Source organism: Narcine bancroftii, chromosome 11, assembly GCF_036971445.1.
Source record: "Narcine bancroftii isolate sNarBan1 chromosome 11, sNarBan1.hap1, whole genome shotgun sequence".
Lineage (NCBI taxonomy): Eukaryota > Metazoa > Chordata > Chondrichthyes > Torpediniformes > Narcinidae > Narcine > Narcine bancroftii.
The window spans coordinates 66452027-66740384 of record NC_091479.1 but is presented as its reverse complement, the minus strand read 5'-3'; the positions used below and the strand labels follow the sequence as shown (position 1 = coordinate 66740384).

The 288358-nt window shown below is 43.4% G+C and overlaps 1 protein-coding gene and 2 long non-coding RNA genes across 7 annotated transcripts; 2 read left to right on the top strand and 1 right to left on the bottom strand.

Annotated features, from left to right (window-relative positions):
• Window positions 1-70285: 70285 nt before the first annotated feature.
• On the bottom strand, window positions 70286-76405 carry LOC138745827 (putative nuclease HARBI1). Of its 5 annotated transcripts, XM_069903189.1 has the most exons (4): window positions 76318-76405; window positions 72757-75450; window positions 72153-72320; window positions 70286-71903 (listed from the first exon to the last, which is right to left on the bottom strand). In XM_069903189.1, the coding sequence occupies exon 2, from the start codon at window positions 74915-74917 to the stop codon at window positions 73730-73732; it is 1188 nt and encodes a 395-aa protein (XP_069759290.1). In that variant the 5' UTR covers window positions 74918-75450; window positions 76318-76405; the 3' UTR covers window positions 70286-71903; window positions 72153-72320; window positions 72757-73729. The 5 variants fall into 5 exon arrangements, with proteins under 5 accessions (XP_069759290.1, XP_069759287.1, XP_069759288.1 ...); XM_069903186.1 differs by having other exon boundaries at window positions 72153-75450; XM_069903187.1 differs by having other exon boundaries at window positions 72157-75450.
• Window positions 76006-96195, top strand: LOC138745828 (uncharacterized). The gene is made up of 4 exons (XR_011346529.1): window positions 76006-76153; window positions 79686-79863; window positions 94255-94334; window positions 95561-96195. It is a non-coding gene; the product is annotated as an uncharacterized lncRNA (long non-coding RNA).
• Window positions 96196-111162: 14967 nt separating this feature from the next.
• Window positions 111163-206923, top strand: LOC138745829 (uncharacterized). Its single transcript, XR_011346530.1, has 3 exons — window positions 111163-111359; window positions 202377-202526; window positions 206714-206923. It is a non-coding gene; the product is annotated as an uncharacterized lncRNA (long non-coding RNA).
• The last annotated feature ends 81435 nt before the right edge of the window (window positions 206924-288358 follow it).

Below are 288358 nucleotides of genomic sequence, written 5' to 3'. Positions count from 1 at the left end.
ATTTACTGGTAATGGCAGCAGGAATGAGGAAGTCATCATGCGTGGCTGCCAGAGAGGTTAAATAAAGTAGATGGTTTTCAGTGACAGAAGGGTCATATTCAGAGAATGCAAATTCAAAGTCATGAGAATTGGAAACAATTGGGGATTTTGTTTAAAGCATTGATATGTTGTAAACAGCAGTGCATTTTTTAAAAGCACCTTCAAAGGGACCTTTCCTAAAGGAAAAATTGAGAATAGAGCTTGATGAGGGATGGCAGTGAGCAGATTAGCATTTTGGCTAGTTCTATGATTAGTGATTATAACCAGCCTTATCCAATGTATTACTACCTACAAAATATTACGATCTAATATTTAAGATCTCAGTATATCACCCACAAAAACTCTCCCTACCATCGAGAAATTGTACATGGAACACTACCGTCAGAGAGAAGCAACAATCATCAAGGATCCTCACCACCCTGGACACACTCTGTTCTCGCTGCTGCCATCAGGAAAGAGGTATCGGTGCCACAAGACTCGCACCACCAGGTTCGGGAACAGCTGCTACCCCTCTACCATCAGACTCTTCAACAACCAACTCAATCAGGGACTCATTTCAGGAATCTTGCTTTGCATATTATTTATTACTGAATATTTATTCCTTTCTGTCTTGAGCACAGATTTTTGCACCACTGATTAGTAGAAATTCTACCTGGCCTGCTGGTAAAAGAATCTCAGGGTTGTATGTAAATGCCTAAATCTGAATTTTGAACTTTAACAGTAAATGCTGCCTAATCTATGGTCATCAAAACTTCATTGTGAATGACAAACTGCTCATTTATTACAGTATTGTTTAATTGCATATTAAGCTTTTTTTAATGATAGTGTCCTATTTTAATTTCACTTTAACATCATTGCAGTACAAGTATGTCCCTTTTACAAATATTGCTTTATGAAAATTTGCTTTTATGACAAAACCTGTGTACGCTTTTACAAAAGGTTTTGAATGGGTTTTTGCTTTAATGAAAATAGCCTCCAATCTTTCTGGCTTACAAAAGATTTCATAGGAACGCTCTAGTTTCGTAAAGTGGGGTGTACCTGTATATGACATGTTGAGAGTTGCTCTAACATGCTGCGGTTATCTTAGAGACAATGATCTCTTTTCCGTAGCATTGCCAGGAAAACCTATAGTTATCTTCTGAGAAGTGGCCAGCAGCAGAAAAAACTTAGATTTTTTGATACAAGGAGATGAAAATGATAGTAAGATTTGTAAAGTCACATCACCATTGGTGCAGGCATTCTTTTGCTTGATATGCCAGCAAGTCATGCATAAGATAAACTGATTAATTTTTGCTGGTAGAGAGGTTTTGATAGGAAGCTAAGAAGTTGGTGACTGAGAAGACGGACTTCCTGAATGGTTGGCCTCTGCTGTTGGAACCATATTGTTAGGTATTGTAATCCAAAACTCACCACCTTTACTAGCTAGAAGGACAAGGACAGCAAAAGCATTAGGGACACTGTCACCTGGCAATAGCTCTCCAAACTACACTCCATCCTGACTTGAAGATGTATCACCACTCCTTCACCGTCCCTGGGTCAAAAACCATCTCAGCAGCATTACCAGTAGACTTGCATCTCCAGGTCTGCAGCAGTTCAAGGAGACAGCTCACCACATCTTGGTATGGTCAGTTAAACCCTGTGTCAGCTTCGAAATTCCATATCTCCTGGATGAATGAAAAGAAAACCTTTCAGCACCTCGAGTCTGTTCATAGAATTAAATATTTCTTGGCATATAGGCACTGCAGTTATTCTTGCAACCAGGCCATAGAACAGTTAATTTCTGCAGAGCTAGGCCTCACAAACAGTAGTTTGGCAATGACCACGTTATTTTTGTTTCAAAGTGACAGGGTGATGGAGAAACATTGATGAGGACATCTGAGAACTCACTAGTTCTTCTTTGAATATGATATGCATCTGTTTAAGAGAAGATGAATGGTTTAATGTCTCTAAGTATAAAGGTGGCCCTTATTAGCATAACTTACTCAGGAACATTTAGAAAGCTTTCAAGTCAGCTCAAGTTAATTAACTGTATATACACAACAAGACAAAACAGCACCTTCTCCAGACCATGGTACACACAATATTGCACACCACATAATAAGCACAAATATAGAAGTCCTAAAATCCAGATACCTCAGGATTGGGTTGGTTCGGATTTTCTGGATTATAGGGCAGTAATTTTAAAATTCAAATTTAAGGAGTAATAAAGAAAAGGTGAACAAGTAAATTTTGATGGTCTATTCATTGGCAAATATAGCATGCTTCATTTATCAAAACGAGCAGTTTTAAAGAAAAATAAAATCAACACTTGACAAAAATGTCAACATAAATGTTGAGCATGTGGAGCTTGAAATTACGTTTAAAGATGAACATTGTCAAAGAAAAATACAGAATGCAAATGAAGGGATATTGGGGGTCTGGTTTGGAAGAAGGGAGCAGGTATAGGGAACATGGAGCAAATGAGGTACTTGCAAGAAAAAACTCAAAAGAAATCTGAAGGCGAAAAGACAAGAGATTGCTTTGGCAGACAATGTGAAGGAAAATCCTAAGGGTTTCAACAGGTATTTTAAGAGCAAAGGGAGAGTAATGGTCCCCTTGAAGATCAGAGTGGTCAACGTTGTATGGAACTAAAAGAAATGGGGGAGATCTTAAATAATTTTTAAAATCAGTATTCACTCAGGAAATGGGCACAGTCATATGAAGTAAGGAAAGCAAGCAGTGAGGTCATGGAATCTATACAGATTAAAGAGGAGGAAGTGCTTGCTTTTTTGATGGAAATAAGGGTGGATAAATCCCCAGGGCCTGTCAAGATATTCCTTCAGATCTTGAGGGAAGATGGCGTAGAAATTGCAGTGGCTCTGGCAGAAATATTTAAAACGTCTTTCACCTTGGGTGTGGTTTCAGATGATTGGCATAGGTTCACGTTGTTCCATTGTCAGTAGTAGGTAAATTATTGGAAGTTTTCTAAGAGATTGGATATACAATTATTTGGACAGCCAGGGACTGATTAGGGATAGTCAACATGGCTTTGTGCACGGTAGGTCGAGTTTAACCAAACAGAGTTTTTTGAGGAGGTTACCAGGAAAGTTGACAAAGGAAAGGGTATGGATGTTGTCTACATGACCTTTGACAAGGTCCCATATGGGACATTAGTCAGGAAATTTCAGACTTTAGGTATTTATGGAGAAGTAGTAAACTAGATTTGACAATGGCTGGATGGGAGAAGCCAGAGAGTAGTGGTGGATGATAAGTTCTCAGATTGGAGACCTGTGACTAATGGTGTGCCTCAGGGATCAGTGCTGGGACCATTGTTGTTTGTCATCTATATCAATGATCTGGATGATAATGTGGTAAATTAGATCAGCAAGTTTGCAGATGCAGATGAAGGCATTGTGGACAGCGATTAATGTTTTCAAAGCTTGCAGAGGGATCTAGACCAGCTGGAAAAATGTGCTGAAAAATGGCAGATGGAATTTAATGCAGACAAATGTGAGGTGCTGCAATTTGGAAGGACAAACCAAGGACAAAGGACATGCACGGTAAATGGTAGAGCACTGAGGAGTGTGTAGAATAAAGGGATCTGGGAATACAGGTATATAATTTCCTGAAAGTAGCTTCACAGGTGGATAGGGTTGTAAAGAGAGCTTTTTGACATATTGGCCTTCATAAATAAAAGTATTGAGTGTAGGAGTTGGAATGTTATGGTAAAGAAATATAAAGCCATTGGTGAGGCCAAATTTGGAGTATTGTGTCCAGGTTTGGTCACCTAAATACAGGAAATAAGACTGAAAGAGTGCAGAGAAGATTTACTAAGATGCTGTCCAGACTTCAGGAACTGAGTTACAGGGAAAGGTGAAACAGGTGAGGATTTTATTTCTTGGAGTGTAGAAGAACGAGTGGAGATTTGATTGAGACATGTAAAATTATAAGGGAAATAGACAGAGTAAATGTAGATAACTTTTTCCACTGAGGGTAGATGAGATATAAGCCAGACGTCATGGGTTAAAGGTGAAAGGGGAAAAGTTTAGGGGAACACAAGGAGGAATTTCTTCGCATGGAGACTGGTGGGTCTGTGGAATGAACTGCTGTCACATTTGTGGCCCGAAATGTGAAGTTAATGAAACATTAAACACTAGTTTTATCAGGTAAACTTCCCAGTGGCTTTATTCTCCCGTTTCCTTTGTTCTCCTGCTTGTGTTCTTATCTCTCTTTCATACCACGTGACTTCCGGTACATCTCATACATATTCATTATCATGACATCCCTCCTTTAATCAGAAATAAACTTTACCTTCACTTACCAATATCCCTCGGAAACTTACAAACATCGTAACTAATGGTAATACTATAACTCAACTACATAAAATTTACTTCCTACAGTACTCATACATGCACTTTATGATATAAGATTAAAATACTGTCCCAAAGTTCTTATTAAAACTATGGCACAAAGTCTTCGTATCATTTGGGCACTTTCCGGTTTCGTTTTGGCCTGCCTGCGATATTGTCGTCGCTTCTCGGTTGTTCACTCTCGGCGTCGGAAATACTGCTCGCCACGGCTTCGGGTGTTTCTGGCGCTCTAGTCACTTCATCAGGAGTGCTGGTAACTGCCTCTGGAACATCATCAGGTCTCTCAGTTTCAGCATCTCGTATTGGCCTTTCAACCTCTTCGCTCGATGTATCTCTGGACTGATACCTTTTTACACCTGAGACATTTCTCTTATACAGGACTCCAGTCGGAGACTTGACTGTCACCATACTGCCACTTCTGGATACGACAGTATAGGGTTGATGGTAATAAGGTTTGTCTAGCTTACCACCAGTTTCATGCCTCACTAGAACATTATCTCCTGGCATGATGTCTGAGTACTTGGCTCCACGTTTCGAATCTGTGTACAGCTTTGCTGCACCTTTCTTTTCAGCATCGTGGTCCCTCATCTCCTGGTTGTCTCGGATTTCCTTTATTTCTGGCATTTTTGTGCGGATTTTTCTCCCAAAAAATGCTTCTGCAGGACTTTTTCCAGTGGTTGCATGAGGCGTTGCTCAATAGACAGCCACATAAGATAGCAATGCTTCTCGCCAATTTTGTCCTTCTGCGTGTGCAATCCTCAATCGTTTTTCAATGGACTGATTTTGTCTCTCTACTTCTCCATTGGCTGATGGAGGATACCTGTGGTCCTCATGTATTCTGCAAATGTCTCTGAAATGAATTGTGGACCATTGTCAGAGTATAATGTAACAGGTAATCCATATCTTGCGAATATCTCTGCTAATGCTTGTATTGTTTTTTCAGTGGTTGTGGACTTCAACACCACGTACTCATAGTATCTGCTGTAGTAATCTATCACTACCATAATTGATTCACCCGTCGGTAAAGGTCCAAGAAAATCCACAGCTACGTTGATCCATGGTCCTGTTGGGAGTTGCGTACTCCGGATCGGTTCTGGCGGATTACTCCTACTTGTGATTTGACATCCGTGACAAGTTTTAACAAATTTCTCTGCGTCTTTATCACAACTTGGCCACCATACCTTGGTTCTGAGGTTTTGCTTGGTACCAACAATGCCTAGGTGTCCTTCATGCGCTAAGGATACGATCTTCGGTCTCAATCTTTGCGGTATCACCAATCTGCAACCTCTTAATACACACTGTCCGATGCAACAAAGTTCGTCTATAATGGGAATGTAAGCCTTGTGAGTACACTTGTCCCATTGTCCACTCTGTATGCATTCTCTTACTTCCATGAGTTCTGGATCACGTTCGGATTCTCTCTCGACTTCCTTCGTAGTCACAGCTTTCGGTGTCGACTGAATAGCTACGAAGTGTACAAAGCTCTCTGTTTCTGTTCCCAATTCTGACTTGGATTGTGGACCACCAACCTTCACCAATCTGGACAGTGGATCTGCAATGTTTGCTTTCCCTGCAATGTGGATTACTTTATATTTGTAGGGTTGTAGTCTGAGTACCCATCTCTCTATTCTGGCACATAGTTTGGATCTAGGTGCATAGATCACCTCTAATGGCTTATGATCTGTGATGAGTTCAAATTCAATGCCGTATAAATATGCATGGAACCTCTCACAGGCCCATACAAGTCCGAGTGCTTCTTTCTCTGTCTGAGAGTATCTTCTTTCCACATTAGATAACGATCTGCTGGCATAGGCAATGATTCTTGGTCCTCCATCATGCATCTGGACCAACACGGCTCCTAAACCAACCGGGCTGGCATCTGCTATGACTTTGGTTGATGCCGCCGGATCGTAATATCCAAGAGTTTTTGCGTCTGTCAGACTTTGCTTCAGCGCTGTGAACGCTTTCTTCTGCTCAGATCCAAAATGAAATGGTACTCCTTTCCTGGTTAGTTTCCTTAGTGGTTCTGCCACTGTAGCGAAATTAGGAATGAACTTTGCACAAAAATTGACCAATCCCAGGAAACTCCTCACCTCTGTTGCGTTCTGAGGTGCACGTGCCTCTTCAATAGCTTTCACCTTGGCCTCTGCAGGGTTTAGTCCTTCCCGTGTAAGTGTGTGTCCCATGAAGTCCATTTCTGACACACCGAACTGGCACTTGTTTCCATTCACGGTAAGGCCTGCCTCCTGTAGTCTAGATAGTACACGCCTCAACCGTTTGTCATGCTCTTCCTTCGTTGGTGCATGGACTATGATGTCATCAGAAATGTTGGCAACTCCAGGAATGCCTTGAATCACTCGATGGATTTCATACTGGTAGATCTCCGAAGCTGCATTAATTCCAAATGATAGTCTCTTGTAACGATACAATCCACAGTGAGTCACAAATGTAGTTACATCTCGGGAACGTGGATCCAGCTCTAATTGATGATAGCCCCATTTCAGATCAATTTTTGAGAATACCTTGCTGGTAGTTAGTTCTTGAAGTATTTCCTCCACTGTTGGTATAGGGTGTCGTTCTCTAATTATAGCTTCATTGGCCATTCTCATGTCAACACATAGTCTTATGTCACCCTTTGGTTTGGGCACAATCACTACGGGACTGACCCATTGTGTCAAATGTTCCACCGGTTCGATAATGTCTTGTTCGATCAATTCTTTAATTTTGGCTTCGACTTTCCCTCGAAGTCCAAACGGAGTTCGGCGCATTGGTTGTGCCTTGGGTTTGACCGTCTTATCTACCGCTAGCTTCAATTGTCAACCTTTCAGCTTTCCTACTCCTTGGAAGACTGCGGGGAATTCTTGCTTCATATCCTCGTATGACAGAATTGAATTGACACAAGCTCCAATATGAAGTATTGCCAGGTCTTGCGCTGTGCTTCTACTCAGCAATGGTTCTCCCCTCTCTTCTATGACCATAAACTCTGCTTCGATGTACTTATCTCCAGCTTCAACAGTTGCAGTAAAACATCCAATGGTCTGCAATGGCTTGGTTGCTGTGTATGGATACAGTTTCTTGGAACACTTCTTTGAAGTACAGATGATCTTTTTCCTTTTCAACTTCTCCCATAAATGTCGATCAATCACATTACTGTCACTGCCTGAGTCTACAATGACCTGCACTGTCACTCCACCAATGATCACTGGGACTTTCTCATGACGTACTTCATTCAACGTGAATTGGTAACAACTCTGTTCCTCCTGGGTATCATCATCGTCACCGTCTATCTGGCGAATGGTATCTTTCTTTCCAGGATACTTTCCTTTCCCCCAGGCTTTGCCTTTGGAAGTTGTTCTCTTCCTCTTCTGGTCTGCATTGGACTTACTTTTGCACTTCTTTGCAAAGTGGTCCTTACCTCCACACTTTCTGCAAACTTTGCCTTTGGTCGGGCAATATGCGTCTTTTCCAAAGTGACCTCGGTTTCCACATCGATAACACTCCACGTCATGTGTCGGCGTATATCTTGGCTGATTATGGCGATGTGAGAGCCTCTTAATTTGCTGGCTTGAGTTGTCTTTCAGGGACATGGTATGAAATTGCCCTTCAACAGCCTCTAATGCAGCAGCAATGGTTAAAGCATCGGTGAGTTCCAACTCACTCCCTCTTTCCAGTAGACGTCTTCTGAGTTTATCTGATCTGCAGTGCTGTACGACTTGATCCAATAATTGGTTGTCCAAATCAGCTGGCATGTAATTGCATCCAACAGCTAGCTGGTGTAGTCTCGTCACGTACTGAGCAATTGTCTGGCCATCTTCTTGTCTCGTTCTCCGAAACAAATGGCGTTGAAATGTAGCATTCGGTGTCACTACGTAGTGTGCATTTAATGCATCTACCGCTTTCTGGTACTCATCCTTTCTTCCAGTATTCAAAAGTGTCTTAAATGTTTCCCGAACTGAGGGTCCTGCAGTGAAAAGAAGTAACGCCCTTCTCTGCGCTTTTTGTTCAACTGTACCGGTATCTAGAAATAGGCCACAACTGTCAGCATAGGATTCAAATTCTTCCAGCCATGCCTTCCACTTCACACTTACAGTGCTTGCATTACCCGTTGGGTCAAAATGAGCAATTCCACTATGTGTTAGAAAGTCACCGTCTGCCCCAGCCATGAGGAAATATTCCAGCCCCAAAAGTACTGAATGAAAGAGAAAATTCTTATCACCTTGAAGCTGTCTGTAATCCTCTGTAATCTTGTTTAGTCTTTAATTTTCTTCAAGCTTCTTTCATCCTCGTCGCCAATGTCACATTTGTGGCCCGAAATGTGAAGTTAATGAAACATTAAACACTAGTTTTATCAGGTAAACTTCCCAGTGGCTTTATTCTCCCGTTTCCTTTGTTCTCCTGCTTGTGTTCTTATCTCTCTCTCATACCACGTGACTTCCGGTACATCTCATACATATTCATTATCATGACAACTGCCAGCTGAAGTGATGAATGTGGGCTTAAGAAGAATTTGAGGAGGTACATGGATGGGAGAATTATGGAGGACTATCGTCTGGGTGCAGGTCAATGGGACTATGCAAAGAAAATGGTTTGGCACAGACTAGAAGGGGCCTGTTTCTGTGCTGTGAATTTCTTTGTGACAAGATTTACTGTATTAAGCATGGTCGTTTATTGAGCATATACCCACGCACTCACCCAGATTTTTGGACTTCTACTGTATGCATAAAGATATAAAGATAGACTCAATGCACAGGATCAATCTCAAAGCCTGCAGGAAGAAGCTGTTTCCCAGCCTGCCAGTCCTGATTTTGCTGATCCTATACCACCTCCTTGGTGGTGGGTCAAAGATACTGTGTGTTGCAGAGAAAGGGTCCTCAATAATTCTTTGAGCCCTATTTAAGCAACACTCACGGTGAATGCTGTTAATAGAGGAAAAGGAGACCCCAGAGATCTTCTCAGCCATTTTGATGATTCTCTGTATTGACCTGGTCCAATGCTTTGCAGCTACCATGCCACACAATGATGCAGCCAGGCAGGATACTCTCAATTGGGCTCCTGTAAAATGTTGTCAGGAACGGGGCTGGTAGCCTTGCTCTCCTCACCTTCCTTAGGAAGTGCAGCCATTCTTGCACCTTCCTGACTAATGAGGAGGTGTTGTCAAAGCTTTTAAAATAACCTGAAGAGCATTATCTCAGAGCTGACTGTATCGACATCTTCATGGCTTGGTTAAGTACACTAATACAGTCCCATATCCTGATTTCTCCCCCCCCCCCCCACCCTCACCCCAGCACTGCATGTCTTTAAAACATTTTTAAAAATAGAAATGGGGGCGGGGGGGGGGGGTGGTGATGCCACTTGGACACCACTCAACCTGCTTGCCAGTGCTGGTGTTTAAAAGGAAAAAGAGGGACTTATGAAAGAACAGTAAAGGTAAGAATAGATGCTGGGGAGTTTGTATGAACTGAAGGAATAAAAGGTGGTAGAGCACACATGTCAAACTCTGGCCCGCTGGCCAAATTTGGCCCGCGATATAATTATATTTGGCCCGCAAGATCATATTAAATATATATGAGAGTTGGCCCGCTGGCCGCCGCACAAGTATAGCCCATGCACAGCAGCAAGCTCGACCATAGTAGTTTTCAGCACTTCCACAGCAGGCACAGCAGTACACCGATATAGTTAACGGGAAAGTTAATTAGATATTCACAGCGGCGCCGATACAACGGACCCGCCGCCTAGCCACAACGGACCCGCCGCCTAGCAGCAACGGACCCGCCGCCTAGCTGCAACGGACCCGCCGCCTAGCTACAACGGACTAGCTGCCTAGCTATAACGGACCCGCCGCCTAGCTGCAACCGACCCACCGCCTAGCTGCAACCGACCCGCCGCCTAGCTGCAACCAACCCGCCGCCTAGCTGCAACCGACCCGCCGCCTAGCTACAACGGACCCGCCGCCTAGCTCCATGTGGCTGGACGTGGTGGGTCACCTCCGCGTCTCCTTGAGCTTCATCTGTGGGCGGGTGCTGCTGGGCATCAGACTTTCTGCTGGGGTGGAGGTCGCGGACGAGTTCCACCGCTCTCACGGTATTCCCGGTGAGATGGCGAGACCAGCGGGGACTCCTTGGGTTGTTGGCGGCGGTTGCGGCAGGCGGAGGCGGAGGGGGAGGGGGCAGGGGGGGGGATGCCGCTCGGGTTTGCTGGCTGGGCTGGGGAGGGCTCCCTGCAGACCTCCGCTCCCTGGTATGCTTCTCGGCAACGTGCGATCCTTGGCTTAAAGGCTAGAGAGAAATATTATTTATTGAATATTTTATTTCTTATTTGTTAATGCTTCTTATGGAAAGAGTTTAACCAAAACTATTATTAAACATTTATTTTAATAAGAAAAAGTTTAATATTACATATGTTGAGAGAAAACATGCAGATGTTGTTGAAAATTTTCAATAAATATTTAGTTCGGCCCTCGACTTAGTCCAAATTTTTAATTTTGGCCCTTGGTGAATTTGAGTTTGACACCCCTGTGGTAGAGAATCCTGGTGAAAAGAGTTTATTGACTTCCTGGCTCCAATGAGCAGCCAAGATTTACTCTTATTTTCTTTTATTTAAAAGCTGGCAGTAGAGATGACCAGTTCCCTAGTTTTGATTGTCCAAAATTCCTTGGATTTTACGACTGTCAGAAATGTATCCCGTGCTCCCTTCAGAAAAGAAGGAAGATAAGAAACTGTGAATTCACTTTTTCCTATGGGAGAAATGCTAGGATTTGTTCTTAAGTGTGGGAACAAGGAACGTGGAAACCATGATATTTACAATCACTGAGTGAAAAGCAACATGAATAGAATATTGTTATACAATATCAGAGATGGTCAGTGAGGGAAATAAGATTGATTGGTATGCACAGATGAGTGAAAGGTGCAAGATAAGATGCCACATAATTGATGTATCATGAAGACTGAAGCCCAGAAATCTCAGGGGTCCAGCATCATAGGTAGAGAAGAGGCTCATGAGAAATACGTATTAATGATTTGGAAGTGGCTGAGAAATGTTGCACTTTGGCAGAAAAAAAAATGATAAAGGAAACCAGAAGGTTTAATTCCAGCAAGGATAGATTCGAAATTCCTTTATTGTCATGTACATAATTCACAATTTGTGTGCACTTTTGCTTGCCATGAAAGCACACGAAGAGGCAATACTAGCCTAGAGCCTGCACCAAGGGGCGAAGGAGAAGCAGAAGATAGTCCTTTCAGAGACACTGAGTGTTCGTGGATTCGCCTCCTGTTCTCCCGCAGCCGCACAGCCTCCTTCCCATTCTAGTGGTGAACACGAGCTCCGACCTCTGATCCGCCAATATAATCAGGAAGCCGCTAACACCCAAAGGTCTTTGGGATCAAGAACACATCTGGGGGACAAATGCATTGTTTGTTCAATATGGTGGATTGTTAGCTTCACAGAGAATTGAGAACCAAGTTCTGTTGAGTCTTTGTAAAATCACAGGAGGGATCTGCCCAGTTTGGGAGCCTCTCTTTATGAAGGATAAAGAGGGTGTAGAGGAAATATACTAAAATGATTCCAGTTGAGTGTAGAAGATGTGGTTATTCCACATAGAACAGAAGAGGTGAATGCACACACATATAACTAGAAAAATTATTAAATACATTTTTATGCTTTCGTTCAGATCCCAAAGCTCCATAATTAACCCAAGTAAGATGCTTCTCAAGGAAAGATAAACTGGAAGGTTTGGTTTTCACAGGAAACGTAACTTGCTGGATGGCTTTACCTACATACTAAATCTCCTTACGTCTGCTCATTGACAATGGCTTAATAAGTAACGTGGTACCAAGCCAAGTCTTTGATCCATCAACCCATCAAAGTCAGGGTAGGCAAGAGGCAGAATAGCTGCTCAGTTGATTGGAGCACCTAATCGAGGCAGGCACTCTCATCACAGTACAGGATGGGGCTGCCATTGAGAATGCATATTTCTGAGGATTTTTCTGAGCTGTTGGCACTCTTGAGTGAACATTGAAGATTCTATGACATTCAAGGAAGGACATGAGCGTGATCTAATCATCCTGCATAATCAAATATTCTGAAACAGGTTGTCTGCTGGTTTGGTTGCTGTTTGTGAGAACGTGTCTAGCGCAAAATGTTGACCATGCTTTTAGTAATAATGCTTCAAAAGTACTAAGTGATTTCTTTGAGACATGGTCAAATGGTCAATATTCCTTCTTTAGTTTCTTTCTGGAGTTCCTGAGTTTGCAATAGCCTGGCAAATTTGGCTCTGCTTTTGCCTGCCAACTGGCTGAAAACTGCATATGTTATTTGATCTGCATCTTTGGGCAAAAGCAGGGAACAGAATACATCTTCATGGGCAAAGAGACTTTGCAGAGTGGAGCCCTGGTTGCATCAATGTGATAACAAGGTGACAAGGTGGTTAGAGTGTAATTAACAATCTGTCCCGGTGCCCAGGTGATGTGTAGATAGCTGATATACAAAGTTCCTGCAACTGCAATTCATTGTGTACGTGCATCTTTTGCTCAATAATTTTCTTTTATTGGATCTATGAATTTTCCTTTGTTTTCCAGTGGCATCACTCAAAATCACGTTGTGCAAAAGCTTAATGAAGCTGTGTAAAAGCAGATGTCGCTGCAGATAAGCCTTTTGACCTTAGTTCATTTCATTCTTAAAGATACCAATCTTGCTGTCTTTTAAATCAATTCAGTATTCTAGGTTCAGTCAACCTTCCTGTTTGTGGCATCTTATCATTGCCATCTACTCAACCTGAAATAACTTACCCCACTGTACACTATTAAAGTAAAACTAAAGCATTGGGTGCTCAAGTGCAACTAAATATTGCTTTTATTCTGCTCTCGCTGAATTCAGTTCCCCAATTCTAGCAAGTGTATTTCTTTGACTTTTGGGATGGCAAATCCACTTTAATATGGTTTTTTTCTTTTTCTTTGGCTTGGCTTCACGGACGAAGATTTATGGAGGGGGTAAATGTCCACGTCAGCTGCAGGCTCGTTTGTGGCTGACAAGTCCGATGCGGGACAGGCAGACACGGTTGCAGCGGTTGCAGGGGAAAATTGGTTGGTTGGGGTTGGGTGTTGGGTTTTTCCTCCTTTGCCTTTTGTCAGTGAGGTGGGCTCTGCGGTCTTCTTCAAAGGAGGTTGCTGCCCGCCGAACTGTGAGGCGCCAAGATGCACGGTTTGAGGCGTTATCAGCCCACTGGCGGTGGTCAATGTGGCAGGCACCAAGAGATTTCTTTAGGCAGTCCTTGTACCTTTTCTTTGGTGCACCTCTGTCACGGTGGCCAGTGGAGAGCTCGCCATATAACACGATCTTGGGAAGGCGATGGTCCCCCAGCGCAGTGGAATTACATTGGACAACAATTTTTTTTTCAATAGGTTTGGTTCCTGGAAATAAATGGGTGATTACAAGATGGATGCAAAACTAATTTTAAATTTTCTGCATCACGTAGGGAGTTGGAGAAACATTAAATTAAATTTAATTGAATTTAGCAGGTTTAATTGCATAATGATGCTGACACATGGTGTTAATTCAACTGACCTAAAGTTGTTACCTGCTGAATGTCATTTGTACTTGGCATGTGGGGGCGTGGCAAGATGGCGTAGAGTCTAGACGTGTAATCTCGACCTCTCTGGCCGAACTTTTAAGTACCCGTTTTTAACCCTTTGTTTTCAAGTTTAAACTTTTTAAATTTTAGTACTCGGCATCTGATGCCAGTTGCCCTGATACAGTATGTATTCCATGGATGCAATGTCCTTGTGAAACATTTCATCATGTTCATCACTGACTGCACCAAGATCGGCAGGGAAGACGTCCAAGTGCGAATGCAGAAAATAAATTTTCAGTGACATGTTGCACTTCATAGTTGAAGCATGTTGCCAATCTGCTGGATTTGGTTAGAGTTACTGGTTTTAAAATAGGTTATATAAAAAAAAGGTAAGTGATAGGAAAGTTTTAAGGTGACTTTTGGAAAAATCCATAAAATACACCCAAAAATCTTCAGGAAGCAAAATCAACATTGTCCAGTGTAATCAGCACAAATATTAGAAAGCTTTTCCAAGCACCTTATAAATGGGATGCCACCATTGAACTCTAGCATTCCGAATGTCTGCTTTGAAGTTGCAGGAACCTATGAATTGTTAACCATCTTCAATCTGTCCTGTGGCTTAGTTGCTTTGTGACATGGGACATGTTTGTTGACTTAATCAGTTAATGGGTCTGATTTAGTTGGCATTTCATTTGCATGACAGGTTCAAAATGGGGAACACGAAAGCTGCAGATGGTAAACCTTGAACAGACAAAGAATTGCTGGCGGAACTCAACAGGTTAGATGGTATCCGTGGACAGAAATGGTCAGCCCACATTTTGGGTCTGGATCCTTTATCAAGACCAGGCGTCCCCAAACATTTTTAGACTATCAACCCCTTCGTGGAATCCTTGATCCCTCATAGACCCCCAGGCAAGTACAAAAACAAACAAATAAATAAATAGAGGAAGATGCCAAATGTAGCTGGGTCCAAGTCTTCAGCATCGGCGACTCCATTTTCAACATCGGGTGCAATGTCGTCCATACTGAAGAATTCGTCTTGGGTTCCCGGGCAGGAGCGGGGACCTCGAGCTCTACTATTCTTTTGACCCAAAAATTCAATTGGCCCCCCCCCCCACCCTTTCAACCTCCTGGAACTTTTTGACGCTGTCGACCACTTTGGAGACCCCTAATCAAGATTAAAGAGAAGTGGTAATATTATGTATATAAAGGGAGAAAAATATATTGGAGAGAGGCCCAGAGGTGATAGGACAGAAGGTATGAGAGTTGGAGAGGCAGATAAGTGAGAGATGGAGACAATGGAACTAGATAGAGCTGGGGCTTCGCTAAAACTGGAAAATTTAATGTTCATTCCTAGGTTTAAGGCTGACAAGGAGGAATAAGATGTATTTTTTTTTACCTCATCCATTGTCAGGGTGAGGCCAAACATAAACACAAGAAACAATACATCATCTTTCTTCTGTACAGCCTTTAAACCTAATGGCATGAACATCCATTTTTCTAATGTTAGCTAACCTCCACCCCTAACTGGTTCCACTGTTTCCATCTTCTTTACCTCCTCCTGTTCTTATTTCATTCCCTCCTAAACTTTTCTTTCCAACCCCCTCTCTAATGGTCTCTCACACCTTCTGTTTTCTCACCTCTGGGTCCCTCCCCCAGCTTCTTTCATCATTTTCTACACAATATTATTCCTTTCCCTTTAGTCTGGATAAAGGCTCCTGACTCAATACATTGACTGACCATTTCTACCCTTGGGTACTGCTTGAGTTCCTCCACCAACTTTTTGACCACTCAAGTTTAAAATGGAATTTTCCATCTTCCCTTTCTCTTTTTTCTGAATTTTTAAAAATAAATTATGCATTTTAGATATACAATATATTAAACTTTTTCTCGCAAACAAACAAAAACAAAATAGTCCTTCCCTCACCCCCCACCTTCCATACATACAGATCCGTTGGCCGTCAGAGGTTGCATATATTTTAAGTATATAGAGTACAGTTGGGGAAACTACATTTTTGTATATATAATAGTTAGTTTTATACCTTCTTTTGTTCCTTTATATTACTGTATCTGGGTCCCTGTGTGGTCCAGGTATGGCTACCAGACCTTTACAAAGTATCATATTTATCTTTTAAGTTATATTTGATTTCCCCCCCCCCCCCCAATATACCTATGGGAAAATAGCTGTTCATTTCCACAGTTCATCGTGCTATAAGTAGAGGGGAGTCGGACTTCCAAGTGATCGTGATATATTTTCTCGCTACCGCCAGTGCTATTTTTATAAATGAGATTTGGTATTTGGTCAATTTGTCGCTTATTTCCATGAAATTACCTAATAGATTTAGCTCCAGGTCACCTGTGAAGGCCATTCCTGTTATCCTAGTTAATTTTTCTGTGATTTCTTGCCAAAGTGGCCTCACTTTCATGCACAGCCATGTGGCATATAGAAAAGTTCCTGTCTCTGTCCCACATCTGAAACCCATCTCTGAAATTTTGGCTTTTTAATCTGTGCAATGTTTGTGGGGTAAGAAATAATTAGTGTTTAAAAAAATTATACTGAACCAGTCCATATCTTGCGTTTATAATTGATGTCATGCTGTCCTTACACCAATCTGACCAGATTCCGTTTAATCACTCCATGTTGATGTGATTATTGGGTGCTCCACAAGGGTTCGCTCATTTGTTTAGCTGGTTGCTACAGTGAACACCTCAGGCACAGGAATAGCACAGTGGTGCAGCTAGTAGTGCTGCTGTCTCAAAGCTCCAGTGAACCGAGTTCAACCCTGACCTCCACAGCCGTCTGTGTGGAATTTGCACAGTCTCCCTGTGACTGTGTGGGTTTCTGCAGGTTTTCCTCAACATTGACTGGCCACTGCATATTGCCTCTCAGGTCATATTGATGGTAGAATTGATAGTGCTGTTTGGGGAATAATGAATAAAAGGCTGGTTGAATTCAGTGGGTCAGGATCCATGGAGAGGAATAGTCCGTCAATGTTTTGGGTTGGAATCCTTTACCAAAGTAAAGGGCCCCTGACCCAAAATGTCGACTGATCGTTTCTCTCCAATGAATGGCGCCTGACCTCCTGAGTCCCTTCAGCTTCTCATTGTTTGTTTCATAGATGCCAGCATCTGCAATATTTGTGTTTCTTTGTTTTGGGGAAATACTTCACAGGGTAATGGGATTGGTCTCCGTGCCAGAATAGAATGGCTCCCTTCTATTGTTACAAGCCCAGAGGACCCCAAAACCCAGCAGCAATAGATATTCACCAAGACAAATGGTTACTTAAACAAAAGTTGCTTTTAATTATCTTTAAAGAATCAGACTTCAACCTATCACTATTGACTTACTTAATCTAACTTAACCCCCTTCTAATTCTAAGCGCAAGTGTATGTAATGTGTGTGTAAGTTCAGAAAAGTTCTTTGGTTCACAGTCCAATCTCACTTCTCATGCCTCTAAGTTCACTGGTCGCAGGGTAACTTCTGCTGTGCACAGAATTTAACATTTATAAAGTTCACCAGGCTTTGGTGCTTGAAAGGTGACCACTCAGGAAGGTTCTTGTCGGTTTTCAGAGAGAGATCTGTTGTTTGCTGGACACCCAAAACTGATTCCTTTTTAATCAGCCACTTCAGTGTCTTGCCGATTAAATTTGGTTCATTCTCCAGATGATAACCTCTTCCTTTTTGTTTCTCTTATTTCAAGTAAAGCATTAGACAGCCAGTCCTCACTTCTTGCATGAACCACAAGGGCTTTGACCAGGCTGAACTAAGCACTCACAACCTGTCTTCCAAAATGAGGTTTTCCACAAGCTTGCCAGCTTGTCCTGTTCCAGTCCCAGCTGCTGCTGACTGTAAAACTCCAGAACTGATCTCTCAAACTCTCTCTCTCCCCCATAGAGAGAAAGACTATTTTACTCTCTCTGCTTGCAACACCAAAGGTTCCACTCCAGACAGCCTGTGACTCTGACGAGTTCATTCATCTATTGCCTTATTGTAAACAACAATCCATTAGTGAAGTCTCTTGGGCATTCCAAAGCTTTTTCAAAAGCTCTAGGCGCCGACAATTCTAGCATGAGCAGAGCTCCAGTATAAAAGATCTGTTTTAAAGTGTTTGCATGTGACCTACACTAACAAAACCTGCCCCAATTTATCTCCCAAAAACATATCTATATACAAAACAAACACAACATTAATCTGTCACACTATGTAGAGACAAAATATGAGGAGGAAAAAAAAACTGTCTGGCATAGTTTCTGTAGGGAGTGACATAGTTGGCATAGCGGTTAGTGCAACGCCATTACAGCGCCAGCGATTGGCACTGGGGTTTGAATCCCATGCTGTCTGTAAGGAGTTTGTATGTTCTCCCCGTGTGTGCGTGGGTTTTCTCTGGGGACTCTGGTTTCCTCCCACTGTTCGAAATGTACCGTGGGTAGTAGTTAATTGTATGTAAATTGGGCGGCACGGACTCATGCGCCGAAATAGCCTGTTAATGTGCTGTATGTCTAAATTTAAAATGTAAAGATTGTGCATCACCTTTTCTCTGGAACACTGGACCTCCATTTGGACAGAATTTCAATTACAATCGCAACATTCTTGGGGTGTCCTAAGATGCTACGTGCATCACATGCATTCATATCTTAGGTTAGCTATGTCAGTTTGTGCACAGAATTTAAGTAAAGGGTTCGACCCTTCAGCCTGTGGCAGCCAAGGTTGCAGAGGCCTTGAGCTTTTTTGTCCCTGGCTCAATTCAGGCTGGTGGTGTGTCATTTGTGCAGTATATCCATGCACAGACAAAAGATCCCTCGCAAAGTAGAGCAGCAGGCAGTACAGATGTGTGGATTGTCTCAGGAAGTGAGCTCAGGGTAGATGGTAGCCAGGTTACATTTGTGGTTACCTAGGCTCAATCCCAGACTGTTCACAAGCAGAAGCAGCCATTGCTTACCGTGCTCGCTACTTGTGGTTGATGATCACCATTGGATCATTCCAGTCAATGCCTTCCTCCAAGGGAGAAGTATGACTTTGCCAAGCTCAACCTGTCTTATCACAGCCCACAGCATTTAACAAATGAGAACTCTCCCCTGAATCAATGGCTCCACCTTTCAGTATAAGGGCCACTGCTAGCACTCATGCAAGGGTTTTTGTAGTTATGTCGTGGGGATGATTATGGGAATCCCAAGGAGTTCAGCTACTCATTGTAGGGTCATCATCCCAGGCAATGCAGAACAGGCCTCCCACTTTCCTGTTGTCTGCATTTATTAGTACAGAGCCTTTATCCCACTGCTCTTGGGACAACAGAAAATGAAACAGATGATCACACTGGCAAGGTTCACTGGGACATTCCCTGGGAAAGAGTATCTCAGTTGTGAGAAACCATTTGAGTCTTTATTGGAGTGGAGGAGGCTGAAGGGGAACCAATATTCTGAGTGGCTATCTGAAAATATTTCCCCAGAGCAGAGGTGCTGGAAGGCATGTTTAGGGTAATGGATAAGAGATTTAGAGGGACATTGTCTCCTAGAAGATGGTTGGAACCAGAGTGAACTGCCCAAGTAAATTGTTTACTATTATGTTTTTTATAAATACTTGTTTGGCTACATATCGTATGATGTATATGACAATAAACATTACCTTTCAGCACTATGGGTTACAACTCTTCAGGGATATGGCAGGTAGCAGGAGTCATCTAGTGCATTGAAATGTATAGATGGATGATAATCAGCGTCTTCGAGAGACACAGCATGGAAACAGGTCCTTCAGCTTCCACACTCCCATTAATTCCATTCCATTCTCCCCGATCTCCCATGAACTCCTCCAAGATCTTGCCACTCATCCGCACTTTGGGTCAGTCAACCCACCGACATATCACTTGTGTAGCGCCCTGTTCCTCTCCACCATGGGCTTCAGTTCAGATGGTCAGAACGAAAGGATTGTCACAGGCTGCAGATATGGGCGAGTTCCCCTTTCCTTTTGTCTGAGGTGCAATTAGAAGGTGAACGCGGTAGAAGGCCACTGTGGTTCAGAATTGCTGTCAATCAGCTTTGATGCCTCATTCTTTCATTTCTCTTTGATCTTTCGTACCCTGTCAGAGTTGGCTGCCTCATGCATTAGACAATATCAGTAGGAAGGTGCAATTTATTAGAAAGGGTTTGAAAATAACAGTGATGAATTCGACCATGCAACTTCAACTTTGATTGTTTTTCAAATTGTGATGTAATTACATTAGAGCATGCAATTATTAAAGAGCTGAAATCACTATGGCCAGTAAGGTTGTATCTTTTAGTTTAATCATAACTACATTCTCACTTCTTTAATCACATCCCCTTCCAGGAATGTGTCTAATTAATTCTTTTTTTTTTTTTTTTTTTTTTTTTTTTTTTTTTTTTTTTTTTTTTTAATTTTTTATTTTTCACACCATAAATCACAATAGCCATGATATACACTTTTTCTTTTCCACACATTTACAGTGACTTTTTCTCCCTCCCCCCTCCCTCCTCCCAAGCCACCCCCCCATCCCTCCCCCCTCTCATCCATTTTAGTTATACAATCTAGGTTGCATTAATTCAGTTAGACAATGTTGTCATTCAACAAAAATACACCAGAAATTCTACTGAGTCCATTTTTTTCTTCTCTTCTCCTTCCATCAACTTAGGTAATGTTTGTTCCCGGTAGGTTTTCGCTATTGTATTTAATGTAAGGCTCCCATACTTGTTCGAATATTTCAATATTATTTCTTAAACTATATGTTATTTTTTCTAATGGAATACATTTATTCTTGAGTCAATTTATATCTTTTCCAGCCAGCATCCATTTATTTGTACAAGGATGTTAAACATAATATCATTTTCTTCTTAACATTCAGCAATACCTCAACAATGCAGCTCTACGCATTGTCTCACGGACATGCACGGTGCCCTATTAAAATTTCCAGTAGGGTTGTGCCATGCCTCCTTTGTACAGCGTATCGTTGACTGTTCCACTTTATCCTGGCACAATGACTTAGGCAAGGATGATGATTTGGGCTGGCTACTTCAGTAGCTGAATAGGTTATCCAATCCAAGGTTGTCAACTCAAAATATCAACCTTTTTTTCCTACCACTGATGCTGTCTGACCTGCTGAGTTCTCCAGCAGATTGTGTTTAGCTTCCGATTCCAGCATCTGTTGTTTCCTAATGGCAAAATATCATTTGGTGCAATGAGTGGCAGATTTTCGAGGTTTTGAGCCACAAACATTGGTGATATTCTCTGCCTAATTACCCTGCTAATACACTCTGGGTGGTAATGTTGCACCCTTTCTAAGATGGCTGACTTTATCTCTCTAATAAAGTCCAAATCAGATCCATAATATGCTATCACCGTTATTCACTTGTATCAGAGAGAATAACTGTTAAAATACTGCAAACTGAACACTCTAAAATTAATCCCAGTCAGTTTTCACAAAGCACCTGGTTTAGATGCAATAGCACCTTAGTTGCACCAAGCAAAGAGGAAGGCAGCTGGTCTGTTTAGGAACGGGCACTTCGGTCCACATGTCTGCAGTAGCTCGATAGAGCCTGTCTTCCCCCATAATTGTTGTGTTGTGTAATTGGTTTTTAAATAGATATCTGTGTTGAGCCTGTGCAACACTCACGACACAACATCTCTCTTTATTAAATTTCAGGAAAATTGGCTTTGACAGCAAATAAACGCTATCACTTTGAGGAGACAGGCCTGTGAATAGTTTCAATGCTTGTTGATAAAAGATGCATTATTATGTTTTAAATTAATTGTTTCATTATTAGCTTTGTTGTTTAGTGCTGTCTTGCATTTTATACACTCTTGTTTTTATTTTTTGTAAATTATTAATGCAAAATACTTTTGCAAAATAGGGCCTACATTTCCCATCTGGCCTGGGCCTATTACCAGTTTTTCAAGCACCTGGTAGTGATGAATGGCACTCACATCAACAGAGATGAAGTGTTTTGAAAGGCTGGTGTTGAAGCAAATCAGCTCCTGTCTGAGAGACGACATGGATCGTTCCAATTCACCTATCATAACAAGTCCATGGCATTTGTCATCTCACTGGCTCTACACAAATCCCTGGAACACCTAGACAGCAAAGATGCAGACATCAGGATGCTCTTTATCGACTACAGTTCGGCATTTAACACCATCATCCCCTCAAAATTAATCAGCAAACTCCAAGACCTGGGACTCAACACCCCACTGTCTAATTAGATTATGGATTTCCTCATCTCCAGACCACAGTCAGTGAGGAATGGTAAGAACATCTCCACCACAATCTCCATCTCAGTACCAGAGAACCACAGGGCTGTGTTCTAAGTCCCCTGCTCTACTCGCTTTACACCTATGACAGTGTGGCTCATTTCGACAAGAACATCACCTTCAAATGTGCTGATGATACCACGGTAGGGGGTTGTATACAAAGGGGCAATGAGTCAGCGTACAGGAGGGCGAAGGAAAAGTTGCCTGAATGGTGCACCATCAACAACCTCATTCATTATTAACCAAAACCAATGAGCTGGTTGTTGACTTCAGGAAGGGAAAACCAGAGGTGTATGATCTAGTGATCATTGGGGGATCAGACGTGGGGAGAGTGAACAAATTTAAGTTCTTGCTAATCACTATCTCAGAGGATATTTCCTAGAGCCAACATACTAATGGTATTGTGAAGAAAGTATGTTAGTGCCTCAACTTCCTCAGGAGTTGGCGGAGGTTTGGTATGACCTCGAAATCCTGGCAAATTTCTACAGAGGTGTGGTGGAAAGTGTGCTGACCGGCTACATCATGGTCTGGTATGGGGACACCAATACCCCTAAGCGTAAAGCCCTGCAAAAGGTAATGGACATAGACCAGGACATCACAGGCAGACTCCTTCCCACCATTGAGAATATGTATGAGGAATGCTACTGTCGGAGAGCAGCAGCAATTATCAAGGATCCACACCATCCAGCACATGCTCTGATGCTTCCATCAGGAAAGAGTTAGAGGAGCTACAAGACTCACACCACCAGGTTCAGGAACAGATGCTACTCCTCAACTATTAGACTCCACAATGATGGAGTACAGTAGATGGCAGATGTTACCAATCCCTGTGGAGCCTCATTGGACATAGCCTCCTGTCCTGTCCCCTCCATTTCTGTTTTCTATTCTTTATCCAATCCTTAATCCATACCAGTTTATAAAGACCAATTCTACATCACATAATTTGCAGACTTTATTTAGCTCCAAACCCATGTAATTTTGTTTCATAACTCCTGCGTGATACTTTATTAAAAGCTTTCAGTAAGTGCATAAATAGGTGTGAGTTAATTGAATTTTATGATCTGAAAACATGTTTCTCACTCATTTTGTTTTATATATTCCAATCATGGCAATCTTAAAGAATCAACAGATTTGTAAAACGTGATTTCCCTCTTATAATTCTGTGTTTGCTGTTATTTTCAAATACCCTGTTACCACATCATGAAAGACACTGGACAACAAAGATTTTTTTCTTCCTGAACACTTTTGGGTGTATTTTGTGAATTTGGGGCTGCTGATCACGAAAATTCCCTTAAAATTTCCTATCCCGTACTGTATTTTAGATTTAACCTATTTTGGGGATTTCCTGTCATATTTTTAACATTTTTAACACCCAAAGCTACGAAGTGCAACATGTCACTGAAAATTTATTTTCTGGATTCGCACTTGGACGTCTTCCCTGACGATCTTGGTGCAGTCAGTGACGAACATGATGAAAGGTTTCACCAGGACATTGCGACCATGGAAAAGCAGTATCAGGGCAACTAGAATCCATCAATCCTGGTCAACTATTGTTAGACACTGACATGAGAGGCATCAGATGTTGAGTACAAATGAAAATCAGCGGAAAACACTCTTAACTCAGTTGAACTAACGCAATGTGTCAGCCTCATTCTGTGATAATATATGGCTAATTTAATGTTTCGCCAGCAAGTCTGAAATGATCTTTGTCTCCATCTCGAAGTTGTCTATCATAATTCCCAATATCTTCTTAGGAAAAAAAAAGTGGTCCAGTGTGATTAGAAGTATCCTGGTGTCTGATGCAGGAAATGTTTTACTGCAGATTGATCTGAATTTTGAAAAAAAATTGTCCAGTATAATAGTTTCTTACCATTTTTCTTACTGTTAAAAAATTGCAGTTTGAAACCATGAATAAGTATTTTTAATTAAACAGCGCAGAGAGCAATTAAAATTAGAATCTGCAATGTCAAACAAAGTATTCAATATATTAATTTCTGATGTATGAATATGAATGAAGGCAAATTGAACGGCATGCTGATTCTTGGAGGCTAATGTGTTAATTTATAATTAAAAATCTAGCTTTATTTGGTTTTGTTTTAGCAATGTTTAATTTTGATAAAACTATAGGGAGTTTAATTTGGATACCACTGGTAAACATGGGTTGGAATTGCAAGATGCAATTAACCTTCACGTATTTGGCCAGGAGCAGGATTCACCCAAATGTGTTCTCTCACATTATTACAGAAACAGCGATTGTAAATTCAATGTGTATCCTCAGCCCTCGTCCTCTGATTTGCTTCCATGGATCTGCAAAGTCAAGGTTTGACTCTAGATCCTCATCGCAATTCTTTTCTCGATCAGATATATCTGCATCATGTGGACATTGAAGAATTGATCACGGCCTGAATAAATACTGTCATCATTTTCCAAGCCACTTGTGTCGAACGACTTCCCATTGCACGATTATGAATGGAGAGTGGTCTCTGTTTGCACAGTTGCTATTTGTGATTTCAAAACCAATTGTGGCTTCTTCGTTTCAATCAAAGTAACTTGTTAATTAATATAATTTATTTTAGGGTTTTAAATAGTTTAATGTGCGATAATGCTTTTAATACATTATAAGTCAGACATGTTTATTGGGTATTATTTGGGTGTAAAGGAGAGGATTTCAGGAGTATGACTTTTTTTGTTAACTGCAGTAAGCCTGCATTATCTCTCACTGTTAACAAGGAGTTACTAGATGGCATCTTTAATGAAGCAAAGCATCTCAAAGCATTTCACAGCAACATAATTAAACAAACCTAATGCTAAACTAGATCACTAGTTAATTACTAAACCACTTAAATTCCACGTACCATTCCCACACCAACATGTCTGTCCATGGCCTCATGCATGGCCAAACCAAGGCCATCTGCAAATTGGAGGAACAATGCCTAATATTCTGACTGGGTACTCTGCCAACTAGATGGCATTAACATCAGTTTCTCCAGTTTGCGGTCCCTGTCCCCGTCTCCTTTCCTCTGTTCCCTACTCCTCCCCTCGCCATTCAAATTCAAGTTCAATTTCAAGTTTGTGATCTGATTGTAACAGTACAACATGACCAAACAGCATTTTCCGGCCCAGGGTGCAAAACAGTGCAAATACATATACAGAGAAACTATACATATACACGGAACCTATATACGTGACTTGTATACATGTATTAATAATAAATATTATTATTTATTATCAGTTCATGGGGAGTTGTTTGAGCAGTTCAGTAGTCATTCAGCAGATGCACTGCCCCTGGGAAGAAGCTGTTCCTCAGCCTAGTGAATCTGGCTCTAATACTTCTGTATCTTTCCTTACAGGAGTAGCTGAAAGAAGCTGTGTGCGGGGTGGTAGGGGCCTTCACAGATTTTGTGAGGTCTCTTTAAACAACAATCTCCTGGTAAATCACATTAATTGGGGTTGGGGGGCTGTGTTGAGAGAGACCCCAGTGGTCCTCTCTGCCTCTTTTATGGTTCTGTGGATTGACCTCCAATACCAATGCTCTACAGCAACCGTACCACACTGCTAGCCAGGATGCTCTTGATAGAACTCCTGTGAAACGATGACAGAACAATGACTGGTAGCCTTGCCCGCCTCAGCTTTCTAAAGGAACTGCAGCCGCTGTTGCACTATCCTGACAAGTGATGAGAAGTTGCACGTCCAGGATAGGTCACTTCTTAAGTTCCTTAAGAGGAACATGTACTCTATTGCTTTCACCCTCCTGTAGTGGAGGGTGGACAACTCTGCTCCTCCTGAGGGCACAATCATCTCCTTTGTCTTGTCCACATTCAGACTCAGGTTGTTATTTTTGCACCATTTCATGAGGTTGTAATGTGACCTATCATTGGATATCTATCTATCCATTCATCTATCCCTTCCCCCTATTATTTCCCAGCTTTTCTCTCTTCTACCCTCCAACACATACCTACTATTAATGTCTTGCCTGTGGCCCCTCCCCCACCCCTTCTTTCCTCCTACCTGAATAGGTGTCTGCCTGCTTTCTGCTCACCCCCTGAGGAAGGGCTCAGATCTGAAACGTTGGTTCTATCCCTTTGCTTCTTTTGGATGCTGTCTGTCCTGCTGAGCTTATCCAGCATTCTTTTGCAATCACAGTGTCTACAGACTCCCTTGTTTCACTATTACTAGATAATAGGTCAGATTTGATATGAAGGTGGAACAATAGAGGCTGGGCAAAAGCATCAGCATCGACTTAACCAACACTGCAACCGATCAAGTGTTGAGGAGTTGGGGCAATGCTTCTGTGGCTGGAAGTTATATCTCAGCCCATCTAAAACTTTGGCTACAACAATCTTCCTCTGCAACGAACAGCAATTTCACCAGGAAGATATTGAAATCGGTAGGTACCATGGCACGTTTAGGAGTGTGGCTGGACCATTCTCCCACTTTTGATTGAGAACCAAAAATATTATATGTCAGTTCTGCTGTGACAGCAGCACTTCCACTCGGGAGGGTAGAAAGAGGAGAAGCAGCTCTGCTCCGAGCCTTCAATTGCCTGGTTCTAATGCCGGTGGCTCTGCTCTGGCTTTGTATGGCTTATAAAGGAGCCGATCGTGTTTGTAAGTAAAATCCTACAGCTGCAGAGGTCTGTGCCCAAGATTGTGATGCCTGTGCTAGGCAGTGGCCACGAGGGGTCACAGACTCTGGGAAGCAGCGGACTGGTGTCAATCTTTAAATTTAAATTTGCATTTTAAAATTAGACATACAGCACGATAACAGGCCATTTCGGCCCATGAGTCTGTGCCGCCCAATTTACACCCAATTCATCTACACCCCCAGTACCTTTCGAAAGGTGGGAGGAAACCAAAGTCCCTGGGGAAAACCTATGCAGACACAGGAATAATGCGCAAACTCCTTACAGACAACGCGGGATTTGAACCCCGGTCCCCCTCACTGGTGCTGTAACAGCATTGTGCTAACAGCTATGCCAACCATGCAGCAAAGCACTAGGACTAGGAATAACATCACCCCCACCCACCTGCCATTAAAAAGGAGAAACAGGACGGTGACCATGGCAGGGACTGGACGGGCTGCAGGCGACTTGAGGTCGGGAGACCCATACAGGCTGCTGGAGACTGGCTCATGGGAACCAGGTAACGAAGCCGGAATTCGAGAGGGTGATAAGAGCAAGAAGAGCTTTGGGCACTGAAGGCTTCCTGATTGTGTTGGAGATTTGGATCTGGAGATCGGGTTACCGATGAATTGAACTGGAGTCTGTGCGGCTGCTGAGGCAGCGGGAGCACTGGAGACGAATCCATAGACACTCAATGACTCTGGATGTCGGGACCAATGTGAGGACAGACAGAGGGCTGCTGGGTGATCTCCTGACATTCCGCCACCGGCCTCCACACTGATCCCACTGCCCCGCTCCCACCAACAGCCTGCCACCGGCCCCCACACCGATCCCACCGCTCCGCTTCCTCCCGACAGTCTACCACCAGCCCCCAACAATATATGGCAGTGATGCTAGTGAGTCAAGTAGCGACGATGCTCACTGCTGGCATTACTCACCATTATCACCCTAATTTCAACTTCACATATAAGACCCGGGGGATATTTCTGAGCCAATTTTTGGGGAAAAAAACGTGGGTTTTGTATGCCATCAAATACAGTAGATAAAACTTTATTGTGAATTCTGCAGAAGGATAGAATTGAGTGCTATCTAATTTAGGCCCCAAAAGATTTTTTGTAAGTAAGGCAAAAATTTCTTGGAAATTAGATGTGAGTAGTTCACTCCTCAAAGACCTTGATTCAATGACAGGCTTATCCCATAATGGTAATGTATTACAATACTTTTCTTCAGAAGTCATTGTTTCAGAATCAGAATCAGAATTTATTATCATGAACAAGTCTCAAAATTCATTGTTTTGTGGCAGCATCACAGTGCAAACAAACATATAAACCACCGTACCAAAATAAATAAAAATGATAGTGCATGAAAAGTAAGGTAGCGTCTTTGGTTCATTGATTATTCAGGAATCTGATGGCAGCAGGGAAGAAGCCGTCCTTGTGCCGCTGAGTGCTCGTCTTTAGCTCCTGTACCTTTTCCCTGATGGTAGCAGAGTGAAGAGGTCCTGGGTGGAGGGGGTCCTTGAGGATAGAGGCTGCTTTCTTGAGACACTGCCTCATGTAGGTGTCCTCAATGGAGTGGTGCCTGTGACGTTGCAGGCCGAGTTAACAACCCTCTGGAGTTTATTTTTGTCCTGAGAATTGGCACCTCTATACCAGGCAGTGATGCAACCAGCCAGAATGCTTTCCACGGTACAGCTGTTGAAGTTTTCAAGTCTTCGGTGAGATACAAATTATTATCAATGGTATCAACAATCTTTATCTTTTTTTGTGCGTCTTTCTCAGCTACATTCCTAAAGAGTGGGGAAGGAAGAGGTGATGTTGGGTGGGTCAGAGGGCAAACAGAGCAATAGTATAAGTACAAAATGCTGAAGCAACTCAGCTGGTCCTTTATGTCTTCTTCTTTGGCTTGGCTTCGCGGACGAAGATTTATGGAGGGGTATGTCCACGTCTGCTGCAGGCTCGTTGGTGACTGACAAGTCCGATGCGGGACAGGCAGGCACGGTTGCAGCGGTTGCAAGGGAAAATTGGTTGGTTGGGGTTGGGTCTTGGGTTTTTCCTCCTTTGTCATTTGTCAGTGAGATGGGCTCTGCGGTCTTCTTCAAAGGAGGTTGCTGCCTGCCGAACTGTGAGGCGCTAAGATGCACGGTTGGAAGCGATATCAGCCCACTGGCGGTGGTCAATGGGGCAGGCACCAAGAAATTTCTTTAAGCAGTCCTTGTACTTCTTCTTTGGTGCACCTCTGTCTCGGTGGCCAGTGGAGAGCTCGCCTTAGAACACGATCTTGGGAAGGCGATGGTCCTCCATTCTGGAGACGTGACCCACCCAGCGCAGTTGGGTCTTCAGCAGCATGGATTCGATGCTTGCGGACTCTGCCAGCTCAAGTACTTCGATGTTGGTGATGAAGTCATTCCAATGAATGTTGAGGATGGAGCGGAGACAGCGCTGATGGAAGCATCACCATAGGTGATGCCGGTAGAGGACCCATGATTCAGAGTCGAACAGGAGTGTGGGTATGACAACGGCTCTGTACACGCTGATCTTTGTGTGTTTCTTCAGGTGGTTGTTTTTCCAGACTCTTTTGTGTAGTCTTCCAAAGGCGCTATTTGTCTTGGCGAGTCTGTTGTCTATCTCTTTTTCAAACCTTGCATCAGATGAAATGGTGCAGCCGAGGTAGGTAAACTGGTTGACCATTTTGAGTTCTGTGTGCCTGATGGAGATGTAGGGGGGCTGGTGGTCATGGTGGGGAGCTGGCTGATGGAGGACCTCAGTTTTCTTCAGGCTGACTTCCAGGCCAAACATTTTGGCATTTCCGCAAAACAGGACCTTTATGTAGCAAAGGTAAAAATATATAACCGATGTTTCAGACTTTAGCCCTTCATCAAGGTATGAGAGAATGCCAGCAGGCGTCCAAACAGGAGGGGACAGCAGCAATGAGGGGGAGGAGGGATGACTGGGAGGGTAAGGGCAAGGGAGGAGAGAACTAGAAAGACTGGATAGGGGGAGGGGAAAGAAAAGGTGAGCAAGTTTAACAGAAAGGAGAATCGATGTTAATGCCATCTGACTGGAGAATGCCCAGACAGAAATAGTGATGTTCCTCCAATCTATACAGTGGGACAATACATAAGGCTATGGACAGACATGTGAGCTTGGGAATGTGACTCAGAATTGAAATGGTTGGCTACTGGGAAGTCGCTGTTGGAGAGCAGATGCTCTCAGTGAAGTGATGTCCTAATCTGCGACTAGTCTCTCCAATGTAGAGAAGGCCACAAAGGGAGCACCGGATGCAGTAAGTCATGTGATCATTCAAGTAACGTGTTTCTTTGCTTAAAAGGCCTGCTTGGGGCCCCGACCGTGGTGAGGGAGGAGGTGTAAGTGCAAGTATGGCACCTCCTGCAGCCACAGGGGAAAGTGCGGGGTGGGGGAGGGGAAGGGAGCGATAGGTGGAGAGGATGAGTACACGAGAGAATCACAGAGGGAGCAGTCCCTACAGAAGGCAGAGAGGGGGGGAGGAGGAAAAATGTGTCTGGTGGTGGGGTCCTGTTGTAAGTGCCATAAATTCCAGCAGATGATGTGTTGAATGCGGAGGCTGGTAGGTTGGTAGGTGAGGATGAGGGGGATTCTATGTTTGTTGCATCTGGGGGGATTCTATGTTTGTTGCATCTGGGGGCTGAGGGGGCTGGTCTAGAGGAGATGTGGGTGAGGGCTGAGTTGATAATGGAAGCCATATTTGTGGAAGAAGACAGACATTATGAAAGATCTGGACTGGAAGACCTCATCTTGGGAACAGATGTGGCAGAGACAGAGAAATTGAGAGAAGGGGATGGAATCCTTGCAGAGGGCAGGGTGTGAGGAGGTGTAGTCCAGGTAGTTGTGGGAATTAGAGGGTTTGTAAGAAAAGGTACAAGGACTGCCTAAAGAAATCTCTTGGTGCCTGCCACATTGACCACCGCCAGTGGGCTGATAACGCCTCAAACCGTGCATCTTGGCGCCTCACAGTTTGGCGGGCAGCAGCCTCCTTTGAAGAAGACCGCAGAGCCCACCTCACTGACAAAAGGCAAAGGAGGAAAAACCCAACACCCAACCCCAACCAACCAATTTTCCCTTGCAACCGCTGCAATCGTGTCTGCCTGTCCCGCATCGGACTGGTCAGCCACAAACGAGCCTGCAGCTGACGTGGACTTTTTACCCCCTCCATAAATCTTCGTCCGCGAAGCCAAGCCAAAGAAAGAAAGAATATATGTCGGTGGATAGTCGTCTTCCGAGCTGGAGACAGAGAGATCCAGGAAGGGGAAAGTATCGGAGATGAATCAGGTGAGTTTGAGATTGGGTTGGAAGTTGGCCACGGAGTGGATGAAGTTGACAAGCTCATCACGGGTGCATGAGGCAATCCCGACGTCGTCGTCGATATACCGGAGGAAAAGTTGCGGGGTCCTGCCTTTGTAGGCTTGTAGTATGGATTGCTTCACAAAGCCCACAAGCAGGCTGGGACCCATGAGCAGCTGGGACGCTGTAAACAAAGCAATAGGCTGACTCCAGTGAGGGAGGGCCGCAAGGAAGATTAGTAGCTTGCTGGATGCTTTGCTAATTAGCAGTTGAAGGGAGACAGCGATGAGAGTTCAGTGAAACACTGTGCTGGTGAAATGGACTGAGGAACTATTGTCACTGGAGTGCAAACACTCAATAATGTATCATCTTTTCCAAAACTATTTGAGATACATACATTTTCTTGAACACCTTTGTTATTGAGCTTTATCTGTTTTCTAATCCCCCTTAGCAATATATAATTATCCCATTACACATATTTTCAGTCCTGCTGCTAAAACTGTCTGATGCTGTATGAATCTAGTGCAATGGTCCTTTGTAAAGGCACCAAAAAACACTTTATATATTGTCACTGCAAACAATTCAATTCAGCTTTTATTGTTGGGTCATTCAGCAGTCTCTTTAAATTGCTTTACATGCTTCAAGGTTCAAATCCCAATAGGTCTCTTAAATTTTGTTCATTATTCTTGAAGATTTGCATCCTGAAAATTAACTGTCAATAATTAGTGACCTCAGGATAGAGTGTGATAGTAAAATTAAATGGCTCGAAAATTATGGTCATGTTTAGGTTGCATGTTTAAGCACAGTTTGTGAAATTATTTTGCCTTGGAGACAGGAACCTTGTTCCACTGAATTGTGCAGGGAATCATCTGGTAAACTCAGCTGTCAATTTAAATTTTACTTGTAAATGTATTTATTTACAACATGATAGAAGCTTTGAAACCCATACCACACAATTGCATCCAATTTATCTACCAGTCCCCTACATTTTTGGAGGGTGGGAAGAAACCAGATCGTCTAGAGGAAAACTTACACGGGAGAGCGTACAAACTCCTTACAGACAGCTGTGGATTCAAACCTGGGTCATTGGTACTGTAATAGTAATGAGCTCACCATTGCCAGTCAAGACTTACACCGTAAATCGATTAGAGATTATTGTTGAACAAGCTGAAGATAACGTTTTAAGATATCTTTGGCCAATTGTAGGCTTGATTTTCAAATGCACTTGGGGCAGGAGCGTAAATTACCTCAGGTAGGGCTTGCAAAAAAAGTCAAAGATCTCCCTAAAAAGTATTTGGGCTGTGTTCTTGGGGGAACTGTGATCTGTTGGGCCACAGGCTGAGTGCAGGAGGATGGGATTATCTGGGAAGTTTGCTTTTAACTGGCCTCCCTCTGTGGTGTAAATATTTCCACAGTTCTCTTCTGGGATCAGATCTAGACCCCACTTCAGGACTGAAGGTGCAGAGGAAAGGTGGCCAGTGTATAGAAGTGAGAGGGAGGGGTGTGGCAAGGGCGGTAGAGATGGGTGGAAACAGAAAAGAAGTAGGTACCTGGAGCAAGATGGGGAAGGGGAGGGTAGAGATACACAGATGAGGGATAGATGATGGGCAGATGGAACCAGGTGGGGGGATGAGTCTGAGCATCGAGTAGGGGGAAGATGGAATGGCATGTAGTACACAACACAGAGGAAGTGGGTTATGTGAAATTGGAAGATTCAATGTCCATGCCATTGGACTGCAGTCTACCCAAGGGGTCGATGAAGTACTCCTAGCTCTTCCAGTTTGTTTTTGGCTTGACTGTGACCATGGAGAAGACCAAGGACAAATAGTAAGTGCCGTAAATGGGAAAAGAATTTGAGATGACGTGCAACAGGATGCTAAAGGTGGCCGTTGCAGATGGAGCTCAGGTGTTCTGCAAACAGCCACCTAGTCTGTGCTTGGTTGAAATTGGCTGAAGAGGTTGGAAGAAGGTGGTTTGCTGCGACTTCAACCTGCAGAGGAATTTAGCTTGTTCTGAAAGTCAGATCAGTCATGAGTCGATTGAATGGTGGAACATGCGCAAGAGAATGAATGGCCGGCATCACTTACTACTTTTTACGGTTCTTGCTGATTAAATAAATATATATTTTCTCTGCAAAATGCATGAGATTTAATTTAAATGATTTTCAGTGGATGATAATGAGAGTTTAATCTGAAATTGTTGCTTGCTGCAGCCAAACACTTATGTAAGAGGCGCCAAGTGTAGATTAAATGACAACAATATACCAAGACAAGAGAATTAATAAATATAAGCGGACAGATAAATCAGTTTCACTGTTGCAGTTTAGTGCAAGAAAAAAATATTGACTTGATTTTGTTCTTGTTGAATGCTAGTTCACCGTTAATCTTCTAAAATTGGCAGTGCCTGGTCATTATTTGTATGGAAGACTCCAAACCAAATGGAAGTTTATACTCTTATCTTTAGAACTAGGCAGTGCTCCTATTTGTTCATGGGCATGAATCAATTTTTGAATTTTGGAACGACGATATACATTTTAGACTTCAAAGAACTCACAGAGCTTTCTCTTGAAGTTCCAGAGCCCCTAAAATCTGAAGGTGACTGTATTCCTTGGAAATTATGTGATGTTCTTTATCAGCAGAAAATCAACAGGATTTTGACACATTGCTGAAGTCTCTATTTTTCAGAAATGCCTCACTTCTCCTGGATGATGTCAGGTTGATAAGAATAGCACGTTAAAATCAGTCTTGTTGCACAGCTTTTATCTCTCACCATTGTGCGCATTGTGACAATACAGCTCATAGTAATCCTAATGGATTCAGTAATATTCAAAACCTGACTCCGCAGCCCAATAATTAAACATTCAGGAGGAGATTAATGTTGAATGATGGCAGAATGTGCCCGTCGAGTTTGGAGAAGAGATTTTCACCATCTTTGTTCTTGGCCGTGCAAAAATACAGCCGCCAATCACATTCAGGATTTCTGGAGATATTTTCTACATGATTATTGTTTGGAATGTGATTAAAGCTTTCATGAAATGAATCAATTCCTTTTGCCAAGCTGCAGCCATTGAGATCATCCATTTATCTTCTATCTTGCATGTTTCAACTTTCCATGTTCAACAGTATATTCAACAATTTCAGATAATGGGACAATGTAAGTCCTTCATTGCACATTGTCCAGTACTTACTCTGCCCTTTTCTCTTCTGTTAATCTCAGACTTCACTCATTTTCACCATATTTACCCTCACTATTCTCTTGCTTTTCCCACTTCTCCCACCTTTGTCCCTGAACTTCATCAGAGCTTCCCTTTTGATTGCTCTCCCCCTTCTACTGGAATCCACTCTTCGGCTTGACCTATTAATTCTCTCTCTCCAGATGCTGCCTGCTCTGCGGAGGGTTTCCAACATTCTCGATTTAATTGAGACATTGTAAGTTTACAATTGAGTTGAAGTTTGCAAAGTTAATTCTGGAGGTGACATCTTAAGCTACTTATGCAGAGTAATTCTCAAAGATTGTTAAGTGTTCACACTGAACACTTCATTAATCTCCAGAAGATGGGTAAATTACCTCATTAACCACAACTACAGATGAGTAAGTATGCAGAATCTGTCAAAACAGCTGCACAAAATGCCACCTTCACAGACTGAATGAATTATCAGCAAGATTATGGAAGCAAAAGCATTATAAAAACAGTCAAGTTTATAAAACACAAGTCTGGCTTCATCTGGAATATACTGTAATATTCATTTCAGGTTGCCACATGATAGGAATAATGTGAAGCATCGGAAAGGGTCCAGAAAAATTTACTGATATTTTTGTCTTCAAATAACCCACTCCATCCTCTATGACTCATCGTTCTTCACCTGTTTGTTTTGCCTCTCTCTCCCTTTGACTGGCAGAAGCCATTCCTCTGCCTGGATGGCCAAACCCATGGAACCTCCCCTTTTGTATCACCCCCCCCCCCTCCTACATCATCCTCACTGCACTAGCTTCTGCACTAACTTTCCTTAATCCTAATGAAGAGTTTTGGCTCAAAATGTCGACTATTCTTCTTCTCCCAGAGTTCCTCCAGCATCTTGCATTTGGCATCAGAACCCTGCAGTCTCCTGTGTATCTCCAGTTTATGGATAAGATTTCTGGGATGTGTTAAAGAAAGATCAAAGGATCTGGGACTATCTTCTTCAAAGGAAGGCTGAAGGGAAATTGGGTGGATGAGGAGTTCACGGAGAGAGGATAGGGTCAGGTGTTGATGGTTGATGGACTACAGGCCATTAGTGTAAAAGAGAGTGGAAGGAGAAAATGTGCGATGAGGAAAATCCTACTTATGGTGTGTGTGTATGTTGGGGGGGGTTGGTGTTGGATTCTGGGCTGCACCAGTGCAGGTTCTATTGTGGTCTTTAAGATGGATGGGTCACGTCTCCAGAATGGAGGACCATCGCCTTCCCAAGATCGTGTTATATGGCGAGCTCTCCACTGGCCACCGTGACAGAGGTGCACCAAAGAAAAGATACAAGGACTGCCTAAAGAAATCTCTTGGTGCCTGCCACATTGACCACCGCCAGTGGGCTGATATCGCCTCAAACCGTGCATCTTGGCGCCTCACAGTTTGGCGGGCAGCAACCTCCTTTGAAGAAGACCGCAGAGCCTACCTCACTGACAAAAGGCAAAGGAGGAAAAACCCAACACCCAACCCCAACCAACCAATTTTCCCCTGCAACCGCTGCAATCGTGTCTGCCTGTCCCGCATCGGACTTGTCAGCCACAAACGAGCCTGCAGCTGACGTGGACTTTTTACCCCCTCCATAAATCTTCGTCCGCGAAGCCAAGCCAAAAGAGAAAAGACATGTATACTGTTATGAGTTCACTGAATCCATATACCAGCAGCAAGCAAACTTCAGTGGTTTACTTAGAATTACCAGGCAAGAAAGTTGTGGAGGGTTACAGAGAGATGGTTGTTGCTTGTTGGACACCCCAAACAGGAGTGTCTTCCAGAAGAAACTTGTCTTCTTTCCAGGTTCTTCTCACAGAGTTTTTCTCCTCTTCGCCACACTGGGAAGACTAGCCAGCATTCCTGATTTCCACAGAGAGTGCACTCAGGCCAAACCCAGGCCATATTAGAACTCTGCCCAGTCTTGGACAAGGAGTCTTTTCAGCAAGCTCCACCTTTGTTCAGCCTTTTCTCAGACTACCTTCCGCTAACTGCCTCTCTCTCATTCTCTGCCCCTCTCCTCCTCATGTTCCAGGCACTGTTATTTTGTTTTGGTTGCAGTTTGCAAATGTTGCAATTTCCAGGCTTTACCAAAAACACAGTGCCCCAACTCTCTGGAAATGTTTCAGTTTCTGGGGTGTGCACACGTTGCTAAAGCCCAGAAGCTTCTGCTTGCACCTGCCATGGGACTTTGCAAGACTGTGCCTGTGAAATGCATGCAATCTAACAGCTAACTGAATTCTAATCCCTTTTATAAGCATATATTTAATTAATCCATTGCATTACAATACATCATGGAGAAAGATGTGGCAGGCCAGAAGAAAGGGATTTGGGGGTGGAAATTGTGAATTGCTCTTGTAGAGAGCTAGTATAGACATAATGGGCCAAATTGCTGCACTGGATTTATTCTATGATTCCATATAGAATATAGAATGTGCAGCACAGCCGAGGCCCTGAAGTTTGTGATGTCTGGGCTAAGCACAATGGCAAATAAAAACTATTTTTTTTCCACTTGGAGATGATCCATATCCCTCTATTCCCTGCATATTTATGTGTCAACTTAACACCTTCTTAAATGCTAACATTGTGTCTGCTTTTGCCTGTTCAAACACGTGCTCTGCACATCCCCTTTAAACTTTGTCCTTCCTATCTTAAATGAGCGACCCCTAGAATTTGATATTTTAGCCTGGCAAAAAGATTCTGATTGTCTATCCTATCTATGATTCTCATCATTTTACAAACTTATTTTGGGTTTCCCCTCGGCCTCGAACGCTCCAGAGAAAACACTCCCAAGTTTGTCCACCTCATACCCTCTAATCCAGGCCAAAACCCAGGTACCCTTTCTGAAGCCTTCACATTCTTCCTGTAATGGGGCGACTAGAAGTGCACAGATTGCTCCAAGTGCAGCTGAGCCCTCGTTTTGAACAGCTCCAACTTGACGTCCTCCCCATTGATGGGATTTACCAGGATCATTGTTTAATGATCGCAACATCAGGGAGGACCCTGCTACCCCACACTCAGCATCATTTCGCTACTACCATCTGAGGAAAAGATACAGAAGTATCAGAGCTAGAACCATCAGGCTGAAGATAACCTTCTTCCCACGGGCAGTGACTCCTAAAACAACTCTCCATGACTCTACTATTTATTATGAATATTTGTTTTAGTAGATATACATAGGTGCTGTGTATCATTTATCTGTGTTATGTCTGCATGTACGTTTTACACTGTTCTACACCATGGAGCAGAGAATGCAGTTTTGTCGGGTTGTATTTTACAATCAATAACAAATGAAATTGAACTTGAACATACTTTTATATTCAATGTCCCAAGCAATGAAAGCTAACATACCATATGCCTTCTTTACCACCCCATCTATTTGCTTACAACTCTGCCTTTAAAACGTAATTAAATCACTTAATTTAGTCTGCACCTTAAATTTATTTTCCTGTCTTTGATTCTCTGCACTTGATGTGCTCATAAAAGGCAAATTTATCTATCGCATACACAAATCATTTTAGATTATTTTTATCCTATTTGTTCGGGCCACAACCCAGTGGGGTTTCAATCCTGACCTGGTCTGCTGCTGACCTGTGTGGAGCTTTCCATGTTCCCTCTGAGACCGTGCGCATTTCCCCCATGTTTTACCACCTTCTCCCTCATCCCAAAGATAGGCTACTGTGAAGTTTCCCCTGGTGCAGGAGAACTAGCAGGGAGCTGCTCAGAGAGAATGGAATACAGGAAGGGCAGTGGAGGAGTGGGGTTGCACAAGAGCTGGCCTAGACTCGAAGGGCTGAACAGCCTTCTTCAATGTCATAAGAATATGAAGTATGTGGCCTAAACTAAAATAAATCTGATATTTGTTAGTTTTTCTAACTTTTGTATATTTATGACCTTTTTTTAACTTAATGTACACTATTGTAGATTTTTCATGATGTATCTGCTCAGCTGCAGTAAGAATTTTGATGCCAATGCACATCATACTATGTATATGACAATAAACACATTATAGTTATTGTTATCTATTGAGTGGATGAGCTGCCAGAGTTTGCACTGACCTCTGAGAATCATGGCTTTTAGTGTTCATTCCAACTAGTCACAGGAGTGGTGATTAATAAATTGTAACAGTGTGAAAGAATACATCTACATCATCATTAATCAAACTGTGAAGCAATTTTCCTCTGCAGGTGGGCGTCAATGGCAAAATTGTCTTTTAATCTTGTTACCCAGGGAGATGGAAGTGAACCTTTGTCTTGAATCACTGTATGTGGAGGTGAGCTGCTTGTAGTAACAGCAGCGTGTTCAACCACATTTGTTGGGATGGGGGTTGTGTCCAGATATATGCACCAACCAGAAAGGGCAGCCGTGGCAATTTCTGACCTCAAGGATAGTGTTTTAACTGAAATGGGCCTTATAACAGTTTTGTAGTGTCACATTCATTCAATTTAAAAAAGATTAAAGATTCCCAAACCATGAAAAATTAATAAATTATTGTAAAACCCCTGGGATTCGGCACCTATAGAGATTGGTAAATGCCAGATAAATGAGTTTTCTTCGTGCTTGATACTTACAATGCCCAACTAATACACCCTCATCAAGAATAAACAGTTTAAAAGACAGAAATACTATACTGTACTTACACTAAACAAACTTCACTTGCATGGATATATAAAGCTTAAAGAATTTAACTTTATTTTCAGTCACATTCTTTGAAAACATTTCACCATCACTGCATCTGCAGGTTTCTCCCCCTCCATGGAGCCACCCGAAAGATAACATAGATAATTGACCCTCCCCCAAGTTTACAGATAAAGCCTTACTAATTATAATAATATATAAAGACTCTTATGAACCAGGGATAAGGAGACACTTTAAGAGTCACCCCAACGGTGACCAGCATCAACCAGCTCTTCATGCTGGGCAATGCCATTTTATTCAAACACAACTTTATTCAAACTTTATTGGAACAGCTGCTATGAGCAAAGCCCGACCAAGGCCCTCTGCTGGCTGAATGTTTGCTCCCATCTTCACCAAAGGTTTATCTGTTACTTCAGAGAACATTTACTTTTACAATTTTAAACCTTTACTTAAATTTTTATTTATTTAAACTTTTTGATTTTTCCACAATTCTTTTGCTGGTTGCTTGAATTCCGGATAACAGAGGTTTTACTGAAACAATAATAATAATGTGGAAAAATGGTCAGGCAGCATCCACGGGGAGAGAAATAAAGTGGATGCTTCCTACAAGTGGAAAGGTGAGAAAACAAACATGCTTTAAGTTGCAGGGAGTGGGCGAGGCGGAGAGAGCAGGAGAAATGCTGGTGACGGGGTGCAAATCAGAGATGACTTGTTAACTTCAAAAAGCAGCAGCTGTCACAAAGTGACGTAGAGCTGCATTGAAATAAATCCACTGAAAAAAGGAACAGCTATCACTGTGACGAAAAAGGGGGTTTAACCCCTGAAATCATTAAAGTTGCAAGCGTTGTTGCCTGTCTAATCAGACTCAGTCTACAAAACTATGCTGTTATGTTAAATAACTTCGCTAACTGAAATTCTGCTTTGCCCACTGATCACATTTTGTCCCTTGCTGTGGAGTCCCTCTGGCCCCTATATGGCGCCCTTTCACCTCTTCTTTCCCATTCCTCCTATCCTAATGAGTCCTGTAACCCTGAACATGTCGTGTTTGGGCTCATTCATTCTGAGCACCCCCTTTACTCATCTTAAGACTGTTGCTGCTATGCATTTTTCATTCTGTGTTGGTCAGTTTTCTGCTTGTTCTCAACTGACATGATGATAAATTTTCTTTCTGTCAACTTGTTTCAGGTGTCCAGAGATGAGAGAGGTTCTTTTCTTTGTCCGTTAATTGACATATCACCAATTTTTATCCCTGAGCGTGAGCGGTTGTTGTTATCTCAGATGCTAGTAGTGGATATGAGACTACATTTTAGGGCTTCATTGAGATTATAGGACATAGGAACTGATTGATTGGGAATATTTCCATTCACAAGCAACTACTGAATTTGAGTGAAGTCTTGAATACCTTTCCAAATAGCTATTGTGTTACCGATACTTCTGTGATGATATGTAATTACACCACTAGGTCACCAGGGGTCATCCTGGTCACCTTGTATATCAAGCAGTCAAGAGCTACAGTCTAGTCTTATAGGTTCATCTTGCAGAGAGACAAAACCTCTTAGTGTACATATTAGTTTATTAAATTGTACTGACAATAACCACACTAGCAGTGCGAATATAAGACAGCTTTAATAAACTAATATGTACACTAAAAGTTCTTGTCTCTCTTCAAGACAGACCTGGAAGGCTAGACTGTAGCTCTGGACTGCTTTGTATACAAGGTCATTGGGATGACCCCTGGTGACCTACTGGTGTAATTACATATTACCACAACTTCACCAAAAGTTATTGCTGGCAAACAGGAATGATATATGAGATGAGAGTTTGTTGTCGTACACATAAGTACAATGTACAGATATGCTGAAACACTTGCTGCAGCCAAACAGGTGGGTAGGCTACACCCTCAACAATAATGGGTTAAATGATCACAAAGCACAATGGGACAAATAGAGAGGTGATAAATATAAAAGCATAGACTAATAATTCATAGTTGCAGGTATGTGATGTTTCAATAATGCAGACAAATCCGCAGTGTTCTTGGAGTACTTTACAGGAAGAATAGTATTGGGTGGTTTAATTTGAAACAAAACCCCATTCTATTCTTTTTTGAACTGAGAAATGCCAGACCTCAGGCACCTTCTGCCTGAGGTAGCAGCAAGAAGGAATCATGACCAAGGTGGTAGTTATCTTCTATGCTGTTGGCTGCCTTCCTGAGGCAGCGCCTCTCATGGGTGTCTTCCGTGGATGGGAGGTACTTCCGTGACGGACTTGGCTGGTTTGCCAGCCTCTGGAGTCTTCTGCGTTTCTGGGCAAGGTATCTCATCCAGTGTCACAGTTGACTCCTTTGATATAGCGTTTGGGCGCATCTGATTGTGCGAGATTTCCCAGGAACCCAATTCTGCTCACTATGTGCTGGGCTTGAAGGTTGTAACCGGGGCAATAGCAGGTTGCCATCACACCATGTGGTCTTATGTTTGGGGGACCCTGGGCAAGTTTAATGTTCAGTATGTAGAAAACCCTTTTCCCTTCACCAGAAGGTCCATTGCCCTCGGTCAGTCCAAACTCTACCCGCTGAACTCCTGACCCAATTCTCCACCGATTGTCTATCACAGCTATTCTCCAAAAACATCAATCATTGTGCCTGTCCATCAGTCCTACCCCTTGACTAATAATCACCCTGCCTTTCAATTGTAATGCTCGGCAGCCACTCTCATGATTGCAACCAAAGTGTTGGCTCAGACCCAAATCTGATATGCCATCCTTCTCCAACCAACTTACATGAGTAAATGCTGACCTCCACCCCCATTTTCGCCCACAAATAGCATATTTTCCATACATCCTGTGTAAAAATCGACCCTTCCTCCCTATTTTTGGCCCTGACTGCCCTCCAAGTGAGCTCCCTATGCCCCGACCACAAACCCTCATCTCAGCCGCACACCCATCTGAGCTTCCGATGCCCTGACCACAGATCTTTGCCCCAGCCACCCGCCCACCGGAGCTCCTGATGCCCTGAAAAATTGGTCCCCAGATCTATTCTATTACACAAGTATATACGATAACTTAAGTACAGGGCCCCAGTCAAACAGTCACAGAGAAATTCCCATGGACGCAAAACATAAGATCCTCAAAGTTGAAACACAAAGATTCATGGGCCTTGTAGGTGACTGGCGCCAGCTTATTCCCCATCTAACTATGCTGCTTCACCCACTGAATGGTACCTCCAGAAAGAAATCTGTTTTCCAGTGCGACCCAAGCAACAAACGGTTTTGAAAGAGCAAAACAGGCTGTTGCACAAGCACTGCCGTTGTCCCTCACCCCCCCCCCCCCCCAAACTGGCATGCCCTTTGTTACTTTTCATTAGAGCCGTGCCTGCACTGTATCGAGGGATGGTGGGCATCGCTTTTTATTACTTATTTGTAAAGCTATCTCCGCAGGTGGCTGTGAGCATCAGGTATTCGTTACATCGGATGTGAGTGTGTCACACATCTGGCAAGTGTATCCCTGAGGTGACTTACCTGCGTGCAAAAATAAAAATCACTGTTTAACTATCCTGTGTTCTGTCTTGCTGCTCTTGGGATCCATGGAACACCCACAGCATGAGGGCTTTGGGGATCTAGCACAGAAAAGGGAGCTGAGGCCTGGGATAGATTAATAGGAGTCGAGTATACCAAATTAACAGGATGTTACCCCTTAGTGCTGAAAAAACTGAATTGGGATGAGATCTAGTAGACAAGCAGGTTGGCATGGACAACTTGGGCCTGTTTCCATGAGGTGTGACTCTGGGATACCACAGTTTTGTGCAGCGTGGAAGACCATTTGGCATAAAAGTGTGTTTTAGGTTAGTTACATTATAAAATTTCTATAGTAATTAAAATGTTTTCCAAGCTCCTCAATATCAGTGTTGGGTGGGGGGGTCAACCAACGGACACCATGGGTTAGAGCTGGCTAATGTTCACTCCTGCTGATATTATTCCCCTCATTGTGTGTAATAAAGGCAATAAAATCCATCACACAAATTATTTCATTGTGCGAACAGTTTTGCTTTGTCGGGTGAACGAGCTTTTGTCCCACACTGTCTTGTTCACCTTGAGCAGCATCTTTTGATGAAAGTGATTTATATGTTAATTCACTTTTTTATATTTATGAGAAAACCTTTACCAAGCATGCCCATCAAATCGTTTAATGTTTTTCAAGACTGCAAATTAAGTGGCAAGGCCTGTGGTTAGATGCTTTATGTCCAGTGTAGATTCCAGGCACACTATTTAAGGTCCATTCTCCAGTGAAACCAAGAATCCAGGATCTTGGCCACATTTATTAGTCACCTGCCAAGGCAGCACATCATGGGGGCACTTACAGGAGGAAACATGCGAGGCACTGACAAGCTTTCAGAGAATTTATTACATTACAATAAATGTAGAGAAAGTTGTGTACTAATTGTATTTACTGCTTATATTATGAATGAAGAACACTTTTGAGATAAAAGAAATGTTCATCCAGGGCATCTGGTTGGGGAAAACACTGAACGATTTGGTGGGGACACACTCATCCACAGCTGTTTTGATAAAGTCTGTGACAGCCCTGGTGTAATCGTTCTTCAACCTCCTGCAACCACCTTCCAGCTGTCCTGATCTCCAGAGCCTCTCTTTTTAGACTCCGTCTGTATGAAGGCAGGAATAGCACACCCAGATGATCCAACTTGCCAAAATCCGGACTCATGAAAGAATGATAGGCCTTCCTTATCTCGAGTGGGCTGGGACCTTTGGCACAGCCAAGTTATCTACTGGTCGTAATTGGGCAGGGTTTTCTCGACATATGCCTGGTTAAAGTCACCGACTAAGATTTGTAGTGTGTTGAACTGGGCCGTCTCTTGTTTACTGACCACATCGTGCAGCTCTGCGAGTGCCAGTTTGTAATCGGCATCGGGAGGGACGTGAACTCCGGTGAGAATCACTAGTGAGAATTCTCGGGGAAGACAGAAGGGTCTGTATTTAATCGAGATTTGCTCTAAGGCAGTAGAGCAGAAGGTTGACAAAACTTCAATGCCTATGCATCACCCAGAAAAAGCACACACTGCCTCTCTCCTTTTTCCAGAATCCGAGTTCCTCCCACCATTTAAAATGTACCGGGGGTTGTCGGTCAATTGAGTGTAATTGGGCGGCACGGGCTCGTGGGCTGAAAATGGCCTGTTACCGTGCTGTATGTCTACATTTAAAAAAAAAATTCAATTTAAAATTTAAATAAATGCAAAAGATAGATTGCAAATATCTCCGGTTACCATAGTGCAGACAGTTCTCTTGAGATGTCAGCAGTCCATGATTAGTGTACCTCCTACTGGTTTTCAGACTGCTGTAGCAGTGAGAGGAGATTGTGACTGGGGTAGTGGGGGGTCCTTTGTTGACTGCCTTCTGCAGTGAATGGGAGGCCAGAGCCTGTGATGGACCTGGCCACATTTGCTATCAACTGCAGCCTTCTGCATTGCTGAGCACTTGAATTGCCAAACGAAGCTGTGGTGCAACCAGTCAGTTTACATTTCTACAGAGCACTTGAAGAAGTTTGATGGAGGATATAACAACAGGCCAAACCTCCTCTAAGAAGTCCTAGGGTATTTGGCATGTTTGGTAGACCTTCTTCATGGCTGCCTCGATGAGCGGTGGCCACAATTTGAGATCCACAGCCAATTGGGACAGCTGATAAATTAGAAAGAGACTGTGTACCTGTAGCCAGTGGCTTGCTTCCTCCTTGGCTCTCAATTCCACATGATAAATATAGGTTTCAGCCAAACTTGTGTGGCTCAGACACGGGTAAATAAATGGTGGTGGCACTGGCTAGTTGGGATCTTCTTCTGTTTTTCGACAGATGGTTCTCGGCAGCTTTCATTTATGAACCCAGCAGGTCATCAAAGATTTTCCTTCCCCGACCTGAGAAGTTCCTGCAGTTAGTATTAATAGAGGAGAATGATAATCCCGAGCCTGTCACAAATGAGATGATGAAATATAAACAAATAAATGAAAATGTGTTTTTCCTATGGTAGACACAGGCTATAATAAAATATATCTTGTCACCGCATTCAGGAGTTGAATCAAAGTATTTGTGAGTTAATTGAATTGTTCATCATCGCATGTACCAAGACATCGTGAAAAACGTAGACGTGGTACAACAGGTAGTTCAAGTATAAAAACATAGTGTCACAATTAAACAAAAGTGCCAGCTATGAGTGTCTCATAAGACAAGCGAGAAGTTTAGTGTGAAAAAGTAAAATACAGTGAAACAGTACATGGCATTACTTTGCATTCATCACAGGCTCCATTAAGAGTCTAAAAAGAGCAGTTCTTGAATCTAGAGGTGCCTGCTTTCAAAGTCTTGTGTCTTCTGCGTGCCGGGAAGGTGGAGAAGGGAGTGTGGCCAGGGTGATTTGTGCCCTTTGATATGTTGGCTGCTTTCCCAAGGCAGTGAGGACAGAAGTTAGTTGGTGTGATGGCTCGAACTGTATTCACAACTCTCCGCAGTTTCTGGTCATCTTGAGCAGAGTGCTTCCCGTTCCTGGTTAGGATGCTGTATCTATAAAAATTGGTCAGGAACACTAAGAATCCTGACATTTCTCAGGCTTGTTCATTGACCCAATCACAAATTATTTTACAGTGCCCATTATTAAACAAACTCAAATGTGCTGGAGAAAGTCAACAGGTCACACTGCAGCTATAGGAAGTAAAGGGTAACCAATGTTTTGAGCCCGAGCCCTGCGTCAAGGTGCCAAAGGGAACACTGGTTACCCTTTAATTGTTATGGATACTGGATGACCTGCTGAGTTTCTCCAATGCATTTTCGTATTGCACTCAACTCCAGCCTCTGTAGACTTTCCTGTTGAACTCTCCTTTCTAACCCTGTTTTCTGCACCTTTGTGTTTAGATTTCTAGTTTGCAATCTTCCAACAGAATGATTTCAAACCTTTTGACACTGTATGTCGAACCCTCGCGTTGCGAATGTCAAAATACCTACATTGACAAATGATCATTTAGCAATGGCTTGCGAATTGATCACATCCAAGCCATACTCAGAAGTCTTCTGCATTGTGACTCTAAGATTTTATTTTAGTTGCTGGAAAACACTCCCACCTTGATGAAATTAATGGACTTGCATTTCAATAACATCTTTCACAACCTCCCCACAACCAACACTGTGGTAATGACCAGGCCATGACCATTAGCAGATAAATATTAGCTGGGATAACAAGAAAACTCCACCATTCTTTTGAACATTTCTGTTACTTACTTATGAGGCTGAAGAAGGCTATTCAGCCCATTGAGTGCCAACAATGCAACCCCTTCTTCCTTTTGTCGTCAATTCCCCATATAAAAAAAATGTTGGCTCTTAATTAGATGTAATTTGCTGTTTTATATTTAATGTTCAGCCCAAAAAGCCATGCTTAACCACCTAGCTGCTGGATGAAGATTCCATCAGGACAACACTCCTTACTGTAAGGCTCTGGGCTGTCACCAAAGTTTTTGAGTTCAAATCGTTGGAACAGGTTTGGAGCTCACAGTTTTCTGATCGAGTCTCAAGGGCCTCACTGAGTCACAGCTGACAGCTGGGTGACTGAGTGATTGCAGAAAGAATTGTCTGCTGTTAAAATGTGTGAAAGATGGCTGGCATCATGTGAATTATTCCAAGTTGCCAGAAGGGAAGTAGGCGCTCCAACATCTTCACAACCTTCCTAGGCTCCTACCGGGTAAATACGCTCTCCTAGGCCAATACTTCTTGACTAGAAAGGAAGAAAATCAATGCAAGGCATGAGGGTGGTAGTTAAGTCAGGACAAGACCTATTGGGCTTCCTGTACAAATGCCAAAGCTAATGACTCAGATCGTGAGTTGTGAAGAGGATGCATGGGGGATGTTGCTAGGGGCTGATACTGACATAATCACACCATTGCATATATTGGTACCTTCTGTGGGAGAAAAGGGACATCATTAGGGTTAACATAGACAGGATGTTTCATTAGAATTGAAGAGCACAAGAAATTGGATTAGGCCATCACATTTGCTTCACTATTTAAAAGATCACAGGACTGCTTTCCACTGTGTGTTATTAGTGGTATCCACATACCTCATTGTTTGTGGAACCTTATCCTTCCTGAATAATGAGGACTTAGTAGGGTGAGGATTATCTTTAATATGCAGTGCACATCCTTCCTTTTCAGCTATATATCCAGTTCCTTTTTGAAAGTTACTATCGATCCCTCTTCCACTGCCTATTCAGGCAATGCACCGACAAATCACCCCCCTCATTCTTCCTCTAATCTTTCTCCAATCATCAGAAATATGCATCAAAACTTCTGCAAGTACAGACAATTTGGAGTATTGTGTGCACTTCTGGTCATCTAACCTCAGGAAAGAGATCAATAAGGTAGAAAGAATGCAGAGAAAATGTTGTCCCTTTAAACCAGGGATCCCCAAACTTTTACTTGAAAATAAAGCTAAGGCTTTACAACAAGCAGGTGATTACAATAAAAGTTTTTTTTAAAAAGCCTTTGCTTCTGTCCAGGAAGATGCCAAATTTAGCTGGGTCCAAATCTTTCAACATCGGGTGCAGTGTCGTCCACATAGAAGAAGTTGTCTTGGGCTCCCGGGCAGGAGCAGGGGGACCTTGGGCTCCCGGGCAGGAGCAGGGGGACCTTTGGCTCCCAGGCAGGAGTGGGGGGACCTTGGGCTCCCGGGCAGGAGCAGGGGGACCTTGGGCTCCCAGGCAGGAGTGGGGGGACCTTGGGCTCCCGGGCAGGAGCAGGTGGACCTTGGGATCCCAGGCAGGACCAGGGGGACCTTGGGCTCCCAGGCAGGAATGGAGGGACCTTGGGCTCCCGGGCAGGAGCAGGTGGACCTTGGGCTCCCGGGCAGGAGCAGGTGGACCTTGGGCTCCCAGGCAGGAGCAGGGGGACCTTGGATTCTCGGGCAGGAGCAGGGAGACCTTGGACTCCCGGGCAGGAGCAGGGAGACCTTGAGCTCCCAGGCAGGAGCAGGGGGACCTTGGGCTCCCAGGCAGGAATGGAGGGACCTTGGGCTCCCGGGCAGGAGCAGGTGGACCTCAGGCTACCGGGCAGGAGCAGGTGGACCTCGGACTCCCGGGCAGGAGCAGGTGGACCTCGGGCTCCCAGGCAGGAGCAGGGGGACCTTGGGCTCCCAGGCAGGAGCAGGGGGACCTTGGGCTCCCAGGCAGGAATGGAGGGACCTTGGGCTCCTGGGCAGGAGCAGGTGGACCTCGGGCTCCCGGGCAGGAGCAGGTGGACCTCGGGCTCCCGGGCAGGAGCAGGTGGACCTCGGGCTCCCAGGCAGGAGTAGGGGGACCTTGGGCTCCCAGGCAGGAGCAGAGACCTCGGGTTCTCGGGCAGGAGCAGGGGATCCTCGGGGTCCCAGGCAGGCGCAGGGACTCTTGGGGTCCCAGGTAGGAGCGAGGGACTTTGGGCTCTACAATTCTTTTGACCCCAAAAATTCAATCGACCCCCCCCCCCCCCACCCAGCATTTATCGACTTCCCTTTCAACCCCTGGCATTTTTTGACCTCTTGGATAGTCCCATCGACCTGCCATGGGTCGATAGCGACCCTTTGGGGCCTCGTATTTTAAACCCTCCATGATGAGTGTCTGCTGTCTGCACCTCCCGCCAAGTTTAAATGGCCCGATCGCTGGTGATGTTGTACTTGCTTGAGCTGTTGACAGGTCCTGTGGTCTGAAGGAGACTGCCGAATCCAAGGGCTGCCAATGTTCTTAGGACACCCATGTTGTGGGGAAAGTTTGATTTTGTGTTTCTGGTTTGATTTTTAGAAGTTCCGAACGGAAATATTTGATAATTCCCATCACAGCTGCTCGCAAAGAGTCATGGCTGTAAGACACCATTTTGTTTGGAGCCCATCACTATAATATTAATCACTTTTTAATATTCAAATCCCTTCATGAGTCTGTACTTTGTTTCCTGCCTGTCAAGGATCAGCCTGTACAGTCCCTCCAGGATGCACATGTCAAACGCCACAAATTGACTGAAAGGGACCACTGTCATCCTACGGGATGGACAGCTAGAAGAAGATCTCTTTGACCCGATAACCCTGAGATCCCTATACTCCAGTCTTCTGCCTGTCTGTGCACATCCCCTGTTGGAGCTGTGTGTTGAGAGCCTGGGGCCAAACTTGACAACTCCTAATGTGAACATCTCCATATCGTTCATCTACTGTAAAATCTTGTTGAAGACCAACAAAGGATCTGGTAATTTTCCTCGAATATATGTGATTTGTAACACTCCTCCAAAGTGCCTTGGATAGCGTCATATTATACTAAAGGTGCCACATAAATTGAAGTTGTTGGATTGGATGGTTCTACTTGGAGGTAAATTAGGTAAATTAATTCTGTAATAAATGGAGACAAAGTGACAGAATCAAAGTTAAGGTTATAATATTGACCAAAAAGGACTCAAATCCCTTCTGGTGTTGTAAAAGTGTTTAAGTGGTTACAGGCCTTCCTTGGTGTAATTTTATAACACATAAAAAGGAACAAATATTCAGTATTTACAACCTCGTAAAAATCCATGATGCTTTCAAGTACTTGAACTGTCGGTAGGTTTGGGAATGTCGTATTTGTTTTAGGCATGAGATCACAAATCCAATTTTCTGTTATTCGCTGAATCAAAAGCAATCAGCTTCAAATTCCAGTGATTTTAGAGACAACTGTGAACTTAGAGCAACTGCTATTAAACATGAGGAATGTCCAGAGAGAACACCTCCCCTGCAGTATTGTGAATAACAAGTCACCATTGGAGACTCAGACCTGGAATTGGCTCCCTGTAGTGACTTAGCGATGGAACTACTCAAGGGATCATACTTGGCAAGTGAACGGCATGTTTTATCGAAAAAAAAACTTAGACACACAGAACGTTGTAAAAGCTGGGAATTTACTGCCTCAGGAATGCTGGTTAGTTATCCAACATGAAACACCATAGTCCCTTTCACACGGGCACCTTATCCTAGTAATTAACAGCCAATATACCAGTTAAACGGCCAGTGTGAACGCTGGCGAATCAGCTCACAGATGTCAGATCATCCCGGAGATGGACTGCCCTGGTAGGGTGTCAGATCATCCCGGAGATGGACTGCCCTGGTAGGGTGTATCATCACCAGGATTGTCTGATGCCTGCACACATGGGCTATCCAGGGACAGAGTAGTAACGCATTGATGACGTTTTTGCGTGAGCGTAGGAACATGAAAGAAACAAAAGATTAAAAAGAAGGTATAAACTTTGTATTTTCAATTTACTAAATCCTGATCAATGATTATGATCTTGTATTTAAACAAAATTATTGTGGGAATCAGGAGATATGCAATTTGGCCAGGACCTGAGCTTTCACAATTCTGATGAAAAGTCTTGGCCCAGAAACGTTTATAGTTTCTCTACTGCTCAGATGCTGCCTGACCTGCTGAGATTTCCTAGCATTTCCTGGTTTATTTCAAATGTCCAATTGCAGAGGAATGCAAAAGCCTCTTAGCTCTTTCCCAGCTTCTCAGCCTCTCCCCATTTTTTTGCTCCTCCCCTTCCCTTGATATACTTGAAATCATCCTTTCATAAATTAAATTTTAAATTTAGACATACAGCACTGATACAGGCCAATTTGGCCCCAAGAGTCTGAGCTGCTCAATTTACACTCCATTCACCTGCACCCCAGTACATTTTTAAATGGTGGGACCAGAGCCCCTGGAGAAAACCAACATGGACACGTGGAGAATGTACAAACTCCTCACAGAGAGCGGAGGATTCGAACCCCGGTTTGATCCCAATCCCTGACACTGTAAAGGTGTTGCGCTAACTGCTACGGAAAACGTGCCACCCTAAAGGTCGCAGAAACATTAACAGACCATTTCTACCAATAAATGCTATCTGAACCATTCGGTTCCTGCAGCTTCTCTTTGGTTGCATCCAATATCTGCACATACTTTGATGTTCACTTGAGCCAGACTTGAAGAGTTGAATGGTCTACATCATACAGCACAAAAACAGGCCAATCAGCCCAAAGTGTTAATGCTGGCTATCAAGTACACATCTACGATATTCTCACTCCATTCAACAGCTCCCTGCAACCCAGGGTAATTTACAGCAGCTGATCACCCAATCGACCAGCACGTCTTTGGGATGTGGGAGGAAATCAGAGCACCAGGAGGAAACCCACACAGCCCCAGCGAGAACGAGCAAATTCCATGAAGACAGCACCAGAGACCACCTGGAAGTCACTGGAGCTGTGAGGCAGTGGCATTCCCGGCTGTACCATTGTGCTGGCCCCAGAGGGAGTGAGTTATTCACCAAAACATCCCTCAAGGTTGCTGCACAGGTTGATAAGATAGTTAAGAAGGCCTATGGGATGCTTGGCTTCAGTAATAGGGGGACTGAATTTAGGTGTAGAGAGGCCATGTTGCAACTCTACAAATCTCTGGTAAGTCCAAACTTAGAGTATTGTGGTCACCTTATTATTGAAAGGATGTGGAAGCTACGGAGAAGGGCGCAGAGGAGATTTACCTGGATTGGGAACCGTCTTATGAGGTGAGGTTAGCAGAAGTGGGACTTTCCTCTTTGGAGCATAGAGGGGTGAGAGGAGATGATAGAGGTCTACAAGATTATGAGAGGCATAGAGAGGGTGGACAGCCAGCATCTGTTTCCCAGGGCAGGTTCAGCAAACACCAGAGGACATGTACAAAGTTAAAGGAGGGAAGTTTAGGGGTGACATCAGGGGTACGTTTTTGGAACAGAGAGTTGTGAGTGCCTGGAATGCCTTGCCACGGATGGTGGCGGAAGCTGTAACATTGGGGGCATTTAAGAGAGTCTTAGACAGACACATGGATGAAAGAAAAATAGAGGGTTATGGGGTATGGAGGGTTTAATACTTTTTTTTTGATGGAATATATAGGTCTGTACAACATCAAGGCCCGAAGGGCCTGTACTGTGCTGCATTGTTCTATGCTTGATGTTCTAAGCAGACCTCAATCCTTTCTACTGCAGTATGGCTACAACACCCTTGCTTCAAGCTGTAAAATCACAGTAAACCAATTTAATTGAGTCATCGGGTCGTACAGCACGGAAGCAGGACCTCTCACCCATACGTCCATGCCCATCTACACTCATCCCATATGCCCTGCCTATTTAAGTGTCCGTCTAAATGCCTCTTAAATGTAATAAGTAGCCATTTAAGCAAGCTAATACCTTGTGAATTTTTAACATGTTAGTTGCAGATATTCTTTCCTTTTTGAGCACTTAAGTAAAATAAATACACTGCTCCTATATCTTGTGGTCTTGCTGTTTAAGTCTAAGGTACTATTCATATTGGAGCTTAAAAAGCCATATCTATAGAAGCTTAATATTGTGACCACATTTGAGAAGGGGAGTAATGAAGATTTATTTCATTTAACTGCAAATCGATAAAGAGGATAAATGAAGTGTAGACAAGCTCAAGAATTCTGCAAAAGGCCAAAAGAATGTGCTTTTATTGGAAAAGAATATTGGACAATTGTATACATTACCATGTGAATATTTGAGGTGGAATTTGACAAATGCTCAAAAATAGAAAATGTTAAAAGATTGGATCTGAAATGTTCTATTGTCAACACAGGATGATGCATTAAAACTTTAGCTTCTGTGGTGAAATTCTTATAATTGATACATTTCAGGACAAATATTTTATTATACCTGCTGATATATATCAACAATGGAAAGTTCCAATGGATTTCTAAATTGGAGGGGAATAAAACAGTTGCGCGATCAATACTTGGTTTCAATCGCTGTCTTTGAATGGGCAGTCTCATTATTGAAATTCTCGTTTCCTGAAAAACTCAGAGGCAATCCATTTTATTGCAGAACACTATCAGTAGAAGATAAGATTCTAAATTAAGTCTATAAATACATAAGAAATCTTGTTTAATAGCCAACCTTCACAGAACTACTTACTTAACAATACAGAAGACTGAAACCATTTTATTTAGCTATTGGAATTTGCAAAATTCTTTCCGAGAAAGACAGAGTTGCTGTCTAAGTGTGGAATTGTGGCTCTGAGCAATTCTTTAGTGGGGTTTGTCCACCAAGCAGACAACATTCCTCCCCAAACCAGTGAACCGCTTGTGATTACATCTCTTCTGGTGAGAGGCCCTTCTTCTAACGTGTAGCCAGCTCACGAATGAACTTCACCTTGGAGTTTTCCTTGAGGTGAGGCCATTTACTTCAACATCTGAGCTGTTAAACAAACCTTTTTACTGAAGGCTTTGACAGACCTTCTTCATGGATGTAATTTGTACGCCCAGTGGAATAAATGATTCAGGCATGGAGAGCCTTCTTGCATTTGAGGGCTGAGGGAGACTTCAGATAGATATCCAAAGAATTATCAGCATTTCTGCCATGTTCTAATCTTATCATTAACATTCTTCAGAAACTTCAATGTGAAAAGCTTAGTTGTTCTATTCATCACGCATATGGATATCTGCATCAACTGTATTTAGTTAAGCTGCAATTATGTGGGAGACTCATAACTTTGGTGGTGAACGATTGAATATATGGCGATTGCCACCCCAACATTATTTTAATTATTTAACAAGATTAATGCTTATTATGTTACGTAGCATTATAGTATATTTTCTATGATGTTCAAGATGGTGGCGCTAACAGAGCCTCTGTAGCAGCAGTGCTGCCATTGGTATGGACTTGTGGGGAGCGAGGGAGCGGAGATGCAGTGCTTCTGTGGGGTCCAGGTACCCAGTCAACTGCCGTCAACTCCAAATAGGCTTTGAATGGCTCGTTGAGGGAGCCGACTGAGGTTTTTATTTGAAATCCCACAACCGCGGGTTTGCGCCCAAGACGGCAGGACCTACTAATCGGCATGCAGATTCCAGGGAAACGGAGGACTGGAGCAGGGCACTAGAGGATGGGAAGATCATCCCCCATCTGAGAGGGAGAAATGGGGGAGACAATCTGCGATGACGGTGACCACGGCGACGGACCAGTGCATGCGGCAGGGCTGCTGGGGACTCGAGCCGAGGAACCCATGGAAGCTGCGGGTTGCTGGAGACAGACCGCTGTCGGGAGACTTGCGCCGGGTGGCGGACTGCTGGAGACCAGCTTGAACTGGCTGGAGGGGTACCAGGGAACGGAATCAGGGTGTGAGGAGGTGCTGAGGGTGCTGAAAGGTTCCTGTCTGTAACGGAGGTTCAGATCTGGAGCTTGGGTCGCGAATAGTTTGGACTGGACTCTGTGTGGCTGTGGGGGCTGTGGAAGACCTGGAGGCAAATCTACGGACACTTGGTGACTTGGTGGGGTGGGGAGGGGAGTGGAATCCTCTTTTGCTTCTCTCTCTCTGTCTGTAAGTCTGACTGTAAGAGGCCCTTAAGCAATTCCTGCCGGTGGTGAATCTGTCTGCCTTGCAGCAGGCAAAAAGAAATTTCATGTAATATAACATTATTTTACTACGTTACTAAATAAATCTTGAATCTTGAAGTTTAAAGAAAGGATGGTGTCGGGGATGAAGTAAGTGGGAAGTCACCAGGATTCAGTTCCACAGCTCGATTCTCATCACTACCAAGACATGATTTCTGAGTCCTGGTGAGTGGAAAAAGTGTACAGGAACCAGGTCCTAGTGAGTGAAATGTAAGCACGGGTATGTGGTCCTGGTAAGTGGAAAGTGAGCTGAGGAAATGGGTTCTGATGAATGGAAAGAGACCTTATGAGTTGGAAGAGAGGACAGGAATCGGATCCAGGTGAGTGGAATGTTAGCAGACATACCGGGTACTGTTTAGTAGGAAGAGAGCTGAGGAATTGGGTCCTGGTGTGTGGGAAGGGAGCTGTGGAAATGGGACCAGGTGCATGAAATAAGAGCTCAGGAACCACTGGTGTGTGGGAAGGGAGCTGTGGAACCAGGTCCTGTTGTGGGGGAAGGGAGCTGTGGAATCAGGTCATGGTGTGTGGGAAAGGAGCTGTGGAACCGTGTCCTGGTGTGTGGGAAGAGAGCTGTGGAACTGCCATTTTATGAATGGGAAGAGAAGAGAGGAATTGCGTCCTGGTGAGTGGGAAGGGAACACAGGGAACGGTTCTTGGTGAGTATTAAATGAGAATAGGTACCGGGTCTTGATGTGTAAGAAGGGAGCTGTGGAACAGGGTCCTGGTGTGGGGGAAGGGAGGTGGAACCGGGTCCTGGTGTGTGGGAAGGGAGCAAAGGAACCAGGTCCTTGTGTGTGGGAAGGGAGCAAAGGAACTGTATCCTGGTGAATGAGAAGCAAGTCCAGGAACCAGGTCCTGCTGAATGGGAAATGAACACAGGAACTGGGTCCTGGAAAGGGAGAAGGGATCAAATCAACCAGATCCTCATACATGTGAAGCCGGGTGTGGGAAGAACACTCACAATCATAGGCGAATGGGCAAACTGCACACAGACACCACTGGTGGTCAAAATTGATAATTGGAGCTGTGTGGCTGTCACTGTTAAAACAGAAAGTGGATGTATTGATATATGTTACTTTTAACCTCTAACACAACTCAAACACCCCAGTTCTGGGGGTTTGCAACTTCCCACATGCATTGATCATTCCCCTTCATTTCTTGGTAAATCGAGAAATGGGTGGACTGTCATTCAAATTTATTTTGGCTACTAAACCCAACATTTATTTGGTACTTGTTCTTTAACTCTGGAATTGACCATTTTCAAAACAAATCTTTGGAAATGGTGTTTTCGTTTTTAGACATACAGTGCGGTAACAGGCCATTTCAGCCCATGAGACAATGCCACCCAATTTACACCCAATTAAACCACTACCCCCAGTACTTTTTGAAGGGTAGGAGGAAACCAGAGCCCATGGGAAAAACCCATGCAGACACGGGGAGAACATACAAACTCCTTACAGACTGCACGGGATTCGAACCCCAATCTCGATCGCTGGTGCTGTAACAGCGTTGCGCTAACCATTATGCCACTGTGTCACATCTTTTATTACATCTGTCAATCCAAAACCAACAGAAATGTACCCTTGTGAAACCTGTGCGATCCTGCAGATCAGGTAACCTGCTCTTTCTTCTTGGCAGTTAAGCATAAAAATACTCCCTATTTTCCAGTGGTTGATCTCTGAACAGATTCCCCAGGGTGAAAGTGGAACCAGCTTTCATTGATTAGATTGATTAATTGCAGAAGATAATGTTTTAAGCTGGCATGGAGTGACTGTTTACTGGATTCCCATCCACCTGGCAAGGACTAAGTGGTCCCTGGAGTGGTTGGAAGAGGCTTTGAATGAATTTGATTTGCTTGTTACGTTCAACCTTGCCCTCAACATTAGCTAAACTAAGGAACTGTGAACGAGAATGAGAATCAGAATTCATTGTCGTGAACATGGCATGAAATTGGTTGTTTTTCGGCAGCATTACAGTGCAAATCTTGCTATAAATTACATTTTTTTAAATAAATATATTAGTTCCCAATTAAGAGAAAGTAAGGTAGTGTCTGTCATTCAGGAATCTGATGGCAGCGGGGTGCTCATCTTCAGGCTCCTGTACCATCTCCTCGATGGTAGCAGTGTAGAGAGGGTATGGCCTGGATGGTGGTAGATGTCCTTGATGGAGTGGACTGACACCCATGATGGTGCTGGCTGAGTTCACAACTCAGTAGTTTTATTCCTGACCTGTGCATTGCCACCTTCATACCAGACAGTGATGCAACCAGTCAGAATGCTCTCCTTGGTCCACCTGCAGAAATTTGTAAGAGTCTTTGGAGATAGGCCAAATCTCTTCAAACTCATCTCCAAAGTATAGCTGCTGGCGAGCCTTCTTCATGATTGCATCGACATGGAGGCCCTCGGACAGATCTTCAGAGATGTTGACTCCCAGGAATTTGAAGTTTTTAACCCTTTCCACTGCTGACCCCTCAATAAAGACTGGCTCATGTTCTCTTGATTTTCCCCTCCTAAAGTCCACCATCAGCCCCTTAGTTTTGCTAACTTATAGAGCAAGGGTTGCTGTTGAGACACCACTTAACTAGTGTTAGGTAAAAACATCATGAGCTGGGAATGTAGAGGGAGTCACCCAGTGCTGGGCCGTAACAAGATGCAGTTGTGACCTTGTACTCTCAAGATAAGAATGGGGATGACAAATTGATGTGCAGGAGGCTAGCAGAGAGGGACAGCAACAGTTTATTCATTGGACAATGTCATGGTATGATAATTTACTAAGTACGTATCCTAAGGTATATAAAAAACACCACTTGCTGATAACGGCAGAGTGCGCCTTCTCCAACTAACACTGTTAGTTGCAAGTGTTACAATCTGGCAATAAAGAACAAAGAACCTTGATTTCGACTCAGTCTGGTGTTTGACTCACTCACTCATGAACAAAGCAGACCTAACACTAGCTAATCTATCTCCCTCCCCATTGCCGTCTGTGATTCTGCTGACGGCCATATGTCATCATCAAATTTGTTGGTGGCATTTGAATTGTGCCTGGCCACACAGTTATGGGTGTAGAGTGAGTAGATCAGTGGGCTAAGCACATATCCTTGAGGTGTGCCTGTGTTGATTGTCAGTAAGGAGGAGAAATTCTTTCCAATTCACACTAACTGTGGTCTTCTGATGAGGAAGTTAAGGATCTAGATGCAGAAGGGGGTTCAGAGGCCCAGAGTTTGCACTTGTTGACCAGCACTGAGGGGATGATGGTGTTGAAAAGTGAGGTGCAGTCGATGAAGAGTAGCCTGATATATGTTGTTATAGTCTAAGACTGGTAATCCAGAGCTGAGGTGGAGAAGCAGCGATATTGCATCTGTTGTGGAGCAATTGTGATGGTAGGGGAATTCCAGGTCGTCCAGATCTTTACTTTGGTACGAGTTAATTCTGGTCATAACCAACAAAGCATTTTATCACAGTAGATGTTAATGCTATTAATTTAGCTCACCCTGTCCTTCTTGGGCACCAGGATGATTGATACCCTTTTGAAGCAGGTGGGAACCTCCGACTGCAGCAATGAGAGATTGAAAATGTTCATGGACACTCTGGCTGGCTGGTTGACGCAGATTTTCAGTGCCCCACTAGGTACGCTATCAAGGGTTGACACCTTGTGAGGGTTCACCCTCTTGAATGATGCTCTGACGTTGGCCTCAGAGACAGAAATCACAGGGATACAGTGATTGTGGACTTAAGGAGGAAGAAATCAGAGTTCACAAGGCAGTCTTCATTGAGAGGTCAGAAGTGGAGTTAAAAATTTCAAATTCCCAGGTGTCAGATCTCTGAAGATCAGTTCTTGAGCCCCCTTGTCAATACAATCATGAGGAGGACTCACTAGTGGCTATAGTTTGCAAGGAGTTTGAGATTTGCCCTGCCATTGAAGACTCTTGCAAATTTCTGCAGGTGTACTGTGGGGTGCATTGTCTCTGCCTGACATGGAGGTACCGATGCACAGGTCAGGAAAAGACGACAGTGCTGTGAACTTGGCCAGTGACTTCATAAGCATCAACCTGCACTCCAATAGGCGATGTCTCAAGAAACCAGCCTCTGAAAGAAGCTCCTAAATTAGGAGTGCATAAATCGAGATTAAGATGGGAAGTTGATTTAAATAACATATATAACATAACAATTAAAGCACGGAAACAGGCCATTAGGCCCTTCTAGTCCGCACCGAACCAAACATCCCTTTCTAGTCCCACCTCCCTGCACAATGCCCATAACCCTCCATCTTCTTCTCATCCATATACCTGTCCAACCTTTTCTTAAATAATACAATTGACTCCGCCGCAACTATTTCTCCCGGAAGCTCATTCCACACGGCTACCACTCTCTGAGTAAAGAAGTTCCCCCTCATGTTACCTCTAAACCTCTGCCCCTTAATTCTTAACTCATGTCCTCTTGTTTTAATCTTTCCTCATATTAATGGAAATAGTCTATCCACATCCACTCTGTCTATCCCTTTCATAATCTTAAATACTTCTATCAAATCCCCTCTCAACCTTCTACGCTCCAAAGAATAAAGACCTAATCTGTCCAATCTCTCCCTATACTCTAGATGCTTAAACCCAGGTAACATTCTGGTAAACCTTCTCTGCACTCTCTCCACTCTGTTTATATCCTTCCTATAATTAGGCGACCAGAACTGCACACAGAACTCCAAATTAGGCTGCACCAACGTCTTATACAATCTCAACATCACCTCCCAACTCCTATATTCCATGCAATGATTGATAAAGGCCAGCATACTAAAAGCCTTCTTCACCACCCTATTCACGTGAGTTTCTACCTTCAGGGAACGATGTACTGTTACTCCTAAATCTTTCTGCTCTTCTGTATTCATCAATGCTCTCCCATTTACCACGTATGTCCTATTCTGATTCTTCTTACCAAAATGAAGCACCTCACACTTGCCATTTTTTGCCATCTGCCATTTTTCAGCCCACTTTTCTAAGCAGCCCAAATCCCTCTGCAATCCTTGAAAACCTTCTTCATTATCCACTATTCCACCTATCTTAGTATCGTCTGCATATTTACTAATCCAATTTACCACCCCATCATCTAGATCATTAATGTATATAACGAACAACAATGGGCCCAATACAGATCCTTGAGGCACACCACTGGTCACCGGCCTCCAACCTGACAGACAATTATCCACTACCACTCTCTGGCCTCTCCCTTTCAGTCAATGTTCAATCCATTTGACTATCTCAAAATTTATACCTAAAGACTGCACCTTCCTAACTAACCTTCCATGTGGTACCTTATCGAAGGCCTTACTGAAGTCCATATAGACAACATCCACTGCGCTACCCTCATCCACATTCCTAGTCACCTCTTCAAAAAATTCAATCAGATTGGTCAAACATGACCTTCCTCCCACAAATCCATGTTGAGTGCTCCTGATCAGACCCTGTCTATCCAGATGTTTATAAGTACTATCTCTAAGAACTTTCTCCATTAATTTACCTACCACAGACGTCAAACTTACAGGCCGATAGTTGCCAGGCTTCCTCCTTGAACCCTTTTTAAATAACGGAACCACATGCGCAATGCGCCAATCCTCCGGCACTATCCCCATATCTAATGACATTTGGAAAATTACCGCCAGAGCCTCTGCTATTTCCTCCTTCACTTCCCTCAATGTCCTGGGGAAGATCCCGTCTGATCCCGGAGACTTATCCACCTTTATATTCTTCAAAAGCCCTAAAACTACACCTTTTGTAATCTCTATATTCCCCATATTTACCCAATTTCCTTTTTTTTGTCTCACATCTCCCAATATCCTTCTCCTTAGTGAATACCAAAGAAAAGAAACTGTTCAATATCTCCCCCATTTCTCTAGGCTCCACACACAGTTTTCCGCTCTGATTTTCTAAGGGACCAATTTTGTCTCTAGCTTTCCTTTTACCATTAACATATTTGTAGAACTCTTTTGGATTAGTTTTCACCCTGCTTGCCAGTTTCCTCGTACCTTCTTTTAGCTTTCCTAATTCCTCTCTTAAGATTCCTCTTACATTCAATGTATCTTTCAAACATCTCCTTAACTCCATGCTTCTTATATCTAATGTACGCCTCCCTTTTTCTTCGAACCAAGTTTCCAATATTCCTTGAAAACCACGGCTCTCTCAAACCTTTTGCCCCTCCTTTTAACCTAACAGGAACATAACAGGGGTAAATAGACAAATAGATGAAAATGTTTGGAATTATGTAAGGAAAATACAATGAAAATTATTAGTTATATATACATTGGTTCAATATAATTTTTTATATCAATTATACTTAACTCCTCAAAATAATTTTTAAAAATTTGACCCAAACATTATCAGATCTATGTTTTAGATGTGGTCAGGAAGTTGGTTTGTTTTTGCATTCTACTTGAAAGTGTTCTAGAGGCAAGGCATTTTTTTGCAGAAAATAATGGGGGTTAAACTCCCACAGGATCCAATGTTATTTTTGTTGTGTAATATTAAATTGATTAGACATAAATTGGTTAACTATGAATCAGATTGAATTTCCACAAGTTGCTTTAGCTGTTTCCATTCCTTGGAAATCAGATACAGGGATGGCATACTGAACTACGTAGTTGTGTTCCACTTGAGATAACATAATTTACACTATAAATATCAATTTTTTGGGAAAATATGGAGCCCATATTCACAATATGTTGGTTTCAAAATTTGAGGGACTCTCTGAAAGCCCGTCCTGCTGGTAACCCCCAGCTCCATTATTAGTATGGAGATTTTATGTTTCTTTTACATTTTCCAGACTTTTGTTTTAGACTTTTTTTCTCTCTACTTTTGGTATATTCTGAGGAAGAGGGTGGAAGAGAGGGAGGGAGGGAGGGGGACACACCACTTGTGTAATTTTTGTAGTTTTATTGAATATGTATACAGTGATGGGGTTTTAAAATTCTTAAAATATTTAAAAAATGAAAGCACCCTCTATGTCTGGACAGCGTTACAGAGCAGTATGAAATAAATCGAAACCAGAAATTGTGGAAAGATGTGGTGTGGAGATTGGAATTTTTATCTACTCAACCTGGCCGTGTACAAAGGTGAGTTCCTTCTAGGAGAACCTGCGGGATATTCTGTAAAAAATTACAGAGGTGGATTTTCCACAGGATCCAGAATTGTTCTGGGAAGCATTATGGATGTGAGTTTTAAACTGTCCAGATACCAAATGCAGTTTGTAAGGGTCGCCTTGTCGGTGGCCAGGAAGTGTATAGCGGTCACGTGGAATTCTGACCCACCCAGGACTGGCAGAACAACACCTCTTCAATTAAGAACATTTAAATCTGCTCTCTTTTATGAACTGAACCCAGCTTAATAGCCAGCAAGTTGCAAATCATCTGTAATGGGGAGGGAGCGATTTTCTTTCTATGACTACACCGTGCTGTTCAATGGAACTTGGCCCAATTTAGCTTGTCCAATCAGCGCCACATATCCCCAATTGTCTCTACTGCTCACAAGGCATGCATGCACATTCTTCCACTTCTATGTAACTTGTCAAATAGCTTAAAAATTGCAAATGAAATTAGATTTACAAGGAAGATAACTAAACTCCAGGGGTTGAAGAATGAGGGGAGATTACACATTCTTGGTTGTATTCCTTGAATGATGAATAGTGATTATGTTGAACTGATTGGATAAATGGAAAGAAAATAGTCCCTCTTTGGAATGTAAAGACCTTGTAGAGATTGAATATTGGAGGACAGTGTTCTTCTGCAGAAATGCTTATACATGCAGGAAGGGGAGGCAGAACTTGGAATAGTGTTTGAAATTGTTGCAAATGTCAAATTATAATTTAAATCTAAGCTTCGGAAATGGGAAAAGAAAGATATGTAGTTATACCCCAAAACATCTTGCACAGTGGTGCAGTGGTAAAGCCTCAGCCATACAGCCGCCTTCGGATCTCTCCGCAGGGAGTTTGCATGTTCTTCCTGTGACCCCAGGTGTTCCATTTTTCTCTCACATCTCAAAGACGTACGAGTTAGTAGCTTAATCAGTCATTGTATATTGCCTCCATTATATATGTGGGATTTCGAACTTTTAAGGATGTTGACGAAAATATGCAAAGAGTAAAACATGAAGTCAATACAGATGATTATTAATTCAGCCGAGATCACTGGGGTCTCCCTGTTCTCTATTGATTACTTTCACTGGCAGTATTGCTTAAATAGGGCTAAAATAAATTGCTGAGGATCCTTTCCATTCAGCACATGGGATCGTTAACCCACTACCATCAGGAAGGAGATACAATTACATCAAAATCAGGACTGGCAGGCTGGGAAATGGCTTCTTACTGCAGGCTGTGAGATTGGTGAACAGAATCCTGTAACCATTTATGAAATGAATAAATTATTCCAAAATATTCACACATATTTAATTTACATTATATCTTTATGTTTATATGTGATTATTACCTTCTGTGTATTGTGTCCAACATGGTCTGGAGAAAAGTTCATTGCTATCCTATGCCCCAGTTTGGTATTTTGATCGTTAAAAAAAATCAAGGACTGTGACAAGCATCTTTACCTCATGGACAGAAGTTGAGATTGATGGTAACACTTACAACTTCTCTTCAATCTCAAATTGTGATGTTTTCTGCTAGATTTATTCTGACATTAAAGTCGAAGGTGAGAAATCAAGTATTCTTCTCATGCAGTCTTATGAAATGTACTGTTCTTTTGTTTAATTCTTAAGCAAACCTGACACAATGTGCCAGTCAGATGAGTTTAAGGTGGGCATCTGTAATATTCCCATTGTGAATTTTAATGACAGATTCATGGCTCATTCAATAGGTTATGTAACATATAATTTTCCAATTCACTGAAAACATCTTTTTTGCTCAATACAAGAAAAGTGTTTGCCAGGATAAAGAGCTCTTGGAAGGGAGCATGCTGGGAGAGGGATTATACAGGAAGTTCTGACAAAGTGCTAATTCTGTTCTGCTCTCTTCAGATGCCCACCTGTCCTGCTGCATCATTTCCAGCAATCCCTTTTTCCATGCATCTGCAACTTCTTTTTGCTTTAAGACCAGACGGATGCTTTTCATACATGAGGTCTGCAACATAAAGGCACTGATGTAGATGTTGATTTCTGTAGAAAGTTTATTTGGGGATTGGCAAACGATGAGCTACTAAAAAAAAGTTAGGGTGCAAGCGGGAAGTGTTTTCACTTGAATCCTGACCAAGTATTTTCGATCCTCAGCAAGTTCATTCCTATGCAAAGAAATATGATTTGATGGGATGTGGAGAGACAAGTTTAATTGGCCCAGAAAGTCAACCAGTTTTATCCTCAAGCAGAAATCAATGGCTTAGAAGAAGTCCAAATCTTTGTTGGGAATGAATCAGTACATATCAAAATATACAGTGATTCATTCCCAACAAAGATTTGGACTTCTGGAGCTTTGAACGAAATGCTGCAAAAATTTCATCAATGTATTTTTAATTATTTAATCTGCATTTTTTTATACTTCCAGTGATTCATTTTATATTTCTGAATTTAACCTTCGATCCATTTTTGAATGTTTTATATTGGGCTACGTTAGATAAGAAAGATTCTGAATCACAATGACAAATTATCTCATGAAATGGTGCGAGAGAAACGTTACTTTCAACGCGGACAAGACGAAGGAGAATATTGTGGACTTCAGGAGGTCCAGGAATGACCACCCTCCTCGACTCATCAACAACTCTGTAGTGGAGAGAGTGGAGAGCTCCAAGTTCCTTGGAGTTCATTTTACTCGTGACCTATCTTGACACACATCTCCTCTCGTCAGGAAGGTGCAACACAGGGCCGGATTAAGCTAGTGTGGGGTCCGTAGCATATGTTATTGAAGGGGCCCTAAATTTAAAAAAATACACATAAATATTAAAACATATAAATCTATTTGCATAACAGAGTCAGCGTCAGATCTAATTGGGTAGGGTATTAGTTTAACCATGGTGGGGGGAGCACAAACTGCCGTCCGAGAACTCACTCAGTGTGGGGTGGGGATGAACAGGTGCCATACTTGCTGTGGACTCCTCCGTCCACTGCCCGCACCCTCACACTTCCCCTCTCTGGGAGCCTGTCTGCCACCTGTTCACCCCTCCCTCCATCAGTCCAACTGCTGCTCCCACCCATCTGTGTGGCTGGGGAGACAGGGGATGCGGCCGGACCCATTCACTGGCATGATATTGTCAGGGACACTTCTCCCTGATTGGCCCCGTGTGACAGAAGCTGGGGTCCCTGCACCCACCTCCTTCCCCGGCCCTTCCCTCACCAGCCTGACTGTGAGGAGACGAGGCCCTGGTGGACCTCGCCTGGATCTTGGCACCGCTCACCATCCTCCCCAAAGCCACACTCACACACCGGCAGCACCTCCACCTCAGGGCAACAAGATTCCAACAAGGACCAGGCCCACACCTGGGCACCAAGTGCTTGGTACTCACCTGGGCAAGCCGCAGCCTCCTCCGTGAACCAGGCCATTGCTGAGGGAATGGCACTCAGTGATGCTCGCAGGCACTGTGTCGCCAACGCGCACACACCTTGGCTGGGGCAAGCCGTTATGTGACAGGGTGGTAGCAGCCTGAGAGGGGCGGAGTGAGCTGTCAGGGGACCAGCAGAGTCCAGCCCCTGCGAGCAGGGGCTTCACAGAGAACTTGCACAGCATCTCAAGGCCCTGCCAGGTTGAGGTGTGTCTCAGTGACGCGATCCGAGTCGCCCATGTGGTGGGCCCTCTTTGTCTGGGCCATGGCGAAGCACACCATGTCCTCATACATGAATTGATAGCTTGCGAGCATTTAGTGTGGGGCCCTTGAAAATGTAGGGCCCATAGCATATGCTACTTTTTCTACTAGGTTAATCTGGCACTGGCACAACAGTGACTGCACTGCCTGGGAACACTGAAGTGGGCAAGGCTACTGGCCACCATTATGTCAACCTTCTACAGAAGCTCTATCAAGAGCATCCTGGCTGGGTGCATCACCGTGTGGATTGGTTGCTGCAGAGAAACAAATCGAAGGTCAATTCACAGGACCATAAGAGTGGCAGAGAGAATTACTGGTCTCCCTCCCATCCTATTGATGTCATCTGCCAGGTTCGTTGTCTGAGGAGGGTGTGCAAAATCAATGAGGACCCCTTCCACCCTGCACACATCTTTCAACTGCTCCCATCGGGAAAGAGATCCAGGAGGATCCGAGCCTGCACCACCAGGCTGACCAACAGCTTCTTCCCATGGGCAGTAAGAACGCTGAACGATCAGAAGAAATGCTCACACTAACCATCAGAAATTCATAATCATAAAACAATATTTATTAGCATCTTCGAATATTGTTTGTCTGGATGTGTGTTATGTCTGGTTGTGTGTCTGCGTGTTTTGTACCAAAGACCACACAGAGCGTGCTGATTCACCGGGTTGTACTTGTATAATCAGCTGACAATAAACTTGGCCCAAAGTATCTCCATGGGTGAAGGAACACAAGGTATAGCCTTTAATTGGCAAGGAAGGACAACAATTGATTCCAAATGAATTCAACATGAGCTCCTCAGGTTTGATCCTGGGTGCTGAATGCACGAGTTTGCGTAACCTCATGGGCTTCCTCTGGGTGCCTCAGTTTTTGGCCACACCCCAAAGATGCACTGGCTGGTGAGTTAATTTGCCACTGTAAATTTTTGTAATGCTTACACCAATGAATTAAAGATGGGAATGGAAGAGAATAAAATTAAACTCGTCTTTGAATGGCACTTGTTGCCAAGCTCTTCCAATAACACTATTAAAGATATTCTCTGGGACCATTACTTGAATAGGGCTCAAATAATTTTTGAGGGCCCTGTCCTCCTTCGCACAGTATCTTTGTCCAGGAAGTCAGGACTACCAGGCTGGGAAATGGCTTCTTTCCGTAAGCAGTGAGACTGATGAACAGTATCTTGGAATCCAGTTATGTGTTTAGGTGTATGCACTGTGGTCAGAAGAAATTCTTTTGTGGTAACGATGACAGTAAACTTGAATAATCACACCACCATTCCATAAATCGGGAGCTCAGACCGAATGAGGTTCCACCCTGACGCTGGGTGTTGTTTGCGTGACTACATGGATTTCCCCAGGTTGCCTCAGTTTTTGCCCACATCCCAAAGATATGCTGGGTGGTGGATTAATCACCCTCTGTAAATTGCTTCTGCAGTAGGAACTGTTAGGAGAATTAGGGTGTTGAGGGAAATGGGGAATTGGCGAGACAGCAAGAAAAAAAAAACTGGGATTAGTGTTAATGAATACTCAGTACAGTTGAAGTGATCTTCAAGGACCTCTAACTGTAGGGAATAACTATAAGACTAAAAGAGGAAAACATTTATTTTTAAATTATTTATCTTCTAATTACAACTGTCAAATATAAGTGATTATTACACAGCTACAAAAAAAAACCAGCAATGGCAAGCTTCTGGAAGAGATTGCAAACTTAACAGGAGGTAGAAGGGATCTGAGAAATAAACTGACATGGAGCTGAGATTTCTGGAGATTACAAGGGAAGTAAGAGATAGGGTGGAGATAATGAGGAAGGAAGCAGAGAAGGATATAGAAAGCAGAAATTATGCAAGGAGACAAGCCGAAAAGTACAAGGTATCCAGGCGGGAAAAGCGCAATGAGGGATCCAGGCAGCCCTTTGAAAAGATAATAGCAAAGTTGGCAAGGATATATTACTAGTAGCATGAATGATTATTTAAAATCAGAGGCTTCTGGGGAGGAGAAACATCATGAATTGGTCGAAGCTGAAATGTCTCCACAAAGAAACAATAGAGAAGGTGGTTCAATTAAAGATCAACATACAGAACAGAAGGCAATGGATTATGAGGGGCATGTGAAAGAAATAATGAAGGGCTCTAAATTATATTTAGTGATTGTGTTGAGAATAGCTCTTCCCTGGTGAGTTGATGTTCAATGTTGCAACACTCAAAGAGAGAGCAAACAATCTGTTCAACATCCATTGCAAGTAATTAAAAAAAAATCTTCAATTACAAATTAAATTATTAGCTATCGAGATTAGGACAAAATAATTAGCAAGCTCCAACACAAGGCTCAATATGCCAGATAAGAGCTCTCTGCAGAAATACCAAAACGATGGAGGTGGTACCTTTGAATTTCTCCAAGTTTTCACCAAGATACCCCATAGAGAACTCTCAGAGATGAAAGACTATGAAATTTAAGGCAAGGGTAACAAAGTATAATGAAGATTAAAAGAGGGAACGTGCAATCATTTCAAAGGTGGTTCCACCAGATAATGTATCATTAACAACAGCAGTGATACAGAAATCTTTGAAGGGTGAATTGTACAGATAGGCAATGATAAAGTAGAAAGCATAGTAAATAATCTTGGGAACTGAAGAAAGCCATGAGGGATTTTTTTTGATGAGAAGATAAAATGAGCAAAGAAAGATCTGGCAAGAGAGAGTACCTACTACCAGTGATCAAAGGTGAATTTCTATCAGTTTATTTCAGAGAACAAGTAGGTAAATACATACTTCTGAGTTATTTTATGGTGACTTGGTACTTGACACCAATTTGTCCCTTGCATTTGAAAAGCACTCGAATAAGAGGCTTTTTCAGGCGCATTCTATGCTAAGAATGCGCCTGAAGAAGGAGAAGCAGCCCTTTAAATTGCCGTTCAGGTGGCAGCGTTTAAAGCGCAACGCTGGCCACCTGAAGGACACAGCTGCACAGGATGCGGCTCTGAGCACACTCCGGTTCCTACCCAGTAGGCACTTTCAGGTGGCCAATTGCCCCGCATGTAAAGCCACATATTTAGGCAATATGCAGCTTTGAGGCCAACTGAATGCGCAGGAGGCGCTCTTGAGGCGAGCTACGTAACTCTCCTCCAAGAGGGATAATCAGCTCAGCTCAGTGGCTCCCCCAGCCACCTGAGTGCACCTGGCTGAAAACAGATGTTAAAGGGTCAGGCTGCTGATCACAGCTGACACTGGGCAGGAGCCGGAGTGTCCTCAGAGCCGCATCCTGTGCATTGCGCTTTAAATGCTGCCACCTGAACGGCAATTTAAAGGGCCGCTTCTGCTTCTTCAGGCGCATTCTTAGCGTAGAATGCACCTGAAAAAGCCTAGTAGTGTCAGCTGTGAAAAGCAGCCTGACCCTTTAAAATCCACTTTCAGCCAGCAGCATTCAGGTCGCTGGGGGAGCCACTGAGCTGAGCTGATTATCCCTCTCGGAGGAGGGTTACGTAGCTTGCCTCAAGAGCGCCTCCTGCACATTCAGGTGGCCTCAAAACAGCCACATATTGCCTAAACATGTGGCTTTATGCGGGGCAATTGGCCACCTGAAAGTGCCTGAGGTGACATCAATGCTGAATCAACCATCTGGTTTATTTCACAGTAAGCACGAATTTACACAATTTATTTTTCTATTGTTATATTTCCATTTCCTGCTGTTTTCCACACATTGAGAAACTCTGACTCTCTGATGTTCCATGTTGAGTTATAAGACCAGATTGAATTGGTAAAAGATTTTGTTCTCTTGCCAACCAAGGGCATTCTAGAGGTTGGGACTGAGCTCCTTATTAGTCTTTCCGATCAAAGGCCCTTCAATCTGCAATGACAGAATCTTCACCCTGAAACATTAATTCTCTTTCTCTCTCCACAGATTCTACTTGGCCTGTTGAGTGTTTCCAGCATTTCAACATCTGCAATTTTTTTTATATATGTAAATCTCTCCTCATTGGTCTTCCCAGCAGTGAGATGCTAATTGTCTTAAGTCTGAAGCATTAATTCTTTATGCACTTTTTCTGTTCTTATCACAGAGCTGATAACCAACCAGTAGAAATGTGCAGTCAGGTGACGATTCTACGTCCTTGAGCAAGACTGAACAGGCCATGGCTAGCGAGCAGTGAGGAATTTAGATTTTAATCAGAAGAATGCTTTAACCCCAATGGCATCATCAGTCATTTGTTCTACTGTTAGAGACTGCAGTTGTACAGCTTGGGGAGATGTTGAACCCTTGAGATACTGACAACCTGTATTAGAAGAACTGCCAGGAGCAACTCATAAAAAGTCACTGCAGTGCCGTTGTAGATATTGATAACACCACCTGCACTTCTGCTTAATACTACACCCACCACTTTTGCTTTATTATTGCTATAATTAAAGTTGGGTTGACTTGTCTGGATAGCACATATAACAAAAGCTCTTCTCTGTATTTCAGTAGATGCGGCAATAACTCAAAAAGAAATCAAGTCAAAATTAGTTTTTGCAGCTTTTTGAAGAATTAAATGAGAGGGTTTTGGTGGCTATGTAACTGGGTGACCCGCACATCATGGGTTCAGAGAGCAAGGCTGCCTAATGCAAGTGTAGGAGTAGAAATTGGAGTAGGAAACCCTATCCCAAAATTAAATCGAAAATTCATCACAGATGCAATGCCTCAGGAAGCTGTGTTTTCACTACAAGGTATTTCCTACACATTACAGGCACAGCCACAATTTCATATTTGTGGTTAAAGTTACTTTCACAGGTGTGTTATGGTATAGAAACTGGCATATTAGTGCTGCCTCTTCATTTCTAATTACCACAATTCAATGCGGCTTAAGGCTACAGCGGTAATACCAAGATGGTAAAGACATAACAATACCTCACAGAAACACAGAAACACTTGGCCCAAACAACAACAGCATCTCTCTCCACTGAACACGTTCTCTTTCATTTTCATCATAGTTGGTTTATGGGCTACCGTATCATTTTCTTTACTACATTTTTGTTTTTAATGCATCTTAAGCCACATAAAATAATAAAATTATCAAAAGAAATAATGACAATAGAAGCAAAAATAATGACTGGTATAAGCTTTTATTTACGGTATGCATACAAAAGTGCAAAGTCAACACTTACCGTAATAAGGCTTACAATTATATGTTACATATTAGGCATTTCAAACACAAAGGTTCATTAAAATCCTGTAATATCACATTCTTCAACATCTTCAGCACCAAATAAAGCCTCTTAATCATCATCACAGTCCGTAGTCAGAGGTAGTACATCATCTCACATCTTCTTCATCCAGGTCATCCCATAGGTCTATGGGATGAACCATCCAATGTGCTCGAAAATCCACATTTCTTGAATGATGCTCTCATTTCCTTCCATGAATCAACGATCATCACAGACTAAATGCAGTGATGGAGCTTGCATCCTTCCTCTTTTTTGAGATCGCTAGTTACTTAACTTCATTCTCATCATGCCCTTAAATGGCTTATTGATACTAACATCTAATGATTACAAAACACTTGCAAGTCCACCAGGAATTACAGGTAACTCAGTGTTTTGTAATCACAGGTTGTCAACAACATTCTTCACCTGATCCCAGACGAGCAAATTATTTTCTTTCATAGTCCATCAGGTTGTTAATTCCAAACTTCCTTTATCCATTTTGTACATCCACCTTCAACCATTCAGCCTCATGGATGTACAAGGACGACAATTCCTTTTGGCAAATTTGCAGAATTAAAACAACCATCAATTTTAATTTAGCACACGAAAGAACTAAAGCAAGACTACTCATGGCCACTAGTTTTCACCAATATTGTTCTTTCTTCTGGTTGGTTTACAGTTCGATATTCCAGCATGCCAAGACTAATAGGTGTTTCGATCAAGTTCCCAATGCACAATAACCTGGAGCCTTCCTTCTGCTGATGTCCAATCACAAACCGGTGAAACTATAAGATCTTCTCATCCAGGTCAGCGGGCAGCTTTTGTGAAATCTTCGTTCTCTGCCGAAGTGTCAGGCCATACCGCCTCATGAACCTAGTGTACCATCCAGCACTTGCCGTAAAATCCAAAATCCCCTCCTTCGTTGATTCCTTTCGTGCATGGATCCGAATGGCACCACGAGTAACACATTTTCCACTTTGACGATTTTCAATCACCCACTCAGCAACTTTCTTTTCCAACTGTGGCCACTTGCTAGGTTTACCTCTGTTAGCACACTTCCTTTTCGGCATTGTCTGAAGTTTGTTTGATATCTTCCTCCAGTCTCTCACAAGTTTCTCCGAAACACAAAATTCCCTTGCTGCTGCACAGTTATTCGTCTTCTCAGCCACTTCAATAACTTTTAGTTTATACGCTGCTGTGTATTTGTTCTTTTTTCTGGAGGCCATTTTTACACAGAATGGTGGAGAAATTTTAAACTTTCAACTGTATTCCACAAGTGCTGGATGAGAACTGAGGTCAGCTGATCTATAAGAGAGGTGGTGACCCTACCATGACCTGGTGCATTTTTAAATTTTCATGCCAAATTCTTCCATATCCCTCTGTTCTTTTTTCTTAATGTTTAAACTAACATTTTAAACAATTTTTTTCTGATTTAAATAAGTTATCAGATACTTGACTCACATACAGTCTCACCGATTATTGTAGCCAAGAGAAGGCAACAACTGCATGTACAATCGAATCCTGCATAAAGCAAGGAGTAAAAATTTTGTTAGACCGTGAACAAGAGCATAGCCATAATTTTAAAAAAAACAGATCAGCAGTATTTTTACTGGTATAAAAAACCATTTTGACAATCTGAAACTGATAGTAATATTATGACATTAATGCATTTCAGCTGAATCAGCCAAGCTGCTATCTGTGTTTACATCTGCGATTGGTAGCCAGACCAAGCGCTATGCTAATATACAAGAATTTTAGATAATGAAGTACCCACTCAGAGATGCAGTACTTATAGTGAAGTACTGTACGTGCACATCGTCCTAGCTTATAGAATATCAGGAATGATGGAGTGATAAACCCGGTACTGACTCAGTAACAAGGTAGTATAATGGTAATGAATTTCGGCCTAGCTGTGTTCCAACTTGTGACCGTTTACATCTGCGAATGGCAAGAAGACAAAGTGTTGCGTTAAGGCTCTTGTAATTTTACGGTAGTTACAGTATTAAGTACCCATTCAGGGATATAGTAATTATAATGAAGTAAATTCATATAATCCAGATTATGAAGGAAATGGTGGTGTGTTATACATTATGATAATCACGCGAATTACACTACCGGTAATAATAGCGTTTGGTTGATAATGAACCTAACATATGAATTGTACATCAAAACACATAACAGGAAAAAATTCATTTCCTCATCGCAACATTTATGTACAGGTACTTGCAACTGTTGATCTGTTATCTGTGAAGAACTAGGGCTGACTTTTACGAGATTCATGGAAAATTCCAGATATTTTGGCCAAAAATAGGGAGTCAACTTTAACACAAGCATGTACGGTATTAAATGCACATTTACGTTGTTTTAACTTAACTGTTACGCTTACTGCCAAAAATTTGTTTCTTTGCCTCTGCCTTCGAGGTTTGTTGCTGAGATAGGCATTGAAATGAAAAATCCAGAACAGAGTCAATATAAAGATTATTTTTGATTAACTGGCAGTGGCTTTTCAGAGAAGTGACCTTACGACCATTGCTGCCTCAGGAAGTATTGAGGAACCATTGCAACTTCCTTTCGCATCTTGCTCTGTGTCTGTGGGAAGTGGAAAAAACATGGGTTGTGGGCCCAGTGCCAACGTTGGAAGAGAGAGGCACCCAGGAAAGCAATCCCTTCCACACACGGACTTTGCGCAGTTTTGGTGTCCACTTTACAGGTGGTCAAACCCTCAGTTGGGTGGAACAGATGAGGATTTTTCCTTTGTGATGTGAAGGTCCTGTCATTCAGTTGCATGCTGCAGAGTGTAGTCATGGAGTTAATGAGATACCTCAATGGCCAGGCAGGTTCACTCTCCTCATTGGAGGTGAGGCTGCCACCACCTACTGAAAGAGATGGGCTGCTCCATGTGGTCAGAGTTACACGTAGAGACAAATACATAGAAGGCATCTTCCTGATCGGAGCTGCAGTCAAACAGTCTAGAACATGGCAAAGGTATTCCTGAAGGTGGCTTCCCTCAAAAAACTTCTGACAGCATTTTGAACCTCATTGTCAGTGAGCGAAGAAGACACTAGGAATCTTCCACTTGCAGCTGAAAATCTGGTGACCTTCTAATCAAGGGTTCTTCTGATTCTACAACCGATGGCCAAAATTCTTAAACAGATTACATGGTGTCAAGTTGGATTGGTGCAGCTCCCATCGCTCACTGGCAGGCACTGGGACTTGACACTAATTTCAAAACTCGCGCTGTGCCAAGATCTGGCATCGCTGGATGAAGGATCGCTGCCCTGCCTGTGTGCAAAGCCCTGCCTGTGTGCAGAGCCCTGCCTGTGTGCAGAGCCAACAGACCTGGGTCTTCAAGAGAATCTCTGGGCTATGAGGCGTGCCCTAATAGTACGAGCAGACAATGCTCTTCCTTGATGGTGATCTTCCATTTCCTGCTCCTCCTCTTCTCCTTCCTGCTCCTTGTCATCTTCTTCATCATCATCAAAGTCATCTTCATTATCCAGCTGTTGCTGGTCGTTGGGTAAGGGTTGTCCCCTCATGATGGCTAGGTTGTGCAGCATGCAGCAAACAACGACAAACCGCGAGACCCTCTCTGGAGAGTACTGGAGAGTACCCCCCGATCTGTCCAGGCATCGGAATCTCATCTTAAGGACCTTAATGGCATTTTGCAACAGCCTCCTGGTGGCCCTGTGACTGCGATTATAATTGCGGTGGGCCGAACTTCTGGGAGACCGGATTGGGGTGAGCAGCCAAGGAAGGAGGGGGTAATCCTTACCCCCCAGCAGCCAGCCATCCAACTGGTGTGGTGGTTGAAACAGGCCAGGCACCTCGGACTGCCTCAGGATGAAGGCGTTGCGGGAGCTCCCAGGAAACATGGCGTTCACCATGAGGAACTTCTGCTTGTGGTCACAGAGGAGCTGGACATTCAGGGAGTGGAAGCCCCTGTGGTTCCGGTACAGCTCCGGCTTCATGTGGGGAGTCCGGAGCGCCACATGCGTGCAGTCTATCACCCCCTGAACCTCTGGGAAACCTGCCATACCGGCAAATCCATGCACTCGCTCCACCTGTTGATCCCCGCTGGCAGGGAAAGCGATAAAGTCCTCCCTCCTGGAGTAGAGAGCATCGGTGACATCCCGGATGCAGCAGTGGGCTGCGAACTGTGAGATGTGGCAGAGATCAGCTGCAGCGGCCGCCTGGAAGGAGCCAGAGGCCAGGAAATTCAGGGTGACGGTAACCTTCACCTCCACTGGCAAGGCAGTCCAGGCCCGGGTTCGTGGCTGGAGCTCCGCCTGCAGAAGTTGACAGATCTCCGTTACCACCGCCTTGGAGAACCTGAGCCTCTGGATGCATTGCTCATCAGACAGCTGAAGGTAGGAGCGTGGCTCCTTGTAGACTCTTGGGGTGTAGGGTCTCCGAGGCACGGCCCTGCGCTCTTTTCTCTTTTGGAGCACCCTGGCCAGCCTGGCTTTCCGTTCGGCTCTTTCCTCTTGCTCCTGGTCATGTTGCAAACCTAGCGGGACCACGACCAATGCACCCATGGCCGAAAGGTGAGGAACGTGCTCAGTGCTCTTCTAGAGTCCTCACACTATCCGTTCTTTCATTCTTCTGGAATCCCCATAGGAATTGAGGGAATATGCATCATCTGCCACCTGACAAATCCAATGGTCCCCTGAAAACAGGGCTGTGCACGGCCCAAGCTTCGACTAATGGAACGTCACATCGGAGCTTCCAAACCAGACCCGCTAGGGGTACTAACCTAACCTGTGCTCTTCACACAGAGAAGACCAGCTCAACCCCTACAGGAAAACGACACCGCTCTCTGACTGCACTTGCAATGGAGCGATTTCATTTTGCTGATTATCCATGCAGAGTGCTGAAAGAGCCAATGTAACATGGTGGAATCTCCATCCCTGTGAGTCCTGGAGCTCACGCCTTGTAAATTCAACCTGTTAGAAATGCCAGCAACGTACCTTCGAAATCAAATGGTTCAACATGCCAACATGCTGCAGTTACAAGGTGGTCGATTACAGACCGGTGCACAGGTCCGTGAGGCAGCAATGAGGTCACAATCCTACAAAATGATGAGTGAAAGATGTAAATGATCAGAAAAAATTATCAAAGGGTTTAAGCAGGGAGTAACAGGGAGGGGTTGGAAATGTGCCAAGGTGTGGGGAAGGCTGGGGGGGGGGGGGGTTGGGGAAGAAAGGAAAAAGAGAGAGAGCAGGCTAACAGAGATGGGACTGGTGAGTAGTATGGAAGTGAGAAGGTAAGGCGTAAATAGGGAGAAGGGTCTGAGAGCAAAGAGGGTTGCAATGAATGAGGTAGTATTAGGTGGAAGCTAAGAGGGAAGAGAAAAAGGGATACAGGGAGGGAGGAGGAAGAAGGGAATGTAGTGAGAAGGGAAGAGGAAGAATGAGGGTGGGGCTAAGGTGGTGGAGGAGCGAAATGCTGAGGGGATGGGAAGATAGGAAGGGCAGTGAGGAGGAGGAGAAAGGAGCTGACCAAGAGAGGGCTGAAGAGATGATGGAAGTGGGTGATCGAGGAAAGATGGGGGGGAGGGGGAAGAGAAAGGGAGTGACTGAAGAGGGTGGAAAAGGAAGAGAAGACAGAGGTGGGGGCAGAGGGAGCGGGAGAGCAGAAAGGGGGAAGATAGGGAGGGGGCAGAGAGAGAGGGGGAAGGGGAGGAGGGAGGAGGGAGGAGGGAGGGGGTGGGGGGTGGACCAGGTAACCGGAACCGGCGAGCAGTCGGCGCTGCTGCCTCCCATGAACCGGAGGTGAGAGGGGCCGGGGTCGCGACATCACGGAACGGAGCGATCCTCACCACCCCCCACCGGCTCCGGTCTCTACCCTGGAGCCGCCAGTCCCGTCCCCACCCCGCCACGATCAGGCAAGAGGGGCTGCCCGGGCCTAACGTCCCCCCCGCCAGGACCCCGCTTACGCTGCGCTGTCCGTGTCCGCGGTACCAGTGAGGCCGCGCCTCCGGTACTGACGGCAGGAGGAGGGGGGAAGCAGCTCCGCCCCCAGGCCTCGTCCCCGGGCCCGCGCTGCACGTCCCCCCAATCTCCTCTCAACACCCACCCCTCTCACCCCTTCACACCCCTCTCACCCCATCCCATCCCTCTCACCCATATTAACCCACTCTCATCCCTATCCCAACCCTCACCCCATCCCACCCCACTCAACCCATCACACCCTCTCACTCCCATTAACCCTGTCTCACCTCTATTTCACCCCTCTCACCCCACCAGCCTCCTCTCACCCCAATCATCCCCCTCTCACCCCATCCCATCCCTTTCACCCCATTTACACCCCTCGCACACCTTTACACCCCTCTCACCCCATCCCATCCCTCTCACCCCATTTACACCCCTCGCACACCTTTACACCCCTCTCACCCCCATCACACCCATCATCCCCTCTCACCCCATCCCACCCCACTCACCTCATCACACCCTCTCACCTACATCACCCCTCTCTCACCCCAATTAACCCCCATCCCACCCTCACCCCGTGACCCGCCCTCCACCCCATCACACCCCTCTCACCCATATTAACCCACTCTCATCCCTATCCCAACCCTCACCCCATCCCACCCCACTCAACCCATCACACCCTCTCACTCCCATTAACCCCGTCTCACCTCTATTCCACCCCTCTCACCCCACCAGCCTCCTCTCACCCCAATCATCCCCCTCTCAACCCCATCCCACCCCTCTCACCCCTTTAAACCTCTCTTAACCCCAACACAGACCTTGCACCCTCATTAACTCCCTCTCACTCACTGTACACCCTCTCACACCTTTACACCTCCTCTCTCCACTTTACACCCCCTTACCCCTTTACATGTCCCTTACCCCATCACCTCCCTCACACCCATCACCCCCATCACACCCCTCTAACCCCCACTCACCCTGTCATATCCCTCTCACCCCCATCATGCCCCTCTCATCTCACCCCACCCCAACCATCTCACCCCATCACACCCTCTCACCCCATCTCCCTCCCCTCACCCCATCACCCCCCTCTCACCCCAATTAACCCCCTCACAACCCCATCTCATCCCTCTCACCCCCTTTAAACCTCTCAACGCCAACATGCCCCTCGCACCCTCATTAACTCCCTCTCACACACTTTATACCATCTCACACCTTTCCACCTCCTCTCTCCCCTTTACACCCTCTTACCCTTTTACAGGTCTCTTACCCCATCCCATCCCTCTCACCCCAACCCCCTCCCTCACCCATCACCCCCTCTCACCCCCATCACCTCTTAACACCCCTCTCACCCCCTTTGCACCCCTCACACCCCTTTCCACCCCCTCTCAACCCCTTACACCCCCTCACCATTTTACACCCCTTTTCTCCTTTATATCCCTCTTACCCCAATCACCTCCTCTCACCCCATCACACCCTCTAAAACCCATTCAACCCATCTTACCCCATCCCAGCCCTCTCATCCCATCACACTCCTCTCTCCACCATCATCCCCCTCACCCCCATCCCACCTCTCTCACCCCATCACACCCCTCCCTCCCCATCACCCCCTCTCACCCACATTAACCCCCTCTCACCCCATCACACCCTCTCACTGCATCACACCCCTCACCCCCATAACACCCCTCTCACTCCATCACACCCCTCTCACCTCATCACACCATCTCAACCCATTACACTCCTCTCACCCCATCACACTCTCTCACTCCCATTACACCCCCATCACACCCTCTCATCCTCATTACACCCCCATCACAGCCCTCTCACCCCATCACAGCCCTCTCACCCCATTACAGCACTCTCACCCCATCACACCCTCTCACCCCCATTACACCCCCATCTCAGCCCTCTCACCCCATCACACCCCTCTCACCCCATCACACCCCTCTCACCCCATCACACCCCTCTCACCCCATCACACCCCTCTCACCCCATCACAGCCCTCTCACCCCATCACAGCCCTCTCACCCCATCACACCCCTCTCACCCCATCACACCCCTCTCACCCCATCACACCCCTCTCACCCCATCACACCCCTCTCACCCCATCACACCCCTCTCACCCCATCACACCCCTCTCACCCCATCACACCCCTCTCACCCCATCACACCCCTCTCACCCCATCACACCCTCTCACCCCCATTACAGCCCCATCTCACCCTCTCACCCTCATTTCACCCCCATCACACCCCTCTCACCCCATCACACCCCTCTCACCTCTATCACATCCTCTCACCCACATTACACATCCCATCACACCCTCTCACCCCCATTACAGCCCTATTACACCCTCTCACCCTCATTACACCCACATCAACCCCCTCTCACCCCATCACACCCCTCTCACCCCATCACACCCTCTCACCCCATTACATTCCTCTCACCCCATCACACCCTCTCACCCCCATTACACCCCCATCGCACCCTTTCACCCTCAGTACACCCCCATCACACCCTGTCAGCCCCATTACACACCTCTCACCTCCATCACTCCCTCTCACCCCCATTACACTCCTCTCACCCCCATTACACCCCTCTCACTTCCAACCCACCCCTCTCACCACCATTAACCTCCTCTCACCCCCTTTGCACCCCTCACACCCTTCACATCCCCTCTCATCCCCATCACCCCCTCACCCTTTTACACCCCTTTTCTCCTCTACATCCCTCTTACCTCAATCACCTCCTCACCCCATCACACCCTCTCAAACCCATTAACCCCGTCTTACCCCATCCCAACCCTCTCACCCCATCACCCTCCTCTCTCCACCATCATCCCCTCACCCACATCCCACCCCTTTCACCCCCACACTCCTCCCTCCCCATCACCCCCTCTCACCCCATCCCACCCCCTCACCCCATCACACCCCTCTCACCCCATCACACCCCTCTCACCCCTTCACATCTCTATCATCTCCCTATTACACCCACATCAGTCCCCGGCCATCTCTCCCTCACCCCCTGGCCCTCCCCCCATCACCCTCCTGTCCATCCCTAATTCCATCCCCATCACCCCCCTGTCTATCTCTGACCCTCCCCCACCACCACCCTGTACATCTCTGATCACCAGGCCTGATTCCCCAGCCCGGCAATACCCAGACCTATTCCCCTCCTGACCTTCCCCCCCCACACTTCCCCGCCAAGCCTGCTCTCCAATCCTCCACCCAAATTCCCAGACCTTCTCCCCATCCCTCTGCTCCTCGATCATGAGACTAGGCCCCGGACCCCTGCCTATGATAGCCTCTTCGCTCCACTTTCCATGCCAGCTGTGGGCCTCCTACACTCCTAATCCGTGTTATTTTAATCCCTCAGCACACTCTTGTTAGACTGACTTTAAAGAATGCCTTTCAACTGGCTGTATATCTTGTGCCCAGTGGGGTTCCACATGAGAGATTTTAAATATGCATCCTCTAACCACATGTGCATCCTGAACAAATGGTGAATATCGGAAGGATATTCACCTCCTTCCTAGCGTGAATCTCTCTCAAAGGTAGGAAACTGTTCTGGATTTATTAACATTTATGTCAGGGAGCCTTGAAAATACTGAAGAGAGTGGATCTCAAAAGGTCTCCACCGGTTGGAGTCATATACCTTGCATAAAGGAAAGTGGCTGCTGGAGGTTAACCCAGTTCCATGTCATTGCAGGCATTTGCTCCAGGCATTCTCTGATCTCCGAACATCTTCATAATGTCGGAGGTTGGGATATTTGCTGACCTTTGCAAAATGTGCCATACCTTTTCAACTCCTCAGCAAATGAAGCAGTCCATTGATATATGGAGCAAAACGTAGTCATCATTCGGACATTGGCCAGTGGTGTGCCAAATAACCTCTGGGCCACAGAGATGCCAGGCAACGACCATCTCTGCAGAGGAAAGGAGTCTAACCCTCTACCCTTGACATTGAACCATTGTGTGGCACAGATTCAATGAAATGGGTTCGCCCCTAACCAGATACATGACTGAAGAAGTGACAAGAATAGGTCAGAGGATGGGTATTCTAACGGCGTGTGATAGTACAGATTCTATCACCAATGTGTATATGTACATATGAACAGATGGTAGTGTAGGATGACTGTGATTGGCTGAGAGTGTAGCCACACCTACTGGCAGGTTTTAAAGGATTGCTCCTAGCCAGACCAGGTCATTCTTGACTGGTCGACCTACTTGTGATATGCTCCAGTCTTTTAGTTAATAAAAGCCTTGGTTTGGATCAACAAGTCTTTGGTTCTTTTGACGCGCATTACATGGCGTATTAGCAAGAATAGGTGAATCAATCCCTTGGTGCTTCTTCGTCATTCAATTTGATCTTAGCTGTTGTTTTTTAAATCTCAGTGCCATTTAAAGCCATATCCTTTAAAGTCTATCAATCTTCGTCCTGCAGTATGTAACCCACTCCCCGACACTCTAAAGCCCTTTCTATCACATTTAAACATGTGATGGAATAATCTCCAATGGTCTGCTTCAATACAGTTTCAATAACTCTGAAGAAGCTCAAGATTCTCCGTGACAGAGGAGCCCGACTGATTGGTACCAAGTCCTGTCCATTACTGGCATATAGAGGTTGTTGTCCGTGCTAAATATAAACCTATTGCTGTTTCTCTCCTGGGGCATCTGACAACAGCTCCAAACTCTGCCACCAAAGAGGACAAGGACTGCAGGCACCACCTCAACTGGAAACCATGTGGAAGTTGGTTAAATTTAGACAAATAACACGGTAACAGGCCCTTTCGGCTCACAAGCCTGCACTGTCCAATTACACCCAATTGACCTACAACCCCTGATATGCTTCGAATGCTGAGAGGAAACTGGAGCCCCCGGAGAAAACCACGCAGACACGGGGAGAATGTGACCGCCAAGGCCCCCCTGCCAACCCTGATTATCACCGCTGTCCCTCAACCCTGTGCCCTTGAATATCTGCCCCCATGTCACCTCAGGTTCCCACTCTTGACTGTGGCACCTGCCTCATTAAACCTCGTTGTACATCCCTGGCTGTCAATGCCCTGTAATGACTTTCTGCCCCCTCACCCTGACCAATACAACTCTGCCCTATGTTACAACTCTACCTCTATTACTTCAATACAAAGGTGATGTAGAGTCCTTTGTTTTGTTCTCTACACTTTTCTTGGAGCTGTCTGAGGGCAAAGACCATGTCAGTGGTTCCTCTGTTAGCGCGAAAGCCGCACTGTGATTCTGGGAGAATATTCTCAGCGACACTAGGTATTATTCTATTTAGTAGAATCCTAGCGAAGATTTTGCCTGCAATGGAGAGCAACGTGATTCCCCTGTAGTTTGAGCAGTCTGATTTCTCGCCTTTGTTTTTGTACAGGGTGATGATGGTGGCATCACGAAGATCCTGAGGCAGTTTACCTTGGTCCCAACAAAGCTTGAAAAACTCATGCAGTTTGGCATGCAGAGTTTTGCCGCCAGCCTTCCAGACTTCTGGGGGGATTCCATCCATACCTGCTGCTTTGCCACTTTTCAGTTGTTCGATTGCCTTATATGTCTCATCCAGGGTGGGAACCTCATCCAGCTCTAGCCTTAGGGGCTGTTGAGGGAGCTGGAGCAGGGCGGAATCTTGGACTGAGCGGTTGGTACTGAAAAGAGATTGGAAGTGTTCTGACCATCGGTTGAGGATGGAGATCTTGTCGCTGAGGAGGACTTTGCCGTCTGAGCTGCGCAGCGGGCTTTGGACTTGGGGTGAGGCTGTGTACTTCAATACTAATGAGGCAGAGATTGTGTAATGAGAATGCCTTTATTGTCATCCACGCAAAATTCTTTCCTGCTGCAGCCAACTTTGTAAACAAAAATGACTCCAATAGTTTCATTAAATTACCATTAGAAAAGAGATAAGATAGATAATAAATATTCCCAGTTACAGAAATGGAAGAAGAAAATGTGACATTTCAATAGGGTAGACTGCTTTTTTTGTGTGCTCAACATTAGTGTGAGTTTAGGAGTTTGGAAGGGGTGCTGTGGTGAGTAGAAATTTAGCCCATGGCCTGTGAGGAAGGAGGCACATATTATTCTGTCCCATTCATGGACAGTGGGATTGGAGGTAGGGGGGAGAGAGAGAGAAAGAGGAAACATGGAAAGAGATGCAGAGAAGAGCTGACTTCTTATTGGCATGGTCTTGTTTCTCTGTTTATTTCCAGTATCTAGCTCATGACCACCCTCTCCCTTCCTCAATTCCCGCTCTTCCCTCTATTACTCCTCACTTCATCCCCTTTTCCCTCTCAAAGGTGGTTTTTCTATACACTATTCAGGCTATGCTGTTATCAGTGAGCAATGCAATTAAAACCATGATAAATTGTGCGATAAATTATAGTTCATTCTTTTTTTTAATCACCCGATGGCCTTAATTGTGTGAAACATTAAAGATGTTGATAATAATCTGTTACATTGTGTTGTAATGTTACATTAAATATACAGCCAACAATTTGATGTGGAACCATTTAACCATAAACTGGTTAAAATTCTGTATTTGTTCCTTCCTATTTTTGAACCATTTTACATTGTTATATTTCAAAAGCTGAATTACATAAGCATTAGGAGCAGAGGTTTGAATGCTGTGGTGTACAAATTGAGTTGTAATAAACTTGATGGATTTGTCAGTTACCTTATCCATTGACAAGGAATATCATATGATTCGGGACCTTCGGTAACAAATTCAAATAGTTGGTGTAACACAACTAGCTTTTTTGGTTGACCTCATTAACTTGTATCTACTGTTTATATCAGTTTCTGTTTTCATATTCATGCAATTTCTTCTCATCATTTATTATTATTTCTTCAGTCACTTTCCATGGTTACTTCTTCCAGCTGTCAGTTTTCTTTCAAAATCCAAAGAGTCTTGGGAAACATTGTCCACCGAGCTTGCTTACAAGAACCATTTGGTAGAATGTCTCATTGTTAGAACTTGCCAACAAGCAACAAGACTTCCGCCATCATCTCTTTCGCAGCACATGTTCCCCCCTGGGACAGCTCTGGTGAGGACGAGATGATCTTCCACCTCTTTGTGCACTTTCAAGAAAGGGACTGGAAAAGGATGCGAAGGTCCTTGTCAGGGTTCGTCCTGAGCAGCATCATGAAAATTACTCATTGCAATGAGATGAGTGAAAGGGAATGTTGTGTTCCAAGATCACGTACTGAGACAAACACCAACTGCTGCTGGTAGATCATCAAACTACTGAATGAAGCACTTGGCCCTGCCTGAAACTCGCTGATCTTCCAGTGCAATGAGATGAGTGAAAGGGAATGTTGGCGACTGGTGCATTTCAGGTTGCAGAAGCACATGTTAAGGGATGCACTGAAGCTTGGTGCAACCAATGCAAAACCTTTGTGTGGAGGGACCAAAATCCTTCTGCCTCCAGACATTGAGGGGCTAAGGCCCCCCTGGAAGCCTCATAAACCCTTGATGTTTGCATTGTCTCAGGAGGCAATGACTGGCCAATGTGCTAACGCTATTGTGTTCTTTATACCTTGAAGAAGGGCTCTGGCCTGAAATGTCGGGAACATATCTTTACCTCCTATGGATGCTGAGAGACTGGCTGAGTTCCTCCATCATTTACTGTGTGTTTTATTCTGTGGTAAGGATCCTGTGATCTGATTCTTCTGGATCCTTCCCCCATCCTGCCCAGCACAGGGAGGGTTCTTGTTTCTTGGTAAATTTTTTAAATTTAAATTTAAACATACAGCACGGTAACCAGCCATTGTGGCCCACGTGTCCATGCCACCCAATTTTCACCCAATTAACCTACACCTCCGGTACGTTTCAAACAGTGGCTGGAATCCGGAGCCCCCGGGGAAACCCCACGCAGACAAGGGGAGAACGTACAAACTCTTTGCAGATAGCGTGGGATTCGAACCCACGTCCTGATCACTGGTGCTATAAAGATGTGGTGCTAACCACTGTGCCAACCGTGCCCCTGCACACTCTTCAGTGACACTGATATAGAAACTTCAGAGTCAAAGGGGTCCTGGGTAGATATGAGAAGGTAGAGAGTGTGATACAATTCTCTCCACCTGCCTGGAGTACACCACACAAGAATTGCGTCTAAATCCAGGACCAGTTGACCCTTTTGGTGACCATACATTCTTTCCCTCTGCCTTTGCCACATTATTAATGCAATCTTTATTACCTGCAAAATGTGTGGCTGAAAGGATCATCTGAGAGCAGGTCCCAACCTGCTTCACCATGCAGAAGTTCACAGCAATGGGAGATCATAATTTGGAAGGGTGTGTGGGATGAGGGAGAAGTGGGTTGTGACAAAGAGGATTAGAAATCATCATCATTTATTAGCTCTGCACTGTGCAAGTCCTTAACTCCACGGTGGCCACTGAAATAATAACCTTAATGAAATAATGAGGCCAGTGTATCAGGGGATACGGAGTTATCCAGAACCTCTGCAGAATGTGCACTGTTTTGTCCTACTATACAAGAGAAAAAAATGTGTTAGTTCATGTGTTATAATGGAAAACACATAATATCTGGCTGTGTGTGATATTGGGAGTGCAAACAATAGTGATCACCTGAGGTAATGGTGGGGCAGTGAATGTTAGAAGTGGTGATCGAGGGAGATCACTGTGAGGTGGGGCAGATCACACAGTGCAGTGAGTGAGGCTAGTTATTCAGACCTGGGTCTTGACAGTGCCTTGCTTCGGTCATGTGTGTGAAGTTATTAAGACCTCTTATGGCACCGCACCTGTGAACCCCTGCAAGCAGAGGTCAGTGCTACTTCTCTCGAGCTTGTCCACCAAGTAGTTCAATGCCACATCATCAAATCAGTCAGATTTTGGAGAGAAAGAGAGAGAGAGAGAGAGAGAGGGAAGTGTTAACTCCGTCTCTCTCTGTACTGATACTGCCTGACCTGCTGAGTGTTTCCAGTTCTTTCTCCTGTTCTTTCAGATTTCTAATACCTGCAGTTTTTATTTTACTTTCTGAGTGCCTCCACTCTCCCATGGTTTCCAACAAGCCCCCCAAATCTTAGCAATAACTTCCACCAGTAACTGCAGCCCCCCTTTAAGAGAGGCAAATGTGTTTTTAATCATGCTTGTAATAACACAGAAAGAAGCCACTGGGTTGGCACCTGTAGCTTTGGAGCCATTCTGCTTCTCCTTATTTCTCTCTATCCCTACAGTTATACTTCCCATTGATTCCTTTTGCCAATAACCCATGTCATGGGGTTAATTTAGCCCCTAGTTTGGAAAGTGGGAGCAGAAACAGGAGCATCCAGAAGGAATCCACAAATGGGACAAGGAGAGTGTGAAAACTCCACACTTATGCCCCTTTCACACTTGCCAGTGATCCCAGGAATAGAACGCCAATCAGCCTTTAAAGTGGCAAGTGTGAAAGCAAAATTTGCTCACGCCGGGGATTGCTGGCCTCAACCCCCTAGTACAATCCCCGGCGTCTGCAGACGCCGGCGTTGAGATCAGGCAAGTGTGAAACGGGCAGCAATATTGCAGGCCCTTCTGATTAAAGGTAGAATAGGCCAAGCGCCTGGGATAAACCCTTGCAAGTGTGAAAACATTCAGTGTCCCGGTCAGGAATGGTCTAGTGTGAAAGGCCAAACCCCCATTCTTATCCCGGGACACTGAACGGCCGATTTACTGGGATGCAAGATTGAAAGGGGCATAACAGAACTGGAGGTCAGGGTCATTGGATTTGTGAGGCAGATCACGACCCAGCTCCAGTTGGCTTATTTTGAATTGTTTATTACAGCAGGAAACAGGACCTACAAACAATCTGCTGGAGGAACTCAGCAGGTTGAGCAGCATCAGTTGGAGAAAAAGAACAGTCAGTGTTTTGGGCCAGAAGCCTTCATTAGCACTGAGAGTGTAGATGGCTGTTATAATGAGGCTGGGGTGGGGGGGAGCTTGTAAAAGTGACAGTGGGGATTGGTGAACCAGGGAGTGTTATTGGATGATGGACAGAGGTGGCTGATTGGCAGATACCAGAGGATAGAAGCAGTAGAGAATAAAAGGTGGAAGATAAGTCACATAGGGTGAAGTGGAGTCAATGGTGGCCGTGCCAGATTATGGCAGGAAGATATAATGAGAGCTGTTGGAGAAGAGTTGCAAGGAATGACAGATAGGACCAGATGTTCCTTAAGAGAGAAGGGTAGACTAGATGTGTAGAAGAGGATGTAACTGGAAATGGAGATGGCATAGAATGGGGAAGGGGCTGAGTGGGGCAGGGGAAGATTAAAACATTAAAAATAGGAGCAGGAGTTGGCCGTATGGCCCACCATCCACAAAATCATGACTGATATGGCCATGGACTCAACTCTGCCCATCTACATGTTCTCCATAACCCTTAATTCCCCAACAATGCAAAAATCTATCTGTGTCTTAAATGCATTCAACAAGGCAGCCTCTACTGCTTCCCTGGGTAGAGAATTCCATGGATTCACTACCCTCTGAGAAAAACATTTCCCCCTCATCTCTGTCCTAAATGTATTCCCCCAATCTTGAAGCTATCTCCCGCAGTTCTAATCTCACCTACCAGTTTAAACAACTTTCCTGCCTTTATGCTATGTATTTCTTTCATAATTTTATGTTTTTATGAGATCCCTTCCTATTCTGAATTCCAGTGAGTATAGTCCCAGGCGAGTTGAGTCCCAGGGTGGGTAATGGAATAAGAATAGGGCAGGGAGGAAAGGGGAAGCACAAATGCATCTACCACAGAAAATCCATCCTAGTTTCTGTTTCAATAGCCATTTGCAGCAATACATTCCATGTTTGATAACTCTTTTCATGAGAAAATTCTGACTTCTTGTTATTACTACATCTTGGTTTATACTCGTTAGTACCGGTACACTGATCAGTCTCCATAATCACGCTCGCAAGTAGATTAACGTCAAGGGTAACATGACACAATAGCTCAGGTGAGAAAAGCGAGAACTGTATTCATTAGATTAAAAACGATTAGATGGGGATTCAACTTAATTAAAGTTTTGGAAAGGTTTTAAATAGAACTGATTATTGGTGCTGATCACTGAGCTACAAAACAAAAGTCATAAACAGGCTCAGTATTATAAAGGTAAATGGGAGATCAGAATTCGTTCATGCGAAGAGTTATTGGAAAGTGGAAAGCATTGGTGCTAATGACCTTTGAAGCACAAAATCTTGGGATGATTATATAAACATTTGAATTTAAAAAAAATTGAACTGTTTGGAGCACAGCCATGCTGAATAACCTTACATCCCCAATGATCCAAAGTCACAGGAAGCCTTGAGAGAAAAGTTGGATGGAAGTAAGATGGGTGCTTCTTCAATGATGCCCTTAGCTATCGCAAGGGAACAATGGAAAATGAAATCTCTATCTCAGTTAATATAAGCCAAGGAAAAAAGTGAGGGGTTTTCTTAATTGGAAGGGATGCAGAGATTCACCAGGTTGTTCAACAGGAAAGTCTGCAGACCTTGTGATGGTAATGCCTCAGGACTGCAGGGCTTGAGTAATAGGGAGAGGTCTTTATTCCCTGGACTGGAGAAGGCTGAGGGGTGATCTTATAGAAGTTTATAAAATCATGAAGGGCATGCATAAAGTGAATGCTCACAGGCCATTTCCCAGGGTAAACATTTCTAGAACCAGAGGGCATAGGTTTAATGCGAGATGGGAGTGATTTATGGAGATCCGAGAGACAACTTTTTCTCTTAGTGTGTGGTGCTTACCTGGATTGTGCTGCAAGAGGAAACTGTAAAAGCAGGTAGAATAACAACCTTCCAAAGGCATTTGAACAGATGTGTGGATAGGAAGGATATGGGACCAAATACAGGCAAATAGGATGAGTTCAGAAAGCCAACTGAGTTGGTATGGATGAGTTGGGCCAAAGGGCCTGTTTTGTGCTGCGTAATTCACGACTTTATCAATGATCTCAGCCCCAGGACATCACCATCTGCTCGTCTATACTCGAGGCTAAACCATTGTCAGATGTTTCATCCAAGACCTTCCTTCCACTATTCCATTTCTGAAATGTTTGAATTAGCCTCTGATCTTTCTTCTGCCTCATGTTTAACTTCAGGAATCCCAGCAGCAGGGAGGCCAGGTGGGGCTATATCCTCCATGTAAATACATTTCTGTCATTTCTTTTTAAACCACAGATGCAGAAGTGTTTTTCTCATGGCCACCAAGTAACCTGTGGACCACCCGACTTCCTGTCTTTCTTATACACTGTATCTCACCCTGCCAACCACCTCGGCCTCAGATCTCCTATCAGTCAAATTCTCTAGCCCCACTTCTTTTTCATTCCACCTTCCTTGCACATCCAAATTCACACCGCCAACCCTCCTAGGAAGCGAATAAAATTACCAGGCATGCTGCACCCAGCGAGCCTTTCCCATCGCAACATGATTTACCTGATTTGTTGGGAACCCAGCATTTTAAGGAGGTCCCACCTCCAGCGGTGACATCACAAGTGATGTATTATGTGCTTGCAGGGCAGTGGAATCGTAGTGGGAATAAAGGACATACATGCTCAAAAAACCTTGGGAAGATCTACCACAATGGGTTTTAGACTGTTCAAACTTAGGACAAACCCCAGACCAGCTTCCTGATTTCCCTTTTGAATAGGCCTAGCTTTGATCTCTTGTTGGTAGATCGACACATTATGACTCCTGATTTAAGCCAACATTCTCAATTTGCTGTGGTCCTTCATCCCTGTTCGTAATGGAAAGAAAGGGTAAATAAGGGTAGGACAGATAGCGTAGTGGTTAGTGCAGTGGTATTATAGCGCCAGTGACCTAGGTTTGAATCTGCTGCTGTCTGTTTATATGTTCTCCCTGTTTGTGCGTGGGTTTCTTCCTCTAGTTTCCACCCACCATTGAAAATGTAGTGGAATTGTAGGCTGATTGGGGTGTTTGAGTGGCACGGGCTCTTGGGCTGGAATGGCCTGTTACCATGCCGTATGTCTAAATTAAATAAAATAACTTTGTGGCAATGATGATGTGAGTGTGGGAAATATGGCGATTCACCATATATTTCCCACACTCAAGAGAAATTCATTAAGGTGTTTTACCAACCAGACCCACAGTAAAATACCCTGAAGATTTTTATCTTTTGTTCAATGAGATCCAGTCATTGAATGGCCAATAATTATTGCCTTGCAAATATTAAAAAGTTCTTTTTAAAATGTTATAAATAACTTCATAATGGTACTTTAAATTATTCTACATATGAATTTTCATGACCCTCATGTGAACAGAGCTATATATGAGATTTAAAATGGAAAAGAACCATTTATCTATTATAGTTTTCAGACTGCAGGCATGTTACGGCACAGTCAAGGAATTTTTCCGCTACACGGGCAATCGAGAAAGGAACGTGCAGGAATTTTAAGTCAATTTCTGCACCGCGATTTATCCTGCAGGGCCCCTACAACTTTTTGGAGGAAGCCTGCAGTGTAAATCATACCGGAAAAATTCATTGATGGTCATCCACTCAACTGCATGTCCAACCACCAGGACTGTTCCACTCAGGTACTTGCAGTCTATAAAGGGGCCCAGTGTGAACGTCCACATGGGCAGTAATTATTAATTTTTTCCGCAATTTTCCCAACAATGCAGTCTAAAAGCCATACATGATAATAATAGCCTCTTCTCACTATTACCTTCGAACAGAAGCCTGACGACCAGCTAGGTTCAAGAACAATTTCTTTCCGACAGCTGTCAGGCTCTTGAACCTGTCCTTTACACACTAATCTTGATCTGTTTGCACTATTGCTTTTAGTAACACTTTTAGTAACTGTGTAGATTTATTATTTATCTTATGTATTTATTGTCCTTTTTAATTTAATTCAAATAGCTTACGATTATAGTTTTGTTTATAAATACCTGTCTGCAGCAAGTAAGAATTTCAGGCATATGTACATTGTACAAAGTGAATGTCACTTCATTACTTCATATAATTACTATCACTGTTTGTATATCTCTAGTCCATTATTTTCATAGCTCTCTAAATATTGCCAAAATGATTATTAAAATGTGTGCACTTGCTTCCCAATAAATTGTGAGCATTTGTTAACCTGCATTTTTTAAAAAAAACTTTATTTATTCGTTCAAAAAACAATATATGACATATACATCAATTAAACATGAACATGAATTTTTTTTATATAGAAAAAAAATAAAAGATCTGCCCCCTTCAGCCAACTCTCCTAAGGAGAGCCATAAAAAAAAGAAAAAAGAAAGAATATTAAAAAGAAAGTTAAATAATCATATTAAAATCTAATCAATATAAATTGAAATGTAAATATTCTGAGTATAACAGCCACTTATTAATAAGAAAATTATAATTATCATGCAAAACATACATAATTTTTTCCATTATTAAACAATATTTCATCTCATTATTGCCATCTATTAAATATCAATCATATTTGTATCTTTCCACGTACTAGCAATACATTTTTTCGCTATGGATAAAGCTAAATATACAAAAGCAAGCTAGAATTTATCTAATCCCAACCTTTCAGAGGTTGCAAACTACCCAATAAAAATACAGTTGGATCTAAAACTATTTTAATCTTATACAGATATTCTAAAAACAATTGAATTTTCTTCCAAAAAGATTGTATATGTATACATGACCAAACAGCATGAAAAAAAGTACCAACCGTATCACCACATCTAAAACACAAATCTGATTCATTAAAACCATATTTTTTAAATTTTTCAGGTGTCAAATATAATTGATGTAAAAAATAGTAATTAATCATTGCATAACGTGCATTTCTCAATCTAATTACACTGTCATAACAGATATCTAATCAATTATCTTCAGAAAAAATAAAACCAATATCTGCTTCCCATTTAATTTTAGATCTATCCCAACCCTTTTTATCCATACCATCCTGCAATATTTGATACATAAATGAAATATAACCCTTCTCTGGTACCTTCATAAGAAAAGTCTCAAATTTAGTCATTTTAGGTAAAATCATATCTCTACCAAACATACATTTTACCAAAGATCGAATTTGATAATAAAGAATTCTTATCAATACCAAAATCTTCCCTCATCTGATTAAAAGATAAAAACTTACCCTCTTTAAAACAATCTCCCAAATTTTTCACACTTTTAAATCTCCAATGCAATAAACTTTGATTATGTATTGAAAAAGAAATAAGTTGATTATTATATAACGGAGTCAAAGCCAATAATTTATCCCTAGAACTGATCATTTTATTTTTCTTTATCCATAACTTCATTAAATGTTTTAGTATAGGCACATTATATTGTTGTAACAAATTCATATTCCACCTAAACAAAAATTGATGTTTTACAAATTCAGAAATACTTGCCATCTCAATTTTAGCCCAACTAGGAGGCCGTTCCAAATCCATCAATGAACTAATAAATTTAAGTTGGACTGCCTCATAATAATTTTGAAAATGTGGTAAACGTAATCCCCCTAACTCATATTTCCAAGTTAATTTATTCAAAGCTACTCTCGAAAATTTACCCCTCCATAAAAACTCCCTAACCATTTTATTTAAATCTCAAAAAAAATTTTATCCAGTAAATATGGAATAGATTGAAACAAATATTGTATACGTGGAAAGATATTCATCTTAATTGTATTTATCCTTCCCATTAAATTAATAGGTAAATCTTTCAATTTAATCAAATCAGTTTTGAATGTTAATTATCAATCTTTATATAAATTAAATTATGCTCCGTTAATTTGTTAACCTGCATGATGTTGTGCCTGGCTTAGGGTCATTATAGTTGGCAGACACCAGTGTAGCCCGGGAACCAGAAATGGTTAAACCAGAGCTGGGTCCTGGTGTGGAGCATTCCTTAGAGGTATCAACAAGTATTTTGCTCCTTCATTTAATGCAAATTCTAGACAGTTATTCCTTTATTCATTTTTTTTTAATGTGGATTGCACAATATTTGCTTACGTTTAGAGGGCTGCATTTAGATTGTTTGAATGGGTTTCTGGTTCACTTAATAAACATGCAGCAATTTATTTATCCCTGTTTTTCTCTGGTAAAAGTTTTTTTAAAAATCACCCGATATTGGCAATCTGGGAATTGTTTGTCACGAAATACAGTGAGAAGGGTTCTGGGAGCACACTAACAAGCTATCTTTAATATTCAATCAGCCATGTAATTTATAGAGTACAGTTAAAGATCAATTGGCACCAAGCAAGAAAGTACTATTGTGAGGTGCATTCAGGAGCCTAACACCTGTGGGGAAGAAATCATTTTTGAGCATTATGGTCCACCTGTGGGTTCTCCCTAATGGGAGAAGCGAGAAGAGAATGTATCTGGGGTGAGATGGATCTCTCTGTATATTAACTGCCTTTCCTGGGCAGTGGGAGATGTATAGTAGACGGAGTTTGTAGAGGGGAGGGAATTTTGTGTTATGTAATATTGACATTGGAGGCAATTACCTGGGACAAAATTAATTTCATGTAGAAACATGGCGCAAAAACACTCAGTGGGACAAGCATCATTAGTAGGAGATAAAGAATGGCCAACTTTTCAGGTTAGAAGCCTTCATCAAGATTGTGTCTAGAAAAATGGGCATCAGCAAGTAATAGCCATGAAATGGCGAATTGTTCATCATGTTGCACTAACCTGATTGCCTTCTGTCATGAAGTAACGGAGAAGAATGATACTGTACGTACACTCTTTCCAAAGGGATTTAACAACCAATGGAAAATGAAAAAGGATGATGTCAAAATTAGCTGAGATAGAAAGAACAGTCTTGATTAATGGTTACATTTCAAACTGGAGGGAAGTAGACAGTTGTAAGCTGTTGATGGCGTGACAAGATGAAGGTCATTGACAGGTGCCAAAGTTTGGTGCTTATTAGGGCTTGTTATGGCATAGCAGAGTTCAAAGTTCAGATTTATTGTCAGAGTACATACATGACATCACATACAACCCTGGAATTCTTTTTTCTGTGGGCGCGGCAGAATTACCACTTATTAGTAGTTCATAAAACTAGAAGAAGAAACGTAAACATGTAAATAAAGAAAGAAATGGAAGCAAAGTGACTGTGCAAGACAGAGAGAAACAAATCAATAAAGAGTAAAAGAAAGAGGCCTTAAATAAATCTCTGATTAAGTTTGTTCTTGAAATGATACACACGTTCTGAAACATATTTACAGAGATAAATTCGATCTTAAAACTGTAAATCAGCAAGGTGTCCCTCTCCCACGGTGACCATCCCAGTGTGAATCAGCAAGGTGTTCCTCTCCCACGGTGACCATCCCAGTGTGAATCAGCAAGGTGTCCCTCTCCCAAAATGACTGCATTACAATTGATAACTACTACAAGTGAGCAACAAGGGAACAAGAATGGACAATTCAGTCCCTCCACCCAACTGCTTCTTTCATTTATATCTTATTTGCTGTGTACCTCATTTTCAGTTTCTGGTTTTGACACATATCCCTGGATAATATTTACCTATCCTATTAGTCTCAGTCTTGAAAACTCCAGTTGACCCGACATTGTCTTTTGAGAGTGTACACCGCAGCACTAAGCGCATTGCTTCCGAGATTGAGTTTCATTTTAATCAGCCTCACTTTGGTTTTGTTTTGTTGTTTGTTTGTTCACCAGAGCAAATAGTTTCTCTCTATCCATCCCAATTCTGGACAACTTGATCGCCCTCAATCTTCTGGGCATTTTGTGGTATACAATAATGACATTTGATATATATCTGGTACAAATTTGGACTCCAAACCTTAGACTGTGTGCAATTTACGTTCTTCATGCTCAGCTTGTACAACATGCCTTCGAATAAATGTTCCTGTGCTGACAGAATGGTTTAAAGATGTCGGTTGCTCAAAGAAGACCTTCAGTTTTACTTGTCTTTCCATGTTGCCCATTTTGGTTTCTTCTGTCAAATTTTCTCTTCCTTTATGCTTCAGTTTTAACAAGGTGCCAGGTCGCTTTGGGCGAAGTGTGAAGAATGCTTAAGAATTAGACTGGCATAAAAGTCACACTGCAGGCAAGTGAATCGATATAATCAGTTTATGTGTATTTCTGGATTCAGGCTTGACATCTTTTTTTAGACTTTGTCTCAGTATCTCTTTTAAGATACTGGAAAATAGTAATATAAACTGAAAAAAAGAGTATTTTATTAAATGATAATGTCAGGGCATTTTTCTTCTTCATGAATCCTTGATAGAAAGGCTCCCTAGCAAGTTCTACACTATTGATTCTCTAACAACACAGGGCACAGTGGTCAAACAAAACATTTCTTCGAGTTTTACCAAGCAATATTCCATTCATGATGTAGGTTACTGAAAAGGCTTATTTCTTGCTTTTCCAGTGACTACATCCTATCTAAGTTAGGTTGGTGGACTCCTTTGGTCAATTAGAATGTTGAGTGTTCTCAGATCACTTGTAAGACAGAAGGAAGCCTTATTCAGTCATCAGCCCATGGGCGTTCCCTCTCTTCTCAACCAGCAAGCTGCGTGTTTAGGACTCACTCAGTGACAGCTTCTTCCAGATGTTCGGGCCTCAGTCATCTGTTGTGGGCTCAGTTGAAGGTAGAAGTCAAAGGTATGCCAGAAGTTAGATCTGGCTGCCAGATCCACACCTTTATTGGTTCCACAGCTGCTATGGTGGGTTTTGAACCAGTTCGTTAAATTGTCAATCTGGGTTGTCGGGTTATCATCCATTCGCATAACTTCTGCGCCATTATTAACATGACCTCTGTTTCACCACCAATGTCCACTCCTCTGTATCAGCATTATTTAAAGGGCCATTTGCAACTTCAGCACAAATCAGATCTCAACTATTGAAGGCAAAGCCTCAGAGTTTCACCTATTCTCTTCTGCCTCTTTTTCTGCAAGGCTTCATGACAGTCCCTCATAGAATGAAGGGCCCAGGCCCAAAACATTGGCTCCCCTTTACTTCCCATGGATGCTGCATGACCTGCTGACTTTCTCCAGCATGTTTCTGCATTGCACTCCACCCCAGCATGTGCAGACTTTCTTGTTTAACTCCCTCATAGGAATGTCAATTTATCTTCAAGTGCTTGCATCAGAACTTACCAATTTCTTTGATTTCCCCTGGTGTTCGTATGCTCGCTGCGTTAGATTGTCAAATGCACATTATTTTTATATAATTTAGAGATGCAGCATGGTAACAGGCCTTTGCCAGCCCACCGACCCGTGCTGTTCAATTACAGCCACGTCAAACTAACCTACTCACCCTGTATGTCTTCAGAATTTGGATGGAAACTGGAGTACCCGGAAGAAACCCACACAGACACAGGCGAACGTACTGATGATGCTGGATTTGAAGCCATGTTGCTGGCCCTGTCATAATGTTCTGATAACCACCATGCTACCTGTGCCGTTTTTGGTGCTTGAACTCGGTCTTTTGCACCAAGGACTGGAGAACGCTGTTGTGTCGGGTTGTACAGTCAGATGATAATAAACTTGAACTTCTGTAATGCACTGATGCGGCCATAACTGGAGTCATCCCTTCAGGGACGTACACCTTGGAACCACATGAAAGCTTTCATGCAGAAGAGATTTTCTCGGACAAGTTTCAGGGATGAGAGATGACTTGCGTGGAAAAAGTGGAAATTGAGTGGAGATCTGGAGATGTATTTAAAATCATGATTAGATGGAGGGAAGCTCTTCCACTGGTGAAACCAGAGGACATTAAACAAAGGCCATTGGAGTCAACGGATTTCACAGCACTGAAACAGGCTCTTCAGCTCAACTTATCCTTGCTGACCAAGTTGCCCACCTCAACTAGTCCCATTTGCTTGTGTTGGGTCCATGAATTCTTCCCATCTCCATGCCTGCCCAAATAGCCAATGACAAATAAAATTAAAGTGAGGTAAGATAGAACATTTTATCACAGCAGGTGTTTAGGCCAGGATGGACTGATAGTGTTGCTAACCGAATCATGGTGCAAGTTTGCTTCCACGACTGACATGCAGTAAACACACAACAATGTATTTTGACTCTTTATCCAATTTTAAAAGCTGTCTTCCTTTGGAAGGTGTCCAGCTTTCTCTTGCAGCTGGATGTAAATGATCCCCTGAGAGCACCGCAAGGAAGAGAAGCCGTTTTCTCCCTGCTCCTGACTGACAGTCACATCAGTATTATTGGCACTGTTGTTCTGGAACCTCGGGGAATACAAATATCTGCCGCCCTTTCTTTAATTACCACAATGACTACATGACAAAAATATTTATAATTGGCTGGAAAGCATCCTGAGGTTGGAAAGGTGCAATATAAAATTCACAGCTTTTCTGCGCTCAGTCAGAAATTACAAACTCTCACCAGCTGTCTAGCTACTTTGGAGTTATCGCTCCAACATACTTACAAATTAACCAGTGAATTGTCCATTAGTTCAGCGTGCAAGTCTCAAGAAGGTGCATGCAGAAAAACGATGGATTCTCTATGAATTTTAAAAACGTGCTAAGACAATTTATTCCATTTCTGTATACTCTTTGTGAGTTAAAAAGAAATTGCCTTGAATTTTGGAAGGCCAGTTGACTGTGAACCTATAAGTGAATCTATATTCAAATGTGCCCGTCAGCAGGAAGCTCCTGAATAGCATTTAAGAGTAGGAGCCCTAATTGATCCATCACAACCATGGGATGCAGAGACCAATCGTAATGATCCAAATTCTGCCCTGGTTAAGGTCAGCCAGCTCCGCAGGCAATGCTGATTGAGACAGAAACCTTTACTCCGTTTGCATTAACAGCACTTAATTCTCCGCTGGTGGAACTCAATACCTTCACCTGCAGCATTAATGGAGGAAGATGCATGTGTTATTAGATAAGAGATAGAGTGACAGATTTGTCTCAGTGCTAAACAGATCTTGGCCTTTTTTATTGATAGATTATAAATGGAGAGGACAATTAATGGGCAGCCTGGTGGGTTATGGGGTGAAAGGTTTGGAGAATGACAAGGAAAGGAATGGAAGGAGGAAGGATTACAATTCTGATTAATAAAAATATTGCAGAGTTATAAAATCCTGAGGTTTCAAAAGCAGAATCCAGTTGGTTCAGGGGTGAGAAACAATGAAAAGGTTATTGTACACGAGCTATGTTTTATAACAGAAACTACAACAACCATTTGCATTTATGTAGTACCAACTGAAGCACTATCGAAGAAAAGGGCAGCAGGGCTAGATTAATGGTTAGCACAACACTATTACAGCATCAGCGACCTGGGTTCGAATCTGGCTCTGTCTGTATTGAGTTGTACATTTTCCCTGTGTCTGAGTGAGTTTCCTCTGGTACATGTACCATGTACAGGTCATGGGGGTGTATTTGGGCGGTGCAGGCTTTAGGGCTAGGAGGCCCCATTATCGTGCTGTCTCTCAACACCAGACATCACATGTGGAGCACAAAGACGGGCATGCACAAGATCAAATCAATGTCTTTTTTAAGGTAGGTCTTAAAGAAAGGAGAGAGCCCAAGAAGTTTAGAAAGGGATTTCAAAGGAAAGGCAGTTAAGCCCACTGAAAGAGCAAGATATCTAAGAGCCTTGAACTGAAGTAGATCGGCTCTCTTTGATGGTTGTGGGGGGGTGTTAGGTGTACAGGCTGGAGGAGGGTACACAAAAGGGAGAGGGCAGGGATTGAAAGCAGTTAAAAATGTTAAATTTGAGTCAACATTTAATTTAGAGGCAATGTTGGCTGAAGTCTTTGAACTGTCCAATCTAGGGAAGGATATAAGGAATCAGAATTTAGCAAAATTGCTTGGAATGCAGACCCATATATAGATAAAGGGAACTTTAACTGGAAGAAGAGGGTCAGGAATTTCTATCGAAGGGCTTTAGATAAAGTAAATGCTGCATGACCAGCTCGACTTCTCCAGCACATTGGTGTATTGCAGAAGTAGGAGAAGGCCTTCTTTAAGACATCTTCATTTTATTTTGAGATCCTGTATATGCATGCACTTTGCTTTGCTCTTCTGACATTTTGGGCTTCCTGATGTGTTGAGATTCTGGTAGCTAACAAAAGCTTTTCTTTTGTATTAACTGTACCTTGCAGATAAGTTTATGTTCATAAATATCAAGATTGGAGAAACCCTGAGCTTACTGTTACACGACACTTTAACACCCTATCCCCCTTCCACCCCACCTTTACCCTCCTGCACTTCCAATAAAGCCCAACTCAAGGAACAATACCATGCCCCTACAGGATGGAGCCATTTCAAGTTCAAGTTTATTCTTATCTGATTGTACATATACAAAACAGCGAATCTCCAGGTGATAATGCATACACACATTTCACCCTACATACAAATGATATGTACACACCGATCCAAAATAAATATATATATGAAAATAATTTATGGGTTTCTAGGATTTCTCACAATGTGCATTTCCAGCATTTTTATTTTAGGTTCCCAGCACCTGGCAAGTATTTCCCTTCAGTAATTTTGCAATTTGCTTCTATTTACACTTCCAGACCTATCTTTTGTTCCTCAACACATACCGCTACCATTCTCTTTTACGTGACACTTATTGTGACACAGTCTCCTGCCTTCCCATCGCAAACCTTGCCTCCTATTCCTTCCCCCCGCCTTCCTTAGCTCCTTCAAACCCACTAACATCTAACTTCACCTGGCTCTGATATGGAGACAGTGACCTTCAGGTCAGAACCTGTTAAAGTTAAAGGGAACCCTGTTCCTCATTTTACTAACTTGACCTGAAGACTATTGGGTTCTTTGTGTCCATGCCAGATTCCAACACAACATTCCCATCAACTCCCCCCACCCCCCCCCCCCCATCCTTATTTCACTGAACCCCTGGAAACCCATTATCTTTGGTTGTTTTGCCACATCACATCAAAGGGCATTTTACAATAGCCAATTAACCCTTAAATCAAAGCTGCTGGGGGAAGCCCATGCAGTCACAAGCAGAATTTGCAAGCACCACAAGCACGGTATCTGAGGCCAGGGCCGAACTGAGCCCCTGAGAGCTGTGAGACAGGAGCATCAATTGTTTTGCCACCAAGCCCTTCCCGTGAACATTGCTGTCCTGCTGAGTATTTCCACCATTTCCTGCGTCCTAAAGTGGATGGAATCCACGACCATATACCTGTGTTGATTTTGCATCTCAGAAATTTGCCTTGGTTTCCTGTGGAGTGATTAGAATTCTAAACGGAGCTGTAGTGGTTAATGAACAAGCAGCCAGCATTTATCCAGCGACATGGATTTGAATTTTACCATTGCAACAGGGAATTTAACTTCAAGTAATTAAATAAAAAGAGGAAAAATTCTATTCACAGAAGCATGAAATAACTGCTAGTTGTAAAGACCCATCTGGTTCATTAATGTCCTTCAGGAGAAGAAATCTGCTGCCCTTCTTCACTTGGCATCTTTGGAGCCAATAACGTTGTTAACTCCTAACTGACTCCTTGGTTCAGCACAATTAAAGATGGACAATAAATGCTTTAGGGGCAACATTGACAACCTATGCAACTCGATTAAACAGCGTCTCTCCAATCCATAGCACGCATAATACATTTCTCATATACCACATAATAAACATAAATATATAGAAATATGAAATGAAATAAACATATGTAAATATTCTGGGACAATTCACTCAATTTCTTTAAAAAGTTACAGGATACCACTCATCAATCCCACAGCGTGTGGGATGAAACTATTTCCCGGCCTGGCAGTCCTGATTTTGATGCTCCTGCACCTCTTCCAGATGGTAGTAGATCACCAATACTGTGAAATGTATAGAAGGGTTCTTTATTAGATTGCCATTAAACTTGTCTCTGATCTGGACAAGATCTGGGTAACCTGCAGCAAGACTGGACCTTCTTGGCTTCCTTCTGTTGGACTTTAACACAGGGAGAGGCAGCATCTTTGAAACATGTAGGATCCTGTGGTAGCTTGGAAGGAGGGCTGGGAAGTGAATCCAGAATTACGGGCCACTGTTGAAGACTGAGGTGAGGTGATTATCTTATTCTCTCAGAAGGTCAGGTGTCTCTGAAAGTTTCTCCCCCAAAGGGAGGTGGAAGCAGAGCCTTTGAATATATTAGATTCACCATCCTCAGCAATGATTCGTCTAAACATATCATTTCTACGACAGCTGCAGAACACCTGCAGCAAGAAGAGACCACAGAAGACAATGAAAACAAGAAAGAAGAGAAGAAAAGGGCAACAAAGAAACAACAGATGGCCAACCCAGAGGAAGAAGAAGAGGAAGAGTACAGTGAAATAGAAGAAGGGAAAGGCAAGGTAAAGGATATACTTTCTCTTGTTAGAGGATACATGGAGTCATTTAAAGAATGGCAAACACAGGAATTTAATGATTTAAGAAGAAGAATAAACAACACAGAAGAGAAAGTGAATAAAATAGATATGACCTTAACAGAAATGGGAAAGAAAATGAACAAGATGGAAGAGCGGGCAGTAGCAGCAGAAATGGAGGTAGAAGACTTAAAAAAGAAATTGGAGGAATCTAATAAAAAAACTAAAGAGACACAAGAACTACTAGCTCAAAAAATAGATATAATGGAAAATTATAACAGAAGAAATAACATAAAGATAGTGGGCCTTAAGGAAGATGAAGAAGGCAAGAATATGAGGGAGTTTATAAAAGATTGGATCCCTAAGACCCTAGGATGTCCAGAACTACAGCAAGAAATGGAAATAGAAAGGGCACATAGAGCATTGGCCTCTAAACCACAACCACAACAAAAACCAAGATCTATTTTAGTAAAATTCCTAAGATATACTACAAGAGAAAAGGTACTGGAGAAGACAATGGAAAAAGTAAGAGAGGGCAACAAACCACTGGAGTATAAAGGGCAAAAAATCTTCATTTATCCAGATATAAGTTTTGAACTCCTAAAGAAGAGAAAAGAGTTCAATACAGCAAAGGCGATTTTATGGAAGAAAGGGTATAAATTTATACTAAAGCATCCAGCGGTATTGAAAATATTTATTCCAGGACAACAAAACAGACTATTCTCGGATCCAGAAGAAGCACGAAAATTAGCAGAACAATTACAAAAATAGACTGAGGGATGAAGACGGGTAATGAGAGTTAAAATGATCACGACTGATATGTATGTGGGTAAAGACAAAAATAGACTGAGGGATGAAGACGGGTAATGAGAGTAAAAATGATCACGATTGATATGTATGTGGGTAAAGACAAAAATAGACTGAGGGATGAAGACGGGTAATGAGAGTAAAAATGATCACGATTGATATGTACGCGGGTAAAGAGGTATAAGAGTGAATAGAGACAATGTGCATACGTGAATGTATCTGTACTTAGAGGAAAATATAGATAGTATAGACAAGAATTAATAAGGGAAGGTAATGGAATAGAGAGAATAAGGAGGGAATTAAAAGAGTGACCTTTGTGACATATGAAAAGTGAAATCTTTTCTGGGGGGGCTGGGTGGGGGGAAATAGCGGTCACTGCAAAATCAGTTGACGCTTGCGAGTGGATTCGCAAACCCAAATGGAGAGGGGAGATGTGGTTGTCCGACAAGGGATAAAGGACAACTCAGGAGGGGAAGGGGAGATTGGGGATAAATAAGATATAAATAGGAGAATAAGGAAAATGTTGGATGTTGTAGGAATGTTGTCTTATAAAGAGTTGAAAATAAGAAAACAGAAATGGAAAAGGAGGAAAGGTAATGATGGAAAAACAGAAAGAGAAGATAAACAAAATATAAAATGGCTACGCTGAACTATATGACTTTAAATATTAATGGAATACATAACCAAATTAAAAGGAAGAAACTACTAAATTTACTGAAAAAGGAAAAAATTGATATAGCATTTGTCGAAGAAACACACTTAACTGAATTGGAGCACAAGAAATTAAAGAGAGATTGGGTAGGACATGTAACAGCAGCATCGTATAATTCAAAAGCAAGAGGAGTGGCTATATTAATTAGTAAAAATGTGCCATTTAAAATAGAAGAGGAAATAATAGATCCAGCAGGGAGATATGTTATGATAAAATGCCAGATATATTCGGAGTTTTGGAATCTACTTAATGTATATTCACCTAACGAAGAAGATCAAAAGTTTATGCAAGATATCTTTTTGAAGGTAGCTAATACGCAAGGGAACATACTAATAGGAAGGGATTTCAACCTGAATTTGGATCCAAATATGGATAAAACGGGGAAAAAAATTAACAGGAAGAACAAAGTAACCAAATTTATAATTAAATCAATGCAAGAAATGAAACTTTTGGATATATGGAGGAAACAAAACCCAAAAGAAAAGGAATACTCATACTACTCGGCTAGACATAAAACATACTCAAGAATAGACCTATTTTTGTTATCAGCTAGTATGCAGGATAGAGTAAGAAAAACAGAATATAAAGCGAGAATGCTATCGGACCATTCACCCTTAATATTGACAGTAAAGCTAGAGGACATCCCTCCAAGAATGTATAGATGGAGATTAAACCCCATGCTACTTAAAAGACAGGATTTTAGAGAATTTATTGAAAAACAATTAAAAATGTATTTTGAAGTAAATACGGAATCAGTGGAAGATAAGTTTATACTATGGGGCGCAATGAAAGCATTCATTAGAGGGCAAATAATAAGTTATGTAACCAAGATGAAGAAGGACTATAATCAGGAAACAGAGCAGTTGGAAAGGGAAATAGTAAACATAGAAAAAAAATTAGCAATGAAGGAAGATACAACTAAAAGAAGAGAATTGGCAGATAAAAAAATAAAATATGAAACATTACAAACATATAAGGTAGAGAAGAATATAATGAAGACAAAACAGAAATATTATGAACTAGGTGAAAAAACACACAAAATCTTAGCATGGCAGCTTAAGACAGAGCAAACTAAGAAAATGGTATTGGCAACAAGGAAAAAAGACAAACAAATTACATATAATCCAAAAGAAATTAAGGAAAACTTTAGAGAATTCTATGAACAATTATACTGAACTGAAAATGAAGGGAAAGAAGGGAAAATAGATGAATTTTTGACTAAAATTGAACTACCAAAACTACAAATAGAGGAATAAAATAAATTAACAGAACCATTTGGAACAGTAGAAATACAAGAGATAATAAAAAAAATACCAAATAATAAGACACCCGGAGAGGATGGATTTCCAATAGAATTCTACAAAACATTTAAAGACTTATTAATACCGCCCCTCCTGGATGTAATCAACCAGATTGATGAGACACAAAACTTACCAGATTCATGTAAAACAGCAATAATTACAGTAATACTAAAACAAGGGAAAGATCCATGCTCACCAGCGTCATATAGACCAATATCTTTGCTAAACACAGATTATAAGATAATAGCTAAACTATTAGCAAACAGATTAGCAGAACAGGTACCGAAAATGGTAAATTTAGACCAAACTGGATTTATCAAAAAAAGACGCACAACAGACAATATTTGTAAATTTATTAACTTAATTCATGCAATAGAAGGAAATACAGCACCTACAGTAGCAGTTGCTTTAGACGCAGAGAAGGCCTTCGACAGAGTAGAATGGAATTATTTGTTCAAAGTATTGCAAAAATTCAGTTTACCGGAGAAGTATATTAATTGGATTAAAGCATTATATAAGGGACCGTTAGCGAAAGTGACAGTAAATGGACATGTATCAAAGCAATTTAACTTAAGCAGGTCAACGCGGCAGGGATGCCCACTATCACCTTTATTGTTTGCGCTAGCTATAGAACCACTAGCAGAATTGATAAGGATAGATAATAATATAAAAGGAATAAAAATAAAAGACAGGGAATATAAAATCAGTCTATTTGCGGATGATGTTATAGTGTTCTTAACAGAACCAGAACTATCAATAAAAGAATTATATAAGAAATTGAAGGAATATGGAGAAGTGTCGGGTTACAAGATAAACGTAAATAAAAGTGAAGCAATGCCTATGAATAATGCGGATTTCTCAAAATTTAAGAAGGAATCTCCATTCAGATGGCAAATGCAGGCAATAAGATACCTAGGTGTACAAATAAACAAAAATCTAGGCCAATTATATAAACTCAATTACAATCCACTAATGAAAAAATTACAGGATAATTTAGAGCATTGGAAAGATCTACCACTAACACTGATAGGAAGGATAAACTGTATTAAAATGAACATTTTTCCAAGGATATTATACTTATTTCAGGCATTGCCAATACAACTGACAGAAAAATTCTTCAAAGAGTTAAAGAAAATAATAAGGAAATTTTTATGGAGAGGGGGGAAACCGAGGATAGCACTAGATAAATTAACAGAATGGTATAAACAAGGAGGCTTACAATTGCCAAACTTCAAAAATTATTATAGAGCCGCACAATTAAGATACCTATCAGATTTTTATCAAACAAGGGAAAAACCAGAGTGGACGAGATTAGAATTAGATAAAATAGGGGAAAAGATACCTGAACACATATTATATAAATGGGACGAAAAATTGGTACAACATAGAACTTCTCCAGTATTACATCATCTCCTCAATATTTGGAAGAAGATTCATGTAGAAAGAAATAAAACAAATTATCAATTACCAAAACTAATATTGACGCAAAATAAGCTACTCCCTTTTACAATAGATAACCTTTCCTTTAGAGAATGGGAAAAAAAAGGGATTAAAAGAATAGAAAATTGTTTTTCAGGAAGTAGATTCTTATCCTTTGAACAAATGAGAGATAAGTACAATATAACTGGAGATACAGCGCTGGGATATTACCAACTGAGATCCTACTTGAAAGATAAATTAGGAAGCAATTTGAGTTTACCAGAGGGAAGTAACCTTGAATATGTGATTACAGATACAATGTTAATCAAAAGATTTATAACAAATATGTATATTAAACTGCAAGAAAAGGAGAATGAGGAAACAAATGGTAAAACTAAACAAAAATGGGAACAAGATTTAAATATAAAGATAAAAAAGGAAACATGGGAGAAATTATGTTCTGGAACGATGAGAAATACAATAAATACGAGGCTACGTATGATACAATATAATTGGTTACACAGACTATACATTACACCGCAAAAGTTAAATAAATGGGACCCAACAGTATCTGATAGATGTTTTCGATGTAAAAAAGAAATGGGAACAACAATTCATGCAATCTGGACATGTGAGAGAGTAGAAAAATTTTGGGATGATCTCAATCAGATATTAAATAAAATAACAGAAAACAATATACCAAAGAATCCAGAGATCTTTCTCCTAAGTAACATAAAAAACAAAGAATTTGGAATTGATTTGGAGGATGCACAAGATTTGTTAAGATAGCCCTAGCCGTAGCAAAAAAATGTATTATGTCAACCTGGAAATTGGAAGATAATTTGAAAATACAACAATGGTATATAGAAATGAATAAATGTATTCCATTAGAAAAAATAACATATAGTTTAAGAAATAATATTGAAATATTCGAACAAGTATGGGAGCCTTACAATAGCGAAAACCTACCGGGGACAAACATTACCTAAGTTGATGGAAGGAGAGGGAAAGAAAAGAATGGACTCAGTAGAATTTCTGGTGTATTTTTGTTGAATGACAACATTGTCTGACTGGTTTAATGCAACCTAGATTGTATACCTAAAATGGATGAGAGGGGGGAGTGGGGGGGTGGCTTGGGAGGAGGGAGGGGGGGAGGAGAGAAAAAGTCACTGTATATGTGTGAAAAAGAAAAAGTGTATATCATGGCTAATGTGATTTATGGTGTGAAAAATTAAAAATTAAAAAAAAAACATCATTTCTAAGTTTGATGATGATGTAAGCCTGAAGAGGTATGTGTGCAGTGCTGAGGTGCTAACAAGAGGATACAGATAAGCTGAGTGAGCGAACAACCACGTGGCAGATCGTTTACCATGTGGGAACAGAAATGTTGATTATTTTTTCGTTAGGTGGTAAATCGGGAACTACAGCTGTTCAAAGGGAGCTGGATGCCCCTTGTGCGTGTCCTAATGTGCAGGACAGCAGATACGTTGACTTTCATTGAAGGAGAATTTGGGAACAGACATCTCCACAAGGTGCCACAACACCACCAACCTGGCACTCAGTGTTAGCAGAACCAAGGAATTAATTGTGGACTAATGGAAAATCAGGTGAGAATGAACCAATCTCATCGAGGGGTTGGCAGTGGAAAGGAATCATGATGAAGGCTCAGCAGAGGCTTTTGAGGCTCAGTCATGAGAATTTTGAGGAGATTTGGTACATCACCAGAGAATCTTTCAAGTTTTTACAGGTGTACTGTGGAGGACATTCTGACTGGTTGCATCACTGTCTGGTATGGAGGTGCCAATGAACAGGACCAGAAAAATCTCCAGAGAATTGTGAGCTTGGCCTGTGGCATCACAGGCATCAATTTCCACTCCATCGAGGACATCTACAAGAGGTGGTGTCTGAATAAAGCCACCTCTATCCTCAAGGACCCTCACCCCTGCACCACCCCACCTAGACTGTGCTCTCTTCACACTGCTACCATCGGGGAGGTGGTACAGAAGCCTGAAGACGAATACCCAGTGGAAAAAGGACAGCTTCTTCCACAATGAACCACAGACACTACTTCACTTTCTCTTATTTTTGCAATCCTTCATTTATTTGTAAAAGAAAATTTAGAGCAATATTTGCACTGTAATGCTGCCGCAAAATAGTGAATTACGTGACTTCATGACAACAAATTCTGATTCTGACAAATAGCTCGGACCTTGCTGAGACCACATCTCAGTTCAATTATAATTGTCTTACCTCAAGAAGGATATACTAACAATGAAGGAGGAGCAGGGAAGATTCAGCAGACTGGATCCTGGCATGGCAGGTCTGCCACATGAGTAGGATAGGCCTCTCTTCTCTAAAATATGAGAGGTGATGTCATTGAGACACTCCAAAATACTTGCTGAATTAGATATGAACATGTTTCCAATGCCTAAAACCAGAGGCTCACAACCTCAAAATAAATGAATTAGTTTGGATTAAGATGAGGAGGAGGAACTCGCCCCTTAAGCCTGTCCCAGCATTCAATGTAGTCCAGTCTGCTGTGCCCCATGCCTCACCTCCTTTTCGCTGCCAGTTCCCCATAGCCCTCAATTCTTGAATCTTTCCCATAGTCTAACCCCCTTAACCCTCAGGAGTGGGGAATTCCAGAGATGCACAGCCCACTGCCACAGCTGATATTTAGATGAATCAACAGAAGGCATTGAAAAACAGAGTTGAAGGTGAAGACCAGTCATTATCCTGTAGCTTCGAAAAGAAGGTTAGCTTACCAACTCATGTTCCCATTTCGCATGTGGACAAAGAATTGCTAGAGGAACTCAGCAGGTCAGACAGCATCCATGGGTAGAAGAGTCAGACAATGTTTCAAGTCCATGATAGAAATGGCCAATCATGGATGCTTTTGTGTTTCCTATTTCTTCTATTTCATGCTGCTTTACAGAATCCTGTCACCCATTGAAGCAGAGGTAACTTTGTATTTATAGTTCTACTTTTCTTCTTCTTTTTTCTTCTTTGGCTTGGCTTCGCGGACGAAGATTTATGGAGGGGGTAAAAAGTCCACGTCAGCTGCAGGCTCGTTTGTGGCTGACAAGTCCGATGCGGGACAGGCAGACACGATTGCAGCGGTTGCAAGGGAAAATTGGTTGGTTGGGGTTGGGTGTTGGGTTTTTCCTCCTTTGCCTTTTGTCAGTGAGGTGGGCTCTGCGGTCTTCTTCAAAGGAGGTTGCTGCCCGCCAAACTGTGAGGCGCCAAGATGCACGGTTTGAGGCGTTATCAGCCCACTGGCAGTGGTCAATGTGGCAGGCACCAAGAGATTTCTTTAGGCAGTCCTTGTACCTTTTCTTTGGTGCACCTCTGTCACGGTGGCCAGTGGAGAGCTCGCCATATAACACGATCTTGGGAAGGCGATGGTCCTCCATTCTGGAGACGTGACCCACCCAGCGCAGCTGGATCTTCAGCAGCGTGGACTCAATGCTGTCGACCTCTGCCATCTCGAGTACTTCGACGTTAGGGATGAAAGCGCTCCAATGGATGTTGAGGATGGAGCGGAGACAACGCTGGTGGAAGCGTTCTAGGAGCCGTAGGTGGTGCCGGTAGAGGACCCATGATTCGGAGCCGAACAGGAGTGTGGGTATGACAATGGCTCTGTATACACTTATCTTTGTGAGGTTTTTCAGTTGGTTGTTTTTCCAGACTCTTTTGTGTAGTCTTCCAAAGGCGCTATTTGCCTTGGCGAGTCTGTTGTCTATCTCATTGTCGATCCTTGCATCTGATGAAATGGTGCAGCCGAGATAGGTAAACTGGTTGACCGTTTTGAGTCCAAGAAAAGTGCAGAGAACAAAACAAAGGACTCTACATCACCTTTGTTGACCTCACCAAAGCCTTCGACACCGTGAGCAGGAAAGGGCTTTGGCAAATACTAGAGCGCATCAGATGTCCCCCAAAGTTCCTCAACATGATTATCCAACTGCACGAAAACCAACAAGGTCGGGTCAGATACAGCAATGAGCTCTCTGAACCCTTCTCCATTAACAATGGCGTGAAGCAAGGCTGTGTTCTCGCACCAACCCTCTTTTCAATCTTCTTCAGCATGATGCTGAACCAAGCCATGAAAGACCCCAACAATGAAGACGCTGTTTACATCCGGTACCGCACGGATGGCAGTCTCTTCAATCTGAGGCGCCTGCAAGCTCACACCAAGACACAAGAGAAACTTGTCCGTGAACTACTCTTTGCAGATGATGCCGCTTTAGTTGCCCATTCAGAGCCAGCTCTTCAGCGCTTGACGTCCTGCTTTGCGGAAACTGCCAAAATGTTTGGCCTGGAAGTCAGCCTGAAGAAAACTGAGGTCCCCCATCAGCCAGCTCCCCACCATGACTACCAGCCCCCCCACATCTCCATCGGGCACACAAAACTCAAAACGGTCAACCAGATAGTTCTACTAAATAGGTGATATTTACCTAACCACCTTTTAAACTCTTCCTCACTTCACACCACCAGTAGATTAGTCAGAAGGGGAGATACATTTAGTATATTTCACATTTCGCCTTTGCTTGAATTACTCCAAGCACCTCATTAACCTCACCTGCCAATGAATGATTTAAAAAAACTTCATCTTACTTTTAACCATATTGATTTCTCCTCAAGATAGTCATATGTTTAAATTAGAGGAATTTGATCAGCTTGAGCAATGCCCCAGATTTAGTGGCTGATTTACCTGGAGTTGAATGATTTCCAACTGATGTCAGTGTATAGATTTTCTGCAGGTCATTGATGTAGCCATGGGCACACGTATGGGTCCCACCTACGCCTGCCTTTTTTGTCGAGTGTGTGGAACAGTCCCTGTTCCAATCCCACTTGGGCACCACTCCCTAATTCTTCCTCCTCTACATCGATGACTGCAGTGGTGTTATCCCCTATACCTGTTCAGAACTTATTAACTTCACTGCTAGCTTCAATCCTTCCCTTACATTTACCTCTCACTTTCTGCACCACTCTGTTTCCATCTCTGGGGACAAAACTATCCACACACATCCATTACAAACCCACTAACTCCCATAGCAACCTGGATTATACCTCTTCTCCTCCTGGGTCTACCTTCTATATCGACGAGTCCAAACACAAATTGGACGGCCTCTTCACCACACACCTACACTCTGTGGGTCCCAGCTAGAACTCCCAGTTCCCAGTCACTTTAACTCATCTCACCATTCCCACACCAACAGATCTGTCCTCAGCCTCATTCGTTGCCAGGAAAAAGCCAAATGTAAACTTGGGGAACAACACATTATATTCCTCCTGGACAGACTTAAACCTGCTGGTGTGAACATTGATTTTCTTTCCCCTACTTTATGTTTCCCCACCTTTATCTGGTTCCACTGTTTCCGTCAATCCTTTACCTTCTCCCAATCTCACTTTTCTCCTCTAACCCTCTCCCCCCCCACCCCCAGTGGTCTTTTCCCCACCCTATCCTCCACCTCTGCCTCTTTCTTCTGCCCAGTACCCTATCACCTCGTCTCTCCCCCAGCTGCTGACCCCACTCACCCCCTCATGACATGTTTGATATCTCCCTTCCATTTCCAACTCTAATCTTGATAAAGGGTCCCAACCATTTCAACCCATCAATGCAGCTTGGTCCACAGTGTCCCTCCAGCTCCTCTTATTCCACTCAACATAGAGATGTCTCTTCTGGGGTTGTGTTCTCCCAGAATAGATATTTGGCAGCTTTTCTGCTGACTTCTTCTTTAGGATTGGTCAGTGAAATTTCTAAGAAGCCAATTGTCAGTGTCTATGGAATGGATTTCCAGTGTCACTGTCCTAATGTGTGAGCAAGTACCCAGAACCTGGCATCAGGAACATACAGGAGATGTTCATTATCCAATATTCAATGTGCGTTTATCGTCATATACAAAAGTCAATGCACCAACATTTTTACTTGTCACAGCCACACAGGTATGTAAGATATTAAAATTTTAAATGACCACAAAAGGAGTTAATAAATATCAATCAATAAAAAATAAATAAACAGACTGATAAGCAGACAAATAAATAAATAAATAATAGGTATTCACAATTACAGTTCATGAAAGAAAAAAAATGATATTTCAGTAGAGCGGACAGATCTTTAAGTGTAGTTTATGGATTGGTCTAGAGTAGAACAGGGAGCTTCAAGAACCTGATAACTGTTAGATAAGAACTGTTCTTGAACTGAAGGTGTTGGACCAAAGAAATTAATCTGCCCTATATTTGTGGGACATGAAAATACCTTTTGGTTCATGAATCTATCAAACCTTTGGTCAGCAAATTTTCTAATAGGCCAATTGTCACTCTCTCTGGAGTTGATTTCCAGTGATCATGGATGTAATGTGTGAGCCGGTACCCAGAATCTGCCACCAGGGACCTACAGGAGATGTGGATATCTTTAGGTGGATACCCTACGTTGCAACTATTCAGGAAGGCACTGACTGCATCTTTGCAAAAGGAAGAGAACCAGAGTTTGTGATAGAGTTTGTTTGAAGAAGAGAGAGTGCCCAGATTCCCCGACTCACGGTAAGTTCACTGGCTTGGAGGCTTCATACGCAAAATGGGACTGGGAGCTTCTTCAGTTTGCTGTTGGAATTTACTGACTGCAGCTTATTAAGACCTGTCCAGAGACAGTAGCTTTCCTGCAGCTCGGTGAAGTTCAGTGGTTACACCTTGATGCTCCACAAAAGACTGATCATCTTGGGTATAGTGATGTAAGTCACTGAACCTTGATTACTAAAGACACCCTCAAGACTAGCACTGCCTTTCTTTGCAGGTAAGGTTGATTGAAGCCAGGCCAATGTAAATGTCTGAAGACAGGAGAGACCTTTGGTTCACTTCATAATGTGCATTTTGTCTACATCTCTGACAAGCCATGAGAAGTGGAGACTACACCGGGGATGTTATCCATCAAAAGCCTGTCATCCTGTGGCATGATGATGCCATTTTATTTATTGTTATTGTAGCTTGTCTGACATTTTATTGTAACAAGATATTGAAATTCACTGTAGGCAGCCTGGCATTTCTAAACCAGCATTGAGAAACTTAAGTGACAGGACTGGAGCAATGATTTCCCAACACTCTCCTGTTCCGACTGAAATACAGTGGAGATATTCCTCCAATTACAAACGTTTTCAGAAAGCCCATTCACTTTCGTCGATAGAAATGCACAGAACTGAAATACCCTTCAGGTTTTGTAGCAACTTTCTTCTGTTACGAAATTTGGCTGAACCAGACGCTTCCTAGGAATGCATCTCCTGTGTAAGATGTGGCAGGGATAATAAAGGTCTGGCATTCAATGGTCAAAGTAAGATTTTCCCCTGTTTCATCAACTTTGCTTCCTTCATCGCTGGTCATCAGTAGCCCAAATCAGTTTTTGGGCCACTGATCTAATTTTTGCTGTCTGCTCCAGGAATTTCAAGATAAAGTAAAATTCTAACGATCCACTATCTCGATGGTTTGTCATCTAGCAACCAGGACCTCAATTCTTTTGTTCCCTTCAAACTCAACTGGGTCACAGATACCACACTTACACCAACATATTGCTCCCACTGACTTGCCGGGGCCACAATTTCCACGCTCCCTCTGACACACTGGGGCGACGATTTCCACCTTCCCTCTTACACACCTTTTTTTTGTAATATTTGAAATACATTTAACAAAATACAAAATGTCAAGAAAAACCCATCCCCTCCCTCTGCATAAGTTTAATTAAACAGGAAAAAAGTCCCATCATCAGTGTGTACAATAAAACACATAGTGTCAAGGTGATACCACAGTGTTGAAAATTTTTACAGAGGTCTTCTGGCTAGTCAGTAACGATCAAAATCCAGTGAGGTACCTATATGTTCTAAATAAGGCTGCCAGATTTTATATCCCTTCCTAACACTGTGTGTGACCTTTTCAAATGGAATGCAGCTGTTCAGTTCTGAAGACCACCTGTCAATGAGGAGATGGGAGTCAAGATTTCCATGTCACTGTTATACATTTCCTGACCAAACATAAAGCAATTACTGTGTATTTAATTTGGAACTTAGCGACCTACCAACACTTGTAAAGTTTCTCAAGACAAAGCTCTGGGTCTACTGGGAAGGAGACTTATTATTTTGTTGACATTGTCACACTGCAGGGATCCAGAGAAAGGCTCGAGTTTCCACCAAGTATTGTCTGACTCCCGACAATACATTTTTTGAGATAGGAATTTCACTTAATTGTTGGTCAATTTTGTATCTCCATGATCTATGCATTCCTGCTAAAGGCATTGAAACTGCAGTTCCAGTTAAAAAGAATTCAATACAGTATAAAATGGAAATTTTAGAGATGTAAGCAAGAATTGAGTGTTCAAGGACAGTGTGTGAGTTCATTGTTGAGGGAACAGAAACAAAACCCTAGAACAATGGACATCACTTTTGAAAGGGTGAGTAAGACTTGTGTTTGGGAACGTATCAGAGAGATGGGTCTGGACACAAGTATTACAATCAAAGGTAACTTTTTTGAACATATGGGAGACAAACAGGGGAAGACATCAAACGATACTTAATTACTCTACTAATAAAATAACTATATAGACATTCACATTGGACCCAGCTTGGGCTCCAATACCAGTGGCTGCCTATCTTCTATACAGTACAAGACAAAAACTATAAAGGTGTAAGCCTATAAAGGCACATCGGGCATAAAGAACTCCGATACCAATAGTTGCTCACTCCACCACACTCTTCTGCACATATACACACTTCACAGACAGAGACTTCCAAACACACTCCTGTGAGAGATGGGAAAATTGATCTAAAATTATGAACATGGAAGAAACTAAAGTTCATCAGTAAAATGGCTGTAACCAGTTCAAACAGGATAAGCTTGGGGCTTAGGATGCAGGAAAGCAGAGTCAGCACGATTAACATAAGAATCTTCTAGTCTTTGTGACAAGACCATAGGACTAAGATAAGGAATGGTAAGGTACAATAGAATGTAGGAAGTTGAGGTAGTCTGGATCAGATAAGGGTCTCCTAGCCCTGGACAGAAGTACCAAGTCATACATTTCTAATTAGCTAACCATACACAGATTTATACATATGAAATTAGCCAACCCTAGATAGAATGAGTCAACTCTGCATATCAAGAGACTGTAGCCCCGAGAATCAGGAAGGTGTGAATAAGGACAATGACATGAAGGGACACCGACAGGATACCCCCCCCTGGTTCTCCAAGTATACTGAAATTGCACGTAGGCAGGCAGGATTGCCTAATGCCAAACCTCTCCAGCAGGAGGCAGAAGAATGTAAGGGGGAGGGTATTCCTACACTGAAATCAACTGTATAAAAGTTGGGTGAGCCCCAGTGTGTGTGTGTATTCCCAGGGTAAGGGGAAGCACCCAACTTTGCATTGTTGTAGTAATAAATGTTCTTTGTTCTCAATTTTTGTCTCGAGCAATTTCTTTAAAGGTACTTTAATTCCTAACAAATGGGGGCTCGTCCGGGATCACACTCCCTCCACTGACAGAGTACCCCGACGACGAGAGTAGGTGCACCCCGGCTGATTCAGCTGGACTCACGGGCGACGGGTGGCTGGTCAGTGGAAGAAGCGAGTGATATCCGAGAAGAGGCATTGAGAACAAACGGCGGAAGGACGCGCGCTAGAGCAGTACTGCCAGAACTCGGTAAGAGTATTTTACTTGTTCCTAAGTATGGGAATAGCGGGCAGTAGAGATGAGAGTCCTGACACAGGACGTGACCACCAGATAGCTACGTACAGCCCGCTTGGGATGATGTTATCTGAGTGGGGCACAGGAAAGACCCGCGGTAAAGACAAACTGACGACGGTCAGGTATTGTTGTAATGAATGGGTGGGATACCCGGTTAAAGGGAGCTCCGTGTACTGGCCAAAATTCGGATCCGAGGATGAATGGATGTGTGAAGCTTTGAACTTATGGCTCTATCAAAACCAGAAAGACAATGTTGAGAGCAGGGAATATGCAGCCTGCTGGCTCAAGGGATCCATTGAACAGCTGGTTTTGAATGAGAAAGAATCCAGGGATAAGAGAGAGGAGGAACCTCTTGTCCCTGAATCACAGGGTTGGGATGTGTTACATTCCCTCCCTCCACCCTATGTTCCTCCTATGCCGGCTCCTATCTTTCCTTCCCCTCCTATGACCTACCCTTCTGCACCTTCCCCACCTCCCCCACCACTAGAGAAGAGAGAAGAGAGCAGGAGTGGTATGATAACTTGCTCACAAAGCACTCGATTACCACCTCTGTTGGCAGGAGAGAGAGGTAACTTTAATTCAGAACAGCGTGAGACTCTTCAGGAAGAAAGGGCAGAACCCTTTGATTCATTTCCCAGGGAGCAGGAACCCAGACCTAATAAGCCAGAAACCAATTGGATGAGACCACTGCGGGAAGTTCCCATGAGAGAGGGTCTCGGTTTCGTAAATGTGCCCCTGACCAGTACTGAAGTGTGTAACTTTAAGAAAGAACTGACCTCCCTGATAGAAGATCCCCAGGGATGTGCCGAACAGTTAGACCAATTTTTGGGACCAAATATATATACAATATGGGGGTCTCGACATAGAATCCCCAGCAGGGGAACAATTGGTACTAACAGGTTTTGTTACCAACTCAGCCCCAGACATTAAGAGAAAATTACAAAAGACAGAAAATTGGCATGAGCAGGGAATAACCCAGCTTCTACAGATCACACAAAAAGCATTTGTCCAGACATCTGAGGATAAGCAGAAAGCAAAGGCTAACATTTTGATGCAAGCAGTTAAAGGAATAGTAGATGAGTAACATGAAAAAAAAAAGGCAGGGACTGTGTGCCAGCTCCTGAATGTTGGGAGAAGTGCAGGGAGTGGGAGAGTAGAGACCAGAGATAATTTCATAAATCACGACTTCCCACTTCAGTCACTGACCAATATTGATTAAAATTCATGCTAAAATTTAAATGTCATAAAGGATCGTTTATCAATACTGTAGAATGAGCGAATTGAACTACCAGTTAATTCCAATTTATGAAATAAATTGTATTCAAATGTGATTTTGCACAGGGAGTACCTGAGAGTTGAGTGATGTTATAACATTTGCAGGGAGAAATGTTTGCGCAAATAGGGTGAGTTCTACATCTTATTTTAAGTGTATGTAAGATAAAGAAAGGATCTGATGTGTAAAGTGGCTGGATCAGCCAGTTGAAGGGGGAGTGTGCATGTCCCTTTAAGTGCACTGTGGCACTTGAAATTGAGGCTTCAGGCTCTTGTCTTGCAGTTAGAGGTATGGAGCCCTATCAACACATTTAATACATTTCTTCTACACATTCAGCAGTCAAGGTCCGTGAGTTTAAAGATCACCCACCTCTGGAGAATAAAGATACCTCTGGGGATTCCTATGGGGATTCCTATAAGTTTAATCATTAATTTCTCTGGTGCATTTTCCTCCGGAGTGAAATTAATGCCTCAGCACAATTTCTCTGTATTGCCGCTGTTATTTAATTCATGATAACTTTCCCTATTCATCAGGTTTATATTTAAATCCGGTAGTGCAGAAGTTACATTGTAAATAATCACGGAGGTAAACCCTGCGCGACTGGATTCAGCTTAATGGAGAAATAAACCTGCGAACTGGTCTATGGTGCTGTGTGAGTATTGCAATAGGTGGAATATGATTTAAATTGGTGGCATAGTTCAGAACAATTGGGTGCATAAGAATAATAATATCATTAAGAACTCACAGATCTTGTACCGGATGCTATTCAGTACATCTTGACTTAAGGACTGGAGAAATTGGCATGTTAGAATGAGATTGGCATGGCACCAATATTTCTTGATTCAATAATGACTCCACAAGCTCCAGGATTCATGCAGCAGAACTTTTAAGTGGAATATAATAGAAACTAGCCTGTACTTAAATTATTGTGTGTGCAATCTTCATAAGAACATCTTTTAACTTTTTTTTGGTGCCTGTTTTACAGACTGTTTTAAATAAGGCCAGCTCCTGTGAGCTGTGGCACAAGGCATTTTACTTCAGGCAGAACTAAAGGTTGAATATGTTTCAAGTTCTCTTGCAGGGGCTCTTGTGCTGCAATGTCTGTTATGTACTCACTCTAACAAATTGGAGGGTTGTGCCCCATACAGACAAGCAGCTCCAACTGCATTTTAATAAGGTCTAACATATTCAAAACCCATGCAAATATGGTTTGTGTTTCATTTTACAATTTTTACACTAACACAAAGGAAAGTCAGATTGTTATTCATTTTATTAAAATCTAGTGATTGGTTATATGTAAAAGCATGGCAAGAGGATCAACTAAAACCTGCCTGGGATGGTCCCTTCTGTGTACTTTTAATTACAGACACCGCAGTAAGAACAAGAGAGAAAGGCTGGACCCACATTCAAAGAATTAATGACAAAGTGCCATAATGTTACAATTTTATTCGTTTTTTTTAATGGTTTATTCAGTTTTGTGTATTTTATTGCTGTTTTCAATGAGCTTTACATTTATCGTGGTTTATTCAGTTTTTGTGTATTTTATTGCTGTTTTCAATGAGCTTTACATTTATTGTTGTTTATTCAGTTATTGTTATATTTTATTGCTGCTTTCAATGGGTTTTACTTTCATTGTTGTTTTACTCATTTTTTTGGAATATTGTTCGTTAATGTTTTAAGTCCCCCTGGAATAGGGGCAGCAGCGGTTACAATTGTGCTCCTTTAGAATGTAGACAGGGCATAGATTTAATGTATAGTCATAGTGGGATATGGGTTAACAAGGGATTCCAATACGGACCAGGGGAACTGAACAGCTTTAGTGGAGTACATTTAATTTGTATCATAGCCTACACAGGTATTAAAGACAGGAGTTTTGAAGCGATAGCACAAAGGACATGGTGGGACAAAGACAGACAGAATGGTAGTCAGGATTGTACATGTAACAGAGAGAGAGAGTTAATACATATGCTAATGTACACAGACAGGCTGCAACTCACAAGTTCAATGATACATATGCTAATGTTAGCAGACAAGCTGCAACACACAGTTAAATCACAAGAAACAATCCCCCCCCAGCTTGGTCACTTTTCATCACCCCATGAAAGGGAGCACCAGTTTCCAACAACGTGAGCTGCTTGACACTTTAATATCAGGCTCCAAACAGCCTTCGGAGATCGGTGGCCCTAGGGTTCGGGGCTGAAGAGGACATCAGATACGAGCCACAATCAAACGGAACCGCCTGACTACTGCTACTCGTTCGCTGCTGAAGGCAGCGCTTCTCATAGACTGCTACTCGTTCGCTGCTGAAGGCAGCGCCTCTCACAGACTTCGTCGGGACAACACTTACAAAGGTCGTGTGCTTCAAAGACACTGCTTCAATATTTCAACGTATGGGATGGACTAGACTCTTTACTGAGAACTGGAGCCTGATACTCCAAACCCTAATAAGCAGCTGGACTCACTCCCCTGACCTTCATGGTGCTCCCCTACCTAAAGACTTTACACAGGTGTTACAATTCGGTTATTGACCAGCTGGGTAAAACTACACCTTACACTTGAAAGATCAGTGTTACTGATCTAAAAGAAAAGTGAGGAGAGGGGGGGGGGGATCAGTCACACTGACACTAGTAACCAAAGATCAGTAACACTGATCATGGTGAAAGATCAGTATTACTGATCTAAAAGAAAAGTGAGGATTGTGAGAGATGGGAAAATTGATCTAAAATTATGAACATGGAAGAAACTAAAGTTCATCAGTAAAATGGCTGTAACCAGTTCAAACAGGATAAGCTTGGGGCTTAGGATGCAGGAAAGCAGAGTCAGCACGATTAACATAAGAATCTTCTAGTCTTTGTGACAAGACCATAGGACTAAGATAAGGAATGGTAAGGTACAATAGAATGTAGGAAGTTGAGGTAGTCTGGATCAGATAAGGGTCTCCTAGCCCTGGACAGAAGTACCAAGTCATACATTTCTAATTAGCTAACCATACACAGATTTATACATATGAAATTAGCCAACCCTAGATAGAATGAGTCAACTCTGCATATCAAGAGACTGTAGCCCCGAGAATCAGGAAGGTGTGAATAAGGACAATGACATGAAGGGACACCGACAGGATACCCCCCCCTGGTTCTCCAAGTATACTGAAATTGCACGTAGGCAGGCAGGATTGCCTAATGCCAAACCTCTCCAGCAGGAGGCAGAAGAATGTAAGGGGGAGGGTATTCCTACACTGAAATCAACTGTATAAAAGTTGGGTGAGCCCCAGTGTGTGTGTGTATTCCCAGGGTAAGGGGAAGCACCCAACTTTGCATTGTTGTAGTAATAAATGTTCTTTGTTCTCAATTTTTGTCTCGAGCAATTTCTTTAAAGGTACTTTAATTCCTAACACTCCCTACACCATTGGGGGTGCATCTCTCTGCAAGCACTGATATAAGGCAGTACTATGGCTCGACTCAGTGTAGTGCACACCTTACCCGCAACTCCTCCAGCGATGTCCACAATAGTAACCTGTGTGGTGCGATGCCCGGGACTTGGACCAGAAGGCAGAGAGAAAAAAAATGTGGCATGCATCAATGTTTTATACTGTTTTGAGCTGGGCGTCTGGCTGATGATGACACTGAATCAGTTATATGAGCCAACGGTAATGGTGTGCACAAAGTGCACACTAATGGGTGGCCAGAGCCCAATCTTGATTGGCAGGTGATGCGATTTCCAAATAAGTTTCAGACAGGCAGGACATATGACCATCCACAATCCACAATGTTCCAGACAGAGAGGCAATGTGTTCCTCCACATTCCACATCTAATAGACTGGCATTGTGGAAATAGCAAGAAAATCATTGGACTTATAAGCTGCTTAAACAGCTTTATATTGTGTGATGTTACGGGAGCAAAATTCGCAGTATTGACTGTGCAGACTCCATCCAGACCTTCTTGTTACTATAGATCATGGGCTAGTGGGTTAGGACTTTATTGTTTTCTCGCTCCTTCCTTTCTTAAATAGTTTCACTTGCTACCCTCCCATCTGTGGGAAGCCCCAAGAATCTGGGGTTTTGGAAGGTGACAACCTATGTATCCACCAGCCACTGGTACCAGCGTCCCATCTTGTTGAAAGTTGTACTAAGGGAGTGACTGTAATACCTGTATGGCAACTTGCCCCAAAAAGAACTCCCTTTCCTGTGTAAATTGCGATCATATGGCCTCCAAAGTCCTTTTGAAATCCTACCAATTCATGGAATAGTTACTGAGAGACAGCAAAGTGTGTTTTATGGACTGATAGCCGGAATAGCTGCAAAGACTACTCTTCATACCATTGCAAAATTGCCCTGTTTTACTCCAGGATAACTGAATATTTATTAGTTATTTATTTAACTTCTGCATCTATTGTCTCTTTTCAATGATGTATGCTATTTGTTTATTTATAGATTACCTATTTGGCAGCAGCAAGTAAGAATTGCAGTGCATATATATACATTATAAAGGATAGTGTATGATAATAAACCCTTATCATTCCCAATGATTACACCAAGCTCAGCTTCCCTCTGTGTATGTTGGTTGGTTAATTTCAATAATGTTTAGAGCAATCGCAGATAGACCTTGCAGACCCATGTGGAAGTAGAATACACAGAAAATAGAACTTTTCTCAATCAAGGAAAGAAATTAAGGACCTTGGACCTGAAACCTTAATTTTCTATTCAATGGACTCTATTGGATAGGTTCAACAAGAAGGTGCCAGGCGTGCATAAATCCAAACGTGCATTTATGCAGCATGAACACCAGAGCAGATTATCTTTTAGATGCTGAAAAACCAGTAAACATTTGTGTCGAGAGATTTTGAAATTCTGTTCACGCAGACATGCTATAAGCAAGTTGGAAAGGCAAATAGTGTGTTAGCTTTTATCACAAAAGGTGTGTGTCAACACAAGGTTTTTACAGAATTAGCGAAGACAACCTTTGGAATGTGCCTGGATTTGCTCTTTTGAACTTAAGGAAGGGTCTAATTCTCTTGGAGTCAATGGACCATAGCTGGGCCAATGGGATCAGAGTGCTATCTGACGACAAGCTATTTGCCTGGTCTCAAAGGTGCAGTTGTGAGAAAGATGGCTGTTGGAAAACTGGAAGGTGGAACTACCATTCAGTATAGATGCATACATGTTGTGAGCCATCACATTTTAGTCTTGTGCTATTGTGCACCTTCCATGGTAATTTGGGTTGGAATCTTCTCTACGTATCCAGCACACAAAATTGGGTGGGATAATATCTAGAAAAGACAGGTGAATAGAGGGAAGAAGACAACTTCTGCTCCTCTGCTCTGACTTAGATTTCGAGGGCACACCATCCCAATCCCAATCCTTGGTTCTGCATGCCTTCCCACCCCTTTCCTGCACCACTTCCCTTGGCATCAAAGCTTAGATCGCCAAATTGAAGACAGTTTGTCTGCACCTGTCCGAGGGCCCCGTACCTGAAACGTGAAGGCTGTTTCTCTCTGCACGAGGTGATACCTGTCCAGCAATTTCTGCTTTTATTTAAAGATTTATTTGTGGCTTTCAAGCCAAAGAGGAAAGTAGGGCCAACAATATGGGGAGAGAAACAATGGTAATGTTTCAGCTCAAAGAGTTTTCATCAGAAACCACAGACTGTCCAGTTATCCTTATGACATGAAATGAGACCATTTACCCCACCAAGTCTATGCCAGGCTACAGTGCGATCCCTTTCCTCCTTTAGATTTTTTCCTGCCCTATAATTTATTCTCCCCAAATTCCCATCATCTCTATTGCATGAATCGGGGCAGCATGGTTGGCGTAACGCACTGTCTGTAAGGAGTTTGTACCTTCTCCCTGTGTCTACATGGGTTTTCTCTGGATGCTCCAGATTCCTCTCACTGTTCAAAATGTACCAGGGTTGTTGGTCAATTGGGTGTAATTGGGTGCCATGGGTTTGTGGGCCAAAAGGGCCTGTATGTCTAAATTTAAATTAAATTAAAGAAATGGGCAGACCCACTGAGGGTTTGAGCATTCTCTACTTTTGTTCAAATTTCCAGCATCTCTTTTGATTGTAGTCCACTGGAAATAAATTCCTTTCCCCTATATCATTAATCTACTCCCAGCATCTCGTCCTCTTCCCAAATTGATATCGTGACCCCCTCCTTCAGTCATGTCAGTCACCCATATCTTCTTGCTCCCCCACACAGATCTTGCTTCCAAACCAAAGAATGTCAACTGCTCCACTGTTCCTGTTTCTTAATGGTTACACAGTTGGCGTAGTGGTTAGCATAATGCCTTTACAGTACCAGTGATCGGGACCAGACCGGGGTTTGAACCCTGCGCTGTCTGTAAGGAGTTTGTATGCTCTCTCCATGTCTGCATGGGTTTTCTCCGGGGGTGGGGGGGGGAGGTGCTCCAGTTTCCTCCCACCATTCAAAACATTCCAGGGATGTAGGTTAATGGGATGTAAATTGGCCGCCACGGACTCCTGGGCTGAAGTGGCCTGTTACCGTGCTGTATGTCTAAATTTAAAAAATGTAAACAACTATCTGATTCATGCAATAGAGTTGATGGGAATTTGGAAAGGAAAAAAATTACAGAGTGGGGGAAAAAAGCTAGAGGGAGGCTGGCATAGACTTGGTGGGCCAAACGGTCTCTTTCCATGTCATAAAGATAAATGGACAGTATGGTTTCTGATTCTGAATATATTGAAAGTGCTTCTTTCTCTTGACCTTTGCCTGCTCAAAAAGATGAAGTTTGTGCATTTAACATCTATACTGATTCTCATTATGTCTTTGGTGTAACACATGACCTTGTTTGGGAACACCGAGGATTCTTTATTTCTACTGGGACTCCTATTAATAACGCCCCTTTTGTTGTAAATCTGTTAAAAGCTCTGCAGCTTCCTGTCAAACTGACTGAGATTGAGTGTACTGCCCACACAAGAATGATAAAAGTGCTATGAACCTTTTATCAGTGGGTAACAAACGGGCTGACATATGGCAAGGAAAGCAGCGTCCCGCCCCTGGTCTTAAGGACCTTTGAGGAATTTTCAAGCTCCCCTCAGCCCCTCCAGCAGGACGGATCTTCCAGATATGTAAGCAGTACATATTTTTCAGAGAGACGTCTCTTATAGAGAGCACCAACAGTGGACCGAAATGGGTTACATTTTATGCCCCATCATGAATCTGCTGGTCCCACACAATTTTTATCACTTTTAATCGATTATGTCCATACTTACCCATCTCAGCAAGGACGGAATGGTTCATAATCTTTTACAGACCTGGTGGCACCCAAAATTCCATCAGACTGTCAAAAGGAGGGCTAAGTCATGTCTTATTTGCCAGGAGCATAAAGTTGGAAGGGGAACTCCATGTGCCACTGGGAACCCCCCCCCCCCTTGCCAAGTGGACCTTTTTCACATTTGCAGTTTGATTTTATTGAGTTACCGCATGTATATTGCTACAAATATTGTTTGGTAATTGTAGATGTGTTTAGTTGGTGGGTTGAAGCTATAACTCCCACTAATAATACAGCATTGATTGTTGTAAAAATATTGCTACGAGAAATTATCCCATGTTATGGACTGCCTGAAATGTTAAGTTCAGACTTTATTGCAAAAATAAATGAAAAAATATGCTAAAAATTTGTGATTGATCAGCAGTTCCTCTTCTCCCACCACCCACAAGCAACAGGAATAGTGGAATGTGCAAATGGAACTTTAAAATCAAAACAAGCTAAAGTACCAGAGGAAATTGGGCTGAATTGGCTAAAGGTGCTACCTCTGGCATTATTTCAGATGAGAAGAATGGTAAATATTTACAACTAGCCAAATCTTCACACATTTTGCGTTCCCAGGTATACCAAGTGCAATGGCCAGAGAACACTAATGATAAAGAAAAGGGCGATTATCTCACGATCCAGCCTGGCGGCTACATATTGGTGGTGAATTGAGAAGGGAAGAAATTGGGGCCATGTTAGAAAGGACAATTCTAAGTACTTTTCAGCACTACGTCAGTGGTAAAACTTGAAAGGCATCCCTGGTGGATCTATCGGGCAGATTGTAAGAGAGTGGGGCAAGAGTGTACTCAGACAGAGGTTGAATATAAACAATAAAGTTGTGTTTCTGACCGTTGGCCTAGCCGTTAGCACTTTACGAGCTGAACTGCAGAGACAGAAACAAGCATTACATTCCAACACCTTTCTTTATGTTTTGTTTAAATGCTAATAAGATGAATATCCCTGATCATACATCCCTAACCATTCTGAGGGAGACATTCCCTTGTGACCACTGCCATTTTCAGTGTGAGAATCGATAGAGTGGTATGTGTATGGTATGGTTCAAATGCATGGGTACCAGCGATGAATGCTAGTGTACCAAACACTAGAGAGTAACATTGGGAAGAACATGCAAGAAGACACCCTTAACATTACCACCTTTGCCTACTACTACCTGCCCACCCATACTCCTCCAGCCCTGATTATTGCAGGTATTGGTACGAAGGGCCTGCTCAAGGGACAACTCTATTGGGAACAATATCAGGAAGGAGGTTTTCTGGTTGGAATTATCACATGCCTTTATACGTGCCCCATAGGTCAACCCTCACAATCATTGCCATTAATTAATTTGATCCATTTTAAGTGGTGTGAAATCTTTGATCCTGAGTTAGATGTCAGTACCTTTATTGCACACTACCCCTGGTTACTGGACAGGGTTGCTGGGTATGTTGTCCCCTATACCCATCATGTGCAACAGTTGGATGGCCATTCAGTCTGGCCTGGGGGTGCAAAACCAGACATAGAATTTCCACAGTGGAGCTTGTTTTTATGCTTCTGTTCCCTTTCTATGGAACCGCTAAAGCATAGAAAGAACTCATCCCCCTAGTTTCGGTCCTGGAATGGTTGGCCAATCACATGGCTAATGGGTTCCGAGCCACAGAGGATGTGATGAGGCAGTTGTCTGCTGAAATGGTTGCCATGAGAACAGTGGTCATTCAGAATCAGATAGCATTGGACTTTCTGCCTGCTGACTGTGGGGGTACATGCACTATTATAGGGCAGGAGTGCTGCATGTATATCCTGGGGGCTTGCCCGGGACAGCTCTGAGAATATTACTAGCTTAGTGAAGAACATAAAGCAACATGATGACAATTTAAAGAAAATCAGAGCTAACGTGCATGATTATTACACTGGGCGTCTTGGGCGATGGTTTGGTTCACATTGGTTATACTGGGTTGAAAAAGATTTATCACATTATTAACTATTCTTCTTGCTGCTTAGGTAAATGCTTTTTACCAGCTCACTAGTATTCAGCTATTCTTTTCTTTTCTTTGGCTTGGCTTCGCGGACGAAGATTTATGGAGGGGGTAAAAGTCCACGTCAGCTGCAGGCTCGTTTGTGGCTGACAAGTCCGATGCGGGACAGGCAGACACGGTTGCAGCGGCTGCAGGGGAAAATTGGTTGGTTGGAGTTGGGTGTTGGGTTTTTCCTCCTTTGCCTTTTGTCAGTGAGGTGGGCTCTGCAGTCTTCTTCAAAGGAGGTTGCTGCCCGCCAAACTGTGAGGCGCCAAGATGCACGGTTTGAGGCGAGATCAGCCCACTGGCGGTGGTCAATGTGGCAGGCACCAAGAGATTTCTTTAGGCAGTCCTTGTACCTTTTCTTTGGTGCACCTCTGTCACGGTGGCCAGTGGAGAGCTCGCCATATAACACGATCTCGGGAAGGCGATGGTCCTCCATTCTGGAGACGTGACCTACCCAGCGCAGTTGGATCTTCAACAGCGTGGATTTGATGCTGTCGACCTCTGCCATCTTGAGTACTTTGATGTTAGGGGTGAAGTCGCTCCAATGAATTTTGAGGATGGAGCGGAGACAACGCTGGTGGAAGCGTTCTAGGAGCCGTAGGTGATGCCGGTAGAGGACCCAAGATTCGGATCCGAACAGGAGTGTGGGTATGACAACGGCTCTGTATACGCTTATCTTTGTGAGGTTTTTCAGTTGGTTGTTTTTCCAGACTCTTTTGTGTAGTCTTCCAAAGGCGCTATTTGCCTTGGTGAGTCTGTTGTCTATCTCGTTGTCTATCCTTTCATCTGATGAAATGGTGCAGCCGAGATAGGTACACTGGTTGACCGTTTTGAGTTCTGTGTGCCCGATGGAGATGTGGGGGGGCTGGTAGTCATGCTGGGGAGCTGGCTGATGGAGGACCTCAGTTTTCTTCAGGCTGACTTCCAGGCCAAACATTTTGGCAGTTTCCGCAAAACAGGACGTCAAGCGCTGAAGAGCTGGCTCTGAATGGGCAACTAAAGCGGCATCGTCTGCAAAGAATACTTCACGGATAAGTTGCTCTTGTGTCTTGGTGTGAGCTTGCAGGCACCTCAGATTGAAGAGACTGCCATCCGTGCGGTACCGGATGTAAATAGCGTCTTCATTGTTGAGGTCTTTCATGGCTTGGTTCAGCATCATGCTGAAGAAGATTGAAAAGAGGGTTGGTGCGAGAACTCAGTCTTGTTTCACGCCATTGTTAATGGAGAAGGGTTCAGAGAGCTCATTGCTGTTCTGACTCGACCTTGTTGGTTTTCGTGCAGTTGGATAACCATGTTGAGGAACCTTGGGGGACATCCGATGCACTCTAGTATTTGCCAAAGCCATTTCCTGCTCACGGTGTCGAAGGCTTTGGTGAGGTCAACAAAGGTGATGTAGAGTCCTTTGTTTTGTTCTCTGCACTTTTCTTGGAGCTGTCTGAGGGCAAAGACCATGTCAGTAGTTCCTCTGTTTGCGCGAAAGCCGCACTGTGATTCTGGGAGAACGTTCTCGGCGACACTAGGTATTATTCTATTTAGGAAAATCCTAGCGAAGATTTTGCCTGCAATGGAGAGCAGCGTGATTCCCCTGTAGTTTGAGCAGTCTGATTTCTCGCCTTTGTTTTTGTACAGGGTGATGATGATGGCATCACGAAGGTCCTGAGGCAGTTTTCCTTGGTCCCAACAAAGCTTGAAAAACTCATGCAGTTTGGCATGCAGAGTTTTACTGCCAGCCTTCCAGACCTCTGGGGGGGATTCCATTAATACCTGCTGCTTTGCCACTTTTCAGTTGTTCAATTGCCTTATATGTCTCTTCCCGGGTGAGGGCCTCATCCAGCTCTAGCCTTAGGGGCTGTTGAGGGAGCTGGAGCAGGGCGGAATCTTGGACTGAGCGGTTGGCACTGAAAAGAGATTGGAAGTGTTCTGACCATCGGTTGAGGATGGTGATCTTGTCGCTGAGGAGGACTTTGCCGTCTGAGCTGTGCAGCGGGCTTTGGACTTGGGGTGAGGGGCCGTACACAGCCTTTAGAGCCTCGTAAAAACCCCTGAAGTCGCCAATGTCCGCGCTGAGCTGGGTTCGTTTGGCGAGGCTAGTCCACCACTCATTTTGGATCTCCCGGAGTTTGCGCTGAAGATGGCTGCATGCGTGACGGAAGGCTCGTTTCTTCTCTGGCCAGGTCGGCTTTGTAAGGTGAGCCTGGTGGGCAGCTCGCTTCTTTGCCAGCAGCTCCTGGATTTCCTGGCTGTTTTCGTCGAACCAGTCCTTGTTTTTCCTGGAGGAGAAGCCCAGTACCTCTTCAGTGGATTGCAGTATGGTAGTCTTCAGCTGATCCCAGAGGGTTTCAGGGGACGAGTCCGTGAGGCGGATTGCATCCTCGAGCTTTGCTTTGAGGTTTGCCTGGAAGTTTTCTCTCACTTCGTCTGACTGCAGGATTCCAACATTGAACCTCTTTCTGGGGGCTTTACTGTTCCTGGGCTTTGGCTTGAAGTGAAGGTTGAGCTTGCAGCGAACCAGCCGGTGGTCAGTGTGGCATTTCGCGCTGGGCATGACCCTGGTGTGGAGCACATCTCGTTTGTCTCTTTCTCGCACCAGGACGTCCAGGAGGTGCCAGTGTTTGGATCGGGGATCTGCTATATGCCCCATATAACCCCCCCACACCCCCACCCCACTCATATATTCATTGAAGAAATTTCTAATGTGTGGTTCTGTTCCCTTATTCAGCTACATTATTGCAGGAGGCAGCACCTGTCCTTGATGGATTGACCTGTGTCAATAAATCATATTTCCAAGGGGAGCTCAGACAGAGCAAGCAATGAGCTGCTGTGGGTCAGGCAGCATCTATGGGTAGAGATGATTATTGAAAACAGAGCTCTCTGGAGTTCAAACAGAAGCAGAAGTTATGCCTTTTAAAATAGCAGAGCAAGGCATTTTCTACCAGCTCATAATGCTCTCTGAAGATAACATCACTGACATTAATTCCTTCCCTGTGAATAGAACTCCCAACTGCTCAATCTCTTTTGAGAAACCGAGGCTGCAATCTAAATAAATGCTGAAACCTTTCCAAGTTTGAAGTTGTTCGAATTCCCAGGACAAAAGTTGTTTTCTTTGCTTAAGTGCCAGATTGCAGTTTGTTTTGAAACCCCAAAGTTACTTATGGTCTGGATATGTATACACACATGGCAATCATGTCACGTATATTTATGCAAGACTTTTTAACAGGTAGAAAAATGTCTTTAACTGATTATAAATCAAGTACATTAACAAGATGCACAGAGAGCAGATGCTTATCACAGATGTTAGTGGAAAACAAACAATGTCTGTATGAGCCTCGTCACTGAAGTTCACAAGGAATGAACCCTATAATACGATAAAACCTCAGTATGTGTGTGAAAATCTGAATTCATAAATTGAATGAATTGAAAGTCCTGGTCTTTTTGAATGAAGAAGTGTCTATTTTGGCTGTTTGTCCAACGTTGATACTGTATAACTGAATATAAATATTTTTATTAAAAAAAAGAGGTCTCTGTTAGCCCCTGAGAGATTGTGTGGCCCAATGGATTAATGGAGGTCTCAGCCAGCATCCTGAAGCACAATCTAAATACTCCTCATCTATTCCTATCAAAGATGTACCAGAAGCCAGATGTAGGGGAGTAAAAACATTGATTTGTGTTTGAGCAAAACTGCTGGAGAAACTCAGCAGATCCGGCAACATCCACGGAAAGCAAAAGGCAATCAATGTTTTGGGCCTGAGCCCTTCTTCAAGAGTGCCGAATATCAGGCAGCTACCTAAATGAAATGATTGGGGTGGGTGGGGTGTTGGTGTATGGGGAAGAGGGAGGAGCACAGGTGGATATAGGTAGGAAGGGGAAGAAGAGAGAGAGGAGATGAGAGGTAATGGGGATAGAGGGCAAAGAGCTGAGGAAGATTGATCAAAGGAAGGGAAAGGGTTGGAGAGCTAGAGGAAGAATGGGGGAAAGAGCTGGAGGAGGGATGAGACAGAGAGAGAGAGAGACCAGGAGAGGGTGTTAATGGAAATTGGAAAAGTCAATATTGATGTTGACTGGTTGGAGACTACCAAGATGGAATAGAAATTGTTCTTCCCATTAATGAGTTGCCTCAACTTAGCAGCACACGAGGCCAAGTTTCAGAAATGCCTTTCTGAAACATTATGGTTTGTAGCACTATACCCTGCATCATGCTTTGACTTACTGTAATACTTCTCCTTGCACTCTGCATTAGTATTGCACGACCTGCTGTACATAAGCACGGTTTGATTCCCCTGGACAGCACACAAAACATGACAAGAAACAATTCAATTCACTGATTGAAGTTATTACTTCCTACATGTACCACATCCCAACCAGCAACAAATCCTTCTCCTGATTTTAAACATTTGGTGAACCTGTTCATCACACAAAGCTAGTCCACAATCCAGCATGGACTTCCTCTTAGAAAATAAAGTTGTCAGTGTGCCTTTTTCACAGTTGCCTTGATGTACTGGCTCCAGGAGAGGCCTTCTGGAATATGAAGGTGCCAACCCTCTCCATCTCTGTCCCATCAATGTGATCTCTCAACCTCTCCATCCTAAAATCCACAACCAGCTCCTTGGTCTTGTCAAAGACCTACTTGGCTGATCACTAGATCGCTAGTTGTAATAAAGAGACATGAATGGGAGGTGATTCTTACAGACATACAGATCCACTGAGACTTGCTTCAGGTTCCCAGTTACGTAAAATACACTATCAACAATCTAACTATGATCGTTACCTAAGATTCCATGAAGGGAAAAAAGGCAATAGATATAAAGAGAAACAGGGTCGAAAATAAATAAATATTCACGTTTGCATTCATGTTCACATATTTTCACTCAGAATCTTTCTCCCATGCAAAAATCTCAGATACTTGAGGACATGTGAGGAAGAGAGAACATTCAAAGAGATGTATAGGAGGCAAGTTTTTACACAGAGACACAGAGTGGTGGGTGCCTGGAATGGCTTGTCAGGCTAGCAGTGGAAGCAGATAAAATAGTGGCATTTAAGAGCCTTCTTAATATACACATGAACATTCAGGGGACAGAGGGATATGGATCATGTAGTTTGGGTTTGTGAGAGATGAGTAAAACTAATATGAAAATATGAAAGATGAAGAAAACTAGTATGGATATATGTAATGAATAAAGCCAGTATGAATAAGGTAAGGATAGATAATAGATAATAGAATGTAGGAAGTAAAGTTAGTCTGAATAAGATAAGGGTCTTCTAGCCTTTTAGACAGAATTAGCAAGTTCTGCATATAAGAAGTTAGTAAGCCCTGAGAGGTGTGAATAAGGACAATGACTTGATGGGACACCGACAGGATACCCCCTGGTCCTCCAAGTTCACAGAAACAGCACTTAGGCAGACAAGATTGCCTAATGCCAAGCTCATCCAGGAGGCAGAAGAATGTATGGGGGAGGGTATTTCTACACTGAAATAACCTGTATAAAAGTTGGGTGAGCCCCAGTGTATATGTGTATTCCCAGGGTAAGGGGAAAGCACCCAACTTTGCCTTGTATAATAAATGTTCTTTGTTCTCAATTTTTGTCTCAAGCAATTTCTGTGAAGGTACTTCTGTTTCTCACAGGTTTAACTTGGGCAACATGTTTGGCGCATGTGTTGTACTGTTCTATATTCTACTTGGCCGGTACTGCCAAAAAAAACAGTCATGCAATTGTGTTACAGTTCAGGTGATACTGGGGAAGTTCAACCGTGCTTTACTTATCCCTATGCTCCAAACTTGGCTGTATATGTCTACATCCAGGTGACCGTCTAAATCAGTGGTTTTCAACCTGCCCCTCTAAAGGTTTGAAAACCTCTGTTTTAATCGTACCTAATTGACTTGTTATGTGCACGGTTTCATAACTCCAAAGGAAATGGGCTAATGACAATTTTTCTCAAGCAAAATATTTCAGTAACAATTGGGTCTAGAGCAGTGATTCTCAACCTTCTCTTCCCACTCACATCCCACCTTAAGCAATCCCTTGTTAATCACAGAGCATAGGGATTACTTAAAGTGGAATTTGAGCTTAGGGGGCAGTTTGAAAACTGCTGTTCTAAATGAAAACTGCTTTCCAAACTGGCCCTGGCTTAAAGCACACCATCCTCAACTTAACTAAAAATGTGGATCGCCATGTTTAGAGATGTCAGAAGTAGGTGTTTTTATACAAAGAGAGTGATGGGTGCTTGGAATATATAACTGGGGGTAGTGGAGGAGGCTGGTGTAATAGGGACATTTGAAAGGCTCATATCTCAGCAGATGGATGTACAAAAATGGAAGCTTATGGGCTGTGTTGGAGGGAAGGTTTAGATTGTTGTCAGTAGGTTTACATAGGTCAGCACAACATTATGGTCCAAAGGGCCCATATTTCTGCAATGCTCTTCTGTTCTTAAATAGACATTTTCTTATCCTCCATTCTCCACTCACCATGTACATCTGAGCTGAAGTATTTGTGGAGGCTATGTGAAATTGTTTTTGAACAATAGACGTTCCTTTAAGGCAAATTCTTGCTCGAGGCTGGTGTCATGTGACCACTTGCTCTCTGAGGTACAGTAATGTTAGCACAAAGCTCCAGAGAGGGAACTGTTGAGGAATCCTTGAATAAAGATGGTGAAGCCCTTTGTGGATTTAGCTACCACTCTTGTTAGGATGTTAGTAGCACCCAGAGAACATGCATATAAGTGTGGTAAACTGGAGACGCACAGGAGACTGGAGATGCTAGAATTTGAAGCTTGATAAAGTTTTGGTTTTCCATTATTTTTCTCCCTCTGATACTGCTTGTCCTGTGGCGCTCCGACAGCAGATTGTCTTCGATGTATTACAATGGTATTGCCATCTACATCACCATGACCACGGATTCCCATTTCTGTGGTCACCTCTCTCCAGCCCTATTTATCTGCTGCAGAAACTTTCGCCTGCATGCTTGTTACCCTCTCTGTACCTCTTCTGATGCTCCCCTGATTGGAGTCTCCATCATCAGATTCTCTGCTCCTCATGTGTTGAATCCTGCCATTTCCCAGCACCTCCACATTTCTCTCCAAGTGACCCAGTTCTGGGGGATGCAGTGTTAAAATTCTCATCCTTCGGTATAGCTGGTCCCAGCCCTTAATACATCCTGTGCTCTACCACCACGAGCCTTCTTCAATCCCTGAATTTTAGTATCATCTTCAGTACCAGCTGTGCCTTCTGCTGTCAATATGCAGTTCTTTAGAGTTTCTTCCTAAACCTCTCGACTGCTCCTTGTGTATATTTCCTTTAATGTTGTTTTAAATCTACTCCAAGCTTTTGATCTCCTCTCCTCTGATGATCAGTCCCTTCCTGCTGCCACCATGTTCTGTGCTACCTGACCTGCTTTTTGGATCAAAGTCACAGTAGTACAGAATGGGAACAGGGCCTTCAGCCCACCAGGTGTGTGCTAACCAATAAGCACCCATTTATATATCAATCCTAACCCATTTTATTCTCCCCACGTTCCCTTCGAATTCCCCCACCCCCCCAAATTCTACCACATTAGGGACAGTTTTCAGCCGCCAATTAAGCCACCAACATTTTTTTTTGGACATGGGAGGAAACCAGAGCACCTAGAGGAAATTTAACAATCAAAATCCACAGAGACAGCACCGGAGGTCAGGGTTGAACTCAAGCCATTGGAGCTGTGAAATGGTGGCTCTACCCACCGCATCACTCTGCTGCCCCATCTCCAGCATTCTCTACGGTTAGTTCTAATGCATTCTCTCTGACAGGTTTCAACTGAGAATTTTCTTTTGAGATACCTTGTGACATTTACTATGGTAAATGCTTCCCAAATACATTGTTACAGTGCTTGCTCATTATAATAGCAGAACCTGCTCTCTGCATTCAATCTGTTTTGAAAACCACTCTGATCAATGACAGGTTTTGGTTTGTCGATCTACAGTACAATGCAGGATCATTCAAGTGGTTCGTTTCACTGATGAAGTTGAGCCACTGTTGGAAAGCTGGCGGAGTGAATCATCCTGCCCTGTGCAATTTGCCATATATGGTGTGTGTGGCATGATCTAATTCGGCATTGTTAACACAAGATCATTTTAACTTGAAGGACATTTTAATGATTCCTTTCAACAGTGTGTTCCAGGGCCTCAGCGGGGATTGGATGGAGGCGCAAGATTATTCACAACCACATTTAAATCCCTAACACCACTTTAACTAATGATTACAATTATTCACCATGAGCTGATTTTGGACAGTCTCAATCCAGCCCCTAGTCGGAAGGAGACCCAGTATAAAATCTAAAATATGTCATGGATTAGCACAAAATTTGGAATTCCGTTCAGGGATGCCAATTAATGATTAGGCAAGGACATGGAAAATGTGCTCCAACATTAGGCTGTTCTGAAACTTTAGTTATTGAGCAGAATAAGTATCCCTGCTGGTGGTCGGGAGAGTTAGACCTGAGGTGCCACTTGTATGTGAGGTTGATGGTAGTGGTTGTTATGTGGATTGTGGAGGGTCATGTGATCTTCTTGTCTGTAACTTATTCATAAGTCACATCCCTGCCATTGTAGGTTGGACTCCGGCCACCCATTAGTGCACACCTTTCTGTTGGCTCATTTAGTGTCATCAATGGCCAGATGGCCAGCTCAAAGCACTAGAAAGATTGACGCATACCACATTTCTTTCTCTCTTCTTCTTGGTCCAAGTCCCTGACATTGCTCCACCCCAGGCCACTACCATGGACATCGCTGGAGGAGTCGCAGGTAAGGTGTGCACTACACTGAGTTGAGCCATAGTACTGCCTTAGATCAGTATCGGAGTCACTTGTGCCCAATGTGCCTGCTGACACCGTTATAGTTTTTGTCTTGTACCATGTAGAAGATAGACGGCCACTGGTATCGGAGTCCAATGGGAATGTCTACATAGTTTTTTATTAGTAGAGTAATTAAGTATCGTTTGATGTCTTCCCAATTGTCTCCGATGTGAACAATAAAGTTAACTTTGATTGTAATACTTATGTCCAGACTTGACTCTCTGTGAACCCACCGAACCTGATATGTTCCCAAACACAACAGTAGAGGGGTGACCTATACTTCCTGAAAATTGTCATGGAAAAGGAAGATCCCAAGGTATACAGCAGGCCGGGCAGCATCTGTGGGAAGAGAAGCAGTGGTAACACTGCAGGTGACCAACATGCGTTTTAATGGATGCTGTCTGACCTATAGAGTGTTTGTGAGAGTTTTTAATTTTTTTTCCAGCAACTTTATAAATTTTCACTGCTGATAAACTCTTCAAACTTGGCTTTTATTTGGAAAATAAACTCTTGATCTGAATCTACACATTATTCATCTCTGGCTGCTTGGTGCAGATACTGAGGGAACATTGTAATACTCATTTGCTTTTCCCTGTCCCACCAACACTGAGGCGAGCATCTGGCTAGGGTGGCATGGTTGGGGTAGCATTTAGTGCAACGCCATTGCAGCACCAGCGATCGGGTTTGTATGTGTCTCCCCGTGTCTGCATGTGTTTTCTCTGGGGTTTCCGGTTTACTCCCATCGTAGGTTAATTGGGTGTAAATTGGGTGACATGTACTCATGAGCTGAAATGGCCTTTTACTGTGCTGTATGTCTCAATTTAAACATTTAAAAATTTAAAATATAAATTAAAAATTAATAAATTTAACACATGGAGCAGATGGTAAAAGCAGAACCCTCCCGTGCATTTAGTGGTACTTGTCACCTAAGGAGTCAGGTGTGTGAGCTATAACCATGAACCATGAACTTGGTGGATTACCATCAGCTTACAAAGAAATCTCTTGGTGCCTGCCACATTGACCACCGCCAGTGGACTGATATCGCCTCAAACCGTGCATCTTGGCGCCTCACAGTTCGGCGGGCAGCAACCTCCTTTGAAGAAGACCGCAGAGCCCACCTCACTGACAAAAGACAAAGGAGGAAAAACCCAACACCCAACCCCAACCAACCAATTTTACCTTGCAACCGCTGCAACCGTGTCTGCCTGTCCCGCATCGAACTTGTCAGCCACAAACGAGCCTGCAGCTGACATGGACATTACCCCTCCATAAATCTTCATCCGCAAAGCCAAGCCAAAGAGAGAGAGACAAAGGGGGTACAGTTAATGTAATGAGATGGGCCAGTTGGACTTTACAGAAAGCCGATAGACCCGTCATAGATGGAGAGCCATCTGATTGTTCCAACCCAAATTTAAGGGGCAAGTCTGATTGCACCAATTCACTACAAGGCTCTGACAGACTTTTAAAAAATTTAGACATATGCAATGGTAACAGACCATTTCGGCCCACGAACCCAGGCCACCCAATTGCATCTAATTAACCTACAACCCACGATACATTTCAAACAGTGGGAGGAAACTGAACCCTCTGGAGGAAACCCACATAGACATGGGGGGAATGTACAAACACCTGACAGACAGGGCGGGATTGGAGCCCTGGTCCCAATTGCCGGTTCTGTAACAGCGTAGCGCAAACCGCTACACCAACTGTGCCACCCCATTGCACAACTGACTGAGAAATGCAAGTCTTACACAAGAGACTGCAGATGCTGTAATCTAAAGCAAAAATCAATCTGCTGGCAGAAATCAGTGGGTCAAGTACCTCAGTGGGAGAAAAGGAACGGCTAATATTTTAGGTCAGAACCTTTCATTGGGACTCGAAACGTTGACTATTCTTTTTCTCGTACAGATATGGGAAATGGCAGTATTTGGTGTCCATTCTACTATTGGTTGTCTACTTGCCTTTTGTTTGTTTTCTATATGAAGCCTGGCCGAATTGATCTGGTTATACTGTAATACAATTGTTCACTTTTTAATAAACTCAGAATAATCTAGTTCTAGTACAATAGCCTGAATTCACCTGAGATTGTCTGAACTTGGAAGCTAAGCAGGTTCAGGCCTGGCCAGTACTTGGAGGGAAGACCGCATGGGAACACCTGGAGCTGTGGGTTTCTGTGACTCTGTCTGCCTTACAGTAAACAAAAGTTTATTGTATATTAATTTCATGTATATTACATTCTAAATGTAGTATTACATGACAATAATGGATGCTTTACCTTTACAATCTGCAATTTGGGCAGCAGCTCCTGGGAAGGACACGGTTAAGAATGATTTTGGCAATAACTGTTTCTCCCAGAGAATCGTGAATCTGTGAAATTCTCTGCCCAATGAAACAGTGGAAATGGGTGCCATGCTCATTGCAGTAGATCAAATGCAGGGCCCCACTCAGTGCGATGAGCTCAGTGCAGAGATCCCAGCCGGGGTCCAATGAATATGATTGAGTACTTGATAAATCACTGAATCCAGCCCAGCTCTGTGTCTGTTGCAGAGCACGGTTTGATGCAGTGAATCTCCTGCCGAGTCTGACCCAGTGCAGTGAACCCCTTGATGAGCTAATGGGCAGCTTGCACAGATATACTTACCCCTGATAATCGGTCCAATTTCCAGGCTCACTAATGTCTGCCAAGAAATATTTGGACAGTACCTTAAACCCACCATAATATCAAGGTCTAGAAATTTATTTGCAAATACAGTAGTTGTATTAGCGTAATTGGAAACTCACCAATTTGTGGGCATTTCTGTTGCCTGTCTGGAATAGTGGCTTTTTGATGGAACCTTTGTTTGCCCCCTCCAAACAAAAATAAACGGTTGTGCAATGAGCAATATTTATCTATCTGGTGTGAGAAATGACAGTTTTTATTTGTGCGTGGAGTAAACAGATTTAATGAAGCCTTTCTCCCCTGAGGCTCTGCCACCGAAATACTCAGACGGCACTCTTGGTCCTCGCTGAGTTCTGTGATCTCCTTTGACCACAGATACAACCTTGCACATGTGAGGGGACTGCTCTGTCCATGGCAATCTGGTCCATGGTCACCCTTGCTTCCGAGCCAGAGAACCATTTGTTGATGTCTTCTGCATTGCTGCTACTCACTGCTGTGTTAGGGAGTTTAACCCAGACTCCAAACACAAGGAGGAGTGTGAAACGCAATATGCTAGAGAATCGCAGCAGGTTGAGTGGTTCTGACCTGAAACATCGACCATTCCTTTCCTCCCACTGATGCTGCTTGACGCACTGAGCTCCTCCAGTGTATTCATTTTTGCTCTTGATTCCAACATCGGAAGTCTGCTGAGGGTCCACAAAGAAAGGGGTCCTTTGGCACACAGGAGCAGGTGGAGTGAGCAAGGGGATTTGTCTGGATTATGGAATTTCCCACAGGAATTTATAGATGACCCACATGTCATTATGTAAATATCTTGAGAATGTAGAGCAGTAGGTGCCTTTGGGCCTGTAATAAAAAGTGGCATTCTGGATTTTGTTTGCATTAAAGCGGGGGGTGGGATGTATATCATGGCTATTGTGATTTATGGTGTGAAAAATAAAAAATTTAAAAAAAAAAAAGTGGGGGGTGGGGTAGGAAGGTGGTAATCAAAGGAAATTGGGCCTTCAGTGGATTGAATTCAAGATCCCAGATAACATCCAGCTTGAATTGCCTGGCTGTAGGCCTGGAGTTTTCTCTAACTTCCAAAGGGTATTATTGTCCATCTGCTTCCAGGGGTTGCTCTGGCTTCTAACTCACCCCCACCCCCCCCCCCCCCCAACCATTCATTCAGTCACTATATTTCCCTGCAACTGGAGGAGTGTTGCTTTATGTCCTGTTAAAGGCTGCCTCTAACTGTGGCACCTGCTGGGCAATGTGCAGGAAACGGAGAGAGCCTGCAACACACCAATAGTTAGATCCTGTACCTGGGGCGTGAACCACATGAAGAGAGCGGTGTGATAGTACAGACCTATCACCAATGTATATAGTTACAGTATCTAGAGTGTAATGACTGTGCTTACAGTGATTGGCTGAGAGCTAAGCCACGCCTACTCTCTGGGCCTTAAAGGGTTGTGTCCCTAGCCAGGTCAGATCATTCCGGACTGGTCGGCCACCTGTGAAGAGCTCCTGTCTTTTGCTAATAAATGCCTTGGTTTGGATCAACAAGTCTTTGGTTCTTTCGACGAGCTCTACAAGCGGGCAAGTGCTTTTTGGTCTCCTGAATTGGAGGTTGTCCAAAGGCAATTTAGCCTCTGGTATGAGAGAGTTGTCCCATCAAGAGGAATTAGCATGTTGTGTCTGTACTCCTTGAGTTCAGAAGAAAAATAAATGAACTTATTGAAACATAAAAGCCACAGGCAGACAAGGCAGGGTAGATATTGATATGTTTGCTTGTGATGAGGGAATGTCAAGGGATCTAAGATGGCGCCTTACAGCGGCGACTCTTTACATGCAGCTCTGACGAGAATGATCAAATATCCCCGTTCAGAACTACGAAAATTCAACAGAAGAACCAGAACCACAAAAACAAACTTCCCCGTTAGCAAGAATGTCCTAAGATCGTTGACAGACATCGGAATCGACAGAAGCGGCAGTCTCCATGGGACCTTTAAACAGCCAGCGTTCAGGCAAGTACAACAACAACACCACGGGAGTTTTAAGCAGCCTGTGACTGGGCCATTTAAACTTTGTGGCAGTTGCAAGCAATAGAAGCTTAGTACATTTAAACATCGTGGATGATTTAAAGGAACAGCACCCAGACCATTTAAACACCGCGGGAATTGCCAGCAATGGACCCACAGGCCAGGTAATGAAGACCCAACCAGGTCGATGCAGAGGGGTCTACAGGTCTAGCTGAGACACCAGCCCCTGAGGCTTCTGCTCCCTACCATCCTCCTGGCCAACATACAATCCTTGAAGAGCAAACTTGAACTCCAAGCCAGACATGAACAGAGAGACATCAGGGAGAGCTGCATGATGTGCTTTACAGAAACATGGCTAAACATGGTCATTCCAGACACGGCACTACAGCACAAGGGTTACACCTCCATCATACTGACCAGAGGAGGCGACATTTGTGTCATCATCAATTCATCGTGGTGCATAGACCTGATGGTCTTTCCCAGTCCTGCTCCCCCGACCTGGAACATTGGGTGATCAAATCCTGTCCATTTTACCTGCCGAGGGAGTTCACCACCATCATCCTGGTCACAGTGTCCTTTCCACCCCAGGCTAACGTCAGCCTGGCACTGGAGGGACTGAGCACTGAGATTAACAGCCATGAGACAACACATCCTGATGCCTTCCTGATCATTGTAGGGGACTTCAATCAGGCCAACTTGAAGAAGTCTCTGACAAACTGCCACTAACACATCACATGTGAGGCCAGGGGAACCAACACACTGGACCACTGCTACACCATCATGAGGAGTGCATACCAACCATACCACGACACACTTTAACAATTCTGACCACCTGGCTGTATTTCTACTCCCAGCGAACAAGCAGATACTGAGATCCACAGCACCAATGGTGAAGATAGAAAAAGCTTAGTCAAGTGGGGCAGGGAAGAGTCTGCAAGACTGGAACATATTCAAGAACTCATTCATAGACTTGAATAAATATCCAACTAACTTCATCAAGACCTGCGTGGTTGAGGGTGTGCCCACATGCAAATACTAGGTGTTCTCCAACCAGAAGCCCTGGATGAATTAGAGAATTCACAACCTGCTGAGGGTAAGAACAAGGGCGTTTAAGGCCGAGGATCAGGATCTTGACAAGAAGTCCAGATACGACCTGTGGAAGGCCATCTCTGAAGCAAATTGGCAATTCTGGAGGAAGCTAAAGACAGAGACAGATACAAGTCAGCTATGGCAGGGAGTGCAGGCCATTACAGCCTACAAAGCAAGAATGAACACTATAGATGGCTGCAATGCTTCACTACCCAATGAGCTGAACACCTTCTATGCCTGCTTTGAGAAGAAGAACTAAACAGTGCCTACTAGAATCCCTGCAAAGACTGAGGACCTTGTGATATCTGTCTCTGAGGGCAATGTCAGAACATCATTCAAGAGGGTGAACCCTTACAAGGCGTCAGGCCCTAATGACGTACCTGGCAGGGTACTGAAAATCTGCGCCAACCAACTGGCTGGAGTGTTCACATTTTCAACCTCTCATTGAGGCAGTCAGATGTTTCACCTGCTTCAAAAGGGCATCAATCATCCTGGTGCCCAAGAAGAGTAAGGTGAGCTGCCTCAATAACTATCACCCAGTAGCACTAACTTCTACTGTGATGAAATGCTTTGTGAGGCTGGTCATGGCCAGAATTAACATGTATCTAAGCAAATACTTGGACCCATTGCAAATTTACCTATCGTCACAATCGCTCCACAGCAGATGCAATATTGTTGGCTCTCCACTCAACTCTGAATCTCCTTGTAACAGCAATTCATTCATCGACTACAGCTCGTCCTTCAATACCATTACTCCCTCAGTGCTGGTCAAGAAGCTACAAACTCTGTACCGCCTTCCACAACTGGATCCTTGACTTTCTCATCGAAAGACCACAGTCAGTACGAATTGGAAACAATGTCTCTTCCTTACTGATTATCAACACAGGCACACCAAGTATGTGTGCTTAGCTCACACCTCTACTCACTATACACCCATGTCTGTGTGGCCAGGCACAATTCCAATACCATCTACAAGTTTGCCGATGACACCACAGTTGTCGGCAGAATCACAAACGACAATGTGGAAGTGTACAGGAAGGAGATAGATTGGCTCGTTGAATGGAGTAATGACAACAACCTTATCCTAAACATTAGTAAAACCAAGGTGATGATTGTGGACTTCAGAAGGAAGTCATGGGACCATGACCCAGTCCTCATCAAGGGCTCAGTAGTGGAGAGGGTCAAGAACTTCAAATTCCTGTGTGTCAACATCTCCGAGGATCTGTCCTGGAGCCTCCATGTTGATGTAATCACAAAGAAGGCTTGCCGACGGCTATACTTTGTGAGGTGTCTGAGGAGGTTCGGTATGTCACCAAAAACTTTCATAAACTTCTACAGGTGTACTGAGGAGAGCATTCTAGCTGGTTGCATCACTGCCTGGTCCAGAGGCACCAACTCTCAGGACAAGAATAAACTCCAGAGGGTTGTTAACTCACCCTGTGACATCACAGGCTCAGACTTGACTCCATCATGGACAACTACATGAAGCAGTGTCTTTAAAAAGCAGCCACTATCTTCAAAGAACCCCCCCCCCCCCACTCTACCACCCAGGCCATGCCCTCTTCACTCTGCTACCATTGGGAAAAGGGTACAGGAGCCTAAAGACAAGCACTCAGCGGCACAAGGACAGCTTCTTCCCCATTGTTGTCAGATTCCTGAATAATCACTGAACCAAAGACACTGCCTTACTTTTTGTGCACTATTGTTTTAATTTTAAAAATTTATAATAATGTCATAAGATGGTTATAATATGAATGTTTGCCCTGTGACCCTGCCACAAAAACAGTGACTTTCATGACTTGTTCATGATAATAAATCCTGATTCTAATTCTGAAAATGAGAAGATGGTCATTTAAAATGAAAGTACATGGAAATTTCTGCTGCCAAAGAATCGATGATCTTTCGAGTTCACTGCTCCATAGAGTTGCAGATATATTCTTGAAAAATTGGGGGATTGAGGTAGACGAGGATCTGGCCCAGAAGAGGAGATGAGGCCAGTGTAGTTCAGCCTTGATCGCATGGAATGGTGTGGAGGGGATGAGTGGACTTCTTCTCGTAGTTTCCCGACTGAAGCTCACGAGTTAATTTTTGTGCATAAAGTTCTGCCAAGTCTTGACAGGCTGAATTCAGGGAGGTAGTTTGGCGAGAGGTGGAGTTGTGGGATTAGCGATTGAGAGTCAAGGTTCTGGATACAAGGCAAGACATTTATCCTGAGATGAGAAGAAATTTCTTTAGAGCGTTATGCAGTGGCTACGGTTCAATCCTGACCTCAGGTGCTGTCTGTGTGATGTTTGTGTGTTTCCTCCAGGTGCTCCTCCTATGTCCCAGAGGCATGCAGGTTAACTGACCACTGCAAATTTCCCCTCGTGTGTAGCTGAGTGGATGAATCTTGAAGAGTCGAGGGCACACGAGAAGGAAAATGTTGCAGGTAATCGGTAGGAGAAGGTGATTGATGGGATTACTCTGACAGCCATCATTAGAGATGATGGGCTGAATGGTGGGTATAAAATTCTGGAGAATGTTGACCTGGCACAATGCCTTCCAAGTCCCATTCATCCATGAGCCATGGTATATCTATAGCTTGGTGTTGTCCCTGTAGTATGCTCCAGAGGTTCATAGAGATCCTGGTTTTTGCAGTTGCATTTTGTCTGGCGTCAAGAGCTCTTTGAGCATTGCTTGCTAAATGATGCAATTATATAACACTGAAGGATTACTCTATTTATGAAAACGTGTATTTGGAAGATCTGAAAGGCAAGGCTTTTCCATCACAGAAAGACTGGGCACCATGACCACAATAATATCTATGCCCTTACTGTGTTCATGCTTTTCTGTGTTATCATTAATAGTCTGTTCATAAATCAATGAATTGTGTAAGCATTTTAGTTCATTATTAGATTTTTCCATGCATTGGAATTCCATTTTTGAACCGTTACGTTACACTCTCCCTGAGCAGTTTATAGACCCAATTCTGGTACAGATTACAACATGACAAGTAAATGCATTTATTGTAAAGCTGATGCATGTTGAGAAATATTGTGTGGCTGAATTTTATAAACCAGGAAACCTTAGCGCTCTGGGTCGGGGAGTGTAGAGGATTATTTGATATGTGTTGACCTCAGTGGTAAATTGAGGTTAATCAGGCTTGGACAAGGTTCACCGTCAATGGTCTTGAATCATTCTCCTTGCTAGCTGCTTGTGCAACACCTTGTCTGTGTATGATTGACTGGTTTCCCAGAGCGATTAGTCTGCTTATCAATAAATCTTAACCATTGGAGTCACAGGGTGACACAGTGGAGATGCCTCCTCACAGCCCCTGTGACCCAGGTTCAACCTTGAGCACCAGTGCTGTCTGTTTGGATTTTGCACACTCTCCCCGTGACACTTGCGATCTGCTCTTCAGTTGTGGTTTCCTTCCACGACCCACAGATATGCAGGTGGAAAGGTTAATTGTCTATTGTAAGTAACCCTCAAGTGCGTAGCTGAGTAGGGAAGCATATGAAGTTCATGTGGGAGGTGAAAGAATAAAGCAGGATTAACGTAAATGGTTGACCAAATATGTTGAGCCAAAGGACATGCTTCTGTTCTGAATAGCTTTATGATGTTCTAGTTTTTTTTTTAAATATATGCATTCTGGCCAGTATTTTGCTTTTCATTCTTTCCTTTGAATCTTGTGAGCCAGTGAATGTTGGGCCCAATGTGATGTCTTCTGCTGAACTAGTTGGTCTGATCTAGTTTCAATCACCTAACCCATGTAAAAGGATTCTGTCATTGTACCCCTTGCTACTTTCCCAGTGAAAACTCATTTTGAAGATACGATGAAAGATAGCTTCCATCAGAATTCCATGAATACTAACCACGTTGCAGAGTTTGAAGATTAATGCAAATTCCTTTTATGTGTTGATTTTAAGGTGCCCAACACTGTATTCCTCAGTCCTGAACAAAATGATCAAACATTTATTTCTCATAATTTCTCTACTGAGATCGTTGTCTGAAGAGGGCATGCAAAATCATTGAGGACCCCTTCCACCCTGCACACAGCATCTTTCAGCTGCTCCTGTCTGGAAAGAGATACAGGAGTGTCAGAGCCAGCTCCACCAGGCTGAGGAACAGCTTCTTCCCACAGGAAGTGAGAATGCTGAACAACTAAAAGAATTGCTTGCACCAACCATCCGAGACTCTTCTATTTATTGAACAATATTTATCTTTTTATAGACGTGCATTTGTCCTCCATACAGTATGTATTTGCTTATCTGTACATGTGTTTTGCACCGAGGATCAGAGAACACTATTTTGTTGGGTTGTATTCATGCAACCAGATGATAAGTAAATTTGAACTTGAACTTGGAATCGTCAATCAACATTTATGAAGAAGAAACCAGAGAAATAAAAATTCATCAAATGGCCAATTCATCTTCTTCTTATCTGTAAGCGTGGGATCTCCATCACCACCTTTCCTGCCCCTCCAATGTATGGCAGTCATGAATGAAACTTTGTACTTCTTGGTCTCATTCCACCATGTTGATCTCACTTGCCCCCATGCTGAGACCTTGCCAATTCCCTACATGTTCACTTAAAGAGATATACATATTAATTCAATTCAGTGGACCTTGCTAACCATTCAGGAAGAGATCCAAACAAGACATGGCTCACTATGTACATGCACACCACAATGTCCCCTGAGGGTGTTTTGTTGAAATTATATCGTCCACTCATTTTCAATGCAGTCACAATGCAACCTATAATAAATAATACATCTTTGCCAAGCATGTATAAAGTTATTATACAACCCAAGCAACACACTCTTAAGAAGCACTTCAAAGTGATTCACATTCATCCACTTATTGCCAGACAGTGACTATTCGACAATGGGAAATCAAAGGAAATGGCAATTGGCACTCTTAATTAAACTTAAAGCATATGGGAATAAAGCAAAACTCACTTCAGAGTGGGGAGATTTGTTAAAACTGTGGACCAACGAGATAGAATGTGGGAGTGGGGAAGGGGGAATTTTGGGGGGGGGGGGGGGGGTGGGTGTCCCATGGCATTAGAGGTGCATGAAATTAAGGCACATTATTCCTGTGGTGTTCCTGCATCTCTCCTTGCTGTCACACAACTGCAATTGCAGTGGGTGCTGACAGGAATTAAATGATGAGGCTCATATCGGCTGACCCAGTTTCTGAGCTCGGAACATCTGCGGCGTTTTACTGCATCCCTGAGTTCAGCCCCTGGGTATTTATTCTCTGAATCCGCCTCCTCTTCCTCCTCCCCCTCCTCCGCTGCCTCCTCCTTCTCCTTTCTCCTCCTCTTACACCTCCTTCTCCCTCCTCCTCCTCCCTCCCTCCCTCATCCCCCTCCTCCTCCACCACCACTACCTCCTCCCCTTCACCTCCACCTCTTCCTCCTTTACCTCCTCCTTCTCCCACCTCCACCACTTCCTTCTTTACCTCCTCCTTCCCCACCTCCTCATCCCCTTCACACCCTCCACCTCCCCTTCACCTCTTCTTCATACTCTCCCTCCACCTCCTTCTCCACTCCCTCCTCCTAGTTCCCCTCCACCTCCTCCTTACTCTCCTCTGATCCTCCATCCCCACCTTCACGTCCTCCTCCTCCACCTCTTCCGCCATCTCCTCCTTCACCTCTTCCACCTCCTCTTTCTCCACCTGCCTCTACTCATCCTCCACCTCCTCCACTTTCCACAGACACTGCCTGCCTTGCAAAACATTTCTATTATTTCCAGCATTTTATACCAGAAGGTGCGAGCTGGACCCCCCCCATTTCCCCCAGAAAGGCATCGCAGGTTCAGGTAACACTGTTGAGGAGATTTATGGCAGAGGTTTGACACATTCCATATCTTTGATGTCAACCACAAAGGTTTATTTGAGTGCAACTCCTGTTTTCTTTACAAAGTGAAATCTATCCTTGCATATAAAATAATATTGGCCACAGGGTCAAAAAATAATTCTTTTAGTGACCCGGAACATATGAAAGAAAATAGAGTTTACTGGCCTTTTCCACTCACACTCTGAGATTATACAGACACAACATAGGCATTGTGAAAACTGCAAATCTAATTTACTATGGAGTAATATCAAATAAAAGAAAAAAAGACAAATGCACCAGATTACAGATAAACTGGATATCTCGAAGCCAATTACTTTAAGGATAGCTATGAGCAAAATTTTGGAATCCATAATTCATGATCAAATTAGTGTGCACATAGAAATGGATGGGATAATTGAGGACAGTCAACATAGATTTATTAAAGCAAGGCTATGTTTGATAACTGTGATTACATAAATAAAGGCAATTCAGCAAATGTGGTGGATAAGAATTTCTGGAAAATGTTCAGTAAGGTGTTTCACAGCTGGGTTCAAGTCATAGAGTTATACGGTGCAAAAATAGACCCTCCAGTCCATCAAAAATAGACCCTCCAGTCCATCAAGGGTGCAAAAATAGACCCTCCAGTCCATCAAAAATAGACCCTCCAGTCCATCAAAAATAGACCCTCCAGTCCATCAAAAATAGACCCTCCAGTCCATCAAGGGTACAAAAATAGACCCTCCAGTCCATCAAAAATAGACCCTCCAGTCCATCAAGGGTGCAAAAATAGACCCTCCAGTCCATCAAAAATAGACCCTCTAGTCCATCAAGTTCTCCACGGATCCCATTTTATTCCACTCTCATTCCACTCTACTTTGTACTTTCCACAATGCTGGGGGAAATTCATCTACCGACCTGCACAATTTTGGGATGTGGGAGGAAAACGGAACTACTGGGGTAACCCCATGAGACCCCATGCAAACTCCACATGGACGGCACCCAAAGTCAGGATTAGACCCTGTACTCTCAAGCTGCACCACCGTTTGTTGCAAACAAAATGCAAATTTAAGTTGCAGTAGAAAATGCAACAGAATAATGTTAGCTGATAGATAGGATGCACAGGATGAATAGCTTGACGTGAATATCATTCAATTGGGAGAAATGTTGGTCGGAATGTTGATAGATGTCAATGCTGGGATTAATTTTGCTTCCAGATTGTAGGTATACATAAAACACAGAACAATGCAGCATTGAAAGAACCCCTTCTCCCCATGATGTCTGAGCAGAACACAATTCCTTATTAAACTGGAGGTCCTCACGAACTACGGACGCTGGAATCTTGAACAAGCGATGAGCTGCATGAAGGACTCAGCAGGTCAGGCCGCATCCACGGTCAATCGATGTTTTGCGTCAAGACCTTTGGATGCTGGGTGACTCGTTGAGTTCCTCCAGCATCCCACGGCTTGCTAAATTAAACTCAGTGTATTCAGCTTGAGTGTGATCTGTAGCCCTCCATTTTCTGCAAGCTCGCGTGTCCATCTAAAAGCTTCTTACACAATTGTATCTGCTTCCACCACTACCACTGCCAAGCCCGTTCCAGGCACCCACCGCCCCCTATGTAAAACAACTTGCCCCGCACATCTCTTTTCAACTTTCTCCTTCTCTTCTTAAATGCATGTTCACTACTACTTGACATTTTTATCCTGGAAAAAAGATTCTGACTGTCAACCTGATCTATACCTCTTGTAATCTTATAAACTTCTATTTGGAGGTATAGAGTGCAGAAAATGGAAAGGTGTTGCAAATGGTGGGCAAGCTATAATGCAGAAAGCTGCAGTTGGAGCTGCCACCCCCCAACTCTACTGACCCCCGGTTCAATCCTGACCTCTGGTACTGTCAGTGTGGAAGTTGCATGTTCTCCCAGTGACCACATAAATATTCACTACTTCTTAAAAATGTGCTTGTAAGTTAATTGGCTGCTGTCACGTAGCCTTCGTGTTGGGTGGTAGGTGAATGAGTATACAATAGATTTCTGACAGCTGGGAGGATGATGGAACTGAAGGGTGTGCCCTGACATGATGGGCTGAATGGGCTTCCTATTAATTCAAACAGAATATTGTGAAATTTAAGATACAAATGAATTGCTAAAATATTCTGGGGGCAGAGCACAGTGTGTTACTCAGTGTATTCAGGCGAGGGTAATGGGCCAGAGAGATGAGTTCAGTCCTGGAAATTTAGATTTAGTCAATTAAATAAATCTGAAAAATAAGCATCTAGCATCTGTAATAGTTGCCACAAAACTATCAAATAGTAAAAGGCCATCTGGTCTCCCATGTCCTTGAGGGAAGGAACCTTGACGTCCTTACCCAGTCTGCTCCATAAGTGACACCAGACCAACAGCAATGTGGCTGCTCTCTGAAACCAGCTCGCAGCTCAAACGCTAACAACTTGGCTGATCATCTTTTCTAAAACGGCAGTTAGCCAAATTTAAAAAAAGCTTTACGAGCAACGTCCCATGAATAAATAAAAAAAAGCTCAACAAAATTGCATATTCAGTAAATCTAGTCTGTAACAATTGATTCCAAATTTGTGCTAGAGAAATGGAACCTTTTGACTTGGAAATGAATATAGACTACCTTGGTAACGTTGTTTATTTTAGTTACTGTAATGCCAAAGGACATTGATACAGTACTTGTGCCTGGAACCAGCTCAAGCCATTTGTATTGTTGTCTTATTCCTCATTGTTTTACGAAGCAGGGGAGTCATGGCTTAGTTAAGCATAGATACATAGAACATAGAAGAGTAAAGCTCTTCAGCACACATGTCTGCACCCAACATGATGTTCAAATTAATCAAAAGCTCTTCTGTGATCCATATCCTTCATTCCCTGCATATTCATGGATCTGGTCAGAAGCCTCTTAAATGCTACTATTGAATCTGCTTGCCGCAATTCTTCTGTCGGCCCGTTCCAGTCACCTCCACTCTCTGTTTAAAAGAACTGACCCCCTTTAAACTTTAAACTTTCTTTAAACTTACCCCCGGTCACTTTAAATGCATGTCCTTCTTTAAATGTGACATTTTTACCCTGGGAAGAAGAATCTGTCTATCTGTGCCTCTCAGAATTTTAGAGAAAACAAGAGAAATGCGAAAGTCTGTGATTGTAATAAAAACACACCAAAATGCTGGAGGAGCTCAGCTGGTATTTTCAGCGTCCATAGGTGACAAAGAGCCTGAGCCTTTCTTCATGGAATAAGCAGAATGAACCCGAAGCAGGAAATCTCAGGAAGTCTCAGGATTCAGACAGTGCTGGCCGGGGGAGGAATCCAGACCAACAAAAGGTGTAAATTGGATATGATAAGGGCGGAGGTGAGAATTTATCATGTCAGTGTGAAAGGAGCTGGCTAAGGGAAAGACAGAGCTGGGGGAAGGCAATGGGGGAAGAAGTGAGGGGGGATAATGAAGGCCAGAGAAGTCAATATTAATGCCATCCGGTTTGATGGTGCCCAGTCGGAAGATGAGGTGCTGTTCCTCTCAGCTTGCAGGTGGTCGACAGCTCTCAGACACCTCTTCCCACAGGACCCCACCATGACTCATCATGCAACTGTCTCCAACACCATCTTCAACCCCATCACCTCTGGTCACCTCCCTCCCACGGCCACCAACCCCATTGTCTCCCATCCCCCTACTGCCCATTTCTACCTTTTCTACCCAAGATACACAAATCCAACCATCGAGGCAGACCCATTGTTTCCACCTGCTTTTGCCTCACCAAACTAGTTTAATCTTACCGTGACTCTATCTTTTCTCCCCTGGTCCAATCCCTCCCCACCTACATCTGTGATACCTTACATTCCCACTATCACCTCAATGACTTCAGGTTCCCCAAAATGGACCGCCTTATCTTCAAGTTGGATGTCCAATCCCTTTATACCTCCATCACGCACACAGAAGGTCTTAAAGCACCTCACTTCTTCCTGGACCAAAGACCAGACCAGTCACCCTCTACCACCACCCTCCCCTGCCAGGCAGAACTTGTCCTCACTCTAAACAACTTCTTCTTTAACTCAACTCACTTCCTCTAAATCAAAGGAGTAGCCATGGTTACTCACATAGGTCCCAGCTATGCCTACCTGTGAGCTTTGTGGGGCTGCCTCATGCACCTGCGATTACCCTGTCAACTACATTCACTTCGCAACCAACTTCCACCCTGATCTCAAACCGAGCTGACAACACTGTCCCCTTTCTGGATCCCACTGTCTTCACCTCAGAAGACAATCTTTCCACTGATATATATTACAAACCCTCTAACTCCCACAACCTCCTTGACTACATTTCCTTACACTCTGCCCCCTGCAAGGATTCTATCCCCTTCTCTCAATTTCCCCATCTTTGCTGCATTTGTTCCCAAGATGAGGTCTTCCAGTCCAAATCTTCCAAAATGTCTGCCTTCTTCCACAAACATGGTTTCCCCTCCACCACCATCAACTCAGCCCTCATTTGCATCTCCTCCATTTCCCACTCATCTCTCCTGGTCCCTCTGCCCCCAGACATAACAAATACAGAATCCCCCTCATTCTCACCTACCATCTCACCAGCCTCCGCACCCAACACATTATCCTCTGGAATTTACGGCACCTACATCAGGATCCCACAACCAGACACATCTTCTCCTCTCCTCTCTCTGCCTTCTGTAGAGATTACTCCCTCCTTGACACCCTTGTACACTCATCCCTCCACACCAATCGCCCCCCCGGCACTTTCCCCTGTGGCCGCAGGAGGTGCCACCCTTGCGCCCACACCTCCTCCCTCACCACAGTTTGGGGCCCCAAACAGGCTGTTCAAGCGAAGAAACACTTCACTTGTGTATCTGCAGGACTGATTTATTGTATCTGGTGCTCCCTCTGTGGCCTTCTCGATATTGGCGAGACTGAGCGCAGACTGGGAGATTGCTTCGCTGAGCACCTTTGCTCCATCTGCCCCAGTGACAGAGACCTCCCACTAGCCAACCATTTCAGTGCTGTGTCACATTCCCATTCTCAACTGCCTGTCCATGGTCTCATACACTATCCCACCAAGACCACCAGTAAATTCATCCGGGTTCTCTCCAGCCAGATGGCATTAACGTCGACTTTTCCAGTTTCTGCTAACCTCCTTTCCTCTCACCCCCTCTCCCTCCCCCCCTTCCAGCTCTCCTTCCCTCTCTTTTCACCCAGCCATCCGGCCCTCCTCTTACTTGCTGCTGTTCCCTCCCTCTCTTCTCCACCTATCACCTCCTGCCTTTGTAACATCGCTTTCTTCCCTACTCTTTTATTTGGACACCTGCTGACATTTTTCTCTACCTTGATGAAGGGCTCTAGCCCTATGTATTTTTATCTATATAAAGGGCACTGTTTGACCAGCTGAGTTTCCCCAGCATTGTGTTTTTACTTCAACCACGGTGTCTACAAATGATCATGTTTTACTTCTGCAGGTGGCTCCAGTCTGGCAGTGCATGAGACGATGGGCAGATACTTCAGCAAGGGAATGGGATGGGGAATTGAAATGGGTGGCCACTGGAGATCCACACTATTGCAACAGAGCGATAGCTCTACTAACATGCCATTATGGAGAAAGTGTGCACCAGCACCAACACCCATGAACCCTGTGCAGTTTATGTTAGACATATGTGCAATTCGGATTGAGACCAGCACTGCCAAATGGATGTCAACCCTATAGCACGCCATGAGTTCAAGGGATACAGCAATGCCAGTGAACTAGCCCATCTGTGAGGTGTGAAGAACCTGGAAGTAGTTGTTGAAGATTTGGTTGCAGGAAGGTTGTTCCATTTGCTCTCCAATAGTTTTCCCACTCCTGACCCAAGACTATAATTCCCAGGATTCTCCCTGTTATTATTTCTAAACAAGCAGACCACATTTGTCATTATCCAATTGTCTGTTACCTCCCCAGCAGCCAAAAATTATTGCCAATCCCTCATCAATCTCCTCGCTTGCTTCCTGTGGTCACATGGGGTATAACCTCTAGGAACCTCTCCCTTTTTATCCTGATTTCTTCTTGAAAAATCCCCTTTGGTACATGGGATTTCAGAAAATTAGGAGGTTCTGGGTATGTGATAGGGGAAGATTAGATTGTTCTGGGGTAGGTTTGCATAGGTTAGCACAATATTTAGGGCTGAAGGGCCTGTGCTATAATATTCTACATTCTATTTAGTATTCTACCTATTGATACTACACAAAAGCACAGAGGATGTGTTTCCCTTAGCTGGGTGTTAAGATGGGACTTTATTTACCTAAATACGATTCCTTGGAATTACAATTAACTTCATTTTTCCTCACTTGACCCATATTAATGTCGAGCTTCCTGTCAATCAGATCAAGTACTCTCATCTGTTGAAGTTCTAATTCCATAGAAAAATTCAAAACTTGAGCGGTTTGATGCATCAGAGAGAGTTTGTACCGTGGGAGTCTGACACTGTTGGATATGTCATCCCTCAAACAAGGTGACAAACAAGGGCAGCCCCTGTATCAGTTGCACTGCAGTTACTCACCTTGCCATTCTGAAGCACCCTGCACTTCCCAAAGCACAATTTTGGTGACCAAGGTTGTCTTCATTTTCACGTGAAGGAAAATGATCCCTAGAAACTCTGGGCTCAATATTTATTCCTCAACCATGGTCATTAAAACAATCTGCCTGGTTATTACGTGATATAAAATACTTTTATTGAACGAGGAGTGCTTTAGAGAATCCTGAGGTCATAAATAAAACAATACAGAGTATGTGTGATTTAATTTCTTTTCTGCCTGGCATTGCTCTCTTAATCAACCTCACCAGATGTAGCTGAAATTAACATTGATTTCACATGTTACTTGCAGGGTGCGGCGATTGAATTATTGGCTGTAAGGTACTGACGCAATAGTAGTGGCTGGAATTTAAAAGAGGCATTAATAGATTGCTAAGTGCTTGGAGCTATTTTGTTAAAAAAAACCCTAAATGGCAGTCCTTTCTATCTTAAACGCACAGCAGTGTGCAATATTGTTGCAAGAAAGTTTTGGTGTAAAATGTTAAAATTCTGTTACAATGCAAGGGAGCGCTTCTTCATAATAAACAGAGTTGTTCCTTCATCCTCAAAAGCTGAAGAAAGAATGGAGATTCAACGGATTTAATGCAATCTCCATTCACAACACTTATATAGTGGTTATGATGGAGCTGTGTCCCTGCCCCTCTCAAATCTGCACACATTTATCCCACTCTTTCACCTCCTCCATTTTTATGCTAATATACATTTCAATTCTTCTGGCCTACAGCTTTTCAACTGCTAAAATGATATATTTCTATGAATTACAAAGTACCCTGGATATGCATTCCACAGTCACAGTATGAAAACAAGGTTTTTTTGTGATTTTTCAGGCAATATCAACAAATTGTCTGGAGAATAATCGGGTCCTCGGAAAGATATGCCGGGCTAGGTAAATTCTATTCTTCAACAAGCTGCACTGGATCACATTATCCTATCAGTGTCTTTTGAGGTCTTGCTGCATGTAAATTGGCTGCTGTGATTTCTACTTCCATTTCTCAGTCAGTTCCCTGGATTCGTGGGAGTCCCAGAGTCACAGAGCTCGGAAACAGACTCTTCCACCTCCAAGTCTGCACTGATCACCAGCAAACCGTTTATGCTAACCTTTCTCACATTATTCTTCTCACGTTCACCCGCAAAATACTCCAAATTCTCCCATTCACTTCTGCGCTAGGGAGCAATTTACTCCGGACAAGTTCACGTTCATTTTCATCTGACTGTGCATGCACAGCCAGACAAAACAGTGTTTCTCTGGACTACGGTACGCACACATAAACACATAATACATTTCTCACAAGGCACATAATAATAATTTAATTTATTCAAACAAATATAGTGTAAAATAAATATGTATAAATAGTTCAGAATAACCTACTAACCTCCAAATCTTTGAGATGTAGGAGGAAACTGGAGGATCATATGGTCACAGGGGGTAGACCGTGCAAGCTCTACACAGACAGCACCTGAGGAGAGATATTAATTGTGCCATTGGTCAAGGTTGACTTGTTCCTCCCCAGTTCTGTGGCTTCTGATGTGGCTGATGAGGTACATGTGGGACCTATGGGCTCTGCCACAGGGAGGAGTGGAAGTATCCTCCTCCACTGCCATTAACTCAGCCCTCACCCATATGTCCTCTATTTTCCACACATCTGCCATGACACCTTCCCAATGCAAGAAGGACAGGGTGGGGGAGGGCTGGCATTGTCCTCCCTACCACCCCGTCACCCTCCCCATCCAACATATCATTTTCTCCACAAATTCAGTCACCTACAATAATACCCCACCACCCAGACACATCCTCCCCTCCCCTCCCCTCTCTGCTTCCTGTATGGACTGTTCCATTCACAATACCACTGTCCACTCATCTCTTCCCATCAATTACACCCCTCCCCCCCCACCCCCAGAACTTACCCCTGTGACCACAAGAAGTGTTACACTTTCTCCTACACCTCTTCCCTCACCACTCTTCGGGACCCCAAACAGTCTTTCCAAGTGAAACAACACTTCACCCGTGAATCTATAAGGGTCATTTACTGCATCTGGTGCTCCTAATGCAACCTCCTCTAAATTGGGGAAAATGGATGCAGGTAGTTTCATTGAGCATCTTCATTCTGTCAACAGCAAGGATATCCCAGTAGCTGATCACTTCAATTCCATTGCCACAATGACATGACTGCCTGAGGCTTCATGTACTTCCAGGTTGAGGCCATGTGAAAATTGTAGGAACATCACCATACATTCCATTGGAAATCTCCAACCAGGCAGCATCAGTATTGGTCTCCAATTTCTGGTAGCCTCCTCCCCCTGATTTCTTTGCTTTTCCTCATCCCTCTGACTCCTTTTCTCTAGCTTTCCACCCCTCCCCTTCTTTCTCCCCAGACAACATCTTTATCAAGCCACTGTCACCTCCCCTATTACCTCTCAGATCTTCTTCCCCTTCCCACCTGTATCTACGTGCTGATTTGCGCCCAACCCCCTTCCCATCCCTTCCTCATCTTTCTTTTGGTGTGTTGGCCTGATTTTAGGGCACACCCAAAGAAGGTCTCAGGCCCAAAATGTTCACCGCTTATTCCTTTCCATGGGCGTTGCGTGACCTGTGGAGTTTCTCCAGCACGTCTGCAGATTTTCTTGGTTACCCGCAGGCGTGCCTGGTGGGCAGGTTTTGAGGGACTTCATACTGTTGTCCTGTAGTTTTAGCTTAGCCGCCTCATGCCCCAAGACTGTGGAATTCTCAGTGATATCCTGGAGGCTCCCGCTCCACGTTGAGCAGCCAAGGGGGAGGGATATTAATCGGTGAGGATGTTATATATTTTCATAGAAGCTTTGAGAACACCCTTCAAGCATTTTCACTTTCCACAATATGCAAAGCAAGACTTCAAAAGTCCTTTGATGTAAAGCATCTTGAGACGTCCTGGAGTTTTAAAGGACCAATAGAAATGCAAGGTATATCCTTGCCTTCTGGCATATCTCCAGTCTTCCCCTTTGGGCCAATATCTATCAAGAGGCAGGTGAAAATTTATTCCCCACAACATATTTATTTGCTCTATCCTTCTCCACTGTTGCTTTTGGTTTTAATATACAAAATAAATGATAATTTTTCAATGATTGTCATCTTATTGAATGGCGGCAAAGGTTTGACAGCTCCAGATGGTCAATTCCTGATCCGGTTACACACACACACACACACACACACACACACACACACACACACACACACACACACACACACACACACACACACACACACACACACACACACACACACACACACACACACACACACACACACACACACACACCAGTGTACTCTGTACAGAAATTGAAGGGTTCAGGTAGTCAAGACCATGAACATTGATTGAATGGAATGGCCCTTTGCTATCTCCCACCAAAAGACTTGATGAAGAGTTCTGACCTGAAACATCAACCATTCTATTTCGCCCACTCACGCTGCTCGGCCATGCTGACATCCTCCAGCAGATTGTGCTCTGCCATGGTAAAAGTGTCCTGGGTTAGAGAGCAACAGAAAGTCTGTGTACAAAAGATCCATTGACCTGTCAGATGAATGGACCTTTTCCCAGAGAGATCTTTCTCCAATAACTAATGGGTGCCCTCACAGCATTCCCATTGCCTGATTGGGTTTGGGCCCATTTCGAAGATGAGAGTGCAGGAATAGAAATACAGAAGGATGTCAAAACAGCATGACAAATGAAACATAGCATCAAGGGGGAACTTTTACAAATCTGGGTTTTAGTGGGATGGAGATTTTGAAGTCTGATGAAAGCATTTTGTTATTCTCTCCACTGTTGGGAGTACATCCAAAATTTATGATTGTAGGATGCCATCAATGGGAGAGTGCGCAGAGGGAACATATACTGGAGAAATGATGGACACCAACCACTAGTTAAATATTGATTGGCAGAAACCTTTTCCTGAAAGCAGGATGTGAATTATGCCAGGAAATATTCAGTGATGAGATGCTGCTACATAATCTATTATGATTCTTGGCAACATATTTTTTTCTGAGAAACTTCCTAAAATTGTAAACTATTTCACACTTGTTTTTTTTCTTGGAAAATTTTATACAGCTTTCCCTGTCCCAAAGAACCAAACCCTACCTCTGACCAGTTTCTACTCAAGGCTGCAATATTCCAGTTCCTGCCACATCCTTGCAAACCTCCCCCACATGCCTTCCAGGGCCATCATGTTTCCTGTGGCCAGATGACCAGTCCTTGAGCTGTCTGTGTTGTATGCAGTTTCACAGTAACTTTCTGCTCTTGTATTCCAGGACTTGGCTAATAAAGTCATTGCGGCGATACGAATATATGACTGTCAATGGATAGATGGCCCTTCCCCCCACTGGTGACTCGCTCCCTGGTAATTCCTCCCCTTGTGACCCTGGAATAAGGGTCAACCTCCCTCTCCTTGTCCTCAGTTGAGCACTTGGAATCGGGCCAGTTACAAGTCTAAAGTGTAATAAAGCCTATCGTTCCTCACTCTATGGCTTTGCAGTTATTGATAGAGCCTATCACTCATCATTAAATTGACCTGGCCTGCTGTGTTTAAGGATCTGTGGACTTGCCCTCCAAAGTTCTTCTGTAGATATCCTCCTGTTTGCTATCAATTGTTTTGCTTTGTTTTCTCTCTTCAAATATATCACCACACATTTCTGCGTTGAATTCCATATGGCATTTTTTCTGACCAACTCTCAACCTCCTTAATAGCAATCACGTCGTCAAAGTCTGTGGCCGACAAACCCTCTATTACACCCTGCATCTGAATCATTAACAGATATTACAAACAAAATGATTTAAAAAGGGCCTCAGGGATTACGTTTTCTTGCAGAGGGTGGTGCTTAAATGGAACAATTTGCCAGAGGAGGTGATAGAGGCAGGAATAGTCACAACATTTACAGGATAATTTGGCAAGAACACAAGAAAGCTTTAAGTCAAGTCAAGTCACCTTTATTTGCCGTTCATATCATGCATTGCACGGTAAAGACGAGATAGCCTTTCTCCAGGACCGTGGAACAGATTTGCAGAAATATGTTAAAATATTAAGACGTATACAGTAAAAGTCCATGGTATATTATCCACAAATGTTCTGGGAATTCAGGAGCCTGATGGCTTGGGGGGATAAAAACTGTTTCCCACTCTGGAGGTAAGGGCCAGAGTGCTTCGGTACCTCCTACCAGATGGCAGAAGGGAGTACAGTTTACATGATGGGTGTATGAACTCCTTCACAATGTTTATTGCCTTTCGCCTGCATCGAGTGTTGTCGATGTTCTTCATGGAAGGAAGAGAGCCCCCAAAGATCTTTTTCGCTGACTTCACTGCAGGGACTTACGGTCTAAAGTGGTGCAGCTTTCAAAGCAGGCAGTGATGCAGTTACACAAGATGGTCTCAATACATCCTCCGTAGAATGTAGTGAGGATGGAGGGTGGGAGATGGACTTTCCTCAACCTTCGCAGGAAGTAGAGGTGCTACTGGGCTTTCTTGACTATGGAGCTGGTGTTAAGGGACCAGGTGAGATTCTCCACCAAGTGCACACTAAGGAACTCGATACTTTTGATGACCTCAATGGTAGAGACGCCAATGGTCAGCGGAGAGTGACCCCCCCCTCACCCCCCGGGCCCTCCTGAAGATGACAACCATTTCTTTTGTTTAATTAACATTCAGATACAGGTTGTTGGCTCTGCACCAGTCTGTTAGCGACTGCACCTCATCTGTGTACGCTAGTATGGAGGGCAAATGCAGGCAAAGGGGACTAACTCATGTGGGCAACTTGGATGGCGCAAGATGAATTGGGCTGATTTCCATGCCATATGATGACTGAGCCTGTGGAATATCAGTGAAAGCAGCTTCCAATTTGCCAAACACCCTTGCTTTCCATCACTTGGATCCTGTGAACCTTTGCTCATCATATGGGAACTTTTAAGGCCTCTTGCTAAAATCCAGGCAAGATGTATAATTCTCCCCATGTTACCTCCTCAAAGAATTCAAATAACCAGACACGATTTTTCTTTATAAAGCTATGCAATATACGTGAAGTTTTTCAGTGCCCACCTGAATGGATTTTAATGATGTCCCCACTGCCGACTTTATACGAACTGGCTTGGTGCACCCCTTCCTCACTTCTTAAGCAAATCATAGTGTTAATAGCCCTCCAGACCTCTGGGACCCCCTCACTCCTGTCAAGAAGGAGGGTTGCAAAATGATGGTCAGAACCTCTGTAGTTTCCTCCCTTCCCTCTCTCAACATTTCATCACAATCTAGTGACTTGTCTACTTCCAAGTATGTTAGGCTCCTTACTGTTTTACAATCTCTATTCCCTCCAATAGGTCACACATATCTCACCTAACAATTCTATGCTCACCCTTCTCATTGTTGAAGAAAGCCACAACATAATCACTAAGAACTATATCCATTTCCTCTGACTTCTTTTTATCAGTTGCTGTCTCACCCTTCAAACACTTCTAAAATACCTGTGGAGTTCTGTTTACTTCCCTTTGCTCATGGAATTAGCGTCACACCTACACGTTTTACCCAGTGGCAGTTTTTCTTTTGACTTGAATCGCTTTTGATCTTGTGTACCAAGGTGCAAGTAGGCTGGGCGCGGCCATCTTGAATCCTATGTGCATGCGTGAGTCTTCGGTTGGCACATGCGCGAGAGTTAAGGGTGCAAATTCAATATCGTCAGGGCACTTAACTCTCGAAGACTTGCGCATATGCACAGGAATCAAGATGGCCACACCCACCCGGAATGCTGACGAACAAGGTAAGTATGCACATTTTGCCTCTTGCTTGCCCTGCATCTCTGTTGTAGTTTGTCAAATACAACAATTGATTAAAGACTTGCTTTAAGACTTTGGCATTCCATGCACATGGGCAAAATTCTGACTTAAATCCATTTTGAGATTCGTCCTTTTATTCTGAGGCTGCACCCTCCGGTCCTAGGGTCTCCCACTTGTCCTGCAGACGAAGTTGTGTGATCATTTAGCAAAAAATTAATGCAGGTAAAAGCAGATAAGTGGAAGATAGGAGAGAAATCCTGAAAAAAGATTAAAAATGGAAGTAAATACAGTCATGCCAATCTGAAAAATATACTCAACAAAGTAATGTTTTACTTGTAAGATAGTAGATATGCTACACTGATCGAGTTAGATCAAAATCCTAGAATGTTATTGTGTCTCAGGGATTGCTGAGAGCTTAAAAATGATTTCAAGCAAACTATTTTGTCAAATATCTAAAAGCATCAGTCAAGAAAGTACTTGTGTTTTTTTGTATGCAAATCACACTTGGATTACATCAATCTTCCCTTGTGACAGTTTGAATCAGGCTGGTGTGTGTATTCACCACACAAGGGACATAGACATGACATTGACGAGCTAAAGGCCTGTGAGATGCAGAAAGATTTCATTCAGCACATGAGGGACAGGTTTTGCATCTTGTTAAAGGGGGAGTGCAGGTGAGGAGATGAACGATAAGTGGGAGAACGTGGCAATAATCTCTGGTGAAGATCATTTAGGTTACAAGCAAATAGAAGAGCAGATTCTCTTCAATATTGACATTAGTATTGTTTTTGTATATATTTACAGAAATGCAGCAAGTAACCAGCCATTCCCTGCCCATGCCGCCCAATTACACCCATGTGATCAATTAGCCTACTAACCCCATACATCTTTGGAACATGGGAGGAAACTGTAGCATCCGGTGAAAACCCACGCAGACACGAGGAGAGCGTGCAAACTCCTTACAGGCAGTCCTCGGCTTATTAATGGTAGATTTGAACCGGTCGTTGGAGCTGGGATAGCATTGTGCTAACAGCCACACCAACCATGTCATCACTCTCTTGGCATGAGAAACAAGGCACTTACATACAATGTCTCTTACTAGCAAGGACCTTGTGTGGGTGTCAGGAAGCCAGAGAATGTGATCAGAGAAATGCTGGATACCCTTAATGTACACAGGTAATCTCAGGTAACTCGGAAATGTGAACTTACGAACAGATGATGCGCGGCTTCAGCAGTTCATCGGCTTGTGGAAGGAGAACGCCGCTGTTGCTAAAGATTCATAGTTTGTTGGGGTTTTATAATAATTTTTTTATTTTTCACACTGTGAACCATATCAAACAAAATACTTACAAACATTTCCCTCTTAAATATACACAGTGGCATTTTCTCCCCTTTTTTCCCCCCCTACCTTCCTTTCCCTCGCCCCCTTCCCACCCCCCTCCAAACCCATTAAACGTTCAACATATACAATACAATAAAACCATTAAACAATGTCATCACACAATGAAAATAAACAAGAAAATTGTGTCTACTTTTACACACTGGATCAGTTCATTTCGTTGTCTTCTCATTTTATCATTTTAGGGGGTGGAGGTCCGAGGCAAGCCCTCTCTGTTGTGTTCCATGTATGGTTCCCAAATTTGTTCGAATACTGTGACTTTATTTTTTAAATTATATGTTATTTTTTCCAATGGAATACATTTATTCATTTCTATGTACCACTGCTGTACTCTCAGGCTCTCTTCTGATTTCCAAGTTGACATTATACATTTTTTTGCTACAGCTAAGGCTATCATAATAAATCTTTTTTACACTTCATCCAGTTTGAGGCCTAGTTCTTTACTTCTTATATTACTTAGAAGAAAGATCTCTGGATTTTTTGGTATGTTGCTTTTTGTGATTTTATTTAATGCCTGATTTAGATCTTCCCAAAACTTTTCCACTTTCTCACATGTCCAAATTGCATGTACTATCGTTCCCGTTTCTTTCTTACAGCAAAAACATCTATCTGATACTGTTGGGTCCCATTTATTTAACTTTTGGGGCATGATATATATAACCTGTGTAACCAATTATATTGTATCATGCATAACCTTGTGTTTATTGTATTCTTCATAGTTCCAGAACATAACTTTTCCCATGTTTCATTTTTTATCTTTATGTTTAAATCCTTTTCCCTCTTTTGTTTGGGTTTATAGCTTATTTCACCCTTTTCCTTATCTTGCATCTTAATGTATTTGTTCGTTATAAATCTTTTAATTATCATTGTGTCTGTAATCACATATTCAAAGCTGCTTCCTTCTGGTAATCTCAGTCTGCTTCACAATTTATCCTTTAAATAAGCTTTCAGTTGATGATATGCAAACATTGTACCATGAATTATTCCATATTTGTACTTCAACTGTTTAAATGTTAATAAATTATTTCCCAAAAAAACAATTTTCTATTCTTTTGATTCCTTTTCTCTCCCATTCTCTAAAGGAAAGGTTATCTATTGTAAAAGGGATTAGCTGATTTTGTGTCAATAACAATTTTGGTATTTGGTCATTTGTTTTTTTCCTTTCTAAGCGAATCTTCTTCCATATATTGAGTAAATGATCCAGTACTGGTGAGCTTTTATATTGCACCAGCTTTTCATCCCACTTATAAAGTATATTTTCTGGTACGTTCTCCCCTATTTTATCTAGTTCTATCTTAGTCCAGTCTGGTTTTTTCCCTTGTCTGGTAAAAATCTGATAAATACCTTAATTGTGGTGCTCTATAATAATTTTTAAAGTTTGGTAACTGCAAACTACCTTGGTTGTAACTCTCAGTTAATTTATCTAATGCTATCCTCGGTTTCCCCCCTTTCCACAAAAATTTCCTTATTATTCTCTTTAGTTCATTAAAGAATTTCTCTGTTAAGGGAATTGGCAATGATTGAAATAAGTATTGTATCCTTGGGAAGACATTCATTTTAATGCAATTTATTCTCCCTATCAACATTAGCAGTAATTCTTTCCAATGTTCCAAGTCTTCCTGCAATTTCTTGATTAGTGGCTGATAATTTAGTTTGTACAGGTGGTTTAATTTATTATCTAACCTAATACCTAGGTATCGGATTGCTTGTGTTTGCCATTTAAATGGTGATTCTTCTTTAAATTCTGTATTATCTGCCACATGGTGGGGAGCCCCCCCACATCTCCATCGGGCACACAGAACTCAAAACGGTCAACCAGTTTCCCTACCTCGGCTGCACCATTTCAGCTGGTGCAAGGATTGACAAAGAGATAGACAACAGACTCGCCAAGGCAAATAGTGCCTTTGGTCTGGAAAAACAACCACCTGAAGAAACACACAAAGATCAACATGTACAGAGCCATTGTCATACCCACGCTCCTGTTCGACTCCGAATCATGGATCCTCTACCGGCATCACCTATGGCTCCTAGAACGCTTCCATCAGTGCTGTCTCCGCTCCATCCTCAACATTCATTGGAATGACTTCATCACCAACATCGAAGTACTCGAGCTGGCAGAGTCCGCAAGCATCGAATCAATGTTGCTGAAGACCCAACTGCGCTGGATGGGTCACGTCTCCAGAATGGAGGACCATCGCCTTCCCAAGATCGTGTTATATGGTGAGCTCTCCACTGGCCACCGAGACAGAGGTGCACCAAAGAAGAGGTACAAGGACTGCTTAAAGAAATCTCTTGGTGCCTGCCACATTGACCACCGCCAGTGGGCTGATATCGCCTCCAACCATGCATCTTGGCGCCTCACAGTTCGGCGGGCAGCAACCTCCTTTGAAGAAGACCGCAGAGCCCACCTCACTGACAAAAGACAAAGGAGGAAATACCCAACACCCAACCCCAACCAACCAATTTTCCCTTGCAATTGCTGCAACCGTGCCTGCCTGTCCCGCATCGGACTTGTCAGTCACCAATGAGCCTGTAGCAGACATGGACATACCCTTCCATAAATCTTTGTCCGCGAAGCCAAGCCAAAGATTATCTGCATTGCTCATTGGCATCACTTCACGTTTATTTGTGTTGATCTTGTACCCCGATATTTCTCCATACTCCTTCAATTTCTTATGTAATTCTTTTATTGATATTTCTGGTTCTGTTAGGTATACTATGATGTCATCTGGAAATAAACTGATTTTATACTCCTCCTTTATTTTTATCCATTTTATTTTATTTTCTGTTCTTATCAGTTCTGCCAATGGTCCTATTGCTAAAGCAAACAATGAGGGGGATAATGGACATCCCTATCTAGTTGACCTACTTAATTTAAATTGGTTTGATACATATCCATTTACTGTTACCTTCGCCAATGGTCCAATATATAATGATTTAATCCAATTAATATATTTTTCTGGTAGATTGAACCTCTGTAATACTTTAAATAAATAATTCCATTCTACTCTGTCAAAGGCTTTTTATGAGTCTAAAGGAACAGCCACTGTTGGCTTCTTATTTCCTTGAACTGCATGAATTAGAATAATAAGTTTACAGATATTATCTGCTGTTCGTCTTTTCTTAATAAATCCAGTTTGATCTTGTTTTACTATTTTTGGTACACAATCGGCCAATATGTATGCTAATAACTTCGCTTATCTTATAATCTGAATTAAGTAGAGATATTGGTCTATATGATGCTGGTGTTAATGGATCCTTCCCCATCTTTGGTATTACTGTAATTATTACTATCTTACATGAATCTGGCAAGTTTTGTGTTTCTTCTATCTGGTTCATTACTTCCAGGAGAGGAGGAATTAATAACTCTTTAAATGTTTTATAGAATTCTATTGGGAATCCATCCTCCCCAGGTGTTTTATTGTTCGGCAGCTTTTTTAATATATCCTGTACTTCCTCTATTTCAAATGGTTTTATCAGTTGGCTTTGTTCCTCTTCTTGCAATTTTGCAGTTCAATTTTAGCTAAAAACTCTTCTATTTTATCATCTTTCCCCTCATCCTCAGTTTGGTATAATTGTTCATAAAATTCCTTAAAGTTCTCATTAATCTCTATTGGGTTATATGTAATTTGTTTGTCCTTTTTCCTTGATGCTAGGTACAGTTCTTTTAGCTTGTTCTGTTTTAAGTTGCCAGACTAATATTTTATGTAATTTTTCTCCTAGTTCGTAATACTTTTGCTTTATTTTCATCATGATCTTTTCCACCTTGTGCGTTTGTAATGTTTCGTATTTTATTTTTTTGTCTGGCAATTCTCTCCTTTTAATTATATCATCCTTTTTACTAGTTCCTTTTCTGTACTTACTATCTCCCTTTCCAACTGCTCTATTACCCGAGTGTAGTCCTTTTTCATCTTAGTTACATAACTTATTGTCTGCCCTCTAATGAAGGCTTTCATTGCGTCCCATAATATAAATTTATCTTTCACTGATTCCGTATTTATTTCAAAATATGTTTTAATTTGGCATTCAATAAACTCTCTGAATTCCTGCCTTTTAAGTAGCATGGAGTTTAACCAATTCTCTTGCTAATAACAGGGGTGAATGATCAGATAGTAATCTAGCTTTATATTCAGTTTTTCTAACTCTCCCTTGAATATGGGCTGACAACAAAAACATATCAATCCTTGAGTATGTTTTATGCCTACTTGAATAATATGAGGATTCCTTCTCCCTTGGGTGCTGCCTCCTCCATATATTCATAAGTTTCATTTCCTGCATTGATTTAACCATAAATTTGGCCACTTTATTCTTTTTACTAGTCTTTTGTCCAGTTTTATCTAACATTGCATCCAAATTAATGTTAAAATCCCCTCCTATCATATATTTCCTGGTGTATCTACAATCTTCAAAAAAATATCTTGCATAAATTTTTGATCCTCCTCATTAAGTGCATATATAATGAGCAAATTCCAAAATTCTGAAAATATCTGACACTTTATCATTCCATACTCACTGCTGGATCTATTATTTCCTTCTCTATTTTGATTGGTACATTTTTATTAATTAATATAGCTACACCTCTAGCTTTTGAATTATATGATGCTGCTGTTATGTGTCCTACCCAGTCTCTCTTTAATTTGTTATGTTCCACTTCAGTTAGATGTGTTTCCTGCACAAATGCTATATCTATTTTTTTCTTTTTTCAGTAAATTTAATAGCCTCTTCCTTTTAATTTGGTAATGTATTCCATTAATGTTTATAGTCATATAGTTCAACGTGGCCATCTCATACCCTGTTTATACCTCCTTTCCGCTTCCTCATCACCACCATCCCCCTTTTCCCCATTTTCATCTCTCAGTTTTCCCTTTTTAAACTCAATGTATGACAACACATTTAAATCATAAAATGCTCCAACAACTCCCACATCCAATATTACCTTAACCCCAAATACCCCCCCCCCCCCCGAGTTTCCCCTTATCCCTTGCTGGGCAACCACAACTCCCCTTTCCATTTGGATTGCGATCCTGCTCGCAAGCGTCAACTGATTTCGCAATGACGGTTTTTCTTTCCCCACCCCAAACCCCCCAGAAAACACTTTTTTTTTTGCACATATAACAAAGTTCTCCCTTTTTTCCCCTCACTTCCTTCCTTTCCTTCCCTTCTCTTCTTTAGTTCTTTACATATACATTGTTTTTACATCTTTATATATATTTTATTACCGTTTTTCAGTCTTATTACATCTCCATCTCTCCTTCTGTCCTGCAAACGCTCTGCAAATTCTTGTACTTCCTCCGGATCCAAGAACAGTCTGTTTTGCTCCCTGGGGATAAATATTTTAAGCATAGCTGGATGTCTTAACATGAATTTATAAACTTTTTTCCATAGGATCGATTTTGCTGTATTAAACTCCTTCCTCTTCTTTAAGAGTTCAAAACTGATATCTGGGTAAAAAGATATTTTTTGACCCTTGTATTCCAATGGTTTATTATCTTCTCTAATTTTATTCCTTGCCCACTCCAGTATATTTTCTCTTGTCGTATATCTCAAAATTTTACTAAGATGGATCTTGGTTTTTGATGTGCCTGTGGTTTTGGAGCTAGTGCTCTGTGTGCCCTTTCTGGTTCCAATTCTTCCTGCATTTCTGTCATTCCCAGGACCTTCGGGATCCATCCTTTTATAAATTCTTTCATGTCTGTGTCTTCTTCACCCTCCTTCAGGCCCACTATTTTTATGTTGTTTCGCCTACTATAATTTTCCAACATATCAATTTTCTGAGATAACAACTCTTGTGTCTCTTTAATTTTTTCTCACTTTCTTCCAATTTTCCTCTTAAATCATTCCATTTCTACAGCCGTTTCTCATTCTTCCACATTTTCTATTCTTTTCCTTATTTCTGTCATGACTAGCTCTAATCTTTGCATTTTATCTTCTGTTCTTTTCATTTTTCTTTTAATTGCACTAAATTCTAATGACAACCATTCTTTTAATGCTCTCATTTGTTCTTCAAAAAAAGCTTTATATATGTTCTGTCCATCTGTTTTGCCTTCTATCAATTTGTGAAGATCTTGGTCTTGTTCTTCTTCTTCTGTGTCTGTACCTGTGTTTGTGTCTTCTTCTTTTCTTCTTTGTATCTGTGTCTCTTCTGATTTTTCTGATGAGTAGCTTGTCTCACTTTGTTGGGTCTCTTCTTGCTTGGCCTCTTGCTGTTGGTCCTCTTCTTCTGAGCTGCTCATCTATCGAGCCTCCTGCTGCTGCTCCTCTTGCCCTTCACCCAGTCGACTTTCTTTCTCACCTGGTACTTCACTCCCTCTCCTGCCGCTTTCCTCATCTTCCAGCTGAGAGCCCTGGTGTCGGACAACCCTCAGCTGGTCACGCCAGCTGAGCCCCCCTCCCGTCGGTGTTTTCCTTTACCTTAGATTGCACACTGCGCATTTTTGTTTGGCTCAGAGAGCCATTTTTGCAGTCTACTGGTCAGGGGGTTGCAACTCCGCAGGGCCGACACCAACCTCGGAGATTGGGCGCTCTTCGCCACCACGGCTCCCTGTTCCTTTGTGCAGGTAAAGCCTTCTCCTTTCTTTTCCGGTGTCTTTTCTTCTTTTTTTTCCTGTTGTTTTTACTTTTTCCTTCTTGGGTGCCATTTTCTTTCTCTTCTCTGCAACTTTATCTTTTATTTCTTATATTTTGTATTTATTGAACTTTGTCTTTTCTTAACTTTTTTTCTTCTTTTCTGGAGAGGGCTGGTTTTACCCTACCGGCCACTGCTCTATCACGTGACTCCACCTCACGATTCATAGTTAAAGAGTTTCTACAAGTAAATATCCGAGAAAGAGAGATTTCAGAGCACAGAAATTAATAGGGCTTCGTCATAAGTGAAGAAGCAGTGTGGATCATGGAGCAGCATGTGGGAGCATTTAGCCAGCCTGGGATTGACAGCAACCTCTGGCCGCATCCACTGGACACGAATAAACCAGTCTCCGTTAAAGTGCAGCCTCGTTCAACATTGGCGGGATGTGGCAGCCGGTATCTGGCATCCTGTCTGATTCTGCCAGCCTTAGGAGCGGTGCAGAAATCATGCAAGACTTCTCTCGCAGCAAGACGCTACACTTGAGGGCCATTTAAAGTTGGCTCAGCCCCTACTCCTACCCCTACCTCACTCCTAACCCCTACCCCCTCCTCTTCCCACCCCCTATCCCTACCCTTGACGGTGAATGCAAGGTGTGGGTTGATGACTTACTCCCCACGGTATCTGGCTCATGCTCCAGGACATGGCCGACCATTAACCATCACAGTAGTTGCCAGCTGCTGTTAACATGGCGATGGGGACACACTGGAACCATATGGCCTGGAAAGCACTGGCAACTGGGCCACTGCTGTCAGCCCTCCCCCCAGGCTCTGGTCAGTTGGCCGCAACTTTCCAAGGACATCGGATGGAAAACTGTGCAGAGTATATTCTAACAAGCAGATCCTGGTTGGGCTCCCAGACAACTCGCCTCAATCTGGACCAAAAGGTTCACCCAAACTCGGAATCAATTTCTGTACCGACAGAAACTTTTCTTTTAAAGAAAGCCTGTTTTTAACGCTTTAATCAGATTTGTTTCTCAGTCTGCTGCTGAACATGTCCAGTAATTTTACTTCACCTCAGATTTCCAGCATTATACACCTTATCTACCACATTGGGGCAAACAAATAAAGCTATTCGTAAATTGCCTAAATGAATTTGCCACCTGTATACTATATACTAAGATAGACGTTTGAATGACGCTAAATAAGAACCGGAAATACCTGTTCTGACTTACCTACAAATTCGACATAAAGGCAGACTTTGGAATGGATCTCGTTTGTAACCCAGGGACTACCTGTACAACAGTCAGAGCTGGAGATGTTCACTGAGAAAATTCAAAGTAAGTAACTTTTGAAAAATTTAGTAAGTAATTTTGTCTACTCTTAATATGCAAATGTGTTGAAATTTTCTGAGAACATTCTCCATGCTCATACAGATGTATGAAATGACAACTGCTACCCAATGGATAATCCACTGGCTTTAGGACAAAGATTTGTACTTGAACACAACCTCCCTCTGGCGATGTGGAGTTCCTGATGACATGCTGTTACACAGCTGTGAAGGTTTAATCTGACAGTTCAGGTCCAAGAGGAAAAGCAGTAAAGGCTTCTTCTGGTGCATTCTCCACCAAGAATGTGCCTGCAGAAGCAGAAGTGGCCTTTTGAATTGCCATTCAGGTGGCAGCGCTAAAAGCGCAGCGTTGGTCACCAGAAGGGACAGCTGCATCGGATGCGCCTCTGAGTGCACTCCGGCTCCTGTCCTTTCGGACTGTCAGGTTTGGGATGGCTGGCTGTCAGAACTGGGACAGCCAGCGCAGAGACATCCCCACACTGATACCGCCGCCCAGCTCTCCCAACAGCCCGACACGAGCCCCCACACCCACTCCCCCAACAGCCTGACACGAGCCCCCACACCTGCCCCCCCAACAGGCTGACACGAGCCCTCACACCTGCTCCCCCAACAGCCCGACATGAGACCCCACACCCAATCCCCCCAACACACCGACACGATACCCCAAACTGCGGAGCGGCCGGTGCAGGACGTCCCCACACTGAAAGCCCATGCCGGCCACCCCACAGCGCGGGGACCCACATTGAGCCGCCGAGAGAGCGGGCACTGGGACCCACGTTGGGCCACTGGGAGAGCTGGGCAGTGGCAATGGAACATCCCACGCGGGATGTCCCCACACCAACAGCCCGCGCAGGCTGCCCCACAGTATGGGGACCCACGTCGGGCCATTGGGAGAATGGGGCAGCGGTATCAGTGTGGGGAAGTCCTGCGGGACGTCCCTGTGCTGACAGCCTATGCTGGCTGCCCCTGCCCTGATGTCCTGTGTGTGGGGGGGAGGGTGGTGGCGTTGTCAGGCACTCGCCAGCTGACTGTCATCCCTTAGCAGCCGCTTTCAGGCAGCTGCATTCATATGTAGGGGGGGACTTCAGTGCTCCGACGATTATCCCTCCCATAGGAGGGTTACAAAGTTCGCCTCACAGGCACCTTCTGCGCCTTCAAGTGGCCTCCCGACAGCCGCATATGGGCATAATATGCGGCTTTACAATCAGGGATTTTGGCCACCTGAAAGTGCCTTAAGAGAGTGAAAGTGTGATGGGTGCGGGGGGGGGAGGGACCGATATTTATGTGGAGCAAGAGATGTAAATAATAAATCAGAAAACAGGATATAGTGTTACAGTGCAGTTATGAGTGCGGACCAAATGCACGGTACAGAGAAAAGTACAGTTAAACACAGTGCAAGGATTTCTCCTTTGCCAGTGGGTTATTCATTTAACAATCCGATAACAGGAGGATAGAACTGTCCTTCAATTTCAAGGTTCATGTTTTCAAGCTCATATGACCTTTGCCTTATGGAAGGGGGAGAAAAAAGGGTGAGCGGCAGCTTTTCCAAGATAGTGGGAGGTACAGATGGAGTCAATGGAGGGAGGTTGGATTGTGTGATGGTGGCTGTCTCTCGAGCATGTAGTTAAAAAAAACTCATCCTCTTTCTCCTTCTGGTTGTTTGTCTCTCCCTTTCTCCAGTTCTATCTCAAATTCTCTCTGCCCCCCTCCCCCCCACTGTCCTCTCCCCCCCCCCCCCCCTTCTAGCTCTGCATATCTGCTTGGAAGAAACCAGAAAATAGTACTGTTGTCCAGATGGTGTCTTTTTGAAGCCACTTGTGCAAGCAATGATCTATTTTATTTGCATATAAAATTTGATTAATGAATTACAAGACAAATTGATTATGTAGCACTTTGAAAAGTTGGGATGATGCAAATAAGAGCTTAGAGTGTAAATGATAAGATAGTCTGGAAATCACTATGCCCTTGATCAATAGTTTTCAACCTTTTTCTTTCCACTCACATATCACTTTAAGTATTCTCTATGCCTTCGGTGCTCTGTGATTAGTAAGGGATTGCTTAAGGTGGTATGTGGGTGGAAAGAAAAAGTTTGAAAACCACAGTTTTAATCGTACCTAATTGACTCGTCATGTGCGCGGTTTCATAACTCCAGAGGAAATGGGCCAATAACAATTTTTCTCAAGCAAAATATTTCAGTAACATTTGGGTCCAGAGCAGTGATTCTCAACCTTCTCTTCCCACTCACATCCCACCTTAAGCAATCCCTTACTAATCACAGAGCACTGATGGCATAGGAATTACTTAAAGTTGGATGTGAGTGGAAAGGAAAAAGTTAAGAACCACTGCCCAAGATTGCAAAAAACTGCAGAGAGTTCTAAATGTATCTTGGATGGGGGGTGGGAAATTAAAGAAAAAAGTGAGAATAGCATATGTAAAGAAGAGATGGAAACAACGGAATCAGATGGGAGTGGGGGTTACATCAAATTTTAAAAATAGATGTTTATTCCATTAGATTTAAAGCTATCAGAATCAGGATTTATTGTCATGAACAAGTCACGAAATTCCGTGGTTTGTGGCAGCATTATAGAGCAAACATTCATATTATAAACCATCTTACAACAATAAATATTAAAAAATATAGTGCAAGTAAGGCAGTATCTTTGGTTCATTGATTATTCAGGATCATTCAGGATGGTAGCAGGGAAGAAGCTGTCCTATGCCATTGAGTGCTTGTCTTTAGGCTCCTGTACCTTTTTCCTGATGGTAACAGAGTGAAGAGGGCATGGCCTGGGTGGTGGTGCTCTTTGAGGATAGAGGCTGCTTTTTTAAGACACTGCCTCATGTAGATATCCTCGATGGAGTGAGGTCTGGTGCCTGTGATGTCGCAGGCCAAGTTAACAACCCTATGGAGTTTATTCTTGTCCTGAGAGTTGGTGCCTCCGTACCAGGCAGTGATGCAACCAGCCAGAATGCTCTACACGGTACATCTGTTGAAGTTTTCGAGAGTCTTCAGTGACATACTGAACCTCCTCAAACACCTCACAAAGTATAGCCAATGGCGAGCCTTCTTCATGATCCTTGGAGATGTTGACACCCAGGAATTTGGTTCTTGACCCTCTCCACTACTGAGCCTTCGATGAGGACTGGGTCGTGTTCCCTTGACTCCCTCCTGAAGTCCACAGTCATCTCCTTAGTTTTGCTGACACTGAGCGGAAGATTATTGGTGTGATACCACTCAACGAGCTGATCATCTCCTTCCTTTATGGACCCTTACTACTGTTGGTAGCCATGGTGTCATCGGCAAACTTGTCGATAGCATTGGAATTGTGTCTGACCACGCGGTCATGTGTGTATAATGAGTAGAGCAGTATCCAGAAGGAATATGGTGTGTTGTTCCTCGTGTTTATGTTTAGTTTCACCATAACAATGGATGAGGCCATGGAAAGACATGTCTGTGTGGAAATGGTGAAAGAAATTCAAATAGTTGGCTACAGGAAGCTCAACCTTAGACAGAGCACAGGTGTTTGGCAAATTTGACCAATATATGTTTGGTGTGACTGATGCAGAAGAGACCGCACTGGGCGCCCTGAACACAGTAGATTAGGTTGGACAATGTATATGTAAAGTCGCACCTCATCTAGAAGGTCTACTTGTGACCCTGGGTGGAGGCAAGGAGGAGGTGTAGGGTCAAGGTTTACTTTTCCTGCAATTACAGTGGAAATGCCTAAGTGGGTGGGGAGGGAAGGCAGACCAGAGATTTACTCCATGAAAATCAATCTGACTGTTCTGATTGTTTTGTGTGTATGGAACCATTTGGTGTCGCTGAATGTGTTCTCATAAGGCTTTTGACAAGCTTCATCATGAAAGTCTGATCAAAAAATGGGGTGGGTGGGTGGTGTTGACAAATTGGATCCAAATCGGTTCATTGGGAAGAAATTGGTTGCTGGCTGTGTTTTGGTGACAGCAAGATCGTTAGCTGTGGGATTCCATTCAGACCCTTCCTTATCATAATACGTATCAATAATTCAGATATCCATGCAGATGTTGCAAAGATTGGCTGTGTTGTAAACAGTGAGGAGGAAAGCTTTGGACTGTTAGCAAAACGGATACAGTCTGTGACTGGAGTTTGATGTTGGTCCTGACGATGTTTTACATTCAAGTCTTCCAGTTTCTGTCATGAATGTTAAGAGAGATGAACAGACCACATTCTGCATTGATACAAAAAATATGCAGTCTGTGTTAGCAACTTTGCTTCCCAAAGCTTCCTCCTGCTTGTGGGATTGAAAGGCGAGGAATGTTGCTCCCTGTGGTGAATGCTTCTTGTACCCACAATGGCTGAAGCAATGTTCAGCTAAGCATTATTCACTTTCTGATCCTGCTGTGTAGGCTTTTATTTTCAATAATTTCATGTCTCCTAGATGCACTAAGGTCAAACCTGGAGTCCACGGGTTTCCTTGGATTTGTACTCCTGAAATCCTCATTAATAGCATCGCCTTTCTAACATATCCTCCCTGTGAAAATGACTTACATTCCTTGCACCACCGTATATTGTCAATGTGCATATATATTGAGCTAAATGTAAATTAATTTCTGATTGATTGGCTGATGTGCACATTTATGATTCAAATTTGGACATGCTGTCTGTTGGTGAAATTGATCTGATTTTAGACGTCTCGCATCAGAGGAGAGTGATGGACAAGCTACTCAATTACTTTCGGCAAAGATCTTTCTCCAGTTCAGAGTCGGTGCCAGAACTTATGTTGGAGGGGGCCATTAGCGATTTTGAGGGGGGCTCATTCAGCAGGGGTGCTGGGGCGTGCTAGCAGGGACCTGTCGATGGGTGAGGGTTGCTGGCAGGGACCTACCTATCGATAACACCATCCGCCCCTCTGATGTGGGGCACGAGGACTCACTAGATGCTACTGGTGTTTGATGCATGCTAGTGACGCGGCCGGGGTCAGTCGGAGAGTCTTTAGCATTCGTCAACTGTGATAGTACCAATGTATATAGTTACAGTATCTAGAGTGTAATGACTGTGCTTACAACGATTGGCTGAGAGCTTAGCCACACCTACTGTCTGGGCCTTAAAGGGTTGTGTCCCTAGCCAAGTCGGATCATTCCGGACTGGTCGGCCACCTGTGAAGATTTCCTGTCTTTTGTTAATAAAAGCCTTGGTTTGGATCAACAAGTCTTTGGTTCTTTCGACGAGCTCTACATCAACCTAGACGCTAATGACGTGGGAGGGAGGTCTGACGGCCAGGGATGGCCGTGACCATATTGGTGGGGTGGGCACAGCATCTCGCTTGGTGGGGTGCAATGCCCTTAATGCCTCCCTTGGCGCCAACTCTGCTCCAGTTATTTGTACAAACCAAGTACAAACTTAAAATAATATTGTCAACAATCGTTAGCTTTAAAACTAGATGTTTAAAAGGGTTAAATTTAGTTTTTTCACAAAGAATAATTGACCCAGCTACAAATGCCTTTTGTATTTTTGGATTAGTACTGAGGCTGAAATTACAATATAAAGTTTTTGGAGAGGACATCCACTGTCTAAGGTGGTGCACAGTTTTCAGGGATACATCAGAGTTCAGTCATTAAAACAATATCCATAACATGCAAATTATTCTTCCAAACTGAGCAAAATGATAATGTCAAAGAGCTTTATGCGGATAGAGCTGTTAGCTTTTTGGAAATATGTGTGTCCAAATGAAAGCAAACTTGGTGAGATTGCACTTGGAGTATTTTGCATAGCTCGGGTCACCCAGCTGTAGGAAAGATGTCACTAAAATTGAAAGGTGACAGAAAAGATCCACGAGAAGGTTACTGAGAGTGGAGGGCTTGAATTATAAAAGGAGAGGCTGCATACGATGGGAGTTTTCTCCCTTCAGTGTAGGAGGCTGAGGGAGGGAGACCATATTGAGGTTTATAAAATCATAATGAGCATTAGTAAAGTAAGTAGTCAGAGAAATCAGGGCCATCAGAATCTAGATGGCAGAAATTTAAGGTGGGAAGGGGAAGGAATTAAATGAATCTGAGGGGTACCTTCTTCACACTGAGGGTGGTGGGTATGTGGAACGAGCTGCTAGAGGAAGTGGTGGCATCAGGGACAATTATAATGTTCAATAGACATTTAGACAGGTACAAGGATAGGATATTGCCCACCCTCTGAAAGGCCCATCCTCTGAAGCCTCAGTCACTGCCGGCCAGCCAAAGGCCACTCTTCCAAAGCCTCAGTCACTGCCAGCCCACTGAAGGCTGCCCCTCCAAATCATCAGTCACCGCTGACCCACCGAAGGCCCACCCTCTGAAGCCTCAGCCACTGCCGGCCCACCAAAGGCTGCCCCTTTGAAGCCTGTCACTGCCAGCCCACCAAAGGCCCACCCTCTGAAGCCTCAGTCACTGCCGGCCCACCAAAGGCTGCCCCTCTGAAGCCTCAGTCACTATCAGCCCACCAAAGGCTGCCCCTCCGAAGCCTCAGTCACTGCCAGCCCACCAAAGGCCCACCCTCTGAAGCCCAAGTCACTGCCGGCCCACCAAAGGCTGCCCCTCCGAAGCCTCACTTGCTGCCGATCCACCGCCTGCTCAGTCGTAACCTCGCATTGTCTGAATTCGGAGACTTGCTGCGATTTCCTGCTTCTGGCTCAATCTATATATTCCTTGAAGAAGGGTTCAGGCCCAAAATGTTGTTCCTATGGACGCTGAAAAGACTGACAGAGTTCCTCCAGCGTTTTGGCATGTTTTTATTACAATCACAGCGTTTCACTCAGTTTCCACCACTCGCCTATATACTGGGGACAACATCCAATGAGTTTCTCAGGCTGCAGCAGCTTGGGATATGGGAGAAACCGGAGCACCTGGAGGAATCCCACAAGTTCACAGAGAAAAAATGTCATCTCTTTTTTGCATAGGAGGGGAATTAAGGGCAGTGGGAAAAGGCAGATGAGGCTGAGTCCACGGCCAGATTAACCACCATCTTGTTGAATTGCAGCGCAGAATCGATGGGCCATGTAGATGGCCGACCCTGCCTTCTATATCTTGTGTTTTTATGTGATCTCCACACAGGCGGCACCAGATCTCGGGGTCACTGGAGCTGTGGCATCAGCTTTGTGAGCTGCCCCATTGTGCTGGCCCCAGAGGACTGTCATTCAGCTTTACTTTGCCAACACAAAAGGTGCCAACCACTCTCCCATGCAACAGGAGGGGTGAGTAACCGCCATACCAAGTTGGAACTTTCACTGGAGCCACACGTATCCTGGGAAGTTGACAGTGTTCCGTTACTGTCCAACATCTTTTTGTGATGACGGGGATATATCTTTATCAAAACTCGCACAATTTTATTGATAAGCTGAGGTGCTGAAAGGTGTCGTATAAATGCAGCAATGCATGTTTCATCTACAAGGTGGCATTATAGAGTCGTGGAGTCCTCCTTGAATCTTTGCTAATATCTATCATTCAACAGAGCTGATTAATGCAGCATATTCAGTTATTGTTTTCATGCGTGGTGGGGGGGGGGGGGGTGTGGTACGTGAATACGTCAAAAGGTGTCAAGTTTAATAATTACACAACCTCACTAAACTCACAAATGCGTTGTATCAGGCAGAGAAATTAAACATCATCATCAGGCCGGGTTTGGTTTTTGTAACAAAACACAGAAATACTGAAGGAACTCAGCCAGTCTTGCGGCGTATATAGGAGGTAAAGATACGTTACTGATGTTTTGGGCCTCAGCTCTTCTTCAAGGAATAATCAAAAAGATGTCAGAATAAAGACAAGGCTGGTTGAAGGAGGGGGTTCAGAGCCACAAAACATGTTAATTGGATATGATAAGAGGAGAGATGAGAATTGGTTTTGTTTCTGTGAAAGGTGACAGTGGGAAAAGGGAAGAGAGAGAGAGTGACAGAGCTGGGGGAAAGGCAATGGGGGAAGCAGAAGGGGATGGTTTAACGGAAGCTGAAGAAGTTAATGTTAATGGTTGAAGGGTACCCAGCTGGAAGAAGAGGTGATGTTCCTCCAATATGCACATGGTCTCAGTCTGGCAGTGTATGAAACCATGGTCAGATATGTCTGCAATGAAATGGGGTGAATAATTGAAATGGGTGGCCACTGGGATATCCATGCCATTGCAGCAGACAGAGCCGATGTTCATCGAAGCGATCTCCCAGTCTGCATCCAGTCTCTCTGATGTAGATGAGACCACAATGGGAGCATCACATTGCGGTACAAACCCCTGCAAATTCACAAGTGAAACGTTGCTTCACTTGGAAGGACTGTTTGGGACCTGAATGATGGTGAGGGAGGAGGTAGGGGTGCAAGTGGAGCATCTTCTGTGGTCAAAGGGTTAGGTGCCAAGCCAACGATTGGTGGGGAGGGACGAGTGGACAAGGGAGTCACAGAGGGAGCAATCCTTGCGGAAGGAGGAGAGGGGAATATGAGTCTAGTGGTGGGATCACATAATAGGTGGTGGAAATGGCAGAGGAGATGTGTTGGGTGCAGAGGCTGGTGGGGTGGTGGGTGAGGACAAGGGGAATCCTGTTCTTGTTGGATGTGGGGACGGAGGAGGCCAGGACAGATGTGTGGATAATGGAGGATATGCAGGTGAGGGCCGAGTTGATGGAGCTAGAGGGAAAGCCATGTTGTTTGAAGAAGGAGGACATCTCTGATGATCTGGCATGGAAGTCCTTGTCCTGGAAGCAGATGTGATAGAGATGGAGGAATTGAGAGAATGGAATGGAATCCTTACATGGAGCAGGGTGTGAAGCGATGTAGACGAGGTAGCTGTAGGAGCTGGTGGATTTATAGAAGATATCTGTTGAGAATTTGTCTCCTGAGATGGAGATAGAAAGATTGAGGAAAGGGAGAGAGTTGCTAGAGATGGACCAATGAATTTGGGGTCAGGGTGGAAGTTGGCAGCAGTTGATGAGCTCATCATGGGTACATGAGGCAGCACCAAAGTAGTCATCAATGTAGCAGAGTTGAGGGGCCTTGCCTGTGTGGGTTGTAGTATGGATTGATCCAGATAGCCAATAAAAAGGCAGGCGTAACTAGGGCCCATGTGGTTACCTTTGACCTAGAGAAAGTGAGATAAGTAAAAGGAGATTATTGAGGGTGAGGACAAGCTCTGCCAGCTGGAAGAAGATGGTGGTGGAGGGGGACTGGTTGGGTCTATTGTCCAGAAAGAAACAAAGGGCTTTGAAGCCTTTGGTACTGGGGATGCAGGTGTATAGTGATTGGGTATCCGTGGAAAATATGAGCCAATCAAGTTCAGTGAACTGGAAGTCGTTGAAGTGATGGAGGGCATGTGAAGTGTCCCAGATTTAGGTGAGAGGGACTGGACTGGGGGACAAAACAGTCAAGGTAAGCTGAGACCAGTTCGGTGGGCCAGGAGCACACGGACACGATGGATCTGCCAGGACAATTGGGTTTGTGGATCTTGGGTAGGAGGTAGAAACGGGTGATACAGGGGTGGGAAACAATAAGGATGGGAGCTGTGCCAAGGAGGTGACCAGGAGTGATGAGTTCAGAGATGGTGTGTGATACAGTGGGGACGATGATTTTTGGTGGGGTCCTGTTGGAGGGGTAAGCAGGACGAGGTGTCTGAGAGTTGTCATCTGGTTTCAGCCAGATAGAAGTCAGTGTAGCAGGCCACAACAACACCACCCTTGTCTGCGGGTTTGATGGTGAGGTTCGGAGAGAGTGAAGGGCCAGGCATTCCCAGGGGATGAGACTGGAATGAGTGAGGGGAGTAGTGAAGTCGATACAGTTGATGTCACAGTGGCAGTTGGAAATATAAAGGTCCAGGAGGAGGAAGACATTTTAAAGTGGGAGAAAGGATCTGTAGTGGAGGGTGGAGAATTCTGGTGGTGCTAGAGAGCACGAAGATGGAGCTGATGGAAGAAGAGTTCAACATGATGAATGTACAGAATACTTTGAGGTGTGGGTGAAGGGGGACGAAGGTGAAGCCGCTACTGAGGACATGGCATTCAGCCTCCAAGACGAGTCGGTTGGAGGGGATGATTAAGACCAGGCAGGGTTTGGGGGAAGGGTCAATGGGGTGGATTGTGTCAGGGGCCAGATCTCCAGGACCAAGTCAGAGCTGAATTGGTCTCAGCGACATTCTGGCCCCAGAATTGGCTCATTTTAGATGTACATTTAGCAATGATCTATCTCGTTGGCTGGTTGCATTGGGAGGTTTTAGTGCTTTCCTCTCATCTGCATTTGGTGGGAGGATTTGCAGTTTAATTTAGCTCATCAAGAAACAATGATCAAACTATCGTCAGACAGTATATTTCTTTGATGAAACGAAGCCTTGCTGGGTATTTCATCCCTCTATGAAATGCCTAGTTTTTAATGGAATGAGGCAAATAAATGTAACAAGACAGTTGGCGAATACAATTAACTTGTTGGAATGCATTCTCAATGGCAGGGTGCTGTCTGGTCTTTTATATAACAAACAGCAACTTCCATCAGAGTGATTCACAGAATAATCCTGAAACAGCATTTCTTATTCAGAAGTAGAAAGGTTGTCAAGGAGAGGGAGATATTCATTTCCTACGCTTGGCTTACATAATGCAATTTCCTAAATTGAAAAGGTAAAAGGTACTGCAGTCGCTGTAAGTCTGAAATAAAATACAAAATGCTTGGGATGTTCAACAGCATCTGCAGAAGAGAGATATAGGATCTTGTTTCTCTCTCTGCTGGTGCTGCCTGACCTGCTGAGTCTCTTCAGCAATTCTTTTTGTGTTTTATCTTCAACCCGTCAGGATGTGAGATGGAAAGGGAGATTTTCTGTCAGCTCAGGGCCAAGGCAAAGGTTCTGAAGTGTCACAGAGGAAGAGATATAAAGCAGGATCTCTTAAACACAACGAGTCCATGCCGACCACCTTGGCAGCACTAATCCCACTTGCTCCTCTCTGCATTCTCCTCATCCCTCCCAGAGATTCTGTCACTTGCTGACACATGAGGGGCTAATTAACCTGTTTTGGGATGTGAGAGGAAACTGGCACTCTCCTGAGACCATGCAAATCGCACACAGACAGCACCCCAGGTGGGGACTGAACCGGGATCTCTGGAATTGTGACATTCATGTGTTGGACCTAGGAAAGGACCTCCAAGATAGTGATACTCAGGAATTTAACTTTGCTCACTCTCTTCATCTAGATCCCAATGATAAACCTCTGGTTTTCCCTTCCTGAAGTCACATTGGTTTGGTGACATTGAGTGCCAGATTGTTGTTAGTACACCATTCAGCCAAGTTTTCAATCTCCTTCCTGTATGCTGATTCATCAATCCCCCTTTTATACAACCCACTAAACAGGCTATTTGAAACAGGTGAGTATCTCACCCTGCGTGAATGCATTAGCAAATTGGTCTGCGCACATTTTCTGTTTGGACCAGATGCTTTCCTTGGATTTCTTCTGAAGGTAGCCCACACATCATCCTTGGTTACTGACAATGGAGGATCATCATAAGCCATGGGGGTGCGCAGTGATTCTTCTTCGTTCTGGTGGCCAAATCAGATTGGGTTCGTCTGTTCATTCTTTGCATGGCTAATGCTCTTTCCTGAGTATATCAGCGTGCAGCTGGGCAATTTTTTTTCCCTCAACTAAAGTTGCTGAAATAAATTCATTTATTTCATTGCCGATTGTGAAACTTTGCTGTGCAAAATAATGGTTGCATTTTCTGTATTTCGCTGGCGTTCGATGTATTTTAGAAAATATCTTCAACAGCTTGAAGTGCTTTGGAACCTATGAAGTTGTGAAGGATGCCCAGAAATGTACATTTTTTTAACAAAAAGCTGTGAAATTTTGAGAGGGCAGAGTTTGCATGTTCCCATTAGGATTAAAAGCAAAGTTAACAGGCACGGGGAACCCTGGATTTCAAGTGATATTGGCGATCTGGTTAAGAAGGTTTTATAGCAGGCATAGGCAACAAGGAGCTAATGAGGTACTTGGTGTTCAGAAAATGCAAGAAAATACTCAAGGAGGAAATCAGGAAGGCAGGTAATGTGAATGTAAACCTGAAGGGTTTCTACAATTATATTAAGGGTAACAGGATAGTAAGAGACAAAATTGGTCCCCAGGAGGATCAGAGTGGTCATTTATGTGTAGAGCCTTACTTGAGGGGGGAGATGTTAAAAGTTTTTTTTTTTGCATCAGTATTTATGCAGGTAACTGGCATAGTGTATCAGGAAGGAAGGGAAACAAACAGAAGGGTCATGGAACATATGGAGATTAAGGAGGAGAAAGTGCTTGCTGCCTTACAACAAATAAAGATAGTCAAATCTCCCCGCTGGATATGATATTCCCATGGACCTTGAGAGAGACTAGTGTAGAAATTGATATATTCAAAATGTCCTTTGCCATGGGTGAGGTGTCAGAGGATTGGAGGGTAGCTCATATTGTCCTGTTGTTTAAAAAAGGCTCCAAAAAAATAAAGCAGGTAATTATAGGCCTGATGTCAGTCATAGGTAAATTATTGGAAGGAGTTCTGAGAGAGAGGATAGATAGGTATTTGGACGATCATGCATGGGCTGCTTAAGGACAGTCAGTGGGGCTTTGTGAATGATAGGCCATGTTTAACGAATCTTGTAGAGGTTATCGAGGAGGTTACCAAGAAGGTAGATGAAGGAAAGGGGTGGATGTCATCTCCATGGACATTAGTAAGGCCTTTGACGGGTCCCACATGGAGGCTAGTTCAGAAGGTTATGACACTAGGTATCCATGGAGAGGTTGTAAATTGGATTCATAATTGGTTGTATGGGTGTAGTGATATGTATATACTGTTCTGTGTATAAGTGGCTGGCCCGCCCACTGATGACTCGATCCCCTGTAACCCCTCCCCCTGTGACCTGGCCATAAAGGTCAACCTCCCTACCCCTTTCTATTCATTTGAGCACATGGAGTTGAGCCAGCTGAAATCTAATGTGTATTAAAGCCTATTGTTCCTCACTCAGCCTTTGGAGTTATTGATAGTGTGTATCAATGGGAGAAAACAGAGAGTGGTAGTGGGTGATTGCTTCTTATGCTGGAGGCCTGTGACAAGTGGTGTGCCTCAGGGATCTGTGTTCGGACCATTGCTGTTTGTTCTCTATATCAATGATCTGTATAATAATGTGGTAAATAGAATCAGCAAGTTTGCTGATGACACAAAGATGGAGGCGTTGTGGACAGCAAGGAAGATTATCAAAGCTTGCAGAGGGATCTATACCAGTTAGGAGAATGGGCCAGGAAGTGGCAGATGGAGTTTAATACAGACAAGTGTGAGGTTGATGCATTTTGGAAGAGCAAACCAAGGTAGGACATACACAGTTAATGATAAGGCACTGAAGAGTGCGGAGGAGTAAAGAGATCTGGGAATACAGATACATTGTTCCCTGAAGGTGGTGTCACATGTGAACAGGGCTGTAAAGAAAGCTTTTGGCATCTTAGCCTTCATAAATCAAAGTATTGAGTATAGGAATTAGGATGTTATCTTGAAGTTGTTTAAGGCACTGGTGAGTTCTGGGCGCCCAACTACAGGAAGGATATCAATAAGATTGAAAGAGTGCAGAGAAGACTCACTGGGATGTTGCTGGTCTTCAGGAGTTGAGTTACAGGGAAAGATTAAACATCTTAGGACTTTATTCCTCGGAGCAAAGAAGAATGAGGGGAGATTTGATCGAGGTTTACCAGCTTATGAGAGGTATAGACAGAGTGGACGCGAATAGGCTTTTTCCACTTAAATTGGGGGAGATAAATACGAGAGGTCATAGTTTTAAGCTGAAGGGGGAAAGGTTTAGGGGGACATTAGGGGAAAGTTCTTCACTCAGAGAGTGGTGGGAGTGTGGAATGAGCTGTCTTCTGATGTTGTGAATGCGGGCTCAATCTTTAGTTTTAAGAATAAATTGGATAGGTACAAGGATGGGAGAGGCCTGGAGTGTTACGGAATGGGAGCAAGTCAATGGGGCTAGTGGAATATTGGTCGGCACAGATTAGAAGGATCAAAAGGCCTGCTTTCTGTGCTGTAGCGTTCCACGTAATGTAAAACCAGCACTGCCTCTACTTCCTTAGAAACCTGAGGAAATGTATCATGACCCCAATGTAGTTTACCAATTCTTCTAGATGCGCTGTAGAAAGTATCCTATCTGGGCGCATCATTGTACATTATGGGAACTGCTCTGCTCAAGATTGTAGGAAATTGCAGAGGCAGTTTCTTTCCTGCTATTATCAAACTCATGAATAGACATCTCATTAAAAGATGACACCTTCCACTGTTCAACTGTGCTTTTCTTTTTAACACTATATCCCACACTTTTGTCTTATGTGGCACTCTACTTGCACTTTCTTTGTGTAACACTTTTGATTTTACGTTTCCACCGTCTGCTGTACTGTGCATTAGATGACTTGCCTGGGGTAGAAAACAAAACTAAGTTTATCACTATACCTTAGTACATTTGACAATAAACAATTCAATTCAATTCAAACAGTTAATCCATAGGTGAGGAAAGGAGACAAGGCATTCGAGCAAATCCAAGGCACCTTCGAACAAGACAGAAAATGAGATAAGGAGAAATTGAAATGAATAATGCAAATAAAATCTTAGATGTAATTAAATGTATGCGTAGATTTCAGATTGATTATTCTATCATTGTTAGACAGTTCAGTTCTCTCACGATTTTCATCAGTTAAAGAACAAGAATGTCAGGGATAATAAATTTGTGCAAGAAAGGAAACTGATTTGTGGCAATTTTGCAAGATTCAATTATGACAACTGTGGCTGAAAGGTATCACATTTATCTCTGGCTCAGAGGACGTGGGTACATTTCACACTCCTGCATCTTGGCCACGATTAAGCAGCATTAAGGGGCACTCTGATAAGTGTTAACCTGGGGTGCCACCTAGACTGGTGCTCAAAATCATTACACACTTCAATGAATGGTTGGGAAATTCTCCCGCTGCACTGACCAATGTTTATCCCTCAAATAACTTCACCATATCAAATAACATTTTTCAGGGGCACAGTTGAGAGATGCATCATTGTGTGGCTGCAAAGCATCTGACTGGAAGTCAACGCAAAGGATCATTAAATCACCAAGAAGATCACCAGGGTCTCCCTTTTCCTCTGTTGATAACATTCACCGGGACCATAGCTTAAATCGGGGTCAAAGAATTATTGAAGATCCCTAATATCCATCACACCAGATATATGACCCACAACAATCAGGAAGGAGTTACAGGAGCATTAAAATCAGGACTGCCAGAGGAAATAGCTTCTTCTTGTATGTTGTGAGACTGATGAATGGTACCCTGTAACCTTTGGATGTTTATAAATGAAACCCATACCCTGGTTTTAGACACTTCTGCCAGAAGGAAATGCTTTTCACAATCTACTCTATCTTTTGATATAATAACTGGAGTCTTGTACCCTCATCCCGCTTCTCCCAGCCTCCTCCACTCTGAGGACATCAAACCCCAGCCTATCCAATCTCTATCTCAGCCAATATCCTTATGAATTTCCACTTCACTCTCTCCAGTGCAATCACATCCTTCCTGTAATGTGGTGGCCAGAACTGTACCCAGTGCTTATGGAGTTGCACAATAACACCCCTGTTTTTCTATTGCGCGGCCTTGCTCAACGAGACCATCCTATATATTGTACCTCCTCCACCAGCTTATCCTCCTATTGGATATTGTGGACACACCGAGTTCTCTCTGTTCCTCAGTACTTCATGAGGCCCTCATCTTCATTGTGTATATCATGAGTCATCCCAAATGTCATCATCCCATGCTTATTCTGATCTGTTCTGGTACGTTGCTGCTGTGTTGACCTGTGGCTTTGTGCTGGCCCATAAATAGATGGAACCCAGGCTCTGATGTAAAAAATCAAGATAAAAGTGGAATGAAATGCGTACAAGTTTGTGTGGGCTGTCAGTTCCATGTAGTAAGTTTCCATGACAGCGAAAGGGTTCTGTACCTTTTCTGGAGCTGACTTTGATTTCAAAACAAAAAAATCTAACCTGAATGCTGATGCTTAGATAATAAGGTTATGTTGCATTGTGTCTCTCCCTAATATATTCAGTTGTATTCCATTATTTAAACATATTCAACGTCTTTGAGGTGGTTGTCAAGGATTCTTATGTGGAACTCTCCATTGGCTTTGAGATTGGATGGCACAGTGGTTCAGATGGTAGAGCTGCTGTCTCACAGATTCTATCCTGGCCCTTGGCACTGTCTGTGTGGAGTTTGCATGCTCTCCCCATGACAGTTTGGGCTTCCTCCAGGTGCTCTTTCTTCCTCCCACTTCTCAGTGGTGTTTGGATTCCTGATCTGCCACATGTTTCACAGGCGCATTAGGCCTGTACTTTGAAAAGGACATCGAGGCATTGGAAGACGTAGGAGTACAGGAACATCCTTCCCTGGCAATAGCATGAAGAAGGCTGTTGCACATTTGTCTTCATTTGTCAGGGCATTGAGTAGCGGAGCTGGGATGTCATGTTTCAACTGTACAAGACATTAGTAAGGACATATTTGGAATAATGTGCTTAATTCTGGAAAGGGTGCCAAAAATATTCACAGCAATGGGACAAGAAGGCTTGAGTTATAAGGAGAGACCAGAGAGGCTGAGACCTTTTTCCCTGGAGTCTAAGAGGCTAAGGGGTTACCTTATGGAGGTATATGAAATCATGAGGAACATAGATAAGGTGAATAGTCACAGTCTTCATAGGCTAGAGGAATCTCAAACTGGAGAGCATTGGTTTAAGGTGAGAGGAAAATGATTTAAAGGAGATTGGAGGGGAAACTTTCACACAGAGGGTAATGGGTATATAAAAGGAGGTGCCAGAGGAAGTGGTATAGGTGGGTATAATTGCAGTGTTTAAGATATATTTAGGCAGGTACATAGATAGAAAAGGTTTAGGAGAATGACCTAATGACTATTGACCAGAAGCACATACATCAACAGTGATGAAATGTTTTGAAAAGCTGGAGTTGAAGCATATCAGCTCTTTTCTAAGTGGCAACATGGATACATTCCAGTTCGCCTATCGTAGCAACGGGTCTATGGTGGATGTCATCTCACTGGCTCTTCACAAGGCCCTAGAACATCTGGACAGTAAAGATGCATTCATCAGGAAGCTCTTTATTGACCACAGTTCGGCATTTATAAAACCATCATCCCCTCAAAACGGATTAGCAAAGTGGGTCTCAACACCCCACTGTGTAATTGGATCATGGATTTCCTCACGTCCAGTGAGGATTGGTAAGAACATCTCCATAATCTTCATCAGTACCAGAGCACCACAGGACTGTGTTCTTAGCCCCCTGCTCTACTTGCTTTACAGCACTGGACTGTGTGGCTCGGTTCAACAATAACACGATCTACAAATTTCCCGACGATACTACGGTAGTGGGTTGTATAAAGGAAGGGAGTGAGTCAGCATAGAGGATGGAGATTGAAAACTTGGCTGAATGGTACAACAGCAACCTTGTACTCAATGTCACCAAAACTAAGGAGGTGATTGTTGACTTCAGAAAGGAAAGTCAGAGGTGTACACAATCCAGTGATCATAGCGGGATCAGAGGTGGAGAGGGTGAACAAATTTAAGTCGTTGGGAGTCTCTATCTCAAAGGATCTTTCCTGGACTCAACACACTAATTGCATCATGAATAAAGCACGTCAGCACCTCTACTTCCTTAGGAGTTTGTGGAGGATTGGTATGACAACAGAAACCCTGGCAAATTTCTGCAGATGTGTGGTAGAAAGTGTGCTGACTGGCTGCATCATGGTCTGGTATGGGGACACCAATACCTCTGAACAAAAAGTCCCCCAAAAAGACACAGCCCAGGACATCACAGGCAAAACCCTCCCCACTATCGAGAACATCTACAGGGAACGCCATCATCAGAGGGCAGCAGCGATCATCAAAGACCCACACCAACCAGCACGCACTCTATTCTCGCTGCTGCCATCAGGAAAGAGCTATAGGTGCCACAAGACTCACACCACCAGGTTCAGGAACATCTGCTCCCCCTCCACCATCGGACTCCTCGACAACAAACTCAATCAGGGACTCATTCATTATGTGTTAACAGTTCTTTATTTGTTTACATATATACGCTATGTACAGGTTTTTTTTTGCACTTCCAATAAGTGGCAATTCTGCCTCACCCCAGGAAAATGTAATCTGTCAATAAATCTGAAATTTGAAGTGGGCCAAATGCAGGCATATGGATTAGCTCATGTAGGTGTCTTGGTTGCCATGGACAAGTTTGGTCAAAGGTCTTGTTTCTGTGCTATATGAGTTGCTTGGAGTTGCATGCTCCCAGAACACAAACTCTCCACTGCTGTGGCAGAGTCTGGATGCCAGGAACCAGAGCAAATCTCTGCCTTCCAGTGATGAATCATCCCGTTGAGTGGTGGGAAGAAGCTGCAGTGAGTTGGGCAGATTCTCACCAGTGGGGGTACCATTCCAACGGCAGCATCTACGCACTGAGCCGTGAGCAACTCATCGCTTTATGGTGTGAAAGATATCCGTCAGCTTCCCGACACACCAGCCAGCAGCAATACATAGAGCAGGAATGCCCTGTGGAATACCATCACAACTGAGCTCTCTGTAACACACCTATCCACCTGTGAAGGTTCGCTGCTGGAGGCAGATTCTAATAGTGCTTGCATTCCTGGGAATGCATCCTGCCTGCTAAATGAGGTACTGGTGGACTATTATGCAGACTCCCTAGACTTCAAAGAGGCCTCATTGTCTCTTAAGCAGTTTGGTGGCACCAGGAGGTGCTTTGTTAAAAAAATGTTTAACACTTCAAAAAAACACCATAACAAAATATCAAGTGCCTCTGGCTAGAATTTCACACACATCTTTACATTGAATTGAATTGTTTATCATTTCTTCTGAGATACAGTTTAAAAAAAACCTGTTTTGTGTGCTATCCAGGCAAGTCAACTCATATAGCAGGTAGTACAAAAATAAGCAAATAAACAAGTCTTGGGAGTAGTGCAGCTGTCAGTCAAGCAGTGCAGGGTATAGAGAAACATAGTAGGGTATAGGGACACAGTGCAGGATGTACAGAAACAATGCCAGATATAATGACACAGAGCAAGGTATCAAGAAACTTTGCAGGGTGTAGAGACACAGTACAAGTTATAGGGATAGTGCAAGGAATAGAGACACAATTCAGGGCATAGAGACGCAGTACAGGGTATAGAGACGCAGTACAGGGTATAGTGACACAGAACAGGGTGTAGAGACACAGTGCAGGGTATAGCGGCACAGAGCAGGTTATAGAGACACAGCGCAGGGTATAGAGACACAGTACAGGGTATAAAGACAGTACAGCATATAAAGGCACAGTGCAGAGTATAGAGACACAGTATAGGGTATAGAGATGCAATACAGGTTTATAGATACACAGTGCAGGATGTAGAGACAGTGCAGCGTGTAGACACAGTTTGGGGTTTAGAGATACAGTGCAGTTTGTAGAGAATCTGTGCAGGATTTAGAGACACAGTATGGGGTGTAGAGACATATTGCAAGGTATAGAGAATAGAGTACAAGGTATAGTAACAGTACAGGGTATAGAGAATACAGTACAAGGTATAGAGAATGCAGTACAGGGTATAGAGAATGCAGTACAGGGTATAGAGATGCAGTAAAAGGTCAGAATCAATCAGAATTAAATTTATTGTTCTGAACATGTCATGAAATTCATAGTTTTGAGGCAGCTTTACAATACAAATATTGCTATTAATTACATTTAAAAATAAATAAATTAGTGTAAAAATAAGAGAAAGTGAGGTCATGTCTGTGGTTCTTTGTCCTTCAGAAACCTCATGGCAGAGGGGAAGAAACTGTTTTCTATTGTTGGGTGTTCTTCTTCAGACTCCTGTTTTCCTTCCTGATGGTAGCAGTGTGAAGAGGGCACGGCCTGTGGTGAGGGTCCTTGAGGATAGAGCCTGATTTCTTGAGACATCTCCTCTGGTAGATGTCCTCGATGGAGTGAAGACCTGATCCCTCTGATGATGCAGGCTGAGTTCACAGCTTGAATTTTTTTCGTGTCCTGTGAATTTGCCCCTCCAAACCACACCAGAACACAACTGGTTAGAATGCTCTCCATGATACACTTGCAAAATTTGCAAGAGTCTTTGAATACGTACCAAATCTCCTCAAACTCCTCAGGAGTACACCTGCTGGTGAGCCTTCTTCATGATTGCGTGGACACAGAGGCTCCAGGACGGATCTTCAGAGATGTTGAAACCCAGGAACGTGATGTTCTTAACCCTTTCCACCGCTGACCCCTCGATGAGGACTGGCTTGTGTTCTACTGATTTCCCCTTCCTGAAGTCCACAATCAGCTCCTTATCTTTGCTAACTTTGAATGCAAGGTTGTTGTTGTGACACGGAAAAAACGGTGACAGTATAGAGACAGGCATGGAGACAGAGCAGGGCATCGAGAAAGGTACAATTTAAATAGTGCAGGGCAGCTTTTTCTAGCTACAGCACAGGGACAGGCTCCAGGCTTTTCAGATCATCTTCCCCATGCTGGCAAACCTCATCCTATTAGTCTATTTACACAATAATGATATCTACATAACATCATTTAATTACAGTAAGCTTGCTGTAGCATTAAAATGCCAAGTTAACATGTGAGGTTAAAAACAATCAGCTCTTCCACTCCATTCAGGCTGGGCTATGTTATAAATGGAGGTGCTGCAGACTAACCCCAAGGTTCAGTAATGTACATATACCCCACTACATGACTGTCAAACATCCCATTCCTATAATGAAGCAATAACCAATAAATATTCCCTTAGCAAGAGTGGGGCAGTCATTTGAAAGCAGGTTTTAATGCACAGGATGTTCCGGCTGCAACTTAGTGCATTTGCTACCCCAGACAATCTCCCATACTTCAAGACTTAGCTTGGGCTCATTATGGAGCCACACCTGAATCAGAAGGATGTGGGCTCGAATCCTACTTGGCGAGGGAAGAGCAGGAAAATTGCCGCTGAGTCTTCAGTGCAGCAGCGAGAAAAATTATTTCAAAGCCCTGTCTGCTCTTTTGCATGGGTGGGCACTTGTCCAAAACCATTTCAAAGAACAGGAGTTCTCTTCGTCTCCTCAAACAGTTGGATATGTTGGATAAACTGGAAATTCGGCTCTGGGATTCTTATGTGTGATTAACCCTTGATCTCCCAGTGCAGTCAACACACAAAGCACATGTGGCCTCTTTGCTTACATGTTGGTAAAACCTGTACCTGTACCAACCATACCTTTCATTGGCTCTTGGGAGTCCCAGCTTTGAGCGATTGGTACCCACTTGCTTCTCAGAAGGAGAGATGGGTGCAACTGGGTGCCCAGCCACTTATAGCTAAGGTCAGCACTGTGGTCCAGCTCGAGGAGCCGCTGCCTCACTAAGCCAGAGATTTGGGTTCAATCCTGTCCTCTGGTGCTTGCCCACCATCTCCCCGGGACTGCTTGGGTTTCCACCGAGGACTCCAAGTTTCCTCCCAACATTCCAAAAATGTGTGATTGGTCAATTAATTGTCCCCAGTGTGTGAAGGAGTGAAATAATGAGTATGTGGGAAAAATAAAAAAAAGGAATCAGTGGAGGAGCAATGCACAAACTTTGGATCTAATTAATTAATTGGCTAATGTTTGATTTAATGAGTGAAAGTAGGATTTGCTTTAGTGTTCATTAGTGCAGATTTGACGTTTGCAGATTGTGACTACAACTTTGTGACTGATCGGGGAGAAATTCAGACATGCCGTCACTCAAACGTCAACAGAATGAGTGGTTTTCAGGTGATGCACTGAGATGGAAAGAGAGCCTATTTCTGCTAGAGGTTCACAAGATTCCCAATACATGAGTTGGAGAAAACAGCTGTAGAGTCCCAGCAATGACAGGATCACTCTTAGTCATGGCTCAATCCACCAAGCCCCAGTCGCTCATTGGTCCCTGTTTTGACCAGTCAGGACTTCCATCACATGTCGCATCCTTGCCTTCAAACACATGGGTTCCATCTCACAGACTGTGTCAACAACCAGCATCTTAAATATAGCAGCTACTTCTCTTGAACAACATATTATGCTTTGAACTCCCTAGTCGAGCTCTCTAATTTTAGGCAGAGCTAACCAGCAGGGATAAGTTAACACAACTGATCCTGGGAAGGAGAGGGTTAATGTTTTGATAAGTGTTTGTCGGATCTGGGCCTATACTTGCTGGGGTTCATCAAAGTGTACCGATTATTGAAAGGGCTGGACAGAGTGGACATGGACAAAATGTTTCTAGTAGCGGGAGAGTCTCGAACCAGAGGGCACAGCCTCGGAATAAAAGGGCATCCCTTTAGAGCAGTGATGAGGAGAGGTTTCTTCTGCTAGAGGGTGGTGAGGCTGTGGGGTTTGTTGATTTAAAGCAGAGGTTGATAGGTTCTTGATTAGTAAGGGCATAAAAAGTGATGGTGAGAAGGCAGGAGAGAGCGTAGCGCAATGCTGTTTGCAGTGTCAGCAACTGGGAATGGGATTCAAATCCCGTGCTGTTTGTAAGGAGTTCGCATGTTCTCCCCGTGTCTGTGTGAATTTCCTCCAGATGCTCCGGCTTCCTCCACTGTTGAAAAGTGTACTTCATTGAGTTGAACTGAGGTGCTTGGAAAGATATGCATACATTCAATGACACAGAGGAATGCAGAGGACCACCATCTTCACCTACATAATCATACCCTGCTTAATAAAGGGCTCAAGCCCAAAACGTCAGTTGCTATATAAAGGATTCTGCTGAGTTTCTCCAGCATTGCATTTTTGCTTCTACACGGTATCTACAGATTTTCATGTTTTACTTCACCCGTATGCTACCGTTCTCCCAATGCCATGCATGTTTTCCACCCTGCTGCTCCTCGGCAATGCGATAGATCAGTGGCCTCTTCCAAGTGGGAGAACTTCATTCAAAGGTGTGCGCAAACTACAGAAATGGTCCCTGTTCCCAATACTCCTCTGGAATTTTGATGCAGACACAGTTAAATATTTTGAGGGAGATTTGCTGCTGTTTTTAAGGTAGCTATTCAAGATTAGCGCTTGCCTTTGCTATCCATGCCAGAACTGTGATTTTATTTCAGTACTTGGCAGTTAATCTGTGCATTAGGCTCACTTAGTTCCATCCCAATTATTGACAGTCCAAAGTCAATTTTAGGAAGGAAATGATTGACAGGTATTCTTGAGGGAGCTCACCTGCACAGTGAGCTGGAGTTCATTGTCGTGACTCCTTAGTTATCATTCTCCTGTCAATTTTCTGCTGCTTTGTAGAAATTGGAGAAGGCATTGCTGTCATCCTGATTCTCATCAGAGCAAAGTCTGAATATTGAAAGAAAAGGACTTTGTCTTCTGGAGGGCTGTGAAACTGTGGGACAGTCTGTGAAAAAGTTCTTCCTGCATGAGGCGTTCGGTATTCTCGTCAAAGTGCCAGTGCAATTGTAGCCATTTCAATTATTACATCAGCTTGAAGTCACAACTTCATGAAAAGATAAGTTGAGGGAGAATGAATTTGATGAACTCTGACAGATTACTTACCGGTACTCATTTTCCTGCTGACAATGCTCCAGTACAGAGAAGCAAATTGGTAACCATTAATAACGCAAATAAAGTGTACTCTTGGCAGGCATCTTCGTACCTCTGACCTCCCCCACTCCTCAGGATTGTTTCTGTCGCAGACTCATGGGAGGAAACTTGCTTCCTTGGTGAGCTCAGCCTCCGTGATCTTGGGCACAAGGTTGCAGCATTCCTTTGCCAAAAAAAAACCTCATGACGGTAGCTGATGTGGCAAACAGGAATGCCACCTTGTATTGATTTTACAGGCAGGGGCTGAGACAGGAAGGGAGGAATTTCAACAGCTTTCTCGTCTGGCTTTGTGAAAGAGAATTTACCTGACACAGGTGACTTGATTGCCCAGTCCAATGACATGGCAAATGACATTGGCAAGGGTTTGCCTGCTGGGTGAGCTATCAGAGAGGATTGTTTTTATTTCTCAACTTCATTTGATCAGACATATTAAAATCACCATCTTAACTGGATCTAGCTGGGCCAAAATATTCTCTTACACAAGAAAATCTGCAGATGTTGGAGTCAGGTGCAATGTGCTGGTGAAACTCAGCATTTACAAATATGCTGCAGATACCTGTTTCTTTAGCACATTGGTGTAATTCTAACATATTCCATGTGGCTATTATTTGTTCTGTTCCCCTTGGGCGTGATGGTTATGGACCAGAGCAGAATCAGAGGATGAAATTCAATCTGCCTTGACAATGCAATGAATGGAGGTGGACTATGTAGACAGAAAACACTGCAGCCTTTTCTGCTCTTGCTTACATGGGTCTGCCTCTGAACTGTAACCTCACTCAACAACAAGTTGGTTTACTTTATGGCAGGTTAATTTGAGGGTGGATTTAAGTAGGTTTACTTTGATCATTTGAAGATTTGCACAATCACAGAAAAACAGGTGCAGGAGTAGGGCAGATTTAGGGAAATGCTTCTTGCTTATGTAGACAACTTGGTCAGCATGGATGAGTTGAGCTGAAGACCTGTTTATGTGCTATATAACTGCGTGACTCCACGGCTCTACGACTTCAGATTTTGGGTAGAGGTTCACCTCAAAATCATACCTTAGGATGCCACTCCATGGTGCCATTCTGAAACCCTCACTCTTTTAAAGTCTTGTCGGAGAATACCTACTTCAGTCCTGAACTGAGGACTTCCGCTTAATTCTTTAAACTCTCACAAAATTTCTTCGCACTCTCGCCTGAGAGTGTCACTGGAGAAGATTTGTCTGACCCTGATAAGGCACAGACCTGCTCTTCTCTCTCATTAATCACTAGCGTGAAACCTCTGGTGACATTGTTGAATGTGGCCTTCATAATTAGTTTTTACACCATGTCACTGGCAATTTGCTTTTCACAATTTAGTCAGCTCACTGATCTGAACACCACCAGCCTTGATACTTCTTCAATAATTGTTCAATGTTTCAGTTGAACCTGAAGTGAGTTTCATGAAACATTCCTTACAATGGCGCTATGCAGTGAAACAATGTTGAGATCCCTTGTTGGGAAAACTTGTAAATTTAAGCCACCTCAACAAGAAAGTGTGAAAATTTGAAAAAAAAAATAGGAAGTGTTGTTTTGGAAATCTGAAATCAAAACAAAAAATGCTGGAAACATTCAGCAAATCAGGCAGCATCTGTGGAGAGAGAGAGAGAGAGAGGCTGAGTTTTAGCTCAAACACCCTTGATGGTACTGATCAGCGTGAAAGCCTGTTGGGCCAGCTGAACTAAATTCAGCAAATATCCCATGATCCAAAGGGACTGCCTCAGAAGATTTAAAAAAGGAAACCTGTAACAATGATGGGCCAAGTGAGGTGCTGAACTTGAACCCAGAACATCTCCTTTGCTGCTTAGAAGTTCAGACAAACTCATTTCCTTGTTCATTCTAAATATCAGGACAACTGGCCTGACATCTGGGGAGAAGAGAGTTGTGAGAAAAGTTCATCTCTGGATTCTTCTTCTCGGAATGCTGCCTGGACCTGATGAGTGTTACTGGTGTTGCCAGTGTTCAGTATCAGATTGAGTGCATGCAGGCGTTCTTTGGTTTTCTAAAAATAAAATTCTGAAGTTTGTTGGAAAAATGATACAAGGATGGGTTAGTCATTGTGGGAATTCTTCATGTTAGAAGTCGTGGAGTAGGAGGAGTTCCGCTACCATAGAAACTAATGTTTTATGTAGGTTATGTGAGTTCATTGTACAACTCCAATAAAACCAGCTAAAGATGGAAATGCAGTTGAGGAGAGAGAAACAGGAACATATTTCAGGTTAATGGCATTGTCTGCATTTTAGTGTTCAAGGAATAAAACTGCTCCTGGACACATTTAAAAACAATTCCTTACATTGAATTCAAACTGACAGCTGTTTTCCTCCTCCAACTCAACAATAAATACACTTCAAAGGCAGAACAGTAACATGCTCAGGGGTGCAATAGTTATGATCATATACTGTAGGCAGGTAGGCAGGTGCAAGCTAGCTTCCTTCAGGTCCATCATCATTTGTTGTTGCTGCCTTCCCATTTATTATGCTGTTCAAAAGGTAGCAAAAGGACATAGGAGCCGGAGTCAATCATCTGGCCAGTCAAACCTGCTCCGTTATTCGTAAGATCGTGGGTAATCTGGCCGTGGACTCAGCTTCACCTATCTGCCTTTTCCCCGTTACCTGTTATTTACCTAGTATGCAAAAAATCTATCGAACTAAGTTTTAAAGAGAGAACCGTAGAACATTACCGCACAGAAACAGGCCCTTCGTCCCTTCTCTCTGTCAAACTGTTATTCTGCCTAGTCCCACATCCCTCCCATCCATCTGTGTATCTGTCCAAATGTTTTCTTAAATGTGAAAACTGAGCTCACATTCACCACCTCAGCTGGCAGCTCATTCCACACTCCCACCACACTCTGTGTGAACAAGTTCCCCTTAATGTTCCCTTTAAACTTGTCCCTTTTACCCTTAATCCATGTCTTCTGTTTGTATCTCACCTAAACTCAGTGGAAAAAGCCAAATTTCATTTACCCTAACTATAAAAAAAAAGGCAGCTTCTAACAATTTTCCTTGGGCAGAAAATTCCACCGATTCACTACTGTCTGGGAATAGCAGTTTCTCCTCATCTCTCTCCCGAACCTTGAGGCTATATCCCCGTTCTCATCTCACCTATCAGTGGAAACAACTTTGCTGCCTCTATGTTATCTACTCCTTTCATTATTGTCTATTTCTCTGAGATCCCCTCTCATTCTTCTGAATTCCAGCAAGTAGTTGCAGGTGACTCAGTCTCATAGGCTAAATATCCCCCACCGCCCTCCCCAGCCACCGCCCTCCCCAGCCACCGCCCTCCCCAGCCACCGCCCTCCCCAGCCACCGCCCTCCCCAGCCACCACCCTCCCCAGCCACCGCCCTCCCCAGCCACCGCCCTCCCCAGCCACCGCCCTCCCCAGCCACCGCCCTCCCCAGCCACCGCCCTCCCCAGCCACCGCCCTCCCCAGCCACCGCCCTCCCCAGCCACCGCCCTCCCCAGGCACCGCCCTCCCCAGCCACCGCCCTCCCCAGCCACCGCCCTCCCCAGCCACCGTTTCCAGAATCAACCTGGTGAACCTGTTTTGCGTAACCTCCAAGGCTACTTGATGTTTTCTCAGTTAAGGAGGCCAGAACTGCGTGCAGCACTCCAGATGTGGCTTCACAAAACCCTGAACAGTTGCAGCTTAACCTCTTTGCTCTCAGATGTTTAAAATGTATGAAATAGAGGCAGCAATGGTGGGGGGGGGGGGTGGGGGGCATTTAGCCCCTTGTATTTGCTCTGCTGTTCAATAACAATAATCATTGTTTAACTTTTTTTTTAAATTTTTTATTTTTCACACCATAAATCACATTAGCCATGATATACACTATTTCTTTTTCACACATATACAGTGACTTTTTCTCCCCCCCCCTCCTCCCAAGCCACCCCCGCACCCCGCCCTCTCATCCATTTTAGGTATACAATCTAGGTTGCATTAAGCCAGTCAGACAATGTTGTCATTCAACAAAAATACACCAGAAATTCTACTGAGTCCATTCTTTTCTTTCCTTCTCCTTCCATCAACTTAGGTGATGTTTTTCCCCGGTAGGTTTTCGCTATTGTATTTAATGTAAGGCTCCTATACTTGTTCGAATATTTCAATATTATTTCTTAACCTATATGTTATTTTTTCTAATGGAATACATTTATTCATTTAAATTTAGTAGTTTCTTCCTTTTAATTTGGTTATGTATTCCATTAATATTTAGTCATGTAGTTCAGCGTAGCCCTTTTATATTTTGTTTATCTTCTCTTTCCGTTTTTCCATCATTACCTTTCCTCCTTTTCCATTTCTGTTTTCTTATTTTCAACTCTTTATAAGACAACATTCCTACAACATCCAACATTTTCCTTATTCTCCTATTTCTATCTTATTTATCCCCAATCTCCCCTTCCCCTCCTGAGTTGTCCTTTATCCCTTGTCGGACAACCACATCTCCCCTCTCCATTTGGATTTGCGAATCCACTCGCAAGCGTCAACTGATTTTGCAGTGACCGCTATTTCCCCTCACCCCGCCCCCCCCCAGAAAAGATTTCACTTTTCATATGTCACAAAGGTCACTCTTTTAATTCCCTCCTTATTCTCTCTATTCCATTACCTTCCCTTATTAATTCTTGTCTATACTATCTATATTTTCCTCTAAGTACAGATACATTCACGTATGCACATTGTCTCTATTCACTCTTATACCTCTTTACCCGCATACATATCAATCGTGATCATTTTTACTCTCATTACCCGTCTTCATCCCTCAGTCTATTTTTGTCTTTACCCACATACATATCAATCGTGATCATTTTAACTCTCATTACCCGTCTTCCTCCCTCAGTCTATTTTTGTAATTGTTCTGCAAATTTTCGTGCTTCTTCTGGATCCGAGAATAGTCTGTTTTGTTGTCCTGGAATAAATATTTTCAATACCGCTGGATGCTTTAGTATAAATTTATACCCTTTCTTCCATAAAATCGCCTTTGCTGTATTGAACTCTTTTCTCTTCTTTAGGAGTTCAAAACTTATATCTGGATAAATGAAGATTTTTTGCCCTTTATACTCCAGTGGTTTGTTGCCCTCTCTTACTTTTTCCATTGTCTTCTCCAGTACCTTTTCTCTTGTAGTATATCTTAGGAATTTTACTACAATAGATCTTGGTTTTTGTTGTGGTTGTGGTTTAGAGGCCCATACTCTATGTGCCCTTTCTATTTCCATTTCTTGCTGTAGTTCTGGACATCCTAGGGTCTTAGGGATCCACTCTTTTATAAACTCCCTCATATTCTTGCCTTCTTCATCTTCCTTAAGGCCCACTATCTTTATGTTATTTCTTCTGTTATAATTTTCCATTGTATCTATTTTTTGAGCTAGTAGTTCTTGTGTCTCTATCGCTTTTTTTATTAGATTCCTCCAATTTCTTTTTTAAGTCTTCTACCTCCATTTCTGCTGCTACTGCCCGCTCTTCCATCTTGTCCATTTTCTTTCCCATTTCTGTTAAGGTCATCTCTATTTTATTCATTTTCTCTTCTGTGTTGTTTATTCTTTTTCTTAAATCATTAAATTCCTGTGTTTGCCATTCTTTAAATGACTCCATGTATCCTTTAATAAGAGAAAGTATATCCTTTATCTTGCCTTTCTTTTCTTCTTCTATTTCACTGTACTCTTCCTCTTCCTCTTCTTCTTCCTCTGGGTTGACCATCTGTTGTTTCTTTGGTGCCCTTTCCTTCTCTTCTTTCTTGTTTCTATTGTCTTCTGTGGTCTCTTCTTGCTGCAGGTGTTCTGCAGCTGTCGTTGCCGGCTGTGGAGATCGACTCCCCAGCTGGTCCCCCCTCCCGTCGGTGTGTTTTTTTTCATTCGCATCGCGCATGCGCGATTCCTCGCGCATGCGCGGTTGCGCACTTTTACTCGGCTCAGCGAGCCATTTTTGTAGTCCATTATTTACTGACCTGAGGGAGCGGGTTTCTCTCTCCGCAGCGGGCCTCTTCGGACAGGTAAAGCCTTCACCTTTTTCCTCCTTTGTCTTCTCTTCCTCTCTTCTTACCGTTGCTTTCGATTTTTCTTTTTTTGTCGCCATCTTCTTTCCACCTTTATACTCACTTTTCTGTAACTTTTATTTCTGTGCCTTTGTGTTTTCCTTTGTTTTTCCCGACTTTTCTGGAGAGGGCTGGAGTTCACCGTCCGGCCACTACTCCATCACGTGACTCCCCTTAGTGACGGCTATTTTGGCCCCCTTGTTGATGAGCTGCACAACATTCTCTGTTTGGCCTTTGTGTGCAGCTATGAGAAGCCGTTCTGAAAGCTGAGCAACTGCCTCCCTCTGGCTCATGAATTAGTAAAGAGGGTGCTCAGGGCAACCAACACACAGGTTCCAGTCGTGAAGGGAAATGCAGAGCTGCGATTCTTGCAACACCGAACTCGTGATTTTCTTTAGGATATACTGAGACCTTCAAATTGGCTGTCCTTTGCTGCAGGTGGTTCTGTAACATGGATAAACGCGATGTCTTCAAAAACATTCAATCTAACTCGTTTTATATGTTACAGCATCGGTTCTGCATCAGCGTCCATCACCTTTTAAACCTGAAATAAACGACGCTCCTTATTTCTTGCTCGCTCAAAGAATATCCCCGGTTCGCGAAGTTCAGTTTCCTAATCTTCGCTGTCTCACTTTCTCACTACGCAGATGAAACCCCGCACTTTTCAATCATTGTTTAACTTGATGCTACTTTCCTGCATTAACCCCTTATCTCTTTTTTTTTTAAATTATTTTTCACACTGTGAACCATATTAACCAAAATACACACAAACATTTCCCTCTTGAATATACACAGTGTCATTTTCTCCCCTTTTTCCCCCCTCCCTCCCTCCCTCCTTCCCACCCCCCTCCCTACCCACTAAACGTTCAACATATACAATACAATAAACCCATTAAACAATGTCATCACACAATGAAAATAAACAAGAAAATTGTGTCATCTACTTTTACACACTGGATCAAGTCATTTTGTCATAATTTTAGGGGGTGGAGGTCCGCGGTAGGCCCTCTCTGTTGTGTTCCATGTACGGTTCCCAAATTTGTTCGAATACCCCTTATCTCTTGATTCTTCTAATATCCCAGAAAATTATAGGACTCTATTTTGAAAGTATTCTGACCACAATTCTGTAAGGCATTGGCGAGTCTGCTCCTGTAGTATTGTGTACATGTTTGGTCTTTGCGAAAGGAAAAATAGAGGTAAGGTTTGTTGGGGTGGTGGACCTGTAATTCGAGGAGAGATTACATAGCCTAGGCTTCTATGAGCTTGAGAAGAATGAGAGGAGATTCCACTGGAGAGTGCAGCATTCTTAAAAGGCTCAGGTTGAGGAGTCTAGAACATGGAGTCAGTCTCAGACTAAGGGCATGGAGATGAGGAGAAATGTTTTCACTTAGTTAATGTAGATCTTTGGAGTCTTCTACCCCAGGGCTTGACGGAAAATGAGGTGGATAGATGTATACAATGGGAAAGTGAAGGGATGTGGGACAAGTCATTGAGGTGGGAGATCAGCCATGATTTTATTGAATGTCAGCTAAGACTTGAGGGGCTTGTGGCCTACACTCAGTTTGCTTCTTACACTTCTTATGTTATGTGTAGGAGAGTTTATTGCCATGTACAGAAGATAGCAGTAAGGCAATGTTATTGCAGAATCAGCAAACCTGGGTTCGAATCTGATACTGTCTGTAAGGAGTTTGTATGTTTTCCCTGTCACCTGCATTGGTTTTCTCCTGGTACTCCAGTTTTCTCCCTAAACATACAGGGTTGGTAAATTAATTGGTGTAATTGGGCAGCATGGGTCTGAAGGGCCTTCTACCGTGCTCTATCATACCAAACGGTGCTGACGTACCAAATTTCTTACTTGCTGCAGCCACACAGATGTGTAAGATAACAGTACCACAATGCACACTTTATGCACCTAGTGACTGATCTTCAACAGTCCTTGAGGGAAGAATTTAATTTGCCCAGAGATTCATCACCCTCTTGATGAAGACAACTTCTTTCTCTTCCTTGCTGAATGGCCATCCTATTATTATTTTGAGAGTTTTTTGAGCCCCCCTAGTTCTAAAGTAGGCATACTGATCAGAGAAAATATTGTCCCTGCTTCACCTTATGTTCTTCCAAACTCAAAGGGACTCTAATCTTAGGTAAAATCTTATTTTATCTCTCTAATCCCATCACCCCCACAATCCCCAATCTCTAAGTCACCTTTGCGTGGGTAAATTGGAGTTGGAATTGGAACTGAGCAGACAAAGAAGAGTTTTAACATTAAAAAGTGAGCATTTTTACTGAAGTTTAAAAGAAGTGACACACTTAGTATAGAATGTAAAATTTTTATCGTTTTATCTTAGACCATCTAAACTTTAGCCGTAAACTTTACTGATTTATTTTAATGGGTGTTTCTTGGCTCGGAGTGCTGCCTAAATAAAATCTTCCATCAAATGCATCACAGGAGACAAATGAAGGAGATGGCTCAAGGGACTTAAGATGAAGTTGTAAATTGTATTATTGGCCTAGTGGATAATGGGAAACCCAACTTTAAATTCTGATAGAACAGCTGTGATATGTGCTTCTTCCAATATGGCTGCATTAAATATATTTGTTTTGTATTTACTCAGAGGATGGACAGAATTGAGAAGCTGTTGGTGAGATGTCCTCTTAAATTGCTGAAATCCTTCTGGTGCAAGTCCTCCCTCAGGGCTGTGTGAGGGTGTTCAAGGAATTAGCCTTAGTGATTCTTGCAACCACAGCTCTCCAGCAGTTGTTGGATCATACTTTTGTCATCAGGTGCTACAGAATCATAGAAACAGGCCCTTTGACCTACCTTGTCCATGCCCAGCAAGCCACTCCCATTTCAGCTCATATAGTACCTCATCGGACTTGTCAGCCACAAACGAGCCTGCAGCTGACGTGGACTTTTACCCCCTCCATAAATCTTCGTCTGCGAAGCCAAGCCAAAGGAGTACCTCTTGAAACCTTTCCTATCCATGCATCTAGAGGTTTCTGTTTAATGCTGTATTATTCCCACCTCTCCCACTTCTTCTGGCGGCTCATACCATACAACCACCACCTTTTGTGTGAGAAAGGTGCCCCTCAGGTCCCTTTTAAACCTAACCCTCTCGTTTTAGAATCCCCAACTCTGAGGAAAAGAATTATGAATTATCTTGTGTTTGCCCCTTGTGATTTTATAAACCTCTATTATTTATTCCCTGTCTGCCACCTACGCTCCACAGAGAGAAATCTACCAGTGTTTGCAGCCACTCCTTATGCTTCAAGCCTGCCCATCCCACTAACATCCTTGTGAATCTTTCTGCACTCTTTCCAGCTTAATCATATCCTCCTGCTTCCTGGGTGACCAGGTCTACACACAACACTCCAAGGGTGGTCTAGTCAATATCTTGTGCAGCTGTCTTCTGTGCCAGACTGTTTCCGCAGTGATGAAGTAGGAATCTCTAACTCATCAGATTTCAGATTTAATGTCAGAGTACATACACAACATCACATACAACCCTAAGGTTCATTTTCTTGTCGGTGATGCAGAATTACCACTAATTAGCAGTACAGAAAACCTGACTCAATATAGAAATGCAAACAAATAAAGAAATGTAAACTTTGCACTACAGAGAAAGAAAAAAATATCAATAAAGCGCACAAGTAAGAGTCCTTAAAAAGTTCCTGATTGAGTTTGCCTGATGGCGGAGGGGTAGCAGCTGTTCCTGAACCTGGTGGTTGGTGCCTTTCCTGATGGTAGCAACGGGAACAGAGTATGTGCTAGGTGGTGTGGATCCTCGATGATTGCCGCTGCTCTCCGATGGCAGTGTTCCCTGTAGATGTTCTCAGTGGTTGGGAGGGTTTTACCCATTATATTCTGGGCTCTGTCCACTACCTTGCAGGGCATAACGCTCAGGGGCATTGGTGTCCCCATAATGTGATGCAGCTGGTCGGCACACTTTCTACCACACAATTTGCCAGGCTTTCGAAGTCATGCCAAACCTTCGCAAACTCCTGAGGAAGTAGAGATACTGACCTGCTTTCTTCATAATGCCACTTGGAGAGAAAGATCCCCCAAGATAGTGACTCCCAAGAACTTAAATTTGTTCACCTTCTCCACCCCTTCCTGAAGTCTACAATCAACTCCTTGGTTTTGGTGTGCAAGGTTGTTGTTGAAGCACTATTCGACCACGTTTTCAATCTCCCCCCTGTATGATAGCTCATTGCCCCTTTTTATACAACCCACTACCACGGTATCATTAGTGAATTTATAGATGGTGTTGCTGTCGTACTGAACCACACAGTCATAGGTGTAAAATGAGTAGAGCAGGAGGCTAAGAATCCAGCCCTATGGTGCTCTGGTACTGATGGAGATTGTGGAGGAGATGTTCTTACTAATCCTCACTGATTGTGGTCTGGAGGTGAGGAAATCCATGATCCAATCCATGATTCAATCACATTTAACTATTAACTCCCCAGTCTTGGAATCTGCTGATTAGTTTTGAGGGGATGATGGTGTTAAATGTCGAACTGTAGTCAATAAAGAGCATCTAATGTCTGTATCTTTGCTGTCCAGGTGTTCCAGGGCTTTGTGTTGAGCCAGTGAGATGACAAACATCATGGACCTGTTGCTACGATAGGCGAATTAGAACGATCGATTTCGCTGCTCAGACAGGAGCTGATCTGCTTCATCACCAGCCTCTCAAAACACTTCATCACTGTTGATGTAAGTGTCACTGACTGATTGTTATTTTGGCAGGTTACCACACTCTTCTTGGGCACCGGTACGATTGATGCCTGTTTGAAACAGGTGGATTCCACACCTTGCCAGATGTTGAAGATATCTATGAATACATTGGCAAGTTGATTAGCACTGATTTTTAATACTCGGCTAAGTACTCCATTCAGACTGGACGCTTTCCTCAGATTCACCTCCGGAAGGCAGCTCGCACATTCTCCTCGGATACAGAGAGAAGAGTATCATCGGGGACATGGCAGTACTCAGCGGTGGTTCTTCCTTGCTTCTTTTGGTCGAATTGGATTAGAAGGCATTGAGTTTGTCTGGGAATGAACTTTGCTATTTCCTACTGTACAGTGTTTATGTTTATAGCAAGTTATGTCATTTAGATCCTGTCTCAGCTGTTGGGCATCCTTCATTGTTTCCTTTTTTTTGTCCAGAAACTCCACTTCCTAGGCCTCAAAATGAAGAAAGAGCAATTGGGCTTGCAGAGCCTCACGTCCATTTATCAGAAGCTCACAGAATCCCTGAGTAAATGGCAGAAGTGCACCTCCTTTCAACCCCCACCCCCCACCCCCGCCTGTCTATCCTATCCATGGCTGACCCACCAATCCCATCCCATCTTCACCCCTCACTGGCCTCAGAACCGGAGGGAAAGCAAATCATCCTCACTCCATAGGGCCTGTGGATGAAGTCAGTCTTGTGACACAGCCTGTCATTCCCCCATGCAGAAATTCTTTGGATCTGTTTTTTGGAGGGCCAAAACATCTATGCCCATTCATCCCAGGTCTTCGATTACAGTTCAGGTCCAACAACAAAAGTAAGTTTTAAATTGGCAATACTTCTGTCTATAGAAGGCCGTGTACTACCTCACACTTTCTGCATTTAAGAAGCTGCTGGCATTTCAGCGTGCACCGAATGCATCAAGATTTGTTTTTACTGATTTTAACATTGCAACTGCAATGCTGCCTTGAAATCAAAGGCTGCCATTTTCAGATCTCATTGAATCACGCTCTCCTGCTGGCCTTCATAGCACGATACAGGCAGAAAATGGTGGAACTACTCAGCAGATCAGGCAGCGCCTGCAGCGAGGTCAACAGATTTAATGTCTCAGGTCAAGAGGCACAGAGCGTTATATAGAACCTTATCTTTCTTTCTTCTTCTTTGGCTTGGCTTCGCGGACGAAGATTTATGGAGGGGGTAAAAAGTCCACGTCAGCTGCAGGCTCGTTTGTGGCTGACAAGTCCAATGCGGGACAGGCAGACACGGTTGCAGCGGTTGCAGGGGAAAATTGGTTGGTTGGGGTTGGGTGTTGGGTTTTTCCTCCTTTGCCTTTTGTCAGTGAGGTGGGCTCATAAAATAACAAATGGCAGAGGAAAGGTGAACGGGTCACAGTTGTTCTCCCAAGGTTGGGGAGTCTAAAACTAAAGAGTATTGGTTTATAGTGAGAGGGGAAAGAGTTAAAAGGAACCTGAGCGTCACCTCTTTCTTACATGAAAAAAGCTGCCAGTAGAAGCTGAAGAGGCCAGGTGAAATAATGATATTGTAGAGGGTGCCGCTATCTCTGAAACACACCACAGGACGCTGAGGGGTTTCAGTTGAACTGGCTTATTCAAACTTCGCACGCGCCCTTTAAGGGCGGCGTGAGCTCTGCCAGCATGCTGGCAGTGACGTCATCCCATTTGCCCAAGGCGCGTGCACTTTGGCCTAAGCCACGAGCCACTGAGGTCCCCCGATGGCGCCATCTTCCCGCGGCTGCCCCGCCAGCGCGGCAATACAAGTGGGGCCGGTTCGCCACGAGAGATGTGCGCCGCCACAATATTTTAAATGATGTTTGGACAGGTACATGGATTTAAAAAAAGGTTACGGGAAAAGTGAGAGGAAATGGCACTTGGTCTGATAGGCACCCTCCTCCGTATGGAGGAGCTGGGCTGAAGAGCCTGTGTCCATGGTTTGTAGCTCCACAATTCTGAAACAGGTGGATGCATAACGTCTTCAGAATGCATAACGTCATAATTCCAGGTGACAGGTTCAAAGCCTCGTCTCTGTTTCTCTCTCCCTCTCTTTGCCAATGCACTCTGACCTGCTGAGCCCTTCCAGCTTTTTGACAATGACAATCAGTTTATTATGATGCACATTTTACCATATTCATGTGCTTCCAAATCCCTTTTTTTTTTGTCTTTAGATCATGTTGCTATGCTTTAACAGCTGAGGTATCTTGTCTGCCAGTTTACTTTGCAAATCAGCTGATGCCTGATAAAGGTTTCAGGTGCTTTTTTCCGCAGTGACTGCTGATGTGTCTCTCATGCTCATCAAATGCTTTTCGTCATCATGGTCACCTAACTCCTTCTACCAGTTTGACCTTCCATTAATAAACCTTTCAGCAAAGAGGACTGACCCATTAAAAACACCCTATAATTGAAATAAAGCTCTGGTGGTCTCTGCTCTGCAGCCTGAGTCAAATTCTCGAATCCAATAACTATGAGGTGGAGACTTCGTACTTTTGGTTCCTGTAGACCTTGCACAGGTCGCCAAATTCAGCCTGAGACTGGATGCAAGACGAGTTTCCTGATGAAGAGTTTTGGCTCGAAACATCGATCCTTCCCTTTTCTCCCACTGATGCCGCTCGATGCTCTGAGTTCCACCATCAATCCTGGGAAGTACCATTAACCAGATGGACTTGAATGGCCACTCAAACATTGTGGGTACAAGACCAGTCAGATATTTAAGAGATGATGTTTATTGTCATGTACATAAGTACAGTATGCAGATGGACCCACATTCTTGTCTGATGCAGCCACACAGTTATGTAAGATACACCAGCTACAAAATATAAATTACATTTTACTACAAAATGCCAAGTCTGGAAAGGAGGTAATAAACATAAAAGGATAGAGCCAGGAGTAACTAAGTGTGGAAGCAGGTCCTTCTGCCCAACCTGTTCGTGCCAACCAATATGTCCGACCCACACTAGACCCACTGGCCCATATTCTTCTAAACCCATCCTATCCATGCATCAGTCCAATTTTTTTTCTGAAACATTGCAATACTACCTGCCTCAACCATCTCCTTTTGTAGCCCGCTCCACACACTCACCACCTTCATTGTAAAAATAGTTACCCCTCAGGTTCCTGCTATGTCTCTCCCCTCCTCCACCTTAAACCGACGTCTTCTGGTTATTGATTCCAATATTTTGGGCAAAAGACTCTGCATTCTAAGACTACCTGACAGCAACCTTTTCTAAAGATAAAAGAAAAGATCAACTTGCCTTTATTCATTTTGAATCTGCTTCTGGCAGAGAGATTGTAAAGTTTTCTGACAGCATAATTTTGATCAGCACAGCTATAACTGCCCTATTCAACTTTGTGAATGTAGTCTCCTGTAGTCTTTTTCTTTATTACCTGCCACACAGGGACTCATCAGTCCTAAGATGCAGGGATTATCTTAACTGATTGTTTGAGTCTGAGTAAAAGATTCTCTCTCAAGTCTCCTCAGCTTGGGAAACGCAAGGTCACTCAAGAGAGGTTCCAAACTCAGCCAATAACCTATCAATCAATCAAAACACTAACTGAAAGTCTGCAATTTTATAAGTTAAGACATGTTTCTTCAATCATTCTTGTCCTGAAGTATTCTTCAAGAGTCATCAAGAAGAATGCTGACAGCTGGCTTTTGCATTCTGAATTGGCTTTGCAAATTTAAAGGAATGAAGCGCTTCTAAGACATAGGCAGCTTGATTTTAATTTTTATTTAGAGATACAGCTCAGTAACAGGCCTTTCCGGCCCACAAGCCATCAGAAAAGAGGTATAGGTACCACAGTACTCGCACCACCAGGTTCTGGAACAGCTGCTCCCCCTCCGCCATCAGGGCTCCTCAACAACAAACTCAATCAGGGACTCATTTGCACATTACTTAATACTGAATATTTACTTTTTTCTATATTTGCACAGTTTGTTTAGCATTTATTTCTTTATTTACTTTTCTCTGTTTGGAATACAAATCTTTTTTTATTTAGTACCATTTATAGTCACCGATAAGTAGAAATTCTGCCTGTCCCACAGGAAAAAAGAATCTCAGGGGTTGTATGTGATGTCTGTACTCTGACAATAAATTGAAGTTTGAGCGAGTGGTGCCCAAATACATCAATTAACCTACAAACCCCATATGTTTTTTGCAGGGTGGGAGGAAATCACAGGACCCAGAGGGAACCCACGCAGACACAGGGAGATTGACCAAACTCCTTCCAGACAGCAGTGGATTTGAATCACAGCCACTAACACTCTTTTAACTGCTACACTCACCATGCCCTTTATAGAACTGCTCGATTATTGAACTGCTCGTTTATTGAACTTGCTGGTAAAATTAGTAAATCCTGCATAGTCCTAAATAGTCATGGTTTTGATCAATGGTCTATTCTGCTTTCAAGATATGAAAGTGAGGAAGGATGTCATTTATTTTTTACACCTAACTATACAGTGATGCAGGTCATAACACATCTAGAGACTTGGGTTCAGTGTTTGTGTGGAGTTTGCATGTTCTCTTCATGACCTCATGGGGTTTCTCTGAGTGCTGCCCTCTCACATGGGCATAGGACAGTTAATTGGCCACTGTAAATTGCCCCAAGGGTGGGGGAGAATGGGAGTGATAGAATCTGGGGGAATTGATATGGATGTGGGAAGAAAAGGTGACGGGGGAAATCTATGGTAAAATGGCAATCACCGTGGATTTCTTGAGCTGACAAGCCTTCTTCTATGTTGCAAGAAATATGGTTAAAGCTGGCATACCTTTGGGGACCCATCATTTTGCATTCACGCGACAAGGGAAGCCTCCTACAGTACAAGACCTGGATTGTGAACTCGGACAGTTGACATACAGTCAGTGGATTATTGTGTGTGTTTATACTAAAGACACCTCGCATCACCCCACATCACCTCGCATCACTGCGATTTTTTGTCCCTCGCATCACCGCGCATTTTAGGACTACCCGAACTGTTTCTACCGAGCGATGAGTACGCGGTGATGCAGGGTGATGCGAGGTAATGCGAGGTGATGCAGGGCGATGCGAGGTGACCAGGAAGTCCGATAAGCAATTGAAAACCACGGGTGAAAAATCGCGACTTCCGGTGAGTCACCCGTGGTGTTTCCACTGCGAGGTCATCCCTCGCATCACCCCGCATCGACCACCTCAAAAGTAGGACGCCGGAGCACCTCGAATCGCCGCACATCGACCACAACCGGATGTGTTTACAGTGCGGCCAGATTCGAGGTGTCACCGCGCATCACCTCACTTCACCTTGCATTACCTCGCATCACCGCGCTTTTCCCGGCTCACTAGAAACACCCCCATTGTGAACAAAGCTTCGGAAAGGCTTAAAGAGGTGGGGGCAAAACGCAGGCAAGTGGGAGCAGTGATGGTTTAGAAAGATTTGGGGGGAAACACAAGCAAATTTTCCTGAAGATTTAAGGATATTTGGGCCAAATGCAGCCAAGTGGGAGTAGTGAAGGTTGAGTGAGATTTGGACCAAACACAGGTAAATAGGATTAGTTTAATATCCTCCTTGGTCAACAAAGACATAATGGGCCGAAGACCTGTTTCCATGCTGCATAAGACTATGCCTCTACAAAGGGGCTTGCAGGATACCAAGGCAGTACCGCAACTGATGTTGAGCTGTCACTGCAAGGGAAGGCAGGAGCAGGAGGTTGCTGTCTTGTCTCTAGATTTCCTCTCCCTGTCCATCACCCAATCTCAACCCTTGCTCTCAGCTTTGCCAGTGGTTCCTCCAATGCTGGCCCTCCAACACAGCCACTGCCCAGGCTGGGATGGTGAAGAACCTTTTCTATCTCTGAGCATCAGTGTGGCTGACAAAGGCAGCATTGACAGGTGACCCACAGGGCATTAAAATGTGACCGCTGCAGCCAACATGGCAGTTGCTTCATTTGAAATTTGGGCTATGATTTTTAATCGCCGTTGAGTTTTACGAATGCAGACTACGTTGGTCGGTAGCCGTGAAGTAACGGCAGGAGATTGCTGCCTAAAGGATGGCAGGGTTGATAATTCCAGCATGTCTTAGATGAGACCTTCCTGGGCAGGCCAAGCAGAAAGGGTCCCGCTGATGTCAGTGTACAGCACATTACCCGGTCACCACTCTGCCACTCAATCTGCTGCATTCCTCTACCAAGTTGTATCTGGAATCATAGTATGTCAGTTTTGGAATAATAATACCAGCAGAAACACTCTTTTGCAGGAGGTTGGAGAGTTTCATTTATATATGTTAAGTGTTCTGCCTTGTCAGTAAACCCTTTGATGTATGTATATGCAGCCAAAAATGTCTCTGCATTCTCCATTTCTTTAAGAGCAAAAAGCTCTGCATTGGCTTGATCTTTACTCAATGATGCCAGGACTAAAAAAAATGCAGTTTGAAAGCGTGGGACTCCCTGCAGAGCTCACAACTTGGGACAGATCCAAGGTGTGTAATATTCTTTCAGGAAACATTTAGGCAGAGCCTAAGGCCAGAATTAATAACATTGTTAAAAGCAGTAAAATGCAGCTGACAGATGACTCACAATGGGTGGAAAAATGTCAATAATATATTCTATTATTCTTTTCTGATTGTAACAAGTTCCATTTACCAGGGTATTTATAGATTGAATAGCAGTGTCTGCACATGGGACTAAAGGACCTGAACCTGGATTTATTTCTTTATGTTCTCATGAAAATTAAAAGAGAGTTCAGCACAAGTACGAAGATCAGAATTGGCATCAAAGTAGGAGAGGATTATTTTAAAGGTGAATGCATCAGGAGAATGGAGGGCCAGCATGAACAGCCACTGGAGGGTGGGGGAGGGGGGGGGGGTGGGGGGAGCTTTCAGATATCCTTCCTTCCAGGTGAGGTGACATTTCACCTGTGAATCTGTCAAGATCAATTACTGTCTCCTCCAACATAGAGCATTTCATCATAGTACAGGCCCTTCAGCCCACAATGTTGTGCCAACATATGTAAACCACAACAATCCTTAACCTCACACCCATAACCCCGATTTTTCTTACATCCATGTGTCTGTCTAAGCATCTTTTCCTCTCGTACCAGCCTCCACAGTATCCCCTGGCAATGCATTCCAGGCACCCGCCACTCTGTTTAAAAAACCTGCATCTGGCATCTCGCCGAACTTCACATATGTCCACTGATATTTGCTTTTGTCGCCTCAGGTTGAAAGTGTACATTGGGGAGACAGGATGCACACTGGTAGATCGTTTTGTTAAGTACCTTCACTCTATTATTACAATAGCAAGAACCTCTCATTGACCACCTCAAATCCACACACCATTGTCCCACTGACAAGTTTGTCTGTGGCCTCAGGTACGGCCTAATTAAGGCCAACAGCAAATTATAGGAATAGCACCCCACATTTCATCTTGGATATCTCCAACCAGATGGAATTAATATCAACCTTCAATTTTTGTTACCCCCCCCTCCCCAGTCACTCTTTTTCCTTCATCCCTCCATCTCCCTTCCTACCCATTTCCCTTTCTTCTATCAAAGTGCTTTCTGCACTCTCTGCCCTCTCCCCCTCCAACATCTCAGCTTCTTTCTCTTCTACCCTCCCACCCACCTCCACCTACCTCTTACCTGTTAGCCTATGCTCCACCCCCTTCCACTCTCTCACCCCACCTTTTTATTCAGACGTCTGCCTGATTTTCGACACTCCTGATGAAGGGATCTGGCCCGAAACATCAGCTGCCTTTGGCTTCTTCTGGATGCTGCATGACCTGCTGAGTTTCTCCAACGCTTTTGTTGCTGGACTCCAGCATCTGCACATGTTCTTGTTTACTGGTTTTCAGATATGGGAATATGTGGAGAAGGAGAGAAGGAGACTCCAATATATATTTATAATTACAACATGAGGCTGGTCATTTAAAGTCAAAGTTCATAGAAAATTATTCTTTCAGAGTAACGAATCTCTAGAATATTCATCCCCAGACGGTGATAGTTAGATCACACTGGACAATGAAGTTTTGCCTCCTGAACATTTTTGGGTGTATTTTATTGGATTATGGGCTGCTGACCACAAAAATCACATTAACATTCTCCTCATGTACTGTCTTTTAGATATAACCTATTTTTTTGTGATTTCCTGTCATATTTTTAACACGCTTCAAGAATACAAAGCTATGAAGAGCAACATGTCATTGAATATTCATTTTCTGCATTCGTGCCTGGACTTCTTCCCTGTTGATCTTGGTGCCGTCAATGGCAAACATGGTGAAAGGTTTCACCGGGGCATTGCAACCATGGAAAATGGTATCAGGGCAACTGGAATCTCATCAACACTGGTCGACTATTGTTGGACACTGACACGAGAGGCATCAGATGCTGAGGACAAATGAAAATCAGTGGCAAAACATTTTTAGGTCATTTGAACTAATGCAATGTCCCAGCCTCATTATACGATTAAGCATACTAAATTCAATAAAAATTCATTTAATGTTTCTCCATCTTCCAAACATGATACAGAAAATGTGAAATTATCTTTGTTTTCATCTTGAAGTTATCTATCATAATCCCCCTTTTTTTCATGAATTAAACTTTTTGAAAAAGATTGTCGTTCATTGTCATCAGAGATAGTTAAAGTAGAGATAGATGAACAGAATAAGGGCTGTGGGCAGCTGGCACAGAAGAGATGAGACCTGAAGCAGATCAACCATGGTCATATAGAATGGCAGGAGAGGCTTGAGGGGCTGAGTGGCCTCGTCCTGACCCTATTTTCTTGTGTTTGCACCAGTATTGAAGGGAACTAAAGGTGGCAAGATCATCGACACATGGTTCCTGAGGCAGGGAGGTTGAAATTTGGCAATGAATGAAATGTGATATTAGGAGCTTCAGCAGGACTTGCAGATTGGTTTGGACGTGCAAATGGGATCAGTGACAAAGACATATTCCATACTGCAGAATCTTAACAGAATTTTAAGGTGCTCGGAACCAACAAGCATAAACATTACTGGAGGTTGTTTGAGGACTGCCAATAGCAGTTTTGAAATAAAAAAACGACACAAGGAACAGCTTTAACCCATGGAAGACTATCTCCCAGGAGACCCTGGAAGAGAATGAAAACCATGAAGCATATCCAAGAGTTGTGGCAGGGCCTAAATGACAGCGCTACAAAACCAAATCCGGTGCAGTAGGAGCCGGAAAAGCTTCACTCCCAGATGAACTCATTCCCTTTTATGCCCATTTGACTACAAGAACAAGGAATAGTCATTGTGCAACCCCATGTCCCCGATGATCTTCTACTTTTGGTATCTAAGGATGACATGTGGGCTGCCTTCAGGAGAATGAATCCAAGGAAAGAATCCAGTCTGGACCGAGTACTCGGCTGAGTACTGAAAACCTGGGTTGAGCAACTTACCAATGTATTCACGGATATACTCTGGCAGGGCGTGGTACCCACCTGTTTCAAAAAAGCCTCAATCGTACTGGTGCAGGACAATTCAGCCCACAAGTCCATCCTGCCCAACTTACACCCAATTAATCTCATTATGTTTCAAATGGTGGGAGGGAACTGGAGCCCCTGGGGAAAACCCACGCAGACACAGGGAGAACATACAAGCACCTTACAGACAGTGCGGGATTTGAACTCTGGTCCTGATCGTTGGCGCTGTAAGGGCGTTGTATTGACCACTTAAATGACTACCAACCGTTTGCACTCATATCCACAGTGATGAAGTGTTTTGAGAGGCTGGTGATGAAGCAGATCAACTCCTGTTTGCATGGCAACAATTTGCCTACCATAGCAACAGGTCTACAGCAGATGCCATCTCACTGGTTTCACACAAAGCTCTGGAACACCTGGACAGCAAAGACACATGCATCAGAATCCTCTTTATCAACTACAGTTTGGAATTCAACACCATCATCCCCTCAAAACTGGTCAGCAAACTCCAAGACCTGGGACTCAGCATCTCACTGTGTGATTGGATCCTGGATTTCCTCACCTCCAGACCATAATCAGTGAGGATTGGCAAGAACATCTCTTCCACAATCTCCATCAGCACCACATTTTTGCTTTCTTAGCCCCCTGCTCTATTCACTTTACAACTATGACTGTTTGGCTCAATACGACAATAACACCATCTGCAAATGTGCTGAGATGATATCACATAGTGGGTTGTATAAAGGAAGGGGATAAGTCAACATACAGGAGGGAGAAACTTGGCTGAATGGTGTACTAATAACAAACTAACACTCAATGTCACCAAAACTAAAGAACTGATAGTCGACTTTAGGAAGAGAAAACCAGAGGCATATAATCCAGTGATCACTGGGGTATCCGAGGTGGAGAGGATGAGCAAATTTAAATTCCTGGGAGATACTATTTTGGAGGAACTTTGCTGGACCCAACACATGAATATCTTTGTGAAGAAAGCACGTCAGCGAATCCATTCTCTCAGGAGTTTGCGGAGGTTTGGTATAAACCTTTTCAATCTTCTATAGTGGTAAGTGTGCTGACCAGTTGCATCATGATCTAGTAATATCTCTGAGCAGAAAGCCCTGCAAAAGGTGGTGGACAGAGTCCAGTACATCACAGGCAAAACTCTCCCCACCATTGAGAAATTCTACATGGAATGATGCTGTTGGAGAGCAGCAGCAATCATCAAGGATGCGCACCACCCTGCACACGCTCTGTTCCCATTGCTGTCATGAGGAACGAGGTACAGGTGCCACATGACTTGAACCACCAGATTCAGGAACAATTTCTACCCCATCCCCCATCCACCATCCACCATCCACCATCCACCATCCCCCATCCACCATCCACCATCCACCATCTACCATCTACCATCCACCATCTACCATCCACCATCCACCATCCACCATCCACCATCCCCCATCCACCATCCACCATCCACCATCTACCATCCACCATCTACCATCAGATTCAACCTGAGACTCGTTGATGGATTCTTATTTTGCACGTTATTTATTACTGAATATTTATTTTCTGCATTACACGGTCAGTTTGTTTACTTTTATTTCTTTGTTTACATTTCTCTCTTTTATATCTTTTCTTTACAGCTTTTTTGTACTACCAATAAGTAGGCCCACAGGAAAAAGAATATGGTGTCATGTATGTACTCTGACAATAAATCTGAACTCTGAATTATAAAAGGGACACATTTCACCATATATTATTTTTGCTTGTTTTTTTATATTTATTCAAAGGAAGTGGGGCTCAGAGACTCAATTGTCATCAAGAAGATGATGGTGAGATGCCTTTCTGAACCACTGTTGGCCTTAACATGTGGCTATGGCTGCAATGCCATCAGGAAGGGTGTTCCAGGATTTTCATCAAACATTACAGTCCCCTCAGACAATGACATTCCAGACTTTACAGGCAAACGTGTGCTTTCCCTGCAAGGTCTGTGGTGCAGGTTGGGTCTGGCTGAGAGAGGGCAGCTTGCTGAGGGTCTTCATGTTGACCAAACTGGTTGCTCTCGATGTTTCAAAAAAATGGCAGTCTGAAGCGGACATGGGTACAGGCCACTGCAAAGTGTCACGTGCAAGAAGTGGCTTCCGAAGTTTAGAAAATGAGCAAATAAATTCATAATGCAAGCGCAAATTATCACAAAATCTTGCCCGGAGATCTTTACACAATCTCCCCAAGGGAAAAAAATGGAACCTATCACATTCGCTCAAAAAAGCAGCATTTATTGCCGGATGTGACTTTATTATGGGTACCAGGAAACATGGCCAGTTGTGCACTTTGTCTTCATGTTCCAAATTCCAATGAAAAGGAGGATTCCTTTTGGAATGGGCACCCTACATTCCGGAGGGCAAGTAGTAGCCTTCCCCGCACAGAGCCTGACATCTTCTGTTTAAATTGGAAACACACAGGAGACTGCAAATCTGGGGATCTGGAGCAGTGAGCAATCTGCTGTAGGAACTCAATGGGCCAAGCCGCATCAAAGGGAGAATAAAAGAACAGTCGATATTTCAGGTCAGAAACGTTTATGTGAAGCAATCTTGATGAAAGGCTCCAGCCTGAAACATTGACGATTCTTTTTCTCCCACCGATGCCTGCTCACCCCTACTGGTTCTTCGAAGTGATTTTTTTTCCTTGCTCTGTTCAAATACAGAGGTCAGCTGGCTTCCACTGCATTGTTGGTGAAGTGTCTTTTTTTTTAAATTTTTTATTTTTCACACCATAAATCACATTAGCCATGATATACACTTTTTCTTTTTCACACATATACAGTGACTTTTTAAGTGTCATTTTTTTAACAGATTAACTTCACCCCATCCTTTCAGGACCAAGGTGATAAAAGTGACATATCAGGGGGGCGGGCTCAATAAAAAAAATGTTAAATGTCTCTCGTTCCAACCCGTGCAGCCCAGATGATTGGGAGAAGAATCCCTTAAAATCCTTTCATGAGAGAGACATTTCCGGGAAGACTCTTCCCCCTGCACCTAAAATTCAAAACTGTTTTGTATCAATCTGCTAAGCAATGACAACCACCAGATGAGAATCTTTCACTGTCTTCTCAGGCCCACCAATGAAGAGAAGGTTCCAATCTACCACATCGTCCCAGCCTTTGGAAAAGGAATCTAATTTAATTAGTCTGCCGTGAGTTGACTCAACTCCTGGGAATATTAATTGGTTTTGATCGATGCTGAACAGACGCTTTCATTATTTATTGTAATTTTGTAAATTGCATATGCAAATATGATTTGAATTGATAGACACAATTCAATTTGGCATAGTTAGCGTAGCGGTTAGCGCAACACTGTTCGAGCGCCAGTGACCGGGATTCAAATCCAGCACTGTCTGTAAGGAATTTTTTATGTTCTCCCTATGTCTGCATGTGTTTCTTCTGGGTTCTCCTGTTTTCTCCCATCCTTCAAAAACATATGGGGTTTGTAAGCTTATTGGTGTATTTGGGAGCCACGAATTTGTGGGCTGCAAAATGTTTGTGCTCTTATGACAAGTCACACATGGCTTGTCCACTCTATGTCTCCAATGGAACCACATCACTATCAATTGTGAGGAGAATCTGATGAAAAATCAGCATGGAAAATCTCGTGGATCTCTTGGCTTGAGGTCTTTCTAGCAACTGGCTCTGAGGTGGGGGTGGGGGGTGTGGGGGGGGGTGGTGTATGTGCCATGTGTTTGCTGCCTCTGAGTCAGAAGATTGAGGGCTGGACACTGCAGGTAAACACAGTTTCCATTTGGTTGTAGAGGTCTCAATGTTTCCTCCAAGAGTTTGCTGCCATTTCTCCAACCATTCCAAAGTGGAGTTAAACATGGGAACATGAAGCTGCAGAAATTCCCAACGCACTTCCCAATTCACCAGGGTCTATTAGTTAATGTAGACATTTTTATGAAATGTTGAATGATTTGAATTGTTTACCAGAGCTTTTAAATGCGTATTTTTTTAACCAGGTTTTTGATGTAACAAGTTATTGAATGCTAGAAATGTTCAGAGTATTGATATCTTTGATGGGTCCCACTAAGCTAGAGGCACAGCTCAACTATCCACTAGTCTGCCGAGCTCTGCCTTGCCTAGTTCTTGACTACCTGAAAGTGAAATGGAGAAAAGTTAGGGGCATGGTGGGGTGAGTGGAGCTGAGCAGCATAGAGCAAGTGTATGATTAGATCATTTGCAAATCATCGTGTTTGTATATGGGGAAGTAGGTAAGATAATATCTTTCCATCAATTTCAATGTTCAATGAAAGTTTATTGTCATTATAAGTATAATATACAGATGAATCAAAATTCTTACTTGGTGCAACTGAACAAGTACATAAGATGCACCAACTTCAAAAGTATTAATTAAATGACCACAAATGCCAAATCAGAAAAAGAGATAACAAAAATAAAAGGATGGCTGAATAACTATTCCGTTGCAGTAAGTGCAAGAAAAAATGTGTTGTTTCAATAGTGGGGAGATATCTTTGGTGGTCCTGGGGTAGTTTATGTTGCAATTAGGATAGTATGGGGAAGTTCAGGAGCCTGATAGCTGTTGGGTATAAACTGTGTTTGAACATGGAGGTGTTGGACTTAAGGCTTTTGTTTGAAGGGAGCAGCGAGAAGAGATTGTGATCAGAGTGATGGGGATCCTTTATGATGTTGGCTGCCCTCTTGAAGCAGCACCTCATGTAGATACTTCTTTCAATGGACAGGAGGTGAGAGCCCTTTGGGTGGAGTTGGCTATGTTTGCAACCTTCTGCATTCCTGGGCACTCAAGTTTCCATACTTCTGTGGTATCTCCACCACTACAGGTTTGTCCTCTGTGGCATCCACTCGCACTTTCTCATCCAATCAGAGAGCAGGTGAACCTGTACTTATTAGTACTGATTGCTTACTGCCAAGAAAGAGGTCATCAAAAGAAAATGCATTGCACTCTTCAAAGAAAAAGAGAAAAATACCCCTTGTTCCCTTACCCATAAATGGAGAGTAACTGTGTGAAATAATTTTCTGCCAACTCTCTGGGATCTTGTTGTGCTTACAACTTCTTTTTCTACAAGTTAACATTGGCCATGTCTCAAAATGAAGCACTGATGGAACGGTTCTGTCAGGTCTGAAGATAAAAGGTTTCAAGGAATTGCAGATTCTCTCTCTTATAATCATTTGGCTTTCCAAATGCATTTGTGGTATCACTTGGCCACAGCCTTCTGGCTCACTTAATGCCTAAATGTCAGCTTGTCTCAATTGGCAGTATTCCCACTCTTAGACACAAGTCATGGGTGTGAAAACTAAATCCTGTTTAAAGATTTTGCACGCAGCAATAGAAACTGTTCTTGTTAGAGTTGATGCTGCCTCTGTAGGTCCTCGCTCCCTCATTGAATCATGGAAAATAGGTGCAGGAGAAGACCATTCAGCCCATTGAGCCAGCAATGATCATGTGACCTCAATCCTATATTCCTGCTTTCTCTTCAATACTCCTTGGTCCCTTTGGCCAAGAGGGCCACAACCAACTCCCTCTTGAACCTATCTAATGAACTGGCCTCAACCACACTCTGTGGCAGGGAGTTCCACAAGTTCACAACCCTCTGAATGAAGATGTTTCTCTTCATCCTTGTCCTAAATAACTTTGTCTTTCTCCTCGACAATGACCCCAACATTGGGGATATTCTTCCTGTCTAGTCCTGTTTTAATGAGATCCCCTCTCATTCTTCCAAATTTTAACAAATATGGTGCTAGTCTGTCCTGTCTTTTTCATATGTCAGTCTTGCCATCCCAGAAATCAGCCTGGTGAACCTTTGCTATAATAACAATCAGATGCTCTCACATCTGATTGGTGCATGGTTTTCTTTCTTTGGCTTGGCTTCGCGGACGAAGATCTATGGAGGGGGCAAAAAGTCCACGTCAGCTGCAGGCTCGTTCGTGGCCGACCAGTCCGATGCGGGACAGGCAGACACGATTGCAGCGGTTGCAAGGGAAAATTGGTTGGTTGGGGTTGGGTGTTGGGTTTTTCCTCCTTTGCCTTTTGTCAGTGAGGTGGGCTCTGCGGTCTTCTTCAAAGGAGGCTGCTGCCCGCCAAACTGTGAGGCGCCAAGATGCACGGTTTGAGGCGTTATCAGCCCACTGGCGGTGGTCAATGTGGCAGGCACCAAGAGATTTCTTTAGGCAGTCCTTGTACCTTTTCTTTGGTGCACCTCTGTCACGGTGGCCAGTGGAGAGCTCGCCATATAATACGATCTTGGGAAGGCGATGGTCCTCCATTCTGGAGACGTGACCCATCCAGCGCAGCTGGATCTTCAGCAGCGTGGACTCGATGCTGTCGACCTCTGCCATCTCGAGTACCTCGACGTTAGGGGTGTGAGCGCTCCAATGGATGTTGAGGATGGAGCGGAGACAACGCTGGTGGAAGCGTTCTAGGAGCCGTAGGTGGTGCCGGTAGAGGACCCATGATTCGGAGCCGAACAGGATGGTTAATGTATGGTTAATGTGTTGGTTATTACCAGTGCATATGCAGAAGTCCACCCCACTGAACCTTGCCCCCGTTTTCTGTGGTTACTGAATATATCTCACAAATAAAACGGATTGGCTCCCACTTCAAACATCTTAAACTCTTAGACATTTAAGTGCACCCATCCTCCTCCTCCTCCCTTACCCACACCAACAGAACCTTACACCTCTTCTTGAGTCTCTGCTGTAAACTGTTGCAGAGTCTAGAACTAGGGATCATCATCTCAACATTCAGGGGAGTAAGACAGGGATAATTGCCTTTTTCAGGGAGTAGTGAATACAGGTGTCCCCTGTTACCTGAAGCTAGAGCGTTCCTAAGAAATCTTTCTAAATGGCGTAAACCGGTGGTTCTCAACCGTTTTATTTCCACTCACACACCACTTTAAGTATTCCCCATGCCATAGGGGCTCGGTGATTAGTAAGGGATTGCTTAAGGTGGGATGTGGGCGGAAAGAAAATGTTTGAAAACCAATGTTTTAATTGTATCTAATTGACTCATTATGTGCGCGGTTTCAAAACTCCAAAGGAAATGGGCCAAAGACAATTTTTATCAAGCAAAATATTTCAGTAACAATTGGGTCCAGAGCAGTGGTTCTCAACCTTCCCCTCCCACTCACCTACCACCTGAAGCAATCCCTTACTAATCACAGAGCACCGATGATATAAGGATTACTTCAAGTGGTAGGTGAGTGGAAAGAGAAAGGTCGAGAACCACTGTTGTAAACCAAAGCAGCGATTACCATTCATTTCTATGGGAAAAATGTTGAGCATTCCGAGACCCAAAACATAACCCACCAAATCATACCAAATAACATGTAGAACCTAATACAACACTAACATAGAGTAAAAGCAGGAATTATCTGATAAATACAGAGCCTGTATGAAGTAGAAATAATGTTTGTAGAGTGGAGTTTCACTTACCAAAATCAGGAAGACAGCGGGCACCCTGGAAGGCTGAGAGCTGGTGATGGTGATGGTGTGTTAGGCTGAGTCGATGAAGGTTGGGGTAGTGGAAGGTGCAGGAGACTGGGTGTAGGAGAGAGAGGAAAAGGGCCACCTACTGTTCAAAGCTATGGCGGGTTGATGCTAAGTGTAGTTCCCAGGGAAGGAGCTTGGTGGCGCCACTCCCACTGCTCGGGGTACCTTTTCTCGTAAAAGTGAAAATCCTCCGGTACTAATGTAGGCCTTTCATAAGAGCCAAGTGGTGTAAAGCAAACTTTCAAAAAACAGGGAATACCTGTATGTGGAATTCTCTTGCCCAACAAGACAGTCGAGACAGTCTTAATAAATGAACAAATAGATAGAATTTTCAAGAACAAGGGAACTATGTGGAGTAGACGGGCAAGTGAGTCCGTGGCTAAATTAACCATGATTGAGTTAAATGGCAGAACAGGCTTGTCTGGCCAGATGGCCAATTCCTACTTCTATTTCTTATGTATCAGGCTCTTGAATGGACCTCTCAGTAGTAAAGGATGATCTCTTGAACTCACACATCCCACCTCATCAAGGCTCGTGCTTCTCTCTGTTACACAAAACTTTTCATTTTTATGCTGCCTCCTATTTTAATTAATTTGGTTCCATAGCAGGTTATGTAATTTAGGCCCTGCCACAGCTCTCAGGCATTGATCGTTGTTTCCATTCTCGTCCTGAATCTCGTCTTCACCCGGGGGAAGACTTCCCATCGGTCAAGTTTTCCACAAGTCCTGCTAAGGGAGAACTAAATGGGGTTGGCACAAATGAGTGCTTGACTGTCGCTGTGGACTTGATGTGCCGTCTCCATTCCACTTCAGCATAACAATAAGCCAAAGTCCTCAGAAAGGGCTACATGGGCAGGGAGATTCAAACCATGGGACCTATGATTCAAGAAGATTCAGCCAGCACAAGTGCAAGATGGAGGAGCAATTCTCTTACAGTGGAGGTAGGGGTGGGGGGGGGGGGGGTGCCCTTGCTTCACAACTGAACTGCTTGAACGACCTGCTTTTAAAACTCTGTCCCTTTCTCCACTGATGCTTGAGCTGCTGAGGGTTTCTAGTGGTTTACCTCTCCAGCATCTGTAGTTTTCTTTCGGCTTTTCCCCCTCCCCCCACCCCGAGTTTCTTGACCAGCAACACAGTAAGCCTTTCCCAATTCGGTAACACTGGCAACACAGGGTTGCGGGAAATGCTGGAGGAACTCAGCCAGTCTTGCAGCGTCCAGAGGAGATAAAGACATTTCGGACCTGAGTCTTTCTTCAAGGAATCAGGAAAGAATAAGGCTTATAGGCCTCAGGGTTCATCTCTCAGTTCTTCTCATTGACTTAAGACTTGACAGCTTTGGACTCTACTCCTGGGGTTGAATGAAAGCTACTCTTTGTGCTCCTTCTGCTGAAGGAACTCAACGGGTCAGGTTACATCTACAGAAGGCAATAGACAGTCTGTACCATGTTGGGCTGAGGAGCTGAACTTCTTGCAAAACAACCATCCTTCCTGTACCTCAGTATATCTGACGTTGAACTTGAACTTAAGCTTGAACTAAGCTCATTGCTGCATTCAGTGTGCACTTCCAGCAAGGATGATAGGTATAAATGGTTGGGACTCAAGCCTCAGTCAGAGTTGTCATTTGTATTTTAAATGTCCTCAGTGTGCTGAACACAAGGAACACAAAAAAAGACTAGCTTGCATTCAGTCCAGGAGTAGAGTCCAAAGCTGTCAAGTTTTAAGTTAATGAGAAGAACTGAGAGATGAACCCTGAGTCCTGAAAGCCTTATTCTTTGCTTATTCCTTGAAGAAAGGATCAAGCCCAAAACATCGGCAATATATCTTTATCTCCTATAGGTGCTGCGAGACCGGCTGAGTTCAGCATTTCACTGTCTTTTTCCTGGAAGTCTGTGTGCCAGGGTTTCCTGTTCTGGAAAGGCTTACTGCCTCATTCTTGTTAAGTGTTTAGATTGTGTTTTACAGTTTTATTTGATCTTAGCAGCACACCCCCTCCCCCTCTCCAGGTCACTCTCTAGTGGGGGGGGGGGAACGACACATTGGAGCAAGTTGCCTTCCTTCATGTTGCCAGCAGCTGTTAACTACTTGATGCATCATTCAATTTGTCTTCTTTACCAGGGATATTGGATCTGACGATGATTGCAGTACACATGGATTCATGTAAACGTAATAGCCCAAATGGCCTTTGTAATGGAAAACACCTCAAGGGATATACGCATTTCCAGTGGTCAACAGTCATTTTCTCCTACTGAGTGTTTGCCGAAACATTTTTAGATAACCTTGTCAGCAACCTGTCCGATAGCATAATCCTTCCAATCTGCAACATGCTTAATAAAGCTTCACAGCTCACCTTTCAAGAGCAAGAAACTTCTGGCTTGCTTTTCTTTCTTTCTAAAATATTTTTATTGAGTTTAATGGATAAAATCTATGACTTCTAGTTATTAGCATAAAACAGGTCATATCATATACATAATACAGGTCAACTGCAAATCAGAAACATACCCATAATTGTTTACTTAACTTGTTTCCTTCAAAACATCGAATTCTATAATTAAGTTAACAATTAATCCATTCCTCAGAATATAACAAAATTAGTATTGAATAGAAAATAGACAAAATAAAATTAAAATTCCATTATTTATAGAAGATATTTTCATCATTCTGTGATATGATGTATAATCCTTTCTTTGGCTTGGCTTCGCGGACGAAGATTTATGGAGGGGGTAAAAAGTCCACGTCAGCTGCAGGCTCGTTTGTGGCTGACCAGTCCGATGCGGGACAGGCAGACACGATTGCAGCGGTTGCAAGGGAAAATTGGTTGGTTGGGGTTGGGTGTTGGGTTTTTCCTCCTTTGCCTTTTGTCAGTGAGGTGGGTTCTGCGGTCTTCTTCAAAGGAGGCTGCTGCCCGCCAAACTGTGAGGCGCCAAGATGCACGGTTTGAGGCGTTATCAGCCCACTGGCGGTGGTCAATGTGGCAGGCACCAAGAGATTTCTTTAGGCAGTCCTTGTACCTTTTCTTTGGTGCACCTCTGTCACGGTGGCCAGTGGAGAGCTCGCCATATAATACGATCTTGGGAAGGCGATGGTCCTCCATTCTGGAGACGTGACCCATCCAGCGCAGCTGGATCTTCAGCAGCGTGGACTCGATGCTGTCGACCTCTGCCATCTCGAGTACCTCGACGTTAGGGGTGTGAGCGGCAGATGATGCCGCTTTAGTTGCCCATTCAGAGCCAGCTCTTCAGCGCTTGACGTCCTGCTTTGCGGAAACTGCCAAAATGTTTGGCCTGGAAGTCAGCCTGAAGAAAACTGAGGTCCTCCATCAGCCAGCTCCCCACCATGACTACCAGTCCCCCCACATCTCCATCGGGCACACAAAACTCAAAACGGTCCACCAGTTTACCTATCTCGGCTGCACCATTTCATCAGATGCAAGGATCGACAATGAGATAGACAACAGACTCGCCAAGGCAAATAGCGCCTTTGGAAGACTACACAAAAGAGTCTGGAAAAACAACCAACTGAAAAACCTCACAAAGATAAGCGTATACAGAGCCGTTGTCATACCCACACTCCTGTTCGGCTCCGAATCATGGGTCCTCTACCGGCACCACCTACGGCTCCTAGAACGCTTCCACCAGCGTTGTCTCCGCTCCATCCTCAACATCCATTGGAGTGATGTATAATAACCCACGCTTAAACCCAATTTTATCTAATAATCTCTACTAACAAGAAAAAAGAGGAAAAAAAGAAAAAAAGTAAAAGAAACCCCCCCCCCACTAATCCAACCCCTCCCTCTAAACAAGGTGAACTTGTATAAATTATATAGGTATGAATCATGAATCGAATAATGACTTTCAGTTACCAGACAGGCAGTCACTGGACCATCCATACACATTAAATCTTTAAGTTGTGATAATAATCCATGAATGGGCCCCACATCTTATCAAATTCAGACTTTACATCTATAATGTTGTATCTGTTTTTTTCCCAAGTTTAAGTAAGACATAACATCATGTAACCATTGGGAACGAGTAGATGAAGAGTCATTTTTCCATCTCATCAGAATTGTTCGTCCAGCTATTAGCAAGGTAAAAGCGAAGATTCTCTTTTGGGCTGAAGTCGAGGATATCGCCTCTTCTTGAGAAAAGACAAACAAAACATTTAAAGGCCATGGTTCTAATTTGATAATTAAAACAACGATAGATATAATTACATGAAATTTCACAGCCTATTTAGAGTATTTAGAAGTACTCGAGATGGCAGAGGTCGACAGCATCGAGTCCACGCTGCTGAAGATCCAGCTGCGCTGGGTGGGTCACGTCTCCAGAATGGAGGACCATCGCCTTCCCAAGATCGTGTTACATGGCGAGCTCTCCACTGGCCACCGTGACAGAGGTTCACCAAAGAAAAGGTACAAGGACTGCCTAAAGAAAGCTCTTGGTGCCTGCCACATTGACCACCGCCACTGGGCTGATATCGCCTCAAACCGTGCATCTTGGCACCTCACAGTTTGGCGGGCAGCAACCTCCTTTGAAGAAGACCGCAGAGCCCACCTCACTGACAAAAGGCAAAGGAGGAAAAACCCAACACCCAACCCCAACCAACCAATTTTCCCCTGCAGCCGCTGCAACCGTGTCTGCCTGTCCCACATCGGACTTGTCAGCCACAAACGAGCCTGCAGCTGACGTGGACTTTTACCCCCTCCATAAATCTTCGTCCGCGAAGCCAAGCCAAAGAAGAATGAGGGATACCACATGGAAATAGGCCCTTCAGCCTACTGGGTCTACATTGGCCTTTCATCTGTTTACACATCCATTTCCCATTATCTCACCACTCTCCACCCAGATTCCACCACTCATCTGCACATGTGGGGAAATTTGCAGTGTCAATTTAATCTACTGACCTGTACGTCTTTGAGACATGGGAGGAAATCTGGACACCTGGTGTGGGGAATCCACACAATTACAAGGAGGATATGCAAACTCCACTCAGGCAGCACCTGAGGCCAGGAATGAACCCAGCTCTCTGGTGCGGTGAGGCAGAGGCTCTATGCACTGCACCCCTCTGTCACGTCTATGCTGATATCAGTTGAAGAACTATTTTATTCTTCTCTCTGTACCAGTGAGACTGGGGAACTTCTTTACTCTTGGCCTCCCCTTCCTCTGGAGATGGAGTAGGCAGGGAATAGTTGCTCTTTTACCCTTTCCATTCCCTCTGAGGAACAATGGGGGTGAGGTGAATCCTGCTTCTGACACCATCTAATCACAAGGTGGTTTGGGAGACTGCATTTGAATACAAGATTTCATTCTGTTGAACTTGAAACATTAGCTCAACTTCTCTCCCCACAGATATTGCCTGATCTGTTATGTATTCCTAGCATCTTCTGGAATGGGCTCCCAGTGATAGTGATGGTAACAGATATGACAATAGCATTTAACAAGCTTCTAGATAGATGCATGAATATGCAGGGAGTGGAGGTATATGGGTCCTATGCAGGCAGAAGAGATTTCAGTTAAATTGGCATCATGACCACCACAGAAATCATGGTCTAAAGCAGTGGTTCTCAACCTTTTTTTTTCCACCCACGCACCACTTTAAGTATTCCCTATGCCATAGGTGCTCTGTGATTAGTAAGGGTTTGTTTAAGTTGGTATGTGGGTGAAAGAAAAGGTTTGAAAACCACTGTTTTTATCATCCCTAATTGACTCATTATGTGCACGGTTTCAGAACTCCAAAGGAAATAAGCCAATGACAATTTTTGTCAAGCAATTGCGTCTAGGGCAGTGATTCTCAACCTTCCCTTCACACTCACATACCCACCTTAAGAAATCCCTTACTAACCACAGAGCACCGATGGCATAGGGATTACTTAAAGTGGTATGTGAGTGGAAAGAAAAAGGTTGAGAACCACTGGAAGGGCCTGTTCCTGAGCTGCACTGATCACCGTTCTATGTTCTATTTCTCAAAGAGGAGCACAATCTGTTGATTGAACACTGGAGACTTATTATGCACTCTGAAAATGATTGTCCCAGGATAATTACATGGCAACATCTGCCATATGAGCTTGTCAAGGTAAGATGAAAGAAAGAGAATAGTTGGACAACTTGAACTTGGAAGAACTTTAATTTGGATTTTTTTTGTTTTACAAATAAATGCTAACCACTGTTTTGTACTGTTAAATGACCCCATTGCAAGGAGTGGAGCATCCTCTCTTGTGAATGATAAAACACCTGGTAAACTATTGAGCAGTGGGCACATTTAAACCACTAATTGTACCTTCTGCAATTTTGAAGAGTAATTAAGTTTAGTCCTTTTGTTGAAGGCATTAACAAGTAAGTTTCTCAATGGACACCTGGAGCAAAACATATTTAGCCCCTTAGAGTTTGCTCAACCATTCATCCAAATCTCGTCAGAATTGCATACTAGCCAGCAACTTTAATGGGGCATGGCACCAGAAACCCAGGTTTAAATCCGTTGCGGTTGGTAAGGAATTTCTACATTCTCCATGTGATTTGCTTGTGTTTCGGAGGGTGCTCCGGTTTCCTCCCACCTTCCAAAACGTACAGGGTAATTGAGCAAAATTGGGTGGCATGGGTTTCAATGACCAGAAATAAAACAGGGAAGTCTTCAGACACCATGGTCAATGGCTAGAATTGGCTTCTATCCCATAGTAAAGAAATATAATTTAATAGATAAAGTATAATTTCCTAAAATGCAACAGCATCGTTCATGCTAGCCTAAACATATGATACCCACTTTTGAAGTCAGTAGCAAAGGGCTATGTAGTGATAGAGTGCTACCACTAGGAGGAGTCAGAGATCAGAGTGTGTTGCATCTGGGGAATGTTGCATCTTGGGTAGATTCAAGATAGATACCTCCAAATGAGGTCTGGCATGTGTTGTCCTTGGAGCTGTTTGCTGAGTTAATAAATCTAGTTGCTTTAAAAAGAACCCAAGTTTCTTTATTGTAATAGGAGAAACAGCCAAGTTCTGGTATGCACAGAGTGAAAGAAAAAAAAGAAACACACAGTGTACATAGGGAGTAACAGTCAATACCAGCAGTGAAAATATGGAAAGTTTAAAAAAAATGCTGTAAAATGGACTGGAGTGGAAGCTGTTTAAGCAAAGATTCAAACTGTACCTGTAAGCTATTGGAATTGATAATGAACTGGATACACAGAAGATTGCTCTGCTACTTACCGTGGTGAGACCTCAAGCACTAGATGTTTTCAACACATTGAATTTTGTTGAGGCATATGACCAATGCAAGATAGATGAGGTTATCTAGGTGTTTGATGAATGCTGTTCACCAAAGAAAAATGAAACCTTCGAGAGGTATGTGTTTTATTTGTGCATACAGATGTAGAGGAGGAGACAGAGTGCGTAGCATCTGGGGATTGTTGCATCTTGGGAATGCTGTTGCATCTTGGATGGATCCCTCCACACGAGGTTTGGCATATGTTCTGTCCTTTGTGCTGTTTGCTTAGTTAATAAATCTAGTTGTTTTAAAAATAACCCAAGTTTCTTTTTTTGTAATAGATGAAACATTACAGGCTATATATTTTTTCTGTCTTGCAACATTATTTAGAGAAAAAGTTTTTTTAAAGGAAGTTGTTGGTCCCTGTGACAGTCTGTGTGCGTGTGTGTGTATATATATTTATTTATATATATATATATATATATATATATATATGGATATCGATATATATCTATATCTATATATCGATATCTATATCTCTATAGATATGGATATCTATATTTCTAGATATAGATATCTATATATAGATATCTATATCTATCTAAAGGACTTCAGTAGAAGAAAGCATTTAGATAGGATGTGAAAGAAGCCATTGGTTTGCCCAGTGATACAAATCAGATTGGCAGAAAACCTGGCTGATTGTATTGGCTGCTTCCATGTTGGGGCTTTTCTCAGCTTCCAACTATAAATTAATGATAGATTAAAGGAATAATTTTGCTACAAGGAAAGTCAAAGAAAGAATATATTTTCACACTGCAATTTGAGCTCAAAACTTATTGCATACTCAGTCATATTGTTACTTATGCTTCAATGATAGCAAATGCAACACTTTAATTGTTGGGTATCAAGGAATGCAGATGTTTTAAAGCTGGGTCAACAACAGAAAATGGTGGGAATCCTCAACAGGTTGGACAGCACCCACAGAGAGAGAAACTTCCAACACAGGCAGAAACTTAGTGCAGTTTCTCACTCCACAGATAGCACCTGACTTGCTGAGTGTTTCCAGCATATTTATTAAAAAAAAATTACTGGGATATCTAAAACATAGAACGTGATGCAGTTAGATGGAAGACTAACCGGAAGAGAGATGGATGTAGTGCTATATAACTAGGAACCAATCAGAAAATGTCAAGCATGATATTTACACAAATCTCATTAAGTTTCACAAATATTAAGGTTTTTTGAGTTCTATATTGCGAGTGCTTTGATAGGGATTGATAACTCTCCAATAAATCAAACACTGCTCCCTTGACTAACCAATTTCTATATGAAATGATCCTATCCGTGTCATGATCAAGATTCAAATATACATAATGGATGTATTATCTCCATGCATATACTGTATAAACCATTACTCTTTTCATGCATTATTGGCATGAATCAATGGAACCTCATAATATCCTCCATTTAATTTAAGTGGTATTTGACAGATTTTGTCATTGCAAATCAATAGCCATGATGTTATTCAGTGAAGGTACCAACACCCCTGCTCCCCCACTGATTATTTGGAAAATGACACACCTGGAAATCTCAAGAGAGATCAGTTTGTATTTTTAAATATTTAGAACTCCAGTGAAACTTGGAAATATTCACTTGCACTGTAATGAATTATTAATTTCTGCAGAAATGGATTTCCGTTCATAGGGCAGTGAGTTGTGGGGATGATAGAGGAGTGGGAAAAAAAAGAGCCAATTTCATCTCAATAATTGATGAATGAGATTAAGTTGCTCCTTTCACTGCTTGAGGGCATCCATATACAGTCCAAAGCCAGTGAGGAATTTTTCCTTTTCAATATTTTTATTACCGCTAATTACATTTAGCAAAGGTTGCATAGGTAAATAAACATTAATAGAACAATAACTGAACTTGTATATCACTAGTCTCAGTACTGACAAAACCTACGTTACATTTAAAAAATAATACATGCAAAAAGAAAAAAACTTGCTAATCAACAAAATTGACCCCCCCCCCCCCCCCACGTACAGAGGCTGTTGGCAAAATCTATAGACCATTATGAAAAGAAAAATAAAAAATGAGGTAAAAAAAATCAAAAATTAGTTAAGCTTACAAATTTGGGAAATAATTAAGAACCCTAAAAGGAAATAAAATTTACATTAATTACCGTAGTGGAATATCTAATTTTTTTTTCTCAAGACAAACAAGCCATCATATCAGACAGCCATTTAGAATGAGTGGGAGGGACAGAAGGTCATTAGTATGGCCCTTCTGGCAATCAGGGAAGCCAAAGCTACTATGAGGGATTATGAAGAATTCAGTATCAGATCATTGGGCCCACATATTCCAAAAACATGGCAAATAAGGAAGTGGAGCCAAATTAATATTAAGAACTAAAGATAATGTATGAAATACTCCTTCCCAATAATTGAGAAGGACATAACCAAAACAGATGATACAATGAACCATCTTCAGTTTTATATTTATTGCATTTAAAAGATGAGTTAGTATAGAATTTAGCCAGTCGGATTTTGGAACTTTAAATTGCAATAACGAATGTCCAGCACAAAGAGAAGATGAATGAACACGTTTCAGAATAGAATCCCATGTAGCCTCAGAAAATATTTGATTGAAATCTTGTTCCCATAGTTTTTTTTAATCCATCTAGGGAATTATCCCTAGAGAGCAAAAAATAGTTCATACAGGGCAGACAACAGTTGTTTATGGTCTGGTTGAAAACTGTATATCTTCCTGATAACATTAAAATCCAAGTCCTGAGGAAGTTTCAAAGATAAAGAGTTCAAAAAGTTCCTAACCTGTAAATAAGGGAAAAAAAGCTGATAGCTGAGTATATTAAATTTAACAGATAACTGTTCAAAAGAGGCAAGAATATGGTGATTAAAAAATTCAAGAAAGATTGGATACTTATTTAAGATAGGACTACCTAATAAGAATCTGACAACCAAAATGTTTCCTGAATTGAAACCAAATTCTCAATGTATGTCTGACAACAAAATTATCTGATTATCTGGAAGCAGAGAAAGGGAAAGGAGCTGCAAGTATTGAAATAAGTAGATTTAATTGGCAGTGAGTAACTGTTGCACTGGTGGTTGATACAGTATAGCAGGGAATGGATTTCTTCTTTTTTCTTTGGCTTGGCTTCATGGACGAAGATTTATGGAGGGGTAATGTCCACGTCAGCTGCAGGCTCGTTGGTGACTGACAAGTCCGATGCGGGACAGGCAAGCACGATTGCTGCGGTTGCAAGGGAAAATTGGTTGGTTGGGGTTGGGTGTTGGGTTTTTCCTCCTTTGTCTTTTGTCAGTGAGGTGGGCACTGCGGTCTTCTTCAAAGGAGGTTGCTGCCCGCCGAACTATGAGGTGCCAAGATACACGGTTGGAGGCGATATCAGCCCACTGGCGGTGGTCAATGTGGCAGGCACCAAGAGATTTCTTTAAGCAGTCCTTGTACCTCTTCTTTGGTGCACCTCTGTCTCGGTGGCCAGTGGAGAGCTCGCCATAGAACACGATCTTGGGAAGGCGATGGTCCTCCATTCTGGAGACGTGACCCACCCAGCGCAGTTGGGTCTTCAGCAGCATGGATTCGATGCTTGCGGACTCTGCCAGCTCGAGTACTTCGATGCTGGTGATGAAGTCATTCCAATGAATGTTGAGGATGGAGCGGAGACAGCGCTGATGGAAGCATTCTAGGAGCCGTAGGTGATGCCGATAGAGGACCCATGATTCGGAGTTGAACAGGAGCGTGGGTATGACAACGGCTCTGTACACGCTGATCTTTATGTGTTTCTTCAGGTGGTTGTTTTTCCAGACTCTTTTGTGTAGTCTTCCAAAGGAGCTATTTGCCTTGGCGAGTCTGTTGTCTATCTATTTGTCGATCCTTGCATCAGATGAAATGGTGCAGCCGAGGTAGGTAAACTGGTTGACTGTTTTGAGTTCTGTGTGCCCGATGGAGATGTGGGGGGTCTGGTGGTCATGGTGGGGAGCTGGCTGATGGAGGACCTCAGTTTTCTTCAGGCTGACTTCCAGGCCAAATATTTTGGCAGTTTCCGCAAAACAGGAAGTTCAAGAACAGTGGAGCCCCCAGAAAGAGGTTCAATGTTGGAAACTTGCAGTCAGACGTAGTGAGAGGAAACTTCCAGGCAAACCTCCAAGCAAAGCTCGAGGATGCAAACTGCCTCATGGACACATCTCCTGAAACCCTCTGGGATCAGCTGAAAACAGCCATACTGCAATCCACTGAAAAGGTACTGGGCTTCTCCTCCAGGAAAAACAAGGTCTGGTTTGATGAAAACAACCAGGAAATCCAGGAACTGCTGGCAAAGAAGCGATCTGCCCACCAGGCTCACCTTCCAAAGCTGTCCTGGCCAGAGAAAAAATTAGCCTTCCGTTTCGCATGCAGCCATTTTCAGCGCAAACTCCAGGAGATCCAAAATGAGTGGTGGACTAGCCTCGCCAAACGAACCCAGCTTAGCGCCAACATTGGAGACTTCAGGGGTTTTTATGAGACACTAAAGGCTGTGTACGGCCCCTCACCCCAAGTCCAAAGCCCTCTGCGCAGCTCAGACAGCAAAGTCCTCCTCAGCGACAAGATCTCCATCCTCAACCGATGGTCAGAACACTTCCAATCCCTTTTCAGTGCCAACCGCTCAGTCCAAGAATCCACCCTGCTCCAGCTCCCTCAACAACCCTTGAGGCTCGAGCTGGATGAGGTCCTTACCCGGGATTAGATACTCTGTATATAGTAAGATCATCAACAGTATTACAGTAATTGAATCTAGGAATAAGTTGAAGGATGCATACTGGTCATGCAGCTATGGGAATCCCCTTGTGGAATGTCTTCATCTGTGAGTGCGTTGTGGGCCGCAATGGGCAGGCCTGTTGCCTTACAACTTCAGAGAACCAGATTCGATTCTGTCCTCAAGCACTCTCTGAATGGACTTTACATGTTCACCTTATTACAGAACCCTGATTTCCTCTCACCTATACATGGTTTGGTTGTTTGAAAACTGGGTGGCATAAGAATTGGGTGGGAGTTGATCGGGCTTGTAAAAGAGAATGACTTTCAGGGAGATGGATAGTTGAATGGGCCTGGTGGGAATGTCCTGAAAGCTGGCATGTTCTCAAAGGACTGAACAGCCTCCTGTGTTGTAAGAAAATATGAGGATAGGCAAGCCCAACCTCATAGCTTCAGCTGAAAGATGCCATTCGTGGCATCGTGCCCACCCCCACCCCCGAAGCAGGTGCTCAGGAGAAAATAAAATATTGCAGATGCTAAGAATTTGAATTTTAAAAATGCAAAGTATGCTGGAAATGTTCAGCAGGTCACTCTGCCTCTGTGGAAAGGGAAACAGAGTCAACATTGCTGATTAATGTAATTGTACATCAGCAAAGTTTAGAGTCAAACATAAACAGGTGATATAGGGACTGACAGATAATATCTCATTCCAGATGTGCTGAAGATTGGACCTTCTCAATCCTTGATCAACAATATAATTGATTGAGGCACAATTTGCAATCTTCAGGAATCATCAAAGAAAACTATAGAAATAAACTGAATTGAATTATTTATTGTTATATGTAGCAAGGTTCAGTGAAAAGATGACAGACCAGAGTTACAGGGATCTGGTAGAGAGCACATCTGTGGCTGCTCCCATCAACAACCAGTATATCGTTCTGGACAGCACTGGGGAGGATGACCTACCATAGGGGCTGGGAGAGGGAGAAGAAGCATGCCATAGTAATAGTTGATTCTATAGAGAGGAGAACAGACAAGAGACTCTGATAAAGACACCCAGATGATGCGTTGCCTCACTGATTCCAGGGTGTAGGATGTCTCCAATTGGGTCCAGAACATATTCTTAGGGGAGAGAGCGAACAGCCAAAAGTCTTGGTATATGACGTGGGTAAGATGTGAGGATATCCTGAAGAGAGAATATAGGGAGTTAGGAAGGAGGCTTAGCAGGACCGCAAGATGATAATCTCAGGATTATTGCCTGTGCCATGTCCTAGTGAAAGCAAGAATAGTGAGATCAAGCAGATAAAGACATGGCAGAGAAACTGGTTCAGGGACAGGGCTTCAGATTCTTGGATTATTGAGAACTTTTTTGGGGGAAGATACGATCGATACAAAAAGGAAGGGTTGATCCTGAACACTGTTCCCTCTAAACCAGGGGTCTCCAAAATGGTCAACATCGGCACCTGGGTTGGGGAGGTGGGGGGGTGGTGGTGTCGATGAGACTATCCAAGGGATCAAAAATGCCAGAGGGTCGATTGAATTTTTTGGGTTGAAAGAATTGTAGAGCCCGTCCCTGCTCCTGCCCAGGAACCTGAGGTGAATTCTTCGATGCGGACAGTTCCGCACCCAATGTTGAGAATGGTGTCGTCATCGCTGATGCTGAAGACTTGGACCAACTACGCTTGGCATCTTCTCAGCCAGAAGCAAAGGTTTTTTTTTAACTGTTATTGAGATCACTTGCTTGGTTAATTTACAGATTTGTTACTTGGCAGATGGGGTGTTGTAACAATGTTTGTTTGAGTTGTTGCTGGGAGGCCCGGACACCATGCATATGGCCTACAGTTTCCCCTCACTAATGCATATGGAAACTGCGCATTTACTTAAATATTATTTTTATTTATTTTTGTACATGACTGGAGGTCTATGAGGGATCAAGATGATGGTTTAAAAAGTTTGGGGACCCCTGCTCTAAGCTGTGAATGTATGTGCGCGCACACATTTTACAAACAGCGCACAAAAGGTTAGTTACCTAAAATAATATCGCAATTAATAATTATACTTATTGAAAATAATCTCTTAGCTAACTTTTCTGTTAACTAGTTAGTCAGTTTATCAAATACTACATTACACCTCACTGTGAGCGAGGTTTTAGTCTGATGAATCAACCCAAAAACAACCTGAGAAACCGTTTAGGTGAATGTCATTTGGATATGCTAATGAGAATCAAAAGCTATCAATTGGATGGAAGTTCTATTAGTCTAGATAGAGTTTACAAAGAGAGGGCAAATACCAAAGATTGGAGAGAGGAAAAAACTAACTGGGTGACTTAAAGATGTTTGTTATTCTGTGCATTTTTTACATCAAATGTTTTGTAAACCGACATAAACTGTGCTCTCGGTGAAGATTTTCACATCAAGCATCTGGATAGTTTGTCAACAACTTTGTAATTGAATGAGTTTTCATTTAACCATTTCCATTTAATAATAATCTGTGAATTGATGGGTGTTCTTGTTATTAATTTATTTAGACATTGGATCACATAAAAATAAGAAATACTCATTGATGTTTTATTTAATGGAACAGTGAAATGAACAAAGTAGCTCAAGTATAGAATAAAATCTTAACTAAATCTGATACTTCGTAGAATGCAATCACACTTGTATTATATGAAAACATGCCAATACAGTTTTATTATCTAGGAGAGATCGGCTGTGCCAAAATGATCTTGAATCAATTTCAAGTTTACATTTGCACAAGCATTCAGTGCGCACATACTTTTGTCACAGGGGAAAAAAAAAATTACACAATGTAACATTTTTTGCACACACTGATGATTCAAAATTAGAGGGAACGGTGGACATGAACACAAAGGGGACCAATATCTTGGTGGGCAGGTTTAATATAGCAGTTCGAGAGAATTTAAATTAATTTGGCAGGGGGATGAAGAGGAGGGAAACAGCAGTAAAGTGAAGATAATGAGCAGCAAAGATGACAGGCAGGTGACGAGACAAAATAATGGCTGAGGGATGACAGGGACACAGTACTATATTTAAATACACACCGCATTAGAAACAAGGTGGATGATCTACAGGTTAGACGGAACGATGCTGTGGACATAACTGAGTCATGTCTAAAAGATGGACATCATTGAGAGCTGAAAGTCCAAGGATGCATGGTGTATAAGAAAGATAGGCAGAGGGGTGGCGTGGCTCTGCTGGTGAGCAACAATATTAAACCATTGGAAAGAAGTGACAGGATTGGAAGTGGTAGAATCATTATGGGTTGAGTTAAGGGATGGTAAAGGTAAAAAGACCTTAATGGCAGTTACTGTATATACAGGGCTCCAAACAGTAGCTGGGATGTGGACTTCAAAATACAATTGGAAATGGAAAACGCACATCGGAAGGACAACATTACGATAATCATGGAGGATTTTTAGCATGAAAGTTGATTGTCAAGGATGAGGTTATGTAGTACCTAGAGGTGCATGAAAAGATAAAAGGAAATTGATGCCTGACAAACCTATTGCAATTTTTTTGAAGAGATCCCACATTTGGATAGATAGGGGACAGGCAGCGGATGCTGTGCATTTGGACTTTCAAAAGGCCTTTGACAAGGTGTCACATGTGAAGCTGCTGAACAAAATGAGAGTCTATGGAATTACAGTAAGGATACTGCCACGGCTGGAGCATTGGCTGAATGGCAGGAAATGGGGAGTGGGTATAAAGGGATCCTATTCAGGTTGGCTACCAGTTATCAGTGGTGTTCTGCATCTATAAGGTGTATCTAAGGTGTATCTATAAATATTTGTAAGAGACCTTGGGATGATGTTGAATTTACATAGAGAGTTGAAGGTTCTGGGTTGGGTGGCAGGGAGTTAAGACAGAGCAAGAATATTAAATATTATGTCCTGCTCTTCCTGGGTTAAAGTGGCCCAACGGATACCACACCTGTTCACACCAGGTCTCTCTGCCTAAGGAAGGGGTTATACTTACAATAACATGCAAGAAAGGTCTATCCCTGGATTGTCCTTTGAGGAGACCTTGGTAAACCACTGTATGCATATATTTATCTGTCTGGGCACACCCATTGGCTGACTGTACCTGTGGCCCCTCCCACAGGCTCCTGAATAAAGGTGACTGTCCCTCAGTCCCCTCCTTAGTTCGGGTCAGTCGACCAGCAGGAGTGTGCCTTCATTCTATTGTTCATCTTCAGTCTTTTGAGTCATTGACATTGCTGACAATGGAGCAGATCCTGAAGCCAGTGAAACTGGAAATCGACCCTTGAGTTTAGAAGGATAAGAAGCAATCGCATTGCAACATACAATGTTCATTTGGGAATTGATAAAATGTTTCCCTTGGTTGGGGGGGGGGGGGTGGTTTGCACTCTCAAAAATAAGGAGTCTGGCATTTAAAGTTGAGATGAGAAATGTCCTTCAAGGTTGGTTAATCTTTGGAATTCTCTGCCTGGGATCTGTAAAGGCTCAGTCACTGAATAGATTTTTAGATATTTAGGGAATCGAGGGCTAGTTAGGGCAAAGGGCCTTGAGGTAGAAGATCAGCCACAATCTTATTGCATGGTAAACACCACACTGGCCCAGAGAGCCAACTCCTGCTTCTTTCCTTTATCCCCCCTTCTACGCACTCCTCTACTTGATGTTACCTGCCCATGAATTGGGGTGCCTTTCTGAGGACTCCAGACAGAAATTTAAGACAGAAATGAAGAGGAGCTGCTTCTCCTAGAGCGTAGTGTATCTGTGAAATTCTCTGCCCATGGAAACAGTAGATAGAGGCTGCCTCATTGAATATGCTTGAAGACAAATTATTGCAGAGTACATGGTGCTGAGTCCACGGCCAGGTTAACCTGGATCTATCTAAATGGCAGAGAAGGCTCAGCAGGTCAGGTAACCAACTCTCGCTCCTATTTGTTTACGCTCTTGTCTAAGAACTTCTTCTTTGCAACCACTTGAAGCTTCAGTGGTGGCATTTGGTTTTAGAGGAACTCAAACACAACACAGAGCATAGTGAAGGTTGATGCAAATCTGATGGCCAGAGGAAACCTAGCTCACAGCTCTGTGAGCCAGCAGGTATGTGGTTTCCTGCCCTGTCAATGAGACCAATCACTGTATGTATATCTAAAGTGTGGTTTATATGATCTGTGAGGTGCTTGGTGTGAACAGTGGCTGACTGTGTCCCAGACACTGTCATCACCCTCCTTAAGGACAATAAAAACAAAATCACACAGAAGCATCATCACTGAAATAAAAATAACAATTTTTCTTCAGTGAGGCAGAAATTTAAAAAAACTGTTTATTCACCATGTGAAAATAAACAGCAGACCATTTTCCTGCTCATTAAGGCACAAGTTATTGCCAATCATAAATCCTCTCGCAAAGTCAAATTAAACGTGGCCTTTGGTTTATTTCTCAGGCACAGACGACGTGACGCAGTCTTCCTGGCCTCTGAGAAGGCAGTGTCTGTTAATTGGATGATATAAAGGCCCTGAGTTTGCACAGGAGGCTATCTGCTGATTCTGCAAATGTTGCTGTGAAAAGTTCAAAGATGCGTCAGTGGGATTTCATCAGTCTCTTCACTAGCCGTTTCATTTTGAAGGACATAATATTAACTGTGAAGATATAATTTATATCCAGTGCGCACATTATCTTAATCTGCTGTAGTCCACTACAATAGGCAGTGAGGCTATTTCCTGCGGCACGTTTGAGTGGAAACTCTGCATGGTATTGACTTTCAATTTCCAGTTGTCCTCTTGCTTCTCCAGAACGTACTTGCTCGTGGCGGTACAAGATTTCTGCTGCTGAAGAAGTAACGTGTCAGACTTGGGCATTGATGTCGAATGTTGACTAGCTGTGGGAAGCATCACATGGCATTCACACATCGTTTTGGGTCCTGAACTGGAGTAAAGTGCTGATCACTGGGATGATTTAAAACATGACAGGGGCTTGAAATCTGAAATAAAAAACAGAAAGTGCTGGAAGCTCTGGAGATCTATTGTCAATCTGAAAGCAGATTGATTTGGGAGCAGTGATGACAGCAGCAATTAAGAGGCTTCTAGATAGATGCTGCGCTGGATGGATCACGTCTCCAGAATGGAGGACCATCGCCTTCCCAAGATCGTGTTATATGGCGAGCTCTCCACTGGCCACCGTGACAGAGGTGCACCAAAGAAAAGGTACAAGGACTGCCTAAAGAAATCTCTTGGTGCCTGCCACATTGACCACCGCCAGTGGGCTGATAACGCCTCAAACCGTGCATCTTGGCGCCTCACAGTTTGGCGGGCAGCAACCTCCTTTGAAGAAGACCGCAGAGCCCACCTCACTGACAAAAGGCAAAGGAGGAAAAACCCAACACCCAACCCCAACCAACCAATTTTCCCCTGCAACCGCTGCAATCGTGTCTGCCTGTCCCGCATCGGACTTGTCAGCCACAAACGAGCCTGCAGCTGACGTGGACTTTTTACCCCCTCCATAAATCTTCGTCCGCGAAGCCAAGCCAAAGAAAGAAAGATAGATGCTGTAATAAGCAGAGAATATAGGGATGTGGACCATGTGCAAGCAGCAGAGTTTTGGTTTAACTTGGGCATCATGTTTGGTGAAGACGTCATGGGCCAAAGAGCCTATTCCAATGCCAGAAGCACACCAAAATGCTGGAGGAACTCAGCTGGTCTTCTCAGCATCCATAGGAGACAAAAGATATATTGCCGACGTTTTGGGCCTGAAGCCCTTCTTCCTGTGCTGTTGTTTTCTCTGTGAATCACAAACGTGCTGGAGAAATTCAGCAGGTCACGCAACATCCATGGGAAGTAAAGCTTCATTTGGTCCCATGTTCTTTGTCTTTTCCTCTTGCCTTGCTATTTTATTTCCTTGAGTAATCTGTTTTAGTCCCGTATTAAAGTTAATCCTGAATCTGCTTCCAATTATGTTTTCCAATGGAATTCAGATTTCGGGCCTGAGCCCTTCGTCAGATATATTGGTGTATATATTGCACTCGAACCAGCATCAACAGCCTTTCTTTTTTTTAATTGTACTGTTTCATGAATCATTAACTCTGTTTCTCATTCCTCAGACTCTGCCTAACGTGCAGAGTGTTTCCAGCACTATTTGTGCTGATACAGAATGATTTGCCTCTCCCATCCCCTCAGTCCCCAGGCTAGCCACTCTGGGAGCAATCCAGTGCAGGATATTTGCATATCCCATAGTGGTATGGTGATGTAGGGAAATAATGTTAGATAAGGGAATTCCAATGACATTGCAGTGGCAGCAAAAATAGAACAAGAATTCACCTTTCTTCCATATTGCCATTGGAGATGATATCAAAGGAGACCACTTCACCCATTGACTTTCTGTCATCCTGCAAGACAATCCCATTCCCTAACTCATTTTCTCTATTTCCCCACTCTCCCGTCACAAACCTCCAGATTTTACAACCCACCCACTCACAACAAGCAATTTCCAGTGGATGATTAATCTGCCGACCAGCTTGTCTTTGGGATAAGGGGGGAGACTAGGGCAAGCTTCCCAAGGCATCATTCGTTAAGCCTGACACAGAGCCATGTAGAGAGATGTTAAGGTAGAGGGGTCAGGAGAAGGGAAACACAGATGCTGGGATCTCTTGAGCAAAGGAGGAGGGTCAAGGAGAGAAACGGATAGTCAGTGTTTCAAGATGAAAGAGTCACAACCCAAAACATTGACTCTACACCTCTCTCCATAGATGCCGTCTGACCCGCTGAGTCACTCCTCATTCTCATAGATGGCCTTGGGGCCTTGATAGCTGAATATTACTGGAATTCCAGTAAATTGCCAAAGAGTTGGATATTGACTTTTTCTTCTTTGCAGTACACAAGGGAATGGGGGGTGGGTGAACATGTTCAGTGTTACTTTGTACCTTGCTTCGTCAGTGAGGAGAGAACTTCACATCTAAGTATGGAAATGCCTGCACTTTCGCTTACACATTCCTGCCAACACACAAAGTGGATATAACATTTGGCCTTATGCAATGGTTAGGGTGCTAATTGGTCCTAAACGATCCTTTTGATAATCTTTATAACCATATAACCATATAACCACTTACAGCACAGAACAGGCCAGTTCGGCCCTACTAGTCCATGCCGTAGCAAATCCCCACCGTCCTAGTCCCATTGACCAGCACCTGGTCCATACCCCTCTAGTCCCCTCCTATCCATGTAACGATCCAGTCTTTCCTTAAATATAACCAATGATCCCGCCTCGACCACGTCTGCCGGAAGCTCATTCCACATCCCCACCACCCTCTGCGTAAAGAAATTTCCCCTCATGTTCCCCTTATAATTTCCCCCCTTCAATCTTAAACCATGTCCTCTAGTTTGAATCTCCCCCTTTCTTAATTGAAAAAGCCTATCCACATTTACTCTGTCTGTCCCTTTTAAAATTTTAAACACCTCTATCGTCCCCTCTCAATCTTCTACGCTCCAGAGAAAAAAGCCCCAGTCTGCACAAACTTTCCCTGTAACTCAGACCTTTTACATTCCTTGCTTTCACCGATTGACTCTAGCCGCTTCAGGTGGCCAGAATACCCAACTGTAAAGCTGCCTAATCTACCCCAATGCAGTTGTTGGGTGGCCACCTGAAAGTGGAGAACCTGGCCAGGAGGAACACTCACCTAACCCTCCTCCTGTAGGTATATTCTCCAGCTTGGAGAATCCCCCGTTGCACCTGAAAGCAGCAGTGGGACTATGGCCACAATCCACAGGAGGCAGCGTTCGCTCAGACGTGGCTCTCCTTCAGCCACCATATTCGGGTGACGGAAAGGCGTCTTTTCCGCAGCCACCTGAACATCCCAGCTGCGCTCCCCCAGCCACGTCTGCCGGCACATTATCTGCGTCCGAGCACCTGAAAGTGGCTTCTGAGAGATGACAGGCTGCATAATCTCTGTCATTGGAAGATATGAGAATATGAACTTTGAGAACATGGTTTGAGTGTACAGAACCTGACTGCACTGCTGGGACTGTTAAGCTGAGATCACTTCAGGGGTTATTCCAGGGTGAATCCATTGGTTCCTGGTGGAGTTGGCCCTTTAAGCAGCTGGGTGAGTTAGCAGTTATCACCCTAGGAAAGTTTGAGTTTATCATTACACATACCAAGATAGTGATCGTCAAACACAACAAATATCATACACAAGAAAAGTACAGTTACAGAAAGAGATCAGTTGGTACGGAGAAAAGTCTAATGTTACTATTCTGGGGTTTGATCAGGAGTCTAATAACGAGAGGAAAGAAACTGATCTTTAGTAGTGTTTGATTGCACAGTCATGCATCTTCTTCCTGATTTGGGGGGGGGGGGGGGGGTGATGAGAGTGTGGATTGGGGAGTTTCTAAATCTGATGGCTGCTTTTTCAAGTCAGTGGAAGCGATGGAGGGGTGAGGTGTGTGTGATGGTCTGAGCCACATTCACAATCCTTAAGTGCCTTTATAGCGAGATATGTAGAGGGTCAGGCTCCAGACTAAGAATGGGAGCTTATCGGAGACTGCACTTGGACCAATCATATTAAAAATGGACCGTGGTCTTAGTAAAATATTCAAGGGTGCTCTTTCACCGTGCCAAAGGCTGTTAGTTGACCTGTTACTCAAATTACGTATTTCTAGTGTGGAGCAATATTACACCTGGAGAATTGGGTGCTGGTCTACATTGTAGTCTGATGAGTTAAAACTTCAAGTAATCTGCTGCGTGTTCCATCGAGCGCAGGCTGCTCGCACTAAAGCAGGTCACTCAGGTTCAGCAGCCACATACCAAGGAAGCTGATGGCTGCCAAAAGACGAAGCAGTCGTGAGTGATGATTTGACCATGCAAGACTCTTCAGAATTGACCATCGTAGCAAACCGTCAGTTTGAGACTTGCTACTGAAAATCACTGAACAACATTATTGTTCAAACAAGGGTTCAATTGAATCGTTCTCTACTTTGAGATCCCGTGCAGTTCCTGAGAGTTTTCAGCCGATGGCATTGTGGAAAAGACCAAAGTCTCTTTGAAGCCAACGCTACAGAAGGGTTGAGCAAAAGGGGGGCTTGTAAACTGACAGTACAAGCCCCAGGTTCAAGGATCAACTCCATAGCCACAGATTCTCCACAAATATGGAGAGCCATGAGAGTCCCAACTTCAATTCTCTAAAATCAACTCAATTCTTAACACCAGTCTCTTTCCCCCCCTCACTTTCTTGCCTAATATTTGTTTACCCACCTAAAATCCACCCATCTTTATTTTTTTTTAAAATTTAGTCATACAACATGGTAACAGACTATTTCAGCCCATGAGCCCATGCCACACAACTACCTCCAATAAACCGACAACCCCCTGGTATATTTCAAATGGTGGGAGGAAACTGGAGCTGCCAGGGAAAAACCCATGGGGAGTACATACAAACTCCTTACAGAGAGTGCAGGATTCGAACCCCCATCCTGATTGCTGGTGCTGTAACAGCATTGCACTAACCACTTCACTGTCCACTTTTCTGTATCTCACTTGCCTGTACCCTGCCAGCCTAATCCCATCCACCAGCATCTGACCTGCCAGCTTCCCAGCTGTCTCGATCCCGACCATCTGTATTCTACCCGCTTATATTCTACCCACCTGTATCATGTATCCTACCTGTCTGCATCCTACCCACCTGCCAGAATCTTACCTGTCTCCTACCTACCTACATTCTGCCCACATCCATCTGATCAGCCTGTATCCTATCTGTAACTGATCGGTCTATAACCCACCTGCCTTTATCTATTCACCTGTCTCCCATCTGCCTGTATTGTTCCCTTTACCCACCCATTTGTTCTCACTTGCCAGTTTCCCATAACCTATCTGCTTGCATCCCACCCATTTTTCTCCCACCTGCCTGAATCCTGCCCACCTTCCTTTTTCCCACCTAGCCTCTATCCCACCTACCTGTATCCTACTTGCCTCTATCCCACCCTCCTGTCTATATTTCATTCAACGATCTGTCTCCCATCTCTTTGTATCCCTTCTGCCTGCATCTCACTAGCTTGTATACCATCACTCCTGCATTTTCTGTCTAGTTTCTGATTTCCAGCATCTTAAGTTTATTTTTCATTTCCTTAAGCTTGCCGTACTTAAAAATAAACCCAGTGGCAACTTAACATGTAGCATTTTTCTTCATGACTGGTCCCTTCTAATTCCTCAACTACTGTACCAAGTGGTTTCAACTTAAACGTGACTTCCTCCTTTGAGAGAGGATGCAAATTTACATATTTTGATTTATTTTCCTAATTTGCAATAATTTGCCTAGTTTTTGTGGAGTTTTCTCTGCACTACTGACTCTCTAATGAAGGAACCGTATAGCTGCTTCCTGTTTAGTCCTGTGAAGCTTTGGCGACAAGGAGAAGGTTAGATATTCAGGAAATTTGTACTTGGAGGTAAAATGAAAAGAAAACAGCAAATTATTGAACATTTCCCATCAGACTGGTTCCTGGTTTTGAGGGGTATTGTGGTGATATGACCACTAGCTGACTGCAGGGGGCGATCTCTGTACCTGCAGAAGGTCCACCTGGGGGCCGACTCCACCTGGCCGGCTGTCAATCAGCCGACCCAAATATAAGCCTGAGCTGGCCCCGCTTGAGCCAGTCACTTGGGAGCCACCACAGCTGAAACTGGTGTGTACAGACTTTTAGCAGTATAAAGCTTGTAGTACCGTCTTGTTTTGTGTCTGCTCGCTGTTACCACAGCGCGTCACAGGTATCTAGAGAGTAAATGCAAGCAGGCTTTTTCTACTAAAGTTGGGTAAGACAACAACTAGAGGACATGGGTTAAGGGTGTGGATGAAATTTTTAAAGTGAACCTGAAGTGGAACTTATTTACATAGAGAGCGGTGAGCTTGTCGAATGCGCTGTCAATTGAAAGCTTGATTTTTGACATTTAAGAAAAATTTGGATGGGAGGGGTATGGAGGACTATGGTCCAGGTGCAGTTTAATAGGATTGGGCTGAATAATAATTTAGCACAGTCTAGCTAGGCCGAAGGACCTGTTTCTGTGCTGTAGTGACCTATGGTTCTATGGTTGTTAGGAAGGTATTACTGAGCAGAAGCTTCTGTGGATGCTTGTGGAATGCTTCTTTTCATTTGCTCAGTCAAGCCGCCCATACATGTGTCATCTTCTGCAATATTTAAAAGACCAAAGTAAGGTGTAATCCTGATTTGTAATGTTTCACGGTAGACCTTTTAAGCGTGAAGTCCAGAAATGATCTGAAATAAAACCAGAAAATTCTGGAGTCACTCAGTGAGTTAGGCAAGACCTAAGAAGGAGAAATGGAGTTAACAAGGACTGGAAGCAGCGAGGAATAAATCATAGAACAAAGAATATTACAGGACCTTCAGCCCACAAAGTTGTGCCAATCTATAAATCTACTCCACAATCTCATGTTTTTTTCCTACCTCACACGCATAACCCTCTATTTTTCTTACATCCACCTGCCTATCTACTGAATGTCGCCACTGTGCCATCCTCCACCCCACCCCTGGCAATGCATTCCTGGCATCCACCACTCTCTGATACCATCCCTAAATTTTCCTCCACTCACCTTACACAGATGCGCACTGGTGTTTGCTAATTTAAAATCAAAAGTCTAAAGAAAGCACTTCATTTTCATACTTAATTAGTAGAATGTAGATTATGGTTCTTTTCATCCCAGGAAAAAGGTGCTGGCGAACCACCCTATCCAGACCCCTCATAATCGTATGTAGTGAAGTGGAAGGGGTGAAAGGGACAACAGAGATGTCTGTAAAAGGATGATGGGCAAGAGAACTGGATGGTTAAAGAGGTGATGGTGGCTGAGAGTGAGGAGTAGGGTTCGTTAATCACTGCTGCTCGTCTGAATGTGTTGAGGGTGTGGTCAACCACTATTTGTATAGTTACCTGTCGGGGCAAACCCATTGGCTGGCTGTACCCGTGGCTCCACCCACAGACTCCTGAATAAAGGTGACTGTTCCACACCCCCCCTCCCTAGCTCAGGCCAGTCGACCAGCATGGACCTGCCTCCATTCTACTGTGAATAAAACTCTTGTCAGTTTTGCATAATTTCCAGTCCTTTGGAGTTACTGATGGTGCATCAGAGGGAGGTGAATGTTATAGAGGAGAAAGTAAAACAAAAATTAGCTCCCCCATGCTAACTTCAATTGCCTCATAAATCAGTGAATTCTACCCTCTCAAATGCTTGCCGCCCTGAGTTCGCACTACATATTTTAGGAACCGTCTCACACGTAACATCCCCCGTCTTTGACTTTTCAGCAAAATTCCCATCAAAGCCCTTGCTAATTTAAAATCAAAAGACTAAAGAAAACACTTTTCATTTTCATACTTGATTAGTAGAATGTAGATTTTGGTTCTTTTCTTTCTGTTATGATTGCTTGAGGGTACAGATAAAAAATGAGCAAAACTTGAGCAAGTCTGGAGATTTATGGAAACTTTCCTACCTCATTAAGCACTGGACATGAGAATGTAGATCGCCTGTTAAAACAATTAATTCTGCATTGATTGATTCCTTTAAATTAAACACTGAATGACTACCTGCTGAGAAACAAAATTGAGTGCTTGAGGTTAAGTGGAAATGGGGAAAAGTGAATGCGATGTTAAGTATAATGGTACTGAGCTCATGCGGGCTCATAAACCACATACCATGGAAATCAGTATTGGATAATTGGTGTGGTGGAGTTCAATGAGGAAGTTGCAGATTGTTTTAAAAGTAGAGGAGGAAAATGGCAACATTCACTCCAGGCTTGAACCCAACGAAAGTGCGAATGATGTCACCCGCATTTAATTTATACTTGTTACAAGCCCAAAGGACCCCAAAACCCAGCAGCAATAGACATTCACCAAGAGAAGTTGTTTTTAAAACAAAAGTTGTTATTAATTATTTTTAAACATGAAAACAGAATCAAACTTTAACTTATCTCTATACTTAACTAACCCAAAGTAATCCACTTCTAATTATAAGTGCACGTGTATGTAATGTGTGTGTAAATTTCAGAAAAGTTCTTTGGTTCACAGTTCAATCTCACTTCTCCTTCTTCCAAGTTCTCTGGATGCAGGCAATTCTTATACTGTGCACAGAATTTAACATGTATAAAGTTCACCAGGCTTTGCTGCTTGAAGGTTCAGGAAGGTTCTTGTAGGGTTTGCAGAAAGAGATTTGTTGTTCCAGGATTTCCACAACTGAGGTACCACCATTAGTCACCTCAGTGTCTCACTGATGAAACTTGCCCCATCAGGGTTCTTCAGGCTATCACAGAGTTCCTTTCTGTTTCCCTTATTTCAAGAGAAACATCAGGCAGACTTCCAGCCATCCATTGCTCTGGAACTTTCTGTTTCCAACCAACTCTTCCTGGTTTGTTTCAGCCATGACTGTTCAGTCTCTTTCAGTGCCACACACACTAGCTGAGAGGGCTTGTCTTCTCTCCCTCTCTCTCTCTCTCTCCAACTCAGACTCCAGGAAGCCCATGTGACTCTCTCACTTGCAAAACCCCCACCTTCTTCAGTAAACCACAGGAGTTCTCCTCTCTTGGTCAAGCTGTTGTCTTAGATAAACAAAACTCAAGAGTGACCTTTCTGTGAGCACACTGTAGGTACTTGCAGCTAGTTTGTCTCCTCCAAAACAATGGCTATTCATTTCATGAAGTCATTTCAATTAGCACCTATTTGTGAAATGAGCATCACATTCGCCAAAGATCCTACAATGTTACTGAATATGAATTCTTCAGTCTTTCAAATAAGATCTGTTTTAAAATGTATGTATGTATGTAACCTACTCTAATCTTATCAAATTCTCCCAATATTTATCCATGAGACACCCTCAAGTTCAGAAAGGAAAAAGGTCAAGCACCAAGGTCACAAATCACGTACAACTTCAACGAGAGATACTTGGAAATAGTCCTTGGCGCGTGTACATAGCTACGGCGATTCTCTTCGGAACTGCTGCTAAAGCCTGATGTTCATTTGAAGTCCAAGCCATAGACTCCTTTGGCCCACAGTCTGCACTGACCTTTAACTACCAATTTCCACTAATTCCATTTTATTTTCCTTACATTCCTATCAGCTCCCCCCCCCCCCCCCTCCATGGACTCTATCACTCATCTAAACATTTGAGTGGAATTTAGTCAATCAACCTACCAACTTGCATGTCTCTGGAATGTAGGGGGAAACCGGAGCACCCAGAGGAAACCCACATGGTCACAGTGAGAGCGTGCAAATGCCACACAAAGAACTCCTGAGATCAGGATCAAACCCGGGTTGTCAGAGCTGTGAGACGGCATCTCCACTAGTGAGGAAACTGGTATGTTTGAAGGGCGGAGGTTACAGAACTCCACCTCAACAAGGCAGCCTTGTGCTTCTAACCCCTGCCCTTTCACTCAATGTGCTGAAACTTTGCAATAAATTCCCCATTTGAGAGGGGCTTTGTAAACATTTCTGAAAATAGAGAAAAAAATGCCATGTTTTTCTTAGTTGCTGTTCAACTGAATTAAAAAATGGAGTGTCGACAATGCTTGTCATAAATCATTGAATTTGGTCTCCATTCCTGGGTATATATACATTGAATCTCCAGTATTTCCTGGCTAGATGTGACTATGCATTCCATGGGATGCAGCTTAATTTCACAGCTCATTATTTTTATTTTCTTTCCTCTGCATCTCCCTCCAGGATTCCTGTTCATCTGGAAACTAAGCCACTGTGAATTGCCCCTCTGAGCAAGTAAGTGGCAGAAGAATCAAAGGAGGGTTGATGAGTGTATGTGAGGGCAAGTTGTAGGGCCGGAGGGAAAGTGATGTAGTCATTCTCTTGGTAGTTAGCATAGATCTGGTGGTCCAAAATGCCTCCTGCATGTAAAAAAAAGTAGAATCTGAGCAAATCTATCAAGTTGTAGAGATATATATCCTGGAAACAGGTCCTTCAATCCACTGATCTTATGCTGACCGTCAACCACAATATGCCACAAGACAGGAATATGCCTCCTACTGTATTTTATCCTTTAATGTTCTAGTGGCCTGAGGGTGTGGGATTTCCCCTTTGTATTTAGACAACATGTCCTGGACTTTTATGGTGATTTTTCTGTATTTCAGCAAGAATCTGTGGATCCCTCTACAATCAGCTTTTTTCTGCATTTCAGCCAGTATCTGTGGATCCCTCTACAATCAGCTTTTTTTCTGTTTTTCAGCCAGTATCTGTGGATCCCTCTACAATCAGCTTTTTTCTGTATTTCAGCAAGTATCTGTGGATCCCTCTACAATCAGCTTTTTCCCCGTTTCTGAAAATATTCTTCATTCATTTTAGATTCCGGGTCATGACTATATACTGCTATTAAAATGCATTTACCTGTTCAATTATTCTTTCTTTGTACTTTTGATTTCATCTACATTTATCACTGTGTTGTCTTTTAATGTATCATCTTTAACCTTCTCTAAACCACTAATTTAGTTATTAGTGAATTCAGCGAATAAATGCGGCCCCAGCAAAGTGACAATATAAGCTATTTCCTGCCATTTAAACAGCCTGCCTATTATTCCCCACTCTCTAACTTCTACTGCTTAGCCTAAATGCTTAAACAATCAATAATGTGTTTTCAATTCTGTGAACTTTCATTTTAAAATAGCATCTCTTATGAATGACATTCTAGAAGTAAATATAAATAACATCCATAGACATTACTCAATGCACCATTATAGTCAACACTTAAAAAAAAGTTTCCATGGATTTAGAAGCACAACATGCTGGAAACATTCAGCATGTCAGCCAGTAGGTAGAGAAACGGGTACGGTTGATGTAGCAGTTAGTGCAACACCCTTACAGCTCCAGCAATGGGGGTTTGAATCCTGCGCTGTCTGTAAGGAATTTGTACGTTCTTCCCATGTCTGCATGGGTTTTCCCTGGGGGCTCTGGTTTCCTCCTACCATTCGAAACGTACTGGGGGTGTAGGGTAATTGGATGTAAATTGGGCAGCACGGACTCGTGGGCCGAAATGACCTGTTACAATATTGAATGTCTAATTTTTTTTAAAAACAGTTAATGTTTCGGAGCTAGGACCCCTTGTTGGCCTGACCTACTGAGCGCTTCCAACATTTTCCTGGTTTTATTTAAAATTTCCAGCATCTGCAATTTTCTGAGTTCCATTCGTTTGATTTTAATGGCCAATAATAATGTAAAGACGCATGGAAAGTTTTACTTGCTGTTGCCAGATAGGTACATAAACTGCACCGACAGCAATAGTATTCATTAAATTACCACAATATTCCAAGACAGGCAAATAAATATAAAATAAATTTAGATAAATCTTCACAATTGCAGTTAGTCCAAGAAAAAAAAGTGACATCTCAAAAGTGCAAGTAGATCATTTGGTGGTCTTAAGAGTAAAAGGCCTGATGCCTGTTGGAAAAAAAGTCTTCTTGAACCTCGACGTCAACAAGAAAATCTGTGGGTTGAGTGCAATACACAAATGTTCTGGAGAAGCTCAGCAGGTCACACAGCATCACAGGAAGTAAAAGGCAGTCAATGTCTCTTGAACCTAGAGATGATAGACCAGGCTTCTGAACCTTCTACCCAAAGGTAGAAGATCTAATTCTTTCTGGGATCAGTCACTCTATCTGAATTCATCAACCTCTTCAATTTCCCAACCACAGACGTCAGATTCAGTGAACTTTAATTCCCTGCCTCCCTTAAATAGGAGTATTACAGGTGCATTTTTCCCATCCAAATGAATGGTCCATGAATTCAAGAAACTTTGGAAGATTCAAGCTCAGATGACTGCAATGTTCTCAATGACTTCTTTAATGCCCTGAGATGGAAGCCAGCTGAACCTGGTGTTGGGGCATTCGCCGGGAAACTTATTTTCTTCGTGGCTGTTACTACTGCTCTTTAATCAGATGTTGCCCCTCTAAATGTTCATACCCCTGGGACCAAGGGGAGATTACTTATAATTGATGATTATTTCAGATGTCCATAATTCCTTTTCATTTTCACTTTTTAAGAGGTCCAAGTAACTTCCGGCCAAAAACTTTCACTCATAATATCTAGAAAAAATATTTGAATCAGAATTTATTGTCATGGTCAAGTCACAAAGTTTGTTGTTTGGCAGCAGCATCGACAGATGCAAATATTGCTATAGAATTACATTTAAAAAGAACTAAATTAGTGCATCAATGAGAGAAAGTGAGGTAATGTTTGTGATGCTTCACTCGATGAGCTAAACACCTTCTGTGCCCGCTTTGGGAAGGAGAACCCAACAGTGCCTACGAGAATCCCTGCAAAGGCTGAGGACCCTGAAATATCTGTCTCTGAACCAGCATTAAAATCTCATTCATACAGGACGCTGAATATCTGCACCAACCAATCAGCTGGAGTGTTCGTGGACATTTTCAACCTCTCATTGCTGCTTCAAAAGGCCATCAATCATCCTGGTGCTCAGAAAGAGCAGAGATGGCTTCCTCAACAACTATTGCTCAGTAGCACTAACGTTTACTGTAATGAAATGTTTTGAGAGGTTGGTCATGGCCAGAATTAATATGTTCCTCAGCAAAGGTCTGGACCTTTGCTCACAAGAGCTCCACAGCTGATGCAATATCGCTGGCTCTCCACTCAACTCTGGGTCACCTCGAAACCAGCAACTCATACATACGGCTGCTCTTCATGGACTTCAACACCATTATTCCCTCAGTGCTGGTCAAACCCTGGGCCTCTGAAACTAGATCCTTGACTTTCTCACCAGAAGACTGCAGTCAGTACAAATCGGAAACAATGTCTTCTCTTCACTGACGATCAACACAGGAGCACCTCAAGGATATGTGCTTAGGCCACTGCTCTACTCACTATACACCCATGTCTGTGTGGCCAGGCACAATTTCAATGCCCTCTGCAAGGTTGTCGAGGACACCATCTCATTGCCAACTGTGATTCTGCCAATGACCATGGATGGTGTCATTGGCAAATTTGTATGTTCCATTTGAATTGTGCCTGGCCACCAAATCATGGGTGTAGAGCAGTGGGCTCAGCACATATCCTCAAGGTGCACCTGCGTTGATCGTCAGCGAGTAGGAGACCTTGTTTCCGATTCACACTGACTGTGGTCTTCCGATGAAGAAGTCAAGGATCCAGTTGCAGAGCAGATGCAGAGACCCAGGTTTTGGAGCTTGTTAGCCAGTACTGAGGGTATGATGGTGTGGAAAGCAGAGCTGTAATCGATGAAGAGTCATCTGATGTTGTCAGGGAATTAAGAAGATAGAAAATGTTTTTGAAGCAGGGAAATTTATTTCTTTTAATAGAATGGAGAAGTTTAAAATGCCTGAAAATACTAAATTTTGTTATTATTAAGTTGTGAAATTTTTACATGAAAATTATGGTCAAGAGCCATTATTACCAGTAGAGACAGAATTAGAATTATTGTTACATAATGGGAATATAAAGGAATTTATTTCAAAAGGTTAATGCAAAAGAAAACCTGACAATTTGGACTTCATAATTCAAGATGAAGATGGGAAGTAGATTTGAATAAACAAATAGATGAACGAGATTTGATTGGGATATGTAGAGAAAATATGAAAAGTACAATAAATATGAGATATAGAATGGTACAATATAATTTTAATAATCAGTTATTTTTAACACCATACAAAATTTTTTTAATTGAATCCCACTTTTTTGATTTCATGTTTTAGATGTGGACAGGAAATTGGTACATTTTTCCATTCTACTTGGCAGTGTCCTAAAGTTAAACCTTTTTGTTAGAAATGGGTAAATTCCCACAGGATCCAATGTTATTTTTATTAGCTGATATTAAGAATATTGAACCAAAATTGAAATTGAATATGTATCAAAGAAGTTTGTTCAAAGTACTACAGCAAGAGCAAGAAAACATATTGCCATAACTTGGAAGTCTGACATGGATCTGGGTGTAGAAAGATGGCATGATGAAGTTTGGAATTGTATACCATTTGAGAAAATTACTTATATTTTAAGAGACAAAATATTATATATTTTGGAAGATATGGAGCCCTTATTTACAAAATATGGGTGTTAATATTTAAATAATGCTCTGACATTTCCTTCTCCTTAAGGTCTTGGTATAAGAGACTTTAAAGTAATAGGCATCCCTATTGAGGGTCTCTTGTCCCGTTCTTTCTCTTTTTTCTTCTTTATAGGGGATGGGGGGAGAGGGTGGTATATGGGGGGGTCATATTTTTCTTTCTTTTTTTACACCACATGTATTGTTTTGAATTCTTTAATTATGTGTGGTTTTAAATTAATAAATAACATTTTTTAAAAATAGTCGTTATCGTTTAGGTAATCCAGAGCTGTATGGAGAGTCAGTGAGATTGCATCACTGTGGAACAATTGTGATGGTAGGCGAATTGCAGTGGGTCCAGATCTTTACTTGGGAATGTGTTAATTCTGGCCATGACCAACCTCTCAAAGCATTTCATCGCAGTAGATGTGAGTGCTGCTGGATGATAGTCACCCTGCTGTTCTTATTTTGTGCTGTTGTTGATATTTCTCCTGCTTTTGATACTACTTTTCAAAGCCATTCCTGCTTTCTACCCTTGAAACTCTCCTAGTCACCCGAAGCTCTACACTAAGTTTTCTATCTGCTGTTTACTTGTGTTTTAGTGTTCTGATGTGGGCCGTTCTGTTGAGGGAATCTTCAGACTGCTGCAGTTCTAAGTTCTCAGAACAGGATCTATGTTGTCATGGTTATGTGATAACTTTTAGCCCAAAGAGATGAGATCCCTTTGTGCACTATGGCAAATAAGTTATTATTTTTCAACTTGACTCGATAAACAATATTTGCACAGTTTCTGGACGACGTTGTTCCTCCCATGAAATTCTGTTTCATTGATGGCGAATCAGTTAAGATCAAGTCAATGAAGTGCTTTGTCTAATTTATCAGTGTCAAATTGCGACAAACCTCAGGCTGTCCTCAAAGGCAAGCGTTGTCGACAGGTGGAGTTCAATAGCTTTACCTGCCTTTTTTCATGGGGTTCTTAAAGTTCGAACTTGAAGTACACAAATGTAAGAGATCTTTTATAAGAGGCTGTGTGAAAAAAAAACATTATTTGTATAGATTAATGCAGATCAAAGGTGGGTTATGGCATAAATAGAAACCCTGAAGAGATTAAGATTGATTTATATTGTAAGTAGTTGAGGATAATGCAAATTATCTCAGTAGTCTGATTTATTTGTCAGCTTATTATTTTGTGCTGCTATTTGTGCAATGTTTTGGGAGATCTGGCAAGCACATTATTTCATTTTCATTTATATTTCAAATATAAAAATGGATAGTAAATGTTTTTATAATTGTATAGAGAGGTAAAGAGTAGCTAAAGTGTATGTAGGTCCCTTGGAAGATGAGAAAGAGGAATTGGTTTTGGATAATGAGGAAAATGGCAGAAGCTTTAAATGACTATTTTATGTCAGTCTTCATGGTTGAGGACATGTCAAAAGAAAAAGGTTATGCATGGCATGGGAAGTGAAGACCTGGATACAAAAGTGATCACTAAAGAAAGGGCGTTGACCAAACTTGTGGGCCTAGAGATACGCGAGTCCCCTGGTCCTGATGGAATGCATCCTGGGGCACTGAAAGAAATGGCAGAAGATATAGTTGATGCTTTGGTGATAATTTACCAAAATTCTCTGGATTCTGGGCAAGTCCTCATGAATGTCACACCACTGTTCAAAAAAGGATGGAGGGAAAAGGTAGGCAACCATAGGTCAGTTAGTTTATCATCTGTAGTTGGGAAAATGCTTGAAGTCATCATTAAAGAAGAAAGAGGGGAAGGGGGGCATCTGGAACAAAATGGATCCATCAGGCAGATGCAGTATAGCAGAGGCAGGTCCTGTTTGGCTGGAATTCTTTGAGGATATAATGAGTGCAGTTGATAGAGGGGAACAGATGGATGCAATTTTCTTGAATTTTCAGAAGCCATTCGATAATGTGCACATAAAAGGCATTTTCATGAATGCATGGAGTTGGGGTGTGATGTAACAGCATGGATAGAGGATTGGGATACAGGGGTGTTTTTCTAGCTGGTAGTGGGTAGTGTGCTGCAGGGGCCAGTTCTGGGCCTGCAATTGTTCTCAATATTAATTAATGATCTGGAAGAGGGGACAGAGTGTAGCGTATCTAATTGAGTGGAAAAGCAAATTGTGCAGAAAATAGGGAGAGACTGCAGGAGGATGCAGATAGGTTAAATGAGTGGGCAAGGGTCTGGCAAATGGAGTACAACATTGGTAAATGTGAGGTCATTCATCTTGGAAGGAAAAATGGAAATTCAGATTATTACTTAAATGGAGAGCATCTGCAGCCTGCTGCATGAATCACAAAAGGTCAGTTGCAAGTTTCAAAGTTCAAGATTCCTTTATTGCCATGTAATAAAAATAGTACAATATTACACAGAATTTATTTTCATCTGGTGTAAGGCAAACAGATTCACCGTTAGCAGAAACTGCCTGAAGAGCCTCTTACAGTCAGAGAAAGAGAAGCAAAAGAGAGATCCCCACCCCCACCCCAGAGTTATCGGGTATCCGTGGATTCGGCTCCAGCGCCCCTGCAGCCCCACAGAGTCCAGTCCAAATCAGCAGCAGTATGATTAGGAAACTTACAGCGCCATTGGCACCGTCCCGGTTCCAATACCCCTTGAGCCAGTCTTGAACCTTTCTCCCCTCCAGCTGTCTGAGGTTCCTAGTCACCAGCAGCCTCAAGTCGCCATTAGTCCACCACCTGTGTGTTCTTCAGCTGCTTTGCCTCACTGGTCTGCCATCGTGGTCATTATCCCCATGGGTCCTCTGCTTCTCCTTTTCAAATTGGGGACATTCTCCCCATTTTCTGATCCCCTGCGCCAGACCTCTGCAACCCCCTTGTGGCTACTGCCAATCATAGACGCCGCCATCTTGGGCCACACCCTGCAGTCTTGGGATCTTCAAATAGACCCATCGTCAGCCTGCACGGAGTTGACGGCAGTCGGACTGGGCAGTTCGACCCCAAGGGAGCGCTGTGGCTCCGCTCCTCACTCTCCACAGGTCTGTTACAGCAGCTCCGTCAGCGCTGCCCCAACCCTGTCAGATCAGCGTTGTTTGCAGGTGTAGCAGGCTATCGGGAAGACAGATGGAATGTGGTCTTCGCTGCTAGAGGGATTGAGTTTAGGAGCAGGGAGATTATGCTGCATTTGAAGTATTGGATGCAGTTCTGGCCTCTTTACGTGAGGAAGGATACACTGACCTTGGATACAGTGCAGAGGAGGTTTGCTAGATTGATTCCAGGGATGGGGGGATGGGGGGGGTGAGCCTATGAAGAGAGATTGAATCATCTGGGACTATACTCTCTGGAGTTCAGAAGAATGAGAGGAGATCTTGTGGAAATGCGTAAAATTATGAATGGAATAGATAAGATAGAGATAGGAATGTTTTTTCCCCACTGGTAGGTGAGATGAGAACAAGGGGACGTAGCTTCAAGATTCCAGGGTGGCGATGAGGAGGAACTACTTTTGCTAGAGAGTGGTGAATCTATGAAATGATCTGCACATGGAAGCAACCCCAGTAAACATATTTAAGACAAGGTTGGATAGATTTTTGCATTGTAGCGGAATTTGGGGATATGGGGGAAAAAACAGGTAGGTGGAGATGAGCCTATCATCAGATCAGCCATTAACATATTGAATGGCGGAGCAGGCTCGACAGGCAGAATGGTCTACTCCTGTTCCTATTTTTTATGTTTATAGCCAGGATAGTGGGTCAAAGGAAAGGGAAGGCTTTTTTTAAATCAAGGTCCGTCATTTTTCCAACCACACCTTTAGCATTGATATGTTAATGAAGATGGTGTTTACATCCGGTACCGCACGGATGGCAGTCTCTTCAATCTGAGGCGCCTGCAAGCTCACACCAAGACACAAGAGCAACTTGTCCGTGAACTACTCTTTGCAGACGATGCCACTTTAGTTGCCCATTCAGAGCCAGCTCTCCAGCGCATGATGTCCTGTTTTGCGGAAACTGCCAAAATATTTGGCCTGGAAGTCAGCCTGAAGAAAACTGAGGTCCTCCATCAGCCAGCTCCCCACCATGACCACCAGCCCCCCCACATCTCCATTGGGCACACAGAACTCAAAACGGTCAACCAGTTTACCTACATCGGCTGCATCATTTCATCTGATGCAAGGATCGACAAAATGATAGACAACAGACTCACCAAGGCAAATAGCGCCTTTGGAAGACTACACAAAAGAGTCTGGAAAAACAACCACCTGAAGAAACACACAAAGATCAGCGTGTACAGAGCCGTTGTCATACGCACGCTCCTGTTCGGCTCCGAATCATGGGTCCTCTACTGGCATCACCTACGGCTCCTAGAACGCTTCCATCAGCGCTGTCTCCACTCCATCCTCAACATTCATTGGAATGACTTCATCACCAACATTGAAGTACTCGAGCTGGCAGAGTCCGCAAACATCGAATCCATGCTGCTGAAGACCCATCTGCGCTGGGTGGGTCACGTCTCCAGAATGGAAGACCATCGCCTTCCCAAGATCATGTTCTATGGCGAGCTCTCCACTGGCCACCGAGACAGAGGTGCCCCAAAGAAGAGATACAAGGATTGCTTAAAGAAATCTCTTGGTGCCTGCCACATTGACCACCACCAGTGGGCTGATATCGCCTCCAACCGTGCATCTTTGCGCCTCACAGTTCGGCGGGCAGCAACCTCCTTTGAAGAAGACCACAAAGCCCACCTCACTGACAAAAGACAAAGGAGGAAAAACCCAACACCCAACCCCAACCAACCAATTTTCCCTTGCAACCGCAGCAATCGTGCCTGCCTGTGACTTGTCAGTCACCAACGAGCCTGCAGCAGACGTGGACATACCCCTCCATAAATCTTCGTCCGCGAAGCCAAGCCAAAGAAGAAGAAGAATTAATGCGCATTTTAAATTTCCCGTGGAACATTTGTTCTCTCCACTCTCCACTCTTAAGACAGATGTGATAATTAATTGGCACAAGCACTGCATGAGCCTTTAGAATGGTGGAAAGAGGTGTTAATGGGGAAATAGCAACATGGAGTGTTGATGTGGAGATAATGATCCAGCATGTGTATGTGACGGGGTGGGTATGTAACCCCATGTACAGTGATGTATTAGTGTGGTGGGTGTAGGTCAATAACCCAGTGTGAGGATATGTGTATGGCCCAGTAGAGCCTTTCAAGCTGCTGGGTGAAATGGGGTTAACTGGACAATTTGCATGGTTAGCGCCTCACTCACGCGGCAGCTTGAAAGGGTCTGACCCAGTCAGCATGGTCCAAATCCAATCAGATCCCTCATGTAGTCAGAAAACCCAGTTAAACTTAACTAGGTCATGTCCTCCGGCAATTTGAACAGCGCTTGCATGCTGGCATCACATGGAAACTCAGAGTGAAGTGTCTGCTGTGATCAGGGGAGAGAAGGGTTGCTTCCGTGGGGCCAGGGGTGGGAAAAGGGAGAGGTCACTGTTGGAAGGGGGAGGGGTCGATGTCGCGGGGGGTAGAGGAGAGGGGTTGCTGCCGTCGGGGTGGGATAGAGGAGAGGGGTCGCTGCCACGGGGGTCGGGGGGGGGGAGAGAAGGGTTGCAGGTTGGCGATTTAATGGATTGATCCCACTGCAGTTTAAAAGATGCTTCCAGCACCTTTGCCCCAGTAACCGCACCCGGATCCCAGGAGGGCCACCAGGTCCTGCAGTTTAATGTGTTGTGGGTAAATGAGCTCCTGTGGGGAGGGGGAGGGGGAGGTGGGAGGTGTGTTTTATGACCCTGTGTGAGGGTGTGTCATTATGACCCAGAATGGGGAGTGTATATATGACCCAATTTGGGGGGGGGAGTTGTGTATCTGACCCAGTGTGTGGGGGGGGGGGGGGATTGTGTATATGACCCAGTGTGGGGAGTGTGGGAATATGACCTTGTGTGAGGGTTTGTATGTATATGACACAGCGTCTATGCGAGCCTACGGATATCTGACTCTGTATGAGTGAGGAAGAATGCCATTGTGAATCTCTGCAAGTTTCACGGAACAGACTCAATAGGCCAAGTGGCCTGCTTCTGTTCCTTTACCTTGTGATCTTCTACCCCAGGCTTCTGTGAATGAGTTGCTGAATGGGTCTCAGGCTGAGTTAGATACGTTTTAGCCTGCAGGCGAATGACGGGCTACAAGGATCAGGCTGGAATTCAGAATCGCTCAGATCAGCAAGATCCTGGTGACTAGGGCTCATGAATTTCCCTTGCTTCTGGTGCCTTTGTTTGAAGGATGATCCTGCCCAATGTTCTTTCTCTCATGGGACACACAATGACACAGACATTTTCTCTGTGTGCCTCTGCAATGTGTTCAAGGTAATCCCCAGTTTGCTGTGTGGATGCTAATAATCTGTCTCAGCTATTCCATTCAGATTAATTCAAAGCTGTTGCTCATTCGGAACAAAAAATAAAATAAACCAATGTATCAGATGATTCAAATAATTATTGAAAAAAAAACACAGGCAATATTTTTTATAGGTTCTTTATTCATATAATGTGCTTTCTCAAATTTTATTCACGCAAGCAAGGAATAATATTTTCATAAACTTCAGTATCTGTATGAAGATTTTTTTTCTGAGAGGCCACTGATGCAGCTGGAACAGTATTCCATTCACCTCAAAACTGCACAGACAGATGAATTATATTCCCCAGCTCAAGATGTCTATGGTAATGTGGTTCAACTTGGTCAGGTTATCCGACTGAGTTGCTCTGGAGAGTGCCGAAAATGTGTGGATGGGCTGCCCTTTTTGGCTTCAAGCTCAGGCTATTTATCTCAATCACCCTCAAGTCAGCTCTCAGTCCACATTCTCTCCATCACAAAGATTGCCTATGACGTCTCCTGCCTCACCCTATTTCAGAGCATCTACCTCTGAAATCAACACCCGTGCTATGGGCCCTCTTGGTTTGAGCTTTCTGGCCAATTGCTAGCCAGCCTCTCCTCTTGCTCTCTTTGTCAACTTTATCGAGTGTAGAAACAGGGCCTTCAGCCCAATGTGGCCATGATGACGAAAACATCCTACATACCTGGATTTGGACCATATTCCTCTAACCTACACATGTCAAACTCTGGCCCGCGGGCCAGATATAATTATATTTGGCCCGCAAGATCATTTCAAAAATGTATTAGAGGTGGCCCGCCCTGCAGCGAGAGCCGATGCTGTTTTTTGGTAATGTCACCCCCACCATCCTCCCCCTTCATTGCACATCCTTCCCCATTGTAACACGAGAAATTGTAACACGAGAAGTCTGTCGATGTCATCAGCCGGCAAGCCAGTTGGAAGGCTCCCCGCACAACTAGTCACTTCTCCCACCTGTCGAGCGGTGCGGCGGATGGGCGAGCGCCTGTGATTTCCTGTCGGCGCGACGGGCATGGCAGGCTGCGCATGGCCCCCGGGCAGCGCGAGCCCCACACGACTGGCACCGGAGGGCCCTTCCACAGCGCGAGCGCACTTCTCCCGGTCGCCGCGGCCTTCAGCGCTTGCACCCACGCGGACCCCAGGGACGGCTGGTTCGGCCCTGCACGTGAAGAGAGAGATGGTGGCTGTCCGCAAAGGCTGATCGGCAGCGCGCTGGGCCTGAGTGGGTGGGTAAGCAGGGGTGGGCAGAGGGTGTAGGTGAGGAGTAATGGGCAGGGGAAGTTATGGTGGTGCGAGGGGCAGTTAGAGGGAGGGATGAGTAGAAGAAGGGGTGGATAGGGAAGAGGTAAAAGGGGAGGGGCAGGGCGAGTAGGGGAGGGGTGATTAGAGGGTGAGAGACGGGTAGAGGGAGGAACAGGTTGAGGGGAGAGGCAGTAGAGGGGCGTGTATAGGATGGGGTGGGTAGAGGCAGAGCAAGTGGAGTGAGGGGTGAGTAGAGGTTGGGTAAAGGACTGGTCAGGTAGAAGGATGGTGGGTCGAGGGTGAATAGAGGCTTAGAGCCTGAGGAGTGAGCAGGAAATGCTGAGTCCTGATGCAGGCCAAAATGGACACAGCCTGTGAATGCTGACTACATCTCCACAGGGACCAAATAGGTTTCCCTCAGGTCAAGCAAAGGGTGAACTTGAGCTACCTACTCCTGACCTGTAACATTATCCTCCTAAAGTTATATCCTAAAGTTTAACATTACATATGTTGAAAGAAGAGAAAACATGCAGATGTTGAAAATTTTCAATAAATATTTAGTTCGACCCTCGACTTAGTCCAAGTTTTTAATTTTGGCCCTCCGTGAATTTGAGTTTGACACCCCTGCTCTAACCCTTCCTATCCATGTATCAGTCTATTTTTTTTCTTAATAATACTTGCATCAGCCACCTCCTCTGGTAACCCATTACGTACACCCACCACCCTCTGTGTAAATAAAAAAGAAAAGTACCCTTCAGGTTCCGATTAAATCTCCCCCTTCCCCTCTTTCTCCTTAAACCGGTCCTCTGGTTTCTGATTCCCGTACTTTGGGTCTAAGTTCACCCGATTTCTTTCTCACTCGATTTTTTGCGCCTCGATGAGATTGCACCTCTTCCTCCTGTGCTCCAAGGAATAAAACCTATCCCTATAGCTCAAGCCCCTGAGTCCTGGCAATATCGTGGCAAATCTCTGCAGCTTCACAACATGGTTTCTAAACCAGGGTGACCTGAGCGCAATACTCCAATTTCTTATTCCAAACTCTTCTGTCTGAATCCAGTCCTGAACAAAGCTATAATTCAGAGGCAAAATGTGGGATTCTGTTGACACTGGGGTTAAGTGCAAAAAAACACACAAATGCTAGAGAAACTCAGCAGGTCAAACAGTGCCTTTATGTAGCAACATTAAAGATACCTCAACAACATTTTGGGCTTGAGCCTTTCATCAAGGTGTGGGGGAACATGAGAGATGTCCGAACAAAAGGGGGAAGGGGGTGGTGGTGAGGGTGGGAGATGATAGGTGGAGAGGGGGAGAAACAGTCCAAGGGGTTGGGGGAGGAGTCTAGTCTAGTTGGAGAGAGAAATTAACTTGAATAACTAGTTAAAGGGAGGGGGTGGTGGTGGTGGAAAGCAAGCCGATTAGTGGAAAGCAGTGAACTCATTGTTTGTGCCCTGGGGTTGGAGGATGCCCAGATGAAACATGAGGTGTTGTTTCTCCAATCTGCGGGTGGTCAGGGTGAGGTAGTGTGAAAGGCCATGGTCAGACGTGAGCTTGAGAGTATGACTCAGAATTGAAATGGTTACGGGGAGGTCGCTTTTGTTGTGGACGGAGAGGAGGTGCTGAGCGAAGTGATCTCCTAATGTGCGATCGCTACGGTTCATGTGGACAAGCTAGCTCGCTGCACAATACCTGAATTATAAATATCCATCTGTCTATCCAAAATCTTATATTTTCCCTCACGTGGCTCACTGAGCTTCGTATCAGTCCTTAATTTGTGTGTGTTTCACTTTCTTTCTAACCATCCAATGCCTCAGGCTAGGACTAGATCAAGTGAACAAAGGGAAGCTGGAAGGACTCAATGAGTCTGGGATCATCCATGGATAGAAATGGGCCCAAGAGAGGACTAGACCAGCTGAACTTACCCTCCTCAAACCCCATGGTCCTGCCCGCTTTTTCTCTTTCTTAAGATAAAACCAAACCAATCAGGCAAAGCTTTTGATCATTCCAGTTCTTATCTCGTTAGGTTTGATATCTCAACCTTTGAATCTCAACAATTCTGACAGACTCTCTGTGTTAAAATAGGTGCTTTGTTATACATATTGTTATTTTAGTCTTGTTTTTGACATATTAAATCATTTCTGCAATTCACCAGTATATATCATTTTAATTTGACATCTTGTAGGGTTTTAGTGGAATAACATCAGAAGTAATTTGGCCAACAATCAGATCCAATGAAACTTGAGGCTTTGTTGCAAGAGAAAATTAATGAACTTAGTTGCAAGAATGCTGTGTGACTGCACTGACTCTGGGGGATCCTGTGGGGCCCTTTGAGAACTGACTGGGTAGATAGCTCAAGCACCTCAGAATCAGAATTTGTTGTCATGAAATTTGGTGATTTAGTGCAAACATTCATATTATAAACATCTTTTGGCATCACTATAACAATACTAGGTGCACGGAAGGTAAGGCAGTGTCTCTGAACATTGATTATTCAGGAATCTGAGGGCAGCGGGGAAGAAGCCGTCCTTGTGCCGCTGAGTATTCGTCTTCAGCTCCTGTTCCTTTTCCCCCAATGGTGGCAGAGTGAAGAGGGCATGGCCTGGGTGGTGGGGTCTTTGAGGAGAGAGGCTGCTTTTTTTTTAAGATACAGGTACCGCCTCATGTAGATAATCTCGATGGAGTCCTAATGTCTACAGCCCGTGCTTGCACCAGCTGAGAGTCCTTTTCATACCATTTGGCTGCTAAGTTACTAATTTCATATCTATTTGTTGACAGCAAGCATAGAATCATAGAAAAGTAAATAAACATTTACTGTCTACCTCGTCCATGGCTGTTGTGATCTATATGCTGATCCTAGTTGATCCTATTAGCTTCATATCTCGCTAGTCCTTTCCTATCCAAGTACTCATTGAAATGCTTTGTAAATATCGTCATTATATCCACCATCTACTGTGGCAGCTCATTCCAAATATTCAACCACCCTCTGTGTGGAAAAAGTTAACCCCTCAGATCTTCTTTACATTTTCCCCACCTCCCAATCCCCACTGTAAACCTGAGCCCTCTAGCTCCAAGGATCCAATTCTCTGCCCTGGGAAAAAGACTTCTCCGTCAAGCCTATCAATATATCCATACTTATGTAGACATTTTTAGCATCACCCATCCACCTTTTACAACCCGGAGAGAATAATCCCAGGCTATCTTTTCTTATACATCCATCCCTCCATTCCAGGCATCTCCTTGGAGAATTTTGTCTGCACTCTCTCTATCATTACCACATCCTTCCTGTAGAGTGTATGCCAGAACTGTACCCAATACTCCAGGTATGATCTAACCAATCAGCTACCTGTAGCATGATGTTCAACCTCATACACTTAATGCCTCAGCCTATGAAGTAAGCATTCCAAATGCCCTTTTCACTATCCTATCCACCTGCATCATCACTTCTACCTCTTGGTCTCAAAGTACATTGATGCTCCAAAGGTCTCTGCTATTTATTCTATGTTTCTGACCCAAATTTGACCTCCCAATGTGCATAACCTTGGACACTGTGTATTCACGCAGAGATTCATTCACCAGATGGCAGCACAATCTCTGGTACCTGTCACCATTACTGGCTTCTCAATAGTGCAGGCAGTCATTGACTCAACTAATATCCTTCTATCTTTGTGTAAAATCTTGGAATATCCGGACCTCTTCTGCAGCAGGAGAAAATACCAAAGGATAGGATGTAGATAGATTTTGAAGGTCAGATACTGATCAGCAAAGCATTGTGCAGAGAAGCAGCTTCGCTAATTTGGTGGAAACACACCAAAATGCTGGAGGAACTCAGCCAGTCTTTTAGAATCCATAGGAGACAAAGATGTATTGTGACGTTCCGGGCCTGAGGCCTTCTTCAAGAAATAAGCAGAATGAGACAGAAGCAGGAAATCAGACCAACAAATGGTGTTAATTAGATATGATCAGGGGAGAGGTGAGAATTTATTCTGTCTGTGAGAAAGGAGTCTGGGTAAAGGGAGAGACAGAGCTGGGGGAAGGCAGCAGGGGAAGAAGTGAAAGACTTAACGAAACCCAGAGAAGTCGATATCAAGACCATCTGGTTTGGGGACAAGTCCTTGTCTCCTCTGGACACTGAAAGACCAGCTGAGTTCCTCCAGAATTTTGGTGTGTTTTTAGCATCTGCAGACTTTCATGTTTCACTAATTTGGTTGAGTCAGAGAGTCAACAAAAACTCATGGAAACGAGCCAAGCAGTGAACCATATCCATGCCGACCAGTAGGCACTCGTCCATATTAATCCCATCTTCCTGCACTCGGTCCATTAACTTTCATGCCCTGCTTCTGCCAGCTTCTTCCCGTAATACCCAGCTAGTTTCCTGGTTCCTCACTTCGCAGGACCTCTGCCTGCCATTGATCACACTTCTGCTCTCAATAAACAGAGAAGCCCCTCTAGTTTCTCCCTGCCTGATCTCTCCTTCTCAATGAGAAGATGACACATGGAGAGTACTTTTCACAGCTAACATTCTTCTCAGATTGGCACATGTCAAGTTTCAGATGTTACATTCAATAGCCTGTCCTGCTTTAGCGCATAAACCCTGGATCTTAATCACCAAGTGCGCTGTTTCTGACAGAGTTATAAACAATTTAATGAGTTTGGTCTGATTAAGTGTTGAAGCAATGCACATGTACATGTGCACTGTATTAAATGAAGGTGAAATCCGATTTCTAGACAACACTGCTTCTCTTATTTAAAATGCTATTCTGCATCAATTTACCATAAATAATTGCGGCCAAGCGTTCAGTGAACTGAAGAGGATACAAACTTGTCAGTTTATTGTAACATAAAGAAAAGGCAAAACTGATGTTATGAATGTGAAATGTCTTGGATTGCAGAAGGAAGCTGGAATTTCAAGGGTAAAACATCCAAGAAAATTAAACTTGGATCCACTTGAAGCTTTTTTTTAATATCAAGTCTGAACATAAGGAATAGGACCAGGAGTTGGCTATCTGGCCTGTCAAGTCTACTGTGCCATTCTGGCTGTGGACCCCCCTCCATCTACCCACCTTTATCCACTTAATTCCCCTGTTATTCAAAAATATGTGTCTTAAATATATTTAATAAGGCAGCCTCTGCTTCATTGGGCAAATAACCGACTCCTGCAAAAGAATAGTGAATTCCACAGATTCACTACTCTCTAAGGGAAGCAGTTCCTCCTCAACTCTGTCTTAAATCTACTCCCCTGAATCATAGCCACATGTCCCCCAGTTGTAGTCTGCCAGTGGACACAAACTCCCTGCTTCTATCTTATTTAATCCTTTCATAATCTGATATGTTTCTCTCAGAGACACCTTCATCATTCTAAAGACTCAGTTTCCTTTTATTGTATCCAAGCATCTGCAGGAATTGGTAAATTCCAGTTGGTTGAGACTCACTCTTATAATGCTTAACTAATGCACCTGTTCAAAAGACAAAAATACTATACACTGAACAAATGTCTCTTGCAAGAATTAATAAACATTAAAGAATTTTACTTTATTTTCAGTCACATTCTTTGAAAACATTTAACCATCTATCTGTAGGTTCCTGCACAGAACTGTCTGAAAGATGAACAATAATATTATAATTAACTCCCCCATCCCCAGCCCCCCAAAGTTTATAGATAAAGTCTTACTAATATACTTAATAATATACTAATAAAGATAAGACTCTTACTAAGCAGGGAAAAGGAGACAATTTAAGAGAGTTCCGATGTCTGCAGACTTTTGCGTTTTACTCCAACGGTGAGCGGCATCAACCATCCTGGGCGAGGCCATTTTATTCAAACACAACTTTATTCAAACAGCTGCTATGAGCAAAGCACGACCAAAGTAAAGAAAACTGGTGCTGGAGGAAGTCAACAGGTTAGACTTCATCCATGGGTTGTAATCTGGATGCTGTCTGACCTGCTGAGTTCCTCCAGCAATTATTTTTCTGCTTAAGAAACATTGTGATCCATTAGAGCGCTGGTCAGCAGAATTCATGATCAGAAGCTAAGTTTTCTGGAGTTTGATGGATAAATATTGAATGAGAAATCAGCATTATCTCTTCTGAAAGTAGTGCCTTGGGATCTTTTCTGTCTGCCTAAGAAATGTACATAGTGATATGGCACAAAACATGCCCTGAATCAAGCCCATTCATGCTCACCACATTGGGATTCCAGGTGAGATCTATTTGCCTGATCTTCGTCCATATCCTTCCCTATCCATATATCTGACCCAACATCATATTTGTGCCTCCTTCTTGATACAGACAACACAATGAGTGAAAAGTTGCCCTTTTGGTCTATCTTAAAGGTTCTACTTCTAGAATCGCGAACCCTGGGAAAAAGACTATGAGCATTCACTTTATCTATGATTCTTCTTGATTTTATATTCCTCTGTAGAACCATTCCTCAGTTTCCTACACTGTAGGGAATAATGACCCATCTTATCCAAATTCTCCCTATAACTCGCACCTTCCAATCCTGGCAACATTCTGGTGAATCTCATCTGCACCCCTTCCATCTCACTGGCAAATACTGGGCTTCTAGAACTTTACACAGTTCTCAAAGTGTGGTCTCATCAACACTTACAGCTGTACCAATTGGTCCCAACCTTTGTACTCTATACCCTGCCCAATGAAGAGTTGTGTACCACACTTTTCTTATTGTCAAATGATAGTCCTTCTGTTCAAGCGTCTTGGTGTCAGACTCAATGGCGCAGCTGGTACGGCTGCTGCATCTTAGCCCAACATCCTGGGTTCAACCCTGACCTTGGGCCTCGTCTGTGCAGATATCACCTGCCCTCCCCGTGACCCCATGGGGTTCCAATTTTCCTCTCACATCACAAAGATCTTCAAGTTGAAAGGTTAATTAGCTGTTGCCGAATTATGTTTATGTGTAGCTGATTGATAGAATCTGGGCAGAGTTGATGGTAATGTGGTGAGCGTACAATAGGACCAGAGCAATATTAGAGGAGATGGGCACCTGGTGGTGCCCTTAGGCTTGTGGCTGTGGCCACAAGGGGTTGCAGGTTCCAGGGGCACAGTGGACCAGCACGGGATACCAGAAATAGGGAGAACACCACCCCCTCAACACAGTTGAGAAGGAGAAACAGAAGAGACGACCCAACAGGGCAGTGACCATGGTGGCAGAGCCATGAAGGACTCAGCAACTGAAGGACCCACACAGGCTGCACGTGACTTGCAGTCAGGGACCCACACGGGTGACGGCCTGCTGGGGACTGGCTCAGGTACTGGGGTCGGGATTCAAGATAGTGCTGAGGGCAAGAAGGTCTCTCGAAGGGCCTCGGGTGCTGAAGGCTTCCTGATTGTGTTGGAGGTTGGATGTGGAGCTTGGGTGGCCGATGAGTTGAAGAGGAGTCTGTATGGCTGCAGGGGCTAGGGGAGCACTGGAGGCAAATCCACAGACACTCAGTAACACCAAAGGGACTCTCTTTTGCTTATCTTTCTCTCTTACTGTAAAGGCTGCCAGACAATGGTTACTATTTGCCTTATGGTAGGCAAATGGCAATTATGTGTAATATTACTATTACCTTAAAATAAAGGAATTTTGTGTCTTGGATCAGCAAGAGTCTCATATCTCAGACCCTGACAGTACTCAACATGGACTACAATGTGGCTCCCAAAGTACTGGGACAGAGCAAAGACAGTAAATTTGGTTGACCTTTATGCTTCTGCTCAGGGGTCAGTGGCCACCAGTGGTGATCAAACCTGAGAAAATAATGGTTGAAGTATTTGATTATTTGCAATTAGGGAAGTGATTAGCTGGCTGATAGGATGGAGAGCATGAAGAAGGGTGCCCAGCATTAACAAACTACAAATGTCAGATCTAGTTGGACAACTTTCAATGTCATTTTCTATCTGAAAGCATTGTCAGTCACTCAAAGATATTGCTTTGATGAGATAGTGAAGACACTCCCTCTGTATGGATGGGAGTGTCTGCGTGTGTGTGGTGGACAGTTCCATTATATTCTGGATTACATTATGGAAATGTTATCCCATGTCGGAACCACATTGTACAGCGGTTGCTGTCGTACATGAGGCTGAGTTTGTCAGCAACACCTTTCAATCTTCATTCACCAAAAGACGCACTGTTGACCCTGCGCGGTGATCTATCATTTTTGTTGAATAATTGGTGTGTTATGAGCTCGAAATGTGCTTCCCCCCGACTCACCCCCTCTCGCTCTGTGTCTCTCTCTAACCTCTTTTTATCTCTGTCTCTAATATCTCTGTAATCTTGTGCTCTCTCTCTAATCTTTCTCTAATCCCTCTATGTCTCTTTCAATCTCTTGCTCCCAATTCTCTGCCCCTCTAATCTCTCCCTCTTTCTGTCTCCCTCGAACCTTTCTTTCTCTCTAATCTCACTCTTTCACATCTCATCCTCTCTCTAATCCCTCTCAGTCTGTGACAGTCTCTAGCTCTCTAGTCACTTCCTCTCTCTCTCTCTCTCTCTCTCTCTCTCTCTCTCTCTCTCACTGTCTGTCTCCCTTCCCCTCTCCCTTGCTCCTCTCAGGTGAGCTGTCAGTAGTTTATCATTGCATGGCAACAGGGATGTCTGCATTTGATCTTTGTGGAGCTTTTCATAATTTATGTTTGGCTGTCTGTGGTTCACCACAGCCTGCTGGGAGGAGGAGGTGTAGTCCTGCTGGGCAGAGTAGGGTGGAGGGGGCAGCAGATCAGTGATGAGATTAGGTAGGAGATCACAGTCTCCTGATGTATACAGAGAAGGGAGGGTTTATACAGCAACTTTCATAAAATGGACCTTACAGACTATTCCACAGACAATAGAGGGCGGAGCCTAGAGGTTAGGCAATGGCTCACAAGAATTGTATTTTGTGACCAAATATCTCAATAACATTGGTTGAGAGATAAATCCTGGCCTTGACTCCAGAGTTCCCTCACCTACTTGCCCATGGAGTTCTTCACACTTAGCCTGATGAGGCGTTCATGTAGCAGCTCGTCTGAGCAACATCCTGGCCATCCATTGCAAGTTTCACTGATGGTTCTTAAATACCTGGAGAGAGGCTTAAAGCCACCAGGAGAACACACCAAACTCCTTACAGACAGTGGTGAATCCAAACCCAGGTCACTAGCACAGTAATAGGGTTGCTCTAAGCTCTACGCAAACCGGGCCGCCCACTTTATTTATTTATCACAAAATAACACTTCAAAAACACACAGCTTGTTTTAAATAATTTTTGGGATGCCCTTTGGTTTTAAAGTGATTACATAAAGATAAGCTTTTTCTATAAATACAAAAAAAAGTAATATTTTGTTATATTTTAGTTAAATCTATAATTTTTCATTTGACCTTTTTTTATGGAAGCAAATATTAGTAGTCCCCAGCTTTGATTTGTGTTCAAGCCATGCAAGTCAATGACTTAAATGACAGAAGTTTCATTTTCATACTATAACGAGTCTCTCAAAGCAGAGTGGAAAGTTCATAAATGGTTAGAGGGATTGAGATTGGAAAGGTTGGCGGCGCAGGATACGAGTCTCCTTAACAAACTGAGCTTGGCGAAGGCACGAGGGAAAGAAGATAAATTAGAGAAAAGAGCGAGGGATCCTTGGAAATCTTAAGCACTGATGCGTAGGTGTGAGGTTGAACCAAAGGTGATAACCCTGATTCTAATGCGAGGCTGGTGTTGAGTTGTTTTCTTCATCTTTGAACAGATCTCATTAAGCTTACCAAAAAGAAAGGGAGCAAGTTAATGATTAGGCTCGCAGGGACTTCCTCGTATGTTTTCCTCCTCTTAAAAATGTGGTTTTTAATAAATACTATGCCTACAGACAAAAAAAGCTGATGTGTGGGAAATGTCTGGCACCAAGCAGTTTGGCAAAGCTGACCTGAGAAAGACCTAACTCTGAACAAAATCAATAACTTTTACCCTTCCCCATCTTAATAAAAACACCAGTGCATTTAAAGACAACTTTCAATCGAGTATCAGAGTGAATCAAAAAAGCTGAAATGTTTCCCAGGATCCTGGACCTGCCTGGATTTTCTCTGGAGAATTATTTTCCTTCGTCTTTTATATCACTGGTTTCACCCCTTGATGACGAGGAAACTTTAGGGAAGCCATCAACTTACTTTCATGGAATGTGAAAGTAGAATGGATTCGTTAATAAGCTGTTTTGTCCAGATGAATTGATTATAGATTATTTCACATTAACGTCATTCATTTCCAGGGAGTGATTTGTATGCAAATATCTCCTGCTGATTGATGGATCTGACACTCATTGATTCATGAACTAGATACTGAGAAAATATTTCCTCCATGCGGAAATGAAGAAGAAGCAAATATAATCTTAATTAGAATTCCACAATGCAGGAAAAGGATTGTCAGAAGTGTTATTGTAAGCACTCACCAGGAAGGCTGAATTATGTGCCAATGTATTGAAAAATTCGATGCGATTCTATATAATCAAATGAAATTGCTGATGTCCCAAGATGGAATGATCAAACTTTGTTTTGTGCGCTATCCAGGCAAGTCAATGACTTGAACAACTAAAGTTTATTTGTCACATTTAAATTTAAATGTCGACATTCAGCATGGTAACAGGCCATTTCAGCTCACGAGTCTGTGCCGCCCAATTTACACCCAATTAACCTACAACCCCAGTACGTTTTGAAGGATGGGAGGAAACTGCAGCCTTTGGAGAAAACCCACGCAGACACGGGGAGAACGTACAAACTCTTTGCAGACAGCGTGGGATTTGAACCCCAGTCTTATCACTGGTGCCGTAAAGCAACTGCTACGCAAACCGTGCCGCCCAAACATTTAGTGGGATTGGGAAGGTTGAAGAAGCAAAAGTTCAGATCAAGTTTATTTGTCATCCGATGTACTAGTACAACTTAATGAAACAGTGTTCTCCAGTCCACGGTGCAGAACAGTGAAAAACCCGCATACAAACGTAACACTAAGAGATGTTGAGTGTCCAGAAAGGTCACTTGTTAAGTAAACTCCAAAGAACTTGGTGCTGACTACTCTCTCCACTACAGATTTATTGAGGGTGGAGGGTAGTCATTCCTGAAATCCACAAGCATCTCCTTTGTCCATTTTGCAATTGAGACTCAGGTTGTTATTTTTACACTATGTCACAGGATTTTCCAACTCTTCTCTGGAGTGTGACTCATCATTGGCTGCAAAATTGATGACTCTTTTGGAGTTGGATCTGTCATTGTAGTCGTGAGTCAGTAGTGTGAACTGGAGCAGGCTAAGCACACAGCCCTGAGGTATACCAGTGCTTGACAATCTACTGTCAACGTGGACAGACTGCGGTCTTTCCGTTAGGAAGTCTGGATCTAGAGAGGTGATGAGTCATAGTGAGGACATCTTCTCTAGTGGCCTCTGGGGTATGATTGTGTTAAATGTTGAGCTGAAGTCAATGAACTGCAGATTGTCAAGCAGCTTGGTGCATCAGGTGTTATTCTCCAAATGGGTCTGGACAGAGTGGAGAGACAAGGCTATAGCATTGGCAGTGGAATGGTTCCATCTGTACGTGAATTGAAATGGGTCCAGTGTCTCTGGGAGGTGTACTGTAATACATTCCATCAGTAGACACTCGAAGTATTTCATAATGGTGGTGTGACAGAGTATTTAGAGGTGGTTTGGGAGGAATTGTTAGAGCAGCTTGCATGCACACATTTTAAAACACAGAATATTTGCAGGACTTTTGCAGATGCTTTTTGCAGGAGGCAACAAAGTATTGACAGCAGCTTGCCTGGGAGAGCATGTGATCTTTGCAGGCAGGGGAGAACAGTTTTACTCTCAGAGAGGGAAGGTGTGAAACCGTGAGAGAGAGGAGACAGAAATCAGCTCCAGAAGGACAAGCTGGCAAACTTTGGAAGGCTGCCTGGTGAAAGGAGGAGAAAGGTGACCTGAAAGAAAGAGGATCATCTCGAGAACCCTGAAGGGGACAAGTTTCGTCAGCAAGACTGATTGAGAAGGAATCAGTTGCGGAAGTCCTGGAAAAGGAATCTCTCTCTGAAAACCAGCAAGAACCCTCCTGAGTGGTAGCCATTTGCCTGTTAAGCACCAAAGACTGGTGAACTTTGTTAATGCTAACTTCTGTGCACGATACAAGAATGGCCTGCAACCAGTGAGATTGGACTGTGATCCAAAGAACTTTTCTAATCTTAAATATACATTACACACACCTGTGCTTAATATTAGAGGGGGGAATTAAGTAGTTAGGTAGGTTAACTAATAAGTTAAAGTTCAATTTTGTTTTCTTGCTCAAATATAATTAAAAGCTACTTTTGTCTAAGTGACCCTGTGTTGTGGGGCATATCTATTACTGCTGGTTTTGGGGGTCCCCTGGACTCTGTAACAGTGGAGGTCAGTGACACTGTGCAGTAGTATTTGAGACCTGTTACTGGCACCCACTTTGGCACTGGGATGATGGTGGCTGCCTTGAAACCCATAGGGCTGATGGATGTCTTGAAGATGTGCTTAAGGACCTCAGTCTGTGGTCTGCCCAGTCCTTCATTATCCAATGGGGTACGTTGTCTGGTTCCACTGTCTTGTGTGGTTTCAGCTTGGATAAGATTCTCCTCCTGTCAGCCATGGTTACACTAGAAGCCTGTTCTTCAGGGGGAGATGGAGCTTTCTTTGGTGTCAGCCTGTTCTTCTCATCGAACCATGCCAAGAAGATGTTCAGTGTGTCTTGAAGATGAGCTTTGTTAACAAACTGAGCTTGGAGAAGGCATGAGAAAAAGAAGATAAATTAAAGAAGGATGTTGAGGGATCTTTGGAATTTACGTGTCGATGTGCAGGTGTGAAGTTGAACCATGGGCGATAATCCTGATATAATTGATTCTAATTCTGGGCTGGTATTAAGTTGAGTCAGAAACTAAGGTCTGGCTGCACAAATGCATTTCATTTCATGCCTGGTGCCTTGCTTACACACTCCTGATCCACTAATGGAGTTATACTCTAATGAGAGCCGAGAGTGAATTTAAATTTAATTTAAATCTCTTTTTTTTGTGAGAATGGATCAAAAAAAGACACATTTAGATTGATAATTCAGAAATCATGCTGAATTGTTTGAAGAACCACAATCCCAACCAACCCCCCCCCCCCCCCCCCCCACCCCTCACCTATAAGATTAGAGCAGTGAAAACCATAGACAGGATTATGAAGCCAATTCTTTTCCTTTTTTATTTTTATGGATTTGAAGTAAGAATCCCTCCATATTATCCTGGTAGCATTTTTATGTAATCATTAATTATATCACCTCTTTTCTTATTCATTCCTGAAACTATGGACTATTCCCAGTGACACTGCAAAGCTGAAGAGGTGAGACACAAAGACTGATAGAAATGGAACAAATTAAAATGAGGGCCCGGGGTAAAATTTAATTTTAAAATTAAATTAATTTAATTTAATTTAAAATAATCCACGAGCTGCTTTCTGTTTCATCAGGCAACCCCTCTGGCCTAACAATGACTTGCTCCTGCTCTGCTTTTGTGGGTTGTAATGTGGCTGATACAGCCAGTGTGGGATCTACAGACTCTACCACGAATGGGGCGGGCTCCTCATGGGATGGATAATTTGTAAGGTGACACATTGCTAAACGCCGTTCTTCTCGTATAGGCATAAAGGTTCTCAAATATCACAGATCTGTAGAACATTAAAGCACAAAATGCAGGCCCTTCAGCCCTTTTAGACTGTACTGAACTAGTTTTTGGCCTAGTCCCACTGGCCTACACCCAGTCCATTGCCCTTCAAACCCCTCCAATCCATGTACCTGTCCAAAATGTGAAAATTGAACCTGCATTCTCTACTTCATCTGACAGCTTGTTCCACACTCCCACTTCTCTCTGTGTGAAGAAATTCTGCAGGTGGGTGGGTGGGTGGGTGGGTGTGTGTGCATGCGCGCATTAAGCAAAGAGAGAGGAATGAGCACTGGTGTGATCCACTCCTTGGTCAAACAATCATTGTACTGGCTGAGGACCAAAGAACCCACCAATGGGTCACATATGGGAAAATGATTCCATGTAGGAAATATCTCCCCAACACCTTTGAGAAGTCTCTGAAAAAATTGAGGGAATGAGGTATACAGAAGAAATAACTGCTTTCATCCATTCGCATCAGTTGAGAACAACTGGTTCCTATTTCTGTGTTTAGCAGAAACAGCCATTCTCCTTTTCTCCTTTAGACTGGAACCTTTTTGGTTTCCATGCTGTGGCTCTGCCTCACCTGCTCTCCCATTCAATTCTTCCACAGACTTGATTCATAACTTGAAAGGGTGTTCACAACAAATGTAAAAGCTTCCAGGATATACAGATGCTCCTCTCCTTACAATGGTTACGATGGTACGATGGCAATACGCATTCTAATGAAAATACTCGTCCGTAGTAACTTGGTACTGTCGTTTCACAAATCACTGCGTGATGGTGTTGGTGTGACTTGTTTTTTCTTGTATTTGTATGTGTGAGTTCTTAGACAACACATGGATGAAAGAAAAGGTTCTTTACTTTAAAGTTGTTGTAAACAACACCATGAGGCATCAAGCCTCCATTACAGATCTTACATACTGTGTGTCAGCTCCCTGCTGGCAGCCAAGACTAATCAAACAATAAGTCATTGCTAGTTGCCATGCAAACCTGATCACTATCATCACATGACTGTCGTTATTGGTTAATGCGCAACAGCTGATGGATGTTTTGGCTGGCGCTATATTTTATTGATTTAAATTTTTTTTCAGTGCGGAATAAAAGGTATTGAACACTTAATTCTAAAATGGTCTTTGTGTTAAATAAATTTGCCTAGATGTTGGCTATGGTCAGTGGTCTGAGCACATTTAAGGTGGACTAGGCCATGATGTTCGGTATTCTTTATCGACTTACGATGTAGATAGGGTGGTGAAGAAAGCTTTTGGTATTTTGCCCTTCATCAATCAGGATATTGAGTGCAGGAGTTGGGATGTCATGTTGAAGTTGTATAAGGCATTCACGAAGCCAAATTTGGAAGATTGTGTGCAGTTTTGGTCGCCGAATTATAGGACCGATTTCAGCAAAATAGAGAGAGTGCAGAGAAGATTTACAAGAATGTTACCTGGGCTTGAGTTATAGGGAGAGGTTAAACAGATTAGGACTTTATTCCCTGGAGCATGGAAGATTGAGGGGTGATTTGATCAAGGTATTTAAAATCATGAGGGGGACAGAGAGAATAATGTGGACAGGCTTTTTCCCATTGAGTGTGGGGGAGATTCAAACAAGAAGACATGGATTGAGATTGAAGGGGGAAAAGTATAGGCGAAACTTGAGGGGGAATTTCTTCACTCAGAGGGTGGTGGGAGTGTGGAATGAGCTTCTGGCCAAAGGGATAGATGCGGGCTCAAATTTAATATTTAAGGACAAGTTGGATAGGTATATGGAAGATTATGGGCTGGGTGCAGGTCAATGGGACTAGGAGGGAGAAGGTGTTTGGCATGGACTAGAAGGGATGAACTGGCCTGTTTCTGTGCTGTAATTGTTATATGGTTATATGATGGGTTTATTGGAACATATGTCGAGGAACATCAGTGGTGCAAGTTGACCCATCAGTCATGTAATAGCCAACAGACAGGTCTTTTTCTCTTGACAACCATGGCCTGGCACATTGCTGCTCACTGCCTCATAGGCATTAAATGCTTGTGCTTTTTAAAAGGTTAGTATTTGATTTATCATGTCCTTTCACATGATTGTAAAAAGTATTTCATGGAAACAATGAAATCTCAGGAAGATACTGGAACTTTAAAAAAAAAGTCAGGAAGCATTTGTGGCAAGAGGAACAGAATTAGGGTTTCTACTCCCTGCTCTTTGGCTCTGTTTGCTTTTAAATATGTTTGGTCATTGAGGGTCAGCTCTTGTACCTCACTTACCCCCATCTATGGAAGTACACTTAGGAATGAAATTGAACTTCCAGTGGAACAAAGATTGGGTCAGTAGTACATCCTCTATACCTCTCGCTGCCTTCGGAGCATATCATGGAATCAGGGAGCAGGCCATTCGACCCATTGAACCTGCACCTCCATTCAATAAGATTATGCTTATCGTTTAACCTCATTCTCAGGAGAACAGATAAAATATTAAAGGACCTGTCCCACCCTGGTCACATGCTGTTCTCTCCCTTCCATCGGACAATAGATACATGAACTTAAAGGCGCAAACCTCTTGATTCAAGGACAGTAACTTGACTGCTATTATCAGACGCTATCTTGAGTGGATCTTGCACCAGCAAAAAATAATGAAGATAATGAGTTCATCGTCATTCACATTGTCTAATTAACATATGCACCAAAATTCTTACTTGCAGCAGCTGAACATGTACATATAATGAGAAAACTATACTCAAGTCAAGTTTAATGTCGTCTGATTGCACAAGTACAACCCAACGCAACAGTGTTCTCTGGTCCTTGGTGCAAAACACGCAGACACATGACCAGACATAATACGCATACAGACAAGCAATACATATGCAGGACAAGTATTTATATATACAAATAACTATTTTTTGTGAATATGAGGGTCTTAGATGGTTAGTGTGATCAGTTCCTTTGCTCATTCAGCATTATCACTGCTTGGGCAAAGAAGTTGTTCCTCAGCCTGCTGGTACTGGCCCTGAAGTCAAGTCACTTTTATTTGTCATTCATTCCATATTCACACGGTAAAGACGAGATAGCATTTCTCTAGAACCACGGAGCATATTTACATAAATATAGGTTAGAATTGAAGTTCAACACATTAAAGGATGAAGACTTGTACATTAATAGTACACGGTATCCAATCCCCAAATGTTCTGGGAGTTCAGGGCTCTGATGGCTTGGGGGAAAAAACTGTTACTCAATCTGGCATAAGGGCCCGAGTGCTACAGTACCTCCTACCAGATGGCAGAAGGGAGAACAGTTTACATGAGGGGTGTGTGGAATCCTTCACAATGTTTATTGCCTTTCACCTGCATCAAGTGTTGTCAATGTCCTTCATGGTAGGAAGAGACTCCTTAATAATCTTTTCTGCTGACTTCACTATCCTCTGCAGGGTCTTGCTGTCTGAGGTGGTACAGCTTCTAAACCAGGAGGTGATGCAGATGCACAGGATGGTCTTAATGCATCCTCTGAGGAATGTAGTGAGAATGGAGGGTGGGAGATGAACTTACCTCAGCCTTCGCAGGAGGTAGAGGCGCTGCTGGGCTTTCTTGGCTATGGAGCTTGTGTTAAGGGACCAGGAGATTCTCCGCCAAGGAACTTGATACTCTTTTTTTATATTTTATTTTTGATTTTCCAAAGACTCGTGTAAATCCAATAAACAAAATTTTACATTCTCTTTCCATGTAATATGATTTACAGAATCCTTATTTCTCCCCCCTTACACCCTTCCCTCCCTATCCCTTAAATTAAGGAACTTGATTCTCTTGACAAACTCAATGGTGGAGCTGTCAATGGTCAGCAGAGTGTGGTCTCCCTGGGCCCTCCTGAAGATGACAACCATCTCTTTTGTTTTTTTAATGTGCTGATATAGGCTCTGCACCAGTCCGTTAGCGACTGCACCTCATCTCCGTACGCTGACTCGTTATTTTTACTGATCAGGCCCACCACGGTTGTGTCGTCAGTGAACTTTATGATGAGGTTCAAGCTGTGTTTAGCTGCACAGAGTGAACAGCAGTGGACTCAGCACATAACCCTGGGGGGGGGGCCCCTGTGCTCAGTGAGATGGTCTTGGAGATGCTATTACTGATCCAGACTGCCTGAGATCTCTCCGACAGGAAGTCAAGAATCCAATTACAGAGGGAGGTGTTTAGACCCAGCAGGTTCAACTTCCTTATCAGGATTGTGTTGAATGTTGAACTGAAGTCAATAAACAGCGTTCGAACATACGCGCCCTTGTTTTCCAGGTGCATTGGATTGAGAGAAAATGGAGGGCTGTGTAGTTGGGATATTGCAGTCAGTTGATAGGGAAGGTTGTTGGGTTGGCACAACACTGTGGGCCAAAGGGCCTGTACTGTGCTGTAGATTTCTATGTTTCATGAGGTTCTGACACCATTGAAGGATTGTCAACGCTTAGCAAAGCCACATTTTTTTGGAATTAGAGTAACTGTAAATATTTTTTATCCAGCTCTCTTTTGTTTTTATTGTCTCTTTTTAATTCAATTATATATTTTTAACAAAGTACTTGTTCCGCTGCAGCAAGTAAGAATTTTGACACATGCGCCCATTGTACTGTGTGTATAACAATTAACATTATATTTATAGGTGGAATAATTCACCAGATAATAATTTAAAGCTTATTCAGTGGATGATTCCTGAACAAGAGCTTCCCATTTTTGCATTGCAACACAAAATATTACAGTACAGGCCCTTCAGCCCACAATGTGGTGCTTACCTATATGCCTACTCCATAACAATCTACCTCACACTCAGAATAACACTTTATTTTTCTGTACATCCATGTGCCTATCTGAGAGTCTGTTGAATGTCCCTAATTATACCCAGCCTCCACCTCGGCAATGCATTCCAGGCCCCGTCACTCACTGTGTGTATATAAAAAAACCCCAAAAAACACTTACCTCTGCTAAATCACTCGCCTTAATGAGATGTTCTTTGGTATTTGCTATGTTCACTCTAGAAAAAAGGCACTGGTTGCCCACCCTATACTGTGCCCATCATAATCCTAAACACCTTTAAGTCGCCTCTCATACTCCGCCAGTCCGAAGAACATTGTGCACTGATTAATTCAATCCCTCCCTCCCCATAGTCTGTCTCTGTCTCGCTGACTTGTTTTGGTCTGGAGTCCGCCTGTGTATGAAAAAGCAGCAATTGAGAGATCATCTGTCTCCATCTTAAATTCCTACAACTTGTAATTTCTGCTTCACAGACAGTTAAAAGGTTAGTGCTGACACAGTTCACTTACTTGAGAGTTGAATGTGATTTCAGTCCCTGTTGTGCTGCACTGTTCTCTTGCAATATTAGCTTCCAATGTGAAGGTTCAGTGGCACTGCTCATCACTGAGTGTGGTTACAAATCACCAGAGATATAACAACATTTGTTCTTTACACACACTCGGCTTCTGTTCAAACACAAAGCTATTACTTGACATCATCTGCTCACAGAGTTTCTTCAGACCTATACCACGCATTTCTTTGCAGCAGTAGTGTATGTTTTGTGGTATATCAGGATATATATATATAAAGCAGGTTAATTTTGTACTACAGGTCAAGTAACCCTTATCCGAAATGCATGGGACCAGAAGTGTAGGTGAGTGATAGAGTCTGGAGAGAGTTGGTGGGGAAAGTAAGGAGTATAGAATGGGATTTGTGAAAAGATGTGCTTGATGGATAGTCCACTCTGTAGGCTGAATGGCAAAGATCATGGGTCTTTGATGAAGTAGTTGATGTCAGTTAAACCAAGGACATGCTAAAGATATTTTCAAGCAATTCCTGGAGCTATCCCCATCCTTGAGCTTCTCACAGCAATTTCCTTTCCTCCTGGCTTGACTCCATCCAACTCCTATTGAATTTATTTTCTCTTTTCAGCATCTGCAGTTCTTGTGTTTCTCAAACTTCGGGTTGAGATTTTTAACATGGTAGAAGCTGATTCTGGCTGTTGAAACCCGCGCTGCCCAATTAACCTATCAAATCCATACATAACTGGAGTACTGGAGATAGCCCACACAGGTGTCAGGGTGAACATACAAACTCCTTACAGACGGTGCCAGATTCGAACCCTGATCACCGGCATCGTATTAGCCTCGTGCTAACTATCTCACCTTGCCTCTAGCAGTGCTGGATTCACATCCAGATTCCTGAGGTCTGCTGAATCATTGCAATTTCTATTCTACACAGAAAGAAAGTTTAACAAAATTGTCTTTGATTCATTCGTAACTTAATTAAATGGGGAAAGAGTCTGATTTAATTCATAGCCATCTATCACACTCACCTCCACAGGCAACGTGTTGGCAGAAGATAACGTTGAAAGTGCTGTGGACCCGGCGAGGTGTGCTGTAAAGCCAGACTGAGTCTGACACCAATGCAAGTGGCTTTTTCCTCTCTTCATTGTGCTCCCATCAAGACAGCCCTGCTCGCCTGTCCGACAGACTGTTGGGCACAATTTCCCTCACAAAGTAACTCTCCCCAAGAACAAACCAATGGAGCCTCCTAGCAGTTGTGATTTGTTTAGCTGCTTCAAAGGAGCTTGGGACATTCTAATCCTTTATCATTCCAAACTGAACAACGACAGAATGTTGAATAGCCTGAGCCTGCGGGTGTTGGTGACCATGAGGAAGTCTAGTCGCATGGTCAATGGATTCCGCCAGCTGTGGAACTTCTCAGAATCTAGTAATTTCAAGAAGAGCAGCTACAAAGCTATTGGATTGTTGAGATAACTGATCCGATTTCCTGATGTGCTTCAGGGAAGGAAATCTGCCATCCATTTGATATGCCGCTCTAAACCTAGGGCACTGTACGGGTCAGTAGGTAAATTGCTCCCACTGTTTAGGTAAGTTGTCGAATCTGGATGGAAGTGTTGATGAGAGTTTACTGTCATAAGCATGAGTACAATGTGCAGATGCACTGAAATTCTTACTTGCTGCAGCTATGTAAGGTACACCAATTACAATAGGATAAATTAAACAATCACAACATGCCAACACTGAAAAAGAGTTGTTAAATATAAAAGCATAGATAAACAAATATTCACAGTGGCAGTTAGTGGAAGAAAAATAAATGATGTTTCATAGTGCAGGCAAGTATTTTGATGGGCCCAGAGTAACTTATGGTTAGGGCAGGTCAGGGAAGTTTAAGAGCCTAATGGCTGTTGGAAAAGATCTGTTCTTGTACCTAGAGGTGTTGTACCTTTCCCTCTTTTCAATCTTCTTCAGCATGATGCTGAACCAAGCCATGAAAGACCTCAACAATGAAGACGCTGTTTACATCCGGTACCGCACGGATGGCAGTCTCTTCAATCTGAGGCGCCTGCCAGCTCACACCAAGACACAAGAGAAACTTGTCCGTGAACTACTCTTTGCAGACGATGCCGCTTTAGTTGCCCATTCAGAGCCAGCTCTTCAGCGCTTGACGTCCTGCTTTGCGGAAACTGCCAAAATGTTTGGCCTGGAAGTCAGCCTGAAGAAAACTGAGGTCCTCCATCAGCCAGCTCCCTACCATGACTACCAGCCCCCCCACATCTCCATCGGGCACACAAAACTCAAAACGGTCAACCAGTTTACCTATCTCGGCTGCACCATTTCATCAGATGCAAGGATCGACAATGAGATAGACAACAGACACGCCAAGGCAAATAGCGCCTTTGGAAGGCTACACAAAAGAGTCTGGAAAAACAACCAACTGAAAAACCTCACAAAGATAAGCGTATACAGAGCCGTTGTCATACCCACACTCCTGTTCGGCTCCGAATCATGGGTCCTCTACCGGCACCACCTACGGCTCCTAGAACGCTTCCACCAGCGTTGTCTCCGCTCCATCCTCAACATCCATTGGAGCGCTTTCATCCCTAACGTCGAAGTACTCGAGATGGCAGAGGTCGACAGCATCGAGTCCACGCTGCTGAAGATCCAGCTGCGCTGGATGGGTCACGACTCCAGAATGGAGGACCATCGCCTTCCCAAGATCGTGTTATATGGCGAGCTCTCCACTGGCCACCGTGACAGAGGTGCACCAAAGAAAAGGTACAAGGACTGCCTAAAGAAATCTCTTGGTGCCTGCCACATTGACCACCGCCAGTGGGCTGATAATGCCTCAAACCGTGCATCTTGGCGCCTCACAGTTTGGCGGGCAGCAACCTCCTTTGAAGAAGACCGCAGAGCCCACCTCACTGACAAAAGGCAAAGGAGGAAAAACCCAACACCCAACCCCAACCAACCAATTTTCCCCTGCAACCGCTGCAACCGTGTCTGCCTGTCCCGCATCGGACTTGTCAGCCACAAACGAGCCTGCAGCTGACGTGGACTTTCTACCCCCTCCATAAATCTTCGTCCGCGAAGCCAAGCCAAGCCAGTAGTGGGGATAGGTTGCAACCAGAGAGACGGTGGGGGTTGGGGGGGGGGGCAATCATGCAGATAATCTTTTTGTGGGGTCAGAGCAGTCCCTAATTAGTGTAACTGAGTGATGTTCACAACCTTGATGGCTTCCAAAAAGCCTTCACATGCATACAAGTGTTGAACATGTATGTTGGCATCAGGATATTGCCCACTGGGAGGTTGGTTCCAAGGCTTCCGATGATGCAGAAACTGTACTTTGTAAGGCATGTGAGATTTGCTTCTCCTCTTATCATTTGTCCAAGGTTTATGCTGTGATCCCAGTGCAGGGCAGGAGCTTCCTAAAACTAGTTGACTGCAAACCATTGGAGGCTCCCTTGTGAAATGTACTTAAGACACAGATGTATAGATTTTAGAATAGATTAATTAATGGTTGTGGGGAACAGGTGGATAAATGAGCCATGATCTCACTGAATAGTGCAGCAAGCTCGACAGACCAAATGGGCTCCTCCTCCAGCTCCCTTTTCTTATGTTCTATCCCAAATGCTCCTTATCTACTGTGGAGGTACACCACCGGCCTACTGCAGGGGGAAACCTCTGTACCTGCAGGAGTGTAAGGGGACAGGACAACACCTGGCTGGCTATCAATCAGTCGGCCTGAATGGATCAAGCCCCACCTGGTCGGGTGTCAATCACCCTCCGGGATATAATCCTGCGCCGGCCTCCCGAAGCCTCACTCAGAGTTGCTGCAGCCACAGCCAGCCTGTGGTGTATCTTCAAAGGAAGATACACCACAGAAACAGGCCCTTCATCCCACAGAGTCTGCGCTATCAACCACCCATGTATCTCATTTTATTCTCCCCACATTCCCATCGGTTTCCCCAGAGTCAGTGAGAATCTCACAATTGCTCAAGGAGGCTGTGAATAAATCCTTGCATTGTTTCCTCTGACTGCCCGGGAACTGTTTCCCTCACCAACTACTAAAGGGACAACGTGGTTGGCGTAGTGGTTGGTGCAACCCCTTTACAGCACCAGCAATCAGGACTGATATTCGAATCCTGCATGGTCTGTAAGGAGATCATGTTCTCCCTGTGTCTGTGTGGGTTTTCCCCAGGGGCTCCGGTTTCCTCCCACCGTTTGAAACGTACTGGGGGTGTAGGTTAATTGGGTGTAAACTGGGCAGCATGAACTTGAGCCTGTTACTGTGCTGTAGGTCTAAATTTAAATTTAATCACCACCGCCACCTCCTGCTCTTTCTGTGGAAGAGACTACTTTCCCCACACTGTTGTCTCAGAACCCATTGAACTAAAGTGGATGCAATTCATCCACCAGATCAGGGAGACTGTCAGCATTGAGTGGAATCACTCGCAAAAGGAACTAGACCTCTGTAACCCCTAGCACTGCCATCACCCATGACCATACTCCCCTGAATTGGATTGCCCCATAATCCATTGACCTCGCTTCCTTTCCCCGAGATAATCCTCTCCCCACTTTGCAGGGTCATTGTCTCCAGGCCCCCCCCCCCCTCCCCACCAACCAAGGACCGGCAGAGAATGTCCGCAAGCTGCCTACTTTCCTCACTCCCTCCGTAAAATCGGAAAAAGTGAGTGCATTACAAGCATGTACCCTGTGCCTTGGGTATGCCAATAGAAGGAGTTTTTGCAGTGTGAAGCTGTATGATATGCATTCGTTCATTTATTGTATGTTACTCATTCAATGCAGTGCAAAGGAATCCCTCCCAATAATCCACATCCCTAATTATGAGACATAAAGGCTTTTCTGCCTGTTGACATTGAGAGGCAACAGCAAGTATCCACCAGTTTGATTGCTGCGTTTGTGTTTCAGTTATTCATTACACGCTGATTCACTTACTTTTTGAAGCTGGTAGTATAAAGGAAATGGGGATGAATTAGCATACAGGAATCTGGAATACAGACTGGTTAAGTACCTTTTCCCAGGGAATATATTTGTTGGTGCCTCAACAAGAAGACAAGAAATTACTTGTCTGAGGCAGCAGATATCCTGCTCATCTCCAAGAGACCAACTGTCCTACAAAACTACAATAAACCTCTAGAAACATTGAGGGCCAATAATTTAGCTTTGCGTTGGGCACTGAAAGAATTGCAGTTTTGGCAGCCCAGCCTATTGAAACAGTTGATTTGGAAGGTTTGACCTGAAATCAAAGAGGTAACAAATGGTTTCTCTGAGCTTTGAAGTGACTGAAAGGGGAAGTGCATCATTGTAGCCTACAGGATGTGAGGTTTATAACATAGAAGTAGGCTGCTTGGCCCATCAAACCAATGCTGTCACTAAGGGACAAATCCTACTCTACCACTTATTTCCTGATCACCTATTCTCTTCCACATCCCTATCAATGCCCCCCCATTCCCCATTCCTTTCACAACCCATTCACAACCCGAGTAATTTGCAGTAGGTCATTTTACCTACCAAGCACCACACAGACAGCACCCGAGGTCAGCATTGAACCCATGTCACTGGCACTGTGAGGTAGCAACACCAATTGGCTGACCTTTCCTTGTGGATTTGCCTCTATCCATGAATGGACACATTAACTCACTCTTTCCCTATCCCTCTGCCTCCTCTCTGCAGCTCCCCAGCCCCTTCCTTTCCCTCTCTATTCAGCCTCCTCTATCTCTTCTCAACTTTTATTCTCTTCTACCCTCCCACCCATATCTATCTATGCCCTGTTATCTATCTGTCTAAACTCCTCCCACTGCCCCTTCCTCCCTCCCCTCCTGTCCTAGCTTTTCATTCAGGCACCTGCCTGCTTTTTATTCATACCCTGACAAAGGGCATAGTCCAGAAATGTGGGTTACCCTTTACTTCTGATAGATGCGATGTGATTTGCTGAGTTTCTCCAGCACAGGTTAACAGGGACAGTTGAGAAGGAATTCACAATAACTGTATAACGACATGTAGTTCCTTTGTAAACTGTGGGATGGGCTTGTACAAAGATAATTCTGTATTTCAATTAAATATTAGAACTTGGCACTTATTCAATTTGGTTTAATTGAACTTTTATTACAGAGATGTCTGTTAATTCTTTTATATTAATACTCTGCAGAAGAGAGCTGTGTGCAATCAGTGTCAGCTGAGTTTCTGATTGAACTATTCTGTTGTTAAAATTATAGAGCCTCACAGCATGAAGCAGCCCCTTCAGTCCCAACCTGAAAATGTCCAAGCTGTCTACCTAAGCTGGTCCCATTTGACTCTACATCAGAGAGACTGGACGCAGACTGGGAGATCTCTTTGCTGAGTACCTTCGCTCTAACCACGTTAGTGACAGAGATCTCCCAGTGGTCAACCATTTCAATTCTGTGCTCCAATCCCACACTGTCAGGTCTGTCCATGTTGAACCAAGACCACCCTTACATTGGAGGAACACCACCTAATTTTCAGACTGGGCACTCTCCAACTGGATGGCATTAGCATTGACTTCTCCGGTTTCTGCTAGCCTACTCCCCATTCTCCCTCCCTCCCTCCCTCCCATCCCATTCCCTCTGTCTTCTTTCCTCCAGCTGTCCACCCCCTTCCCTCTCCATTCACAGAGCCATTCACCCTCCCTCCTTTATCCACCTATTACTTCCTGCCTCTACCCCATCATATTGTTCGGATGCCTGTCTACATTTTTTTTTCATTCCTGAAGAAGAGCTCAAGCCCAAAACATTTATCTTTGCTACATGAAGGACATTGTTTCATCTGCTGTTTCTCCAGTTTTTACTTCAATCACGGTGTCTGCAGACTTTTTCTGTGTTTTACTCCCATTTACCTACATTCGTCCCACATTCTTCGAAACCTAATGTTTTAAATTTTGCAATTGTGCCCACCTTTGTCACTTCCTCAGGCAGATCTGTTCAATGTAACTGGGTGAGGAGAGAATCGTAAATCTGTCATTTTGCTTTAGTCATTTAAATGTGTGAAACATTGCATTAGAACAGGCCTATTGAGCAGCTTTTATTGAACCGAAAAGGTAAGCCATCCCTGAACCTGACGGACTTCCCAAGAAGAAAATAAGTTAAAGTGAAATGAGTCTACGCCAGCCAGCAACTGGTGGTGAGGTTGAATTCTCTCTCGCTTGGGAATTCTTCCCTCAGCTCGGAAATGAGCGTGGTGATATATCTTGATATAAAGCATGGCCGACTAATGTGGATGATAGAATGTGAAGTGAAAAGAGAAACAAAAAAGACCAGGTAACTCCACCACAGACTGTGTCAACTGGCTGCGCCTACAAAGGCAACTCTATGGGCTATCATCAGCTATGTCCGCAGCTTCTCTGTGCCCTCCGCTCCATTACGTGACTGTCCATCTGGAGTTCGCACCACCCCTCCCTCCCCCTTGCCACAGGATGCAAAGATCTCAGAGACTGGGCCACTTGGTTTGAGTGTGCAAGAAACCACCTACCTTTAAATCATGTCAACGTTCCTTGCATCTTGGCCTAATTTTAGTAGAAGCACTGAACTGTAATCAAATTCGGGTTACAAAAATACAGTGGCGATTCTCCACATTCTTATGCACACATTACCTCTATTACATTTGTGTGATTCAGCGAACCAGTTCACAGTTAGCAAGGAAATGCCATTACTTTAACATTTTTTGAAAGGCCAAAGTCTGAGTTTACAAATACAGACTTTGGCAGAAATTTGCTTGTATTCTCTTGTAAATCCTTTTACAAATCAGGTCAGAAAAGGACAAATAACATCATATCAGCTTATTTTGTATTTTCTTTAATTCCAAGCTTTTTTCCTTCTTTCAGGTGTTCATAACAGATCCCTTTTTGAGTCTACGCCAACCAGCAACTGGTGGTGAGGTTGAATTCTCTCTCGCTTGGGAATTCTTCCCTCAGCTCGGAAGTGAGTGTGGTGATATATCTTGATATAAAGCATGGCCGACTAATGTGGACGATAGAATGTGAACATTGGGTCATTTTTCTGTGTGGAGGCCATAGAACTGTCTTTATAGTTGTGCTGACCAGTCCTTTACACATCGTTTTATTTAAATGTAGCCCTGCTGCAGGTTCGGAGGGGGTTGAAATAGCTCAAGGTTACATAAGGTCCCAGGATATAGTTTAAACTAACTGCTGCGGAGCCTGGTGGAACTGCTTGAGACGTTAAAAAAAATTAATTGGAAATCATTGGTAGAGCCAGAATTAACTTCCTTTCAGAAATGTGTGGGTTAATTAGAGTATCTTCCTCATCAACAGACCACCACCACCCTCCTCCGGCTGGCAGAATGTGTTCTCACCCTCAATAACTTACCCTGTGACTTATTCCACTTTCTCCAAGTCAAAGGGTTAGACACGAGTACCCGCATGGGTCCTGGTTATGCCTGCCTTTTTGTGGCTATGTGGAGCAATCCATGATACAAGCCTACACAGGCAAGGCTCCTCAACACTTGACCGCTACAGTAGGCCCTTTCAAACTGCCGTGTAAAATGGGGGTTAACTGGGCAAATTGCCCAGTTAGCACCCCAGTTATGGAGCAGTTAGAAAGGGTCTTACCTGGTCAACCCCGTTGGAATCCAACTGGGTCCCTGACCTACCTCAAAGGAAGTCAAGGAACCCACTTAAACTTACCTAGGTTGCGTCCTCAGGCAATTTGGAAATGAAAATGGACGACCCTTTATTCGGGTGATGTTGGTGTTTGTGTGCCAGCATCCAAACAACCGGTAGTACTTCGGTGAGGACATGATGCATCATTGAAGGGTGGGATCCTCCGTAAATTGTTGGGTGGGTGATTTAATGGGTAGATCCCCCTGCAATTTGCAGGTGCTTCTAGCATCTTTGCCCTAGTAATCGCGTCTGGGTCCCAAGAAAGCATCGCAGGTGCATAGTTTAAAAGAGGCTAACGATGACTACATTGGTGCTGTCTTCTATGATGAGCTCATCAACTTTATTCACTTTGCTGTTAACTTTCACTCTGACCCAAAATTCACTTGGTGTCTCTCTGGTGACACTCTCCCCTTTCTCGGTCTCTCTCTCTCCATCTCGGAAGACATACTTTCAACAGACATTTTCTACAAAACCACCAACCACTGCACCTCTTCACACCCTGTCACCTGTATGGATTTTATTTATTTCTCTACGTCTCTGTTACATCCGTTTCCAGGATGAGGTCTTCCATTCCAGAACATCATAGATGACCTCCTTCTTTGAAAAAGTGGCTTCCTTCTACCACCAACTCAACCCTTCCCTGCAGCTCCTTCTTTTCCTGAACCTATGTCCTGGCCCCCTTTGCTGCTTGAAGCAACAAGGACAGGATTCTCCTTGCCCTCACCTACCATACCACCAGGGTTCACATCCAACACATTATCCCCTGCAATTTCTGTCGCCTACAACATGATCCCACCACCAAATACATCTTCCCCTCTCTTCCTTCTGTAGGGACCATCCATCTGTGACTCCTTCATCTACTTATCCCTTCCCACCATTCTCCCCTTTAGTACCTACCCCAGTAACTGCAGGAAGTGCTCCACTTATGCCCACACTTCCTCCCTCACCACCATTCAGGGCCCCAAACAGTCCTTCCAAGTGAAGCTGCGAGGTCAGCTATTGCATTTGGTGCTCCTGTTGTGGCCTTTTGTACATCGGAGAGATTGGACACAGACTGGGAATACCATTTAGTTGAGTTCCTTCTCCTTCTCTCTGTCTGTATCAATGATGAGGATCTCCTAGTGGTCACCCATTTCAATTCCATGCCCCACTATCACATCATCATGTCTGTCCATGGCCTCACGAACTGCCAAACTGAGGCCACCCACAAATTGGAAGAGCAACACCTAGTATTCCGTCTGTGAACTCTTCATCCAGATGGCATTAACATCAACTTCTCCATTTCTTTTTTTAAAATTTTATTTAATTGTTTGCATCATGACAGGAAAAAAAATGAATAGAACATTAATCAAAAATTCATAGCTAATGATACAAAAAAAGTACTTTTATATATTTTCTCCCCATCCACCCCCACCCAAAAGTAAGAAAGGAAAGAAACACCTACCATTTAATATAGAATAACATTAGCATAGACAATCATTAATTGTTATTAAAAAATTACTAATTAAGAGGAGTGGATGACAGAAGAGTTGGACAGAAAATTATCCATAAAATCCATATATGGTTTCCAAATGCTATAAAAGTTTTCAACTCGATTCCTTAAACTATACGTAATTTTTTTCCAAAGGTCTACAATTTTGCATCTCATCAACTTCCCCATTTCTGTTTGGGCCACTCCCCCGTCTC

What these genes read in the sequence shown, in the direction of transcription:
- LOC138745827 (XM_069903186.1), bottom strand. Translation starts at nt 74,917, where the DNA reads ATGGGTGCATTGGTCGTGGTCCCGCTAGGTTTGCAACATGACCAGGAG.